The sequence below is a fragment of the Myxine glutinosa genome, chromosome 3 (assembly GCF_964187855.1).
Source record: "Myxine glutinosa chromosome 3, kmMyxGlut1.1, whole genome shotgun sequence".
Taxonomy (NCBI): Eukaryota; Metazoa; Chordata; class Myxini; order Myxiniformes; family Myxinidae; genus Myxine; species Myxine glutinosa.
Genome location: NC_136263.1, coordinates 62,126,429 through 62,414,786, shown reverse-complemented (window position 1 = coordinate 62,414,786; position 288,358 = coordinate 62,126,429). Strand labels below are relative to the sequence as shown.

The 288,358-nt window shown below is 45.3% G+C and overlaps 4 protein-coding genes across 10 annotated transcripts; 2 read left to right on the top strand and 2 right to left on the bottom strand.

Annotated features, from left to right (window-relative positions):
- Positions 1–54,575: 54,575 nt before the first annotated feature.
- TTC19 (tetratricopeptide repeat domain 19) lies at positions 54,576–70,708 on the bottom strand. Of its 2 annotated transcripts, none has more exons than XM_068110760.2 (10): positions 70,235–70,708; positions 63,282–63,379; positions 62,943–63,053; positions 62,622–62,660; positions 62,141–62,197; positions 61,846–61,907; positions 60,048–60,142; positions 58,444–58,610; positions 58,143–58,305; positions 54,576–55,751 (listed from the first exon to the last, which is right to left on the bottom strand). In XM_068110760.2, the coding sequence occupies exons 1-10, from the start codon at positions 70,410–70,412 to the stop codon at positions 55,621–55,623; spliced, it is 1,101 nt and encodes a 366-aa protein (XP_067966861.2). In that variant the 5' UTR covers positions 70,413–70,708; the 3' UTR covers positions 54,576–55,620. The 2 variants fall into 2 exon arrangements, with proteins under 2 accessions (XP_067966861.2, XP_067966860.2); XM_068110759.2 differs by having other exon boundaries at positions 62,904–63,053; positions 70,235–70,508.
- EIF2AK4 (eukaryotic translation initiation factor 2 alpha kinase 4) lies at positions 70,440–224,194 on the top strand. Of its 6 annotated transcripts, XM_078774110.1 has the most exons (41): positions 70,440–70,466; positions 70,997–71,190; positions 93,493–93,604; positions 104,630–104,732; positions 105,740–105,892; positions 107,791–107,871; positions 108,911–109,023; positions 109,659–109,759; positions 113,403–113,530; positions 114,699–114,838; positions 114,988–115,353; positions 116,162–116,268; positions 118,179–118,327; positions 118,679–119,112; positions 124,775–124,850; positions 125,075–125,164; positions 126,443–126,565; positions 128,607–128,708; positions 130,256–130,322; positions 132,150–132,229; positions 136,074–136,175; positions 138,406–138,456; positions 141,319–141,555; positions 169,010–169,085; positions 178,531–178,652; positions 178,882–178,931; positions 179,093–179,261; positions 197,781–197,897; positions 198,531–198,596; positions 200,341–200,511; positions 204,658–204,792; positions 206,823–206,927; positions 207,050–207,178; positions 216,579–216,665; positions 216,807–216,916; positions 218,123–218,178; positions 218,347–218,444; positions 218,891–218,959; positions 220,471–220,515; positions 221,991–222,109; positions 222,594–224,194. In XM_078774110.1, exons 2-41 carry the CDS (start codon positions 71,076–71,078, stop codon positions 222,649–222,651), a joined length of 4,812 nt encoding a protein of 1,603 aa, XP_078630236.1. In that variant the 5' UTR covers positions 70,440–70,466; positions 70,997–71,075; the 3' UTR covers positions 222,652–224,194. The 6 variants fall into 6 exon arrangements, 5 of the variants coding, with proteins under 5 accessions (XP_078630236.1, XP_067966856.2, XP_067966857.2 ...); XM_068110755.2 differs by lacking the exon at positions 70,440–70,466 and having other exon boundaries at positions 70,950–71,189; positions 93,495–93,604; XM_068110756.2 differs by lacking the exons at positions 70,440–70,466; positions 126,443–126,565 and having other exon boundaries at positions 70,950–71,190.
- Positions 185,484–186,993, top strand: LOC144891125 (uncharacterized). The gene is made up of 3 exons (XM_078773506.1): positions 185,484–185,799; positions 185,927–186,064; positions 186,156–186,993. The coding sequence occupies exons 1-3, from the start codon at positions 185,499–185,501 to the stop codon at positions 186,323–186,325; spliced, it is 609 nt and encodes a 202-aa protein (XP_078629632.1). The 5' UTR covers positions 185,484–185,498; the 3' UTR covers positions 186,326–186,993.
- Positions 224,195–225,383: 1,189 nt separating the features above from the next.
- SPATA22 (spermatogenesis associated 22) lies at positions 225,384–240,695 on the bottom strand. The gene is made up of 8 exons (XM_068111513.2): positions 240,605–240,695; positions 240,397–240,458; positions 233,934–234,206; positions 229,183–229,384; positions 226,884–227,010; positions 226,571–226,688; positions 225,898–225,995; positions 225,384–225,783 (listed from the first exon to the last, which is right to left on the bottom strand). Exons 2-8 carry the CDS (start codon positions 240,425–240,427, stop codon positions 225,592–225,594), a joined length of 1,041 nt encoding a protein of 346 aa, XP_067967614.2. The 5' UTR covers positions 240,428–240,458; positions 240,605–240,695; the 3' UTR covers positions 225,384–225,591.
- Between the last annotated feature and the right edge of the window lie 47,663 nt (positions 240,696–288,358).

Below are 288,358 nucleotides of genomic sequence, written 5' to 3'. Positions count from 1 at the left end.
AAAAAATTTGGCTAATGTGCAAAATAAAGAAATACTTCTGGAAAACGTACAGAAGTTTAACACAGTACTGTCCGTGAATTGAGTTCGATATGAGTTTACATCACTTTCAAGGTTCAATTTATTTGCTTCGAAATGTCAAATGTGGTTTTTGTTTATTTTAAAGGTCACATTAACAAAATCTAGAATAATTTCAACATAATTCCAATGAACTTTTGGTTCTAAGGCATCTTGAAAAGTAAGTGCACCCCCACAAAAAAAATATTCCATATTAAATGCCAAGTCTGTATATATATATATACATATACATATATATATACATATATACATATACATATATATATACATATACATATATATATATATATATATATATATATATATATATATATATATATATATATATATATAGATATTGTTGCGGACACGACTTAGATGTTGCTTGACCGAGCGAAATGGCCGCCGTGTTCGCACAGTTTACCCGATTACACTCAAACGTTGGCCGAATCGCGCTACGCTAAATCAATGAAGGAAAGGACACAACGGCTGGGATTAATGCAACGACACAAGGGGTACAGTTCTCAAGACCTCCGGAGGAGGATATAATATTGGTGATGCAGAAACGGGTAGATTACACGGTAAGAGGTAAAGCACAGAAAAGATGGGCACTTAGACACAGTCTTATCTATCCCCGACAGACTACAGACAAACGGGACAAGACGGACTTACACGGGGATTGATGGCAAGGAAGGGCAGGCAGTCGATAGCTCAAGGTGCACCTTGGCTCAGGGGCAGAATCAAACGCGGTCCGGTCCAGAGATGCGGGGAGGTATTCAGCGCTTGGAGGTGGCGTCTTCTCTCTCCGTGGTGTGGGCGCATCTGACGTCACCTCCCTCTTCCTGCGCATGTCCAGCGGGGAGTGACACGCCCTCGGCTCGTTAGCTCCGCCCCAGATGGAATCGGTCCGCCGCTTTTATTGGGTGCGGGGGGTTACCGGGCTCCGCCCTTGACGAGGAGCTGACAGCGAGCCCCTGCGTGGTAACCCCGTCGGAGCACATGTTCAATGGCGGCTAACCAAGCCGGAGTGAGGACGCACACTCCCCGCGCCGCCGCCGCTGTTATTGTTGTTGTTGTTGTACCATGAGGAAGAGCTGCGGGGAGGTATTGGGAGGTCCTAAACTTTCTAACGGTGCCATACAATCACATTCTGGTGCAACGAAGAGTCAGAATTAATGGAAACGAGTCCTTAACTGACATAGACTAAGAATAACTAGCAAGATGTCCTATAGTTGTCTTACATGAGATGCGGTGAACCTGGGCACAACATTTAAGGGGGGAAATAGGGGAAAGTCGGGGCTACAGAGTGTTGTTTACAGAAAATGGGACTAGGGAATGGGGGATTGGGGATAGTTGGGAAGTATTGGGGAAATAGGGGAATATTTACAAGCGGATATGGATGGATGTAAATCCCATATCCGCAACAATATATATATATATATATATATATATATATTCCATTTAATATGGAATATTTTTTTCTGGTGGTGAACGTACTTTTCAAGATGTCTTAGAACCAAAAGTTCATTGGAATTATGTTGAAATTATTCGAGATTTTGTTAATGTGACCTTTAAAAGAAAGAAAAACCACATTTGACATTTCGTGCGAGCACATTTGACAAATAAATTGATCCTTGAAAGTGATGTAAACTGATATCGAACTCAATTCATGGACAGTACTGTGTTAAACTTCTGTACGTTTTCCAGAAGTATCTCTATTTTGCACATTAGCCAAATTTTTTTTTAACAAAAACAAAAGTTAAATTACGACTGGGATTACAGACAGTAAAATTACAGTTCAGTACTTCGTGTAACCCCCACGAGCATTCAGGAGAGCACGTACACGTTGAGGCATGCTGTTCACGAGATTTGCCAAGGTTTGGACAGGAATCGCTTGCCATGCAGTGACAACGACCTGCTGCAATTCACGCACAGAGGTCGGCTGCTGGTCCAAGCGGTCGATTTGACGCGTTAATTCTGCCCACAAGTTCTCTATCGGATTCATAGGCGGGGACATGGCAGGCCACTCCATATGCTCTACACCACGGTCAGCAAGAAAGTGTTGGATCATGCGAGCACGATGAGGCCATGCATTGTCATCTTGGAAGACAAAGTTTCCTCGAAAGGCTGCACGAGCAAATGGAAGCAATGTTTCTTCCAGAATGACCCTGTACTTGAACTGGTTCAGGTTTCCATTCAGTACAACCAGGTCAGTTTTGCCGCCTGCATGAAAAGCAGCCCAAACGGTCACCCCACCACCTCCAGCTTGGACTCTTGGCACTATACAATCTTTGTTGTAGGCTTCATGCACTTGTCTGCGCACTCGGTGGTGGCCATCTTGACGAGAGGCCAGAAATCTAGACTCGTCACTGAAGATCACGTAATTCCAGTGTCCTGGCTGCCATTTGACGGTGCTCTCTGGCCCACTGCAATCGGCGCTGGCGGTGTTGTCTGATCAGGCGTGGCTTTCTCAGGGGACGCCTGGCACGATAGCCTGCTTGAACCAGTCGTTGGTTGAATCGCCTTCTGGATACAGGCACATTTGCCAGTTGCTGCCACTCAGCCGCAAGCCAATTAGCTGACTTGGTACGGCCATTGCGGACTAACCGGTGCAGCTGGCGATCATCCCTCCTTGTGGTTCTGCGGGAACGTCCTGGCCTCGGTATTGGAGTAGGGACACCCCTCTGAGCATTTCGTTTCAGGATCTTTGACACCTGACCTTGAGTGATGCCATACTGCCGAGCAATAGCATGCTGTTTCATGCCGTAATTTCGTAAAGCCACCACTCCATGACAAACAGCATTGTCGAGTTGACGGACCATCTCCAGAGGAAGCGGCGATAACCTTTGGAGACGTGCAGCAGTTGTTTTCCACTAATACAGAACGCAACAACCCTTGTACACCCGACTGTGAGGCCAATCATCAAATGCACCTGTCCGTACATTTTGCCACGCCACCTGTGATATAATCCTGTTGTTGACTTCTTGCTGCGACAGACAATCAATGACATGGTTCTTTTAACAAATAAATCACCAAAGTGTAAAAGAAACTCACTAGATTGATATACTGAGTTAAGAAAGTAAACCCAAGTCAAGAAAAAAAAAAATTCCATATTAAATGCCAAGTCTGTGTACATATATATATATATATATATATATATATATATATATATATATATATATATATCTATCTATATATATATATATATATATATATATTGTTACAGATACGACTTTGATGGTATGGTGGGCCGAGCGGGATGGCCGCCGTATCCGTACAAGTTACCCGATTGTGCCCGAATGTTGACTAATCGCGCTACGCTGGCTCAATAGGAAAGAGAAGACACCCGGCTGGGTTATAATGACACAATACGACACCAGGGTTTCGATTCTCAAGTATATTCGTACGGAAAAAGGTTAGATTACAGGGGCTAGAGGTATATTACAGGAAGACAGGCACTTAGACACACTCTTATATTAACCCTAGACAGACCACAGATAAACGGGACAACGCTGACTCACACGGGATTTGATGGCAAGGAAAGCGGCAGTCGATGGCTCAGGTGCACCTGGCTCAGGGACAGAATCACGTACGGTGGTGTCCAGCAGATGCGGGGAGGTCGCTCAGCGCTCGTGGGTCGCGACTTTGGTGGAGATGCCGGGGAGGTCGCTCAGCGCTCGGGAGGGTGGCGTCTTGTCCTTCCAAGCTCGGGGCGCATCTCACGTCACGTCCGGCGCGGGGCCGCGTATATCCGGCGGGGAGTGACACGCCCTCGGCTCGTTAGCGCCGCCCCAGATGGCATCGGCCCATGGCTTCTCATTGGGTGCGGGGGTTACCGGCTCCGCCCTTGACGAGGGGCCGACAGGGAGCCCCTTCGTGGTAACCCCGTGGAGCGCGTGGTCAATGGCGGCTAACCGAGCCGGAAGGAGGACGCCCACTCCCCATGCCGTCACCGCGCCGCCCCCCTCTTTTGTTGTTGTTGTTGTAGTTGGCGCTTCTTCATGGGGAAGAGATGCGGAGAGGTATGGGGAGGTCCTAAACTTCCTAACAGGTGCCATATAATCACATTCTGGTGCAACGAAGAGTCATAATTAATGGAAACAAGTCCTTAACTGACATAGATTAAGAATAACTAGCAAGATGTCCTATAATTGTCTACGTGTGGTGCGGGGGACCTGGGCACGACATTTAATGGGGGGATGAAGGGGAAGATCGGCTCTAATGGGTGTTGTTTACAGACAATGGGACTAGGGAATGGGGTAAGGGAGAGTTGGGGAGTATCGGAGAAAATAGGGGAATATTTACAAGCGGATATGGAGGCCAAATTCCATATTCGCAACATTGCACCCTTCTCTACCCTCGGGGCGTCCCGACCCGATAAATCTTTACCTACTTTAGTGTGGCACGCAATGTAGTTCCCTCTACTATTAACTCTACCCTGAGTGCGACAGTTTTATAGATATTCACAAATGAGTAAATATGTCCCCCTGCGACGTTGCACCCTTCTCCTCTCAGAAACACACCCACAGGATAACCGAATCCGGAAAGAATTCTCAAACTAAACATACAGCCGGTAGGGAGCATTATTTACAAGACTACGCTGCTATTTACACTACGATCCAGGACCTGTTTTTGGAGGAACACATGCAGATGTTATGCATAGAGAGAGCGCGCTTGCCAACATCGATACACCAACCCACGAGTGCTCTGTGGCCGACGGCCTTTAATAACGTGCAGAGCACCCTTTCCCGAGCATCAACAGCACCACCCCACCACCAATCGGTGCAGTCACCATTGTTCAATGATTAAAAATAAATGCGACAACCCCTAACCCTGCAGGTGTCTCTTGCTCTTCTTGTGGTGCACTTGGTGGTGTTAACTATTAGTGGTTCACCTGTATGGCATAGGTGCCACGTTGATCCATAGGTCCATCCCCGGGTGGTGCTTGGCCTGCAAACGAACTGCGGTCCATTGTGGGTGGCCACAAACATTGCGGTCCATATGGTGTACCGATCCAGGCAGCGAACAGCGAAAGTGCAGGCCCACAACTGCGCAGCCAGCACCTCTCTCTCCTCTCTCTCTACCCCAAAGCCAGATCCTCGGAGGTGGGAGACAAAAGAAGCAACAAGTGAGTAAGGTGGTAAGGGCGCAAAAGTGCACGCAATGTAAGGTAATGCACACTGGGGGCACATGGGAACCAGGTGAGACAGGTACGTTCCTATCGTACGCCCCCCCCCCACCAGGTAACCTACATGGCCCCTCCCTTACCCCTTACTGCATCCACACAACACAACACTACTCATAAACATCTACTTTACAAATCAACAAACATCCCTACTGTCTTCCCCGTTCCTCCCATATACCAAATTCGTCTTCTCTCCCTCCTAACCAATCAAATTTGCCATTTTCAACTCTCATCAAAATTTGCCATCTCCAACTGAACATCAAAATTTGCCATCACCAATTCATCATCAGTCCCTCCTAGGGAGGGAGAGATGGAATCACCCCAATGTCTCATCCACGTCGTGATGCGTCTCACAAATCCTCACAGCAATCTCATTTCCTGCAACAAACAAAGAAAACACAGGTGTGGAGTCATCATCATCACCACAGGCAAGTGGCTGCGTATGGTGCGACAGGTTCATCAATCCTAACTATCTCCTAAATGACTTTAACAACTTTACACTACCCGGGGGCTTTCTCCGGCCAAACCATTGGCCCTCTTACACTATGGGTTCTAAAAACCAATTCCCATTGGCCAAACTGTGGTGCTCTTCAATTTGGGGTCTCACTCCCCCGATTCATCTCCCGGTGCCCTCGCACAATTTCTGGGCTGCGGCGTGTACCTCTCCCAGTGGGTCTACCCACCTGCACACCTCCACCACTGCAGTTGCCTCCGAGCTTACCTGCTCCTCACCCTAACCTAACTACCTGGGGAAGGCCCTCTGGCTCTCTCCCCACTCCGTGCCCTCTCTGGCACTGGGCTGCCCGATCCACACCCGGGATCCTCAGGCACCCACTCACAACTACCGGCTCCCAGAGCCCACCTGCGGCCTCACCTGGCCGACATCCTCACAGTGGTGGAGTGCCCAACCAACTACACACACTAACAGGCTACACGCCCAGCCATTTCCACAACACTAATGCACCCATTCACAACACCATTCTGCAACCGCACCACAAATGCCAATATCCAACCACAATTTACCTGTACCCTCTACCTAACACTTACACTACCCGCCCCGGGTATCCGTGATAGGGGTCCACTCTTCCCCCATCCACACCTTCGCACCATGCACACCACTCCGTACCACTTACTCCAACTCTCTCCACACACCTGTACCTGCACACCTGTGCTCTCACACCTGGTGCCACCTGCACCCTTCTCTCCCCAAGCGCATTCGCGCTGATCCACACACTCACTACTCATACACTGCTCCACACACCTGTCCAGTTGCACACCTGTGCAATCACACCTGTTCCATCCTCACACACACAGCATCATCTCAGCTAACTACTCCCCTCTGAAACTTGCGCTTCCCAGTCGTCCCTTTAAACTATTGCGCTCCCTCGTCATTATCAACCACACTAAACTACCTGCGTCCCCACTACAGGTATCAGTCACTAACTAAACTTAACGTTACCTACTGTCATCTTCGCTAGATCCCTATCAATATCCTAACCCACCCGGGCTAGTTTTCACTGCCATACACCCCATAAGCTATTGCTCCTTTGCCCCACGCATGGGAAGGGTGGCAGATTTGCCATCCCACCCCATCGGGGGTCTCTCACTACCAATTTTGCACATCAAATTTCAACAAATTAAAAATTTGCCAATCATCTGCCAATCACTGTACCATTACCAATCATCACTCTGCCAATCCTTTGCCAATCATTAAATTTTGCTTTTCTCTAATTTTGGGTCCAAAACACTAACCTCATCACCCAGTCGACTCACTAATACCTCTCGGTGCGCCAATTCCTGTCCAAAGCCCGGCTTCGTAAAGCCAAGCAATGGATGCTGGTTGTTTTGTGCCAGCGGCTGAATGCGTCCGGCACTCGGTGCAGGGACGGGGGCTTACCCGGGCCGAGATCCCACGCATCACCTCGGCGTGGAGCCATCCAATGTCCCGATCTCGACCTGCCGGCACGTCTCAACAAAAAGTGGTCGCCATGACGACCCTTTCTATCGGGCTGCCAGCTCCGCCTAGTGGAGCACGGACGCGGCCGTTCAAAGCGAGGCCCAGCACGCACCGAGGGCCCGATTCGGCTATAAGTCGTTCTAAACTCTATCCCGTCTAACGTCGATGCTTCACCTGCATGCTTACATCCCGCAGCCCGTTCCTTGCTCACACATCCAGCCGTTTCCATGCCCCTCGTACCGTTCCTTACACACCCAGGTACACCCATTCCACTCACCGCCTTGGTCACACACCTGACCACCGAACACTTTGGCACACACTCGTTGGTAGCACACCTCACCAATACACCTCTTCGCGCCCCCTCCTCGGTCACCTCCTCTGTTACAATCACAGGTGTGCTCTCATTCGCACACCCAACCACGTGCCTCACCACCAACTCCAGCGTGCATTCCCACTCACGCTCTACCATTCCAGGTGTGCATCCTTCCATCCCAGGTGTACATCCTCGCTCACCTGTCACAACTAACTCACGCTCCATGTCACTCTCACTACTTCCACCTCCATTCCTGACAGCGCACTCACCCTTACTCTTGACAGCGCACTCTTTCCCCATGCACCTGTCCGTCACACACCTTTCTCGCGCACACTCTCCCGTTACACCCTCTGTAACACTCACCACAGGTGGACACTCTTCCTTTCTTCTGACAGCGCACTCTTTCCTCATGCACCTGTCCGTCACACACCTTTCTCGCGCACACTCTCCCGTCACACCCTCTGTAACACTCACCACAGGTGTGCATTCTTCCTTGCCTTTGACAGCGCACTCTTTCCCCATGCACCTGTCCGTCACACACCTTCCTCGCGCACACTCTCCCGTTACACCCTCTGTAACACTCACCACAGGTGGACACTCTTCCTTACTTCTGACAGCGCACTCTTTCCTCATGCACCTGTCCGTCACACACCTTTCTCGCGCACACTCTTGCGCACACTCTCCCGTCACACCCTCTGTAACACTCACCACACCGCGCTTCCATGTGCTCCCTCGCACACACGCTACGACCGACTCACTCTCGCCAGCACACTCACTCCTTGGCACGCACTTTTTCCTCACACACCCCAGAGTCGGACTTTCTCGCACACCTCCTTTTTCGCACACCAGACCTGTCGCACACTTCACCAACGGCCTCTCACGAACACCCGGGTCTATCTCGACCCCCAAGCTTCTTAAATCCCCTGGCGCATCATACGCACGACCATATTGGTCACCACTTACACCGGGTCCTCTTCCTCTTCGCTTCTCCTCCATCACCTGCGAATCCCTCATCCGGTTAATGAGCACATCATCACGATCCGAACACAGACTTTGGACCAATTCTTTTACTTCCTCCTTTATCTCTTTCTTATCCTCTCTCCGTCGCTTCTTAATTTCGCTCACCCCTTCTTCCACTTCCTCTAATTTTTGCTTCATCTCCTTCATCTCTTCGTGCGCCCCTTTAAGTTCTTCCTCTAACTCCACTTTATTTTTTTCTATGTGCTCCCGCACCTCCCGCTCTTTAACCTCCATTACCTCTACCACCTTGTCCATTTTCCTCGTCAGGTCCTCATGTACCGTCTGGCACTCTTTTTTAATTACCCCTACGTCCTTTTTCATCTCCTTCTGTGTCGATTTTAAACCCTCTATTACCGCTGTGTTCTTCTTTACCTGGTCCCCCAGCTCCTTTTGTCCCACTGTCAGTTGTTCTACTCCCAGCGTCAACTCCTCTATACCACCTTGCAATTTTACAGTCCCCTTTCTCACCTCTTTCTCCATGCGCTCCTTACAGTGCCTCACCTCCTCGCGCACTCCTCCGACCTCCTCACTCACTCCTCTTCTGATCTCCTCTCCCATCACTTGCATCTCCTGCCCAGATGCCACCCTCATCTGCTCCATTTCCTCCCTGTGAGCATCCAGTTTGGTTTCTACCCCCATTCTGACCCCCTCTATCTGCTGCTCCATTTGTTTAACTTCCCTTTCCGCTTGGTCCCTCATGTCCCTCAATTTGCCTTCCATACTGTTTTCTAACCCTATTAACCCATTTCTCACCTCTTTTATCCCGTTGTCTAACCCCTCAAAATTATTGTCTAACTTCCCAAATTTCTTGTCTAATCCCTTAAAATTATTGTCTAACCCCTCACTGGTACCCCTCGCTTCGTCCCTCATTACCCCCATTTGGCCCTCCAATCGCTCACCCTGAGCATCCATCCGGTTCCCCATTACCCCCATTTGGTTTCCCAAGTCATTCCTCAGGTCTTCACTTGTCTGGACCATGAGCGCCTTTATTTGTTCCATAAATAGGCCCCAATCCATCGGCGGCGCTGCTACGGTCGCGGGCGCGGTGACCAGCGAGGCGCCATTTTGCGCGCCCGCTTCTTCGTGCGTGACGGCGCTATTTTGCGAACCTGCCGCCCTCACTGCTTCGCTCTCCTCCTGTCCCTCATTTTGGTCCTGGATCGACCCTACCTCACTCTCCCCTACCGGACCCCAGCCGTCTTGATCCGCCATAGCGCGACTTGCAAAATTCGAGTTTCGTAAAACAAAACAAATTTCGGCCGCTCCAAATTTTGACCAAATTTTTTTTTTCCCTCTATTCGTTTTTTTTTTTTTTTCTTCAAAATTTGGTCGGGCCTCGAATCTCACTCCCGACACCAATTGTTACAGATACGACTTTGATGGTATGGTGGGCCGAGCGGGATGGCCGCCGTATCCGTACAAGTTACCCGATTGTGCCCGAATGTTGACTAATCGCGCTACGCTGGCTCAATAGGAAAGAGAAGACACCCGGCTGGGTTATAATGACACAATACGACACCAGGGTTTCGATTCTCAAGTATATTCGTACGGAAAAAGGTTAGATTACAGGGGCTAGAGGTATATTACAGGAAGACAGGCACTTAGACACACTCTTATATTAACCCTAGACAGACCACAGATAAACGGGACAACGCTGACTCACACGGGATTTGATGGCAAGGAAAGCGGCAGTCGATGGCTCAGGTGCACCTGGCTCAGGGACAGAATCACGTACGGTGGTGTCCAGCAGATGCGGGGAGGTCGCTCAGCGCTCGTGGGTCGCGACTTTGGTGGAGATGCCGGGGAGGTCGCTCAGCGCTCGGGAGGGTGGCGTCTTGTCCTTCCAAGCTCGGGGCGCATCTCACGTCACGTCCGGCGCGGGGCCGCGTATATCCGGCGGGGAGTGACACGCCCTCGGCTCGTTAGCGCCGCCCCAGATGGCATCGGCCCATGGCTTCTCATTGGGTGCGGGGGTTACCGGCTCCGCCCTTGACGAGGGGCCGACAGGGAGCCCCTTCGTGGTAACCCCGTGGAGCGCGTGGTCAATGGCGGCTAACCGAGCCGGAAGGAGGACGCCCACTCCCCATGCCGTCACCGCGCCGCCCCCCTCTTTTGTTGTTGTTGTTGTAGTTGGCGCTTCGTCATGGGGAAGAGATGCGGAGAGGTATGGGGAGGTCCTAAACTTCCTAACAGGTGCCATATAATCACATTCTGGTGCAACGAAGAGTCATAATTAATGGAAACAAGTCCTTAACTGACATAGATTAAGAATAACTAGCAAGATGTCCTATAATTGTCTACGTGTGGTGCGGGGGACCTGGGCACGACATTTAATGGGGGATGAAGGGGAAGATCGGCTCTAATGGGTGTTGTTTACAGACAATGGGACTAGGGAATGGGGTAAGGGAGAGTTGGGGAGTATCGGAGAAAATAGGGGAATATTTACAAGCGGATATGGAGGCCAAATTCCATATTCGCAACAATATATATATATATATATATATATATCTATATATCTATATATATATATATATATATCTATATATCTATATATATATATATATATCTATCTATATATCTATATATATATATATATATATATATATTTCTATATATATATATATATATATATATATATATATATATATATACACACACACACACACACACACACACACACACACACACACACACACACACACACACACACACACACACACACACACACACACACACACACACACACACACACACACACCATCATGGAATCCACTATGAATTCTTCATTGTACCAGAGGGTGCTTGAGGATAATGTGAGGCCATCTGTCGGAAAGTTGAAGCTCAACCGAAGGTGGACCTTGCAACATGACAATGATCCTAAACATACCAGTAAATCCACCAAGGAATGGCTGAAAAGAAAGAAATGGAGGGTTCTGGAATGGCCAAGTCAAAGTCCGGATCTAAATCCAATCGAGATGTTGTGGGGGGATTTGAAACGAGCTGTGCATGCAAGAAACCCCTCAAACATCGCACAGCTGAAAGAATTCTGCATGGAGGAGTGGGCAAAAATGTCTCCCAGTCGATGTCAGAGATTGGTAGACAGTTATAAGAAACGCCTACTTGAGGTTGTTTCTGCCAAAGGGGTCAATACCACCTATTAGAGCCAAGGGTGTACTTACTTTTTCCACATGCGAAATTTGCATTTATGTTTATTTAAATTATACAATGGACTACAAAATGTAAATGTTTCATGATATTTGTTATATTATATCACCTTTATCTATCAATATTGTTGAAATGAAGATCAAATAGCTGTATGTTGAAATATGTTGAAAAAGTCAAAACTTTACATGGGGTGTACTTACTTTTTCACGTGACTGTACATATATACACACATACATACATATACACACATACATACATATACATGCATACACACACATTATATATATATATATATATATATACTGTATATATTGTTACGGAACCGGAGTACGGCACTCCCCTTAGGGAGGGGGGGGGGGGGGTTAATCCCCCCTTCTATTTTCACTGGCCGTCTCCGCTCCTGACGCTACACAGCTACCTCCGGAAAGGCAGGTGCGCAGCCCCGTTCGTACCGCGGACAGATGTTAATTGCCGAGCGGTTTTAGCAACCGCGGCACAAACTATTAGCAAGGACTAGACCCGGTTCTCGAACGTTGGCCAAAATCGCGCCACAGGTTTTCAATTCGGAAATCACTAAAGCGACACGGATGTGAAGAAGAAGCAGAACAAAGGTGGGAAATACAAATATGATTTATTTACTAATTACTATTTACACAATCAAAGAAACCAAGGAAGAAGGAAGAATAAGAAAATAATTACAGAAAGAGGGACGGACCAGAAGGACACAGTGCAATGCTAGCTTACCTATGGCAGTCTTACTTACAAACCCAGGACAGAACAAACAAAGACAGACTCACACGAATGGGCAATGAAGGCAGGCACGAGTGGCTGGAAAGGAGGGAAGTTCAGCTCGGACCAGAGGACGATCGGGCCGGGAGGGAGCAGCCGCCGACTCTCCACACTCTCGTTCGTCCGGCGGCGTTGCTTCGCGGCCGCGGGTCGAACTGCCGTTAGAAACTCAACCCCACCCAGCTGCGGTGGATTCAGCGGCGGTGGACTCCTCACTCATCTGCTGTGGGGGCTTCCTTGGTCAGCCGCTCCACTGGACTCTCCGCTCCTCCTCAACTGGACTGGACTCGATTTTGGCTTCGGTGCACGGCCAACTCTCTCACGCATCTGCCGTTCCTCTCAAAAGGCTTGCGCGCGCGCTTTTATCGCGCCTGGGGCGATCAAGCCGCCGGCCTCCAGGACACGCCCATCGGTGAGCTCGCCTCGGCCTTGATTGGTCGCGAGGGCTCACCGATCCCGCCCCTAGAGGAGGCGTTAGCGAGGCCACGCCTCGTTCCTGGCGCTGGGCTGACTCCTCCCACCTTCTACTCCGAGATGACCTCGTGCTCAATGGAGTCTTGCGGCGAAAAACACGGTCCCAAAGCAGCAGCGGCGAATGCAGAAAACTGCCCAATGCAGTTGGCAATGGCTGACAAAAAGGGGAATGCGGTTGGAAATGGAGGCTTTGGGGAATTTGAAAAGGGATTCTACCCTGTTCCAATTTGATGCAATGCAGTGTCAACTAATGGAAGACAGAACCTTAACCTAATACACAGAATAAGGAGATAACTCCTAAAAAAGGAAATCTATGATTTGCTACGTGATTGTATATGGAATAACTAAGGGGATGACCTTTGACCTTTATACACAAACTGGAGGGTGATATTTACAACAAGCTTCATTACACTTACAACGATAATGAAAAAAAACACAACACCATTCTCAAATCCACAACTATATATATATATATATATATATATATATATATATATATATATATATATATATATATATATATATATATTGTTGCGGATCTCAGCGTCGGCCTTCTCCCCTTACCAAGGGGGGATTAGTCCCCTTGTCTTTGACTGGCCGACGGGACCCGGGACCTATGACGTCCTTCCCGGACAGCGCAAAATAGGGTCGTAGGACTAGAATCACTATTACCTAATTACTCGCGCTGCCCAGAAACGAGGAAATAAGCCCGCCGCGAATCACGCGTGCTGAGACACCGAGCGGTGCGTACACGCGATCTGTGCCATTTAGTTGGTGAACCCGGTTCTAGCGATCTTACTCGTACCAAGCTTAGCCAATGGAGAAATCACACAGGTGATCGAATTGGGGAAAAAGGAATAACAATATTTATTTACACTATTTACAATGATTCCAGAAAAGAGGACACAGTGCAGCCTTAAAAACAGTCTTTACTTAATCCCCAGGACAAACGGGCCCATCTCACACACAGACACACTCACACAGGGCTTGCAGCTGCGGGATGATGTTCACCACGTCCAGGGATGGCTCTCGTGCAGCTCCCTCTGGCCTCCGGCTCGTCCCATGCAGATGGTAAGTAGAGGGGCAGGAGCTCTCCGCGTGTCGTTTGACGCACACGGGATAATACGAACGGTAGTGTCTGGGCTCTGGCAGTTTGCGGTTATACTGGCGGCTTTTGCCGCGTTCACTTGCGTGGCTGAATAGGCGATATTCGCCACCGGCGCGTCTGGCTGCCTTTCCTTCGGCACGTACGTAATACTGAGATATAGCACAATGCCTCCAGAACGAGCGCTGCGAATCACGTTCTTCACAGTCCTATCGCGTGTGCTCTCCCCTTGCGAGTTCTCTCGTGCCAATCAGTCCTCCTCGTTCTCTCTCATGCTCTCTCCTTGTGAGTCCTGACCGATTCCTGCGGGTAAGTCCTTTGTGCAGTGCTGTTCAAGGGCTTTGTGCCAAGACTTTTATCGGCACGCCCCGCGAACCTTCTAGCACTTACCAGACGCGCCTTACCACGCCCTGTCACGCCATGCCCTTAGAGCCCTGGTTGGCTGGTGGCCCTACCGTCATCGCCTCTGACGCGCTGCCTTGACGCCGCCCCACCCCGACCCCGCGCTCCTCCCTCTTAGGCCTACCTCGTGTTACTCGACTAGTGAGCGAGCAAAGGGCAGCAAATGCTGCTGGCAGCCAAAGCGTAACAAATGCTGCGGGTAGCCAAAGCGTAACAAACTGAGGGATCAGCCAAATGGGGCGCGGGATCAATTATGCCCATAGAAGTGAAATTGGAGGGTGGACGCAACAATGAAGGGGACCTAAACTCATGTCTTTACACAGCGCAGATATTACGAGGGGAAATGGCCTATACTTACACATACTATGACATAACTAATACTCTAAGGTGGCCTACGTGTTGATTGTGGACTAACTATGGGGGGCAACCCTTTAACCTTTAATGACCAATATGTGCCAATCTCAAAACCGTAGCACTGCCCCCCTCCTTCGCCAGACTCGTCCCCGAGTCGAACCCACACAAGTGAGAACGACCGGTTTTGAGAAAGGTTCAGGACTACTCTTTAAATTACGTGTGACACTTAGATGTGGTTTCCCTCTACATTTAATCTAACACCCTGTATGCGACAGTTTTACAACACTAGATATGTCCCACCTACTGCGTTGTGTACTAACTAACAGACTCATACCCACAGCTAACCGAATTGCGGAATGAATTCTCAAACTATACATAAAGCCGGTGGGGAGCGTGTTATTTACAAGACTAACTAATTATTTACATCTCTATAACCCAGGACCTGTTCGAGTCTGATAGGTAGAATGCAACGCAGCAGGCGGGACATACTTAGTGTTAAAACTGTCGCACTCAGGGTGAGGTTAAAAGTAGAGGGTTACCACACCTAAGTGTCACATTAAATGAAAGTTGTTTCGGCCCGGGCCGGGCCTGGAGGAAAGGAGGGTGCAGTGTTGCGGTTTTGAGAACCCCTCACTTTGGAAATAAATAATGACTTCTTGTAAATATTCCATCATTTAAAAGGTCAAAGGTCGCACCAATAGTTAGGCCATATGCAACACGTAGGACACCATAGGACTGTCAGTTATTTCCTTAGTATGTGTTTCAGATAAGGCTTTGTTCCCAATAGTTGAATCTGCATTGCATTGATTAAATAAGATAAGCCCCATTCTGTCCATTTTGCCAGTCTCTCTCTCCAAATTGGGTTACGCGCCTCTGCTCGCCCTGCAGCGTTCGCTGCCTCGCTCCAAACGCCATTACGCACGTGGTCAAGCTTGGAGAAGAAGGGGGCGGAGCGCCAAGAACGAGGCGTTGCCCTGTCAACGAGCCATCAAGGGCCGAGCCGGTGAGCCCTCGCTATCCAACCAGGGCTGAGGTGAGCTCACTGGTGGGCGTGTCTCTATGAAGCGCGCATTGATTTCAAAGCGCGTTATATAAGCGCAAGCGCGAGGACTGCGCGGGGAGAGCTCGAATATCACGAACTGCGCAGGGGACCGTTGCTATTGAAGGAACTGCACGGAGACGTCCGATTGTAATGTTATCCAGAGGACAGCGTGAAGGCGCGCTTGTTTCAACGAACTGCGCAGGGAACCATCGTTTGATACGAACTTCCGTTTGATACGGACCTTGATTGATCAAGAGAGGCGAGAGAGGAGGAGAGAGGAGAGGAGAGAGAGAGGAGAGGGAGAGGAGAGAGAGGAGGAGAGAGAGAAGAGAGAGACTGCGGACTGCGCGAGGAGACCGATTGGTAACGGAACGGAGCGAGAGACAGCGCTATCACGGAACTGCGCGAGGGTACCCTCTGATACGAACATTGAAAGAGAGAGAGAGAGAGAGTTGACACACATATTACGTACGCCACATCCCAGTCCCCCAATATATCTATAAGGTCCGGTCGCGCGCCAATGACACGCCAAGCTGCCTGCCATTCTTTGCCGCGGACCCGGAGCCTGGAACCATCTGCTTGGACCTTCTCCTCCTACCACTACCATCCCGTGTGAGTCTGTCTGTTTGTTCTGGGGTTGTAAGTAAGACTGTTTAGATACGCTTGCCCTGTGTCCTTTTGCTCTTGTATATTACTTTCGTTTCCTCTTTGGGTTTTTGTATATAATTAATAAACCCACTCTTTGTTCTTCTTATTTTCTGGGTTTCCTCTTATTCGATCGTTTGCGTCCTTTCTTTCAATTGAGTACCTGTGGCACGATAGTAACCGCTCAGGATCGGGTTTAGTGTTTGTTAACGGCCCAAGTCGCGGCTCGCTTCGCTCGGCGTATCCATTACCGCTGCGGCTCGGGTGGGAGTTATCTCCTCGCTTACGGCCGGTGGTAGTACTTAGGTAATAAGACTAATTGGGCTTACAACCCTACTTACCACCGACCGGAAGTGATGTCATAGCTTCCAGGATTGGGGGACGGCCAGCTTACAAGACAAGGGGACGAACCCCCCCCCCTTTATAAGGGGAGAGCCGACCCCCGAATCCGCAACAATATCTTAACGGAAAAGAAAAAGCGAATTTTTCAGATATGTCGACATTTTGAGATATTAGGACGGTGTATGATACATCGTCCTGCGATTATTATTATTTTTATCTTGGCATTTTCCCATGTGTGCGTGAATTTTCTCAATAGACCTTATGCATATGACGTCACACACCCTTAGAAATGGAAGTGCGCCCCCTCTCAGAGGGCAAGCAATACTGCTACTGCAGCAATACTGCTAGAACTACACAATGCAAATCTTGAGCAGTGCCCCATTCATGAGCAGATTCCACCTGTTGGAGGGACTGAAACCCAAATGGAACTGTCTTTCAGAGACATTCGTGCACTGGAAAAAAACGTGGAGGAACTACAGTAGGACAATATTGCCCTCAGAACTCAAGTGTGTGACCTGGAAGAAAAGATAAGAGCAACAGGTCTGCAGGAAGAACACTTTCAGAACAACGATGCAAAACTCCGATTTTACACGGGATTTCCTTCTAGGGCAATTTTTTTGCCACTCTTCACGTTTACATCATGTGCTCTCCCAATGTGTAAAAAACTCACAAAGTTTGGTCAAGTGCTGATGTTCCTCATGAAGTTGCGATTGAACATTTTTGACGAGGACCGAGCTTACAGATTCGGAGTCAGCCAGTCAACTGTTTCACGAAACGTGCACCGCGTTCTTGATGTAATGTTTGTAAAGACTCAGTCGCTGATACACTGGCCCAGTCGTGACGCTCTACGTCTCAGTATGCCGTCATCGTTCAGGAAATTTTTCAGGAAATGTGCAGTTATTATTGACTGCACTGAAGTGTTTATAGAGCAGCCGTCCGATTGACTGGCAAGGGCAGAAGTGTGGAGCAACTACAAGCACCATTCAACTGTAAAGTTTCTAATTGGTATAACACCACAAGGCTCAATATGCTTCCTAAGCAAGTGTTGGGGAGGAAGGGCAACAGACACTGAGATAACGAAAAACAGTGACCTCATGAATAAACTGATGCCAGGGGATCTTGTGCTTGCCGACCGTGGTTTTTTTTTGTTTATGAATACTGTGGAATGGCGATGGCCGAGGTGAAGGTGCCCCCATTCACCAAGGGAAAGAAGCAACTTGAAAAAGTAGAAGTTGACTGGAGCAGAGAACTTTCTTGTGTTCGGATCCATGTTGAACGGGTAATTGGAATGGTGAAACAAAAATATACTGTACTCCAAAATCGCAATTCCATCACACTGATAAATGATGGGACATCGCCAGAAGCAACTATGAACAAAAGCGTACAAGTTGTGTGTGCTCTCGTAAATCTTTGTCCAGGAGTAGTTCCTATGGACTGATTATCATGGAAGTGTTATTTTATGGATCAACAGTATTGCCTTATTAGTGATACACATTGTTAAATATGCACATGAAACAAAACAAAATGACAAGTAATATAAAGTTGCAGCAGTTTTATTGTCACAGTTGTGTCAGCTTCAAAACATATGTACACATATCATGTGCAGCTTCATTTATTTTTCACAGAAAATATGTAGTGTATAAATTTCTACAGAAACATTTCAAACATTACTATATCCATTGTTACTTCACCAAAAAATAATTTTTATGATTCATTCACCATGTGGAATTAGTTGACGCAGTTAGTTGATGCAATTAGTTGACGCAATTAGTTGCGATCGCAGTTGACTCACACATGAACGCGTCGTCAGGGCCTTTGTTTGCCCTCTAAGATGACGTCGCGATTGGTTGTTAGGTGCTTCGTGATGTCAATGCATAAGGTCAATTATTTCAGACACCGAGTCTAAAACCATCGATAAAAATGAAATCAGATGGCGAGTTAGATTGGAGATAAAGGCGTGAGAGAGACTCATTGGCCTTGAAATTACAGGCCTTTGAGAATTCATTTCGTTCTATAAACAGAAACTTTAATGGGATTTTATTCCAGTTTTTTTCCACCGAGTCAAAAACTATGTTAGCGACTGTGAAAAATGAAATGATATATCGAATTAGAGTTGAAATAAAACTGTGAGAGGGAGCAAGACAGCACGGGCCAAACTAAACAGGCCTCAAAGCTATGCGAGTTAATAAAATGGTGGATATTTGTTTTAATGAAGCCCCTCCCAGAATGGGTGGAGCTACTCTCTAAATGGAGTAAGCCACACCCCCGAACAGACAGACAGACAGAATCACCTACGGCTAATATAATATAGACTAGCAGGCGTTAAATACTTACATAAGAGAAGTTACGCCCCTCTCGCGGTTCCCCACACCCCTGAATGAGGCCACGGCCACATAGCTTATGTCCCCCCCCCCCCCATCCCCCTCACAGAGTTGTATTTGTACCCTGAGTAAAGTATAAAAGCGTTTATAGCTGGAGTACCTGGTGTTGCTCAAGCGAAACATAAACATAAACATATTTGAAATGAAGGCAAATATAATGGAAAAGCAATTACATCCAAATCAGAATCCATCACAAATGTCAAATCATCATTTTACCTTTTCGTTGAATATATGCTGCTGAATGTACTGTTGATCACATTTCTGAGTTAAGTATTATAACTTGCAGGAAGAAGAAGAGCCTTACCACCAACTTTGACCGCTTCTGGACTTGTTTTATTACTTGTGTTCAAATGTCTGGTAATTGTTTTGCATTTATTTATGCGAATATGGACTTGTATATAACTGTCATTAATGAAAAAGGCTTAGGCACTATAGAGCGATTTTTTTTTAATCCAAAAAAAGAACTTTTTTCTTTGCCTAAAACACTGCCATGCACCCACTGATGAACCTCTGAAAGTTTGACGAAGATCCGTTCAGCCATCTCTGAGGAAAAATGGCGACACACAGACAGACACACAGACCAAGGGCTCTCTTATATAGTATATTTATTTATTCCTTAAGGCTGTGTGTGCATTGAGTTCCCACCCTTTTTCCCATGTTTACCTATTCGATGTAATGGAAACACCTGGAGGGAAATAAATAAATACATGTTTCGATGTATGTGATTTGAAAGGGGCACGTTACCAGTGTTGCACGTTACTTGTTCCTTTCTTTAATCACCTGTGATTTCAGGTGGGTGTCATACACATGACATATTATAATATGTACAGTCACGTGGAACATATTTCAACATACAGCTATTTGATCTTCATTTCAACAATATTGATAGATAAAGGTGATATAATATAACAAATATCATGAAACATTCATTCATTCATTCATTCCATTGTATAATTTAAATAAACATAAATGCAAATTTTGCATGTGGAAAAAGTAAGTACACCCTTGGCTCTAATAGGTGGTGTTGCCACCTTTGGCAGTAACAACCTCAAGTAGGCGTTTCTTATAACTGTCTACCAGTCTCTGACATCGACTGGGAGAAATTTTTGCCCACTGCTCCATGCAGAATTCTTTCAGCTGTATGATGTTTGAGGGGTTTCTTGCAGGCACAGCTCGTTTCAAATCCCCCCACAACATCTCGATGGGATTTAGATCCGGGCTTTGACTTGGCCATTCCAGAACCCTCCATTTCTTTCTTTTCAGCCATTCCTTGCCGGAATTACTGGTATGTTTTGGGTCATTGTCATGTTGCAAGGTCGACCTTTGGTTGAGCTTCAACTTCCCGACAGATGGCCTCACATTATCCTCAAGCACCCTCTGGTACAATGAAGAATTCATAGTGGATTCTATGATGGTGAGCTGCCCAGGCACTGATGCAGCAAAGCTGCCCTAAACCATAATATTTCCACCTCCATGCTTTACAGTTGGTATCAGGTTCTTGTGGTCAAATGCTGTCTTTCGTTTTCGCCAAACATGTCTTCTGGTACTGTGGCCAAATAGCTCTACCTTTGACTCATCTGTCCAGAGCACATTGTTCCAGAAGTGCTGTTGTTTGCCTAGGTGTTCATTGGCAAACTTTAGTCTTGCCCTGATGTTCTTTCTGGACAGCAAAGGTTTCCTCCTGGCACACCTCCCATGTCGATCAAATTTGTGCAGCCTCTTTCTAATGGTAGACTCATGCACTTTGACATCAACAGTGGTAAGAGCTACCTGTAGGTCTCGTGATGACATTCTGGGGTTCTTCGAGACTTCTTTCAGCATCTTGCGGTCTGCTCTCGGGCTGAACTTGCTGGGGCGGCCTGGCCTGAACAAGTTGGCAGTTGTTTGGAATCTTCTCCACTTGTAGACGATCTTCCGGACAGTCGAATGATTGATTTCAAATTGTTTGGAGATCTTTTTAAATCCCTTCCCAGACTCGTAGGCATCTATAACCTTCTTTCTGAAGGCCTCAGAGAGCTCTTTTGATCTCGGCATGGTGATGCCACACACTTCAACAGCAAAGAGCAAATCAAACGAAATGTCTGAGGTTTAAATAAGACAGGTTCCTCCAAGATCCTCTCTAACGATGTTCTAATCATTTGCACCTGAGCTGGTGCACCTGATTCTAATTTTAGGTATTAGAAGTAGTGATAAATGTCGGGGTGTACTTACTTTTTCCACATGCAAAATTTGCATTGATGTTTATTTAAATTATACAATTGACTACAAAATGTAAATGTTTCATGATATTTGTTATATTATATCACCTTTATCTATCAATATTGTTGAAATGAAGATCAAATAGCTGTATGTTGAAATATGTTGAAAAAGTCAAAACTTTACATGGGGTGTACTTACTTTTTCACGTGACTGTATATGTATATATGCACTTTTGCAATCTACAACTATAAATGCCAATCTGTCTGTCTGTGAGTTGCCCATACACTTCTACACCTCTGGACAGAGTTGGACCAAATTTATCACAGAGGTAAAAAGCTATATCGGCCAGGTTTTAGCAGCGTTAGCAGCTACTTGGGTCACTGGGGAACCTCAGGGAAAATGATGGGGTTATACGTCCTTGCTGTTGCAGTTGGTTTGAATAGCGCCACATTTGGTGAAGTTCAGTACTACAGGATGGATTTAATTTCGCCAGAAAACTGCCTGACAGTCATCTTCTGTGGTGATTCTTGTCACCACCATGGCTCGGAGATGGGTACTTTTTCTGGTACAGCATATATAAAATACACTGCACTGCACCATAGTTGTGCAGCTGCACATTATTGTGTTTTGTCTGTGGCTACGTATTCACGGTGCCTAACAGACTGGAGGAGACCTCACTCTATCTTGAGCCATCGGCACATCTTACCAGAGTTAATATGCTGAGCAAAGCTGGATTCGATTCGAACCTGGTGCAAATAAAGTGTGTGTGAGGCTGCAGCCAAGACCCTGGGGCTAAAGGAGGATGTAAAGGCTGCGAGCAGTACATGCTTTTGCTTCAGAGTTCGAATCTAACCTTGCTCTGTTCAATAGCTTCTCATATTCTGGGGACTCAGAATCCGGAATGATTCACAGACCACCTGGCATAGTGTCTTTCTTGTTGGGAATAACATGTATCATCATCATCATCAGGCTCTATACAGAGGATTGGTGCTACCGAAGCAGTTTCTTTGGCAAGGGTGCACCAATCCTGGATGTTGATTAATGGCCCATCAGTCAGTCCACGTAACCCACGTATTGCGTGCAGCACCATCATTCATTCATTGGCCTCGTGCGCCACGATCCTCTCGACTCACCCACACCCCCTGCCTCCCTCCCCGTCCCCCCAATCACCAACTCGCCGAATTCCCGCCGCCATCGGCATTTGCTCGCGTGTCCCTCAGGAATTCAGCACCAGGGGTCCTGCTCGGGAGCTTTGGAACGGGTGCATGGGAGGTGTTTGTACATCGAGTGTATCAGGGTTTCACCCTACGAGGGAAGGTCCACCGGCATGAGGCATCATCTGTCCAGCCCAATGGACCAACAACATAATCGCACTTCTGAAACCAAATATCGAAAAACCTCGACCTTTGTTCACCTAAGTCAAAATATCACAGGTATATCCAGATCCAGGTACAGACATGACATTTAAAAAAAGAAGCCACCACCACGTCAAACACGCTTGGTGGAAGAAGGCAGCATTTTTCGGTCCAATGAAAAGATTCTTATATAGTATATATATGCATTTTGTTCTTATATAGTATATTTCATTATATGCATTTTGTATAGTTTGATTGTCAAGAGTCAGAAATAAACTAAGTCATGTTATAGTGATAATTCCCTACCTAATAGGCGGTTACGGGGATTAAAGCATATTTAGTGCAAAACCAAAGTAATTATCCATCCAATGAGGTCTGCATATGACTGGATTAAAATTAATGATAACAAGCGTTACGCCTAGGTCCCCCGTCGTTGAAGTGATGTGAGTTGACAAAGTGGAAGACGCAAGGCGGCCATCTTGGATTTTGACGTGGCGACCCAATTTTCAATAGCGTTCTCCCTTATGCGTAGATACACCCACACACCAGATTAGAAATTAGTAGTTCGTTTATTAGTCCCCTACCGGTGTACACCGGAGGGGACTATAGGTTTGCACTCCGTCCCTCCGTCTCTCAGTCTGTCTGTCCGTCCGTCCGTCAAGCAAAGAACAGTTTTCCGGACTTTTTTTCTAAACTCTTCATGCTAATGATTTCAACCTTGGTACATGGTTTCCTCATGATAAGTTACAGATCAAGTTCCAACTTCACGACGTTTCGATCATTTTTGACAAAGTTATGGCACTTTGAACTTTAGTAATTTCCCCAACGGTTTTCCAGACGACAGACTGCCGGTAGGGGACATGTATTGCAGCGCAATACTCAGAATGCTTGTTAGTCCCCTACCGGTGTACACCGGAGGGGACTATAGGTTTGCACTCCGTCCCTCCGTCCGTCAGTCAGTCCGTCAGTCCGTCAGTCAGTCCGTCAGTCCGTCAGTCAGTCAGTCCGTCAGTCCGTCATGCAAAGAACAGCTTTCCGGACTTTTTTTCGAAACTCTTAATGCAAATGATTTCAAACTTGGTACATGGTTTCCTCATGATAATTTACAGATCAAGTTCGAACTCCACGACCTTTCGATCATTTTTGACAAAGTTATGGCACTTTTAACTTTGGTAATTTCCCCAACAGTTTTCCGGACGACAGACTGCCGGTAGGGGACATGTATTGCAGCGCAATACTCAGAATGCTTGTTTTTCAAGATATTTCGCTCACAAGGTTCATTTTCCCTCACAGACATATATATGGTGGCGGCCATCTTGGATTTTGACGTGGCGACCCAATTTTCAATAGCGTTCTTCCTTATGCGTAGATACACCCACACAGCAGATTAGAAGTTGGTACTTCGCTTGTTAGTCCCCTACCGGTGTACACCGGAGGGGACTATAGGTTTGCACGCCGTCCCTCCATCCGTCAGTCCGTCCGTCAGTCAGTCAGTCAGTCAGTCAGTCCGTCAGTCAGTCCGTCAGTCCGTCACGCAAAGAACAGTTTTCCGGACTTGTTTTCTAAACTCTTAACGCTAATGATTTCAAACTTGGCACATGGTTTCCTCATGATAAGTTACAGGTCACGTTCGAACTTCACGACGTTTCGATCATTTTTGACAAAGTTATGGCACTTTGAACTTTGGGAATTCTGATAATTCTGATGATCCTTAACTCAGTGCCATTTTAAGTTTTAATTTCCTTTAAAAATGATTTTCTCTGCAATAATTGGACCGATTGAGATCAAATTTTCACCATATGAGGGACTCGGTCTGTAGAATATTTTAATGGTAATTATGACGTCACAGGTCACGTGGTTCGGCCGCCATATTGTTTTTCGTGAAAACACGAAAACCCCTTTTTCTTTGCATCGGCTGATCAGATCGAGGCCAAACTTTGCAGGCAGAATCGCATACCACTGACGAACAAAAAAGTCAGCCAGCATGACGTCATGCATCACATGGTTTCAGAGTTATGACGTTTTTAAGCATGAACCTTTAAAACCGAGCTCCTCCCTCATTTTTGATCCAATCAAGGGGAAATTTCAGAGATCTGTTCAGCATGTCAATCTAATAAAATGTCCTTTTTGAATTTGCGATAGGGCATGTGGTTTGGCAGATATCATTAATTAAACGAAGATCTTAAAAAAATGGATATCTCTTGTTTATTCTGGAGTTCTCCTCAAGCCGCACCGCGCGCCCTCAGCCCTGTCTCCCGAACGTCAACAGCGGACACAGCGCCGCTTTCGGGAGGGGCGGAGCCAAGCCGAGCAACATATATATATATATATATATATATATATATATATATATATATATATATATACACATCGATCATTGATCGTGAACTGGAAAATATGATAAATTACTGATATTTAGCGACTCGAAAGGTTCTTTATCAACAACGTTGGACATGCTGGACTCTACTCTGGACATGCTGCTTCTGCTGTCTCAACAATGGATGGAGGTCCTCAATGCCAAACAGGAAATTAGAGCTGTCTCCCTCGACATATCACGTGCCTTCGACACGGTCTGGCACCCCGCTCTGCTCACCAAACTCTCCTCCTTTGGTATCCATGGAAATCTCCGCGCATGGCTGGCGGACTTCCTCTCTAGTCGTCGTCAACGTGTGGCCCTGAATGGGTTTCTCTCATCTCCTCTTCCTGTTCAGGCTGGAGTTCCCCAAGGCAGTGTTCTGGGCCCCGTGCTTTTTCTGGTCTTCATCAATGATCTCTCTGACTCTCTCGAAAATCCTCTCTATCTCTTTGCTGATGACTCCACTCTCTGCCGCTCCATTCCTCTTCCCTCAGATCGGCAGTCTGCTGCCTCCTCACTCTCTGAAGACCTGGACAAAATCACAGACTGGTCAAACAAGTGGAACATGTCTTTCAATCCTGACAAATCTCACACTCTTACTATGTCTCTCCGAAAAGATCGACTGGACAACCCTCCCATCTACTTTCTCAACAATCCTCTCCAAGAAGTTCTGTCGCTCAAGATTTTGGGTCTCACTATCTGCCATGATCTTTCTTGGGAAAACCACATTTCCAAGCTGGCCTCCAAAGCCAGTCGCCGACTGGGCATCCTCCGTCGTGCGAAGTCCTTCCTCGGCACAGCTGAGCTCCTCACCACATACAAGGCTTTCATCCGCAGCTCAATGGAATACTGTTCTCCCCTATGGGCCGGTGCTCCTGCCTCACACCTAGCTCGGCTTCACGCTGTTGAAACCAAAGCTTTCAGAATTATTGGAATCTCCCGCGATGAAGCTATCTCTGAGGGCCTTTCACTCACTCACCGCAGGCAGGTAGGTGGTCTTTCTGTCTTCTACCGACTCCTCTCCGGCCTTGCACCCCCAGCTCTCTCTGTGCTCTGTCCCCCAAATATTCCTACAGGTCGCACAAGATCTGCCAGCAACCCTCTGATGGTTAAACTGCCGAAATCTCGGCTCTCTGCTCACCTTCACTCTTTCATTCCTCTTTTCTCCCGCCTCTGGAACAAACTCCCTCACTCCCTTCAATCCCACTCCTCCCTCCAGGTCTTTAAAACAGCTGTTCACCACCATCTCTTATCTTCCCCCATCCAAAACCTTGATCTTTTCTACCCCCGCTAATTCACCCCAGATCCACCTTGTTTGAAATTCCAACTTCTTTCCTGGAAGTCCTGGCAGTGTCCATATGTTTTATACCTCTCCCACCGCCCCCTTCCCATGCCCCCCCCCCCCCACCAAAGCCCTCGCCCACTCTCAGATCTCTCGATGTCTCCATGTCTCTCGGTCCCTGCTCTCAAATGTTGTGTTTGTGTCCTTCCCCCTCTCTCACGAACTTGTCTACCGCTCCCGATGTTATATGTTTTATGTGTCGGTTTGTCTTTCTGTGTGATTAATGTTCGCTCTTTCACGAGCCTCGATCTTGTATACAAAAAAAAACAAACAAAAAAAAAAAAAACGTATTTTCTCGTGCTTCTGCTGACCTGTCTGCAAGGTGTATAAATCGAAGTCCCGACTGCGAATCACAGGTGAGCCCGTCCTGAGGTAATTAGCGATTGGGAACGATTCAGAACCTGTGGGTAAATAACCCTTGGTAATTTCCCCAACAGTTTTCCGGACGACAGACTGCCGGTAGGGGACATGTATTGCAGCGCAATACTCAGAATGCTTGTTTTTCAAGACATTCCGCTCACAAGGTTCAGACATACATGGCGGCGGCCATCTTGGATTTTGACGTGGTGACCCAATTTTCAATAGCGTTCTTCCTTATGCATAAATACACCCACACACCAGATTAGAAGTTGGTACTTCGCTTATTTTTCAAGATATTCCACTCACAAGGTTCAGACATACATGGCGGCAGCCATTTTGGATTTTGACGTGGCGACCCAATTTTCAGACGGGGCTTGCTTTGATCTCTCCACGGCATCAAAGTTTGCGTGTTTTCCCGTTCGTTTCTTTGTCAAATTTCCGCTGCGTATTTTGTTGTGTATGTGTTATTGTGTGTTTCTATTTGGTTTTGGTTTTGTAGTTGTTGCAAATTTGTGTGTAATTAGTTGTTTCTTTGTCCGCGCCTCGTGCGGCCTGGTGTTTCGTGCGGCCTCCTCGTCCCGACTTGTGCCCCGCCCCCTATATTCTCGTTTGTTCTTTCACCTCTGCTCCTACTTTCTCAAATCCACGTTCTCACTTAGAGACTTTTCCCAGATTGTTTTCATGGTTTTGTTTAAATATTTATTTAAATATGTTTAAACTGCAGCGGTGATCCCCCCCCCCTCCCCCCCCCAGGATTTCCATGTTTTAAACGTTTCCCAGTGTGTACCCTGGATAAGAATAGGTACGCCGTATCCCTGCGTGTCGTAGGAGGCGACTAAGAGGGTTGGCGTCAGGAAGGGCATCCGGCTATAAAAAAACATTGCCTCAAAAAGAGAACCATGACAATTACAACTACATGTGGGCAGGGTACAGCCCGAAGTGGAGATCGGTTTCTGAGGTTTGGGACATGGAATGTAGGGACAATGACAGGGAGATCAGGAGAAGTGGTGGAAGTATTGGTCAGAAGAAGAGTGGACATATGTTGTGTGCAAGAGACGAGATGGAAGGGAAGTGGTGTGAGAATGGTGAAGGGTAGGCAGGGACAGAAATACAAGTTTGTGTGGCAAGGGTGCCTGGAGGGCGTGAATGGTGTTGGTGTCCTGGTTTCTGAGGAGTTTGTAGACAGTGTGGTGAGTGTGACTAGAGTGAGTGATAGGTTGATGATGGTGAAAATGATGATTGGAAAGCTCTTGGTGAACGTCATCTCGGGATATGCTCCGCAGGTTGGTCGGAGCGATGAAGAGAAGGACAAGTTCTGGTGTGCGATAGAGAAGCTGATGGAAAACGTGAAAGATGAGGAAGTTGTTGTGGTAGGAGGAGACCTAAATGGACATGTGGGAAGGAGTATGGATGGTTTTGACGGAGTTCATGGGGGTTACGGATATGGTGTGAGAAATGGAGAAGGTGAAAGGATTTTGGAGTTTGCTGATGGAGCTGATTTGTTGATTTGTAATACTCAGTTCCAGAAAGAGGATAATAAGCTTGTTACATACACGTCAGGTGGGTCGACGACAACCGTTGACTACCTGATGGTGCGTAGGCGAGATAGGGGGCACCTCCGAGACACAAAGGTGATCCCGGGGGAGGAGGCTGTTTCACAGCACCACTTGGTTGTCTGCGACGTAAGGGTGAAAGGTGCGAGGAGAGCTCGGCGGGTGAAGTACCAACCGAGAATGAAGGTGTGGAGGTTGAAAGAGGTGACAGTAAGGGAGGCATTAAAAGAGAGGCTGAGTAGGGTCGAGGATGATGTGGTTGAGCTTGAAAGTGGTTGGATGTCAATGAAAGCTAGTCTGTTGGGAGCCGTTGGTGAGGTATGTGGATGGACAAAAGGACCACCGAGGCACTCGGAAACATGGTGGTGGGATGATGAAGTTGGAAAGAGGATTGACGAGAAGAGGAAGAAGTTCAAGGAGTGGCAGAAGGCGAAGGGTACGGGAGCAGAAACAGCAGAGCATGAAAGTTATAAGGCAGCCAGGAAGGCTGCAAAGAAAGAGGTAGCAAAGGCGCAGGAGGCATGTAGGAAAATGTTCGGAGAACGCTTGGATTCGGAAGAGGGTCAGAGAGCGGTATTCAGGATTGCAAAGCAGATAGCGAAAGAGAGGTGTGATGTGATGGGGGTGAGCTGCTTGAAGGATGAAGTGGGACAAATCGTTGTCGACCCAGATGGAATTAAAGGAAGATGGAAAAGATATATGGAAATGCTGTTGAATACAGAGAATGAATGGGATGGCAACATAGAGAGTAACCCAGTTTTAGGACCGGCAGAGAAGATAACTGAGAAGGAAGTTGAGGAAGCGATAAAAGCAATGAAGGGTAGAAAAGCGGGAGGGCCGACGGGAGTTGTGGGAGATATGTTGAAGGCAGCACGAAGTTGGGGTGTGAAGAGAATGACAGGGATCTGTAATCTGGTGGTGAAAGAAGGCTGCATTCCAGTGGATTGGGAACTGAGTACCCTCGTCCCTCTATACAAGGGGAAAGGTGACCCTCTGGAGTGTGGCTCGTACCGAGCGATAAAGTTATTGGAACATGGAATGAAGGTATTCGAAAGGGTGTTGGAGAGGAGGATAAGGAAGAAAGTGAAGATCGACGAAATGCAGTTTGGATTTATGCCAGGAAGAGGAACGACAGACGCGCTTTTCATTGTGAGGCAGTTGCAGGAGAAGTACATGGAGAAGAGGAAGAAGTTGTTTCTTGGGTTTGTTGATCTGGAGAAAGCATTCGATCGGGTTCCACGCAAAGTATTGACATGGGCATTGAGGAAGTTAGGAGTGGAGGAATGGTTGATCAGAGTAGTGATGGCAATGTACAAAAGAGCGCGCACAGCTGTAAGGACGAAGGACGGGAACAGTGGTGAGTTTGAGGTGAAGGTGGGAGTGCATCAGGGGTCAATACTAAGTCGACTACTATTTGTAGCTGTGATGGAGGTGCTGGCTCAGAACGTAAAGGAGGGTTTACCGTGGGAGTTGTTGTATGCAGATGATCTGGTGTTGATTGCGGAAAGTATGGATGGACTGAAGGAAAAGATGAACACGTGGAAGGAATGTATGGAGACAAAAGGTCTGAAGGTGAATATCGGAAAGACGAAGGTGATGGCAAGTGGTAAAGCATGTGGTGAGGTGGAAAGAACTGGGAAGTGGCCCTGTGCTGTGTGTAGGAAGGGTGTCGGAGTGAACGCCATTCAATGTACAATGTGCGCTGAGTGGGTTCATCAAAAATGTAGTGGTCTGAGAGGGTCATTAACCAGTGTGGCAGCTACATTCAAATGTAAGGTGTGCACAGAGGGAGCTGCAGATGGAGGAAATGTTGAGTTGGATCTTGGAGACCGTGTGAAGCTGGAAGGTGTGAAAACATTTTGCTACCTTGGAGACATGCTGAATGGAGAAGGTGGATCAGACTCGGCAACGGTTGCTCGAGTGAGATGTGCATGGAAGAAGTTTCGGGAATTGAGTGGCGTGCTGATGATGAGGGGAGTGTCGTTGAAGCTGAAGGGAAAGGTGTATGCTGCATGTGTGAGAAGTGTTATGATTTATGGGAGCGAGACATGGGTAATGAACGTAGAGCAGCAACGAAGGTTGGAAAGGGTGGAAATGCGAATGGTTCGACGGATGTGCGGAGTATCGTTGAGAGAGAGGAAGACAAATGATGAATTGCGAAAGATGATGGGAATAGAGCCTGTGATTGATGCTGTGAAGAGGAACAGGTTGAGATGGTTTGGTCATGTGTTGAGGAAGGATGAAAGTGACTGGTTGAGAAGAGTGATGGAAATGAATGTAGAAGGAAGTAGAAGACGGGGAAGACCGAGAAAGACTTGGCTAAAGATGGTTGAAGAAGAAATGCGGGCAAGGGGGTTAACAAGGAGAGATGCAGAAAATAGGGCAAAATGGAGAAGATTGTCATGGGGACCGCAAGGCTAACCCCCACTCTAGCAGGGAAAATGGCCTTTAAAAATGCATGTTGTTGTTGTTGTTGTGACCCAATTTTCAATAGCGTTCTTCCTTATGCGTAGATACACCCACACACCAGATTAGAAGTTAGTAATTCGTTTATTTTTCAAGATATTTCGCTCACAAGGTTCAGACATATATATGGTGGCGGCCATCTTGGATTTTGACGTGGCGACCCAATTTTCAATAGCATTCTTCCTTATCCCTAGATACACCGACACACCATATTAGAAGTTGGTACTTCGCTTATTTTTCAAGATATTCCGCTCACAAGGTTCAGACATACATGGCGTCAGACAAACATTACGGCGGCCATCTTGGATTTTGACGTGGGTTGCAACCCACACACCAAATTAGAATTCGGTCCTTCGCTTACGCACGCATGCACGCATGGACGCATGGACGCACGGGAAATCCATAGTCCCCCTTTCGCTCCGCGGTGCGACGGGGGACAATAAGGGCCATCCATTGATTATGTAGGCAAAAATGACATGTACGTAATTAATAGATAGATACAAAATACGAAAGTGTACTATATTATATTAACGAGTTTGACATTGTGCAGGTAAGTAAGGGAGGAATTGATATTCTAAAAAAGAGAGTAGGTGTGTGTGTGTCTGTGTGTGTGTGTATATATATATATATATATATATATATATATATATATATATATATATATATTGTTACGGTCCGCGGATTAGATGTTATTTTTACCGAGCGGAGGTAACCGCGGCCGAACAGTTGTTCCCCGACTAAACCCGATTCACCCAAACGTTGGCCGTATCGCGCCACAGATACTCAATGTGGAAAAGACTAAGACGACGAATGTGAAGAAAAGGAATTAAGAAGACGAGAAAAGGGTTGAAAATACTACTAAATTTATTTACTATTTACAGGCTCAAAATAACCAAGGAGAAGGAAAGATAATAAAATAATATACAGAAGCTTTTAGAGACACAGGGAAAATACTAGCTTATACAGACTTAGTTACTACCCAGGACAGCACGAACAAAACAAACTCATGTACGCAAATGGGGAACTTGCAGGCAGGAATGGCTGGAAAGGATGAGCAGGTGGGATCACAGGGCACAGCGAGCAGGTCCACTCCGGGCGGGAAGCGGGGAGCCGGCAGCTCCTTGTATCCCGCTTTACAGCGCACGCCGGCAACTCCTGGTATTCGGCTTTACAGCGCACGCCGACAGGGTCACTCGCTGCCCCGTCAGGGCTTCACGCGGCTGGTTGAAACGGGGCTGGACTCATCTGCCGTATCTCTTTGCAACTCGTTCGTAAAAGTTCCTCTGCTTTCTCTTGGACCCTTTCTTTGTCGTGTACCTCTCCACGCAGCTCAGCTCGTATTCCCTTCCTCTCACTTCTCTCCAGCACGGGACTGACACGCCCTCTCACGCACCTGGACTCATCCGCCGTATATCTGGTGTAGCTTGTCCCAGCGATCGTCGCACCCTTCCGTCCAAACCTTCAGCGCGGGTGTGTCACGCCCCCTCCGGTTTCGGTACCGCCCTCCTCCCCCGTGCTCTGTTTCGTGACCTTGTATGGTAATCCCACGGGCTTGTCTCCTTATTTGGGCATCGCGCCGATGGCACGCCCCTCGTGGCGCGCCCTGGGCTTGCCTCTCCCTGGCGACCCCGCCCCTCGTGTTCAAACAGAGCACGGAGCACATATTCACTATAGCAGCGAATTGAGAGGGCGTGCATCCCATGCTTGTGAACTGCTTTACCCACAGATGGAGAGTTTGGCTGTGAAATGGAATTATTGAAGGGGAGCTATTCTTAATTGATTCGGTGCAATGGAGTATTATTTTAATGGAAGACAAGGCCTTACTCTAAAACACATAATAAGATATAAGCTACTGAACAAGGGTTTTATCGGGTCCTGCAATGTGGTGTTTCATGGAATAACTACCGGGACGCCCTTTTTACCTTTACACAACTCTGGAGGCAGGAGGGGCCATATTCAAACAATGTTCATACAACAATTTACCACTACAATACACACAATCAAAAAAATGCAATCCTCATATCCGCAACAATATATATATATATATATATATATATATATATATATATATATATATATATATATATATATATATATATATATATATATATATATATATATATATATAAGGGGGCTGCAAAAGTAGGTATACAGTAAGGATTATACCAGTATTACCAGTATTATAATAGTGGTGCTCAGATTCATTTAATTCATTAAAATCATTACCATTTTAAATATTTTTATTTTCGTAATTTTTTCTATAATACATCTATAATTATTTGCAGGTGAAGTGGAAATTTAACGATGGCTGGTAATTCAACGGACGAGGAGTGCAAATGGATTTTGAAACAGTACTGGAAGACAGAGAATAGTGAACGTGTGCGAGAGCAGTGGCGAGAAACATTTGCATCGCCTCCACCAACGAGGCTCACGATTTACCGGATACGTGACAAATTTGAGAGGACGGGGTCTATCCACAACTCGCCGAAGAGTGGTCGACCAGTCACCGTGACAACGCCAGAGAATGCAATGCAAGTCGCCCTGGCATTTACCCAGAGCCCTCAGAAATCGAAAAACAGGGCGTCATCTGAATTGGGTATTGAACGCAGATCGTTGGGTCGTTTGATGCACCGTGCAGGACTGAAAATGTACGTGCCACGATTGATACATGGTTTATTAGAGGATGACTCGGATTGGCATTTACAATTTTGTGAAGCCATCCTGAACGAGGAACGAAAGGGTGACAGCATTCTGCCCAAAATCGTGTGGTCCGATGAAGCAAACTTTAAGCTATCGGGTGCCGTTAATCGGCACAATTGTGTGTACTACGCAACTGAAAACCCTAAAGTCTCGATTGAGCAACAGCTCAATCAACCTGGGGTGACAGTGTGGGCTGGTCTGTCCTGCAAAGGTGTCGTTGGACCTATCATTCTGCACAGGACTGTCGATCAACACGTGTATCTGAACATGCTGACGGATACAATCATACCACAGGTATGCGAACAACAGCAGCAGGACGACTTCTACTTTCAGCAGGATGGGGCGCCACCGCACTTACTGTGCGTGCGCTACTTGACAAAGAATTTCCCAACAGGTGGATTGGACATCAGGGAGTCGTTGACTGGCCACCACGTTCGCCGGATCTCACCCCTATGGACTTCTTTTTCTGGGGATGTGTAAAAGACAGGGTTTTCGCATGCAAGCCACGTTCTGTTGATGCCATGATTCAGTTCATACGGGAGGCTTGCCAGGAAATTGATGCTGATAAAGACCTTTGTGCCAGAGTGTGCATGGGTGTCCACACTCGACTAGTGGAGTGTGTGAATGCCGGGGGCAAACAGTTTGAACATTTGAGGGATTAATATTGTTGCGGATCTCAACGTCGGCCTTTTTCCCCTTAAGAAGGGGGGATTAATCCCCTTGTGTGCGACTGACCGACGTGAGTCCTGAAGTTGCGCAGCTCCCTCCGGAGAGGCAGGTGAGCAACCTCGTTCGCGACCGCGGACAAGATGTTAATTGCCGAGCGGATTAGCAGCCGCGGCACGAACCATTAGCAAGTAACTAGACCTGATTCTTAACGTTGGCCAAATCGTGCCACAGGTATCCAATGGGGAAATCACTAAAACGAAACGGATGTAAAGGAAAGAAGGCAAGGTAGGAAGCACAGGATTTATTACTAACTATTATGTACAAGTCAAAAGCACCAAGGAGGAGGAAAGATACGAAAATAAAGACAGAAAGATGTAAGGATCAGAAGACACAGTGCAAATACTAACTTATCGAAACAGGCTTAACTTATACCCCAGGACAAGACACACAAAACAGATGACAATCAGACTTACACGAATGGGGAATGAAGGCAGGAACGAATGGCTGGAAGGGGAGGAAGATTCAGCTGGAGGGGGATGGCTGGACGGACGAGGAGGTCGGATCACAAGGCGGGAAGGATGCGGGTGGTGGGTGTGATCCCGGCTCGAGTTGAGCAGCCGCCGACTCTCCCCAATCGTCTCCGCATGGCGACGTTGCTTCGTGGCCGCAACTGCCGTCACCCGCTGTCGACGCTCAAAGCTGCGGTGGTTAAAACTGCGGTTTGTTCAAAGCTGCGGTTTGTTCAAAGCTGCGGTGGACTCCTTTAGGTGAACTCCTCCCTTCTCTCTGGTGGGGGCGTCGCGTGACGGGTTATATAGGGCCACACCCTCGAATCTTCGCGAACCTGCCCGATTGTTCTTTCTCCGCCCTCTCAAGCCAAACCCCTCGTGCTTGGTTGGTTGATCGGCAAGGGCTCACTCCTCCTTCCTATGACGAGGTGGAGACACGCCTTTCTTCTCCAAACTGACCGCGTGCTCAATGGAGGGCGAATGCAGTTGGCAATGCGGTTGGAAATGGAGGCTTTGGGAATGGAGGCTTTGGGAATGGAGGCTTTGAGGAATTTGAAAAGGGAACTATCGCATTTCAACTGATGCAATGCAGAGTCGATTAATGGGAAACACAGCCTTAAACTAATACACATAATAAGGAAATAACTATTTAGAAGGGTATATGGTGGCCTACATGCATGTATATGGACTAACTAAGAGGACGACCTTTGATCTTTACACACAAAACGGAGATATTTACAAGGAATCATTACACTACTCAGGGTGATATTTACAACAATAAAAAACACAGGATTCTCAAATCCGCAACAATATGTTTATTATTGATATGTTTATTATTGATATGTTAATATTGATATGCTTGTATGATCAATAAAATACGTTTTGTGCGCACGTTTTGTTTTTCATTACTGTATACCTACTTTTGCAGCCCCCTGTGTGTGTGTATATATATATATATATATATATATATATATATATATATATATATATATATATATATATATATATATATATATATATATATATATATATATATATATATATATATATATATATGTGTGTGTGTGTGTGTATATATACACATGTATATATATATATATATATATGTGTGTGTATATATATGTATATGTGTGTGTGTATATATATTGTTACGGACCGCGGATAAGATGTTGATTTGCCGAGCGGATGGCGCCGCGGCCCGAACCGTTAACAATGACTAGAGCCGATTCCTTAAATGTGGGCCAAATCGTGCCACAGATATTCAATGGGGAAAAGACAAAGGCGACGGATGTGAAGAAGAGGAAGACAGAAGTAGGGAATACGAATATAATTTATTTGCTATTTACAACCAAAAGTAACCAAGGAGAAGGAAGGATAATAAAATAATTTACAGAAGAAATCAAGGAGACACAGTGAAAATTGCTAGCTTATCTACACAGGCTTAACTTATACCCTGGACAGAACAAACAAAACAAACTCACGTACACAAGAAGGATGGAATGGATGGTTTGGGACGGCAGAGGAGGGTCCAGGCAGATGGTAGGCGTCGAGGTCCGGCTCCAAGTGCGCGCACCGATCCACGCTTTGGGGTCGAGGCGAAAACCCGGCAAACACAGCCTCGCGTCTCACCGACCGGCAATAGGGCCTAGAGGGTATCGGCCTATTGCCGCAATACAGGCACCCCCTCACGTTTCTCTCTCTCAGTCTTGCTCAATGGTTCGCTCTCCGTGCTGCCGTGGGGACGTCGTGTGCTTTTTCAGGACTCATCTGCCATTGCGCGATCTTCGCACGCCTATCTCATCCTCAAGCGCCGGTGTAACACGCCCTCCTCAGTTTCGGTACCGCCCTCCCCCCGTGCTCTGTGACCTTATATGGCAATGCCACGGGCTTGCCTCCTTATTTGGACATGGCGCCGAACGGCGCGCCCCTCGTGGCGCGCCCTGGGCTTGCCTTTTCCCGGCGACCCCGCCCCTCCTGTTCACACAGAGCACGGAGCACATGGCAATGGCGGCGAATACAGTTGGCAATCGAGGCTTTGTGAATGGGGCTTTGGGAATGAATTGGGATCTATCAATTTGACTTCGGTGCAATGGAGTGTCAATTAATGGAAAACAAATCCTTAGCCTACTACACAGAATAAGGAAATAACTGTCAACAAGGAGGAAATCTATGATTGGCTAACGTGAGTGCTTATGAAATAACTACGGAACGACCTTTGACCTTTATACACAGACTGGAGGCAGGAGGGTCCAGAATAAAACAATCAAAAAAAACACAATCCTCATATCCACAACAATATGTATACAGTCACGTGAAAAAGTAAGTACACCCCATGTAAACTTTTGACTTTTTCAACATATTTAAACATACAGCTATTTGATCTTCATTTCAACAATATTGCTAGATAAAGGTGATATAATACAACAAGTATCATGAAACATTTACATTTTGTAGTGCATTTTATAATTGAAATAAACATAAATGCAAATTTCGCATGTGGAAAAAGTAAGTACACCCCTACATTTATCACTACTTCAAATACCTAAATTTAGAATCAGGTGCACCAGCTCAGTCCCTGCCGACCCTTCACCATTCTCACACCACTTCCCTTCCATCTCGTCTCTTGCACACAACATATGTCCACTCTTCTTCTGATCAATACTTCCACCACTTCTCCTGATCTCCCTGTCATTGTCCCTACATTCCATGTCCCAAACCTCAGAAACCGATCTCCACTTCGGGCTGTACCCTGCCCATATGTAGTTGTAATTGTCATGGTTCTCTTTTTGAGGCAATGTTTTTATGGCCGGATGCCCTTCCCGACACCAACCCTCTTAGTCGCCTCTTCCGACACGCAGGGATACGGTGTACCTATTCTAACCAGGGTACACACCGGGATAAAATAAATGGACCAAATAAACAATTGGAGATAAAAAAGAAATCATAGAATCATTTTGTTTAACAAAATTTAATTTTAATTTTTGACTCTGCAAAGTCGCCATCTTTTGCAGATATAACCGCCGAACACACTCGTGGCATTCTCTCTACAATGGAAATCAAATATTGTTCGGGAAGTTCTTCCCAACACTGTTGCAGAAGTTCCCACAAATGTTTTGCACTTTTCGGTTGCTTTGCTTTCACCCTTCTGTCTAGTTCATCCCAAACCAGCTCGATGGGGTTTAAGTCTGGAGAATGTTCTTGGCCATTCCATGATTTGAAGCCTACCGTCTTGTTCTTTTCCTCGAAGGTAGTTTTGACATATTGTAGGTCTTTCCTTTTTTTTTAACCTCGACCAGTTTACTACTTACCTTTGTACCATTTCAGATTATTCACTGGACATTAAACTGTGTAAATTTCAATAAAAACTGGAAAAAAAACTTCAATAAAAACTATATCTATATATATATATATTTGTGCAGCGTCTGTCCTGTGTTGTCACTGAACTACTTTCTCAAAATTTTGTGAAATCGTACCAAACTTCTGGTATGCACATATCTGTCCCGTCGCTATGTCCTAAGGGTATTTACCAAAAAAAATTTCCAATCTGTTTTTTTTTTTTGGGGAATTTTTTTTTTTAAACTGACGTTTTCAACTTCAATTGTTTATAAAATATGATATCACGTATATTACAAATACATTTGTGCAAAATAATTGTTTGAATTATGATTGGTTTAAACCATGACAAAACGGCAACTCGGGTACAGTCATTTATCTATATATCTACACATCTGGGCGGTGTCTGTGTTCTCACTTAACGACTCCCTCAAACTTTTGTTTCCGTGGTTGTGAAGTGTTTTTAATCACGTTGTGGTGGTTTTGAATCACGTGGTGGTGAGGTATTTTGAATTATGTGGTGGTGAGGTGTTTTTAAATCACATGGTGGTGAGGTGTTTTTAAATCACATGGTGGTGAGGTGTTTTTAAATCACATGGTGGTGAGGTGTTTTTAAATCACATGGTGGTGAGGTGTTTTTAAATCACATGGTGGTGAGGTGTTTTTAAATCACATGGTGGTGAGGTGTTTTTAAATCACATGGTGGTGAGGTATTTATAATTACATGGTGGTGAGGTGTTTTGAATTAGTTGGTGATGAGGTATTTTGAATTACTTGGTGGTGAGGTGTTTTTAAATGACGTGGTGGTGAGGTGTTTTTAATTTCGTGGTGGTGAGGTGTTTTTATTACGTGTTTTATGGCTGTGAGGTGTTTTTAATTTCGTGGTGGTGAGGTGTTTTTATTCCGTGTTTATGGCTGTGTGAGGTGTTTTTAATTTCGTGGTGGTGAGGTGTTTTTATTCCGTGTTTATGGCTGTGAGGTGTTTTTAATTTCGTGGTGGTGAGGTGTTTTTATTCCGTGTTTATGGCTGTGAGGTGTTTTTAATTTCGTGGTGGTGAGGTGTTTTTATTACGTGTTTTATGGCTGTGAGGTGTTTTTAATTTCGTGGTGGTGAGGTGTTTTTATTACGTGTTTTATGGCTGTGAGGTGTTTTTATTACGTTTTATGGCTGTGAGGTGTTTTTATTACATGTTTTATGGCTGTGAGGTGTTTTTATTACGTGTTTTATGGCTGTGAGGTGTTTTTATTATGTGGTTTATGGCTGCAAGGTGTTTTTATTTCGTGTTTTATGGCTGTGAGGTGTTTTTATTACGTGTGTTATGGCTGTGAGGTGTTTTTATTACATGTTTTATGGCTGTGAGGTGTTTTTATTACGTGTTTTATGGCTGTGAGGTGTTTTTATTACATGTTTTATGGCTGTGAGGTGTTTTTATTTCGTGTTTTATGGCTGTGAGGTGTTTTTATTACGTGTGTTATGGCTGTGAGGTGTTTTTATTACATGTTTTATGGCTGTGAGGTGTTTTTATTACGTGTTTTATGGCTGAGGTGTTTTTATTATGTGGTTTATGGCTGCGAGGTGTTTTTATTTCGTATTTTATGGCTGTGAGGTGTTTTTATTACGTGGTTTATGGCTGCGAGGTGTTTTTATTACGTGTTTTATGGCTGTGAGGTGTTTTTATTACGTGTGTTATGGCTGCGAGGTGTTTTTATTACGTGGTTTATGGCTGCGAGGTGTTTTTATTTCGTATTTTATGGCTGTGAGGTGTTTTTATTACGTGGTTTATGGCTGCGAGGTGTTTTTATTACGTGTTTTATGGCTGTGAGGTGTTTTTATTACGTGTGTTATGGCTGTGAGGTGTTTTTAATTTTGTGGTGGTGAGGTATTTTTATTACGTGTTTGATGGCTGTGAGGTGTTTTCAATTTCGTGGTGGTGAAGTGTTTTTAATTTTGTGGTGGTGAGGTGTTTTCATTACGTGTTTTATGGTGGTGGTTATGGTGGTTTCATTTCATTACGTTATCCACCGTCAAGACATCAAGACCAACCTCATCTCCATCTCATCTGCTCCATCATTTGAACACCTGGCTTTTAAACTCTCTGGTCGCACGCAGTCAGTCATGGCTGTCGTCTACCGCCCTCCCAAACCACACCCATCATTCCTGTCTGACTTCTCCTACTTTCTGACCTAGCTATGTTCCCTCTCCCCCTCAATCCTCCTCCTTGGTGATTTCAATATCCACATGGACTCCACCGACTCCACAATAACCACTGACTTCACTGATTTACTCACCTGCTTTAACCTCACTCAACATGTCGACTTTCCTACCCATATCCGTGGTCACATTTTGGACCTTGTCTGCTCCACTGGATTAAATTTGCACCATCTCTCTGGCTCCGACCTCACCCTCTCTGACCACTTAGCCATCACTCTGACCATCAACATCCCCGCCCCAACACCAAGGCATTATCGCACTATCAACTTCCGTAAGCTAAACGCTCTTTCACCTACCTCATTCTCATCCACCCTCTCTGAAAAAATGTCCACTTCTCCCTTCATTGACCTCCACACCCCTTCCGACCTCACTAACTACTACAACCACACTCTCTCCTCCTGCCTTGACCAGCTTGCGCCTGTAAAAACCAAAACAGTTTCTTTCACCCATTCTGCTCCCTGGTTTACCCCTGAACTCCGCCTGATGAAAACTCGTGCTCGCCAACTTGAAAGACTCCGCAATAAAACGGGTCTCACAGTTCACTCCCAAGCCTACAAGGACCACCTACAACACTACAAAGATGCCCTCTCCCGCGCCCGCTCTGCCTACTACTCTCAAATTATCCACTCTGGCTTCGGAAACCCAAAAGCACTCTTCTCGACAATAAACAAACTCCTCCGCCCCCTGAACACCACCACCCAGTCATTCACAGTAGACAACTGCATCTCCTTCCTCTCTTTCTTCCAACGCAAAATTGACAACATCTACAACAGCTTGACCACCGCTGCACCCGCTCCCCCTCCAACCACCTGCCCCCCCCTTGTCCTGCCATCCCCTGTCTCGGTTCTCCCCAATCTCCCCTACTGACCTCTCTGAACTCCTCATAGGAATGAAAACTGCCACCTGCACTCTTGACCCCATCCCCTCCAGCTTTGTCAAAGCCTCCCTCCCTGCTCTCTCTCCACTTATCATTGCAACAATAAACTCCTCCCTGTCTACAGGCATCGTCCCACCTTCCCTCAAAATTGCTGCTGTTACCCCCATTCTAAAAAAACCTGGTCTAAACCCTGACACCCTAAACAACTTCAGACCCATCTCCAACCTACCCTTTCTGTCAAAAGTTTTGGAACGCGCTGTAGCCACTCAACTCAAACATCATCTCTCTGCCAATAACCTGTATGAAACATTCCAATCCGGATTCCGCTCCAACCACAGTACTGAAACTGCTCTCCTCAAAATCACCAACGACCTTCTCCTCTCCTCTGACGCTGGCAACCTCAACATTCTCGTCCTCCTCGACCTCAGCGCTGCCTTTGACACCATCGATCACACTATCCTCCTCACCCGACTTGAATCCACCTTTAACGTTACCGGCACTGCCCTCTCTTGGATTAAATCATACCTCTCTGACAGATGGCAGTTCATCTCCATCAATAACTGCAAATCCCCCACTGCTCCCCTCCCCCAAGGTGTCCCCCAAGGTTCAGTTCTTGGCCCCCTCCTCTTCATCCTTTACCTGTCCCCCCTCGGTCACTTAATCCGCCGTCATGGTCTCCAATTCCACTGCTTCACCGATGACATCCAGCTTTTCATCTCCACCAAGTCCGTCTCCACCAACACCCACTCTATCCTGACAAACTGCATCACTGAAATAAAATCCTGGCTTCAAATCAACTTCCTCAAGCTTAACTGTGATAAATCTGAAATAATCATCATTGGCCCAAAAACGCTCACAAAATCCACCCATAACTTTGCCCTCAACATCGACGGTATCCCAGTATCCACCTCCCCTCACATCCGGAATCTTGGCGTCATCTTTGACCAAACCCTTTCTTTCGACAAATACACTAAACAGATCACAAAGTCAGCCTTCTTTCACCTGAAAAACATTGCCCGTCTCCGTCCATCCCTCTCCTCCACGGCTGCAGAAACCCTCATCCACGCCTTCATCACCTCCCGTCTGGACTACTGCAATAGCCTCCTCTATGGTTCACCCTCAAAAATCACCAATAAACTCCAATACATTCAGAACTCCGCTGCCCGTCTACTCACCCATTCCCGGACCCATGACCACATCACCCCCGTCCTTTACAAGCTTCACTGGCTCCCCATCCCCCAGAGAATCCAGTACAAAATCCTCCTCTTGACAAACAAAGCCCTCCATAACCTGGCCCCATCCTACCTGGCTGACCTCCTCTCCAGACACACTCCCACCCGCAACCTCCGCTCTGCTGGTACCAACCTCCTGACCCCCTCCATCCGGACCAAATTCAGATCCTGGGGGGACAGGGCCTTCTCCATCGCTGCTCCCACCCTCTGGAACTCACTACCTCACACCATCAGAGACTCCTCCTCACTCACCACATTCAAAACATCACTAAAGACCCACCTGTTCAACACTGCATTCATCATTCAACCCACAGCATTTAACCCCTGACTATCTCTTCTCCTTCTCCCTCCTTTTGCTTTAAATATTTCCCTATTGATTCTTGTCTTTTTGCAATTGTTGTTTTCATGTATTGTTATGCATTATGTTTGCCACTCTGTCAAAGCGCCTTTGGGCTTCTGGAAAAGCGCTATACAAAATAAATGAATTATTATTATTATTATTATGGCTGTGAGGCGTTTTAAATTACTTGGTGGTGAGGTGTGTTGAATTACTTGGTGGTGAGGTGTTTTGAATTACGTGGTGGTGAGGTGTAATCGTCCCAAACTTCCAGTCTGCACCTACCCCTCCCCTATGTGTGTGCTGAGGGGTTCTTTCTTGAAAAAATAACATTCAACCGAAATCTTCAACCTAAATTGCCTATAAAAATGTAATATCACAAACACAACAAATACATTTGTGCAAAGTAATTGTTTGTATTATGATTGGTGTAAATCATGACAACACAGCATCTCAGGTACAGTCATTAGCCTCAGCTAAAATAAGCCCGTTCCTCAGAAACGACGCTTGGTGAGGCGAGCGCAGCGAGCCGAGCCAAGCTAGTATATATATACAGACTTGGCATTTAATTTGGAATATTTTTTTTCTGGGGCTGAACTTACTTTTCAAGATGTCTTAGAACCAAAAGTTCATTGGAATTATGTTGAAATTATTCTAGATTTTGTTAATGCAACCTTTAAAAGAAACAAAAACCACATTTGACATTTCGAAACAAATAAATTGATCCTTGAAAGTGATGTAAACTGATATCGAACTCAATTCATGGACAGTACTGTGTAAACTTCTGTACGTTTTCCAGAAGGATCTCTTTATTTTGCACATTAGCCAAATTTTTTTTTAACAAAAACAAAAGTTAAATTACGACTGGGATTACGGACAGTAAAATTACAGTTCAGTACTTCGTGTAACCCCCACGACCATTCAGGAGAGCACGTACACGTTGAGGCATGCTGTTCACGAGATTTGCCAAGGTTTGGACAGGAATCGCTTGCCATGCAGTGACAATAGCCTGCTGCAATTCATGCACAGAGGTCGGCTGCTGGTCCAAGTGGTCGATTTTACGCGTTAATTCTGCCCACAAGTTCTCTATCGGATTCATATCCGGCAACATGGCAGGCCACTCCATATGCTCTGCACCACGGTCAGCAAGAAAGTGTTGGATCATGCGAGCACGATGAGGCCATGCATTGTCATCTTGGAAGACAAAGTTTCCTCGAAAGGCTGCACGAGCAAATGGAAGCAATGTTTCTTCCAGAATGGCTCTGTACTTGAACTGGTTCAGGTTTCCATTCAGAACAACCAGGTCAGTTTTGCCCCCTGCATGAAAAGCAGCCCAAACGGTCACCCCACCACCTCCAATCTTGGACTCTTGGCACTATACAATCTTTGTTGTAGGCTTCATGCACTTCTGCGCACTCGGACGCGGCCATCTTGACGATAGACCAGAAATCTAGACTCGTCACTGAAGATCACGTGATTCCAGTGTCCTGGCTGCCATTGACGGTGCTCTCTGGCCCACTGCAATCGGCGCTGGCGGTGTTGTCTGGTCAGGCGTGGCTTTCTCAGGGGATGCCTGGCACGATAGCCTGCTTGAACCAGTCGTTGGTTGAATAGCCTTCTGGATACAGGCACATTTGCCAGTTGCTGCCACTCAGCCCCAAGCCGATTAGCTGACTTGGTACGGCCCTTGCGGACTAACCGGTGCAGCTGGCGACCATCCCTCCTTGTGGTTCTGCGGGGATGTCCTGGCCTCGGTATTGGAGTAGGGACACCCCTCTGAGCATTTGGTTTCAGGATCTTTGACACCTGACCTTGAGTGATGCCATACTGCCGAGCAATAGCATGCTGTTTCATGCCGTAATTTCGTAAAGCCACCACTCCATGACAAACAGCATTGTCGAGTTGACGGACCATCTCCAGAGGAAGCGGCAATAACCTTTGGAGACGTGCAGCAGTTGTTTTACACTAATACAGAACGCAACAACCCTTGTATACCCGACTGTGAAGCCAATCATCAAATGCACCTGTCCGTACATTTTGCCACGCCACCTGTGATATAATCCTGTTGTTGACTTCTTGCTGCGACAGACAATCAGTGACATGGTTCTTTTAACAAATAAATCACCAAAGTGTAAAAGAAACTCACCAGATTGATATGCTGAGTTAAGAAAGTAAACCCAAATCAAGAAAAAAAAAATATTCCATATTGAATGCCAAGTCTGTATATACAAGGAGGGATGATCGCCAGCTGCACCGGTTAGTCCGCAATGGCCGTACCAAGTCAGCTAATCGGCTTAGGGCTGAGTGGCAGCAACTGACAAATGTGCCTGTATCCAGAAGGCTAGTCAACCAACGACTGGTTCAAGCAGGCTATCGTGCCAGGCGTCCCCTGAGAAAGCCACGCCTGACCAGACAACACCGCCAGCGCCGATTGCAGTGGGCCAGAGAGCACCGTCAATGGCAGCCAGGACACTGGAATCATGTGATCTTCAGTGACGAGTCTAGATTTCTGGTCTATCGTCAAGATGGCCGCGTCCGAGTGCGCAGACAAGTGCATGAAGCCTACAACAAAGATTGTATAGTGCCAAGAGTCCAAGCTGGAGGTGGTGGGGTGACCGTTTGGGCTGCTTTTCATGCAGGGGGCAAAACTGACCTGGTTGTTCTGAATGGAAACCTGAACCAGTTCAAGTACAGGGCCATTCTGGAAGAAACATTGCTTCCATTTGCTCGTGCAGCCTTTCGAGGAAACTGTCTTCCAAGATGACAATGCACGGCCTCATCGTGCTCGCATGATCCAACACTTTCTTGCTGACCGTGGTATAGAGCATATGGAGTGGCCTGCCATGTCCCCAGATATGAATCCGATAGAGAACTTGTGGGCAGAATTAACGCGTCAAATCGACCACTTGGACCAGCAGCCGACATCTGTGCGTGATTTGCAGCAGGCTATTGTCACTGCATGGCAAGCGATTCCTGTCCAAACCTTGGCAAATCTCGTGAACAGCATGCTTCAACGTGTACGTGCTCTCCTGAATGCTCGTGGGGGTTACACGAAGTACTGAACTGTAATTTTACTGTCCGTAATCGGAGTCGTAATTTAACTTTTGTTTTTGTTAAAAAAATTTTTGGCTAATGTGCAAAATAAAGAGATACTTCTGGAAAACGTACAGAAGTTTAACACAGTACTGTCCATGAATTGAGTTCGATATCAGTTTACATCACTTTCAAGGATCAATTTATCTGTTTCGAAATGTCAAATGTGGTTTTTGTTTCTTTTAAAGGTCACATTAACAAAATCTAGAATAATTTCAACATAATTCCAATGAACTTTTGGTTCTAAGGCATCTTGAAAAGTAAGTTCACCCCACAAAAAAATATTCCATATTAAATGCCAAGTCTGTATGTGTGTCTGTGTGTTGTGGGATATATGTTGAAGGCAGCAGGAAGTTGGGGTGTGAAGAGAATGGCAGAGATCTGTAATCTGGTGGTGAAAGAAGGTCGCATTCCAGTGGATTGGGAACTGATTACCCTCATCCCTCTATACAAGGGGAAAGGTGACCCTCTGGAGTGTGGCTCCTACTGAGCGATAAAGTTATTGGAGCATGGAATGAAGGTATTGGAAAGGGTGTTGGAGAGGAGGATAAGGAAGAAGGTGAAGATCGACGAAATGCAGTTTGGATTTATGCCAGGAAGAGGAACGACAGATGCGCTCTTTATTGTGAGGCAGTTGCAGCAGAAGTACATGGAGAAGAGGAAGAAGTTGTTTCTTGGGTTTGTTGATCTGGAGAAAGCATTCGATAGGGTTCCACGCAAAGTATTGACATGGGCATTGAGGAAGTTAGGAGTGGAGGGATGGTTGATCAGAGTAGTGATGGCAATGTACAAAAGAGTGCGCACAGCTGTGAGGATGAAGGACGGGAACAGTGGTGAGTTTGAGGTGAAGGTGGGAGTGCATCAGGGGTCGGTACTAAGTCCACTACTATTTGTAGCTGTGATGGAGGTGCTGGCTCAGAACGTAAAGGAGGGTTTACCGTGGGAGTTGTATGCAGATGATCTGGTGTCGATTGCGGAAAGTATGGATGGACTGAAGGAAAAGATGAACAAGTGGAAGGAATGTATGGAGACAAAAGGTCTGAAGATGAATATAGGAAAGACGAAGGTGATGGCAAGTGGTAAAGCATGCGGTGAGGTGGAAAGAACTGGGAAGTGGCCATGTGCTGTGTGCAGGAAGGGTGTCGTAGTGAACTCCATTCAATGTACAATGTGCGCTGAGTGGGTTCATCAAAAATGTAGTGGTCTGAGGGTCATTAACCAGTGTGGCAGCTACATTCAAATGTAAGGTGTGCACAGAGGGAGCTGCAGATGGAGGAAATGTTGAGGTGGATCTTGGAGACGGCGTGAAGCTGGAAGGTGTGAAAACATTTTGCTACCTCGGAGACATGCTGAATGGAGAAGGTGGATCAGACTCGGCAACGGTTGCTAGAGTGAGATGTGCATGGAAGAAGTTTCAGGAACTGAGTGGCGTGCTGACGAGGAGGGGAGTGTCGTTGAAGCTGAAGGGAAAGGTGTATGCTGCATGTGTGAGAAGTGTTATGATTTATGGGAGCGAGACATGGGTAATGGACGTGGAGCAGCAACGAAGGGTGGAAAGGGTGGAAATGCGAATGGTTCGGTGGATGTGCGGAGTATCATTGAGAGAGAGGAAGACAAATGATGAATTGCGAAAGATGATGGGAATAGAGCCTGTGATGGATGCTGTGAAGAGAAACAGTTTGAGATCGTTTGGTCATGTGTTGAGGAAGGATGAAAGTGACTGGTTGAGAAGAGTGATGGAAATGAATGTAGAAGGAAGTAGAGGACGGGGAAGACCGAGAAAGACTTGGCTAAAGATGGTGGAAGAAGAAATGCGGGCAAGGGGGTTAACAAGGAGAGATGCAGAAAATAGGGCAAAATGGAGAAGATTGTCATGGGGACCGCAAGGCTAACCCCCGCTCTAGCAGGGAAAATGGCCTTAAAATGCATGTTGTTGTTGTTGTGTGTCTGTGTGTATATATAGGTGTGCGTGTGTGTTTGTGTGTATACATAGGTGTGTGTATATATATATAGGTGTGTGTGTGTGTGTATACATAGGGGTGTGTGTGTGTGTGTGTGTGTGTGTGTGTGTGTGTGTGTGTGTGTGTGTGTGTGTGTGTGTGTGTGTGTGTGTGTGTGTGTGTGTGTGTGTACAATTGGGATGGCCCATAAAAAGTTAAGTAAAACCAATAATTGCAACTTGGCACCAGATGTGGTCATTTCATATGCAGCCTGTGGCTGCTGGGTGCATCATTTTCTGGAGGCACAGCTGTGTCACTCATGCAGTACTCCTGTTATAACTTACCAGTAAGAAGAAGAAGACCCACTCCTTTCACATTTTCAGATGCCTCGGCCCACTAAAGCAGTTTTCTAGGATATGGATACAATCCTGGACAGGTCACCACTCCGACGAACGACACTGGAATGGCTCAATCATCCGAGTAAGATGGTGCTCATTTTGCCGACCTCGGAAGGATGACAGGCTGAGTCAACCCACCTGGTGTTAATTCAACGACATGACAGGCGCTTGAACTCAGGACTCTGAGATCTCAAGCCAGGCACCTTAACCGGTAAGCCAACACCAGGTTTATTTGACACCAGTGACATATGAAATATTTTTTAATGGGAAATATTTGTGTAATAATCCTCAAGTTTCAATTGTTAAACCTTGTGCTCAATATGACGCCCCCTCTGATCAATCCCTTTTCTTATCCACTTTTTTCCTCCTTCGTAGGCAGCGAATATCATCATTGACTGTGTGGGACGCTGTGCTGCTGATGCAGTGCAGCAGGCAGCGAATATCATCATTGACTGTGTGGGACGCTGTGCTGCTGATGCAGTGCCTTCTGTTGGTTAGGGCAGCAATTTATTTGGTTATTGTGCCTGCGATAGCTCAAACACTCTTTATGAAGATGAAGGGCACAGTACTAATACCACAAACTAATTCCAGCTGAAGCACTTCCAGTTAAATGTCCATCTGAGGAAGGGCACACACGTTGATGCCTCGCCCTACCTGCGAGACACCAGGATAACAGTTTGTAGTTGGGCCAAGATTTAATCCCAGGATATCCGGCTCAGAGGCCTAGGCCATCCTACTAGCCCTTTCCTATATGCAGCAACAGGTTACCCATCACTTTCTAAAAGACATACAGTCATGTGAAAAAGTAAGTACACTCCATGTAAAGTTTTGACTTTTTCAAAATATTTCAACATACAGCTATTTGATCTTCATTTCAACAATATTGATAGATAAAGGTGATATAATATAACAAATATCATGAAACATTTACATTTTGTAGTCCATTGTATAATTTAAATAAACATAAATGCAAATTTCGCATGTGGAAAAAGTAAGTACACCCTTGGCTCGAATAGGTGGTATTGCCCCCTTTGGCAGAAACAACCTCAAGTAGGCGTTTCTTATAACTGTCGACCAGTCTCTGACATCGACTGGGAGAAATTTTTGCCCATTCCTCCATACAGAATTATTTCAGCTGTGCGATGTTTGAGGGGTTTCTTGTATGCACAGCTCTTTTCAAATCCCCCCCACAACATCTCGATGGGATTTAGATCCGGGCTTTGACTTGGCCATTCCAGAACCCTCCATTTCTTTCTTTTCAGCCATTCCTTGGTGGATTTACTGGTATGTTTAGGGTCATTGTCATGTTGCAAGGTCCACCTTCGGTTGAGCTTCAACTCTCCGACAGATGGCTTCACATTATCCTCAAGCACCCTCTGGTACAATGAAGACTTCATAGTGGATTCTATGATGGTGAGCTGCCCAGGCCCTGATGCAGCAAAGCTGCCCCAAACCATAATATTTCCACCACCATGCTTTACAGTTGGTATCAGGTTCTTGTGGTCAAATGCTGTCTTTGGTTTTCGCCAAACATGTTGTCTGGTACTGTGGCCAAATAGCTCTCCCTTTGACTCATCTGTCCAGAGCACATTGTTCCAGAAGTGCTGGTCTTTGCCAAGGTGTTCATTGGCAAACTTTAGTCTTGCCCTGATGTTCTTTCTGGACAGCAAAGGTTTCTTCTTGGCACACCTCCCATGCAGATCAAATTTGTGCAGCCTCTTTCTAATGGTAGGCTCGTGCACTTTGACATCAACAGTGGCAAGAGCTACCTGTCGGTCCCGTGATGTCATTCTGGGGTTCTTCGAGACTTCTTTCAGCATCTTGCGATCTGCTCTCGGGCTGAACTTGCTGGGGCGGCCTGGCCTGAACAAGTTGGCAGTTGTTTGGAATCTTCTCCACTTGTAGATGATCTTCCGGACAGTCGAATGATTGATTTCAAATTGTTTGGAGATCTTTTTAAATCCCTTCCCAGACTCGTAGGCATCTATAACCTTCTTTCTGAAGGCCTCAAAGAGCTCTTTTGATCTCGGCATGGTGACGCCGCACACTTCAACAACAAAGAGCAAACCAAACTAAATGTCTGAGGTTTAAATAAGACAGGTTCCTCCAATATCCTCTCTAACGATGTTCTATTCATTTGCACCTGAGCTGGTGCACCTGATTCTAATTTTAGGTATTTGAAGTAGTGATAAATGTAAGGGTGTACTTACTTTTTCCACATGCGAAATTTGCATTTATGTTTATTTAAATTATACAATGGACTACAAAATGTAAATGTTTCATGATATTTGTTGTATTATATCACCCTTATCTATCAATATTGTTGAAATGAAGATCAAATAGCTGTATGTTGAAATATGTTGAAAAAGTCAAAACTTCACATGGGGTGTACTTACTTTTTCACGTCACTGTATCTTGTGCAACTCACGAGATAATCTGAATAACCACATATTTCAAATCAGCAATTGTAGGTGGTTTCAAATGAAACACTCTCCCTTTGACTCGTCCCCATCAAAAATAACCCATAAACTAGATTTTAAAAAAAAAGAATCAAAAATAAATAAAAATAATCACCGCTGCTCATTTGTTCCTCTTTTTCCCTCCTGTGGAACAACTTTCACATTTTTTTCAATCTCATTCTTCCCTCCAGGTCTTCAAGACAGCTGTTCACCAACATATCAAGTCATCCCCAATCCAAATGCTATGATCCCTCGTTAACACCACCCCCCACCCCCAATCACTCCTCCTTCCAAATATCCCGTTTTCTCTCTGGAGAGCTTGCTTATGTATCCACACATGCATCGTCCTTCTCCTGCCCCCCCACCCCATTCCTCCCCGCAACCTTTGTTTTTCCAATTCTCCCTCCATCTTGGCCTTCAACTCTGCTGTTGGTGGGTATCCCCCACCCTCTCTCTTCTGCTCCTTTTGTGTGCGTCTCCACTGTTCTTTTTACATCCTCTTTTTGGCTGTTACATCCTGATCCTTTCAGTGTAGGCCCTGCTTGCTCTTACATAAGCCTCGACTGTGCATACAAAACAAGCGTTACGCCTAGGTCCCCCGTCGGTGAAGTGATGCGAGTTGACAAAGTGGAAGACGCAAGGCGGCCATATTGGATTTTGACGTGGCGACCCAATTTTCAATAGGGTTCTTCCTTATGCCTAGATACACCCACCCACCAGATTATAAGTTGGTACTTCGCTTATTTTTCAAGATATTTCGCTCACAAGGTTTTTTTTTTTTTTTTTTTTTTTTTTTTTTTGTATACAAGATCGAGGCTCGTGAAAGAGCGAACATTAATCACACAGAAAGACAAACAGACACATAAAACAAATAACATCGGGAGCGGTAGACAAGATGGGGAGAGAGGGGGAAGGACACAAACACAACATTTGAAAGCAGGGACCGAGAGACATGGAGACGTCGAGAGATCTGTGGGAGGGAGAGGGCTTTGGGGGGGAGACATGTGAAGGGGGGGAGGCATGTGAAGGGGGGGAGGCATGTGAAGGGGGGGGGGAGGCATGTGAAGGGGGGGGGGGGTGGGAGAGGTATAAACATATGGACACTGCCAGGATTTCCAGGAAATAAGTTGGAATTTCAAACAAGGTGGATCTGGGGTGAATTAGTGGGGGTAGAAAAGATCAAGGTTATGGATGGGGGAAGATAAGAGATGGTGGTGAACAGCTGTTTTAAAGACCTGGAGGGAGGAGAGGGATTGAAGGGAGTGTGGGAGTTTGTTCCACAGGCGGGAGAAAAGAGGAATGAAAGAGTGAAGGTGAGCAGAGAGCCGAGATTTCGGCAGTTTAACCATCAGAGGGTTGCTGGCAGATCTTGTGCGACCTGTAGGAATATTTGGGGGACAGAGCACAGAGAGAGCTGGGGGAGCAAGGCCGGAGAGGAGTCGGTAGAAGACAGAAAGACCACCTACCTGCCTGCGGTGAGTGAGTGAAAGGCCCTCAGAGATAGCTTCATCGCGGGAGATTCCAATGATTTTGAAAGCTTTGGATTCAACAGCGTGAAGCCGAGCCAGGTGTGAGGCAGGAGCACCAGCCCATAGGGGAGAACAGTATTCCATTGAGCTGCGGATGAAAGCCTTGTAAGTGGTGAGGAGCTCAGGTGTGCCGAGGAAGGACTTCGCACGACGGAGGATGCCCAGTCGGCGACTGGCTTTGGAGGCCAGCTTGGAAATGTGGTTTTCCCAAGAAAGATCATGGCAGATAGTGAGACCCAAAAGCTTGAGTGACAGAACTTCTTGGAGAGGATTGTTGAGAAAGTAGATGGGAGGGTTGTCCAGTCGATCTTTTCGGAGAGACATAGTAAGAGAGTGAGATTTGGCAGGATTGAAAGACATGTTCCACTTGTTTGACCAGTCTGTGATTTTGTCCAGGTCTTCAGAGAGTGAGGAGGCTGCAGACTGCCGATCTGAGGGAAGAGGAATGGAGCGGCAGAGAGTGGAGTCATCAGCAAAGAGATAGAGAGGATTTTCCAGAGAGTCAGAGAGATCATTGATAAAGACCAGAAAAAGCACAGGGCCCAGCACACTTCCTTGGGGAACTCCAGCCTGAACAGGAAGGGGAGATGAGAGAAATCCATTCAGGGCCACACGTTGACTACGACCAGAGAGGAAGTCCGCAAGCCATGCATGGAGATTTCCATGGATACCATAGGAGGAGAGTTTGGTGAGCAGAGCTGGGTGCCAGACCGTATCAAAGGCCCTTGATATGTCAAGGGAGACAGCTCTGATTTCCTGTTTGGCATTGAGGACCTCCATCCATTGTTGAGACAGCAGAAGCAGCATGTCCAGAGTAGAGTGACCTGGTCTGAAACCAAATTGATGATCAGAGATCAAGCCATTGGAGAAGAGGAAAGATTTCATATCCGAAGCAATGATGGATTCCATGACTTTGCTGATAATTGGGAGCAGGCTGATTGGTCTGTAGTTGCAAGGATCTGTTTTTGCACCTTTTTTGTGTAAAGCGGTAATGTTAGCTGATTTCCAGGATGCTGGCAGATGACCTTGAGCAAAAGATAGGGTGAAAAGAACAGAGAGAGGGTGAGATAGAGCGGCAGAGCAGGATTTTAAGACCCGTGGGCTGATGCCGTCTGGTCCAGTTGCAGAATCAGAGTCGAGGTTTGACAAAAACTCCTCCACCTTGTCAGGAGAGAAGGACACAGAGTCCAGGAGCATTTGGGTTCGACTGGGAAAGGTGGGAACAGAGAGAGATGGGTTTGGGACTAAGGATTTCGAGGCGAACACAGAGTTGAGGCATTCGGCTTTGTCACGTGCGATGTCAACTGTGTGGCCATTTGAGGTAAGGGAGGGGATGGAGGGGGAACAAACTCGGAGCGGACACTCCGACCATTACACCATCGTTCGAGTGTGGTATTGGTTATCGATGACTGATGAAAACACAGATTTAATGGGGGAAATGCACACTGATAGAGGTCCACAACTGCACGTCCCACGATGGAGATCAAGTTCTGATGGTGTCCAAACTAGAGGTCAACAGAGAAATTTGTTGAAGAAAGGAAGGTTGGAGACGAGACATTCAACAAAAGCATAACATGAGATGGCCTGTTGGGCCCAATAAAGTGGACGTTTGTGGAATAATATGGGAGACATCAAAGGCTCCAGGCCTCCAAGGAGAAAATTCCGGAAGTTGAGCACCTGAGACAGCCCGATGATGCGTACCGTTTATTTGAGTAAAGGCACAGGTTCAAATCTCGCACCATCTCTCGTGCAGGGAACAGAATTCAAGAAGTACTTGTTCATGTACGGGAAATTGATTTTAAATCGATATCATTGTCAAGGTTTGTGGAACAGTTGAAATGGCACAATGTAGAGGTTCAGCAAATGGCACCACGAACCAGAAGGCATCGCAGAGCTGGAGGGATTCTAACTGAAAATAAAAGCAAAATGGTCTCTGGAAATGTCGCCTCCATTTCTTCGTGGACTTTGACCGCCCCCTTCCGGCAAATAAAAAAACCAAACTTAGAGTTGCACCATAATGTAGTCTTGCCTTCCCCTGTACATGTTTACCCTATAAAAATTAATCTACCGATATAAATATTGCAATGACATGTGGCCTGGCAGGATGGCCAAGTGGTACGCTCACTCGTTTCTAGACCAAGTTTGAATCACGGCCTAGCTACAACCTGTAATTTTTGTGTTTCATCAATATGTGCCGTACCACGGATGGTACGGCATTAGTTGGTGGACATTAAAGTTCCCACACTGCCCTTCACGGAGAATAGGCGAGCTATCGACGGCATCGTGAACAAATTCCTGCTCTAATCTTAGTCGAACATCAGGCCTGGCCAACTGGTTCGTGAACGACTTGGGCCAAGCTTCCCCCAGCCAACTCCGCAAGAACGTGGGAATAATTGTGGCAGTTAAAGAAGAAGAAGATAGGATGACATACGTCATATTGTTTTTATTCACACCACAAAGCAACCTCGCGAACACACCAGACAATGTTATTGGCTAACAGGGCACTTGGGCCTCCGATCTGAGCACTTAGCTCATGATATGGATCCACAGGTTCAAATCCTATATAGTGTCAGTTTACTCATCGTCTATGCAACTAATACGAGGTGGGTTCAAAACGTTCTCGGCTTAACATACGGACAAAACAAGCACCACCATAAACCCAAGTACCGAATTTTTTTTTAAAGAAGCGATTTTGTACCATTTTGGTGCAGAATTAGTCATGTCTTTTTCAAACAGATATAGACAGTCATCACAAGCATTGGCTGAGATCCATGCTCTCTACCACCAGGGTTCATTAAGAACAAATCACCAAGACTTGTTGAACTTAGACAAAGGAAAGGCTCCGAGGTTTAAAAATAAATTAAATAAAAGGCTCCAGTTACGTGTGGCCTGGGCAATCGAGAGGCATCATGTGTGGGGTTTTCTATGAGGACATCCTGTCAATAAAAAATGCATATGTACGTTTGTCTCACGGCCCAGTGCTAGGTCCTTCGGTTTCACCTCCTCTTAAAGAGCTTAACTGCACACAACAGATATTATATCACGTTAAAGGAGGTAAATTGTCATCCTATGAGAAAATAAACCACCAAACACCAAATTGCAAATTCAGCGAGTCCAAGTGATTTTTACAGGGTGCTTCAAAAAAATGTTAACACTTATATGAGACTATATATCTCAGAGGTTTTAACATTTTTTTGATGCACCCTGTATTTTTCACCTAAACAATGATGTATTGGCTTATTTATAAAGATAGCCTGTACAAGTGGGCAAACAGAACCCGACTCAATGGGGCATGCGTTGGCGTTGCAAATCATCGACCAAGTGTCCTTTTGCGAATTAGTACGTGCATAGATAACCTGCACTCGCACTCATTTCCCACCGCAAAGCGAAACACTCAACTCATCTCGGAACCGTACATCCCTTCGGCGGCATCGCAGATGGCAAACTACCTGTGGCAGTCGCTGCAACTCCCTCTACCTATTGTGAGTCCTCTGACGAAGTTCTGCGAGCCCCTCCTCGGCCTGAAGAGTGACCTCCGCCTCACCACGCTTCTGAGAGAGTGCCAAAGCTTCGAGGTACAGCTGCTTGGCATGTTCATACTTTCCTATCATGAAATGGAAAATAATAAATAAATAAAAACAATTAATATGAAAAGGAATCCAAGTGGGAGAGAAAAAAGCTGCAGTTAAAAGTACAAGGAAGTGTTTTGGCAACAAACGAGCGACCTTAAAATGCTAAAGGCAAACAAAGAGGTTGTGAATGACTAGTCGGGCGAAAATAAAATAAAATAAAATAAAAATCTCCAGCCCATTTGGAGTTTTGCCCTTGTGAACAACAGCAATGATGGTGAACACATTTGATCCTGTGGCCACAGTGAACCCAGGAGGATAAAGTGTCCAAGATGCATTTCAAAGCCTTCTGCACGGTGACTATTTTCCTGTGTTGCTCAATAAGCATCTGGCTTTCAAGGCCTACCAAAAATTAAATTGTCTCGGTGTGGCCAAGGACAGGAATCAGGCTTTTGAGCATGAGAACACGTCAAACTGTGACAAATTAGTCCCACCCTCTCACTCTGGAAAGAGTGTCAAAACAATCTATCCATCCATCTATATAAACGACAGAAAAACTAGGCTTTATAAGCATGGGAGACATTCTGGTGATGGTGGAAAAATAAGGCCAACAAATCTTGCGAACCAAATTTTGACAGAGGTATGTTAACCGCCATGAGAAAAAGGGGAAAGGAACGTTTCGGGCATGAGCCCTTCTACAGAGCAAGAGAGAAATACAGTATGTATTAACGATCACGTCTTGTGGACAATTTTTTTTTTTTTTTAAATTGTTAGCCTCGATCCAAGAGAGATCTCATCGTCCACACTCAAAGGACCAATATTATCCATGGATGCAGGCTGGGGTACAGGATGTCAATTTCAATAAGAAAAAGACATAAGATGTCATAGCCACTGTGGTTTTAGTAATTCTGCTGTACGGAGTTAAAGGCCGTCAGTCGGAAATCTTTGGTCAGATTACAAAACAAAATCTTCTGCACATGTATACTCATGTGTTGTCCTTATGCCAAGTTTGACCAAAATCGGTCCATGCATGTCCGAGAAATGGTTGGGACCCATTTAATTAACAAAATAGCCGCCAGTCGGCCATCTTGGATCTGATCTCAAAGACAAATGACATGCATATGTAACACATCATTCATTATCTGTGTGCCAAGTTTGAACAAGATCGGTAAATGCATGTCTGAGAAATGATTGAGGAAGTGGTCAATATCGGTTTTCTTTTTACAACTAAAATGGCCGCCAGTCTACCAGTCGGCCATCTTTGATCAGATCGCAAAATAAAGTGAGATGCATGTATATGCCGTCATGTGCGCTGTGCTTGTGCCAAGCTTGAACATGCATGGTCCAATTTTGTTCAAGCTTGGCACAAGCACAGCACATGACGGCATATACATGCACCTCACTTTATTTTGCGATCTGATCAAAGATGGCCGACTGGTAGACTGGCGGCCATTTTAGTTGTAAAAGGAAAACCGATATTGACCACTTCCTCAATCATTTCTCAGACATGCATTTACCGATCTTGTTCAAACTTGGCACACAGATAATGAATGATGTGTTACATATGCACGTCATTCGTCTTTGAGATCAGATCCAAGATGGCCGACTGGCGGCTATTTTGTTAATTAAATGGGTCCCAACCATTTCTCTGACATGCATGGACCGATTTTGTTCAATAAATGCTTGGGGACACGTTTAAGTAACAAAATGTCCGCCAGTCGGCCATCTTTCATTAAATCGCAAAATAAAGTGAGGTGCATTTGCAGGCCATTATGCACCATGCTTCTGCCAAGACTGAACAAAATCGGACGATGCATGTTCAAGAAATGGTCGAGGACATGTTTAAGTAACAAAATGGCCACCAGTCGGCCGTCTTTGATCGCATCTCAAAACAAAATGATGTGCATATGTAATATGTATACTACCATCACGTAATGTCTTTGCACCATGTATGAACAAAATTGGTCCATACATCTCAGAGATATGGTTGCGGACGCACGCACGGACGGATGGACGGACAGACGAGACCCAATCCATAAGCTCCCGTTTTGGACCAAGTCAAAAGGGGGCTAATAAACACAAGGCACGCGAGGCCTTATCATAAACCTAATCCATGAGGGATGTTCAGGAATACTCCAATTTATTTGTGGTTCATCCCAAATTCAAAATTCAACAGGTGTCGAACGTCTCCATCACCACCAGACCTCAAGGACCTAGCGAGTTGTTGAACAAGGGTTAGAATCGGGGGGAAAAGTACAGGCTGTGGAAGGAGCGCCATCTATGGAGCTGAGTGAAGGCAGAAATTAAGCATTTGAAACTTTTAAGCTGGAGCAACTAGCAAGTGTTTGAGCATGTAGGATGGCCAGTTATAGTGATATGTAAAGGATTTTATTCTCAAACTCTAAGTTTACCCTTGCACATCTTACCTTGGTGCATGAGGATTCCAGCGAGGTTGCTGACCATTGAAGCCTCATGCTGATGTTCAGTGTCCCTGGCCAAATCAATGGCACGTTTAGCCAGCTCTGCAGCCTCTTCCCACAGTCCCTGTGCATCGAGCGTAGCAGCAAGGTCACTCATCAAGAGCACGGTCTAGTGGTGGGTAGGGGTCAGAAGTTAACCTCAGAAAGTTGAAGCATTCTGAACCCTTTTAGGTGGCTAATAGGCTAATGTGCACTGGCGATTTTGATGAGAAACTCAATGAGTCAAGGAGCAGGCTGTGCAACTCGCCTGGGGATGTGTGTCACCCTGTGCAGCACTACAAGTGGCCAGTGCCTGGCGGTAGAGTGTCGACGCTTTAGCCCAACGGCCCTGGCTCATGTGGTAGCGTGCGTACGAGTCCAAACACATGCCAAAGAGTAGCTGTGTGTTCACAAACATGTCCCGTTCCTCCTCCGCTGTGCAAAGGTGTATGTCAGACATATTAGCCTTTTCAACCATCTTAATAATTGATATGAATGGTTCGATTTTATTTTGCGTGCGTCAAGGCAATGAAACTCAATGCACACCTACCAATCAGTCAATGACCAAATATATTGGTTAGTATTTGGTATCTGGTGACATTAGGCCTGAGCTTCCCCTCTTTTACTTCACAAGTGAGCCAAATTAATGAAGGGTGTGCACTGTGCAGTTGGGTTGACAAACGTTTCCATGGCCTTTTCTCGACAAATGGAAACGTAGCTGAAGCTAAGTTGGACATTCTACAGAACTGCACAATAGGAATAAGTATAAACAAACAAACACGTCAGAACACCACTAAAAAGTTACAAAGGTAGTTGTGAACCACCAGACTTGCTCATCTTACATACTTAAGCTCTGGCGCAAAGGTCATAGGGTGGTGTATAATCCTGAGAGCTGCCTCACAAACAGCTGCTATGGACCACCAGTAAGAAACAGCATCATCAGGGTAATTCAGGCAATGCAAGACAAACGTACGGATGCAGAGAGTTGTTACCCCACACACGTGAAGTGAAGTTAATTGTCCGTCTTATGGTCGAGCAACAAACTTATTTAAATTGAATGTTCTATTTTGAACACGAATCGGAACATGAATAGGAAGACGAGTCTGTCGTTTTACCGTACTTTGGCTCCGTACTTTGTCTTGATTGCGCATGTGCAGAGAGGAGTGAGATAATAATTTTACTCCGTCTGCCTGTCTGGCAGTCAAACAAAATTGAAAATCATTCCCAACAGGAAAGTTACTGTTTTTAAGGGCATCATGAAGGAGACAAACAACAGGTATGAAGGACTAATGTGAGATGGGGCGATGTAATAAACACTGGGGAAAATGGCGGTAAAACCGGAATTAATTCATTTATATAACTTTTACAATCCTTATTATATTTAAATTTAATTATGTACTTGAACACTGGAGTGCACAAATCGCCTCCTTGTCACTTCCAAGAACCTCCAGTTCTGCAGTACAGTACTTCAATTTAAATTGAAGGTTCATGGAGTGGTGTATAAGAGTGGTGTTCGGGACTGCTTCTGGACTACTGGACTACTCAACAGCACTAAACTTCAGGATTTTTTAAATTGAGTGTTAAAATCATTGCTTTATTAAAATTTAAGTAACTGCATGGGGTATCGTATTCTATGAACTCTAGTTTTTACAGTGGTAGATAAAAAGCCACAACTTGGCAGCAATCAGAGCTGAGGAAAGTGATGTATATGTACAGAGAGCAGATCAGGCACCCACAGAAACACCTCGTCTGCCTTGTATTATCGGGATGGTGGGTTATTGTTGGATTCTGTGGATCGAATCGGGCCCCGGGTGCAAGCTGCACAAAGGTGGAAAGAGTGCTAGTGGTTGCAGAGAAATGAGAAAAGGCTACCAGGCGATGACCCCAAAATGTGTGCGTTTTGCTTTGCAACCTTCTCTCCTGCGGTTTGCACGCACCACTCGTATCCGGAAACAGCCATCTCATGTCTGAAACGCAGGCACAACCACACATTTAAATTAAATCTTTAATTTAAAATGTACGCGTTTATTTACAAACATTTTATGACATCACCTCTCAAATATTACCCTTTTATCCCATTTCAAGACGAAAGCACTAATAGTGGGACAGATCTCTATGCAACTCCTGAAGAATGAGAGATTGCATGGGGACCTGAAAAGCACAACATGGAATGGCTCTGGAAAGATAGGACGGACGAACATGTCTTCAGGTTTAAGCAGACCGCTCATGATCAGAATTTGCTCGCCCTGCTTTGCCGACTACAGTGGCCTTCAGTCAGTTCTCTCAAATCCATTAAATAGCTCGAGAATATTTAATTATATAACCAGATCATCACTTGTTGCCTGGTTCCTGAACCACCTGTGTTTTCTCCTGACATGACTGCACTGGTCCTCAAAAGCCTGGTGCTGGCTTAACGATTAAGGTGCCTGGCTTAAGAACTTAGGGTCTCGAGTGTGAGCCCCTGTCATGCGGTTGAAATAACACAAAGTGGGTTGACTCAGCCTGTCATCCTTCTGAGGTTGGATAAATGAGTACCAGCTTACTGGCACAACAGGAGCACTGCAATAGCGGCACAGCCGCACTTCCAGAAATGATAAAGAAGCAACCATTTACATATCAGGTAAAGATAACCCAAATGCACAAAATGAGTTCCAAAACTGGTCACATGTGTGTACTACCCTAAAATGTTTTTATGCCTCTGCCCCCGTAGGTGGCCGGAGGCATTATGTTTTCTGGTTGTCCGTCCGTCCGTCTGGGCAAAACCTCGTTTTTCTCAGCAACCACATGTCCGATTGAGATGAAACTTTCAGGGTAGGAGCGACACCTATGCAGAATGTTTTCATTACAATTGTGACATCATAGGTCACGTGGTATGGCAGCCATCTTGGATTAAACATAATTAAAAAACATTTCTCGGAAACCACTTAATGGAAAAATTTGAAACTTGGCACATTGTCAAGTCCTTCCAATGGGGGAACAAAAAGCATGATAATGATGACATCATAGGTGAAGTGGTATAACAGCCAAAAATGTTTTAAATCTAATTATTTATCTTAAAAATCTGTAATTGCATGCACATAATCTATGACACATTTGTATTGAAATATTAAATTTATGACATCATAGGTCACATGGTTTGGCAGCCATATTGGATTGAACCTAAAACCTTTAAAAAAAAAAAAAAAAAAAAAATCTTCTCCCAAACCACCAAATCGATCGACTCGAAACTTTACGTGCGTCATTGACTAGGCATGGTGATTAAAAGATGACCACAAAAACGTCATTGGTCACATGGTTTGGCAGCCATCTTGGATAGAAAAATGAACATCCGATCAACACGCAACTTCACAAACGTGATCCACTACCCATACATATGCAGAGTGCACATTTTTTTAAGGTCATATGTCACGTGGTGTGGCAGCCATTTTAGCTTGAAAGCAGATATTTTAAAAAGTCCCTTCTCTGAAACCACTTCACCGATCAAAGTGAAACCCGTCATGGCTGGTGAAAATGTGATATTTGAAAACAGCTGAAGGGTTATAAATCAAACTTTATTTTTAGAACAGTGAACGAGGGCATCTACCTGTTGTGGGACTATGCAGAGGCATATTGGCGACAGTTGCATTGCTCTCGTTTCTTTATATTTTTTAAATATATCCCTCATTCATACTTTTCTTGAGAAGCGTAGATACTTGCAAGCTTCAGAGACATCTCAATCATGGCATCATCATCCTAATGAGCAAAAAGAGCCACAAAGGTCACTTGTGTCAGGGGGAAGTGATATACATAGGGTAGTAACACGTGTGAAAACGGGGGTGCGGTGGGTGGAGAAATGAGTAAGATAACGAATATGAATAGATAAAATAACAGATATTGCAAGAAACAAACGCAGAGAGATTAACAACCGTAATGAATGCTGATATTGAATTAGAATGAAGAGGAGGAGAACGAATATACACGCCTACCTGTTTGCTTCCATGACCCAAGTACAAAGTCATCGTTGCTTTGAAGAGCTTCTCAGCCTGCGAGAGTAAAAAAGAAAAAACACATTGAACTGCAACAAGACTGGAGGTAAGTCGCCACCACATCAATATCATAGTACAGAATACAATCATACAACCACATAATAATTCTGTCCCATATACTGTGAATCCACAAACTGAACACGGATGTCACAAGAAACACAACACATGTTCCGCAACGTGTCCTTCCATTCCATTCACTGCAACAAGCATCTCTTATTGTTGTACGAATGGCACTCTGCCAAAAGAACAGGTGTGCTTTTCCAACCTATGCTTTCAAACAAGGAAGCACCAAGTGTTTAGCTTTGGACAGAAACATTTGAACCCAGAGGGTTAATGGCGGTGCAAAGTCAAACACACCAAAGTACACCTGCTGATAAACCTCCCGACCCCAAACAACATGTGGGGAATCTAAGGGCCTCACCTGCTCAAAATAGCCCCTCTGCATAGCCAAGTTTGCCATCTGAACACACAAACGCACACCTTGGGTTATTGGCAAGATAATATACATAAAGGTAATGAAGAGAACGAGATTGAAACCTTGATGAAACATCCGGTATGTTTTAGTTTGTTGTACCAAAACTCCTGAGGTTCTACCATCAAGTAGTTGTGACAATCACATGCGACATTGACATGGCAATTTGACATCGATGACCCCAAAGTACAACAACATTTGTTACACTCATCTTTTCCCCCCTCTGAATACCAGTACTGAGGTGGAAGGAAGGTAGAGTGCCAGTCGTACTAGATCGTAGGTATAGATGAGGGCGTTCTCGTGATTCTCGTTTCGTGCAAGGTGGGCCGCGGAGTGCAGCAGCTCCTCCGCTTTCTCCAGGTGGCCTTTCATAATGTTCAGCTGCAGAAAGTGAGAATGCACAACTACAACGTTTGGTTATTTTTCAGGTCCAGCAATTATATATGCAGTTCACCGCACTCTGCATCTCAACACCACCATCGTGAATCTCCTCCATGTGACTACAACAATCTACCTCAACCACACCAACATGGACACAATCAACACAATAGTCAACATTTCGATCACATCGTGAAGCATGAAGCAAAGGTACAAATGAAACACCTGTACCTTTGCTCGTTTTAGAGTCCAGATAATTTGCTGCTCTGGTGTTTGTTCTTCAACCTTCTCTTCATCCCTCCCCGAGAGCCATTTAAAAAAGGAAAGTCCTGGAGAGAAAACAAAAAAACAAAAAATAAATTTGCAAAGAGCCCGGCCTTACGGATGGGAGGAAGGAGAAGCAAGACGTGGAGTCTGTGTTTACTGTGGAGCCACTGTAAAACACACAAACGTCTTCCTCCGAGGGCTGGTGTGGGGTAATTGGTTAGGAGTTAAATGGGGTAGGTAAAAGATGAAAGAAACAGATCGATAGAAAACACTCTGGATGGATTTCGAACAAATTTGTCACAGAGGTAAAAGGTTGTACCAGCCAGGTTTTAGTGGGGTTTGCGGCTCATTTGGCCACCGGAAAACCCCCAGGAAAAATGATGGGGTATACTTCCTCGCTGTTGCAGTTTGTTTCAACAGCGCCACCTCTGGTAAGGTTGAGCGCTACAGGACGGATTGAATTTCCCCGGACAACTACCTGATTGTCATCTTCTGTGGTTATGTTAACTTTTCCCGTCTCTGGGGGACAAGTACTTTTGCTAGCAGATAAATAAATCAAACACGACATGGCAATCTCACTTTCATCGCAAACAAAATTACTTGTATACAAAGTTTATCGCTTTATTTCTTATTTGCATAATAAAAACAAATTGGCTATTAAAGGTAAACAGAAACAGGAGTAAATAGTTTGATAATAATGCATTTTTTATCTTCCCAAGAGAATCAGCTTGCAGGTACAGTATGAGAAATTGCTGTAAAGCATTATAAACTTGTACACCTGGATGATGACTTTTTATAAAGAGACACAGTAAGATACTCGATCCTGGCTCGACTTGAAACAAACACAACAAACTAGAATGCATTTGAAAATGCAAAGCCCGTCCTCGTCCGTTTGTATTCACACGTCGTCTTCTTCTTCTGTATGCTCAAAATAACTGAAACAATAAAAAAAAATTAAAAAAAATTGACCATTTTATGCAGCCCTGACCTTTGAGCTTTAGATCTAAAAAAAAATAACCAGCTTCTAGCTTTCGATTGGTGAACCAATTATGTGACTCAATGTGCAAATTCTTAAAATTTCAGGTCAATAAAACGAAAATTGACGATTTTATGCAACATTGACCTTTGACTTTTTGACAAAATAATTAATTTGCCTTCTCTGTATTATCATAATAAAGGTTTGGTGAAAATTTGATGACAAAACTCAAATGGTAAATTGAAATTTCAGATGAAAATTAATTTTATGTGAAGCCGACCTTTGACCTTTTGAGAAAGTTATTAATTTGCCTTCTCCATATTAGCATAATAAAGATTTGGTGAAAATTTGATGACAAAACTCAAATGGTACAACACAGACACACACACACACACACACACACACACACACACACACACACACACACACACACACACACACACACACACACACACACACACACACACACACACACACACACACACACACACACACACACACACACACACACACACACACACACACACACACACACACACACACACACACACAATCCCGTCTTCCTGCTGCGCAAGGGACGGTGTAATAACTTATTCATACCCCCAACATGACATGTTCGGATGTTCCTACTACATCGCACCCCATTAAAGACAGAACAAGAAAGAGCAATCATAGATTGCAGACCCTCGCCAGAATGTGTTTTCAGTGGTTTTTAAGGCTTTTGTGTTAAAACAAATATGGCGGCCGAACCACGTGACCGATGACATCATATATTTTTTTCCTCCGCCAATTTATGCCCACATGACGCTCAATAAATTTCATCTTGATCGGATGAAGTTTTATAGTTGTCGAATTATGACGTCTTAATGGAGGCACCTATGACATCATCATTAACATATTTTATTCCCCATGGAGAGTTCTTTGCAATGAGCCATGTCTCAATTTTTTATATTCAGCGCTTTCGGAGATATAGAGGTGCAATGTTTTTCGGTTTTTCCAAGATGGCGACCGAACCACGGGACCTATGACGTCATAATTATCATTAAAAAAATTCTACAGGTGGAGTTGCACCTATGGTGAAAATTTCCTGTCAATCGGACCAATGGTTGCAGAGATAATCATACTTATTCTGTGCGGACAAACAAATGAAAAATCACTCAGAGAGCGACACTTTACAAAAGAGAACAAAGCAGAATGGCACTCAGTATGGCATCCTTTTGACCTCACAAATAATTGGTGGTTGAATTCAGTTCTCTAATATGAAAATCCAATTCAAATTTCAAGTCAATCAGATGAAAATTGAGGATTTTAGAAATTTGAAAAAAATGGTTGACCTTTGGCCTATGTTGCTATTTTGGCCTATGGTGATCTCAAAAATAGTTGGTGGTTGAATTCAGTTTGCTGCTATGTAAATCCCATTCAATTTTCAAGTGAATCGGATGAAAATTGAGGATTTTAGAAATTTGAAATTGTTGTTGACCTATGGCCTATGTTGACCCTTTGACCTTTTTACCTCAAAAATATATAGGATTTTGTCGGACCATGAACTCTACCATTTGGTGAAGTTTCGTGAAGCTTGGTTTCGAATTGTGACCTGAAGGCAAGTATAAGTGAGCGGACAGACAAACAAACACACAAACACACACACAAACAAACCGGAGTGATCAACATACTTGCCCAAAAAAAAAAAAAAAAAAAAAAAAAAATTTTTTTTTTTTGCCAAGTAACAAACGAAAAATCACTTATGGAGCGACACTTGGAAAAACAGAACAAAGTAGAATGGCACTCAGTGGGGCATCTTTTTGACCTCAAAAATAATTAGTGGTTGAATTCAGTGACCTGTATGCAAATCGCCTTCAAAGTTTAAGTTAATCTGATGAAAAGACAATTTTAGAAATTAGGCCTATGTTGACCTTTTGGCCTATGTTGACCTCAAAAATAGTTGGTGGTTGGTTTCAGTAAACCGATATGCAAATCATATACAGATTTCAAGTCAATTGGATAAAAATTGAGGATTTCAGAAATTTGAAAAAGGTGGTCGACCTTTAACCTATGTTGACATTATGACCTATGTTGATCTCAAAAATAGTTGGTGGTTGAAGTCAGTTCGGTGATATTTCTTGTATACAGGATCGAGGCTCATGAAAGAGCTAACATTTATCACACAAAAAAATCAGACACACAAAACATATAATAAGGATAGCGGTAGACAAGATGGGGAAAGAAGGGAAGGCACAAACACAACATTTGAGAGCAGGGACATCGGGAGATCTGCGAGAGGGAAAGGGCTTGGGGGGAGGAAGCACGGGAAGGAGGGGGGGGGGGGGGGGTGGGAGAAGTATGAAACACAAGAACACTGCAAAGACTTACAGGAAAGAAGTTGGTATTTCAAAAAAGTGGATCTGGGATGAAATTAGCGGGGGTAGAAATGATCAAGGTTTTGGATGGGGGAAGATAAGAGATGGTGGTGAACAGCTGTTTTAAAGACCTGGAGGGAGGAGTGGGATTGAAGAGAGTGAGGGAGTTTGTTCCAGAGGTGGGAGAAAAGAGGAATGAAGGAGTGAGGGTGAGCAGAGAGTCTTGATTTGGGCAGTTTAGCCATAAGAGGCTTGCTGCTGGCAGATCTTTTCATATGAAAATCCCATTCAAATTTCAAGTCAATCGAATGAAAATTGAGGATTTTAGAAATTAGAAAAAAGTGGTTGACCTTTGGCCTATGTTGACCTTGCGACCTATGTTGATGAAAAAAATAGTTGGTGGTTGAATTCAGTTAGCCAATATGAAAATCACATTCAAATTCCCAGTTCATCGAATGAAAATTGAAGATTTTAGAAAAATATGAAACTGTTGTTGACCTTTGGCCTATGTTGACCTTTTGGTCTATGATGATCTCAAAAATAGTTGGTGGTTGAATTAAGTTAGCCGATATGTTAATCCTCTTCACATTTCAAGTCAATCGGATGAAAATTGAGGATTTTAGAAATTTGAAAAAAGTGGTTGACCTTTGGCCTGTGTTGACCTCTTGGCCTATGCTGATCTCACAAATAGTTGGTGGTTGAATTCAGTTAGCTGATGTGTAAATCCTTTATTATTATTATTTTTTGGTATACAAGATCGAGGCTCGTGAAAGCTAACATTAATCACACAAAAAGTCTAACCAACACATAAAACATATAATAAGGGGAGCGGTAGACAAGATGGGGAGAGATGGGGAAGCACACAAACACAACATTTGAGAGCAGGGACATCGGGAGATCTGTGGGAGGGGGAGGGATTGGGGGGAGGTGGGAGAGGTATAAAACACATTGACACTGCAAGGACTTCCAGGAAAGAAGTTGGAATTAAAAAAAAGTGGATCGGGGGTGAATTAGCAAGGGTAGAAAAGATCAAGGTTTTGGATGGGGGAAGATAAGAGATGGTGGTGAACAGCTGTTTTAAAGACCTGGAGGGTTAGTAGGATTGAAGAGAGTGGGGGAGTTTGTTCCAGAGGCGGGAGAAAAGCGAAATGAAAGAGTGAAAGTGAGCAGAGAGTCTTGATTTTGGCAGTTTAGCCATAAGAGGGTTGCTGCTGGCAGATCTTGTGTGATCTGTACGAATATTTGGGAAACAGAGCACAGAGGCTGGAAGAGCAAGGCCGGAGAGGAGTCGGTAGAAGACAGAAAGACCACCAACCTGCCTGCGGTGAGCGAGTGAAAGTCCCTCGGAGTTAGCTTCATCGAGGGACATTCCAATGATTCTGAAAGCTTTGGTTTCAACAGCGTGAAGCCGAGCTAAGTGTGAGGCAGGAGCACCGGACCAGAGGGGAGAACAGTATTCCATTGAGCTGCGGATGAAAGCCTTGTATGTGGTGAGGAGCTCAGGTGTGCCAAGGAAGGACTGCACACGACGGAGGATGCCCAGTCGGCGACTGGCTTTGGAGGCCAGCTTGGAAATGTGGTTTTCCCAGGAAAGATCATGGCAGATAGTGAGACCCAAAAGCTTGAGCGACAGAACTTCTTGGAGAGGATTGTTGAGAAAGTAGATGGGAGGGTTGTCCAGTCGGTCTTTCGGAGAGACATCGTAAGAGTGTGAGATTTGTCAGGATTGAAAGACATGTTCCACTTGTTTGACGAGTCTGTGATTTTGTCCAGGTCTGCAGAGAGTGAGGAGGCTGCAGACTGCCAATCTGAGGGATGAGGAATGGAGTGGCAGAGAGTGGAGTCATCAGAAAAGAGATAGAGAGGATTTTCCAGAGTCAGAGAGATCATTGATAATAATGAATATGAATGATCGTTTTAAGGCCATTTTCCCCTGCTAGAGCAGGGGTTAGCCTTGCGGGCCCCTTGACAATCATGGTTCCCTGTTTGAGGCAATGTTTTTTATGGCCGGATGCCCTTCCTGACGCCAACCCTTGGTCGCCTCTTACGATGCGCAGGGATACGGTGTACCTATTCTAAACCGGGGTACACACCGTGTGTAGAGGTTAGATCATTGTTAGACACTTTGTTAGATCATTGATAAAGACCAGAAAAAGCACAGGGCCCAGAACACTGCCTTGGGGAACTCCAGCCTGAACCGGAAGGGGAGATGAGAGAAATCCATTCAGGGCCACACGTTGATTACGACCAGAGAGGAAGTCCGCAAGCCATGCATGGAGATTTCCATGGATACCATAGGAGAGTTTGGTGAGCAGAGCTGGGTGCCAGACCGTATCGAAAGCACGTGATGTCAAGGGAGACAGCTCTGATTTCCTGTTTGGCATTGAAGACCTCCATCCATTGTTGAGACAGCAGAAGCAGCATGTCCAGAGTAGAATGACCTGGTCTGAATCCAAATTGATGATCAGAGATCAAGCCATTGGAGAAGAGGAAGGATTTGATATCCAAAGCAATGATGGATCCCATGACTTTGCTGATAATTGGGAGAAGGCTGATTGGTCTGTAGTTGCAATGATCTGTTTTTGCACCTTTTTTGTGTAAAGCAGTAATGTTTGCTGATTTCCAAGATGATGGAAGATGACCTTGAGCAAAAGAGAGGGTGAAGAGAACAGAGAGAGGGTGAGATAGAGCGACAGAACAGGATTTTAGGACTTTTTGGGCTGATGCCGTCTGGTCCAGTTGCAGAATCGGAGTCGAGGTTTGACAAAAACGTATCCACCTTGTCAGGAGAGAAGGACACAGAGTCCAGGAACAGTTGGGTTCGACTGGGTAAAGTGGGAACAGAGAGAGATGGGTTTGGGACACAAGATTTTGAGGGAAACACAGAGTTGAGGCATTCGGTTTTGTCACGTGCGGTGTCAACTGTGTAGCTATTTGAGGTAAGGGAGGGGATGGAGGGGGGAACAAACACCAGAAACGGATTTGACCAGACACCACCAGGATTTGGAGGAAGGAGATAGGTTTGAGAGTTCATTCTTGAGTGTGGAGAGATAGTGCTTCCTGGCACTCCTGAGGGTACAAGTCAAGTCAATCAAGTGAAGAAATCTTCAAATTTCAAGTCAATGGGATGAAAATTGAGGATTTTAGAAATGCCAAAAAAGTGGTTGACCTTTGGCTTATGTTGACCTTTTGACCTCAAAAATATATAGCATTTTGTCGGACCACGAACTCTACCATTTGGTAAAGTTTCGTGAAGATCGGTTTAAAATTGACCTGTAGGCAAGTATAAGTGAGCGGACGCACACACACACACACACACACACACACACACACACACACACACACACACACACACACACACACACACACACACACACACACACACACACACACACACACACACACACACACACACACACACGATAAATATACTTGCAAAAAAAAAAAAAAAAAAAATTTGCCAAGTAACAAACAAACGGACTCTAATGCAATTCCCTCACCTCTGGCGAGGGTAAAAAGGTTAGATACACTATAATACAGGTAGATAAAGGTAAAGACCACGCCTCCTGACCTGGCTTCCTTACCAGCCACTGTCCCAGCCACCATCGCCGCACCGGCTCGCCTTGTCCCGCCAGGCCGTGTCGCGGTGTCCCGTGACCGAGCGTGGCTCTGGGACTGGCGGAATGAATGCTGCAGACGAGACAGCACGACGGGGACACCCGCCAGGATCCGAACGCGGAAATACGTCGCCGCCGGGAGCATAATTTGCTTTGTCTGTGAGAAGCGTGTCCGTAGATGATCCTCTCAGTGAAGCAGGTGCACAGTGCACACACAGTCACACACCTTCAAAGCACCTTTACTTTTAGCCTTTAATTTCAAACTTCAGCTATCGTCGTTTGACAGGCATTGTTTTTTCACACATATTTTAAGCTTTTAAACGCACTGTAGAATATAATTCATGAAATGGATGCTACTCCACAAGAGAAAGCTAAAACCCAAAAACTGCATACAGGAGATAAGCGACTTGCTTATACACCGCCCTTTTCAACCCGACGTGTAGACCTCAAAGCACCAACAACCGTTCAAATGAACGCAGAACACATTCATTAAAAGCAGCTCCGAGTGTTGTTTCGTTGGATTTTAACTACTCTTAAATATACGAGGGTTCACATACACCACACCACATAATAAACCTTTTTATACCATCTGCGAAATCTCGAAATTATGAAAGAATTGTAGAATGCACTTGGAATGAATAACGACCAATGAAAGTTGCTGGTATTCGGGACTTCCGGTTCCTCACTCGCTCGATGTTGCTCCTCATGTGCTCCACTCTGGACCCACAGTCCCCCCACTCGTCCTTCAAGGGAGTCTGTTACGGACCTTCGTAGCGCCTTGGGCTGGCTGAGCCTTGGTTGCCTCACCATGAGCTGGGACTCCCAAGACTCGTATGCCGACCGGCAGGACAACGAATTGCAGGCGCTGTCGGCCATATACGGCGAGGACTTCGACGAGCTCGGACAGAAAGCCAGCATTGAGGTATTGTCGATATGCGAGCGAGGCAACGAGAACGAAGAAATAGAAAAAAAAAAACCCATCAACTTAGGAGTGAATGAATTAGGGAACGAATGAAACCTGATGTAAAGGAAAGAATTATTCCTTTGAGATGTGGATTAAGGTTGACAGGTCTTATTCTTTCATATAAGGCGTGTGGCTGGTCACGTGACTTGTTTGGTGTGATGATGAAGTTGGAATGATTAATCACATATCAGGGTTGGATTAAGTTTGTACACCAATATATTGTTATGGATTAAGTTTGTACACCAATATATTGTTATGGATTAAGTTTGTACACCAATATATTGTGATGGATTAAGTTTGTACACCAATATATTATTGTTATGGATTAAGTTTGTACACCAATATGTTATGGATTAAGTTTGTACACCAATATATTGTTATGGATTAAGTTTGTACACCAACATGTTATGGATTAAGTTTGTACACCAATATGTTATGGATTAAGTTTGTACACCAATATATTGTTATGGATTAAGTTTGTACACCAATATGTTATGGATTGTTTGTACACCAATATGTTGTTATGGATTGTTTGTACACCAATATGTTATGGATTGTTTGTACACCAATATGTTGTTATGGATTAAGTTTGTACACCAATATATTGTTATGGATTAAGTTTGTACACCAATATATTGTTATGGATTAAGTTTGTACACCAATATATTGTTATGGATTAAGTTTGTACACCAATATGTTATGGATTAAGTTTGTACACCAATATGTTATGGATTAAGTTTGTACACCAATATGTTATGGATTAAGGTTTGTACACCAATATATTGTTATGGATTAAGTTTGTACACCAATATATTGTTATGGATTAAGTTTGTACACCAATATATTGTTATGGATTAAGTTTGTACACCAATAAGCAATATGTTGTTATGGATTAAGTTTGTACACCAATATATTGTTATGGATTAAGTTTGTACACCAATATGTTATGGATTAAGTTTGGACACCAATATGTTATGGATTAATTTTGTACACCAATATATTGTTATGGATTAAGTTTGTACACCAATATGTTATGGATTAAGTTTGTACACCAATATGTTATGGATTAAGTTTGGACACCAATATGTTATGGATTAAGTTTGTACACCAATATGTTATGGATTGTTTGTACACCAATATGTTGTTATGGATTGTTTGTACACCAATATGTTATGGATTAAGTTTGTACACCTATATGTTGTTATGGATTAAGTTTGTACACCAATATGTTGTTATGGATTAAGCTTGTACACCAATATGTTATGGATTAAGTTTGTACACCAATATGTTGTTATGGATTAAGTTTGTACACCAATATGTTGTTATGGATTAAGTTTGTACACCAATATGTAATGGATTAAGTTTGTACACCAATATGTTATGGATTAAGTTTGTGCACTAATATGTTGTTATGGATTAAGTTTGTACATGAATATGTTGTTATGGATTAAGTTTGAACACCAATATGTTGTTATGGATTAAGTTTGTACACCAATATGTTGTTATGGATTAAGCTTGTACACCAATATGTTGTTATGGATTAAGTTTGTACACCAATATGTTATGGATTAAGTTTGTACACCAATATGTTATGGATTAAGTTTGTACACCTATATGTTGTTATGGATTAAGTTTGTACACCAATATGTTGTTATGGATTAAGCTTGTACACCAATATGTTATGGATTAAGTTTGTACACCAATATGTTGTTATGGATTAAGTTTGTACACCAATATGTTGTTATGGATTAAGTTTGTACACCAATATGTTATGGATTAAGTTTGTACACCAATATGTTATGGATTAAGTTTGTACACCAATATGTTATGGATTAAGTTTGTACACCAATATGTTGTTCTGGATTAAGTTTGTACACTGATAGCTGGTTATAGATTAAGCTTGTACACTGATAGGTGGTTATAGATTAAGCTTGTACAATGATAGGTGGTTATAGATTAAGCTTGTACAATGATAGGTGGTTATGGATTAAGCTTGTACACTGATAGCTGGTTATAGATTAAGCTTGTACACTGATAGGTGGTTATAGATTAAGTTTGTACACTGATAGGTGGTTATGGATTAAGTTTGTACACTGATGGGTGGTTATGGATTAAGTTTGTACACTGATAGGTGGTTATGGATTAAGTTTGTACACTGATGGGTGGTTATGGATTAAGTTTGTACACTGATGGGTGGTTATGGATTAAGTTTGTACACTGATGGGTGGTTATGGATTAAGTTTGTACACTGATGGGTGGTTATGGATTAAGTTTGTACACTGATAGGTGGTTATGGATTAAGTTTGTACACTGATGGGTGGTTATGGATTAAGTTTGTACACTGATAGGTGGTTATGGATTAAGTTTGTACACTGATGGGTGGTTATGGATTAAGTTTGTACACTGATGGGTGGTTATGGATTAAGTTTGTACACTGATGGGTGGTTATGGATTAAGTTTGTACACTGATGGGTGGTTATGGATTAAGTTTGTACACTGATAGGTGGTTATGGATTAAGTTTGTACACTGATGGGTGGTTATGGATTAAGTTTGTACACTGATGGGTGGTTATGGATTAAGTTTGTACACTGATGGGTGGCTATGGATTAAGTTTGTACACTGATAGGTGGTTATGGATTAAGTTTGTACACTGATGGGTGGTTATGGATTAAGTTTGTACACTGATGGGTGGTTATGGATTAAGTTTGTACACTGATGGGTGGTTATGGATTAAGTTTGTACACTGATAGGTGGTTATGGATTAAGTTTGTACACTGATAGGTGGTTATATATTAAGTTTGTACACTGATAGGTGGTTATGGATTAAGTTTGTACACTGATAGGTGGTTATGGATTAAGTTTGTACACTGATAGGTGGTTATGGATTAAGTTTGTACACTGATAGGTGGTTATGGATTAAGTTTGTACACTGATAGGTGGTTATAGATTAAGCTTGTACACTGATAGGTGGTTATAGATTAAGTTTGTACACTGATGGGTGGTTATGGATTAAGTTTGTACACTGATGGGTGGTTATGGATTAAGTTTGTACACTGATAGGTGGTTATGGATTAAGTTTGTACACTGATGGGTGGTTATGGATTAAGTTTGTACACTGATGGGTGGTTATGGATTAAGTTTGTACACTGATAGGTGGTTATGGATTAAGTTTGTACACCGATAGGTGGTTATGGATTAAGTTTGTACACTGATGGGTGGTTATGCATGAAGTTTGTACACTGATAGGTGGTTATGGATTAAGTTTGTACACTGATGGGTGGTTATGGATTAGGTTTGTACACTGATGGGTGGTTATGGATTAAGTTTGTACACTGATGGGTGGTTATGGATTAAGTTTGTACACTGATAGGTGGTTATGGATTAAGTTTGTACACTGATAGGTGGTTATGGATTAAGTTTGTACACTGATGGGTGGTTATGGATTAAGTTTGTACACTGATGGGTGGTTATGGATTAAGTTTGTACACTGATGGGTGGTTATGGATTAAGTTTGTACACTGATGGGTGGTTATGGATTAAGTTTGTACACTGATGGGTGGTTATGGATTAAGTTTGTACACTGATGGGTGGTTATGGATTAAGTTTGTACACTGATGGGTGGTTATGGATTACGTTTGTACACCAATATGTTATGGATTAAGGTTTGTACACCAATATATTGTTATGGATTAAGTTTGTACACCAATATATTGTTATGGATTAAGTTTGTACACCAATATATTGTTATGGATTAAGTTTGTACACCAATAAGCAATATGTTGTTATGGATTAAGTTTGTACACCAATATATTGTTATGGATTAAGTTTGTACACCTATATGTTATGGATTAAGTTTGGACACCAATATGTTATGGATTAAGTTTGTACACCAACAAGCAATATGTTGTTATGGATTAAGTTTGTACACCAATATATTGTTATGGATTAAGTTTGTACACCAATATGTTATGGATTAAGTTTGGACACCAATATGTTATGGATTAAGTTTGTACACCAATATATTGTTATGGATTAAGTTTGTACACCAATATGTTATGGATTAAGTTTGTACACCAATATGTTATGGATTAAGTTTGGACACCAATATGTTATGGATTAAGTTTGTTCACCAATATGTTATGGATTGTTTGTACACCAATATGTTGTTATGGATTGTTTGTACACCAATATGTTATGGATTAAGTTTGTACACCTATATGTTGTTATGGATTAAGTTTGTACACCAATATGTTGTTATGGATTAAGCTTGTACACCAATATGTTATGGATTAAGTTTGTACACCAATATGTTGTTATGGATTAAGTTTGTACACCAATATGTTATGGATTAAGTTTGTACACCAATATGTTGTTATGGATTAAGTTTGTACACGAATATGTTGTTATGGATTAAGTTTGAACACCAATATGTTGTTATGGATTAAGTTTGTACACCAATATGTTGTTATGGATTAAGCTTGTACACCAATATGTTGTTATGGATTAAGTTTGTACACCAATATGTTATGGATTAAGTTTGTACACCAATATGTTATGGATTAAGTTTGTACACCTATATGTTGTTATGGATTAAGTTTGTACACCAATATGTTGTTATGGATTAAGCTTGTACACCAATATGTTATGGATTAAGTTTGTACACCAATATGTTGTTATGGATTAAGTTTGTACACCAATATGTTGTTATGGATTAAGTTTGTACACCAATATGTTATGGATTAAGTTTGTACACCAATATGTTGTTATGGATTAAGTTTGTACACCAATATGTTGTTATGGATTAAGTTTGTACACCAATATGTTATGGATTAAGTTTGTTCACCAATATGTTATGGATTAAGTTTGTACACCAATATGTTGTTATGGATTAAGTTTGTACACCAATATGTTGTTATGGATTAAGTTTGTACACCAATATGTAATGGATTAAGTTTGTACACTGATGGGTGGTTATGGATTAAGTTTGTACACTGATAGGTGGTTATGGATTAAGTTTGTACACTGATAGGTGGTTATGGATTAAGTTTGTACACTGATAGGTGGTTATGGATTAAGTTTGTACACTGATAGGTGGTTATGGATTAAGTTTGTACACTGATAGGTGGTTATGGATTAAGTTTGTACACTGATAGGTGGTTATGGATTAAGTTTGTACACTGATAGGTGGTTATAGATTAAGCTTGTACACTGATAGGTGGTTATAGATTAAGTTTGTACACTGATGGGTGGTTATGGATTAAGTTTGTACACTGATGGGTGGTTATGGATTAAGTTTGTACACTGATAGGTGGTTATGGATTAAGTTTGTACACTGATGGGTGGTTATGGATTAAGTTTGTACACTGATGGGTGGTTATGGATTAAGTTTGTACACTGATGGGTGGTTATGGATTAAGTTTGTACACTGATAGGTGGTTATGGATTAAGTTTGTACACTGATAGGTGGTTATGGATTAAGTTTGTACACTGATAGGTGGTTATGGATTAAGTTTGTACACTGATAGGTGGTTATGGATTAAGTTTGTACACTGATAGGTGGTTATGGATTAAGTTTGTACACTGATAGGTGGTTATAGATTAAGCTTGTACACTGATAGGTGGTTATAGATTAAGTTTGTACACTGATGGGTGGTTATGGATTAAGTTTGTACACTGATGGGTGGTTATGGATTAAGTTTGTACACTGATAGGTGGTTATGGATTAAGTTTGTACACTGATGGGTGGTTATGGATTAAGTTTGTACACTGATGGGTGGTTATGGATTAAGTTTGTACACTGATAGGTGGTTATGGATTAAGTTTGTACACTGATAGGTGGTTATGGATTAAGTTTGTACACTGATGGGTGGTTATGCATGAAGTTTGTACACTGATAGGTGGTTATGGATTAAGTTTGTACACTGATAGGTGGTTATGGATTAGGTTTGTACACTGATGGGTGGTTATGGATTAAGTTTGTACACTGATGGGTGGTTATGGATTAAGTTTGTACACTGATAGGTGGTTATGGATTAAGTTTGTACACTGATAGGTGGTTATGGATTAAGTTTGTACACTGATGGGTGGTTATGGATTAAGTTTGTACACTGATGGGTGGTTATGGATTAAGTTTGTACACTGATGGGTGGTTATGGATTAAGTTTGTACACTGATAGGTGGTTATGGATTAAGTTTGTACACTGATGGGTGGTTATGGATTAAGTTTGTACACTGATAGGTGGTTATGGATTAAGTTTGTACACTGATGGGTGGTTATGGATTAAGTTTGTACACTGATGGGTGGTTATGGATTAAGTTTGTACACTGATGGGTGGTTATGGATTAAGTTTGTACACTGATGGGTGGTTATGGATTAAGTTTGTACACTGATAGGTGGTTATGGATTAAGTTTGTACACTGATGGGTGGTTATGGATTAAGTTTGTACACTGATAGGTGGTTATGGATTAAGTTTGTACACTGATGGGTGGTTATGGATTAAGTTTGTACACTGATGGGTGGTTATGGATTAAGTTTGTACACTGATGGGTGGTTATGGATTAAGTTTGTACACTGATGGGTGGTTATGGATTAAGTTTGTACACTGATAGGTGGTTATGGATTAAGTTTGTACACTGATGGGTGGTTATGGATTAAGTTTGTACACTGATGGGTGGTTATGGATTAAGTTTGTACACTGATGGGTGGCTATGGATTAAGTTTGTACACTGATAGGTGGTTATGGATTAAGTTTGTACACTGATGGGTGGTTATGGATTAAGTTTGTACACTGATGGGTGGTTATGGATTAAGTTTGTACACTGATGGGTGGTTATGGATTAAGTTTGTACACTGATAGGTGGTTATGGATTAAGTTTGTACACTGATAGGTGGTTATATATTAAGTTTGTACACTGATAGGTGGTTATGGATTAAGTTTGTACACTGATAGGTGGTTATGGATTAAGTTTGTACACTGATAGGTGGTTATGGATTAAGTTTGTACACTGATAGGTGGTTATGGATTAAGTTTGTACACTGATAGGTGGTTATAGATTAAGCTTGTACACTGATAGGTGGTTATAGATTAAGTTTGTACACTGATGGGTGGTTATGGATTAAGTTTGTACACTGATGGGTGGTTATGGATTAAGTTTGTACACTGATAGGTGGTTATGGATTAAGTTTGTACACTTATGGGTGGTTATGGATTAAGTTTGTACACTGATGGGTGGTTATGGATTAAGTTTGTACACTGATAGGTGGTTATGGATTAAGTTTGTACACTGATAGGTGGTTATGGATTAAGTTTGTACACTGATGGGTGGTTATGCATGAAGTTTGTACACTGATAGGTGGTTATGGATTAAGTTTGTACACTGATAGGTGGTTATGGATTAGGTTTGTACACTGATGGGTGGTTATGGATTAAGTTTGTACACTGATGGGTGGTTATGGATTAAGTTTGTACACTGATAGGTGGTTATGGATTAAGTTTGTACACTGATAGGTGGTTATGGATTAAGTTTGTACACTGATGGGTGGTTATGGATTAAGTTTGTACACTGATGGGTGGTTATGGATTAAGTTTGTACACTGATAGGTGGTTATGGATTAAGTTTGTACACTGATGGGTGGTTATGGATTAAGTTTGTACACTGATGGGTGGTTATGGATTAAGTTTGTACACTGATGGGTGGTTATGGATTAAGTTTGTACACTGATGGGTGGTTATGGATTACGTTTGTACACCAATATGTTATGGATTAAGGTTTGTACACCAATATATTGTTATGGATTAAGTTTGTACACCAATATATTGTTATGGATTAAGTTTGTACACCAATATATTGTTATGGATTAAGTTTGTACACCAATAAGCAATATGTTGTTATGGATTAAGTTTGTACACCAATATATTGTTATGGATTAAGTTTGTACACCTATATGTTATGGATTAAGTTTGGACACCAATATGTTATGGATTAAGTTTGTACACCAACAAGCAATATGTTGTTATGGATTAAGTTTGTACACCAATATATTGTTATGGATTAAGTTTGTACACCAATATGTTATGGATTAAGTTTGGACACCAATATGTTATGGATTAAGTTTGTACACCAATATATTGTTATGGATTAAGTTTGTACACCAATATGTTATGGATTAAGTTTGTACACCAATATGTTATGGATTAAGTTTGGACACCAATATGTTATGGATTAAGTTTGTTCACCAATATGTTATGGATTGTTTGTACACCAATATGTTGTTATGGATTGTTTGTACACCAATATGTTATGGATTAAGTTTGTACACCTATATGTTGTTATGGATTAAGTTTGTACACCAATATGTTGTTATGGATTAAGCTTGTACACCAATATGTTATGGATTAAGTTTGTACACCAATATGTTGTTATGGATTAAGTTTGTACACCAATATGTTATGGATTAAGTTTGTACACCAATATGTTGTTATGGATTAAGTTTGTACACGAATATGTTGTTATGGATTAAGTTTGAACACCAATATGTTGTTATGGATTAAGTTTGAACACCAATATGTTGTTATGGATTAAGTTTGTACACCAATATGTTGTTATGGATTAAGCTTGTACACCAATATGTTGTTATGGATTAAGTTTGTACACCAATATGTTATGGATTAAGTTTGTACACCAATATGTTATGGATTAAGTTTGTACACCTATATGTTGTTATGGATTAAGTTTGTACACCAATATGTTGTTATGGATTAAGCTTGTACACCAATATGTTATGGATTAAGTTTGTACACCAATATGTTGTTATGGATTAAGTTTGTACACCAATATGTTGTTATGGATTAAGTTTGTACACCAATATGTTATGGATTAAGTTTGTACACCAATATGTTGTTATGGATTAAGTTTGTACACCAATATGTTGTTATGGATTAAGTTTGTACACCAATATGTTATGGATTAAGTTTGTTCACCAATATGTTATGGATTAAGTTTGTACACCAATATGTTGTTATGGATTAAGTTTGTACACCAATATGTTGTTATGGATTAAGTTTGTACACCAATATGTAATGGATTAAGTTTGTACACTGATGGGTGGTTATGGATTAAGTTTGTACACTGATAGGTGGTTATGGATTAAGTTTGTACACTGATAGGTGGTTATGGATTAAGTTTGTACACTGATAGGTGGTTATGGATTAAGTTTGTACACTGATAGGTGGTTATGGATTAAGTTTGTACACTGATAGGTGGTTATGGATTAAGTTTGTACACTGATAGGTGGTTATGGATTAAGTTTGTACACTGATAGGTGGTTATAGATTAAGCTTGTACACTGATAGGTGGTTATAGATTAAGTTTGTACACTGATGGGTGGTTATGGATTAAGTTTGTACACTGATGGGTGGTTATGGATTAAGTTTGTACACTGATAGGTGGTTATGGATTAAGTTTGTACACTGATGGGTGGTTATGGATTAAGTTTGTACACTAGGTGGTTGTTGTAGGTGGTTGGTGGTTGTACACTGATGGGTGGTTATGGATTAAGTTTGTACACTGATGGGTGGTTATGGATTAAGTTTGTACACTGATAGGTGGTTATGGATTAAGTTTGTACACTGATAGGTGGTTATGGATTAAGTTTGTACACTGATAGGTGGTTATGGATTAAGTTTGTACACTGATAGGTGGTTATGGATTAAGTTTGTACACTGATAGGTGGTTATGGATTAAGTTTGTACACTGATAGGTGGTTATAGATTAAGCTTGTACACTGATAGGTGGTTATAGATTAAGTTTGTACACTGATGGGTGGTTATGGATTAAGTTTGTACACTGATGGGTGGTTATGGATTAAGTTTGTACACTGATAGGTGGTTATAGATTAAGTTTGTACACTGATGGGTGGTTATGGATTAAGTTTGTACACTGATGGGTGGTTATGGATTAAGTTTGTACACTGATAGGTGGTTATGGATTAAGTTTGTACACTGATAGGTGGTTATGGATTAAGTTTGTACACTGATGGGTGGTTATGCATGAAGTTTGTACACTGATAGGTGGTTATGGATTAAGTTTGTACACTGATAGGTGGTTATGGATTAGGTTTGTACACTGATGGGTGGTTATGGATTAAGTTTGTACACTGATGGGTGGTTATGGATTAAGTTTGTACACTGATAGGTGGTTATGGATTAAGTTTGTACACTGATAGGTGGTTATGGATTAAGTTTGTACACTGATGGGTGGTTATGGATTAAGTTTGTACACTGATAGGTGGTTATGGATTAAGTTTGTACACTGATGGGTGGTTATGGATTAAGTTTGTACACTGATGGGTGGTTATGGATTAAGTTTGTACACTGATGGGTGGTTATGGATTAAGTTTGTACACTGATGGGTGGTTATGGATTACGTTTGTACACCAATATGTTATGGATTAAGGTTTGTACACCAATATATTGTTATGGATTAAGTTTGTACACCAATATATTGTTATGGATTAAGTTTGTACACCAATATATTGTTATGGATTAAGTTTGTACACCAATAAGCAATATGTTGTTATGGATTAAGTTTGTACACCAATATATTGTTATGGATTAAGTTTGTACACCTATATGTTATGGATTAAGTTTGGACACCAATATGTTATGGATTAAGTTTGTACACCAACAAGCAATATGTTGTTATGGATTAAGTTTGTACACCAATATATTGTTATGGATTAAGTTTGTACACCAATATGTTATGGATTAAGTTTGGACACCAATATGTTATGGATTAAGTTTGTACACCAATATATTGTTATGGATTAAGTTTGTACACCAATATGTTATGGATTAAGTTTGTACACCAATATGTTATGGATTAAGTTTGGACACCAATATGTTATGGATTAAGTTTGTTCACCAATATGTTATGGATCGTTTGTACACCAATATGTTGTTATGGATTGTTTGTACACCAATACGTTATGGATTAAGTTTGTACACCTATATGTTGTTATGGATTAAGTTTGTACACCAATATGTTGTTATGGATTAAGCTTGTACACCAATATGTTATGGATTAAGTTTGTACACCAATATGTTGTTATGGATTAAGTTTGTACACCAATATGTTGTTATGGATTAAGTTTGTACACCAATATGTTATGGATTAAGTTTGTACACCAATATGTTGTTATGGATTAAGTTTGTACACGAATATGTTGTTATGGATTAAGTTTGAACACCAATATGTTGTTATGGATTAAGTTTGTACACCAATATGTTGTTATGGATTAAGCTTGTACACCAATATGTTGTTATGGATTAAGTTTGTACACCAATATGTTATGGATTAAGTTTGTACACCAATATGTTATGGATTAAGTTTGTACACCTATATGTTGTTATGGATTAAGTTTGTACACCAATATGTTGTTATGGATTAAGCTTGTACACCAATATGTTATGGATTAAGTTTGTACACCAATATGTTGTTATGGATTAAGTTTGTACACCAATATGTTGTTATGGATTAAGTTTGTACACCAATATGTTATGGATTAAGTTTGTACACCAATATGTTATGGATTAAGTTTGTACACCAATATGTTGTTATGGATTAAGTTTGTACACCAATATGTTATGGATTAAGTTTGTTCACCAATATGTTATGGATTAAGTTTGTACACCAATATGTTATGGATTAAGTTTGTACACCAATATGTTGTTATGGATTAAGTTTGTACACCAATATGTAATGGATTAAGTTTGTACACTGATGGGTGGTTATGGATTAAGTTTGTACACTGATAAGTGGTTATGGATTAAGTTTGTACACTGATAGGTGGTTATGGATTAAGTTTGTACACTGATAGGTGGTTATGGATTAAGTTTGTACACTGATAGGTGGTTATGGATTAAGTTTGTACACTGATAGGTGGTTATGGATTAAGTTTGTACACTGATAGGTGGTTATGGATTAAGTTTGTACACTGATAGGTGGTTATAGATTAAGCTTGTACACTGATAGGTGGTTATAGATTAAGTTTGTACACTGATGGGTGGTTATGGATTAAGTTTGTACACTGATGGGTGGTTATGGATTAAGTTTGTACACTGATAGGTGGTTATGGATTAAGTTTGTACACTGATGGGTGGTTATGGATTAAGTTTGTACACTGATGGGTGGTTATGGATTAAGTTTGTACACTGATGGGTGGTTATGGATTAAGTTTGTACACTGATAGGTGGTTATGGATTAAGTTTGTACACTGATAGGTGGTTATGGATTAAGTTTGTACACTGATGGGTGGTTATGCATGAAGTTTGTACACTGATAGGTGGTTATGGATTAAGTTTGTACACTGATAGGTGGTTATGGATTAGGTTTGTACACTGATGGGTGGTTATGGATTAAGTTTGTACACTGATGGGTGGTTATGGATTAAGTTTGTACACTGATAGGTGGTTATGGATTAAGTTTGTACACTGATAGGTGGTTATGGATTAAGTTTGTACACTGATGGGTGGTTATGGATTAAGTTTGTACACTGATGGGTGGTTATGGATTAAGTTTGTACACTGATAGGTGGTTATGGATTAAGTTTGTACACTGATGGGTGGTTATGGATTAAGTTTGTACACTGATGGGTGGTTATGGATTAAGTTTGTACACTGATGGGTGGTTATGGATTAAGTTTGTACACTGATGGGTGGTTATGGATTACGTTTGTACACTGATGGGTGGTTATGGATTAAGTTTGTACACCGATAGGTGGTTATGGATTAAGTTTGTACACTGATGGGTGGTTATGGATTAAGTTTGTACACTGATGGGTGGTTATGCATTAAGTTTGTACACTGATAGGTGGTTATGGATTAAGTTTGTACACTGATAGGTGGTTATGGATTAAGTTTGTACACTGATGGGTGGTTATGGATTAAGTTTGTACACTGATGGGTGGTTATGGATTAAGTTTGTACACTGATGGGTGGTTATGGATTAAGTTTGTACACTGATGGGTGGTTATGGATTAAGTTTGTACACTGATGGGTGGTTATGGATTACGTTTGTACACCAATATGTTATGGATTAAGGTTTGTACACCAATATATTGTTATGGATTAAGTTTGTACACCAATATATTGTTATGGATTAAGTTTGTACACCAATATATTGTTATGGATTAAGTTTGTACACCAATAAGCAATATGTTGTTATGGATTAAGTTTGTACACCAATATATTGTTATGGATTAAGTTTGTACACCTATATGTTATGGATTAAGTTTGGACACCAATATGTTATGGATTAAGTTTGTACACCAACAAGCAATATGTTGTTATGGATTAAGTTTGTACACCAATATATTGTTATGGATTAAGTTTGTACACCAATATGTTATGGATTAAGTTTGGACACCAATATGTTATGGATTAAGTTTGTACACCAATATATTGTTATGGATTAAGTTTGTACACCAATATGTTATGGATTAAGTTTGTACACCAATATGTTATGGATTAAGTTTGGACACCAATATGTTATGGATTAAGTTTGTTCACCAATATGTTATGGATTGTTTGTACACCAATATGTTGTTATGGATTGTTTGTACACCAATATGTTATGGATTAAGTTTGTACACCTATATGTTGTTATGGATTAAGTTTGTACACCAATATGTTGTTATGGATTAAGCTTGTACACCAATATGTTATGGATTAAGTTTGTACACCAATATGTTGTTATGGATTAAGTTTGTACACCAATATGTTGTTATGGATTAAGTTTGTACACCAATATGTTATGGATTAAGTTTGTACACCAATATGTTGTTATGGATTAAGTTTGTACACGAATATGTTGTTATGGATTAAGTTTGAACACCAATATGTTGTTATGGATTAAGTTTGTACACCAATATGTTGTTATGGATTAAGCTTGTACACCAATATGTTGTTATGGATTAAGTTTGTACACCAATATGTTATGGATTAAGTTTGTACACCAATATGTTATGGATTAAGTTTGTACACCTATATGTTGTTATGGATTAAGTTTGTACACCAATATGTTGTTATGGATTAAGCTTGTACACCAATATGTTATGGATTAAGTTTGTACACCAATATGTTGTTATGGATTAAGTTTGTACACCAATATGTTGTTATGGATTAAGTTTGTACACCAATATGTTATGGATTAAGTTTGTACACCAATATGTTGTTATGGATTAAGTTTGTACACCAATATGTTGTTATGGATTAAGTTTGTACACCAATATGTTATGGATTAAGTTTGTTCACCAATATGTTATGGATTAAGTTTGTACACCAATATGTTGTTATGGATTAAGTTTGTACACCAATATGTTGTTATGGATTAAGTTTGTACACCAATATGTAATGGATTAAGTTTGTACACTGATGGGTGGTTATGGATTAAGTTTGTACACTGATAGGTGGTTATGGATTAAGTTTGTACACTGATAGGTGGTTATGGATTAAGTTTGTACACTGATAGGTGGTTATGGATTAAGTTTGTACACTGATAGGTGGTTATGGATTAAGTTTGTACACTGATAGGTGGTTATGGATTAAGTTTGTACACTGATAGGTGGTTATGGATTAAGTTTGTACACTGATAGGTGGTTATAGATTAAGCTTGTACACTGATAGGTGGTTATAGATTAAGTTTGTACACTGATAGGTGGTTATGGATTAAGTTTGTACACTGATGGGTGGTTATGCATGAAGTTTGTACACTGATAGGTGGTTATGGATTAAGTTTGTACACTGATAGGTGGTTATGGATTAGGTTTGTACACTGATGGGTGGTTATGGATTAAGTTTGTACACTGATGGGTGGTTATGGATTAAGTTTGTACACTGATGGGTGGTTATGGATTAAGTTTGTACACTGATAGGTGGTTATGGATTAAGTTTGTACACTGATGGGTGGTTATGGATTAAGTTTGTACACTGATGGGTGGTTATGGATTAAGTTTGTACACTGATGGGTGGTTATGGATTAAGTTTGTACACTGATAGGTGGTTATGGATTAAGTTTGTACACTGATGGGTGGTTATGGATTAAGTTTGTACACTGATGGGTGGTTATGGATTAAGTTTGTACACTGATGGGTGGTTATGGATTAAGTTTGTACACTGATGGGTGGTTATGGATTACGTTTGTACACTGATGGGTGGTTATGGATTAAGTTTGTACACCGATAGGTGGTTATGGATTAAGTTTGTACACTGATGGGTGGTTATGGATTAAGTTTGTACACTGATGGGTGGTTATGCATTAAGTTTGTACACTGATAGGTGGTTATGGATTAAGTTTGTACACTGATAGGTGGTTATGGATTAAGTTTGTACACTGATGGGTGGTTATGGATTAAGTTTGTACACTGATGGGTGGTTATGGATTAAGTTTGTACACTGATGGGTGGTTATGGATTAAGTTTGTACACTGATGGGTGGTTATGGATTAAGTTTGTACACTGATGGGTGGTTATGGATTACGTTTGTACACCAATATGTTATGGATTAAGGTTTGTACACCAATATATTGTTATGGATTAAGTTTGTACACCAATATATTGTTATGGATTAAGTTTGTACACCAATATATTGTTATGGATTAAGTTTGTACACCAATAAGCAATATGTTGTTATGGATTAAGTTTGTACACCAATATATTGTTATGGATTAAGTTTGTACACCTATATGTTATGGATTAAGTTTGGACACCAATATGTTATGGATTAAGTTTGTACACCAACAAGCAATATGTTGTTATGGATTAAGTTTGTACACCAATATATTGTTATGGATTAAGTTTGTACACCAATATGTTATGGATTAAGTTTGGACACCAATATGTTATGGATTAAGTTTGTACACCAATATATTGTTATGGATTAAGTTTGTACACCAATATGTTATGGATTAAGTTTGTACACCAATATGTTATGGATTAAGTTTGGCCACCAATATGTTATGGATTAAGTTTGTTCACCAATATGTTATGGATTGTTTGTACACCAATATGTTGTTATGGATTGTTTGTACACCAATATGTTATGGATTAAGTTTGTACACCTATATGTTGTTATGGATTAAGTTTGTACACCAATATGTTGTTATGGATTAAGCTTGTACACCAATATGTTATGGATTAAGTTTGTACACCAATATGTTGTTATGGATTAAGTTTGTACACCAATATGTTGTTATGGATTAAGTTTGTACACCAATATGTTATGGATTAAGTTTGTACACCAATATGTTGTTATGGATTAAGTTTGTACACGAATATGTTGTTATGGATTAAGTTTGAACACCAATATGTTGTTATGGATTAAGTTTGTACACCAATATGTTGTTATGGATTAAGCTTGTACACCAATATGTTGTTATGGATTAAGTTTGTACACCAATATGTTATGGATTAAGTTTGTACACCAATATGTTATGGATTAAGTTTGTACACCTATATGTTGTTATGGATTAAGTTTGTACACCAATATGTTGTTATGGATTAAGCTTGTACACCAATATGTTATGGATTAAGTTTGTACACCAATATGTTGTTATGGATTAAGTCTGTACACCAATATGTTGTTATGGATTAAGTTTGTACACCAATATGTTATGGATTAAGTTTGTACACCAATATGTTGTTATGGATTAAGTTTGTACACCAATATGTTGTTATGGATTAAGTTTGTACACCAATATGTTATGGATTAAGTTTGTTCACCAATATGTTATGGATTAAGTTTGTACACCAATATGTTGTTATGGATTAAGTTTGTACACCAATATGTTGTTATGGATTAAGTTTGTACACCAATATGTAATGGATTAAGTTTGTACACTGATGGGTGGTTATGGATTAAGTTTGTACACTGATAGGTGGTTATGGATTAAGTTTGTACACTGATAGGTGGTTATGGATTAAGTTTGTACACTGATAGGTGGTTATGGATTAAGTTTGTACACTGATAGGTGGTTATGGATTAAGTTTGTACACTGATAGGTGGTTATGGATTAAGTTTGTACACTGATAGGTGGTTATGGATTAAGTTTGTACACTGATAGGTGGTTATAGATTAAGCTTGTACACTGATAGGTGGTTATAGATTAAGTTTGTACACTGATAGGTGGTTATGGATTAAGTTTGTACACTGATGGGTGGTTATGCATGAAGTTTGTACACTGATAGGTGGTTATGGATTAAGTTTGTACACTGATAGGTGGTTATGGATTAGGTTTGTACACTGATGGGTGGTTATGGATTAAGTTTGTACACTGATGGGTGGTTATGGATTAAGTTTGTACACTGATGGGTGGTTATGGATTAAGTTTGTACACTGATAGGTGGTTATGGATTAAGTTTGTACACTGATGGGTGGTTATGGATTAAGTTTGTACACTGATGGGTGGTTATGGATTAAGTTTGTACACTGATGGGTGGTTATGGATTAAGTTTGTACACTGATGGGTGGTTATGGATTACGTTTGTACACTGATGGGTGGTTATGGATTAAGTTTGTACACCGATAGGTGGTTATGGATTAAGTTTGTACACTGATGGGTGGTTATGGATTAAGTTTGTACACTGATGGGTGGTTATGCATTAAGTTTGTACACTGATAGGTGGTTATGGATTAAGTTTGTACACTGATAGGTGGTTATGGATTAAGTTTGTACACTGATGGGTGGTTATGGATTAAGTTTGTACACTGATGGGTGGTTATGGATTAAGTTTGTACACTGATGGGTGGTTATGGATTAAGTTTGTACACTGATGGGTGGTTATGGATTAAGTTTGTACACTGATGGGTGGTTATGGATTACGTTTGTACACCAATATGTTATGGATTAAGGTTTGTACACCAATATATTGTTATGGATTAAGTTTGTACACCAATATATTGTTATGGATTAAGTTTGTACACCAATATATTGTTATGGATTAAGTTTGTACACCAATAAGCAATATGTTGTTATGGATTAAGTTTGTACACCAATATATTGTTATGGATTAAGTTTGTACACCTATATGTTATGGATTAAGTTTGGACACCAATATGTTATGGATTAAGTTTGTACACCAACAAGCAATATGTTGTTATGGATTAAGTTTGTACACCAATATATTGTTATGGATTAAGTTTGTACACCAATATGTTATGGATTAAGTTTGGACACCAATATGTTATGGATTAAGTTTGTACACCAATATATTGTTATGGATTAAGTTTGTACACCAATATGTTATGGATTAAGTTTGTACACCAATATGTTATGGATTAAGTTTGGACACCAATATGTTATGGATTGTTTGTACACCAATATGTTGTTATGGATTGTTTGTACACCAATATGTTATGGATTAAGTTTGTACACCTATATGTTGTTATGGATTAAGTTTGTACACCAATATGTTGTTATGGATTAAGCTTGTACACCAATATGTTATGGATTAAGTTTGTACACCAATATGTTGTTATGGATTAAGTTTGTACACCAATATGTTGTTATGGATTAAGTTTGTACACCAATATGTTATGGATTAAGTTTGTACACCAATATGTTGTTATGGATTAAGTTTGTACACGAATATGTTGTTATGGATTAAGTTTGTACACCAATATGTTGTTATGGATTAAGTTTGTACACCAATATGTTGTTATGGATTAAGCTTGTACACCAATATGTTGTTATGGATTAAGTTTGTACACCAATATGTTATGGATTAAGTTTGTACACCAATATGTTATGGATTAAGTTTGTACACCTATATGTTGTTATGGATTAAGTTTGTACACCAATATGTTGTTATGGATTAAGCTTGTACACCAATATGTTATGGATTAAGTTTGTACACCAATATGTTGTTATGGATTAAGTTTGTACACCAATATGTTGTTATGGATTAAGTTTGTACACCAATATGTTATGGATTAAGTTTGTACACCAATATGTTGTTATGGATTAAGTTTGTACACCAATATGTTGTTATGGATTAAGTTTGTACACCAATATGTTATGGATTAAGTTTGGACACCAATATGTTATGGATTAAGTTTGTACACCAATATATTGTTATGGATTAAGTTTGTACACCAATATGTTATGGATTAAGTTTGTACACCAATATGTTATGGATTAAGTTTGTTCACCAATATGTTATGGATTGTTTGTACACCAATATGTTGTTATGGATTGTTTGTACACCAATATGTTATGGATTAAGTTTGTACACCTATATGTTGTTATGGATTAAGTTTGTACACCAATATGTTGTTATGGATTAAGCTTGTACACCAATATGTTATGGATTAAGTTTGTACACCAATATGTTGTTATGGATTAAGTTTGTACACCAATATGTTGTTATGGATTAAGTTTGTACACCAATATGTTATGGATTAAGTTTGTACACCAATATGTTGTTATGGATTAAGTTTGTACACGAATATGTTGTTATGGATTAAGTTTGTACACCAATATGTTGTTATGGATTAAGTTTGTACACCAATATGTTGTTATGGATTAAGCTTGTACACCAATATGTTGTTATGGATTAAGTTTGTACACCAATATGTTATGGATTAAGTTTGTACACCAATATGTTATGGATTAAGTTTGTACACCTATATGTTGTTATGGATTAAGTTTGTACACCAATATGTTGTTATGGATTAAGCTTGTACACCAATATGTTATGGATTAAGTTTGTACACCAATATGTTGTTATGGATTAAGTTTGTACACCAATATGTTGTTATGGATTAAGTTTGTACACCAATATGTTATGGATTAAGTTTGTACACCAATATGTTGTTATGGATTAAGTTTGTACACCAATATGTTGTTATGGATTAAGTTTGTACACCAATATGTTATGGATTAAGTTTGTTCACCAATATGTTATGGATTAAGTTTGTACACCAATATGTTGTTATGGATTAAGTTTGTACACCAATATGTTGTTATGGATTAAGTTTGTACACCAATATGTAATGGATTAAGTTTGTACACTGATGGGTGGTTATGGATTAAGTTTGTACACTGATAGGTGGTTATGGATTAAGTTTGTACACTGATAGGTGGTTATGGATTAAGTTTGTACACTGATAGGTGGTTATGGATTAAGTTTGTACACTGATAGGTGGTTATGGATTAAGTTTGTACACTGATAGGTGGTTATGGATTAAGTTTGTACACTGATAGGTGGTTATGGATTAAGTTTGTACACTGATAGGTGGTTATAGATTAAGCTTGTACACTGATAGGTGGTTATAGATTAAGTTTGTACACTGATGGGTGGTTATGGATTAAGTTTGTACACTGATGGTTGGTTATGGATTAAGTTTGTACACTGATAGGTGGTTATGGATTAAGTTTGTACACTGATGGGTGGTTATGGATTAAGTTTGTACACTGATGGGTGGTTATGGATTAAGTTTGTACACTGATGGGTGGTTATGGATTAAGTTTGTACACTGATAGGTGGTTATGGATTAAGTTTGTACACTGATAGGTGGTTATGGATTAAGTTTGTACACTGATGGGTGGTTATGCATGAAGTTTGTACACTGATAGGTGGTTATGGATTAAGTTTGTACACTGATAGGTGGTTATGGATTAGGTTTGTACACTGATGGGTGGTTATGGATTAAGTTTGTACACTGATGGGTGGTTATGGATTAAGTTTGTACACTGATAGGTGGTTATGGATTAAGTTTGTACACTGATAGGTGGTTATGGATTAAGTTTGTACACTGATGGGTGGTTATGGATTAAGTTTGTACACTGATGGGTGGTTATGGATTAAGTTTGTACACTGATAGGTGGTTATGGATTAAGTTTGTACACTGATGGGTGGTTATGGATCAAGTTTGTACACTGATGGGTGGTTATGGATTAAGTTTGTACACTGATGGGTGGTTATGGATTAAGTTTGTACACTGATGGGTGGTTATGGATTACGTTTGTACACTGATGGGTGGTTATGGATTAAGTTTGTACACCGATAGGTGGTTATGGATTAAGTTTGTACACTGATGGGTGGTTATGGATTAAGTTTGTACACTGATGGGTGGTTATGCATTAAGTTTGTACACTGATAGGTGGTTATGGATTAAGTTTGTACACTGATAGGTGGTTATGGATTAAGTTTGTACACTGATGGGTGGTTATGGATTAAGTTTGTACACTGATAGGTGGTTATGGATTAAGCTTGTACACTGATAGCTGGTTATGGATTAAGTTTGTACACTGATAGGTGGTTATGGATTAAGCTTGTACACTGATAGGTGGTTATGGATTAAGTTTGTACACTGATGGGTGGTTATGCATTACGTTTGTACACTGATGGGTGGTTATGCATTAAGTTTGTACACTGATGGGTGGTTATGCATTAAGCTTGTACACTGATGGGTGGTTATGGATTAAGTTTATATACTGATAGGTGGTTATGGATTAAGCTTGTACACTGATAGGTGGTTATGGATTAAGTTTGTACACTGATGGGTGGTTATGCATTAAGTTTGTACACTGATAGGTGGTTATGGATTAAGTTTGTACACTGATAGGTGGTTATGGATTAAGTTTGTACACTGATGGGTGGTTATGGATTAAGTTTGTACACTGATGGGTGGTTATGGATTAAGTTTGTACACTGATAGGTGGTTATGGATTAAGTTTGTACACTGATAGGTGGTTATGGATTAGGTTTGTACACTGATAGGTGGTTATGGATTAAGCTTGTACACTGATAGGTGGTTATGGATTAAGCTTGTACACTGATAGGTGGTTATGGATTAAGCTTGTACACTGATAGGTGGTTATGGATTAAGCTTGTACACTGATAGGTGGTTATGGATTAAGCTTGTACACTGATAGGTGGTTATGGATTAAGCTTGTACACTGATAGGTGGTTATGGATTAAGCTTGTACACTGATAGGTGGTTATGGATTAAGCTTGTACACTGATAGGTGGTTATGGATTAAGCTTGTACATTGATAGGTGGTTATGGATTAAGCTAGTACACTGATAGGTGGTTATGGATTAAGCTTGTACACTGATAGGTGGTTATGGATTAAGCTAGTACACTGATAGGTGGTTGTGGATTAAGCTTGTACACTGATAGGTGGTTATGGATTAAGCTTGTACACTGATAGGTGGTTATGGATTAAGCTTGTACACTGATTGCTCTTTCTCCTGTGGCAGCGCCGATCACTCGAGGTTCAGCTCTCATTGGTGGCCAAGCTGGCTCCAGGTGTTCCATGCCACGTCTCCATGCAGCTTGTGGTGAAATGTTCGGAGACATATCCAGATGAGTGAGTTGTCTTTGAGTTTGATTATCTATCTTCTATATCTATTTATCCATCTCTCTGTCTATACAGGTATATAAATGCAAGTTGTCTGATTGTGTCTGATCGTGCTAAACGTCGTAACTACACCACGTATAATGCTGCATGATACCTCATTTGAGAGCTCTTAGGTCCAGACAGTGCATGAGGAGGTTCAAGATTGTTATTCATGCAACCTCAAGTTGTATTAATTTTTGTTCTGCACGTGGTGTATTTGCTGTCATTTGTTTTCACATATACAGGAAGTTCAATTTTTTTTCATTCAATCTGTCAATATATAACTGTACATCGAAAGATATAAAACCGAAAAACACGGTTTGTGAAGCTGTCCGTCCATTTAGCCGAGTGACTATATGTCTATGAATTATGTGCTGTTTGAACGTCAGTTGCATCCTGTCTATTAATTATGCATGTCTATTAATTACATACTATTGGAATGTACCTTTCTACCCTTTTGACTGCTGAGGCCCCTTAAACATTTGCAGACCCTTGAAGACCCCTATATACCACGAATACCCTTAAATATCCAGAAGACCCTTAAATACACAGAAGACCCCAAAAACCCAGAGGACTTAAAATACCCCGATGACTCCAAAGACCACAAAGACTTTTAAATACCCCAAAGACCCTGAATACTGAAAAGATCATGAAGACGTGAAAGACTCCGAAGACCCAAAATACCTAGAGGACCCAAGAGACCCCAAACACCCAGAGGAACCCAAATACCCCAAAGACCCTTTAGACCCAGAAAAACTTTTAGACCCAAAAGACCCAGAGGAATTTCCTTGGGCCTCTGCCATTATACTGTCAAAGGACATTACTGTCAAACTCCCTAGATATGCCACACTCTATTGCAAACGAATTCCTTCACAAAAGCCCAGTGGAACCGGGTTATCCACTTGTTTGAATAATAATAACGTTATTTCCCTTGCAAGGAACTTCAACGCAGGAGGAGGCTATTCGGTCCGTCAATCCTGCACAATGGTTACCAACCTATGGTTGTTTGTCTGTGCTCTATCCTTTTTAATTGCTGAGCCTCAAGCCCCGGTGTGTACCCCGGTTTAGAATAGGTACACCGTATCCCTGCGTGTCGTAAGAGGCGACAAAGGGTTGGCATCAGGAAGGGCATCCGGCCATAAAACATTGCCTCAAAAAGGGAACCATGACAATTACAACTACATGTGGGCAGGGTACAGCCCGAAATACTCCGTGGGGGACCCCACTCCCTCTTGTCAAAACTCAAGGTGGGGAGCCCGATCAAAGCAAGGGTGGAAATCACTCAATTTATGACGACGAAACGCCTGATGCCCGACGTGGAGATCGGTTTCTGAGGTTTGGGACATGAATGTAGAGACAATGACTGGGAGATCAGGAGAAGTGGTGGAAGTATTGGTCAGAAGAAGAGTGGACATATGTTGTGTGCAGGAGACGAGATGGAAGGAAAGTGGTGTGAGAATGGTGAAGGGTAGGCAGGGACAAAAATACAAGTTTGTGTGGCAAGGGTGCCCGGAGGGTGTGCATGGTGTTGGTGTCCTGTTTTCTGAGGGGTTTGTGGACAGTGTGGTGAGTGTGACGAGAGTAAGTGAAAGGTTGATGATTGTGAAAATGATGATTGGAAAGCTCTTGGTGAACGTCATCTCGGGATATACTCCGCAAGGTCGGTCGGAGCGATGAAGAGAAGGACAAGTTCTGGTGTGCGATAGAGAAGCTGATGGAAAACGTGAAAGATGAGGAAGTTGTTGTGGTAGGAGGAGACCTAAATGGACATGTGGGAAGGAGTATGGACGGTTTTGAGGGAGTTCATGGGGGTTACGGATATGGTGTGAGAAATGGAGAAGGTGAAAGGATTTTGGAGTTTGCTGATGGAGCTGATTTGTTGATTTGTAATACTCAGTTCCAGAAAGAGGATAAGGAGCTTGTTACATACACGTCAGGTGGGTCGACGACAACCGTTGACTACCTGATGGTGCGTAGGCGAGATAGGGGGCACCTCCGGGACACAAAGGTGATCCCGGGGGAGGAGGCTGTTTCACAGCACCACTTGGTTGTCTGCGACATAAGGGTGAAAGGGGTGAGGAGAGCTCGGCGGGTGAAGTACCAACCGAGAATGAAGGTGTGGAGGTTGAAAGAGGTGACAGTGAGGGAGGCATTAAAAGAGAGGCTGAGTATGGTAGAGGATGGATGGTGTGGTTGAGCTTGAAAGTGGTTGGATGTCAATGAAAGATAGTCTGTTGGGAGCCCTTGGTGAGGTATGTGGATGGACCAGAGGACCACCGAGGCACTCAGAAACATGGTGGTGGGATGATGAAGTTGGAAAGAGGATTGATGAGAAGAGGAAGATGTTCAAGGAGTGGCAGAAGGCGAAGGGTACAGGGGCAGAAAAGGCAGAGCATGAAAGTTATAAGGCAGCCAAGAAGGCTGCAAAGAAAGAGGTAGCAAAGGCGCAGGAGGCATGTAGGAAAATGTTCGGAGAACGCTTAGATTTGGAAGAGGGTCAGAGAGCGGTATTCAGGATTGCAAAGCAGATAGCGAAAGAGAGGTGTGATGTGATGGGGGTGAGTTACTTGAAGGATGAAGTGGGACAAATCGTTGTGGACCCAGATAGAAATAAAGGAAGATGGAAGAGATATGTGGAAATGCTGTTGAATACAGAGAATGAATGGGATGGCAACATAGAGAGTAACCCAGTTTTAGGACCGGCAGAGAAGATAACAGAAGGAAGTTGAGGAAGCGATAAAAGCAATGAAGAGAAGAAAAGCGGGAGGGCCGACAGTAGTTGCGGGATTTTTTTTGAAGGCAGCAGGAAGTTGGGGTGTGAAGAGAATGACAGAGATCTGTAATCTTGTGTTGAAAGAAGGCCGAATTGCAGTGGATTGGGAACTGAGTACCCTTGTCCCTCTATTCAAGGGTCAGTTTTGGAGACAAAAGGTCTGTAGGTGAATATCGGAAAGACGAAGGTGATGGCAAGTGGTAAAGCATGTGGTGAGGTGGAAAGAACTGGGAAGTGGCCGTGTGCTGTATGCAGGAAGGGTGTTGGAGTGAACTCCATTCAATGTACAATGTGCGCTGAGTGGGTTCATCAAAAATGTAGTGGTCTGAGAGGGTCATTATACAGTACGGCAGCTACATTCAAGTGTAAGGTGTGCACAGAGGGAGCTGCAGATGGAGGAAATGTTGAGTTGGATCTTGGAGACGGCGTGAAGGTGAAAGGTGTGAAAACATTTTGCTACCTCGGAGACATGCTGAATGGAGAAGGTGGATCAGACTCAGCAACGGTTGCTAGAGTGAGATGTGCATGGAAGAAGTTTCGGGAACTGAGTGGCGTGCCGACGAGGAGGGGAGTGTTGAAGCTGAAGGGAAAGGTGTATGCTGCGTGTGTGAGAAGTGTTATGGTTTATGGGAGCGAGACATGGGTAATGAACGTATAGCAGCAACGAAGGCTGGAAAGGGTGGAAATGGGAATGGTTCAGTGGATGTGTGGAGTATCGTTGAGAGAGAGGAAGACAAATGATGAATTGCGAAGGATGATGGGAATAGAGCCTGTGATGGATGCTGTGAAGAGAAACAGGTTGAGATGGTTTGGTCATGTGTTGAGGAAGGATGAAAGTGACTGGTTGAGAAGAGTGATGGAAATGAATGTAGAAGGCAGTAGAGGACGGGGAAGACCGAGAAAGACTTGGCTAATGATGGTCGAAGAAGAAATGTGGGCAAGGGGGTTAACAAGGGGAGATGCTGAAAATAGGGCCAAATGGAGAAGATTGTCATGGGGACCGCAAGGCTAACCCCCGCTCTAGCAGGGAAAATGGCCTTTAAATGCCTGTTGTTGTTGTTGTTGTTGTTGTTGTTGTGGTGTATTGTAGCCTCAAGCAAGTAAGCAGCACGCACCATTTTAAAATTCTTTGGTATGACTCGGCCAGCGTTGAACCACCGACCTCCCAAACTCAGAGCGGACACTCTAACCATTACACTGCAGAGTCTGATTAATTTTTTTTATTGCTTTACTTTTTATTTGTTTGTTTACAAAGCAGTTTACGCTCCAAGCATGGCCGCAGAGCACAATAGTTGTGCCACTTTCTTGTACAAGTACTGTTACGGATTCGTCACTTCCGTCGTTGTGGTTTTCAGCCACTGTAAGCATTTTTAGTTCCATGTACTATTCTTGGTATAGTTTGAGTGAAATGGAAATAACTGTTTTCAAAGGTAAAAACTAGTGTTTTAAAAGAAAACGAAATGGATCGGGAGAAACCGGAAGAGATGAGGAGGAAGTGAAAAGCGGAGCGAGTGAGGTCGGAGGAAAAAGCCGAGCGGCTGTGAAATATCGAGCGGACGCTGGCGAACGTGGGTCACGAGCGAACATTGGTTTTCTCGGGAAAGGGATTCCTGTGACAGATAAACCTGCTTGACGGGGTTTTGCGGTCGATTCCGAAGAGAATCGTTGTTGGAGAGCAGGTACGCCTCCATTACGGGCCCGTCCGCCATTTCGCCTCGCTCCAGCTATTTCACCGCGCCCAGCCGTTAGCCTGGTTTGCGTGTGTAACGTGGATTTCGATTGGGAATTTGCGGTTCTCCGTTTGGGTGGCGCTGAACGTTCATACCAGCGTCATTGTCTGGTGAACCGAAGGTGTGTATTCCCAGTCGCCTTTTGGGTGCACCTTTGCCTGACCGAGATCGGCCCGACACCCCTCCCCCCTACCCCCAGCGGCTTGTCGGCAGCGTTGACTGTCAGCCGCCCAGGATTCTGGTCTCGATACGACCTGTTTCTTGTGATCCCAGGAGCATGGATCGACTTTGGCCTGGTGCCGGGACAGTGACTTTGGGAATGTTTCCTTTCGCTCACGTGGAGCACCGTGAGCTATTGAGTAAGAAACTGGTGGTACCATAATAGGAATTATATGGTATTTTTATTGTGCAATTGAAACATATTGTACTTGTGCTGTTATTATTGTGCAATACTAATTAATACAGTACTTGTGTTTTGGTAACAACTGATTGGTGTGGTTTCACCATTGGTCATTGGCACACATAATAGCACTTCTTTCTGCCGTGATTCCTTTCGGGGCTCGGAGGTACACCGTGACAGGGGTTTGGGGAGGAGCACGTAACAGAAATTGGGGGCTCGGCCGAGATAGAATTCCCTAACATTCCCAAAATTCCCAAATTTGGAATTTTCTAACATTCCCAATTTTTTCTAAAAATTTGAAATTTTTGTTTGAAGGTTAACAGGTGCTAACTAATAGTCACCATGGTGTTTGACGTGGAAAGTTTTGCGACTTGCCCTAACGAGGCACAGTTCCAGGCGTTAAAAAGATCGGAACTCATGATATTGGCCAAATATTTTAACTTGGAGGTCCGAGTTGGTATGAAGAAAGCAGAGATGCAGACATTGGTGGTAGAATCTCTAGTGGGACAAGGAACATGGGAAGAGGTAGCCTTGGATTGGTTACCAGAGGAAAAAGGAAATATGGAGCTCCGGAAATAGGAGATGCAACTGCAGAGCCAGGAAAGGTTAAAATAGTTGGAATGGAAAGCTGAAAAGGAAAGAGCAGAGGAAAGAGCAGAGGAAAGGAGAGCCGAAAGGGAGTTAAAGGAACGGGACATGGATTATCAGAGGGAACTTAAACTCAAGGAGCTTGAAGTACTGGGGGAACGGAGAGAAGTAGTATCCATGCCGGCTAGTTCGACAACCAGTCAGAACTCTTGGGATGTTGGTAGGCATGTGAGGCTGGTTCCACCCTTCAATGAAAAGGAGGCAGCCAAGTTATTTTTACACTTTGAGAAGGTGGCTCAAATGTTAAAAATGGCCTGTGGGGTCCTGTACTATGTTAGTACAAAGTGTTCTGGTGGGTAAAGCTCAAGATATCGATTCGGCTTTACCGATTGACCAATGTGCAGATTATGAGATAGTGAAGAAAGCCATTCTCAAAGCCTATGAATTGGTCCCTGAAGCTTACGGACAAAAATTCAGGAATGCCAGGAAGAGGGAGAGTGACACCCATGTGGAGTTTGCCAGAATTAAGGAAACTATGTTTGATAGGTGGTGTGACTCGAAGGAGATTGGGAAAGACTTCAACCTTTTACGACAATTGATATTGGTGGAGGAATTTAAACAGTGTGTCCACGTAGACATTAAAGTACATCTCGATGAAAAAAAGGTACCGGAGTTGTATGAGGCAGCAACAGCGGCAGATGACTATGCCTTGACACACAGGATGGGGTTCCACAAACCGAATTTCCCGCCTAGAGTTAGCCAGGGGAGTTACGGTAAATCAGGATCGGAGAACAAATTTTCATGGTGGCAGCCTGGAGAGGACTCTGGGGATAAATCTGATACCGCGACTTTTAGGGATCAGAAGACTGCAGTTCCAAGACATACCTATCTTCCGGGGGGCCCGAGACAGACCACGAGTTTTTCCTCCGGGCCTACTTGCGCTTTTTGCAAGAAACCTGGGCATTTGATGTCCCAATGTTACGCCCTGAAAAGGAAAATTCAGGAGCGGAGTCAGACTAGTGCAACTCCGAATGCGTTGGCCAATGCGAGAAATCTTCCTTGGAGGACAGTGCCTTGTGAAGGTTCCCGTGCCAAAGTTACGGCATCACAGAACGACCTTGTCCAAGAGGGTTACAAACCTTTTATTTCCGAGGGGTTTGTGTCACTGGATGGGGACTTAACGGACCAGAGACCTGTTAGGGTATTGAGGGACACAGGAGCACATCAATCTTTGATGCTTGAGGGCATTTTGCCATTGTCGGAGAAGACGGCAACGGGGGTTAGTGTTCTTTTACAGGGGGTTGGTGGCTATGTTAAAGCTCCTCTTCATGTCATCCATTTAAAGTCTGAATTGGTGTCAGGACCGGTCACTGTGGGGTTACAGGCCACTCTTCCTGTAGAGGGAATCTCTTTAATTATCGGGAATGATTTGGCCGGTGGTCGAGTTTCTTGTAATCCGATGTTGGTTGAAAAGCCCAGTATGGAAAATAACACAGCACAGTTAGAGCAGGAGATTCCGGGTATATTTCCATCCTGTGCAGTGACTCGTGCTATGGGTAGGAAGTGCTCTGAAGAGAAGGAGAAGGAAGGTGATGTGGATTTGGGTTCCTTAGAGGTATTGGAGGAAAAGTCTGGAAGAGGTAATAAGAAAGGGTGTGACATCAAGGAACCTAAGGAAAAGGTGGCATCTGGACCAAAAGAGGAAATGGAGTGTCCGTCGGAGACATCTGGGAACGAGGCTGAACAAACGGTGCTGGTCCGAAAGAGACTTGTTGAAGAACAACACAGAGATTCGGAGCTCCGGAGTTTGATTGATAAAGCCATTACAGAGGAAGAGGCTATGAAGATACCTGTTGGTTACTTCATGAAAGGGGAAATACTCATGAGGAAATGGAGACCACCGGAGGTGCTAGCAAATGATGAGTGGAAAGTCCATTACCAAATTGTGGTGCCACCACCGTACCGGAAGGAGATATTGAGTTTGGCGCATGAGACACCTTTGTCCGGGCACCTTGGAGTGAACAAGACATGTGACAGAATTTTGGTACATTTTTTCTGGCTAGGATTGCGACGTGATGTGGCGGAGTTCTGTAAATCTTGCCGTTCTTGCCAGCTGGTGGGAAAACCTAATCAGAAAGTCCCATCCGCACCTTTAAAACCAATTCCAGCTTTTGAAGAGCCATGCAGCCGTGTCATTATTGACTGTGTAGGCCCTTTACCTAAAACTAAGGCTGACCATCATGTGCGCTTCCACGAGGTTCCCAGAAGCAGTGCCTCTTAGAAAAATTACTGCGGCAGTTATTGCGAAGGCCTTGATTAAATTTTTCACTTTGGTTGGCCTACCTAAAGTCATCCAGTCTGTTCAGGGTTCCAATTTCATGTCAACGCTTTTTCAGCAAGTGGTACACTTGTTGGGAGTGGAGCAAGTAAGATCAAGTACTTACCATCCCGAGAGCCAAGGGGCTTTGGAAAGGTTTCACCAGACATTGAAGAATATGATCAGAACGTACTGTTTTGAATGTGACAAGGATTGGGATGAGGGAATACCCTTATTGTTGTTTGCTACGAGGGAATCTGTTCAGCAGTCATTGGGATTCAGTCCTTTTGAATTTTTGAACGCCCCACGACCCACGTCCACCAACGATTAAGCCGATATGGAAACCAACGGTGATCCACACGATGATGTCGATATGGGAATCCCAATGACAAAACATGATGCGTCAGGCGGACGGCCTCCTCGAGGAAAAATGGCGGATCCGCCTGTAATGGAGGTGCTTGCTTTCCCGCCAACAATAGTTCAGGCTTGGTAGCAAAACCTGAGACGCAGATTTAATTTCAATCACAATATGGGATGATGCCGCGGGCAATCCCTTTCATGGGAAGCCTCAATTAATTCGCGACCAATATAGAGAAGTCCGCTCACAGCCTTGATGTGACTCACGGCTGTCTTTTCCCTGCCGATTTTTCTTCTTCCTCCTCTTCCGGTTTATTTTTCCTCCACAAACATTTATTTTTACCTTTTACTAACGTCATCTCCATTTCACACAGAAATCTTAACAACAATATTACCTGAAACTAAAAATCCTACAAGTATACAATAACAACAAAAGTGGAAGTGACGAATCCGTAACACTAGATACTGGCAGAATTTACTCTGTGTGGATCAGAACGACGAGGAACTGTTCAGCTTTCTTTCAGACAGAACTGTACTGTACATACTGAGCACCAAAGCATGGGAAAGGAACTCATCACGTTTAATGAACCTGTTACCTGCATTCCAGCGCATTAGGGACTTGATCTACAAACACCATGCAACCATGAAGAGGCGGATATCCGTTTGGTGGTTCATACAGTTCAGGTTGCACAGCATGGTCATCATAATACTCTTGTACACACTGTTGATACAGATGTTGTTGTTCTTGCAGTAATGGCCATTCAAGCTCTTCCAGACAACTCCGAGCTATGGATTTCCTTCGGGATGGAGAAAGCGTTTCGTTATCCGGCAGCCCATGAGATAGCAGTCACCATGAGATACATGTCACGCCCTTCCGGTGTTTCATGCTTTGACGGAGTGTAACAGTTTCAACCTTCATTGGGCATGGAAAAAAAATAATGGCATGGATATTTCTGCTGAAATTTGAGTACCAGTTCACTGGTAATTCTCTGTGTGTCGTAAGAGGTGACTAACAGGGTTGGCGGCAGGAAGGGCATCCGGCCATAAAACATTTCTTCAAAAAGGGGACCACGGTGCCTGAAAAAGGCCAACCCCTGCTCTTTGGGGAAAAATGGCCTCTAAAGGTGGTTCATATTTCTGCTGGAACTTACCACAGCGCTCATAACAAATAGGAAATAAAATTCCTTAAATGGTAATAGAGAAGCTGACAATTTGGGCCTTACACTTTGTCGGAGCAAAAGAGAAAGGGCGCTCCTAAACCTATTCAACGTATAGTCAGGTTCACTATGTTTTTTTTCGTTCAAAATTTTTGGAGATTAGCAAAACTATACATTTTTGGAATATTCAGAGCATGAGGAATCCAAAAATTAATGTTGGCATTGTGATCCTATCCATAATAGGATCACAATATTGGTGCCTAAACATACATTTCCTGGGTCAAGGAATACAACTATACTATTTAGAAAAGGAACAGACGATTTTTATTAACGCAAAAAAGAAACTGAACATAAAACTTGAAAAAAACCAAAAACCGGAATACTGTTAATGTACCATAGTCACTGAAAATACTGCAAAACAATAATGTATTCGGAGGAAGTGGTTCCTACCAAAAATGGAAAGCTTAAGCTATGGTTAACATGTGGGGAAAATTTAGCGCTTTTGTCCAAACATCCACATCCATTTGCTGAACTTCCTGACGAACACAATTTCGATGAATCCTGACCATAACCTTCACCACCCGTGCTTTACCAAAGTCTGTTCACGGCATTAAAAAAAAATCTGCCCGTTTGGGGGTTTAAGGGGGGTAAACGTGGGTCTCGGTTTGACCCCCTCTTCCCCCCCCCCCCCCCCCAACAAAAAAAAATAGGTATTTGCTTTCTTCTCAGAAACTACACACACAATTTCAATGAAACTTCACACAACCTTCATCACCCGTGATTTAACATGTTTGTTCAAGGCATTAGAAAAATTGAGGTCTGAGGAGGTACACGGGGTGGGAGGGGAGTTGCCCCCAAAATAGGTATTTTATTGTTTGTTTGTTCAAAGTCTTATGATTATATTAGTATGATTCTGCATGCCCTGTTTTCGAGCAACCATTGAAATTGGTTTAAAATACCTTTAGTCAGTGCAGTATACTGTTTATTCTTCCAGGTGAGTGCCGGGGGTATTGCCCCTATATTGTTTTGTTCTGGCAGTCATCTTGGTGGCCATTTTGAAAAACGGCGACTATTGTATCGGACAATTCAAAATGGCTTGGAATCAAAAAAGATAAGCATGTTTGCACATTTAGCAGCCATCTTGTAAAATGGCCACCCAGGGAGATTTTCAGGCTTCGCTTGGTGTTTTGTTTTGCACGTTGTCAGATGTCGAGTTTTATAATAATATAGACTATCGGGCATCTTGTGTGGCAAGGAAAAAACAAAAAAATTGCATATAACTTTTGAAAATCTCATTCTGATGGGGCACCGATAGCAGCAGTTTAAGTTGATCAATTTGAGTGTTAAGCCTGGTGTTGGCTTAACAGTTAGGGTGCTGGCTTGGGATCCTAGGATCCTGAGTTTGAATCCCGGTCGATCGTTTAGTTAATGCCAGGGGGGGTTGACTCAGCCTGTCGTCCTTCCGAGGTCGGCAAATTGAGTAGCAGCTCACTGGTAATTGGGGCACTGCATCAGCGGCACAAACGCGCTTCCAGCGAAATGATGCAAACAGCAGCCACAGGCTGCATACGAAACAACATTTGAGTGTTTATAAATAAAGTCCAAATTCCTGCATACTGACAATGTAAATTGATGTATGTGTACGGTATGTTTTTTTTTTTGTCTGACTATAGTGTGCCAGAAATTTCCTTCAGCAATCCCAAGGGCCTGTCGAACGAAAGCCTGAAGCAGCTGCAGCACGAGCTCGACGCTCTTGCATCTGAGCTCCGTGGAGAGGTTGTTCTTTTGCCTTTTACTACTTATCGGAATGGCTTGTGCTGATAAACTGGTGGAGTATTTTGGTGGTCCGATCAACGCATGTTTGGAGGAGGGGGCTGGTGGGTGTTTTTGCAGGGTGGGGTCTTCTTCTTTCATAGGCTGGGGGTAATGTTTGCTGGAGGTATACTCATGCAGTGCCCCCCCCTGTAGGTGCCTGTAGGTAGAGCATTCATTTGGAATTTGGCCAGTGTGCTGACGTGGATGGATGCGCCTGATGCCAGCAGACAGGACACCCAGTTTAACGTCCATCCGAAGGACGGCACACACATTGATGAATCACCCTGCCTGTGAAACACCTGGATGGCAGTTTATAGCTAGGTCGGGAATAAAACCAAGGCTAGACAGCGTAGAGGTGGGTACACATACCTCAAGGGTAACCTGCCAGCCCTGGAAAACGGAAAATGTCGGCCGGACTTTATTTTCACCCCTCAACCCCCAAGCGCACATTTATCTTTAAACTTTCCTTCGCTGCTTCTGTTTTCTTTTCCCATTTTGAAGAAATAATTTTACCTTCTTCTGTCAATACTTTACATCGTGATTCGGCCACCACTTTGTCGTTTACCATAATGCTGAGGTATCTCTCTGGTATTATGAAGACTAAAACCATTATATGTCCTTTATCTTGATATCATATCTCGATTTGCTCACTATGATATCCCATATCCCAATACCCACCTTAGCCCCCCTTTTTCCTCCACTTGAGTCCCCTCGCGAGGTCCCTTGAGTCAGCATCCCTCAGCCATGTCATGTGGTTCTCTTTCATTCCTACCTGTGATCTTTTTCTACTCTTGTTCTTATTTGTATTCTCATCCTATGCCTGCTCTCTTCTGTTATCAATATGTTAACTTGTACTTTCTGTTCTGTCACTTAGCTGTTCCGTGAGCCTATACTTTTATTTTTTTTAAATGGAATGGTGTTCTGGAAATGTTAAATGAAAGACGTTGTATGCGTTCTTGTTCGTCCAGGTCATGATATTCCAGCTGGCAGAGCACGTAGAGGCGTTTCTTGGAAAACGCAATAACCCACCGACACGTTCCTTCCATGAGGAGATGCTACGGAACCGGAGCCGCGAGCAAGAGCAGCGAGCCATAGAGAGGAAGCATTACCACGAGCGAGTGGTGTGTTATCTTCAAGGACCCGTCTATGACTTCCACAGTTACACAAACGATTTGCACTGAAGACGCTGATAAGCGCTCTGTCTCCGGCATTTGGAGATTATTATTTACGAATTTGATGAATCGTTGAACATTCTTGCAGTAATTTCCAGCAATTTTTTTTTCAATTAAACGAAAGTATTGGTTCAGGATTGGTTCAGGTGCTTTGAGGGCAGATGTAGGAATAATGAAGAGGCCACGATGCCCCTTTTTAAGGGTCAACAACTCCATATCTCACTGTCCACGTACTACCCTTCCCCCTCCTAAGTCTGCAGTTCTCATACCCATCCTCTTGCCGTTGGTACTCTGAATCCTGTGGTGAGGCAGTTGCCTTCAAACATCTAGCCTTCTTTTTCTGAGTAGCAAATCCAAGCAAAAGCAACCACAGCCCATTCCACAAAGTCCGGAAAAAGTGTGTTCACTCATCGGAAAGCCAGAAAACAACCTCTTTTTCTCTGGTAATAATCTTTTTCTCTTGCTTCCATTTATAAACTCTCGCCAACCGCATGGCTGAACTCACAAACCTGCCTCCTCACTCAAGATCTGGTGGCATCGTGTCAAGTCTGTCTGGTGTATGCTCCTCCTCCATCCCTTTTCTCACTTCAAATGGCCCCACAGCTGACTCTGCTATAGTGAGAAGGCCGAATGCCTCAATTCTGTGTTTGCTTCGAAACATTGTGCACCCAACCCCTCACTCCATACACCTACCCTGTCGTCTCATACCCAACCAACTGCTCATAGATACTGTGTCTTTCTCACTGGAGAATATGGAGAGGTTTCTGGCAAACCTCGACTCGGATTCTGTGACAGGCCGAGATGGTATTGGTGCATGTGGCCCAACTAAAAACCTGGTCTGCTGCTCTTGATCATTTTCGCTCTGCTCTGTTCGCTTGATCATTCTCTGTGGGGCAGTTTCTGTCTGCTAAGATCACTGTAATGCACAAAAATGTGGCAAAACTGGATCCTCGTAAATACAGGCCGTGCTTGTCTAGCTTGCTTCCAATTATAAACAAGATCCCGACCTCCGCTACCGAAGGTGGATGGTGGTTATGTGTTCACCCCTGTCTGTTTGTCTGTCTGTTTGTGAATAGGATGTCTCAAAAAGGTGTGGACAGATCTGGATGAAATTCGGTGGAGAGGTTGGTTTTGTGACAAGGACGAAATGATTAGATTTTGGTGAAGATCTGGATCAGCAATTTTTTAAAAGTGATTCTTCACCCTCGAGTGATCGAGCTAAAACCGATACATAGCAAAATATCTCAAAAAGTTATGGATGGATTAGGACGAAACTTGGTGGACCAATTTAGTGTGTGACAAGGCCGAATTGATTCAGTTTTGGTGAAGATCCGGATACGATAATTTTTTCAATTGATTCTTCACCATTGAGTGATAGGGCCAAAAATGATATCTAGCATGATGGTTCAAAACGTCGTGGACGACTTATGACAAAACTAGGTGGATGAGTTGGTTTGGTGACGAGAACAAGCCAATTTGATTTTGGTTCAGGTCCAATCCAGATCCGGCCTATCGGTGGGATACAAAACGTAAACTCTTCAGCCTGGTGGAGGTATGCTCTTTACCGAGTGCCGGTCTAGTTGAGACTATCATTGCTTCCATTTGTAAGCAAGGTCATTGAAACTGTCATAACAGTTGACATCAAACCCTTCCTTTTATCCAACGTATTCTTCTTGCAGCATAGAGACTTCTTTTTGATTTAAAAATTCACTCGGATTGCTTCAGTGGGTTTTCCATCCACATATTCGGCCAAATTGAGAGTGTTGCGATAGCACGTTTCAGTGATTAAGGAAGCTCGCGTAAGAGATATGTTTGTAATTTTGTAAATATCTGCCAATTGTTTTCAGAAACAAGAAATAGATGATGAAATGCTGCGACGAGCTGAGGAGAAGAAAGAAGAAAGGCGAAAGAAGGAGCAAGAAAAGCATGTGTGTGTATATCGGTTTAATATCCATGATGCAGATCTGATCCCGTCTCTCCCCACTATTACTGCCACCACCCAATAGAGCTGATACCAATTTCAGTCCTGATTGCAGAGTGTACTCGCATCTCTGTTTCTGGTTATTCCAAACTCTCCTGTGTTTATCCCTTTCTTCCTTTCCCATCGACCTGGAAAACAATTGTTGTTTTTATCCGGTTTTGTTTAAAAATGAAATGAATGAATGAATGAATGATCTTTTTAAGGCCATTTTCCCCGCTAGAGCGGGGGTTAGCCTTGCGGCCCCCATGACGATCATGGTTCCCTGTTTGAGGCAATGTTTTAGGGCCGGATGCCCTTCCTGACGCCAACCCTTGGTCGCCTCTTACGATGCGCAGGAATACGGTGCACCTATTCTAAACCGGGGTACACACCGGGAAGTTTAAAAATGAAATGCAGGATCAAATGCTTGTAGTGGAGCTGACACACACACACACACACACACACACACACACACACACACACACACACACACACACACACACACACACACACACACACACACACACACAGTGCCGTCACCTCCCGGGGCACTCTGGGTCGCCTTTCCCACCGCACCTTGCAGGGAATTTCTTTATGAATTTTCTCTTCCTCATGGATGCCAACCTATGGGGATTGTTTGTGCTTTTATTCTTTTACATGCTGAACATCAAGCAAGGAAGCAGCACGCACCATTTAAAGAACCGCCAACGTCCCACACTCGGAGCTGACGCTCTAAACATTGCACCACTGAGTCTGATAAACCGATTCTAACGATACTTATTTTGAAATTTCTAGTCTATAGCACTACGAGTACTCCTACCCATACATCCAAGATGTTAATGGTTCTTCCATAAATTACAAGTTTTTCCTCACATCTTTTTGTGCTTTATGCCTTTAAAGGTTTGTTTTATTGTTTAATGCAAATGACTGAGAAATATTTTCATCATCGTGTAAAAATTCTAAATGCTGCCGTGCTTCTTACAAAATCCTTCGATCACACCCTGCAGGACCACTTAAGCTTAGGGGGTCCGATGCTCGCCACTTCGTTGTCCGAATTTGTTGGAGGTCCTGGCAGTCCCCCGAAAGGCTGTGATAAAGTAACCCACTCCAGTAGGCAAAGGTGGGTGTGTGTCCAAGATTCCTCCCGTGCAGACTCGCTTTATATTTTATGAGTCCATTACGGTCCATTATTGTGTCGGTATAATGAACCACCTTTAGAGGCCATTTTTCCCCGCAGAGCAGGGGTTGGCCTTTTTCAGGCACCGTGGTCCCCTTTTTGAAGCAATGTTTTATGGCCGGATGCCCTTCCTGCCACCAACCCTGTTAGTCGCCTCTTGCCACACACAGGGAATTACCAGTGATCTGGTACTCAATTTGCCGACCTCGGAAGGATGACAGGCTGAGTCAACCCCCCTGGCGTTAATTCAGCGATCGACCGGGATTCAAACCCAGGATCCTAGGATCCCAAGCCGGCACCCTAACCACTAAGCCAACACCAGGCTTGTCTGTAATAATATCCATTATTTATTATTTGATTTATCTTTATTTATTATTTATTATTTGATTATCTCAGGATTCAGAGTATAATAATATCCATTGTGAGTCCATTATATTGTGGTCTCAGCTTGTCCTGTGGTGTGTGTATAAGTGTTCATCTTGGGCCTGTTGCAAATGCTGTAGAGTGTAGAGTCTCTGAATGGAAGCACATGCAGTTATGTTGGTCTGAGCATTGCATGGTTTTGATGTTTTTGACAGATCCAGATCCAGATTTGATTCCACATCGTCGACCGATGGCAACGTGGAACTTCTCAAGTTTAATAACCCCTCGTATTCGGTTTACAAGGGTAAATGCATCGGTGAGTTTTACAGAATTTTTTTTGTTTTTCTTTTGCCACTTAAAATATAAAAACTATTTTGTATCATGTTACTAGCAGGAGAGGGAGGAGGCAGGAGAGGGAGGGGTGAGGAAGTGGGTGGGGGGAGTGGAAGGGGGAGGGATGCGAGAGGGGAGAGGGAGGGGATATACTACATATTCATATTTGGTGGGGGTGGGGTGTGGGGAGGGGTGGCTTTGACAGGCACCTCCGTTTTGGGGTAGGGGGGATGAGAAGGAGAAAAAATTTACCTGTGCAAAGAGTGCTTTTACCTCAGTGTTGCCCAGGTAAAAAAAAGGAAGTTGTAATACTCTCTGCCACTATCACCAGGTGGCGCTACAAGGTACACATTTACATAGAGAAATTACGCCCCTCTCCCGGTCCCCCACACGCCTGCATGAGGCCACGGCCACATAGCTTATTTAACCCCCCAGACAAAGTTGTATTTGTATTTGTACACCGAGTAAAGTATTTAAGTGTTTATAGCTGGAGTACCCGGCGTTGCTCAAGAGAAAAAGAAACATTAACATATTTGGAATGAGGGCAAATATAATGTAAAAGCAATTACATCCAAATCAGAAATCATAATTTCACCTTTTTGTTGAATATATGCTGCTGAATGTGCCATTCATCACGTTTCTGAGTTAAGTGTAATGCCGAGGAGGAAGAAGAAGAAGCCGTACTACAACTTCGTACACTTCCGGAATTGTTTGATTTATTTGTGTTCAAATGTCTGGTGATTGTTTTGTATTTATTTATGCGAATGTGTACTTGTATATAACTGTCATTAATCAAAAAGGCTTAGGCACTATCGAGCGATTTTATAAAAATTTTTAAAAACGAACCATTTTGTGGAAAAGCACCATTGACACCAATGATACACTGATGTTAGGAAAGATTGCTCTGGTGCATTCAACTCAACTTGGCCCTAGGTGTACGATAGCCGGTGAGATCAAATTCCTCCTTGAGGTTTTGCAAAAGGTGTCGTGCAAATATCGTGACGATCAAAATAATTGCCTTGTTATTCATGTGTTACCATGGAATTGTGTCATATCGCATCCTAAACGAAAGCAAAGCTGCAGAGTTGAAAGCAAAGTTAATTGAAAATTTTTTTTTTCAAATGTTTGTTGCTATTCTATTTTTTTCTGATGTTGTCAGGTTTGCAATTATAACCACCCTTAGTTAAAACGCTCCTCCTTCACTGTGATCTCTTTTCCCACCGCCGATGTTACGCAGTTTCTAATGATTTTAAAACTCTCCAAATTTTATCCTGCTCCGAGGCGAGGTTAAATATTGAAGATGTCAAACCCGTCCCAATCGTTTGGTTCGGATCCGCCGGGTCGCGTCAAAGTGACCGCAATGGTCGACCATTTCGAAGATATGTACCTGTCGGATCTGCGTCCGAATGCCGGGTTACCATACAGATTGGAATGCCCAAAACGGTCCAGCATCGTACCGATAGGCATCACGTGACTTGAGTTAATTAGGCCGAGAAACCTAAGTCACGTGACAGTCTTCTATGTGGTGTGGAGAACGCGACCAATTATTCTCCTTAACGGGTCCTCTAAAACCACCAAATGAAGCAGCCACTCCAACCAGAATTCACCTCCAAGACCAGGTGTTGCCGTGCTTCCATGCCGTAATGGTCACGGAGAGGGAATATACAAGAAGCAATGCAATAATCGACCAGAATGGCACTCTTCAAAATCACAACGTCGACCCAATATGCCTCCCTCAGGCCACATTATTATACATACTTGTACCAAGTTTGATTTAAATCCCTTTAGCTGCTCTCAAATATCACATTTTTACCTACCATGACCTTTGACAATTGACGCCGGAATCGAATCCGTTCATCTTTGCATCATAATATATACTTGTACCAAGTTTGGTCAAAATCCCATCACTGGTTCACAAGTTAGCTCGGTAGCATAATTTTAACCTAACAGCACCTTTGACCTCTTGACCCAGCAATTATCTTTAAAAGTTTGTGCACATTAATCATTGAGTCTTCTGTCTATCAATCAAGGCTAGATTAATTAGTTCCACAACAACCCCATCATCTTGGCATCATTATACATACTTGTACTAAGTTTGACTTGCATTCCTTCAGCTGTTCTTAAGTTATCATGGTAACGAAAACTTATCACAGACAGCCAGCCAGGCAGACAACCCGAAAGCATAATGCCTCTGGCAACTTCGTCAGCGGAGGCATAAAATTATCAATACCCCTTGACCCACTACCAAATGTGCCCATGGTACCAACAAATTATCGGAATTCCTTAATTATCTAACTTAAGGTATCAAACACACCATAAGAGATAGACAGAGTGGATGTGGACAAGACAAGTGAGTCAATGCCAAACCCAGAGCCGGTGGAGAGGAGGCGAACCATGCCTGGGAAAACCGGGCCTGCCCGTGGCTGTGGGAGGGCCCTCTGGTCTGTGCGTCCTGATGCCCTTGGCCTGCCCGTCACAAGACAAGTGAGTCAATGCCAAACCCAGAGCCGGTGGAGAGGAGGCGAACCATGCCTGGGAAAACCGGGCCTGCCCGTGGCTGTGGGAGGGCCCTCTGGTCTGTGCGTCCTGATGCCCTTGAGGAGGAGGAGGATCGGCATGGCAGGCTGGGTAGGGCCGTGGCTGTCCACAGTGCAAGCAGTTTACAATGAGCAGCCTTCACCCTTAGGTGTCCCAGTCATCTCCTCTTCACAGCCTCCCTCCCTCCTCCCCCCCACCTCACTCTGTGACGTCCCATGCCTCTACCTGTTTGCTCACCATTGGGTGCCGATTGTCCTGATGGGCAGAGCGACCCCGCCTCAACCTTTATTTCGCAGCTTGGAGGAAAACAGTGGTGATCGCGATGCTTGTTTTACTTTGCCGTCCGGACTTGCGCCTGGCGGCCTAGCAAATGGGAAAAAGACATAAATGACAGATCACAGAGGGGAAAGGGGGTCAAAAGGGCTGATAATTTTACACGCAGACATAGGGATGGGTAGACTTTGTCTAACTAGTACATAAGCGATGCATATGTAATATCACAATTAATTATTTTACGCTTATTTTAGACATTCACTTTAAGGAAATAACTGGTATCCTATATCAAGCATATTTAGCCCACGATTGGTCATTTCCACAACCATATGTATTGACGGAATTGACACAATGTCGATTGAGTTATGCAAACCGCTCTGGAAAGCAATGAGGAACTGAAGTTTCAGGTGTTAACCCTTTGTGGCTATTTTGCTCCGACGAAAGGTTAATAGCGGAAACATCAGCTTTTCTTTGCTTCCCACAGCGGTTACCATTCCTCGATTGATGTCTTGTTTCATTCATTGTTCTACCTGTCTGCCGACGCAGATCAACACTGGCCTTTACCAGCAAGACCCATTCTTTATTCTTCTTTGAGATCAAATATCTGTTTATGGATTTATTTTATCTACACACTTAATGAGTCGGATATTGTTGATGCATCGTATGCGCGAGGCCTTCTCAATGCATGGCGGGCTATATGCAAATTCAAGGCCCTATTGAGAGAAACGAGCAGCAGCTTTGTAGAGCTTGGATCGGAAAGTTGAGAGGAATGTGCAGCGAATGTGACAATCCTGAGTGTTTGCCGTTAATGCTAGGAGAGAGTGTACGCCTCGCACGGTGCGTTTACAACGCAATGGACGTCGCCACCGGGGAACTTCTCGTCGTGTACGAGTGGGTTCTGAAGCGGCAGGAGAAAGACGACCTAGATCGAATTAAGCGACAGGTGAAATTCTCTGATGGAATATTATTTTCCATGACTTGTTCCATTTCCCATGCATGTTGTATATTGTATTTTTGATTCCTACGTGTTAAAGCTTATCTTATTAAGCCTCACCCTATAACATAAAGTCGGCTTATTGCTGTGAGAGGGTTTCTTTTGACAGTTCCCTCAATTTTAATGGTACCACAGAGTTTCTTCAACCCCGAGCAGCACCTAACCACCAATTAGAAAATCATTATTTATTTATTTCCTTCCTGTACTCTCAACACTCCCAATTTCCAAGCTGTATCAATTTCCAAGCTGTATCTCAAAGCCGGCAGGGACATTCACAATGAAATTTTGCATCAAGAATGCAAACATAAAGTATGCAGAGTTGACATTTATTTTGACCTTGACCTAATTTTATGGTCGTGACCTAATTATAGACATTTTAACATTTTTTTCACCATAACTCGACTAAAGATTGGCCGATCGGAACAAAATTGCCCTCTCGAGACAGCTTGGAGCAGGCCGCAGTATTGCTTAATTTACATACCCCTCCAGGTTAAAGGTCATGGTCAAATGGCAATCTGAAATTTAAAAAATGTTTTTGTCATCGCTCAATTTTACCAATGCGGAATCTCAAAGACCGCTTGGCCTTCCAAGATGTCCTTGCGTCATAGTGTACCTGCACTGAAGTTGTGTACCTGTTATTAGTTTCATGTACTTGACCTACTTTTTCGGATTGTGACCTAATGAACAAAAAACACCCTTTTGATCATAACTTGAATAATTCTCCTCCGATTTTCATGATGTTGAGTTCTATGGATAGATTGTAAATGGGGACACATTTTCTTATTTACACACAATCCCTAAATGTTGAATGTCAAGGTCATATATGGTGGTCTGAAAAAAAATATGGCTATAATTGGAGCACGGGCCAAGGGTAAGCCTCCTCTGGTCGGTTGGGGGAGGCTTAACCTTGGTTATCGCTGTGCGATCGCAGATATCCAGCTTTATGGATTTATTAAAAACTTGAATCATTATCATAGATCCCATTGTAACATCACCAGTGTTTCCTGAGGCACACTGTGTGCAGAGCTTTATCTAACATATTGCACTAAATACAGTATATGTAAACACATTCAGTAGTCATGTGCTTATGACGTTTCTTTGTCTACATTGTGAACAGCTGCAGATGCTGCAGAAATTGCAACACCCTCGACTTGTCCGCTTCCTTGCACTGGAGAGTCTTAACGGTGATGATACTAGATCGACAACCCTGCACCTGCTTGCTGAGCATGTACCTGGGCGTAGCCTCTCCAGCTTCTTGTATGATGGGCATTAGAGGAAATGCTTTTGGGTGGGGATGAGGGTGATGATAAATTGAGGACTTGTGATGTGTTACACTGATGATTTTATCCATGTAATTCTCAGGTTGGTGGTAACGTTTAACTGCTTGTCTGTCCGTGGTGTTGCAGGCAAGGCGAGCATGCGTTGGGCTTGTCGTCGCTACGTAGTTATGCGGAGCAGTTGTTGGACGTGCTCTCATACCTACATACGCATTCTGTGGTGCACAAAGAACTGCATGTCAGCAGCGTTCTGATTGAGGGTGCGGGCTTGAAGCTCCGGCTCACCGACTATAGCTTGGCACACCGGCTGGCCGAGCTTGGTCGACCTGATCAGGCGACCCGATTGACTGTTCCAAGTCAACGATCTGGACAAAAGGGGGACGTTTGGCAGCTGGGAATGTTACTACTTTCACTAGACCATGGTTGTGAGGCTCTAGAGGCTCCAGTTGAGATGCCCAGACACCTTCCATCCGACCTCCGAGACTTCCTGAGCAGGTTAATCTCTTGACCTCCCAAACTCCCAAATGATATGCAGTCAATGGCCAGTGCATGGCTGGCAGATAACACAATGGCTTCTTTTTAAAAGGCTTTGTGAGGGTTTTAACACCGGAAAAGGAAATATGAGCTCTTAAAACAGTGGAGTTTATATATTTTACCTGAAAGTTTGGTGAAGCTTCATATTTGATGCAAATTCCTGCCTGTATTAGTTTGTATTTTGATCCTATTTTAATAGCAATCAAACCCAGTCCAGACAGCTGAGTGTCTCTATGCTACCTCTGAGGCCTTTCATTCCCATCTACATATCAAGTACACAAAATGGCAAAATGTGTGTCCATCTGCGAACCTATCCCTTTCTACCCCACACATCCAACTTTCACTTTGAAAAAAATAATAATAATAAAATCTTGTGTCTGGACCCGGATCTTCACCAAAATCGAATCCTTTTGTCCTTCCTTGTCCGAATCCTTTGATCGTCACGATATACACCCAAACTGTCCACAAGTTTAGTCCTAATCCATCCATAACTTTTTTCTATATCTTGCTCACAGACAGACAAACGGGAATGAAAGCATAACCTCCATCCACCTTCGGTGGTGGAGGTAATGAATGGTCGTAATTGCAAATCACTTTATGAAGCTTCACCAACCTTTGCTGGCACAGGTGTGATTGCAGACAATGTCTCTGGATCATATTATGTATTCCTATTTCTGTATGTTTGAAATGGTTGTTGTTTGGAGGGCAGTTAAGGGTGAAGGAATTCTCAAATTGTTCCTGTTAACAAAATTGTGTGGCCTACCACCAGGTGCTTGTGTCCGGATGACAAGGAGAGATGGAGTGCAGAACAGCTCCTACAGCATCAATTCATTAAAAACCCAGTGGGACCCAGCCCGTTGAGTGCTCTTCCCTATGGTAATGCATTGTGTCACATTTCTAACATCTGTGACTCTCTGATGAAGCCTCGTCTTACTCTGTTCAGGACAAACACTACTCTGGAGCAGTCTGCATGTTATTTGTTTGAATGCTCATGGGAAATGAGAAGTTTGAAAAAGAGAAGGAACGGTAGGGTTTTAGAGGAGGTTGGAATGAATCGTTTTCTTGAAGAGGATTAAATATTCCGCCATTTTTGGGAATGTGAAATGTGGATGACCTCTTATAGTCGTATGGTACTGTACTTTGTATTTTTATGGCATGATAAAATAATGGACATGTTAAGTGCTAAAAATAGGGTGTTGACTTCAGGTCATGATGCAAAGGTTCCCTTTGGCATAAAAAAAAGTTCCTTTGTGCCCTCGGAACAAAATTATCCAAAGACACAACTTGTATCTTAAAATGCAAGATGGCCACTGTCAACCATCTTGGAAAACATGGCCAACCCATAGCGCAGGAAGCATTTGTCATAGAAGCTCTTAGGATACATGTTTCCCAGCTAATTTGAGGTCACCTAACTCATTTCTGGCATCACTTCTGCATTTCGGATGCATTTAAAGGTCAAATTGGGGGAAAAATTCAAATTATAACAATATTTATTGGTTTCATAACATCATTTAATGGTTTTCACATACAGAACACAATGTTTGGTCTGGTAATTTGAGGTAATGAGATTGTTCCTCATGGTATATCTCAATAGTGCAATAGGGACATAGTATACTCGACCAATAACTAGCCAAATCAAATATACAATCACACAATGTCATAAAGGGTCGTCAAGTGAGCCATTGCTAGCGACTTCCCTGAACCACGATTATCTTCAATGAAGTCAAGTAACTAGTTGAGAACATGTGCTCGCATCACCTGAGTGTTATGACTCTCATTCATGTCGCATCCAACCTCCTCCACTTTCCTCTACAGCCAAGTCAGGCACGCGCGATGATACACAGCATTAATAGTGATCAAGTCACCAGCAGAAGGTTTACACAACAGACGTTTGTCGCCTAACACTCGAGCACAATCCTTGACTTTCTTATCCAAGCCGAGAGTAGGGGGATGGGGAATAATATATGTTAATGATGATGCCATAGGTGCCTCCATTATGACGTCATAATTCGACAAGTACAAAACTTCATCTGATCAAGATGAAATTTCTTGAGCGTCATCTAGGGATAAATTGGTGGAGAAAAAATAATAATGATGTCGTCGGTCATGTGGTTCGGTCGCCATATTTGTTTTAACATAAAAGCCTTAAAAACCACTAAAAACACGTCCTGGTGAGGGTCTGCAATCTCTGATTGCTCTTTCTTGTTTTAAATATTGTGCCGCATATCATTTTTGGTTCTATCTCTCAATTCTGAAGAATCACTTTAAAAAAATTATCGTGTCTCGGCCCGGATCTTCACCAAAATGGAATTATTTTGTCCTTGTCACACACCCAGCCTGTCCACCAAGTGTAGTCCTAATCCGTCCATAACTTTTTGAGATATCCTACTCACAGACAGGGGTGAAAACATAACCTCCGTCCACCTTCGGTGGCAGCGGTAATAAGTATGAACTAGTAAGAGAGGGTGTGAGGAAACATCCATCATGACACTAGTCTATAACACCAAAACTGTCCTCCACCTCTTGGCAATGTTGGCCATTGCTGTACGAACGATGCTGTTACGCCGACCCACGTGTGTATGCTGTTTGGGCTCGGTGCGGTTTTGATAGCATTACGCCAAGTGGTCATCACGTTGCTTCTGCCTGTGAGCTCTCGAGGAGCTGTCATTGTGCCTTGCTGTTGATTGGTTAAAAGGGACATGCGGTGGGAGTGAGGGTTTGAGGGTCGGTGTAGCGTCTGGTGGAACATAACGCTCAAATCATGTTACTGTGATATTCGCTCACAGGAGATTTTGAAAATGAGAGGCTGTATGCTCGTAGAGAGTCGGACGAGAAGATATCCAGCACGACAATGCAGCAACCGTTCTCTCGATACCATTCGGAGTTTGAGGAACTTGCACTATTGGGCAAAGGAGGCTTTGGAGCAGTATTGAAGGTACGATGCATAAAAAAAACTTTGACCTTATGCCCACTCTTGCAGCACCTCTTCGGGGAAGCCAGCGTCACATGTCACATGATGCTGTTACTGTTAGCCTGCTTTCAAGTCTTGTGTGCTGTGTAATGTGGGCTTGTTGCATCTGTGCGTTGTCCCTCTGCCCTCCGGTCATCTCGCTCCTCTTAGAACTCAGACCTTGTCGACCCCAAAAGGGTTGTAAATCCTCTGTTTGAAACACAAATGATCACTTGATGTAGATAATTTACATAAATAAGAATCTTTTGCTTTGTGTGAAGCAATTCTGATTAGGAAAGGTTTTACTCTCTTGCTGCTGTTGCTGTTGTTCCAAAGGTGCGGAACATGCTTGACGGGTGTGACTATGCCCTGAAGCGCATTGTGGTGAACCCCGCCGGACGAAAGTTCCGCCGTATTAAGGAGGAGGTCAAACTCCTTTCCCGATTGCACCACGAAAATGTAGTTCGTTACTACAATGCCTGGATCGAGCGCTTTGACTGTGAGCAGCCCAGCACCACTTCCAGCAGCAACAGCGAGTGGTGTGGTGAGACCTCCAAGACCTCCTGCCACAACAACGTGCGGCAGGTGTTGCAAAGCCCTGTGGAGGGAGTGGAGGGCCCAAATAGGCCATATTCACCCCCTGTATTGGGCTCGGGGTCGGTTGAGTGGTTCACAGCGGGAAAAGGGTCCGAGAGCACGAGGGAGGACAACGGCAGCAGCTCCAGTGAAGAAGAGGATAACGCCTGTGATGTGTTTGGACCTTCCTTTATGTAAGCTATTTCTCAAACTGTTTCTGAAAGGAATAGTGACCTATTCTCTCTCGCTCCGTGTGCGTATGCATGCATGTGTTGTGGTGGATCTTGCAAGTACAGTACATAAATCGCATGGAGGACACAGACATTTGTAGACATCAGTGGACTTCAACAGGAATTATAAGGACATGAGTACACAATTTATGAACGCTCAAGGTAGATGGGATCTGAAACTTGCTTCCAGACATCATGAGCCAGGGGATACAGATGGGAATGCTAACAGGGAAATCCTTTTTCTTTTTTTTTCTTTTTTTCTTCCCTTTTCTTCCCTCTTGTGTCACACTCCACTATTCTTCCTTCTCTTCCCCAGTCTCTTCTTTCTTTGCTCAGTCTTATGTTTCACAATTCCTGGCATTCCTCCTCCTCACTCCATGTGTATGTAATGAGTGGATCCCTTCTTCCCCCGACTGCCACCCCCACATGTTCCACACTATTGATCCCCTGCCACCCATCTCCTGCCCTCCTATCAATATATTATTGACGTTATCCTTGCAGCGCGGCATTATTGTTAAGCCTCTCGTGTGTCGCTCCAAAGCAGGGATGAAGTGATGCAACGTGCATGTTAAGTACACTCAATGGCTGACCCTTTCCTCCAGCCTCTTCCCTTCCAGACTGTTCAGTAAACACTGTTCTGTATCACAGCAACTCTCGTAAACAAAAAAACTTTTCTCATTAACTTGCATTGCTTTTTATTGACATATGCAGTGCCTTCAGAAAGTATTCACACCCCTTTTACATTTTGTTGTGTTACAGCCTGAATTTTAAATCGATTAATGTCTGGATTTGTGAAGTGGTGCCAGAGACTGTTGTCCTTCCGGCAGGTTCTCCCATCTCAGCCAAGGGACTCTGTAGTTCTGTCAGAGTGGACATTGGGTTCTTGGTCACCGCCCTGACCAAGGTCCTTCTTGCCCGGTTGCTCAGTTTGGTCGGACGGCCAGCTCTAGAAAGTCTGAATAGTTCCATATTCTTTACATTTCCTAATGATGGTTGCTCTTGGGAACTATCACATCAGTTTCCACTGTGCTCTTGGGAACTTTCATCACTAGAAATTGATTTGTATCCTTCCCCAGATCTATGCCTCCTTACAATTCTATCTCGGAGTTCTACGGACAGTTACTTGTACTTCATGGTAGAGATTCTGCTCTGACATGCACTGTCAACTGTGGGACCTTATATATATATATATATAATATATATATATATTGTTACAGACGCGGTTGTGGATGTTGGTTTACCGAGCGGTTTGGTATGACTGCGTCTGCACGTTTACCCGATTATACTCGAACCTTGGCCGAGTCGCGCTACGCTAGATCAATGAAGGAAAAGGACACAACGGCTGGGATTAAAAGGACACGACACCAGGGATACGGTTCTCAAGACCTCCGGAGGAGGTTATATTATGGCGGAAGGTTAGATTACAGGAATGAGAGGGACAGCATAGGAAGATAGGCACTTAAACACGGTCTTATACTAGCCCCGACAGACGACAGATAAACAGGACAAAACTGACTCACACGGGGATTGATGGCAAGGAAAGCGGGTAGTCGATGGCTCAAGGTGCACTCTTGGCTCAAGGACAGAATCGACCCGGTCCGGTCCAGAGATGCGGGAGGTCTCTCTCAGCGCTCGAGGTCGCGACTTGTCTCTTCTTCAAGCTCGGGGCGCATCTGACGTCACGTCCGGTAAGTCGCTGCGCATATCCGGCGGGGAGTGACACGCCCTCGGCTCGTTAGCTCCGCCCCAGATGGAATCGGCCCGTTGCTTCTCATTGGGTGCGGGGGTTACCGGCTCCGCCCTTGACGAGGGGCCGACAGGCAGCCCCTTCGTGGTAACCCCGTCGGCGCACATGGGTAATGGCGGCTAACCGAGCCGGAGTGAGGACGCACACTCCCCGCGCCGCGCCCCCCCCCCCCATTTCCTCTGTTGTTGTAGTTGTTGTTGTTGTTGTTGTTGTAGTTGTTGTTGTTGCATGGGGAAGATCGGAGGAGGTAAGGGGAGGTCCTAAACTCACTACTGGTGCCATACAATCACATTCTGGTGCAACGAAGAGTCAGAATTAATGGAAACGAGTCCTTAACTGACATAGACTAAGAATAACTAGCAAGATGTCCGAAAGTTGTCTACGTGAGATGCGGTGGACCTGGGCACGACATTTAATGGGGGAAAAAGGGGAAGGTCGGTTCTACAGAGTGTTATTTACAGGCAATGGGACTAGGGAATGGGGGATTGGGGATAGTTGGGGAGTATTGGGGAAATAGGGGAATATTTACAAGCGGATATGGAGGCCAAATGCCATATCCGCAACAATATATATATATATATATATATATATATATATATATATATATATATATATATATATATATGTGTGTTTCTTTCAAAATCCTGTCCAATCAATTGAATTGGCCACAGGTGGGCTCCAATCAAGTTGTTGAGACATCTCAAGGATGATCAAATTTGCAGCATTTTTGTGCTGTGTCAAAAAATAGGAGTGTAGAAAAAGGTTGTTCATAGTTGGAGGTGAATAAGTAACCACACAAATGGTTCAGTTTACAGTGAAGAACAAACTGTTTAAATTGAAGATGAGTTAATCGTATATACAGACATGGCATTTAATATGGAATATTTTTTGTGGGGGTGAACTTACTTTTCAAGATGTCTTCGAACCAAAAGTTCATTGGAATTATGTTGAAATTATTCTAGATTTTGTTAATGTGACCTTTAAAAGAAACAAAAACCACATGACATTTCGAAACAAATAAATTGATCCTTGAAAGTGATGTAAACTGATATCGAACTCAATTCATGGACAGTACTGTGTTAAACTTCTGTACGTTTTCCAGAAGTATCTCCTTATTTTGCACATTAGCCAAAAATTTTTTAACAAAAGTTAAATTACGACTGGGATTACGGACAGTAAAATTACAGTTCAGTACTTCGTGTAACCCCCACGAGCATTCAGGAGAGCACGTACACGTTGAGGCATGCTGTTCACGAGATTTGCCAAGGTTTGGACAGGAATCGCTTGCCATGCAGTTACAATAGCCTGCTACAATTCACGCACAGAGGTAGGCTGCTGGTCCACGTTGTCGATTTGACGCGTTAATTCTGCCCACAAGTTCTCTATCGGATTCATATCCGGGGACATGGCAGGCCACTCCATATGCTCTACACCACGGTCAGCAAGAAAGTGTTGGATCATGCGAGCACGATGAGGCCGTGCATTGTCATCTTGGAAGACAAAGTTTCCTCGAAAGGCTGCACGAGCAAATGGAAGCAATGTTTCTTCCAGAATGGCCCTGTACTTGAACTGGTTCAGGTTTCCATTCAGAACAACCAGGTCAGTTTTGCCCCCTGCATGAAAAGCAGCCCAAACGGTCACCCCACCACCTCCAGCTTGGACTCTTGGCACTATACAATCTTTGTTGTAGGCTTCATGCACTTGTCTGCGCACTCGGACGTGGCCATCTTGACGATAGACCAGAAATCTAGACTCGTCACTGAAGATCACGTGATTCCAGTGTCCTGGCTGCCATTGATGGTGCTCTCTGGCCCACTGCAATCGGCGCTGGCGCTGTTGTCTGGTCAGGCGTGGCTTTCTCAGGGGACGCCTGGCACGATATCCTGCTTGAACCAGTCGTTGGTTGACTAGCCTTCTGGATACAGGCACATTTGTCAGTTGCTGCCACTCAGCCCTAAGCCGATTAGCTGACTTGGTACGGCCATTGCGGACTAACCGGTGCAGCTGGCGATCATCCCTCCTTGTGGTTCTGCGGGGACGTCCTGGCCTCAGTATTGGAGTAGGGACACCCCTCTGAGCATTTCGTTTCAGGATCTATGACACCTGAACTTGAGTGATGCCATACTGCCGAGCAATAGCACAGTTTCATGCCGTAATTTCGTGAAGCCACCACTCCATGACAAACAGCATTGTCGAGTTGACGGACCATCTCCAGAGGAAGCGGCAATAACTTTTGGAGACGTGCAGCAGTTGTTTTCCACTAATACAGAACGCAACAACCCTTGTATACCCGACTGTGAAGCCAATCATCAAATGCACCTGTCCGTACATTTTGCCACGCCACCTGTGATATAATCCTGTTGTTGACTTCTTGGTGCGACAGACAATCAGTGACATGGTTCTTTTAACAAATAAATCACCAAAGTGTAAAAAGAAACTCACCAGATTGATATACTGAGTTAAGAAAGTAAACCCAAGTCAAGAAAAAAAAAAAAATTCCATATTAAATGCCAAATCTGTATATATATATATATATATATGTATATATATATATATATATATGTGTAAATAAGAAGATGGTTTGAAAGATACAAAGTTGTCAGGAACGCTTAACAATTATCGGGACAAATGTCACACTTTCACTATATCTCTCCGAAAAGACCGTTTGGCGAACCCTCCTTTCTACTTTATTAACAATCATCTTCAGGAAGTTCAGTCATTCAAACTCCTGGGTCTCACTGTCAGGCATGATCTTTCTTGGGCAAACCATATTTCAAAGTTGGTCTCCAAAGCCAGCTGCCAACTGGGCATCCTCCATCATACAAAGTCCTTTCTTGACACACCTGAACTTCTATCCAACTACAAGGCCTTCATCCACAGTTTGATGGAGTATTGCCCTCCTCTCTGGGCTGGCTCCCCTGCCTCACATCTTGCTCAGCTTCATGCTGTGGAGACCGAGGCCTTCAAGATCAATGGGATCTCCCGTGTTGAAGCTGTGTCTTTGGGCCTATCACTTTCCCATTGCAAAGAGGTCGGTGGTCAATCGGCTGTCTAGCGCCTTCTTTCTGGTCTTACACCCTCTGCTCTTTCCTTGGTTTGTCCTAACCTCCCTCCCCCCCGCCTCCCTCCCCAGGATTCTACAAGGTGCGCACAGTCTGCTGCCAGCCTTGTGGTTAAAGGTTTCTACCCTTATGGTTAAACTCCCAAAATCCAGAAGCACTGTTTGCCTCCACTCATTTGTTCCACTTCCTCCTCCCCCTTGTGTATCCAACTTCCTCGGTCTCTTCATCTCATTCTTCCCTCCAGGGCTTCAAGACAGCTGTTCCCAACGATCTTAGATCATCCAAAACCATGATCTTTTCTACCCCCATTCATTACCCACCTCTTTCCAAGTTTGGGACTATACATCATATCCATCATGTCAACCTCGTGTCCTCCCCTAGCCCTCATTCTTCCCCACATCCCTCATTTATCCAAGTCCCTCTCACTCTCTTCTGTCCCTCAACCCTGCTGTTGGTGTCACCCCCCTCCCTCTTTCCACTGTTCCTTTTGTTCTGTTACATCCTGATCTGTTGTCTGTTCTAACTCTTCCACAAGCCTCAAAAATGTATATGAAGAAATAAAACCTGTATTGAATTTGCACCACAAATAAAAGGGAAATTGCCTTCAGCACTCTTTTGATGGTTAAAGTAGCCACCATTTGCTGCCATTTTGCTGAATGTTAAAGGCTATCTGTTTTGCCGTATAAATGATTTTATTGCTTTGCTCACCATGGACGTGAATGTGATGTTTTATTAGTTTAATGGAAGACTATACTGTGTCGGCAGTGAGAAAGCATGGAAGTCCATTGTTCACTCTCCACACCCTTCTCCTTTCCAGGCCATCAGGAAGTGATACGGATAGTGATGAGGATGACCACATCATATTTGAGAGCTCAACAAAAGAACTTGCTAAGGTGATGATAAATATAGCAGATTGTGAATAGTTTTCCTTTTGCATGAGGCACAATGAGGAGGCTGGTGGAGAGGGCACAACGCACCTGCAGTCTTGTTAACGCCACCGTGACCAGTAATGGTTCTTTAAGCCAACGTGTACAGTATTTTAGAATTGCTGATTAATGATCTAGGCCTGGCTATGTACTATAACAGATAGTGGTTTACTGTGTACGCTCTCTTCCAGGATGCCAAACATGCGTGCCAAGAGTCGAGCTATCCTCCAGAGGACCTGGAGAAACCTAGCACGCACTTTGTACATCACCTGTTCATCCAGGTCAGGGCCTGGTCATCGTTGGCTTTTCTATTTTTCATATCATAGGTTGTATCATAGGGGGTTAACAAGGGGAGATGCAGAAAATAGGGCAAAATGGAGAAGATTGTCATGGGGACCGCAAGGCTAACCCCCGCTCTAGCAGGGAAAATGGCCTTAAAATGCATGTTGTTGTTGTTGTTGTTGTTGTTGGTGTTGTTGTTGTTGTATACCATAGGTTGTGTAGAAATAAAGTTTGCAGGTCTCGGCAAGTGTAAAGTGATGTCAAATTGTCATTCATAGAACAATGGATGAAATTGACAGGACATCGATTGAGGTATGCTGACCATCATGGGAAGCAATGAGAATCTGAAAGGGCAAAAGAGGATGAAGGGTTAACGCCCGAAACGTGAGCTATTCCTTGCTTCCCATGGCGGTGAGCATACCTCAATCGATGTCCTGTTGATTCCATCCATTTTTCAATCCGTCCACCAGCGCAGATCGGCATTGGCCTTCACCAGCATGACCAGTTCTTTCTTCTGTCATCTGGTAGCACTGGCTATAAAGAATTGGCCCATTTTGGCCTGTTTGGTGTTTCTATTGAACCCTTGGCTTGTGATGCTGGGATCCCATGTTCAAATCTTACGTGCTGCATTGATCTGCCCATTATTTACTTGTAATTAAGTTAAAAGTACATTGATGTCTCCGAACATCCTGGTCCTGCATGTGATTTATGTAAAGCTCTTCCATGAGATATTAAAGAAAAGAGGTTTTCTTTTGTTAACCATCAAGGGTCAAAGGTGAGTGATCATTAAAATATGACTCGCATGCGGCAGTGTGGCTGCGCAACATGGAAGACATGAATAATCTAAATTTACCCGCCTAACAGAAGTTTGACTGGGATATGGATAAAGGAAAGATTATTTTCTAATAGAGATGGAGATTCCAGAAGAACTCTGGATACACTCAAGTACAATAACAAAGCCATTTTGGTGACGAGAATTGCCAGTGCCCACATGGGATTCTAAACGTGTAGGGATGGAGGGGGCAAAAATGTAAATGGCATCTTCTGTCATCGAACCGGCAAGCTGGGTGCCACAATTCGCATTTATTGCCACATCTGATGCAATTTAAATGCTCGAATGGTGGCGAGGTTCTCCATTTGAAACTGTTTGTTCAGTATATGTACCATTTTGATGCCTAGCGTCTATTGAAATTGTATTGGTGTTAAAGCCAGTGACCAATTGCAAATGAATAGCGCACATCGGGTATTGCATGATTGACACTTGGAACTGTGCGCAGATGGAGTACTGTGAGAAGAGCACGCTGCGTGACACCATTGATCATGGACTGTTCCAGGACACCGAGCGCACGTGGCGCCTGTTCAGAGAGATCCTGGAAGGCCTTGCATACATTCATGAACAGGTGTGCGTTACATAATTAGAGTGAGTCACTAATGATGTAACATTCATCTGCTCTTTCTGTCCAGGATAGAGTTCCTCAAGACAGTGTCCTGAGCCCTGTGTTTCACTTATCTTCATTAACGATCTTTCCAACTCTCTGGAATATCCTCTCTATCTCTTTGCTGATGACTCCACTCTCTGCCACTCCATTCCTCATCCCTCAGATCGGCAGTCTGCAGCCTCCTCACTCTCTGCAGACCTGGACAAAATAACAGACTGGTGAAACAAGTGGAACATGTCTTTCAATCCTGACAAATCTCACACTCTCACTTTGGCGGTCCGGAAAGACCGTCTGGAAAACCCTCCCATCTACTCTCTCAACAATCCTCTCCAAGAAGTTCTGTCACTCAAGCTCTTGGGCCTCTCAATCTGCCATGGTATTTCCTGGGAAAACCACATTTCCAAGCTGGCCTCCAAAGCCAGTCGCCGAATGGGCATCCTCCGTCGTGCGAAGTCCTTCCTTGGCACAACTGACCTTCTCACCACATACAAGGCTTTCATCCGCAGCTTGATGGAATACTGCTCTCCCCTCTGGGCTGGTACTCCTGCCTCACACCCAGCTCGGCTTCACGCTGTAGAAACCAAAGCTTTCAGAATCATTGGAATCTCCCGCGATGAAGCTAACTCTGAGGGCCTTTCACTGTCTCACCGCAGGCAGGTTGGTGGTCTTTCTGTCTTCTACCGACTCCTCTCCGGCCTTTCACCCCCTTCTCTGTCCGTGCTCTGCCCCCCAAATATTCCTTCAGGAAGATCTGCCAGCAACCCTCTTCTGGCGAAACTGCCAAAATCAAGACTCTCTGCTCACCTTCACTTTTTCATTCTTCTTTTCTCCCGCTCTGGAACAATCTCCCACACTCTCTTCAATCCCACTTCTCCCTTCATGTCTTTAAAACAGCTGTTCACCACCATCTCTTATCTTCCCAATCCAAAACCTTGATCTTTTCTACCCCCGTTAAAACACCCCAAATCCACCTCCCTCAAATTCTCTGTTTTCTTTCCTGAAAGCCCCTTTAGTGTCCATCTTGTTTATCCCGTGTACCCCGCCCCAGACCTCTCCCTTCCACAGATCTGATGTCTCTGTTCCCTACTGTTGTTGTGCTTCCCTCTCTCTCCTCCTCATCTCCCACTCCCTTTTTTAAATGTTCTATGTAATAGGTCTTATACGAGCCTCGACCAAATATACCAAAAAAAAATTACATCGTTGCATCATAACTTTAGAGAGGGTCTCTCACACATTGGACCCGATGAACGACCATCTCTTGGGTAACTTTTGGCTGGACTTGAACCTGGAAAGACCACACAGTTGATCAGGGTATCGACGTACCAAATACGTTTTGAGCATTCTCAACTCCCAAGTCATACATACACACTATATTACAAAAGGTATTGCCACTTAAAATGGATACTTACAATCTACATATGCATATTATATTCTCTCCCCCCCCACCCCCCCAATGCAAAGCAGGAATTGTTTTGCAAATGTGTGCAGCCAGGTATGCAATCACGGATGTAATCAAGATGCTATGATATAAGTGCACTGGACTGGCCATCAATGTGAAATGGTCATCGCGTGTGAGCATTTCACATTCCATCACATTGGACCTTGTCAATTACAGCTGTGGGTCGTGTTCTGAGGATATGAAGTACACCCGGTCATACCATTTGTTGAAACGGGACAGGAAAACCAAAGTTATTGATAAATTGTGTCGGACTAAAGTTAAAACGTGAAATGGTACAACATTACACCTGCATTATGTCATCACGTGTTTTCAGTATGTATGGACGAAATCACAACAGAAGCCAATCCACACCCAGGGAAATGACGAGTTAATTACAAACAACCATATTTTCATTAACAGAGATAGTGCAGGCCTTTGAGGATCAAACCATTCAGGATCAAATGTCATTTCCATTGGAAGTCCCCAATTATTGACAGCAGCATATCTCGGTTCTCGGCTAGTGGACCGTTACATGAGCCCCAACCTGCAACTTCTTTCCTACAGGGGATTATTCACCGAGATCTGAAACCGGTGAACATTTTTCTGGGATCGAATGACATTGTGAAGATTGGTGACTTTGGCTTGGCTACTGACAATCAAATATCAGTAAGTGATCCCTTTTTTGTTTTTGAACAATATTTGAACCAAAACAAATGATATGCAATGTACATGGCAGGGCCCTTAAAAACTTGCATTTGGTGTTCTTTAGCTGTGTACCCACCCTATGGGTAGGTTGTAAAAGTTAAACTTGGAATAATCAAATGTAGAATCAACAATTATTTAATTTCTAGATAATTAGGTAACAAGCACATCCATGACAAAGGCAATAACCACATCCTTAATGGACACAAATACACTCACTGTGCCCATTACAGTATAAGTTTTTTTTGCGTACGTACATCCAGCTGCTTTATGCATGGCTGGTGAGAGATGGGTTTTATAAATGTGTCAAGCTAGCGGCTCGTTAAAAAAAAAATTGCGCCCCCAAAAAACCGCGAATTCGCAGAACATTGCCGCGAATAGGAGGAAAAAAACCGTGAATTCGCGGGACATTTTTCCACGAATAGAGAAACGTGTCGCATTTTATCAACCGCGAATACATGTATTCTGCGAATAGCGGGGTCCGACTGTACATAATTTATTTTTGTGACCTTAAACCACTTTACGGTTTAATAGAAACATGACCAAACCAAAGGGTTCCTCTCAGGTTTCACTTGTTAACCTCACAAATATTCTTAGTATGACTGCAACTGACAAAATCAAAACTTATTCATAGATTGTTCATAGAACACGATACCCCACACAATGTTCAGGTTTATACTTCAGTTTCACTAAAATAATGATTTTAAAGATTGTTTAAAAAAAAAAAACTGGAAGTTTAGCGCTACTGCGAAGCATCTTGTATACCCCCTTATACACTGTAATAAGATGACGGCAAGTCACAGTTTAGGAGATGGAGGCTTATTGATCACCATATAACGCAGCATCAATCAGCATCATACATAGCCATATCAGCAACCTCTTCCTCACCCCGCTATGCACCGTCTCACATGCCACGCCCTCTCGTGCTATATATCGATATAAAGCATTGTTCTTGGAAATATTATGAAGGCGATTTGTGTTCTACAGTTTTCAGTACGTATATAATTCAATTTAAATAAAAGTTTAAAGGTGTGTAAATAAATAAATTCTGTGTTTTACCGCCGTTTTACCCAGTGTCTATTACATCATCTTATTGAACATGTTACGTTAGTTCTTCATGCCTGTTGTTTGTGTCCTTTATGACATCATTAAAAACAGTAAGTTTCCTGTTTGGAATGATTTTCATTTTGTTTAACTGCCAGGCAGGCAGATGCAGTAAAAGTATTATCTCACTCCTCTCTGTGCATGTGCCGTCAGGACAAATTCAGTAAAACCGCAAACTTGTCTTTCTATTCATGTTCTGATTCATGTTCACAATATAAAGTTTGATGAAAATAAGTTGTTGCTTGATCATAAACTGATAAGATAGACAGACAGGCAGACATGAAACAATTGCTTAACCCCACTTTTTGCTTTGAGTGGTAATGATGATTCATCCGGTTGTAAAAATATGGTGTAATGCAGTTATAACTCATGTAGTTGAGAGCATGTGTTGGCGTTTGTCTCTACAGAACCTGGTCACCTTGGAGGTGTTTAACGGATCTGCAGAGATAGGTGTTGATCCCAAGCATGTTGAAGGTGATGCTACTGAGGGTCTCACACTTCTCATTATTATTCCATTTCCGCAGTCCTATCCGCAGTCCGCAGAGGGTCCGCAGGGCGATTCCATATAGCCTGTTTAGGATCCTATGAAATATGAGATGTTCTCTGCCAGGTATCCTGAACAAGTTTAAAACCAATATGTGCCTCTCATGTGGGATTACCTATCAATGGAGCCCTAAGGTTTTTTTTTACTAAAGAACACTCCCTTATTTATTTTAATTGCTAATTCATACCTTGTCCTTACAGTGAGATGAAATCTCTCATTAAAATCAGCGATGAGCAGTTTGTAGTAGAAACACAAATGGATCATACACTACATGGCCAAAGTATGTGGACACCTGAACATCACACCCGTATGTGCTCGTCGAAAATCTCATTCCAAAATCATGGCCATTAATGGTGTTGGTCCCCCCTTTGCTGATATAACAGCCTCCACTCTGGGAAGGCTTTCCACTGGATGTTGGAACATTGCTGCGGGGATTTGCTTCCATTCAGCCACAAGAGCATTAGTGAGGTCGGGCACTGATGTGGGGCGATTAGGCCTGGCTTGCAGTCGGCGTTCCAATTCATCCCAAAGGTGTTTGATGGGGTTGAGGTCAGGGCTCTGTGCAGGCCAGTCAAGTTCTTCCACCGATCTCGACAAACCATTTCTGTATGGACTTCGCTTTGTGCACGGGGGCACTGTCATGCTGAAAAAGGAAAGGGCCTTCCCCAAACTGTTGCCCCAAAGTTGGAAGCACACAATCGTCTGGAATGTCATTGTATGCTGTAGCGTTAAGATTTCCCTTCACTGGAACTAAAGGACCGAGCCCGAACCATGAAAAACAGCCCAGACCATTATTCCTCCTCCACCAAACTTTACAGTTGGCACTATGCATTCGGGCAAACTCAGATTCGTCCGTCGGACTGCCAGATGGTGAAGCGTGATTCATCACTCCAGAGAACGCGTTTCCACTGGTCCAGAGTAGAATAGCACTGAGCTTTACACCACTCCAGCCGATGCTTGGCATTGCACATGGTAATCTTAGGCTTGTGTGCGGCTGCTCGGCCATGGGAACCCATTTCATGAAGCTCCTGACGAACAGTTGTTGTGCCGACGTTGCTTCCAGAGGCAGTTTGAAACTCAGTCGTGAGTGTTGCAACCGAGGACAGACGATTTTTACATGCTATGCACTTCAGCACTCGGCGGTCCCGTTCTGTGAGCTTGTGTGGCCCACCACTTTGCGGCTGAGCTGTTGTTGCTCCGAGACGTTGACGTTTCCACTTCACAATAACAGCACTTACAGTTGACCGGGGAAGCTCTAGCAGGGCAGAAATTTGACGAACTGACCTTTTGGAAAGGTGGCATCCTATGACTGTGCCATGTTGAAACTCACTGAGCTCTTCAACACGGCCCATTCTTCTGCCAATGTTTGTCTATGGAGATTGCAAGGCTGTGTGCTTGATTATATATACCTGTCAGCAATATGGCTGAATTGGTTGTGGCTGAAATAGCCGAATACACTCATTAGAAGTGGTGTCCGCATACTTTTGGCCATGTAGTGTATGTTGGCCTAGCTTGTTTGATTCAGATGGTGGTTTAGTGTAGGAAAAACCCATACAGTTATCTACAAATTATGTGTGTAGAGGAGAAAAGGTGTGGGTGGAGGCGATTTGGTGAAACGAGGTACATGGATGCACACTGGATAAACAAGATGCACACCACAGGGAATTTCAGGAATTTTACGTCGATGTTTTGTTCACAGGGCGTTTGCATTTACCGTGACGTGACGCTTTCTGGGTGTGTACATTGGATGTTTGCAGATGGTTTGACAGGACAGATCGGAACTGCCCTGTACGTGAGTCCAGAGGTCGTGGGAAACAGGAAAGCAGTTTATAATCAGGTGAACTAAAAAGAAAAGCTTCATGCTCAAGTCATTAACTTTTCAAGAAGGAACAGAGTGGATCTTCTTTTTCTTTCGTATGCAGCACATGGCTGCATGTAGCATCATTTGCTGGGGGAGCAGCTGTGCTGCTAATGCATCCCCACTTGTGCAGTCGGACCCTGACATTCGTGGTCCCAATATTCGCGAGTGTCGCGGATTCGCGGTTGATAAATTACGACCTGCTTCTACATTTGCGGCCCTGTGCCTGCGTATTCGCGGTTTTTCACCCACCCACGGACTTAATTTGTACTCGTTTGATTATCTCTTTTTTACCTATGGGTAGGGATCTCAGGTTAATATTGTTAGTATTTTTCATTTGAAGATAAAGCGTGGTTCACAGAGACGATCACAAACCCTCCGCACGGGGAGGATACGAAGGGGGCGGAGGGGAGATTATAGATGGGATATAATGTGGGGAATGTGGTTTCTTGGTTTCTTAGATGATTATTTTATCATTCAGTTTTGATCGGGAACCACGAGTGATTAATTATATATCTATTGTTTAGTTTTAAGTCTCATGATTCTTTTAGTCTGCGCACAATTGATGTGTAAATCTCTCCCCTGTAATATGGTATAAATCTTGTGCCGATCAGCAAGGCTGGTTCATGGAATGTAAGTAAAATGAACTTTTATTTTGAATCTATCGTAATAAAAGGGTGTGTGTGTGTGTGTGTGTGTGTGTGTGTGTGTGTGTGTGTGTGTGTGTGTGTGTGTGTGTGTGTGTGTGTGTGTGTGTGTGTGTGTGTGTGTGTGTGTTCGTGTTCCAGTTCCAGAACTCCAAAGCCATGAAACCTAGCGGCCCCAAACTTTTCTTGCATACTTCTCAACCTTTAAGTGATTACATGAATGAAAACTGGGTGTTTTGGTGTGTTAAAACACTCTTTGAAGATGACTAATGGTGTGCTCATAACAACAACAACAAAAGAAGCCTTACCAAAATGGTGGTCGACCATTTTGGTCGGCCCACTGTCTCATCGCTCGGTTCTTAAGCCGCCATTTTGTTTTGGCCTATTGGAAACAAATGCGCCTTGCCTTGGAAACATGATATGCGCTCATGGAATAATTAAAGCATATAATCAAAATCTGGATTTGGATTTGACGATCGGATCCTGTTCACAAAATATGTATTGATATCTGGAGTGAAATCTGACCAAATTTAACACATTAACGATTCTTATAACTAAGTGTATGCATTTTACTCAGCTTTCAGCAATGCTGTCCTTCCTCCTTCTCCACATTGCCAAAGCATTAAACTTAACTTTTTCTAGTGTGTGTGTATGCGTTAGCGTGGTCATCAAGTATAACATATCATTCTCTTTGCTAATTTCCCCCCTCCCCTCCTTTCTCTTCCCCCCCCCCCCCCCGTCTCTTCCCCACCCCCCCCCCCCCCACCCGACTGTCTCTCCCCCAACCCTATCTGTCTCTTCCCCAACCCTATCTGACTCTCCCCCAACCCTATCTGTCTTCCCCCCCTCCCCTCTTTGTTCCTCCCTCACGCCTCTGTCCCTCGCTCTCACACCTCTATCTCCCTCCCTCACCCCTCTCTGTCCCTCTCTCACCCCTCTCTGTCCCTCTCTCACCCCTCTCTGTCTCTCCCCCACCCCTCTGTTTCACCCCTACCCCCTTTTCCCTTTCCTCTCCTTCCACCTCCTCTCTTTTGCCCCCTCCCCTCTTTTCACTCTCTCCTCCCTCCTCCTCCTCCCCCTCCCTGACCTTCCTCCCCTTTCTCCTCCCTGACTCTCCCCCCCATCCCCTCCCACTCCCCTCCCTCTCCTCTCTTCCCCCTTCCTTCTCACCCCTTCCCTCCCCCTCTCCCCTTTCTTCCTCTCCCATTTTCTGCATGTTCCAATATAACAGCGAGAACATAGAACAGATCAGGACACAGCATAACAAAGGGAACAGCAGGAGAGAGGGGAAACACCAACACCAGGGTGGAAGGAAAGGGTAGATGGAGACTGACAAACAAGGGATGCAGGTAACAATGATGGTCGGGGAGAATACAAAGGGTGGACAAGATGAATACACAAGAAGAATTTTGAGAGGGGTGGGTGGTTTAACGGGTGTAAAGATAGTGGTTTTTGGTGGGGATGACTTGGGATGGTGTTGAACAGCTGTCCTGAAGACCTAGAGGGAAGAATGAGATTGAAGAGTGTGTGGAAGGTGGTTCCCCAGGTGAGGAAAAATAGGAATAAATGAGTGGGAGTGAGCAGTGGTTCTGGAATTTGGCAGTTTCACAAGGAGGGGGTTGCTGGTGGACCGCTTGTGTCCTGCAGATACCTAGAGCAGGGTGGGGTGGGGACAAAGCAAGGAGAGGGCAGAGCGTGATAAAACATAAATGAGGCAGAAGAAGACAGAGACCACCGACCTGTTGGCAGTGGCGAAGTGATAGGCCCATAGACTCGGCTTCATCGTGAGAGATTCCAATTGTCTTGAAAGCCTTTGTTTTCACGGCGTCAAGCTGAACAAGGTGTGAGAGGCAGGGGGGGGCAGCCCAGAGGGGAGAGCAGTTCTCCATAAAGCTGCAGATGAAAGCCTTGTAAGTGGATAGGAGCAGATGTGCCAAGGAATGACATTGCACGACGGAGGATGCCCAGTCGGCCGGCATCTGGCTTTGGAGGCCAACTTTGAAATGTATCCTGCCCAAGAGAGATCAAGGCTGGGAGCGAGACCCAATAGTTTGAGTGACTGAACCTCTTTCAGATGGTTCTTGAGAAAGTAGATGGGAGGAATTATGGTACAGTCCTTTCGGAGAGCAAGAGTGATTGTGTGGGATTTCTCAGGACTGAAAGACATATTCCAAGTGTTTGACCAGTTTGTGATTATTTCAGTCTGAGGAGAGGAAAGAGGCCGCTGCCTGTCTATCAGAAGGATGAGCGATGTCACGGCAGAGAGTGGAGTCATCAGCAAAGAGATAAACAGGATTTTCCCGTCAGTGAGATCATTGATGGATATTAGGAATAAGATGGGGCCAAGAACACTGCCTTGGAGCATTCCAGTGTTGATAGGGAGAGGAGAAGAAAGGGTTCCATTGAGAGTCACTCTCCACGAAGGAAATAATGGGATATTTAATGTCCACCGCACTGGAAAGCATTGTAGTGATGACACTCATTGTTCATTTGAATGCTCATTTGAATATCAATCCAAGGGACGGCACGTACTTTGATGCCTCGCCCTGCCTGCAAAACACCACGGTTATAGTTTACAGCTGGTTCAACATTCAAACCCCGGCTAGACAGCTCAAAGGCGAATGTGCATACATCTAGGCTATCCTATCAGCCAAAATTTTATCTCCATGGACTTTTATTTGCTTTGCAATTTTTCCATGTTTCTCTCATTTTCTCATTGCTTCAAAAGGGGGACCAAAAAACAACAACAACCACGGTCCCCGAAAAAGGCCACCCCTGCTTGCGGGGGAAAATGGCCTCTAAAGGTGGTTTTTTTTTTTCTCATTTTTGAAAATTAGTACAAATCCAAGTCTCTCTTTGTAATTTTCTTTAATATTGGTCTGCCTTCCTTAATTCTGCCTTCCATGCTTCTTCCTTCATTGCAGGTACCAAATAATCTGCATCATTCTTGACTGTGCAATCACTTCATACTCCTTCACGTCTGAAACCTGCGTTACTCGTAGTTTGATCTCCATAGTGCCATTTATCGTGCTCACCACATTCATGCTTTCGAACAAAACATTTCGTTCAAGATGTGGAATTCTGATGCTGAAAATGTTTTATTTGAAATAAAGGACAAAAACTATATATGATGATGAATAATTCTATTTATTTTTTTTTCACCACTGACTTGCCAGAAAGTGGATCTTTACAGCTTGGGGATCATCTTCTTTGAGATGTGTTACCGTACAATGAGTACAATGTCTGAGAGAGTCCATGTGCTGCAGAACTTGCGGGAGGTGAGACAAGTCTTTCTATTCATGGATGGAAGGGAAAAAAAACATGTGCGTATATGTATATGTAAATGTACATATATATGCGGCTCCATATTGAGTGGAGAAAGTGCTAGTAAAGGGTGTGTGTGTGTGTGTGTGTGTGTGTGTGTGTGTGTGTGTGTGTGTGTGTGTGTGTGTGTGTGTGTGTGTGTGTGTGTGTGTTTAAGTGAGAGATCGAATTGTGAGGAACAGAAATGAAAAAACGAGATGTGTGTATGTGTATATATACAGTCACATGAAAAAGTAAGTACACCCCATGTAAAGTTTTGACTTTTTCAACATATTTCAACATACAGCTATTTGATCTTCATTTCAACAATATTGATAGATAAAGGTGATATAATATAACAAATATCATGAAACATTTACATTTTGTAGTCCATTGTATAATTTAAATAAACATAAATGCAAATTTCGCATGTGGAAAAAGTACATAAACCCTTGGCTCTATAGGTGGTATTGCCCCCTTTGGCAGAAACAACCTCGAGTAGGCGTTTCTTACAACTGTCGACCAGTCTCTGACATCGACTGGGAGAAACTTTTGCCCACTCCTCCATGCAGAATTATTTCAGCTGTGCGATGTTTGAGGGGTTTCTTGCATGCACAGCTTGTTTCAAATCCCCCCACAACATCTCGATGGGATTTAGATCCGGGCTTTGACTTGGCCATTCCAGAACCCTCCATTTCTTTCTTTTCAGCCATTCCTTGGTGGATTTACTGGTATGTTTAGGGTCATTACTCAACCTTCGGTTGAGCTTCAACTTTCTGACAGATGGCCTCACATTATCCTCAAGCACCCTCTGGTACAATGAAGAATTCAGAGTGGATTCTATGATGGTGAGCTGCCCAGGCCCTGATGCAGCAAAGCTGCCCCAAACCATAATATTTCCACCACCATGCTTCACAGTCGGTATCAGGTTCTTGTGGTCAAATGCTGTCTTTGGTTTTCACCAAACATGTCTTTTGGTACTGTGGCCAAATAGCTCTACCTTTGACTCATCTGTCCAGAGCACATTGTTCCAGAAGTGCTCGTCTTTGCCTAGGTGTTCATTGGCAAACTTTCGTCTTGCCCTGATGTTCTTTCTGGACAGCAAAGGTTTCCTCCTGGCACACCTCCCATGTAGATCAAATTTGTGCAGCCTCTTTCTAATGGCGGACTCGTGCACTTTGACATCAACAGTGGCAAGAGCTACCTGTAGGTCCCGTGATGACATTCTGGGGTTCTTAGAGACTTCTTTCAGCATCTTGCGGTCTGCTCTCGGGCTGAACCTGCTGGGGCGGCCTGGCCTGAACAAGTTTGCAGTTGTTTGGAATCTTCTCCACTTGTAGATGATCTTCCGGACAGTCGAATGATTGATTTCAAATTGTTTGGAGATCTTTTTAAATCCCTTCCCAGAGTCGTAGGCATCTATAACCTTCTTTCTGAAGGCCTCAGAGAGCTCTTTTGATCTAGGCATGGTGACGCCGCACACTTCAACAACAAAGAGCAAACCAAACAAAATGTCTGAGGTTTAAATAAGACAGGTTCCTCCAAGATCCTCTCTACCGATGTTCTAATCATATTTTGCACCTGAGCTGGTGCACCTGATTCTAATTTTAGGTATTTGAAGTAGTGATAAATGTAGGGGTGTACTTACTTTTTCCACATGCGAAATTTGCATTTATGTTTATTTAAATTATACAATGGACTACAAAATGTAAATGTTTCATGATATTTGTTATATTATATAACCTTTATCTATCAATATTGCTGAAATGAAGATCAAATAGCTGTATGTTGAAATATGTTGAAAAAGTCAAAACTTTACATGGGGTGTACTTACTTTTTCACGTGACTGTATATATCCGAGGACTTGATCAAGTTTCAGCATCTTTGGAACTTGGTCAGTCTATAATGGTAGGAAATCATTGAAAGGCCAAACAGGAGCAGAAAATATTTTGCCCAATCCGATCCAGCAGGGAAGGTGTCAAGTCAGAAAATTGACTGAATGAGGCCGGAAACCTCTCAAAAGGCCTCTGGATATGCCATCCTGAGCCCTAGCCTTTTATTGCGAGTGCTGATATATGTACTACCAAAGAAAGTTTTGTGGATAGACAGTATAAATGCACAAGCTATGTTTTGAAACATATGAAGAAATAATTTCCTTGAATTGTGCGGTCTGATTGTTTCTCCAACCCTCCTCCCTCTTCCAAGGAAGCTATGATATTCCCTGAAGATTTTGATGAAGAAAAACTTAAAAAACAGGTGTGTGTTGATGTATATGACAGTGTATTTTCTGATTACATGCATAGTGGTCGTACAGGTCGAGAGATGCAGAATGGGTTCTCGGGAGATGGGGCAGGTGGGGGTTGAATGAGAAATGCTTGATTTGGAGAGCATACAGCATTGAGCATGACTCATGGGGCAAGTGGGTTTACAATCAACCTGACGTCTGTGTAAAGCAGTGGTTCTTCAACTAACCCCCCCCCCCCCCCACGCCCACCCCTCTAACGATCCGATCTGTGACCCACCTCCCTGATGTTTAAGTGTACTGAATATTATTACAGTTCATTAAATGTGATGTCAATATAAGAAACAAAGACATCTTCCACTTCCAATTTTATCTAATAATCAACATGTAACAAGCTGTTGTGCAAAAGAATGCAGAAGATATTCCCAGAGGTAGCAAGCACAAGCATGTACGTACTATTTTACTTGCGTTTCATATCGCAATCAAAACAGACATACGTGTATCAAATTTTTACAGTTCTAATTCTTAACCAACATTCGCAAGCTGATGTGTAACATAACGTGATGAAAATTAAGATGCATCACAAGCAAGTACTTTTTAATTTAAAATAATCGTCCCAATCTCATCATGTTAAATAACATAAGCTCACCTTAAACGTTAAAGAACTAGTTAAGACGCATTTCATACATGGGTAAACTAGAACGGCACTCAGTAGAGAGTATACCTCCGCCTGGTTGCCGTATCACTCAATTGTGAAGAATCACTTATAAAATTATACTAGCTGGATCCGGATCCGGATCTTCTCCAAAATTTAATTGATTCTTCCTCGTCACACAAACAACCTGTCCAACAAGTTTCGTCCAAATCCATCCATAACTTTTTCAGATATCCTGCTATGTATCGTTTTCGGCCCTATCTCCCAATGGTGAAGAATCGCTTAAAAAATTAAATAATCCTCATATCCGAATCCATATTCAGATCTTCACCAAAATCGAATCAAATCGTCCTTGTCAGACACCCAACTGGTCCACCAAGTTTCGTTCGCATCACTGACCTGCTCGATATCAATTTAGATTTATTTATTTACTTTATGGATGTGTTTACGGTTTTTACGTATATTTTCTTTGAAATTTTTATTTCACAGTTTTAGTTATATAAATTACAATTTTCAAATGCTCGATATTGATTGAGATTTTATTTTTTATGGAAGCTTATACGATTTTTTAATGTAAATTTTCATTTACGGATACTTTGTGACGGTTTTGTGATTTTTTTTCCCCCAATGTATCGGCTTCGTTATCCATTGGCATGCCAAATTTTGGCTTTCTATGACACCAGGAAGGTACCAAACATTAATATCAGTCAGTCAGTCAGTCATTAATTCAGTTGGTGGTTAGAAAGAGCTTTATATATTATGAGATATATATACATACACACACACACACAAACGATGTAAGTGTATATATACAGCTCAACCCCAATATTCGCGTTCCCAACATTCGCAGACCCCGCGTATTCGCGGTTGATAAATTGCGACCTGCTTATACATTCGCGGCCATGTGTCCCGCAAATTAGCGGTTTTTCACGGGCACAAATTTTTTTTACTTAAACCGCGAGCATGACCTACATTCCTTCTACATTCCTTCATGGCTTCTACATTCCTGGCCCTGTGCTTCGCGTTTTCACGGCCTTTAGCGGCCACGCTATATTTTAGCGACTAAAAAATATTTTAGCCACGCTATAAGTGAGCTCTGCGGGATATTCCACCATTCTCATAGTAAACATTTCTTCACAGGATATTCCACCATTCACACGGTAAACATTTCTTCACGGGATAGTCAACCATTCTCATGGTAAACATTTCTTCACAGGATATTCCACCATTCACACAGTAAACACTTATTCACAGGATATTCCACCATTCACACGGTAAACATTTATTCACGGGAAATATCCACCATTCACACGGTAAACATTTCTTCGTGGGATATTCCACCATTCACATGGTAAACATTTCTTCGCGGGATGTTCCACCATTCACACAGTCAACATTTATTCACGGGATATTCCACCATTCACACGGTAAACATTTATTCGCGGGATATTCCACCATTCACACGGTAAACATTTCTCCGTGGGATATTCCACCATTCACACGGTAAACATTGCTTTGCAGGATATTCCAGCATTCGCACTGTGAACAGCTTTGTGGGATATTCCACCATCTGTGTATCATGTCATCCCCCGTGAGTTACTGTACAGAATGCAAATGCTCTACAGCATCTATGAGTGCAATTAGCTGTCCCCCTTTCCCCATCGAAAGAATGCCCCAATATTCGCGGATTTTCCTCGACATTGGCAGATTTTGAAATGCCCGGATCCTATCCCCCCTTTGTACATTGAAACAATGCCCCCACATTCGTGATTCCAACTATTTTTGTGGAACTTTCCAGGAACGTGTCCCCCGCGAATGTCGGGGTCGAGGTGTATATATAAACGTACATCATTTTATGCGAATGCACCTTTTGCATAGTATGCCCTTCATGCCAGCATTTTCCACAGACACCTCATACCCAACCTGAAATCTTCTCAGCCCCCTTCAAGGGTCGACCCCCCAGTTTAAGAACCACTGATGAAAACATTTGAAACTTTTATCGATGAAACGTGGCTGGCCTCAAGCAAGCATCAAAACCTTTCGGGTCTATTGTGACAAATTTGTGAAGATTATTCACGACTGTGCTAAATGCTTATGCACTCATTCAACGCTCGCACTACTCGATGTAGTTATTGATGTGTTTCTGCAGCAACAGTGATTCGATAACTCAGTCAAAGGCTCACAACAAGGTTTCACAGTTCCACCAAATGCTTTGCCACAGGCATTGGTCCTTCGTTGGTTGCTCCATCATGATCCCGGGCAGCGACCTGCCGCAATGGAGCTTTTGCACAGCGGGACACTACCCCCTACACAGCTGGAGCGCTCGGGCCTTCACGAGGCCTTGCAAAGCACGCTGGCCATGCCGCACAGCAAGGCATACCGCAGCTTGGTGGACAGAATGTTCGCTCAGCGCATCACGATCGCTGCAGACTTTGCCTACGATGCTGATATTCACAAAGTGAGTGCATCGTGCTTAGTCATACCTGGGTCTTTTTTGAAATTGGCACCTGTCTATAGCTCTTTACCCATTCACGCACTCCCAAAGGTCGAAATGTTAAATCCTCCAAGAGGGTGAAAAAACTTTAGCCTAATAACATGATCACAATGACGAAACATTTATATCCCCTTTCTTATCAACCTCCTCTCCCCTTCCCTCCACCAGCCCCGCTATTTTCTGACTCGCAAATTTGGTGAAGACAACAAGGCAGTTGTGCACGGATTCTTGTTTTAAACCGATTTGCCGTTACAAAATCTTGCCTCCTCTTTGAATTGAATTCCGCCTTGGAATTCTTCCCCCACATGCAAGTCATTTGGATCATGATTTCAGGTGGACAAATTGCTTTGCGAAGTGACTGTTGCCAGGATCGTTTTGTCATGGAGAAGTGCAATGGACGACACCACAAATACAGGATTCATCCTGATGTTATTTTGTTTATTTCAATTTGTTGTAAAATTTACCTTCTCGTCTTATCAGCTTTTAGCCCAAAAAGACGAGAAGATAAATTTTGGTTGTATGAAACAGTCACAAATTTTATTTATTTTTATATATATATATATATATATATATATATAAATTGTTACAGACGTGGCTTGGATGTTATTTCCCGAGCGGTTTTATGGTATGACCACGTCTGCACAAGTTACCCGATTGTGCCCGAACGTTGACTAACAGCGCTATGCTAGACCAATGAAGGAAAAAGAAGACACACGGCTGGAATTAATACGACACGACACCAGGGATACGGTTCTCAAAGGTTGTTATTACAATAATGCGGAAGGTTTAGATTACAGGGACAAGAGGGAAACATAGGAAGGTGGGCACTTAAACACGCTTATATTAACCCCAACAGACGACAAATAAACGGGACAAGGCTCACTCACACGGGGGTTTGATTGCAACGAAAGCGGGTAGCGATCGCTCCAGGTGCACCTGGGCTCAGGGCAGGATCACGTACGGTCCAGTTCGGTCCAAAGATGCGGGGAGGTATCGTCGCGCTGGGGGTGGCGGTGGCTTCTCTCTCCAAGCTGAGGCGCATCTGACGTCACGTCCGGCGCGGGGCCGCGTATATCCGGCGGGGAGTGACACGCCCTCGGCTCGTTAGCTCCGCCTCGTGGAATCGGCACGTTGCTTCTCATTGGGTGCGTGGGGGGGGTTACTGGCTCCGCCCCTGACGAGGAGCTGACAGCCAGCCCCTTCGGGGTAACCCCGTGGAGCGCATGGTCTGGAGCTAATCGAGCCGGTGTGAGGACGCATCCTCCCCCGCTCCGCCGCCATCTCCTCTGTTGTTGTTGTAATTGTTGTTGTAGTTGTTGTTATTGTTGTTGTTTGGGGAAGAAGATGGGAGGAGGTATGGGAAAGGTCCTAAACTCACTACTGATGCCATATAATCACATTCTGGTGCAACGAAGAGTCATAATTAATGGAAACGAGGCCTTAACTGACATAGAATAAGAATAACTAGGAAGATGTCCGAAAGTTGGCTACGTGTGGTGCGGTGGACCTGGGCACGACATTTAATGGGGGAATAAGGGGAAGGTCGGCTCTACTGATTGTTATTTACATGCAATGGGACTAGGGAATGGGGGATCGGGGAAAGTTGGGGAGTATTGGAGAAAATAGGGGAATATTTACAAGCGGATATGGAGGCCAAATTCCATATTCGCAACATTGCACCCTTCTCTACCCTCGGGGCGTCCCGACCCGATAAATTTTTACCTACTTTAGTGTGGCACGCAATGTAGTTCCCTCTACTATTAACTCTACCCTGAGTGCGACAGTTTTACAGATATTCACAAATGAGTAAATATGTCCCCCTGCGACGTTGCACCCTTCTCCTCACAGAAACACACCCACAGGATAACCGAATCCGGAAAGAATTCTCAAACTAAACATACAGCCGGTAGGGAGCATTATTTACAAGACTACGCTGCTATTTACACTACGATCCAGGACCTGTTTTTGGAGGAACACATGCAGATGTTATGCATAGAGAGAGCGCGCTTGCCAACATCGATACACCAACCCACGAGTGCTCTGTGGCCGACGGCCTTTAATAACGTGCAGAGCACCCTTTTTCAGCATCAAAAGCACCACCCCACCACCAATCGGTGCAGTCACCATTGTTCAATGATTAAAAATAAATGCGACAACCCCTAACCCTGCAGGTGTCTCTTGCTCTTCTTGTGGTGCACTTGGTGGTGTTAACTATTAGTGGTTCACCTGTATGGCATAGGTGCCACGTTGATCCATAGGTCCATCCCCGGGTGGTGCTTGGCCGCAAACGAACTGCGGTCCATTGTGGGTGGCCACAAACATTGCGGTCCATATGGTGTACCGATCCAGGCAGCGAACAGCGAAAGTGCAGGCCCACAACTGCGCAGCCAGCACCTCTCTCTCCTCTCTCTCTACCCCAAAGCCAGATCCTCGGAGGTGGGAGACAAAAGAAGCAGACAAGTGAGTAAGGTGGTAAGGGCGCAAAAGTGCACGCAATGTAAGGTAATGCACACTGGGGGCACATGGGAACCAGGTGAGACAGGTACGTTCCTATCGTACGCCCCCCCCCCCACCAGGTAACCTACATGGCCCCTCCCTTACCCCTTACTGTATCCACACAACACAACACTACTCATAAACATCTACTTTACAAATCAACAAACATCCCTACTGTCTTCCCCGTTCCTCCCATATACCAAATTCGTCTTCTCTCCCTCCTAACCAATCAAATTTGCCATTTTCAACTCTCATCAAAATTTGCCATCTCCAACTGAACATCAAAATTTGCCATCACCAATTCATCATCAGTCCCTCCTAGGGAGGGAGAGATGGAATCACCCCAATGTCTCATCCACGTCGTGATGCGTCTCACAAATCCTCACAGCAATCTCATTTCCTGCACAAAACAAAGAAAACACAGGTGTGGAGTCATCATCATCACCACAGGTAAGTGGCTGCGTATGGTGCGACAGGTTCATCAATCCTAACTATCGCCTAAATGACTTTAACAACTTTACACTACCCGGGGTCTTTCTCCGGCCAACCCATTGGCCCTCTTACACTATGGGTTCTAAAAACCAATTCCCATTGGCCAAACTGTGGTGCTCTTCAATTTGGGGTCTCACTCCCCCGATTCATCTCCCGGTGCCCTCGTACAATTTCTGGGCTGCGACGTGTACCTCTCCCAGTGGGTCTACCCACCTGCACACCTCCACCACTGCAGTTGCCTCCGAGCTTACCTGCTCCTTACCCTAACCTAACTACCTGGGGAAGGCCCTCTGGCACTCTCCCCACTCGGTGCCCTCTCTGGCACTGGGCTACCCGGGTCCATCCTCCGGATCCTCGGGCCCCATCCACAACTCTACCGGCTCCCAGAGCCCACCTGCGGCCTCACCTGGCCGACATCCTCACAGTGGTGGAGTGCCCAACCAACTACACACACTAACAGGCTACACGCCCAGCCATTTCCACAACACTAATGCACCCATTCACAACACCATTCTGCAACCGCACCACAAATGCCAATATCCAACCACAATTTACCTGTACCCTCTACCTAACACTTACACTACCCGCCCCGGGTACTCGTGAAAGGGGTCCACTCTTCCCCCATCCACACCTTCGCACCATGCACACCACTCCGTACCACTTACTCCAACTCTCTCCACACACCTGTACTTGCACACCTGTGCTCTCACACCTGGTGCCACCTGCACCCTTCTCTCCCCAAGCGCATTCGCGCTGATCCACACACTCATTACTCATACACTGCTCCACACACCTGTCCAGTTGCACACCTGTGCAATCACACCTGTTCAATTCTCACACACACAGCATCATCTCAGCTAACTACTCCCTTCTGAAACTTGCGCTTCCCAGTCGTCCCTTTAAACTATTGCGCTCCCTCGTCATTATCATCCATACTAATCTACCTGCGTCCCCACTACAGGTATCAGTCACTAACTAATCTTAACGTCACCTAATGTCATCTTCTAGATCCCTACACACAATATCCTAACCCACCCGGGCTAGTTTTCACTGCCATACACCCCATAAGCTATTGCTCCTTTGCCCCCCCATGGGAAGGATGGTGGATTTGCCATCCCACCACATCGGGGGTCTCTCACTACCAATTTTGCACATCAAATTGCAACAAATTAAAAATTTGCCAATCACTGCCCATCATCTGCCAATCACTACTGCCAATCCCTTGCCAATCATCAAATTTTGTTCTTCTCTAATTTTGGGTCCAAAACACTAACCTCATCACCCAGTCTACTCACTAATACCTCTCGGTGCGCCAATCCCTGTCCAAAGCCCGGCTTCGTAAAGCCAAGCAATGGATGCTGGTTGTTTTGTGCCAGCGGGTGGATGCGTCCGGCATTCGGGGCAGGGACGGGGGCTTACCCGGGCCGAGATCCCACGCATCACCTCGGCGTGGAGCCATCCAATGTCCCGATCTCGACCTGCCGGCACGTCTCAACAAAACGTGGTCGCCATAACGACCCTTCCTATCGGGCTGCCAGCTCCGCCTAGTGGAGCCTGGACGCGGCCGTTCAAAGCGAGGCCCGGCACGGATCGCGCACGGCGGTCCTTTCGAACCCGCCGTGGCTCGGATCCCCGCTGGTTCTCGCGGCACGCGAAACCCGGCACGCACCGAGGGCCCGCTTCGGCTAAAAGTCGACCTAACCTTTAACCCGGTCACCGTCGATGCTTCACCTGCTTGCTTACACCCCGCAGCCCGTTCCTTGCTCACACCTCCAGCCGTTTCCATGCTCCTTGTACCGTTCCTTACACACCCAGGTACACCCATTCCACTCACAGCCTTGGTCACACACCTGACCACCGAACACTTTGGCACACATTCGTTGGTAGCACACCTCACCAATACACCGCTTCGCACCCCCTCTGTGACAATCACAGGTGTGCTCTCATTCGCACACCCAACCACGTGCCTCACCACCAACTCCAGCGTGCATTCCCACTCACGCTCTACCATTCCAGGTGTGCATCCTTCCATCCCAGGTGTACATCCTCGCTCACCTGTCACAACCAGCTCACTCTCCTTGTCACTCTCACTACTCTCACCTCCACTCGTGACAACGCACTCACCCTTACTCTTGACAGCACACTCTTTCCTCATGCACCTGTCCGTCACACACCTTTCTCGCGCACACTCTCCCATTACACCCTCTGTAACACTCACCACAGGTGGACACTCTTCCTTACTTCCGACAGCGCACTCTTTCCTCATGCACCTGTCCGTCACACACCTTTCTCGCGCACACTCTCCCGTTACACCCTCTGTAACACTCACCACAGGTGGACACTCTTCCTTACTTCTGACAGCGCACTCTTTCCTCATGCACCTGTCCGTCACACACCTTTCTCGCGCACACTCTCCCGTCACACCCTCTGTAACACTCACCACACCACGCTTCCATGTGCTCCCTCGCACACGCGCTACGACCGACTCACTCTCGCCAGCACCCTCACTCCTTGGCACGCACTTTTTCCTCACACACCCCAGAGTCGGACTTTCTCGCACACCTCCTCTTTCGCACACCAGACCTGTCGCACACTTCACCAGTGGCCTCTCACGAACACCCGGGTCCATCTCGAACCCCAAGCCTCTTAAATCACCTGGCGCATCATACGCACGACCATATTGGTCACCACTTACACCGGGTCCTCTTCCTCTTCGCTTCTCCTCCATCACCTGCGAATCCCTCATCCGGTTAACGAGCACATCACGATCCAAACACAGACTTTGGACCAATTCTTTTATCTCCTCTTTTATCTCTTTGTTATCCCCTCTCCGTCGCTTCTTAATTTCGCTCACCCCTTCTTCCACTTCTTCTAATTTGTGCCTCACCTCTTTTATTCCCCGGTACGTCTCCTCAAGCTCGTCCTCCAAGGCTACCTTGACCGTTTCCATGTGCGTCCTCACCTGCCGGTCCTTCGTCTCCATTACCTCTATCACCTCGTCCAACCTCGTTGTCAGTCCCTCACGTACTATCTGACATTCCCTCTTTGTCGCTATTAAGTCGTTTTTTATGTCGTTTTGTGTCGCTTTTAAACCTCCTAATACTGCAGTGTTCCTTTGAACCTGCTCCGTTAGTCCTTTTTGTCCCTCCGTCAGCTGTTCCACCTCCTGCGTCAGGACCTCTATGCCCCCTTGTAACTTTACAGTCCCCTTTCTCACCTCTTTCTCCATGCGCTCCTTACAGTGCCTCACCTCCTCGCGCACTCCTCCGACCTCCTCACTCACTCCTCTTCTGATCTCCTCTCCCATCACTTGCATCTCCTGCCCAGATGCCACCCTCATCTGCTCCATTTCCTCCCTGTGAGCATCCAGTTTGGTTTCTACCCCCATTCTGACCCCCTCTATCTGCTGCTCCATTTGTTTAACTTCCCTTTCCGCTTGGTCCCTCATGTCCCTCAATTTGCCTTCCATACTGTTTTCTAACCCCTCTAACCCAGTTTTCACTCCCTCTATCTGATTCTCCTGGGCAGCCATTCTATTTTCTACCCCCATTAACCCATTTTTCACTTCTTTTATCCCGTTGTCTAACCCCTCACCGGTACCCCTCGCTTCGTCCCTCATTACCCCCATTTGGTTCCCCATTACCCCCATTTGGTTCCCCATTACCCCCAATTGCTCACTCTGAGCATCCATCCGGTTCCCCATTTGTTCCCTATCAGCCCTCATTCCCATCATTATTCTGCTTTCCATTTCTTCATTATTCTTGTCCATAAGGGCCTTCATTTGCATAAAAAACAAATTCCAATCCACCGGGGGCGCTGCCACGGTCGCTGGCGCGGTGATCAGCGAGGCGCCATTTTGCGCGCCCGCTTCTTCGTGCGTGACGGCGCTATTTTGCGCGTCTGCTACCCCCGCTGTTTCGCTCTCCTCATGTCCCTCATTTTGGTCCTGGATCGACCCTACCTCACTCTCCCCTACCGGACCCCAGCCGTCTTGATCCGCCATAGCGCGACTTTCAAAATTCGGTTTTTATTTTTTATTTTCGTAAAACAAATTGAAATTTCGCCGTTATAATTTCGCGCGGGAAACGCGCTCCGAATCGATTCGGTCGAGCGCCGTACGCGCTCCGGCTCGATTTTCCCTCCCAAAATTTGGGCCTAACTAATTTAGTCCCGGGTTCGAATTCCACTCCTCGACACCAATTGTTACAGACGTGGCTTGGATGTTATTTCCCGAGCGGTTTTATGGTATGACCACGTCTGCACAAGTTACCCGATTGTGCCCGAACGTTGACTAACAGCGCTATGCTAGACCAATGAAGGAAAAAGAAGACACACGGCTGGAATTAATACGACACGACACCAGGGATACGGTTCTCAAAGGTTGTTATTACAATAATGCGGAAGGTTTAGATTACAGGGACAAGAGGGAAACATAGGAAGGTGGGCACTTAAACACGCTTATATTAACCCCAACAGACGACAAATAAACGGGACAAGGCTCACTCACACGGGGGTTTGATTGCAACGAAAGCGGGTAGCGATCGCTCCAGGTGCACCTGGGCTCAGGGCAGGATCACGTACGGTCCAGTTCGGTCCAAAGATGCGGGGAGGTATCGTCGCGCTGGGGGTGGCGGTGGCTTCTCTCTCCAAGCTGAGGCGCATCTGACGTCACGTCCGGCGCGGGGCCGCGTATATCCGGCGGGGAGTGACACGCCCTCGGCTCGTTAGCTCCGCCTCGTGGAATCGGCACGTTGCTTCTCATTGGGTGCGTGGGGGGGGTTACTGGCTCCGCCCCTGACGAGGAGCTGACAGCCAGCCCCTTCGGGGTAACCCCGTGGAGCGCATGGTCTGGAGCTAATCGAGCCGGTGTGAGGACGCATCCTCCCCCGCTCCGCCGCCATCTCCTCTGTTGTTGTTGTAATTGTTGTTGTAGTTGTTGTTATTGTTGTTGTTTGGGGAAGAAGATGGGAGGAGGTATGGGAAAGGTCCTAAACTCACTACTGATGCCATATAATCACATTCTGGTGCAACGAAGAGTCATAATTAATGGAAACGAGGCCTTAACTGACATAGAATAAGAATAACTAGGAAGATGTCCGAAAGTTGGCTACGTGTGGTGCGGTGGACCTGGGCACGACATTTAATGGGGGAATAAGGGGAAGGTCGGCTCTACTGATTGTTATTTACATGCAATGGGACTAGGGAATGGGGGATCGGGGAAAGTTGGGGAGTATTGGAGAAAATAGGGGAATATTTACAAGCGGATATGGAGGCCAAATTCCATATTCGCAACAATATATATATATATATATATATATATATATATATATACATATATATATATATATACAGTCATCCCTCGCTATATCGCGGTTCACTTTTCGCGGCTTCGGTACATGGCGGGTTTTTCTCGCTAGTATATGTAAAATTATATCACGGATTTTTCGCTATATTGCGGGATTTTGCGGTATAAATGTATTTTTATATACTATTATTTTAAATATTTTTGTGGTAAAATAAGCATTTACTAGCCTAAAAAATTTAAAAACGTAAAAAAATAAGAAAAATACAGTAATTAAAACATATTACAAGAAATAAAATACTGTACATAGTGTACAGTAGAAGAGTAGACAAAGAGACAAAGAGTCGTGCGTATGGAAAACGCAGATGCGGCAGCTTCCACTTGCGCTAGTTACCCACGTAATGGGTAACTGTCATGCTCTTTCTGGCTGTGCAGTACATTCATCATCGTCATCACCTTCATCGTCATCAATACTGCACAGCTAATTCATCATCATCTTCATCACGCAAGTTGTAGTATTGAAGAGCCGGGGCTCTTGCTTGATACGGACGAAATGACGGGCAAGACACAAACTCGTCCGAGAAGATATTTATTCTCAAAACCAACTCGGGAACACTGAAAAGCCCGTTTATCGGGCTGCATTATAAAGCACAACCAGAAACCGAAAGCCACGCCTCTAAAGCGTGGCGTGCTTCGACGGTCACGTGATCAACAGGTGTAGCTGATTATACCCGCACGCGCGGCACGCTTTGGCGGTCACGTGACCAGCCACTCTGGCACCGGGGATCCCCGCCGGTGACGTCACCGGCTGGAGCAAGGAGATTCTGATGCTGGTCTTGCTTGGGGAACCCATGGGTCGCTACAGTATCTTCAATCGTGAGTACCCATTAGAATTTTATATGTTGTTAAAATTACGTATGTTTAAGAGTGTAAAAAGTGTTTAACAGTATAGGAAGTGTTTATAAGAGTATGGGAAAGGTTAATAAGAGTGTGAGAAAGGTTAATAAGAGTGTGGGAAAGGTTAATAAGAGTGTGGGGAGCGTCATAAAGCTTTAAAATATATATAAATAATAAAATAAAAATATGGTCGCTACTTCGCGGATTTTCGTCTATCGCGGGGGGTTCTGGAACGTAACCCCCGCGATAAACGAGGGATCACTGTATATATATATATATATATATATATATATATATATATATATATATATATATATATATATATATATATATATATATACACGTAGTGTGTTCAAAAAGTATCCGACCTTTATTTTTAGTGCGTAAAAAAAAAGAAGCTAGTGAGGCGTTGATTGGTGCACGTATGTAGGCGATCCTAATGCACACGCGTGAATTTTTTCCCACCTGCAGAAGCTGTCATTCGACGGCAGACCGCCGATGAGTGAGGACATGTAAGTGAGCGCCGTCGGATTTTCGTTTTTGACAAAATGACGGAAAAACTTGAACAACGCTACTGCATCAAATTTTGTGTAAAGCTTGGCGATTCCCAAGTGGAAACGATCCGCAAGATTTAACACCGTTCATTCCATTATGAAGGAGGATTTGGGCTTCAGGAGAATCTCAGCGAAGTTCGTACCAAAGCTGCTAACGATTGAGCAGAAGCAACTCCGTTTGGAGATCGCACAGGACATGCTGGAGACTGTGAACAGCGATCCCAGCTTCCTCAATACAGTGATCACTGGCGATGAGTCCTGGGTTTATGGGTACGACCCAGAAACCAAGTTGCAGTCATCACAATGGAAGCATGCAACATCCCCGAGGCCAAAAAACACAAAATTTGATGCAGTAGCGTTGTTCAAGTTTTTCCGTCATTTTGTCAAAAACGAAAATCCGACGGCGCTCACTTACATGTCCTCACTCATCGGCGGTCTGCCGTCGAATGACAGCTTCTGCAGGTGGGAAAAAATTCACGCGTGTGCATTAGGATCGCCTACATACGTGCACCAATCAACGCCTCCCTAGCTTCTTTTTTTTTTACGCACGAAAAATAAAGGTCGGATACTTTTTGAACACTAGTATATATATATATATATATATATATATATATATATATATATATATATATATATATATATATATATATGTTATATATTTTATATATGTATATATATGTGTATGTATATATATTTTATATATATATTTATGTGGATGTATATATATGTATATATATATGTGTATGTATATATATTTTATATATATATATGTGTATGTATATATATATATATTGTTGCGGATATGAGGATTGCATTTTTTTGATTGTGTTGTATTGTGGTAAATTGGTGATGAATATTGTTTATTCTGCGCCTCCTGCCTCCGGAGCTGTGTAAAGGTCAAAGGGCGTCCCATAATTAGTCCAAGAGCATGCACGTCAGCCCATCATAGAATACCCCTGTTCGATAGTTATATCTTATTATGTGTTTTAGGGTAAGGCTGTGTCTCCCATTAATTGAAATACTCCATTGCACCAGTGAAAGAGATAGATTCCCTTCATTCCCATTCCCAAAACTTTCATTTCCCCTTTCGTCATTGCCAGGCCTCGAGTGCCATTGCCAGGAACCTCCCCTCCAATTGCCGCCATTGACCACGAGGCAGGGTCGGAGAATAAAGGCGTGTCTCCACCTCGTCATAGAGGGGAGGAGTGAGCCAGCCCCACTCGACCAACCATGAGCCAGGGGTTTGGCTAGAGAGGGCGGAGGAAGAGCGATCGGGGAGGTTCGCAAAGGTTGAGGGGCGGGGCCTATATAACCCACGGCAGGGCGTTTCCCGAGGAGATGAACTGAGAGGAGGGATGAGTTCTGGGTCCAAAAAGATGAGCTTTTACAGAGAGACGAGAGGGAGTCCAAGCAGTTGGGTCCAAGAGAGGCGCTTTGAGTTGAGTCCGGGAGAAGTCCAGAGTTGAGCTGCAGCTCGAGCCACCGAAACTGCACTTACTGCAGCTCGAGCCACCGAAACTGCATTTACTGCAGCTGGAGCCACCGAAACTGCAGCCACAGCAGCGTGAGGCCTGGACGGCAGTTTGGAGCAGGGCCGCGAAGGAGCGGCGGCTGCCCAACGAGTCGATCGGCTGCAGGACCAGTTGGACCTCCCTATCCCGCCAGCCATCCATCTCCCGCCAGTCCTATCATCATTCCCCGCGTGAGTCTGTCCTTGTTTGTTCTGTCCCTGGGTTAATTAAGCTTGTATAAGCTAAGGATTTCACTGTGTCACCTGCGTCTCGTGTGCCTGTAAATAAACGTGACTGCTTTCTTCCTGCTTATATGTGTAAATAATAAACCCAGTTACTCTTCTGTACGTCTTCTTCCTTTTTGCATTCGGTCGCTTTAGAGTTTTCCATATTGAGCAGCTGCGGTGCGATACGGCCAACGTTTGGGGTTGAATCGGGTTAGTCGGGGAATAACTGTTCGGCCGCGGTTACACCACCGCTCGGTCAAAATAACATCTTAACCGCGTCCGTAACAATTGGTGTCGGGGAGTGGGATACGAGGCCCGAAGCGCGCTTAACGCGCTCAAAATTACAAGCAGCTGGAAATTGTTTTATTTTTAAAGGAAAACCCGAATTTTGAAATCGCGCCATGGCTGGTCAAGGTGATCGGATGCCGGTGGGTGAGCTAGAGGAGGGGTTAGGAGTAACCCAGGACCTCGGGGTAATGTATATGGAGGAGGTGGTTGAGGGGGTATCAGACGCACAAGATGGCGTCCTCGCGCACGTGGGTGTAGCGGCACCAAATTTTGCCACGCCCGTGACCGTAGCAGTACCAAATTGCGCTGCGCCCGTGGTCGCGGCAGCCGAGCCAGAGATGCTGGAGTACATGCGAGTCTTTATGATTCAAATGATGGCAAAAATGGATGCTCAGGGGGAGCGATTAGAAGCCAAAATGGGGAACCGGATGGATGCTCAGAGTGAGCAAATGAAGGCTCAGAGTGAGCAAATGGGGGCAATGAGGGACGAAGCAAGGGCTGATAGTGAGCGATTGGGGGGCGAAATGGGAGAAATGGGGGAACGGCTAGAAGCTAAATTTGAGGGGTTAGACAACGGAATAAAAGAGGTAAAGAATGGGTTAACGGGGGTGGAAAATAGAATGGCTGCCCAGGAGAATCAGTTAGAGGGGGTGAAAAATGGGTTAATTGGGTTAGAAAATAGGATGGAAGACAAATTGCCGGAAATAGGGGAGCAATCCGCCCGGGAAATCGAACAGATGGGGAACCAGATGGAGGAGATGAAAGAGGAGATACGACGAGGTGTAAGTGAGGAGGTCTCGGGGGTACGCGAGGAGGTAAAGCGAGGTGAAAAGCGTATAGAGAAAGAGGTGAGAAATGGAACGGCTAAGTTACAAGGGGGAATAGAAGATCTGACGGAGGAGGTAGAACAGCTGACAGAGGGACAAACGGAGTTAGTGGAGCAGGTTCAAAGGAACACTGCGGTACTAGGAGGGTTAAAAGCGACACAAAACGACATAAAAAAGGACTTAATAGCGACACAGAAGCAATGTCAGATGGTACGTGAGGGACTGACAATGAGGTTGGACGAGGTGACAGAGATAATGGAGACAAAGGACCGGCAGGTAAGGACGCACATAGAGGACGAACTTGAGGAGACGCACCGGGAAATAAAAGAGGTGAAGCAAAAATTAAAGGAGGTGTTAGAGGGGGTGAGTGAAATTAAGAAGAGACGGACAGAAACTAAAAGAGAAATCCAAGAGGAGGTGATGGAATTGGTACAAAGTCGGTGCTCAACTCATAATGATGTGCTCACTAACCAAATCAAGAGTTTGCAGGTGGCAGAGGAGGTGCGACGACGAGGTGCCAAGGTGAGTGGCGATATACGAGGAAATGTACATGATGTGAGGGGAGCTTCAGTCGGCTTGGGGGTTGTTGTGGATCCGGGTGTTCGTGAAAGGCCGTTGGTGAAGTGTGCGACAGGTACGGTGTGCGAAGGAGGAGGTGTGCGAGAATGTCCGACTCTGGGGTGTGTGAGGAAAAAGTGCGCGCCAAGGAGTGTTACGGAGGATGTAACGGGAGAGTGTGCCGTCAAGAGTGAGTTGGTTGTTGCGCGTGTGCGAGGGGGCACATGGAAGCGCGGTGTGGTGAGTGTTACAGAGGATGTAACGGGAGAGTGTGCGCGAGAGGGTGCGCGAGAAAGGTGTGTAACGGACAGGTGCATGGGGAAAGAGTGCGCTGTCAAGAGTGAAGGAGAATGCACGCCTGTGGTGAGAGTTACAGAGGATGTAACGAAAGAGTGTGCGCAAGAGGATGCGCGAGAAAGGTGTGTAACGGACAGGGGCATGAGAAAAGAGTGCGCTGTCGAGAGTAAGGGTGAGTGCGTTGTCAAGAGTGGAGGTGAGAGTAGTGAGAGTGACATGGAGCGTGAGTTGGTTGTGACAGGTGAGCGAGGATGTACACCTGGAATGGAAGGATGCACACCTGGAATGGTAGAGCGTGTGTGGGAATGCACACTTGAGTTGGTCGTGAGGCACGTGGTTGGGTGTGCGAGTGAGAGCACACCTGTGATTGTCACAGAGGAGGTGACCGAGAAGGGGGCGCGAAGAGGTGTGTTGGTGAGGTGTGCGAGCGACGAATGTGTGCCAAGGTGTTCGGTGGTCAGGTGTGTGACCAAGTCTGTGAGCGGAATGAGTGTACCTGGGTGTGTTAGAGAAGGTGCAATGACCAAGAGCAGGGAGACAGCTGGATGTATGAGCAAGGAACGGGCTGCGGGGTGTAAGCATGCAGGTGAGGCATCGACGGTAACCGGGTTAGCGGTTAGAGCGACTTATAGCCGAATCGGGCCCTCGGTGCATGCCGGGCTTCGCGTGCCGCGAGAACCAGCGGGGATCCGAAGCACGGCGGGTTCGAAAGGACCGCCGTACGTGATCCACGCTGGGCCGCGCTGGGAACGGCCGGGTCCGTGCTCCGCTCGGCGGAACGGGCAGCCCGATAGGAAGGGTCGTCATGGCAACCCCTTTTTGTTAAGGCGTTCCGGCAGGTCGAGATCGGGCAATTGGATGGCTCCACGCCGAGGTGGTGCGTGGGATCTCGGCCCGGGTAAGCGTCCTTCCCTGCACCGAGTGCCGGAAGCATCCAGCCGCCGGCGCCAAACAACCCGCATTCATTGCTCGGCTTTACGAAGCCGGGCTGTAGACGTGAATTGGCGCACCGAGAGGATCTAATAAGTATACGGGTGATGAGGTTAGTGTTTTGGACCCAAAATTAGAAAAAAGCAAAATTTGATGATTGGTAAAGGATTGGCAGAGTGATGATTGGCAGAGGATTGGTCGAGTGATTGGCAAATTTTTGATTTATTGAATTTGGACGAGCAAAATTGATAGTGGGACCTCCCCGATGTGGTGGGATGGCAACTCCACCATCCCTCACAGCGGGGGGCAAAGGAGCACTAGTCTTATGGGGTTGATGGCAGTGAAAACTAGCCCGGGTGGGTTAGGATATTGTGTGTAGGGATCTAGCGAGAATGACATTAGGTAACGTTAAGATTAGTTAGTGACAAGGATACCTGTAGTGGGGACGCAGGTAGATTAGTGTGGATGATAATGACGTGGTATGTCCTTAGTTTAAAGGGAAGACGGGGAGCACTAAGTTAGCAGGGCAACAGTTAGTTCAGATGATGCCGTGTGAGTGTTGGAGGTGTATTCAAGTGTATCGAGCAGTGTGTGAGGATTGAACAGGTGTGATTGAACAGGTGTGATTGCACAGTGTGTGCAACTGGGCAGGTGTGTGGAGCAATGTATGAGTGAGTGATGGTGAGGTGTGTTGTGTTGACCAACTGGTCCAGGAAGAGGAGGAGGGTGCAGGTGGCACCAGGTGTGAGTGCACAGGTGTGCAACAACAGGTATGAGGAACAGGTGTATGGAATACATGGAGTGTGGAATATATGGGGTATTGGAATGGATGGTCGTGGAGTGAGTATGGTGGAAGTTGTGGAGTGGAGTGGATGGTGCGAAGGTGTGAATGGGGGAAGAGTGGACCCCCATCACGAATACCCGGGGCGGGTAGTGTAAGTGTTAGGTAGAGGGTATAGGTAAATTGTGGTTGGATATTGGCATCTGTGGTGCGGGTCGAAGAATGATGTTTGGATCGGTGCATTAGTGTTGTGGAAACGGCTGGGCGTGTAGCCTGTTAGTGTGTGTAGTTGGTTTGGGCACTCCACCACTGTGAGGATGTCGGCCAGGTGAGGCCGCAGGTGGGCTCTGGGAGCCGGTACTTGTTGTGGATGGGGCCCGAGGATCCGGAGGACGGACCCGGGTAGCCCAGTGCCAGAGGGCACCGAGTGGGGTGACAGAGCCAGGAGGGGCCTTCCCCAGTTAGTTAGGTTAGGGTGAGGAGCTAGGTAAGCTCGGGTGGCAACTGCAGTGGTGGGGGTGTGCAGGTGGGTAGACCTGCTGGGAGAGCTACACGTCACAGCCCAGAAATTGTGCAAGGGCACCGGGAGATGAATCGGGGGAGTGAGACCCCAAATTGAGCAGCACCACAGTTTGGTCAATGGGGATTGGTTTTTAGAACCCATAGTGTAAGTTGGCCAATGGATTGGCAGGGAGAGACCCCGGGTAGTGTAAAGTGTGTTAAAATCATTTAGAGGATAGTTAGGATGAAGGATCTCCTTGCACCATCTGCATCCACTCACCTGAGATGACGTACCGCCACACCATGCCAGGTTGTTTTAATTATTTTTATGTGCAAATGTTTTGGCTTGTGAGACACATCATGACGTGGGTGTGACATTGTGCTTGATGTTCCATCTCTTCCTCCTTAAAAGGATTGATGATGAATTTGGTGATGGCAAATTTTGAAGTAGAGGGATTGTGGTGACGAATTTGGTATGGGAAATATGGGGAAGACGGGACAGTAGCGACGAATTTGTAAATGTGTAGATTTTGTAAAAATGGGGTAAGGGCAAGGGTAGTGTAGGTGAAAGGGGGGGTGACGTACGGTAGGGACGAGCTTTTCTCACTTTCGCTCTCCGTACGCATTTCGCCTTGCATTGCCTTGTTGATGTGTACCCTTGTGAGCTTACCCCTCGCTCATTTGTCTTCCCCCTTTTGTCTCCCACATGACCTGTGCGCCATTGGGCGCCGAGGGGAGCGTGCGTGAGTCCTCCATTGTGCGCCCGGAACTCTCAGAACCAGCTGTCTGCATCGATGCACCACATTATGGACCACATGCCTGTGGCCGAGCACCACTGATGGACCCCATGGGTTGGAGCATGGCCCCTCTGCTGGAACCGGCCATGAGGGCCCGAAATCTTGCTGGCGGACCTTGGCCACAGGGCACCGATGCCCCACAGGTGAACCACACGTAGTCGGCCCTGTGGGTCATAAATAAAGAAAATAAAATGGACACGTTGGGCACACTTTATTGCAAATAGGCCGCCAGTAAGAAAATGAGAGAGAATGACAACAACTGGAAGACATAATAATAGCCAGCAGAGGGAGCCGAAGAGCAAGAGATCACCTGCAGGGTTAGGGGTTGTTTGGTTATTTTTATTGTTGAACATTGACGAACTATGATGACTGGGCACCGATTGGTGCTTGGGGGTATTGGTGCGTTTTTGGGTGCTTTCATGGTGCGTCGATGCAGAGCAGACTGTCTCCCCCCCAGAAAGAACAATCACAGGTCCTGGGTTAGTCTTGTAAATAAAAGTAGTGTCAACTGTAAATAATGCTCCCCACCGTCAGTGTGTAGTTTGAAGACCATTCCGCAATTCGGTTAACTGTGGGCGTAAGTCAGTTAGGCAGGGTGCAATGGAGCAGCGGGACACATTTATTTATGTTTTAAAACTGTTGCACTCAGGGTCAGGTTAAAAGTAGAGGTAACTACACCTGCGTGTCACACTAAATAAAAGTTGTAGGCCCGGGACGTGCCTAAGAGGAGGAGGGTGCAGTGTTGCGGATATGAGGATTGCATTTTTTTGATTGTGTTGTATTGTGGTAAATTGGTGATGAATATTGTTTATTCTGCGCCTCCTGCCTCCGGAGCTGTGTAAAGGTCAAAGGGCGTCCCATAATTAGTCCAAGAGCATGCACGTCAGCCCATCATAGAATACCCCTGTTCGATAGTTATATCTTATTATGTGTTTTAGGGTAAGGCTGTGTCTCCCATTAATTGAAATACTCCATTGCACCAGTGAAAGAGATAGATTCCCTTCATTCCCATTCCCAAAACTTTCATTTCCCCTTTCGTCATTGCCAGGCCTCGAGTGCCATTGCCAGGAACCTCCCCTCCAATTGCCGCCATTGACCACGAGGCAGGGTCGGAGAATAAAGGCGTGTCTCCACCTCGTCATAGAGGGGAGGAGTGAGCCAGCCCCACTCGACCAACCATGAGCCAGGGGTTTGGCTAGAGAGGGCGGAGGAAGAGCGATTGGGGAGGTTCGCAAAGGTTGAGGGGCGGGGCCTATATAACCCACGGCAGGGCGTTTCCCAAGGAGATGAGCTGAGAGGAGGGATGAGTTCTGGGTCCAAAAAGATGAGCTTTTACAGAGAGACGAGAGGGAGTCCAAGCAGTTGGGTCCAAGAGAGGCGCTTTGAGTTGAGTCCGGGAGAAGTCCAGAGTTGAGCTGCAGCTCGAGCCACCGAAACTGCACTTACTACAGCTCGAGCCACCGAAACTGCATTTACTGCAGCTGGAGCCACCGAAACTGCAGCCACAGCAGTGTGAGGCCTGGACGGCAGTTTGGAGCAGGGCCGCGAAGGAGCGGCGGCTGCCCAACGAGTCGATCGGCTGCAGGACCAGTTGGACCTCCCTATCCCGCCAGCCATCCATCTCCCGCCAGTCCTATCGTCATTCCCCGCGTGAGTCTGTCCTTGTTTGTTCTGTCCCTGGGTTAATTAAGCTTGTATAAGCTAAGGATTTCACTGTCACCTGCGTCTCGTGTGCCTGTACATAAACGTGACTGCTTTCTTCCTGCTTATATGTGTAAATAATAAACCCAGTTACTCTTCTGTACGTCTTCTTCCTCTTTGCATTCGGTCGCTTTAGAGTTTTCCATATTGAGCAGCTGCGGTGCGATACGGCCAACATTTGGTGTTGAATCGGGTTAGTCGGGGAATAACTGTTCGGCCGCGGTTACATCACCGCTCGGTCAAAATAACATCTTAACCGCATCTGTAACAATATATATATATATATATATATATATATATATATATATATATATATATATATATATATATATATATGTATATATATATATATATATATATATATATATATATATATACATATATATATACATATATACATATATATATATATATATATATATATATATATATATATACATATATATATATATATATATACATATATATATATATATATATATATATATATACAGTATATATATATATATATATATACAGTGGAACCTTGACTTACGAGTGCCCCCAACTTACGAGTTTTTCGAGATACGAGCCGTCGCTCGGGTGGTTTATTGCTTTGAGATGCGAGCCGAGATCCGAGTTACGAGCTTTCGCCACCCGGTCACGTGGTTATCTTGCCGTGCAAGTACAGTATCTCTGTCGTATAGCGCTGCATTTTTGTTTTCGCATGTTGGTTATTTTGAGTTTTGCTGCCAGGTGGGTTCTGGTCACGTGGTTATCTTGCCGTGCACGTACAGTATCTCTGTCGTATAGCGCTGCATTTTCGTTTTCGCATGTTGGTTATTTTGAGTTTACGCCGCCAGGTGGGTTCCGGTCACGTGGTTATCTTGCCGTGCACGTACAGTATCTCTGTCGTATAGCGCTGCATTTTTGTTTTCGCATGTTGGTTATTTTGAGTTTTGCCGCCAGGTGGGTTCCGGTCACGTGGTTATCTTGCCGTGCACGTACAGTATCTCTGTCGTATAGCGCTGCATTTTTGTTTTCGCATGTTGGTTATTTTGAGTTTTGCCGCCAGGTGGGTTCTGGTCACGTGGTTATCTTGCCGTGCACGTACAGTATCTCTGTCGTATAGCGCTGCATTTTTGTTTTCGCATTTTGGTTATTTTGGAAAATTTCTTGTTCATGTCGAACATTTCATGTTCATGTTCATGTTTTCATGTTCATGCCATGCCAGGCCACAACTTGTTCAGAGTGCCGGCGATAGCTCGCCTTCTCTTTGTGGAAAACACGGTGAGATCCTTAACATCCAACAACTAATGGGACGCAAACGGGGCGCCCAGTTTAGCGGTACACACATTGATGAATCACCCTGCCTGTGATTCACCCATGACAGGTTATAGCTGGGTCGGGATTCAAACCCAGGCTGGACAGTTTGGACTTTAGAGTCAAGTGTGCGTACCTCCAGTCCAGGTCATCCTGCCAACTTGTATGCTGCATACAGGTGAAATATAAAGCGCGAGATATTTTTATATATACTGTATATTTTTTTAAAAATTGGTGTGGTTTTTGGCGGGCTGGAACGGATTAATAGCATTTCAATGCATTTCAATGGGGAAATTTGATTTGAGATACGAGCAATTTGAGTTACGAGCTCGGTCACAGAACGAATTAAACTCGTAAGTCAAGGTTCCACTGTATATATATATATACAGTATATATATATATATATATATATATATATATATATATATATATATATATATATATATATATATATATATATATGTGTGTGTGTGTGTGTTACGGCCCAAGGTTCGGGTCTACTACGAGGATGTTAGCCTCCGTTCCCTCCCGAACTTACCGGACTTGCGGCTGCCACGCACCGATAACCATACTTCGGCAGGTTGCAAACCAGCAACTACAAATGCCAATTAGATCGCGGTGTGATAGCAGGGTCCATCATCTAACTCCGCCTACCTGTAGCACGTGACCGTTTCAATCAGGGAACGTGCTGTACCCTCCGGCGGTGTACCACTTTATTTTGTTCCTGGATGGAAATTTAGAGGGCCGAGCAACCATTGGTACCCGCCGGGCTAATGCTAATTTTGTTACGGCCCATCGCTACTCTGGGTGCGAGCAATGGCGGACCAATGAAAGAAAGGACGGACAGAGGGAAAAGGAAACATTTAACGATTTGACTTATTTACAAGTATTTGCAGTGCAATTTATCGATAGGAAAGAAAAAGAGACAAGAAGCAGAAACTTAGATTATTCTATGCCTTATTACGATCACTACGAATAAACAGAACAAGGCGCCAGCACACATTCACAGGGAAGGGGGGAAAACGAACGTTGGGAACATGTTGCAAAATGGTTGCAAGGTTACCCGATGCTTCTCCTTGCAACGACCTTTGTCTTGGTGTCACCAGCGAGCAGCACGAGCAGCCAATGGCGTTCCCCAGCACAAACAGGTGAAGGCGATCCCAGCACAAACACGAGCAGGTGAGCAGTGTCGGGAACCGTGTAGAGCGAGTGCCAGGAGACCGTGCAGAGCGAGTGCCTGGGACACGTGGAGTAAGCACGCCGTGCTCTCGTGCAAGGTAAAGTGAGCGTCATGCACACGTGCAAGAACGAAACCGGCAAAAAAAAGACTGAAAAAACTTGTGCAAGGCCTTTTTGTCCAGCCCTCGCCGAGGGTGGGGGGCGGGGGGGGATGTGGAGGGTGTTTTCAGGGCTCCCGGTTGGTCGAGTTTGTCACTCCGCCCCCACAAGCTCCCCCGAAGTTTCTCAGGCCTTGAATGGTGGAGTGTTGCTTCCCCTTCACAAGCACTTCCTGGTGCATATCCCAATGGTCTTTGGTCTTTCTTCTGTCCTTCAAGACTTTGAATCAATAACTGTGGATGCAATCTTGGTGCATCTGCCTGGCTAATTATCCCTTATGAGTGGAGGGCCTGTCCTCCCTTCCCCAACGCATAACGACATACTAACCCGATATAAGGAGAAGGGACTAAGATAATGTTCTGTTATGAAATAACTATTCTAAGGGACCTGTGTGGTGGTTGCCATTACTTCTCAGCGGTTTCCCAAAGCTGCAACAATGTGTTTATTTTTAATTCCATTTTTACATCTGATCCATGACAAAAAGATGAAAATGCCATGACAATTAAAAAAAAAAAAAAACATGGTCACATCTGCTGCTGCTTTAATTTATGTCTATTTTTGAGCATGTCGATGTGAATTGGACCACTGGGAAGCATTGTATAAAGTTGGAAGAAAACAGCCTACTCACCCTCCCCTCCCCCTTCCCCCCCCCCCCTCCCCAACCCCTCAATAAAGAGTAATACCCCGCACGCGTAGCGCAAAGTGGGGAAAGTAATTGCTTCACTCTGTCTGTGTGGCTGTCAGTCTATGATCGAGGAACTTCCTCTGAATTTCATATTTGGAACACAGTGGTCACATCTGCTGCTGTGACCAAATAGTGCTTGTTTGCACTTCCAAAATCTGCAGTTTAACAATTGCATTAATGAACAGGATTAAATAATAAAATTGATATATGTGGGAAAATTGGAGGAGGACCCTCTCATGTTCAGGCCGTTGGTGCTCCAATGGTTGGCAGTGAGTGCCCCAGAAACATTGACGGAAAGAGAGTGGCAATCATATGTGTGGGAAAATTGCATGCTTTGTCAGGGTCGCCCAGATAGCTCAGATGGCAGAGCACTGGTATGGTTTTCCAGAGGACCTGGGTTTGATTCTTGGTCTGGGCGTGTAATTTTCCCACGTACACTACCGGTCAAAAGTTTTCCAGTTTTTATTGAAATGTATGCAGTTTAATGTCTCAATGTACTCTGAAATTAAGCATAGAACAAATAAACAATTGGAGATCAAAAAAAAGAAATCATAGAATCGTTTTCTTTAACAAAATTTAATTTAAATTTTTGACTCTGCAAAGTAGCCACCTTTTGCAGATATAACCGCCGAACACACTCTTGGCATTCTTTCTACAATGGAAATCAAATATTGTTTGGGAAGTTCTTCCCAACACTGTTGCAGAAGTTCCCACAAATGTGTTGCACTTGTAGGTTGCTTTGCTTTCACCCTTCTGTCCAGTTCATCCCAAACCAGCTCGATGGGGTTTAAGTCTGGAGAATGTGCTGGCCATTCCATGATTTGAAGTATACCGTCTTGTTCTTTTCCTCGAAGGTAGTTTTGACATATTGTAGGTCTTTCCTTTAGAGAAATTGCAAAGAAAGTCAAAGTGTCAGTGAGTACAGTTTCCTACACCATCAAAAGGCACTTGGAAACTGGAGGAAACTCTGACAGGAAGAGGTCTGGCAGACCCAAAGCCACAACAGAATCAGAAGAAAAGTTTCAGAGTCAACAGCTTGCATGATAGGTGGCTCACAGGACAACAGCTTCAAGCACAGCTTAACACTGGTCGAAGTAAGCAAGTCTCAGTTTCAACTGTGAAGAGAAGACTTCGACCTGCAGGTTTGACAGGTCGAGTGGCAGTAAGAAAGCCATTGCTAAGATGGCAAAATAAGAAAAAGAGGCTTGCCTGAGCCGTGAAGCACTGCCAGTGAACTACTGAAGACTGGAAGAAGGTCTTCTGGACCGATGAATCAAAATTTGAAATCTTTGGTTCATCACGCAGGGTTTTTGTACGCCGTCGAGTAGGCGAAAGGATGGTTCCTCAGTGTGTGACACCAACTGTCAAACATTGAGGAGGAAGCGTGATGGTCTGGGGCTCTTTTGCTGGATCCAGAGTCGGCGACTTGCACAGAGTGACTGGCACCCTGAACCAAAAGGGCTACCACAGCAAAAGGGCTTTGCAGTGCCATACAATACCCTCTGGTATATGCCTAGTTGGTCAGGGGTTCATCCGACAGCAAGATAATGACCCTAAACACACCTCCAGGCTATGTAAAAACTACCTTTGAGGAAAAGAACAAGACGGTAGGCTTCAAATCATGGAATGGCCAGCACAGTCTCCAGACTTAAGCCCCATCGAGCTGGTTTAGGATGAACTGGACAGAAGGGTGAAAGCAAAGCAACCTACAAGTGCAACACATTTGTGGGAACTTCTGCAACAGTGTTGGGAAGAACTTCCCGAACAATATTTGATTTCCATTGCAGAAAGAATGCCACGAGTGTGTTCGGTGGTTATATCTGCAAAAGGTGGCTACTTTGCTGAGTTAAAGATTTAAATTAAATTTTGTGAAACAAAATGATTCTGTGATTTCTTTTTTTTATCTCCAATTGTTTATTTGTTATCTTACTATAATTCACCAAATGTCCGTCCGTCTGTCTGTCTGTCCGTTCGAAGGTACCGTAAAAACTGCTGAACCGATCGCAACGATATTTTGGGTGGGTAATCCTGGGATCTCCAGGAGTAAAATAGGCTATTTAGTTTTCCCAATTTCAGCTTTGGTATCCAGCATTCTCAGGTTTGGACTCCCGCATAACGTTTGCGTTCGCATAACGTTCATTGTGACGATGTTTTCATTGTGACGATGTTGTTTTCCCGGGTGCCGCACAAACGGCTGCACCGATCGGACTCGGTGACCTCAGACAAAGACCTTTTATAAGGACACGGGTTGAATCCCTGCTTGAGAGAATTCCAACCCCTTCCCCGCCATCACGGCCGTCTCTCCAACTTACAATCCCGCGAGATATGCGGAAAGGACGACCCAAAACCAATTATCTTCTTCTTTTTTTTTTATATAAACATCACTAAAAGTAAATAATGACCTCGGCCAAAGTTCAAATGACGTGAGTTTAATCTCTACATGAGAGAATTACACATAGCTATTTGGGCGGTGTATACGCTAACAGATCGCTGTCTCCATCGATCTTGCCAAGGCCGTAACACTGATCGGCTCAAAATCCTTTTAACTGTTGATTTGGAAGTTTTTACAATGAAGGAAACACGTATCGGGAGTCCACACGACATCGGGAGGACTAACTGCACGTGTCTTCAATGTCAAGCTTAAGTCTGTCATGGCGGATCTGAAGAGCGGAATGCTTGGAGAAGTGGTGGGCTACTTCAGCATGAAGGAGGATCAGAAACGTGGACTCCCACACTGCCACATCTTGCTGATACTTGCTCCCGCATGACGTTATTTTCCCGGGTGCCGCACAAACGGCTGCACCGATCGAGATTTAACGGATGTTTATATAAATCGTTTAAAAGAAAAAAAGCCTTCAATTTCTGATATTTAGGCTTTTCATTTGGGTCTCCCAATTGAAGACCCCGCCCGTAGGGCGGGTACCGTTGCTAGTATGCTTCATTTCAGAGTACATTGAGACATTAAACTGCGTAAATTTCAATAAAAACGGGAAAAATTGAGGTGTTCTAAAACTTTTGACCGGTAGTGTATATCAATTTAGTTTAGCAATACTTTGGATTTGGAAATATTGTACAGCTTCTCGTCCCATGTGTGCAACCTGAGGTAAAGCGAGTGCTTCAGTCTGTCTGTCTACCTGGCAGTCAAAAAAATGGAAAATCATTCCAAATAGAAAACTTAATGTTCAAGGATATCATAAAGGACACAAACAACAGGCATGAATAATTAATATGGCGTGTTAAATAAGTTGGTGCAAAAAGACACTGCATGAACAGCAGTAAACTTCTGAAAAAAAGTTTTCTTTTGGTTTTCTACAGCCTTTAAAAAAAAATTTTAATGTATTTTTTTGTATTTCCAATAACCTTCAGTTTAGCAGTACTTTGGCAAAATTGTATGCCGTCTTAACCAAACAAATTTGCCGCTGGGGCTTTTGGTGCGGGGAAATATGGCAATTCAGACAAAGTGGCGGCGGCCCAGTGACCCGAGTTAATTTCATCCAAAAAAATTGTCATATTAATTTTTTTACATCCTTTTCTCAAATGTTATTCCAAAATTGGCAGTTTATCCGAGAAGAGTAGGCAGAAGGTCTGTAATAGCACAAATGCATGGATAAATGGCGATGGTGATGAAAAACGCATCTCAGCGGAGCATTGTCAGCTCTGAACTGTTCCGTTTGACCCACCGGCTTTGTATGGTTGTCATTGCGCCTGGCATTCAAAGTTCACAAACGAAACTGATATAGATCGTGCTCGGAAACGCAAAGCAAGAGTTGAAAAGACCTTGTTTTTTGTATGCAAGATCGAGGCTCGTGTAAGAGCTAACATTAATCACAAAAAAACAAATGGACACATAAAACATATAATAAAGGGAGCGGGGGAGACGAGAGGGGGAAGCACACAAGTACAACATTTGAGAGCAGGGACATCGGGAGGAGGGAGAGGAGGGAGAGGGCGTTGGGGGAGGAGCTGTGGGAAATTGGAGGGAGGGGGTGGGAGAGGTATAAAACACATGGACACAAAAAAAAAAAAAAAATCCTATGTCCTTTTTCTCCAGACCGCATGGAGTGTTCTATGAACTCTGTAGTTTACTTGAGACAATGAATACAAGATAGGGTGGTCCAAAAATGAAATACCGAATTTTCATCTTGGCTGTAGTCGCCCCTTTTAGGTGTTGCCCAAGAATTATTTGTGCCAGATGTTAGCTTATTTCGCTAACCCCTGCTCTTGCAGGGAAAATGGCCTTAAAATGCCTGTTGTTAGCTTATTTCGGTAATATTTAAAGGTTGTGCCATAAGTTTACTTTTTCTTAAATGAACTGAACCATCTGTTGAAAGATGTTGCCTTGTGCTACAGCTTTGTCTGAAGCAAATCGGCCGATAACTTTTGACACAAGGCACCATCCCATGAACTTTGACACAAGGCACCATCCCATGAACTTTGACACAGGGCACCATCCCATGAACTTTGACACAAGGCACCATCCCATGAACTTTGACACAAGGCACCATCCCATGAACTAGGACACAAGGCACCATCCCATGAACTTTGACACAAGGCACCATCCCATGAACTTTGACACAAGGCACCATCCCATGAACTTTGACACAAGGCACCATCCCATGAACTTTGACACGAGGCACCATCCCATTAACTTTGACACGAGGCACCATCACATGAACTTTGACACGAGGCACCATCACATGAACTTTGACACGAGGCACCATCACATGAACTTTGACACGGGGCATCATCACATGAACTTTGACACAAGGCACCATCCCATGAACTTTGACACAAGGCACCATGCCATGAACTTTGACACAAGGCAACATCCCATGAACTTTGACACAAGGCACCATCCCATGAACTTTGACACAAGGCACCATCCCATGAACTTTGACACAAGGCACCATCCCATGAACTTTGACACAAGGCACCATCCCATGAACTTTGACACAAGGCACCATCCCATGACCTTTGACACAAGGCACCATCCCATGAACTTTGAGACAAGGCACCATCCCATTAACACTGACACTGACCACCATCCCATGAACTTTGACACAAGGCACCATCCCATTAACACTGACACTGACCACCATCCCATGAACTTTGACACAAGGCACCATCCCATGAACTTTGACACAAGGCACCATCGCATGACCTTTGACACGAGGCACCATCCCATTAACACTGACACTGACCACCATCCCATGACCTTTGACAAGAGGCACCATCCCATTAACACTGACACTGACCACCATCCCATGAACTTTGACACAAGGCACCATCCCATGAACTTTGACACGAGGCACCATCCCATTAACACTGACACTGACCACCATCCCATGAACTTTGACACAAGGCACCATCCCATGAACTTTGACACAAGGCACCATCCCATGAACTTTGACACAAGGCACCATCCCATGAACTTTGACACAAGGCACCATCCCATGACCTTTGACACGAGGCACCATCCCATTAACACTGACACTGACCATCATCACATGAACAATGTTTTGCGATCCAAATTTGAAGAAAAACTAGATTGTATTTAAAAAAACTATAATCTGGCGCGACTTCTAAACTAGCTCCGATCTCGTTGCTTTTTGGGTTGGAGAGTCATCTAACATAGTGGAGCAATGGTGCGTGGATGGCCAACAGAGGATTTTTTTTTTTCATTTTACCATATGAATCTGGACCATCCTAATACAAACGTTGATGTGGGTTAATCCTATGGATAAAAGCATGGAGGTATTGATTTAGGAATTTTGAGAGCTTTCACTCTTGGTTTCCATCATTAAAACTTGAGATATTAAAGTGCAGGTGGAATTAATTTGGTGTAGAAAGCATGTTTTACCTTTAATGTTTTCCCCTGTAAATTTGTCTTGATGAGGTGGGGTTTTATTTTCTATTTTTCTCCCTTTCTTCCAGTCGGCTTTCAACCCAAAGCATGACATTATTACTGGACATGTGTGCGAAACCATCCGCAGGGTATTTGAAATTCACGGTAAGAACTCGTACACATGTGGTTTCACAGTTATTTAATTTCCTCAGTGGAATGGTTGATTGGCGAGAGGTAAAAGGATGGCAAGTGTGATGAAGATGTTGGATGATTCAAGGACATGGGACGGGTGGGATAGGGTAGAATGGATTGACCTGACTAGCTGAGCATACATGGAAGTTTAGGGTCACATCTGATGTTTTGTGGCTTTCACTTAGTTTTGTGTAGCCATATGCTGAACAATTTTTTTATGCATGGTCGAGGCTCAGGGAAGAGCTAGAGCAGAAGGGAAAGGAACAAAATGTAAAGGGGTAAACACCAACAGCAGAGTATAAGTTAGAGATAGTGAGCTCAAGAGGAGGGTAGAAGGTCACATGGGAGTGAACACGCTGCATACAAGCTGAATGAAACTGAGCAAGAACTAGAAAGTGGGAATGAAACAAACCAACCGACAACTAATAAACAAAAAGAGGTGAGGGAGAGAGGGAGGGGAGCCATCACAATAACTTGGAAAAAGGGAATGTTTGGTCAATTGATGTAGAAGAGATCATGAGTATGGATGGGGGTGACCTGAGATAGTGACCCTGGAGGGAAGAATGGGACTGAACAGACTGGGGAAGTTAGTTCCAGAGGTGAGAGAAAACAGGAACAAATGAGTGGAGGTGAGAAGTCAGCATGGATTTTGGGAGTTAATGTCAGACTGTGTGCAACCTGCAGAAACCTGGGAGGCACAGAGAGGGCAGAGGTTGTAAGACCAAGAAGGAGGCGATATAATATAGAGGCCACCAACCTGTTTGTGATCCGAAAGTAACAGGCCTAGACCCTCAGCTTCGTCGTGGGAGATCCCAATGATTTTGAGGGCCTTGCTTTTCACAGCATCAAGAAGGAAAAGGTGTGAGGTAGGGGCACCAGCCCAAAGGGGAAAGCAGTACTCGATTAAGCTGAAAATGAAGGCCCTGTAGGTTATCAAAAGTTCAGATTGACCAAGGAAAGACCTTGCACGATGAAGGATGCCCAGTCTGCGGCTGGCTTTGGAGGCCATCTTGGAAATAGCCCTGCCCAAGAACTATTATGGCTGATGGTGAGGTCCAAAAGTTTGAATGACTTAACCTCAAGTGGTTTGTTGAGGAGGTCGGTGTGAGGGTTTGTCGGATGGTCCTTTAGGAGAGATGGAGTAAGTATGTGGGATTTCTCTGCAGTTGAAGGATATATTCTAAGTGTTTGACTAGCTTTGATTACATGAAGGTTTGCAGAGAGCGAAGAGGCTGGTGCCTGCCTGGCTGAAGAATGAGAAATTATACGGCAAAAGGTCGAGTCATCAGCAAAGAGATAGACAGGATTTTCCAGGGATTCAGAAAGATCATTTATGAAGAAGAGGAACAAGACACTGCCTTGGGGCACTCCAGCCTTGACAGGGAAGAGGAGATGAGATGATCATTGTTATGTGGGGGTGGAGGAAGTCGGTGATCCATGAGAGGAGGAGGAGGCCTTGGATGTGTTTGGAGATCAAGGTGCGGTGCCAGACTGTTTCAAGTGCTTGAAATATGTCCAAAGAGATGCTTAGTTTTGTGTAGCCATATGCTAGCATTGTTTAGTTTTGTGTAGCCATATGTTAACATTGTTTAGATTTGTGTAGCCATATGCTAGCATTGCTTAGTTTTGTGGAGCCATATGTTAACATTGCTTCGTTTTGTGTAGCCATTTGCTAACATTGTTTAGATTTGTGTAGCCATATGCTCGCATTGCTTCGTTTTGTGTAGCCATATGCTAACATTGTTTAGATTTGTGTAGCCATATGCTAGCATTGCTTAGTTTTGTGTAGCCATATGCTAGCATTGCTTAGTTTTGTGTAGCCATATGCTAACATTGCTTAGTTTTGTGTAGCCATATGCTAACATTGCTTAGTTTTGTGTAGCCATATGTTAACATTGCTTCGTTTTGTGTAGCCATATGCTAACATTGTTTAGATTTGTGTAGCCATATGCTAGCATTGCTTAGTTTTGTGTAGCCATATGCTAGCATTGCTTAGTTTTGTGTAGCCATATGCTAACATTGCTTAGTTTTGTGTAGCCATATGCTAACATTGCTTAGTTTTGTGTAGCCATATCCTAACATTGCTGCGTTTTGTGTAGCCATATGCTAACATTGCTTAGTTTTGTATAGCCATATGCTAACATTGCTTAGTTTTGTATAGCCATATGCTAACATTGCTTAGTTTTGTGTAGCCATATGCTAACATTGCTTAGTTTTGTGTAGCCATATCCTAACATTGCTTAGTTTTGTGTAGCCATATGTTAACATTGCTCAGTTTTGTATAACCATATGCTAACATTGCTCAGTTTTGTATAACCATATGCTAACATTGCTTAGTTTTGTGTCGCCATATCCTAACATTGCTTCGTTTTGTGTAGCCATATGCTAACATTGTTTAGATTTGTGTAGCCATATGCTAGCATTGCTTAGTTTTGTGTAGCCATATGCTAACATTGCTTAGTTTTGTGTAGCCATATGCTAGCATTGCTTAGTTTTGTGTAGCCAGATGCTAACATTGCTTAGTTTTGTGTCGCCATATCCTAACATTGCTTAGTTTTGTGTAGCCATATGCTAGCATTGCTGAGTTTTGTATAACCATATGCTAGCATTGCTTAGTTTTGTGTAGCCATATGCTAGCATTGCTGAGTTTTGTAAAACCATATGCTAGCATTGCTTAGTTTTGTGTAGCCATATGCTAACATTGCTTAGTTTTGTGGAGCCATATCCTAACATTGCTTAGTTTTGTGTAGCCATATCCTAACATTGCTTAGTTTTGTGTAGCCATATCCTAACATTGCTTAGTTTTGTATAACCATATGCTAGCATGGCTTAGTTTTGTGTAGCCATATGCTAACATTGCTTAGTTTTGTGTAGCCATATGCTAACATTGTTTAGATTTGTGTAGCCATATGCTAGCATTGCTTAGTTTTGTGTAGCCATATCCTAACATTGCTTAGTTTTGTGTAGCCATATGCGAGCGTTGCTTAGTTTTGTGTTGCCATATGCTAGCATTGCTTAGTTTTGTGTAGCCATATGCTAACATTGCTCAGTTTTGTGTAGCCATATGCTGACACTGCTTCGTTTTGTGGAGCCATATGCTAGCATTGCTCAGTTTTGTATAGCCATATGCGAACATTGCTTGGTTTTGTGTAGCCATATGCTAGCATTGCTCAGTTTTGTGTAGCCATATGTTAGCATTGCTTAGTTTTGTGTAGCCATATGCTAACATTGCTTAGTTTTGTGCAGCCATATGCCAGCATTGCTCAGTTTTGTGTAGCCATATGCTAGCATTGCTTCGTTTTGTGTAGCCATATGCTCACATTGCTTAGTTTTGTGCAGCCATATGCTAACATTGCTCAGTTTTGTGTAGCCATATGCTAACATTGCTTAGTTTTGTGTAGCCATATGCTAACATTGCTCAGTTTTGTGTAGCCATATGCTAACATTGCTTAGTTTTTTGTAGCCATATGCTAACATTGCTTTGTTTTGTGTAGCCATATACTAACATTGCTTAGTTTTGTGTAGCCATATCCGAACATTGCTTAGTTTTGTGTAGCCATATGCTAGCATTGCTTAGTTTTGTGTTGCCATATGCTAACATTGCTTCGTTTTGTGTAGCCATATGCTAACATTGCTCAGTTTTGTGTCACCATATGCTAGCATTGCTTAGTTTTGTGTAGCCATATGCTAACATTGCTTAGTTTTGTGTAGCCATATGCTAACATTGCTGTTTTGTGTAGCCATATGCTGACATTGCTTTGTTTTGTGTAGCCATATGCTAGCATTGCTCAGTTTTGTATAGCCATATGCTAACATTGCTTGGTTTTGTGTAGCCATATGCCAGCATTGCTCAGTTTTGTGTAGCCATATGCTAGCATTGCTTAGTTTTGTGTAGCCATATGCTAACATTGCTTAGTTTTGTGCAGCCATATGCTAACATTGCTTAGTTTTGTGTCGCCATATGCTAACATTGCTGTTTTGTGTAGCCATATGCTAACATTGCTTCGTTTTGTGTAGCCATATGCTAACATTGCTTAGTTTTGTGTAGCCATATGCTAACATTGCTTAGTTTTGTGTAGCCATATGCTAACATTGCTTACATTTGTGTCGCCATATGCTAACATTGCTTCGTTTTGTGTAGCCATATCCTAACATTGCTTACATTTGTGTCGCCATATGCTAACATTGCTTAGTTTTGTGTAGCCATATCCAAACATTGCTTAGTTTTGTGTAGCCATATGCTAACATTGCTCAGTTTTGTGTAGCCATATGCTAACATTGCTTAGTTTTGTGTAGCCATATGCTAACATTGCTTAGTTTTGTGTAGCCATATGCTAACATTGCTTAGTTTTGTGTAGCCATATGCTAACATTGCTTAGTTTTGTGTAGCCATATGCTAACATTGCTTCGTTTTGTGTAGCCATATGCTAACATTGCTTAGTTTTGTGTAGCCATATGCTAACATTGCTTAGTTTTGTGTAGCCATGTCCTAACATTGCTTAGTTTTGTGTAGCCGTATCCTAACATTGCTTAGTTTTGTGTAGCCATATGCTAACATTGCTCAGTTTTGTGTAGCCATATCCTAACATTGCTTACATTTGTGTCGCCATATGCTAACATTGCTTAGTTTTGTGTAGCCATATCCTAACATTGCTTAGTTTTGTGTAGCCATATGCTAACATTGCTCAGTTTTGTGTAGCCATATGCTAACATTGTTTAGATTTGTGTAGCCATATGCTAGCATTGCTTAGTTTTGTGTAGCCATATGCTAACATTGCTTAGTTTTGTGTAGCCATATGCTAGCATTGCTTAGTTTTGTGTCGCCAGATGCTAACATTGCTTAGTTTTGTGTCGCTATATCCTAACATTGCTTAGTTTTGTGTAGCCATATGCTAGCATTGCTGAGTTTTGTATAACCATATGCTAGCATTGCTTAGTTTTGTGTAGCCATATGCTAGCATTGCTGAGTTTTGTATAACCATATGCTAGCATTGCTTAGTTTTGTGTAGCCATATGCTAACATTGCTTAGTTTTGTGGAGCCATATCCTAACATTGCTTAGTTTTGTGTAGCCATATCCTAACATTGCTTAGTTTTGTGTAGCCATATCCTAACATTGCTTAGTTTTGTATAACCATATGCTAGCATTGCTTAGTTTTGTGTAGCCATATGCTAACATTGCTTAGTTTTGTGTAGCCATATGCTAACATTGTTTAGATTTGTGTAGCCATATCCTAACATTGCTTAGTTTTGTGTAGCCATATGCTAGCATTGCTTAGTTTTGTGTTGCCATATGCTAGCATTGCTTAGTTTTGTGTAGCCATATGCTAACATTGCTCAGTTTTGTGTAGCCATATGCTGACATTGCTTCGTTTTGTGGAGCCATATGCTAGCATTGCTCAGTTTTGTATAGCCATATGCGAACATTGCTTGGTTTTGTGTAGCCATATGCTAGCAGTGCTCAGTTTTGTGTAGCCATATGTTAGCATTGCTTAGTTTTGTGTAGCCATATGCTAACATTGCTTAGTTTTGTGCAGCCATATGCCAGCATTGCTCAGTTTTGTGTAGCCATATGCTAGCATTGCTTCGTTTTGTGTAGCCATATGCTCACATTGCTTAGTTTTGTGCAGCCATATGCTAACATTGCTCAGTTTTGTGTAGCCATATGCTAACATTGCTTCGTTTTGTGTAGCCATATGCTAACATTGCTCAGTTTTGTGTAGCCATATGCTAATATTGCTTAGTTTTTTGTAGCCATATGCTAACATTGCTTTGTTTTGTGTAGCCATATACTAACATTGCTTAGTTTTGTGTAGCCATATCCGAACATTGCTTAGTTTTGTGTAGCCATATGCTAGCATTGCTTAGTTTTGTGTTGCCATATGCTAACATTGCTTCGTTTTGTGTAGCCATATGCTAACATTGCTCAGTTTTGTGTCACCATATGCTAGCATTGCTTAGTTTTGTGAAGCCATATGCTAACATTGCTTAGTTTTGTGTAGCCATATGCTAACATTGCTGTTTTGTGTAGCCATATGCTGACATTGCTTTGTTTTGTGTAGCCATATGCTAGCATTGCTCAGTTTTGTATAGCCATATGCTAACATTGCTTGGTTTTGTGTAGCCATATGCCAGCATTGCTCAGTTTTGTGTAGCCATATGCTAGCATTGCTTAGTTTTGTGTAGCCATATGCTAACATTGCTTAGTTTTGTGCAGCCATATGCTAACATTGCTTAGTTTTGTGTAGCCATATGCTAACATTGCTGTTTTGTGTAGCCATATGCTAACATTGCTTCGTTTTGTGTAGCCATATGCTAACATTGCTTAGTTTTGTGTAGCCATATGCTAACATTGCTTAGTTTTGTGTAGCCATATGCTAACATTGCTTACATTTGTGTCGCCATATGCTAACATTGCTTCATTTTGTGTAGCCATATCCTAACATTGCTTACATTTGTGTCGCCATATGCTAACATTGCTTAGTTTTGTGTAGCCATATCCAAACATTGCTTAGTTTTGTGTAGCCATATGCTAACATTGCTCAGTTTTGTGTAGCCATATGCTAACATTGCTTAGTTTTGTGTAGCCATATGCGAACATTGCTTAGTTTTGTGTAGCCATATGCTAACATTGCTTAGTTTTGTGTAGCCATATGCTAACATTGCTTAGTTTTGTGTAGCCATATGCTAACATTGCTTAGTTTTGTGTAGCCATATGCTAACATTGCTTAGTTTTGTGTAGCCATGTCCTAACATTGCTTAGTTTTGTGTAGCCGTATCCTAACATTGCTTAGTTTTGTGTAGCCATATGCTAACATTGCTCAGTTTTGTGTAGCCATATCCTAACATTGCTTACATTTGTGTCGCCATATGCTAACATTGCTTAGTTTTGTGTAGCCATATCCTAACATTGCTTAGTTTTGTGTAGCCATATGCTAACATTGCTCAGTTTTGTGTAGCCATATGCTAACAGTGCTTAGTTTTGTGTAGCCATATGCTAACATTGCTTAGTTTTGTGTAGCCATATGCTAACATTGCTTAGTTTTGTGTAGCCATATGCTAACATTGCTTAGTTTTGTGTAGCCATATGCTAACATTGCTTAGTTTTGTGTAGCCATATGCTAACATTGCTTAGTTTTGTGTAGCCATATGCTAACATTGCTCAGTTTTGTGTAGCCATATGTTAAAATTGCTTAGTTTTGTGTAGCCATATGCTAACATTGCTCAGTTTTGTGAAGCCATATGCTAACATTGCTTAGTTTTGTGTAGCCATATGCTGACATTGCTTAGTTTTGTGTAGCCATATGCTAGCATTGCTTAGTTTTGTGTAGCCATATGCTAACATTGCTTAGTTTTGTGTAGCCATATGCTAACATTGCTCAGTTTTGTGTCACCATATGCTAGCATTGCTTAGTTTTGTGTAGCCATATGCTAACATTGCTTAGTTTTGTGTAGCCATATGCTAACATTGCTGTTTTGTGTAGCCATATGCTGACATTGCTTTGTTTTGTGTAGCCATATGCTAGCATTGCTCAGTTTTGTATAGCCATATGCTAACATTGCTTGGTTTTGTGTAGCCATATGCCAGCATTGCTCAGTTTTGTGTAGCCATATGCTAGCATTGCTTAGTTTTGTGTAGCCATATGCTAACATTGCTTAGTTTTGTGCAGCCATATGCTAACATTGCTTAGTTTTGTGTAGCCATATGCTAACATTGCTGTTTTGTGTAGCCATATGCTAACATTGCTTCGTTTTGTGTAGCCATATGCTAACATTGCTTAGTTTTGTGTAGCCATATGCTAACATTGCTTAGTTTTGTGTAGCCATATGCTAACATTGCTTACATTTGTGTCGCCATATGCTAACATTGCTTCGTTTTGTGTAGCCATATCCTAACATTGCTTACATTTGTGTCGCCATATGCTAACATTGCTTAGTTTTGTGTAGCCATATGCTAACATTGCTCAGTTTTGTGTAGCCATATGCTAACATTGCTTAGTTTTGTGTAGCCATATGCTAACATTGCTTAGTTTTGTGTAGCCATATGCTAACATTGCTTAGTTTTGTGTAGCCATATGCTAACATTGCTTAGTTTTGTGCAGCCATATGCTAACATTGCTTAGTTTTGTGTAGCCATATGCTAACATTGCTTAGTTTTGTGTAGCCATGTCCTAACATTGCTTAGTTTTGTGTAGCCGTATCCTAACATTGCTTAGTTTTGTGTAGCCATATGCTAACATTGCTCAGTTTTGTGTAGCCATATCCTAACATTGCTTACATTTGTGTCGCCATATGCTAACATTGCTTAGTTTTGTGTAGCCATATCCTAACATTGCTTAGTTTTGTGTAGCCATATGCTAACATTGCTCAGTTTTGTGTAGCCATATGCTAACATTGCTTAGTTTTGTGTAGCCATATGCTAACATTGCTTAGTTTTGTGTAGCCATATGCTAACATTGCTTAGTTTTGTGTAGCCATATGCTAACATTGCTTAGTTTTGTGTAGCCATATGCTAACATTGCTTAGTTTTGTGTAGCCATATGCTAACATTGCTTAGTTTTGTGTAGCCATATGCTAACATTGCTCAGTTTTGTGTAGCCATATGTTAAAATTGCTTAGTTTTGTGTAGCCATATGCTAACATTGCTCAGTTTTGTGAAGCCATATGCTAACATTGCTTAGTTTTGTGTAGCCATATGCTGACATTGCTTAGTTTTGTGTAGCCATATGCTAGCATTGCTTAGTTTTGTGTAGCCATATGCTAACATTGCTTAGTTTTGTGTAGCCATATGCTAACATTGCTCAGTTTTGTGTAGCCATATGATAACATTGCTTAGTTTTGTGTAGCCATATGCTAACATTGCTTAGTTTTGTGTAGCCATATGCTAACATTGCTTAGTTTTGTGTAGCCATATGCTAACATTGCTCAGTTTTGTGTAGCCATATGCTGACATTGCTTCGTTTTGTGGAGTCATATGCTCGCATTGCTTAGTTTTGTGTAGCCATATGCGAACATTGCTTGGTTTTGTGTAGCCATATGCTAGCATTGCTTAGTTTTGTGTAGCCATATGCTAACATTGCTGTTTTGTGTAGCCATATGCTAACATTGCTTAGTTTTGTGTAGCCATATGCTAACATTGCTTAGTTTTGTGTAGCCATATGTTAACATTGCTTCGTTTTGTGTAGCCATTTGCTAACATTGTTTAGATTTGTGTAGCCATATGCTCGCATTGCTTCGTTTTGTGTAGCCATATGCTAACATTGTTTAGATTTGTGTAGCCATATGCTAGCATTGCTTAGTTTTGTGTAGCCATATGCTAACATTGCTTAGTTTTGTATCGCTATATGACAAATTTGACAGAGATATTTTGTACATAATTGTTTGTACCAATGTACCCCTCTGTTTCTTGTCCCTTGAAGGTGCAATGCAGATAAACACTCCACTCCTCATGCCTCGAAGGCGAGATCTCTATGAAGGAATGGAAATAGCAAGTTTTATGGATTTTTCTGGTCTCCCAGTCATGCTACCCTATGACCTCAGGGTACAGCTAACTCTTTCATAGACTTATAAGGAGTTTGTTGAAATGGCTGTATGTTTATACTTTCATGAAAAACATAGTAGAGATTATGGATGAGGCCAAAGTTCAAGGTGCCTGGGTGAGGTAGAAATTAATGTGAGAGTATGCCTGGGGTGGGTGGTGTGTGGTAAATGGACTGCCATGATGTTTAGAACACCTTGTTAACAATCCCTCCTTTCTCCCCCATGTCCAGGTACCTTTTGCCAGATTTGTTGCCCGAAACAACATCACAAACCTGAAAAGGTACGACAGCAATATACATCTTAGAAGCACATCCATATCAGTTACGTATCTTGGAAACATTCCCAAGTACAGTACTTAGAATTTTATTGCCAGGAATGAATGAACTAATTTCTGATGTTTGAGCAAAGTCTTCTCTGAAATGCTTTTTTATTCCATGGTAGGTATTCCATGGAACACGTGTTCCGCCAACGAAGGCCCATGCGGTCCCACCCCCGCGAGGTCCGTGAAGTAGCTTTTGACATAATCTGCTCACCATCAGCTGGACTTTTACCTGACGCAGAAGTTATCCATGTCATCTCTGATATTATCCAGAAGTTCTCAAGCCTCCAGGTGTGTTTTTCTCAAGTCTTCAGGTTAATGCAAAGAAAAACAACTCAGAGTTTTTCTTTACTCTTGACAAAGGTCAGTGGATGCACGGTTGGCCGTGTTGCTGATCGAAACGTCAAGCAGTTATTTGTTTTGCTCATTAAAGGTTGGAGAACTCAAGATGGATTCATATATATATATATATATATATATATTGTTGCGGATATGAGGATTGCATTTTTTTGATTGTGTGTATTGTAGTGGTAAATTGTTGTGTAACATTGGTTGGATATGGCCCCTCCTGCCTCCAGAGTTGTGTAAAGGTAAAAAGGGCGTCTCGGTAGTTAATTCCATGAAACACCACATTGAAGGACCCGATAAAACCCTTGTTCAGTAGCTTATATCTTATTATATGTTTTAGGGTAAGGCCTTGTCTTCCATTAAAATAATACTCCATTGCACCGAATCAATTAAGAATAGCTCCCCTTCAATACTTCCATTTCCCAGCCAAACTCTCCATCTGCGGGTAAAGCAGTTCACAAGCGTGGGGTGCACGCCCTCTCATTTCGCTGCTATAGTGAATATGTGCTCCGTGCTCTGTTTGAACAGGAGGGGCGGGGTCGCCGGGAGAGGCAAGCCCAGGGCGCGACACGAAGGGCGGGGCTGTTCAGCCCCATGCCCAAATAAGGAAACAAGCCCGTGGCTCGCCACGAGGGGCGTGCCGTCGGCGCCATGTCCAAATAAGGAGACAAGCCCGTGGGATTACCATACAAGGTCACGAAACAGAGCACGGGGGGGGGGGGAGGGCGGTACCGAAACCGAGGGGGGCGTGTCACACCCGCGCTGAAGGTATGAGAGAAGGGTGCGACGATCGCTGGAACAAGCTACACGAGAGATACGGCAGATGAGTCCAGGTGCGTAAGAGGGTTGGCAGTCCACCGGGAGAGAGTTCAGAGTAGCACCGGAGTTGCGTGAGAGATACGAAAAGCCTTTGACAAAGAGCCGCTTCAACCAGCCCCGTTTCAACCAGCCAAGTGACCCTGCCGGCGTGCGCTGTAAAGCAGAATACAAGGAGCTGCCGGCTCCTCGCTTCCCGCCCGGAGTGGACCTGCTCGCTGTGCCCTGTGATTCCACCTGCTCATCCCTCCAAACGATTCCTACCCTTCCATCCATTTGCGTACGTGAGTTTGTTTTGTTTGTTCTGTCCATGGGTATTTAATTAAGCTTGTATAAGGAATTCACTGTGTCTCTAAAAAGCTTCTGTATATTATTTTCTTATCTTTCCTTCTCCTTGGTTATTTTGAGCCTGTAAATAGTAATAAATAGTAATCGTATTTCCAAACCTTTCTTTGCCTTCGTCTTCCTTTTCTTCACATCCGTCGTCTTTGTCTTTTCCCTATTGAGTAGCTGTGGCGCGATACGGCCAACGTCTGGGTGAATCGGGGAAACTGTTAGGTCGCGGAGCCTCCGCTCGGCAAACATACCATCCTTAACCGCGGACCGTAACAATATTGTTGCGGATATGGGATTTGGCCTCCATCCATATCCGCTTGTAAATATTCCCCTATTTCCCCAATACTCCCCAACTATCCCCAATCCCCCATTCCCTAGTCCCATTGTCTGTAAACAACACTCTGTAGAACCGACCTTCCCCTTTTTCCCCCATTAAATGTCGTGCCCAGGTCCACCGCATCTCACGTAGACAACTTTCGGACATCTTGCTAGTTATTCTTAGTCTATGTCAGTTAAGGACTCGTTTCCATTAATTCTGACTCTTCGTTGCACCAGAATGTGATTGTATGGCACCAGTAGTAAGTTTAGGACCTCCCAATACCTCCCCACAATCTCATCTCCGCATCCTCCCATCTTCCTCACGAAACTACAACAACAACTACAACAACAGCGGGGGCGGCGCGGCAGCGGCGCGGGGAGTGTGCGTCCTCACTCCGGCTTGGTTAGCCGCCATTGACCATGAGCTCCGACGGGGTTACCACACAGGGGCTGACTGTCAGCTCCTCGTCAAGGGCGGAGCCCGGTAACCCCCCCGCACCCAATAAGAAGCGGCGGACCGATTCCATCTGGGGCGGAGCTAACGAGCCGAGGGCGTGTCACTCCCCGCTGGATATACGCAGCCACTTACCGGAGGTGACGTCAGATGCGCCCCCAGCTTGGAGAGAGAAGTCGCCACCTCCAAGCGCTGAATACCTCCCCGCATCTCTGGACTGGACCGAGCTGTATCCTGTCCCTGAGCCAAGGTGCACCTTGAGCCAGCGACTACCTGCCCTACCTTGCCATCAATCCCTGTGTGAGTCAGTCTTGTCCCGTTTGTCTGTGGTCTGTCGGGGCTAAGATAAGACCGTGTTTAAGTGCCCACCTTCCTGTGCTGTGCCTCTTGTCCGTGTAATCTAAACGTTCTGCATATCCCATATTATAACCTCCTCCGGAGGTCTTGAGAACTGTACCCCTGGTGTTGTGTCATTTAACCCAGCCATTGTGTCCTTTCCTTCATTGATTTAGCATAGCGCGATTCGGCCAACGTTCGAGTGTAATCGGGTAACTTGTGCAGACGCGGTCATACCAAACCGCTCGGTAAACTAACATCCAAAACCGCGTCTGTAACATTTGGTGTCGGGAAGTGGGATTCGATCCGGAGCGCGTTTCACGCGCTCGAAATTATAACGGCGAAATTTGATTGTGTTTTACAAAAAAAAAAAAAAACCCGAATTTTGAAAGTCGCGCTATGGCAGACCAAGACGGCTGGGTTCCGGTAGAGGAGAGTGAGGCAGGGTCGATCCAGGACCAAATTGAGGGACATGAGGAGAGCGAAGCAGTGAGGGTAGCAGGGTCGCAAAATGGCGTCGTCGCGCACGAGGTTACGGACGCACAAAATGGCGGCCTCGCACACATGGTTATTGTGGCGCCAAATTTAGCCGCGCCCGTGACCGTAGCAGCGCCCCCGATGGATTGGGGCCTATTTATGGAACAAATAAAGGCGCTCATGGTCCAGACAAGTGAAGACCTGAGGAATGACTTGGGAAACCAAATGGGGGCAATGAGGGACGAAGCGAGGGCTCAGAGTGAGCAATTGGGGGTAATGGGAAACCAAATGGGGGTAATGAGGGACGAAGCGAGGGGTACCGGTGAGGGATTAGACAAGAAATTAGAGGGGTTAGACAATGGGATAGAAGGGGTGAAACATGGGTTAGGGAGTAGAATAGAGGGATTAGACAATAGATTAGGGGAAATACAGGAGGGGTTAATGGGGGTAGAAAACAGAATGGCCGCTCAAGAGAATCAAATGGAAGGGATGCAAAAGGGGTTAGAGGGGTTAGAAAACAGTATGGAAGGCAAATTGAGGGACATGAGGGACCAAGCGGAAAGGGAAGTTAAACAAATGGGGCAGCAGATAGAGGGGGTCAGAATGGGGGTAGAAACTAAACTGGATGCTCACAGGGAGGAAATGGAGCAGATGAGGGTGGCATCTGGGCAGGAGATGCAAGTGATGGGAGAGGAGATCAGAAGAGGAGTGAGTGAGGAGGTCGGAGGAGTGCGCGAGGAGGTGAGGCACTGTAAGGAGCGCATGGAGAAGGAGGTGAGAAAGGGGACTGTAAAATTGCAAGGTGGTATAGAGGAGTTGACGCTGGGAGTAGAACAACTGACAGTGGGACAAAAGGAGTTGGGGGACCAGGTAAAGAAGAACACAGCGGTAATAGAGGGTTTAAAATTGACACAGAAGGAGATGAAAAAGGACGTAGGGGTAATTAAAAAAGAGTGTCAGACGGTACATGAGGACCTGACGAGGAAAATGGACAAGGTGGTAGAGGTGATGGAGGTTAAAGAGCGGGAGGTGCGGGAGCACATAGAAAAAAATAAAGTGGAGTTAGTAGACAGGTCCATGCCAGGCAGAAATGGCGCCGTTTTCCAGTCAAGGTTTTCTCAGTGGATTTATATACTTTTGATCATACTCTGTCGAATAAGCTTGTGGGCCACCCTGAAATTTGCCTCAAATCCAAGATGGCCACCAGAATAGCTAAAATAGTATTTCTGAGAGTTGCTTTTACCCATAGATGATTTTTTTTCAACTGATTGTGGCCTATTATGATAAAGAAAGATAACTCAGTCATAACTCAGCCATAAAAATTAACAATCGGTACTTTATTAACAAAATGGCCGCCGGGCAACTTCCGTATTACGGAAACTGCTATAACTTCAGTTCCGAGTGTGATATGATTATAATTTTGGTGTCCAGTCATATGTTTTTGGGGTCAAGGAATCCATATTTGTACTTTTTATTTCAGTGAAATATATATTACAATACATTTTGATTCAATTTCTTGGTTTCCATTTCAGATTCCTTGAATCCGGATGCAAAGAAATGATTCCATGAATGCGGACGCAAAGAAATGATTCCATGAATCCTGGCTTAGCAGATACAGTGAATCCTCATAAAATTACTACATAAAAACAAAACTTTTTTGGCACAGGAGAAAAGGGTTGCACAATGGCATCCACGCCGATTTTGAGTTTAGCAAGGGGCGACAAACCGTTGTGCTGCCTCTGTAATGAAACTATTAAGGACGTTGAGTCAGCTTATAATATGACTGAGGAGGGATTGCAGTCTATTCAAGAATTAGCGGGAAGATGGGTTAAAGTTGACAAGAGTCTGTGTACTCAGGCACCATATGCTGAATTTCAATCAGCCGCTGTGAGACTATCTAGTGCAGGCCATGATGTCAAGATTCATGAGAACTGTAGAATCACATTTCGGAACAGAATTGCCCGAAAGGAAGCCCAGTCTCGCAAACTTCCCGTTTCCAGTTCAGAGAATATTCATGAGTCGAATGAACCAGTTGCTGCTCCCGCGTATAGGATACGCAGGGGGTCACTTGAGAAAAAGCAAATCTGTTTCGTGTGCAACGTGGATACGAAAGATGACAGTAAACCGTACAATAGTGGTGGTCTTGGTAGATGCTCCGAGAAGAATGCTGTCAGTAAAGTAGAACGTTCAAAGGACATGAAAATCAAAGATGAAGGAGATAAGTTCCATGATGCAGCGAAGCGACTCGATGTTATTCTGAGTGGAGCATCATATGACATGTTTGCAGTTGATGTGTACTATCATAAAAGTTGTTATGACAATTTTACCTATGCATATGATAGAAAGTTGCTGTCAGCGGATGCAGCAGAGAAGGATAGATTAGCTACCGAGGTTATGGACAGCTTTTTCAAACTGTTTCACCGCATGGTAGTCAAGGATCAAAAGGCGTATTTCCTGAGAGAATTGATTGAGGACATAAAGGAGATCAGTGAAGACAATGAACTTGAGGACCCTCCGATTTCAAAAACCTGCATGTTGAAAAAACGACTGACTGAGAAATTTGGTGACGCCATCGACTTCCACTTGTTTGGGAATCGACACATCGACACATGTCGACACATCGACACACCTGGCAGCAGAGAGAACGCTTCTTCCAAAGTGCTTTGCTTTCGGGCACATCAACTATGCTAGGTACCTGACATTCCAACACGTCAATCTCCAAAATCTGAAGGTGAATCACAAAGATGCCTGGATTCGGAGGCATCATGGATGCCTGGATGCCTGGATCTGTTGCAAAATGGATTCGGAGGGTCGATGACTGGCGAGCCCTTTTCTACGATCCATGGGGACTTGATCACTGAGACCACAATCAACAGAGAGGTTAAAGTCCGGGGTGGTCCAATGCAAGGCGGTTACAGTACCAGCAAGCAGACAACAGATGCGTTCATAAAAACGAGTCACTTAATGGCAAAGCTCAGAGGAAGATTGAAGGAAAGGTTGCATATCCTGACCTCTTCAACTCACAAGGAAACAACAATAGGGGCACGGAGGCAGCATGACAACATGGTTCGCAACCTAGTCATCCAATTGGATAAGTACTTTGACCCTTTTCTGATTGGTTCTGCGCGTCACATGAAAACTGGAGTGGAAATTAACCAAGGTATTGTCAGTGGATTGTTGTCATCAACCGAAGCAGGAGAGAAACAATTCCAAGACTTTGTTAACCTTAGACTCAAGGCTACTGGAGAAGGCAGAATGAACATTTTTGACAGGATTGTGAATCTCAAGATCAAAACGGGCATGGAGAAGGTCAAGAAAAATCCAAAATCAAGCCATTGAAGAAGATGTTGAAACAAGAGAAATCCCATCTACTCTCTCAGCTGGGCAGATCAAATCAATCTTTTCAAGATGCTACCAGTGCTAAATGCTTCTTCAGAACCTGCATGTATTCTGGAAGTGAACAAGAAAGCTTTGTTGAAACAAGGATCCGAACGTACAACACTCAAAAGGTGAAATCTAGTTCCAGCATCCTTCCAGACGAGAGTAGCACCAATGAACACCTCAAGAGGAGTGACCTTCAGGCATGGGTGTGGTACCAGTGTCTCAAGCAAAACATTGAGTATCCTTCTATCACTGACAGAGGATGGGAAAATACAGATGATGGTATCAGGCCAATATGGTTTACCTGCCCGCAACTCCCTCCAAGCCTCTCCAAGAAAAAGAGCAAGAAAAGACAAATTCAAAGTAAGTATACTAAAAATATATCATTACTTTGATCATTGCTTTTCGTTCCTGTCATAAAGTTCCTCCAATGTATTCCCACTGGCAGTGCATTCATCCAGATTAAATATGTGTAACCTTCCACTTACAGGTCTCGCAGAGTATGATGCAGATTTAGAAGATGCAGTAGAAGAGAGAAGCCAGCCTTCAAGGAAGAAGAGACACAGGAATACAAGCAGAAAACATGTACAAGACAGTGAAGTTCACTGTAGAGAAAGAGAAAAGCAAGGTAGATAAGTCCAAAATGCAATCGTAATTTTGTTATTTTTATATGATTTACTGTTTTGAATCCCGACTATATCCATTCACATTTTTTATAGGTATCGGTGGGGCAGAAGAAAGAGCAGAAGAATCTGAAGTTGATGAAGAGTACCAAGGAGATGGGGAAAATTCGGAGAGCACCATGGAACAACTTTCTTCGGATACCTGTGGACTTTATTCAGACTTTCAGAGTGAAGAGAGTGATCTTGATCTTGATCTTAGTAACTGAGGATTATGTGCCTTTTGAACAACATATTTTTCCCAAAGCATAACCAAAGCCGGGGATCATATTGAATGGGAATTCAGATACATTTTATAAACCTGTGTAGTTTGGTAGACGAAGCAAAACTGACTAGGAGCCGTTCAGCGGCAGCCATCTTGGATTTATTGTTCATCCATGATTTAGGGGATGATCTATTGAGCTAGTGTCATGATAAACCAACTAAATGGATAACCAGACTTTGGAAACCAAGAAATTGAATCAAAATGTATTGTAATATATATTATGGAGCACAAGACATGACTGAATCTGCCACATCGGTGGCCAGTATTGGCAGCCATCTTAGATTTCTTTATGAACCAATGATTTCACTGAAATAAAAAGTACAAATATGGATTCCTTGACCCCAAAAACATATGACTGGACACCAAAATTATAATCATATCACACTCGGAACTGAAGTTATAGCAGTTTCCGTAATACGGAAGTTGCCCGGCGGCCATTTTGTTAATAAAGTACCGATTGTTAATTTTTATGGCTGAGTTATGACTGAGTTATCTTTCTTTATCATAATAGGCCACAATCAGTTGAAAAAAAATCATCTATGGGTAAAAGCAACTCTCAGAAATACTATTTTAGCTATTCTGGTGGCCATCTTGGATTTGAGGCAAATTTCAGGGTGGCCCACAAGCTTATTCGACAGAGTATGATCAAAAGTATATAAATCCACTGAGAAAACCTTGACTGGAAAACGGCGCCATTTCTGCCTGGCATGGACCTGTCTATAGAGGAAGAACTTAAAGGGGCGCACGAGGAGATGAAGGAGGTGAAGCAGAAATTAGAAGAAGTGGAAGAAGGGGTGAGCGAAATTAAGAAGCGACGGAGAGAGGATAAGAAAGAGATAAAGGAGGAAGTAAAAGAATTGGTCCAAAGTCTGTGTTCGGATCGTGATGATGTGCTCATTAACCGGATGAGGGATTCGCAGGTGATGGAGGAGAAGCGAAGAGAAAGAGGACCCGGTGTAAGTGGTGACCAATATGGTCGTGCGTATGATGCGCCAGGTGATTTAATAAGCTTGGGGGTCGAGATAGACCCGGATGTTCGTGAGAGGCCAAGAGTGAGGTGTATGGCTGGTCCGGAGGGTATGGAACGAGAGGTGCGAGGTGTGGGTGAGCAAGGTTGTGGTGGTATGGAATGGGTAGCGGGTTGCAGAAGTGTGACCCATGCATCGACGCCAACGGGGGTAGTTGTTAGAGGGACCGGGGAGGCACGAGAGCCCCTTGGGGGTAATGTACTGTGGGGACCCGGCCGGCTCGGCCCCGCGCTGACCCCGCAAGGGGCGACGCACGGGGTCCGGCAGGCGGGCAACGACTCGCATACGAGGTGGTCCCACAAGGTCCCACTCGCGCCGTATGACGGCAAGAGTGATCTACGCGCGTACCTGGCGCAGTTCGACTGTGTGTGTAAGGGCAACGGTTGGGGTGAGGACGAAGGTGGAGTACACCTGGTGGCCGCATTGCGCGGCGCGGCGGCGGAGGTGCTGACGGCATTACCAGCGGGTGCTCTCACCCTGCCAGCCCTCCGCGACGCCCTAATTAATCGATTGGGCATTGAACAGCAGAGCGAGCTTGTTAAAGCTCAGCTCGCGCTGCGAAAACGCAAGCCCCAGGAAGCCATCGGGGAACTTGCCCACGACATTCGCCGCGCAGTGGGGATCGCACATGCTAGCATGGCAGCGGATTCCCGGGAAAGCCTGGCGCTGGACCATTTTATCCAGGCCCTCCCGGATATTGAGCTCCGGCAACAGCTCGCCATGTGGCGCCCGCAGACTCTGAGCCAGGCGGCTGACGCTGCGGCCCGTTGGGAAGCAGCGAGGCCCCTGGCCCGGGGGGGCGAGCGTCTCGCAATGGCGGTCCGCCAGGTGGGACCCCCGATGGAGGGCGGACCCCTTAGGGGGCCCGCCCCCGACGTGAGTCCTGACCTGGCGGGCATGGTCCGGAGGCTGGTGGACCAGCGCCTGGCGGGACCTGGACCATGGCAGGCGGCCCCGGAGGTGGCCCGCGGTGGACCACGAGCGGGTAATCCAATTCGGACCTACAGGGGGGGAAATTTGGAATTCCGGAGACAAGCACCTTATCAGGTGAGGTGCTATACCTGCAACCGTCTGGGTCACCTGGCGCGGCACTGTCGAGCCACGCGCCGGGATGATCCCCGGCGGTTGAGGTCCTCAACTCCGCCCAGGGGGGAGCGGGTTAGCCGACCCCAGACACCCCCCCGCCAGACCCCGGGAAACTAGAAGGTGTCGGGCACGTAGGGCGGTGTTCGGCAGAAGAGGATGGAGGAGAGCCCTCATTGACGCGACAGGTCATTTATTGTGGCCAAATTGGAACCGGTAGCCTGACAATCAGATGCAAAATTGCCGGCGTGGGGGTAGACGCCGTAGTGGACACAGGAGCTAGCGCCACGATCATCAGCCCTGTGGTCCTTGATTCGAGCGCAGGTGGCTGGGATAAGATCCAGCGCCTGCAAAATTATAGTTTGCAACTTGCTACCGGGGTAACGGCCCCGATCATAGGGCGTGGTTCTGTGACCCTCAAGTTAGGGTCGGTAAGGAGGGAGATAGATGTTTGGGTGGCGGAGGTGTGCGACCCATGTTTAATAGGGTTGGATTTGTTGACTGCCAGCGGTTGTAAAATCGACTTGTGCCGGGGGATCCTGCAGGTGGGAGTAGAAGAGCTGCCGTTAGGGGGAGTGAGCACGGCCGAGAGAGCGGAGCTGGAGGCTTCTGAGGCCGTGACCATCCCCCCAAGGGCCGAGGCGATAGTGCCGGCCCGGTGGGCAGCTCGCCCAACATGGCAGGAGTCCTGCGGCCTGGTCGAACCGGTGGCAGCGCAGCCCATACCGGGTTTAATCGTGGGCCGCACCCTTGTAAAAACGGACGGACCGGTAGTGGCCGTCCGAGTAATAAATATAAGTACAGAACCACGCACTATAGTAAGGGGCACGAGGGTAGCTGGCTGCACCCCAGTTGAGGAAGTCGCGGCAGTGAGGGACGAGAACGTCCAGCCGAGCCGGCCCCGGGGGGAGCCTTCAATAAGAAGTAGGAATTGGCCCGATCCCATTTGCGAGATGGTAAATCGTAGTAGCGTAGAGTTGGGAGGTACCCAGAGGGAGGCCTTACACAAACTGGTTGGGTCCCATTTGGACCTCTTCTCCCTGTCCACCGAGGATATTGGACGTACGGGCCTGGTGAAACATCAGATCCACACCGGTGAGGCCCGGCCTATTCGTCAGGCCGCCCGACGGCTCCCTTGGAGCAAGAGGGCGGAAGCTGACGAGCAGGTTGAAAAAATGCTCGACGCAGGCGTGATCGAGCCCTCGGGAAGTCCTTGGATGTCACCTGTTGTGCTGGTCAAAAAGAAGGATGGGACCACGCGGTTCTGCGTGGACTATCGCCAGCTAAACAACGTGACACTCAAGGACTCATATCCCCTGCCAAGGATTGATGACACCCTCAATGCCGTTGCGGGCTCAAATTGGTTCTCAACTTTGGACCTCAAGAGTGGGTATTGGCAGGTGGAGATGGATAGGGCAGGGAAGGAGAAAACAGCATTTGCCACAGGTAAGGGACTGTATCAGTTTACTGTGATGCCGTTTGGTTTGTGTAACGCCCCCGCCACCTTTGAAAGATTGATGGAGCATGTACTAGGCGGCATGCCATGGCAATCATGCCTGGTGTACCTGGATGACGTCCTAGTACATGCCCAAACGTTCCCCCAGGCAGTAGCTAATTTGGACCAGGTGTTCGGGTGCCTCAGACAGGCAGGGTTGAAGCTGAACCCGAGTAAGTGCACCTTGTTTGCCAAGGAGGTGGCCTATTTAGGCCACGTCATCGGTTGCGAGGGGGTAAAAACGGACCCAGACAAAATTAAAGCGGTAGAGGAGTGGCCCGCACCACGTACCATCAAAGAGGTGCGGGGATTTTTGGGACTCTGCTCCTACTACCGGCGCTTTGTGGCGAAATTTGCGGAGTTGGCCCGTCCCCTCCACCGGCTTACGGAGAAGGGGACGCGATTTAATTGGACACGGGAGTGCCACGAGGCCTTCCAAAAATTGAAGGGGTGTCTAACATCCGCACCCCTTCTAGCTTACCCCACTAGCAACGGGGCATTTACCCTGGACACGGATGCGAGCCAGGAAGGATTGGGCGCAGTTTTGTCTCAGACACAGGAGGGCGTGGAGAGAGTGATTGGTTATTATAGTCGGGCCTTAAGTAGGCCCGAGCGAAATTATTGCGTCACCCGCAAAGAGTTATTGGCTATGCTGGCTGCCATGAACCATTTCCACCCGTACTTGTACGGGCGGAAATTTTTGGTTAGAACTGACCATTCCTCCTTGCAATGGCTCCTTCGGTTCAAGGAACCAGAGGGCCAAATTGCCAGGTGGTTGGAAAAGTTGCAGCAGTACGATTTTGATGTGGCCCATAGGGCCGGGAAGGCCCATGGTAATGCGGACGCACTCTCTCGGCGTCCTTGTCTGGGGGAAAACTGCAAATTTTGTGCGAGACACGAGGAGAGGGAACAATTGGGCGATTCGGACCCGACCCTCGTTGTCCGGGCAACCCGGGTGAGAGGGCCAATTTTGCCACTAACCGCAGATGAGGAATTCGGAACTTTGGCATGGAGCACGGCCCAGCAGGAGGATCCTGTCCTGGGGCCAGTGTTCAATTGGGTCAAATTGGGGCAAAGACCTAAGGGGGAAGAGGTCACCCCCCTCGGGGCACAGACCAAGGCGTATTGGGCTCAGTGGCAGACCCTGGAATTGAAGGATAACATCTTGTATCGCAAGTGGGTGGAGGTTCCCTCTGATAAAACTTCCTGGCTGGTGGTAGTCCCAAATAAATTTAAGACCGATATATTGCAACAGGTGCATGGTACCCGCCCCGGCGGCCATTTGGGCAGGACAAAGACGACATCGCAGGTACGCCGGAGGTTTTATTGGGTGAATATGGGGCGCGACATACAGGACTGGTGTCGGAGATGCGACGCCTGTACTGCCAAAAAGGGACCAGCACGGAGGATGAGGGCCCCCCTTCAATTACACCAGGTGGGGGCCCCCCTAGAGCGGGTGGCCATGGATATTCTAGGCCCACTACCCCGCACCCGCCTAGGTAATAAGTACATCCTCGTTGTGATGGACTACTTCACCAAGTGGCCGGAGGCCTACGCCCTCCCCAACCAAGAAGCAGGGGTGGTAGCGCAGGCCTTCGTGGAAGGATTTGTGTGCCGGCATGGGATTCCACAGGAGTTGCACACCGACCAGGGACGAAATTTTGAGAGCAAATTGCTAAAAGATATGTGCAGTCTCCTGTCAATTCGGAAAACCAGAACAACGCCTTTAAGGCCTCAATCTGACGGGATGGTGGAGAGATTCAACCGAACTCTAATCCAACAACTGGCACTGTTCACCGCCACCCGTCAGGATGACTGGGACGAACATCTCCCTTATTTGCTCATGGCCTACCGAACCAGCCAGCACGGGGCCACCGCATGCAGTCCAGCGTTGCTTATGTATGGGCGGGAGTTACGGGCTCCCGCCGACTTGCTATGCGGTCCCGTGCCAGACACAGTGGTTAACCCGCCGAGGGAGGGGTACGCACGTCACCTAGAGGAAGGCATGGAGCTAGTCCATGCCTTCGCCCGCCGCCAACTCCATCTGGCGGGGGAAAAGATGAAGCGCAGGTACGACGACCGGAGCCAGGGGAGTCAATACGCTCCGGGGATGAAGATTTGGTTCTTTAATCCCCGGAGGCGGAAGGGAAGGTGCCCAAAACTCACCTCCCCCTGGCAAGGCCCAGGAGTCGTCCTGTCGCAAATCTGTGACGTGGTCATTAAGATCAAAATGGGGCCACGAGCCCTCCCTCGGATCGTCCACGCCGACCGGATAAGGCCTTACACCGGCGAGCAGGCGCCCCCGTGGATTGCCTCGGCTTTAGATGCCGAGGCGGGACCCAGTACCTCTGAATAAGGGGGGCTTATTAGTGCCAGAGGACTGGGGGATTGAGGAGCGATGGGCCCGGTGGGTAAGGGTGGCATCCCTGCCACCCTTCCCATATGTGGGGCAAATGCGCAATAGATTATGGGGTGTATGGCAGTGAAAACTAGCCCGGGTGGGTTAGGTTATATTGTAGGGATCTAGCAAAGATGACATTAGGTAACGTTAAGATTAGTTAGTGACTGATACCTGTAGTGGGGACGCAGGTAGTTTAGTGTGGATGATAATGACGTGGGAGCGCAATAGTTTAAAGGGACGACTGGGAAGCGCAAGTTTCAGAGGGGAGTAGTTAGATGAGATGATGCTGTGTGAGAACTGGACAGGTGTGTGGAGCAGTGGATGAGTAGTGAGTGTTGTGGATCAGCGCGAATGCGCTTGGGGAGAGAAGGGTGCAGGTGGCACCAGGTGTGAGAGCACAGGTGTGCAAGTAAAGGTGGTGTGGAGTACATGGAGTAAGTGGTACGGAGTGGTGTGCATGGTGCGAAGGTGTGGATGGGGGAAGAGTGGACCCCTTTCACGAGTACCCGGGGCGGGTAGTGTAAGTGTTAGGTAGAGGGTATAGGTAAATTGTGGTTGGATATTGGCATTTGTGGTGCGGTTGCAGAATGGTATTGTGGATGGGTGCATTAGTGTTGTGGAAATGGCCGGGCGTGTAGCCTGTTAGTGTGTGTAGTTGGTTTGGGCACTCCACCACTGTGAGGATGTCGGCCAGGTGAGGCCGCAGGTGGGCTCTGGGAGCCGGTAGAGTTGTGGATGGGGCCCGAGGATCCGGAGGACGGACCCGGGTAGCCCAGTGCCAGAGAGGGCACCGAGTGGGGAGAGCGCCAGAGGGCCTTCCCCAGGTAGATAGGTTAGGGTAAGGAGCAGGTAAGCTCAGAGGCAACTGCAGTGGTGGAGGTGTGCAGGTGGGTAGACCTGCTGGGAGAGCTACACGTCACAGCCCAGAAATTGTGCGAGGGCACCGGGAGATGAATCGGGGGAGTGAGACCCCAAATTGAAAAGCACCACAGTTTGGTCAATGGGAATTGGTTTTTAGAACCCATAGTGTAAGAGGGCCAATGGTTTGGCAGGAGAAAGACCCCGGGTAATGTAAAGTTGTTAAAGTCATTTAGGAAATAGTTAGGATTGATGAACCTGTCGCACCATACGCAGCCACTTACCTGTGGTGATGATGACTCCACACCTGTGTTTCTTTGTTCTGTGTGCAGGAAAGGAGAATTGCTGTTTGGATTTGTGAGACGCATCACGACGTGGATGAGACATTGGGGTGATTCCATCTCTCCCTCCTTAGGAGGGACTGATGATGAATTGGTGATGGCAAATTTTGATGTTGAGTTGGAGACGGCAAATTGTGATGAGAGTTGGAAATAGCAAATTTGATTGGTTAGGAGGGAGAGAAGACGAATTTGGTTTATGGGAGGAACGGGGAAGACAGTAGGGACGTTTGTTGATTTGTAAAGTAGATGTTTATGGGTAGTGTTGTGTTTTGTGGATACAGTAAGGGGTAAGGGAGGGGCAATGTAGGTTACCTGGTGGGGGGGGGGGGGGCGTACGGTAGGAACGTACCTGTCTCACCTGGTTCCCATGTGCCCCCAGTGTGCATTACCTTATATTGCGTGCACTTTTGCGCCCGTACCACCTTACTCACTTGTCTGCTTCTTTTGTCTCCCACCTCCGAGGATCTGGCTTTGGGGCAGAGAGAGAGGAGAGAGAGGTGCTGGCTCCGCAGTTGTGGGCCTGCACTTTCGCTGCTTGCTGCCGGGATCGATACACCATATGGACCGCAATTTTTGTGGCCGCCCACCATGGACCGCAGTTCTCTTGCGGGCAAGCACCACCCGTGGATGGACCTATGGGTCAACGTGGCACCTATGCCATACAGGTGAACCACTTTTAGTTGGCCCCCTGACGGCCACAATAAAGAAATGGACGCGGTTGGCGCCTTTCTTTATTTTTGAAAGAAGCTAGAATAGAAGGCCAAGTGCTTCAAGGAGGCAAGACCAGCGGCAGAACATCGGCCGGCTGCGACACCACCGGTGACTATAAACACTTTATCGGTGCACCGGATGGTGCTGACTGTGTTATGGGGTGGTGCTGTTGGTGCTTGGATGGGGTGCTCTGCACATTATTAAAGGCCGTAGGGCCACAGAGCACTCGTGGGTTGGTGTATCGATGCTGGCATGCGTGCTCTCTCTATGCATAACATCTGCATGTGTTCCTCCAAAAACAGGTCCTGGATCGTAGTGTAAATATCAGTGTAGTCTTGTATAAATGATGCTCCCTACCGGCTGTATGTTTAGTTTGAGAATTCTTTCCGCGATTCGGTTATCCTGTGGGTGTGTTTCTGTGAGGAGAAGGGTGCAACGTCGCAGGGGGACATATTTACTCATTTGTGAACATCTGTAAAGCTGTCGCACTCAGGGTAGAGTTAATAGTAGAGGGAACTACATCTGAGTGCCACACTAAAGTAGGTAAAAATTTATCGGGTCGGGACGCCCCGAGGTAGAGAAGGGTGCAATGTTGCGGATATGGGATTTGGCCTCCATCCATATCCGCTTGTAAATATTCCCCTATTTCCCCAATACTCCCCAACTATCCCCAATCCCCCATTCCCTAGTCCCATTGTCTGTAAACAACACTCTGTAGAACCGACCTTCCCCTTTTTCCCCCATTAAATGTCGTGCCCAGGTCCACCGCATCTCACGTAGACAACTTTCGGACATCTTGCTAGTTATTCTTAGTCTATGTCAGTTAAGGACTCGTTTCCATTAATTCTGACTCTTCGTTGCACCAGAATGTGATTGTATGGCACCAGTAGTAAGTTTAGGACCTCCCAATACCTCCCCACAATCTCATCTCCGCATCCTCCCATCTTCCTCACGAAACTACAACAACTACAACAACAGCGGGGGCGGCGCGGCAGCGGCGCGGGGAGTGTGCGTCCTCACTCCGGCTTGGTTAGCCGCCATTGACCATGAGCTCCGACGGGGTTACCACACAGGGGCTGACTGTCAGCTCCTCGTCAAGGGCGGAGCCCGGTAACCCCCCCGCACCCAATAAGAAGCGGCGGACCGATTCCATCTGGGGCGGAGCTAACGAGCCGAGGGCGTGTCACTCCCCGCTGGATATACGCAGCCACTTACCGGAGGTGACGTCAGATGCGCCCCCAGCTTGGAGAGAGAAGTCGCCACCTCCAAGCGCTGAATACCTCCCCGCATCTCTGGACTGGACCGAGCTGTATCCTGTCCCTGAGCCAAGGTGCACCTTGAGCCAGCGACTACCTGCCCTACCTTGCCATCAATCCCTGTGTGAGTCAGTCTTGTCCCGTTTGTCTGTGGTCTGTCGGGGCTAAGATAAGACCGTGTTTAAGTGCCCACCTTCCTGTGCTGTGCCTCTTGTCCGTGTAATCTAAACGTTCTGCATATCCCATATTATAACCTCCTCCGGAGGTCTTGAGAACTGTACCCCTGGTGTTGTGTCATTTAACCCAGCCGTTGTGTCCTTTCCTTCATTGATTTAGCATAGCGCGATTCGGCCAACGTTCGAGTGTAATCGGGTAACTTGTGCAGACGCGGTCATACCAAACCGCTCGGTAAACTAACATCCAAAACCGCGTCTGTAACAATATATATTGTTACGTTTGTAAGGGGTAGACAGTGATTACTTTACACCAGGTAGATTTGTAAAGATTAGTGTGCTCCGATTGTCGTGAAGAAGAAGAACTACCATGTAATAAGTCGGGATCCGGTAGACCGTGTGTTCGGATTAAGTTTGTATCTTCGTCCCCATTACGAGGAGTGGGGCATGTTAATTAGCTCAGTGATTATGGGTAATTATCCCTTGTACGTCGTTACCTCTGTATTTATTCCTTTGTTTCTTTTGACAATACACCACATGTAGAGCTAGAATAGCGCATTTAATGGCACTAATTAATATACAGGACATTGAGCCCTGCCGCTGACAACCCTGACTTTGGAAGCACATAGGATGAAAGATCTGTGAGGCCATGCCCAGAAGGGCAGTGATTGGGCGGGAGTTGATTGACGGGGAGGACTGGTAAGGACACGCTGATTGGTGAAGCACGACCGATGACTTCAGAGAGCGGCGTGTAAAATAGTTGGTGTGGCGGACATTTTCCCTTCTCGTTCTGGATGTTAAAGCAAAGGGTTGTGCTTGCTCTCTGCATGGGGAGGCTTCATCATAAACGCCCGCATTCCGAAACTTTGCTGGTGGTCGTGAGGAGGCGGAAGAGCCGCGGACAGAGAGCTGCAAGTTTCCAGGCAGGAATGACGCATGGACGAGCGCTGCCGGCTCGCTGCAGTGCGAGGCACAGCAAGGCCTGGGTTCCCACCAACGAATGGGCGGTTTCCACCAACGAGCAAGCAGTTCCCGCCGACGCACCAGGCGATTTTGACGAATTCTGATGAGACCCCACCAATGATCAGAGTTAAGTACACACACGCATATTTATTTCCAGTTATTTTATCCTTCGTCTGTTTTCAAGTCTGTTTGTGGGGACGTCCCGTTTAGGAATTTAGTTTATCGTGCATTTCTTTCGGTATTTATTTAAATGTTTTAGGACAGTATGAAAGATGTGATTGTACAGCTGATATGAGGACCAGAACATTTGTAAACCTGGTGAAATCAACTGATGATGATCAGATGACTGCAAAGGAATTCTGGAATGCCTTTACAATAATGGATGGTCCATGTAATGTTGAGTCTTGGAAGGAAGTCACCTGATCCTGTATGAATGGTGTATGGAGGAAACTATGCCCTCAATTCACAGCTTTAAGGGTTTCAGCGTGAATAATGATGTCAATAGCACGACGTAACATCGTTGAAATGGCCAAGAATGTCGGCTTTGATGAGGTGAAGGAGGGTGATGTAAAGGAGTTGCTGGACTCGTACCTGGAGGAGCTTTCAAATAAGGACCTTCAACTGCCGGAGAAGGAACATCAGGTGGATCCTAAACATTATAATTTAAATAAAACAAACTACTGTAATAGGAAAAATAGGACATTAAAAATTAGGATTGAGGCAGCATTCATCCTGACCTCCGCCTCTTACATTATTTCTTATGGGAAATTCGTTTTAATTTACACGACTATCTTCAAGAACACAACAATGGTGTAAATCGAGTGGTTGCTGCACCACATGCAGATTTCTTTTTTGCAATGGCTCCCCCAAATTAATCAAACCGAGAATAGATGGCTCAAAGTTAAGTGCGTGACCTGTGCACCATTTTATTGGATATACCACACACGCAAACCCTTCTGACTGCCCTGACATCAGAAACGGAGACCTTTTTTAGGCTTGAGTGCATGAAATGTTTTTGACTATATTTGTCTTAACTCGACAAATAATGATTGAATTTTTTTTTTGTTATCTTTATTTATGGTTCTATCAGGATCGGAACTACGTGATTCAATTCAACCATACGTCCCTTATCAGAGCTGTGTTGCTGCACTGTGGAATTTCTGAGGACAAGCACAGCCAGGTGTATGCCGTCCTGTGCAACAGCATGGTAATGGTTGGGTTGGGGGGGAGGTGAAGGGGGCTTGGGTGGGTGTCAGACGAGCACATTAGAATCAAGGGCCTTGATCCAACACTCCCTTCAATCCCACTCCTCCCTCCAGGTCTTTAAAACAGCTGTTCACCACCATCTCTTATCTTCCCCCATCCAAAACCTTGATCTTTTCTACCACCGCTAATTCACCCCAGATCCACTTTTTTTGAAATTCCAACTTCTTTCCTGGAAGTCTTTGCAGTGTCCATATGTTTTATACCTCTCCCAACCCCGCCCCCTTCCCATGCCTCCCCCCAAAGCCCTCTCCCTCCCACAGATCTCTCGATGTCCCTGCTCTCAAATGTTGTGTTTGTGTCCTTCCCCCTCTCTCCCCATCTTGTCTACCGCTCCCCTTATTTTGTGTTTTACGTGTCGGTTTGTCTTTCTGTGTGATTAGTGTTAGCTCTTTCACGAGCCTCGATGTTGTATACAAAAAAAAAGGGGGGGGGGGGGTACGAGGGAGTAATAGACCACATACCTTTTTGTGTGAAGTACTGTAATACTCCGTTAGACTTTTTTTAAATTTCACCTTTCTCGAATAAGTCATATGTAACAGATGAGCACTTTATTGTCACGTGATTTGGTTTTCAGAATGAAAAGCATGGCAAGCATCAGATCGAGGCTCGTTTAGGAGGCATCTCGCTTCATGCAGCTACGGTGGGTGCATCCGTTGTCGTGACATCCTTGTGTTTATCTTTTTTATTTGTACAAAATCTCTGGCCTTGTAATTCATGTAAAAGTACACTGATGTCTACATTTGATTGATAAACATCTTCTGGAATACTTTCACCGGCATTCTCAGGTTACATAGCACTGAGACTGTCCATTGCTGAAGGTCACAAATAATCTGCACAAAGTGGATGAAGGAGCATCTTCAATCTTCCTACTCCTGGACATATTATCTGCTTTACACTATTTTATTATCTTCAACCCTGTTTTGGTATTTCTTGATCAGCCCTGGAATTGCTGAGCATCCATCTATTGTAAACATTGTTGTCATCATCTCCTGTGAAAATTTATCTACTTTTGTTTTCGTTTTCTTTTTCTTCATCCACTTGATACAGTTTTACAGAATTTCGACATCAGCTTTCATGGCTATGCAGACGATACCCAGATATACCTGTCCATTGAACCTGCATGTGCTGTCTTCCACAACTCTAAACTTCTGTCTTCCTCATGAGTCTAAAACTAAAATAAAACTTCAACACCAGAGAGTGAAACATTCGGATCATTACTTGAGCTTTGCTTCTACAGTTTCAGATCTAGTTGTCACTATGGCCCAAAATATTTCCTATATAATCCGCACATGTCTAAAATCTGTGCGGCTATTGTCTTTCATCCGCATCATATTGCCCAAATCTGCTCATATTTTAATCACAGGACTACTTTGGCTCATGCTCTCATAGTGTCATGCTCGGATTATAGTAACGAACTTCCCTACCTATTTTTAGGCCCTTCCAAGTTATTGAGAATATGGCTACAAGACTCATGGTTCATCAGTTCCTGCTTACATTTCTGACCTAATCTCGTCTTACATCCCAATTGGAACAATGAATGAAGTACCGTATAGTGCAAAGGGAGCTCCCAGTCAGATTATAAACTCTGATTGTGATTTCACACGCAGGGTGTTGCATCATAAAGTGTGCCATCCCTTGGATGGACGTTAATCCAGGTGTCCCACCTGCTAGCATTAGTTGTTGGAAGTTAAACATCCTATGGTGTCTTTGGTGAATAGGAGACAAGTTATCGTGGGCAACCCAGACAACTTACAAATTCCTGCCACCTTCAGTCGAATATCAGGCCTGGCCAGCCAGTTTGTGAAAGATTTGGGCCAAAAACCTTCCCTGGCTGACCCCACAAGGAAGTGGGAATAAATGGAGCCATTAAAATAGTAGTAGGCCCAGCTGTTAAAACACTATGCTCGAACAATAGGAATGTCCTGTTAGTTTGCATTGGAATGAAAACTTTTGGCAATGTAAACATTCCTCAGGTATGCTGACCTGTGGAACACTGCATTTCAATGTTCTTACATACAACCAAGTGGTTTTAAAATCTCTTAAAATCACATATTTTCACTTGCTTTGTCAATTTTTACTTTTTTACCCCCTTCTTATTTAAAGTGATTTGAGGTTTTACTTTTTCATGAAAAGTGCTACTTTAGAAAATGACTCTTTTCATGTCAATTTCAAAGCAAATGTAGCTGTTAAGAAGGAAAATTGATACATTGAAAGTTACCTTTAGAAGCACGAATATGCATTCCACATGCCTTTTGCTTCTCATCCTCATTTTGTTCCAAAGAGGACAGGCTGCGGTTGTTAAAGTAGTTATAATAATAAAATTATAAATGGCATTTGTCTAAACAATAGCTGACAAACGCATCACTTTGTTGTGCATTCTGCAGTTGAACAAGCTGTACCACTTTGTTGGACACCGGGGAGACTTGGCTAAGACTGAGTTGGTACTAAAACCTCTTGAGAAGCAGCATTCGCAGACAGCACCCCTCATCAGACAAGGACTGGAAGACCTGCGCAAACTTCTGTGTCTGCTGCAGCGGCTGGGTACACAGCAGGAGGTCTGTGGGAGGTCGTTACCCCTCCTCCGATGTGGAAGTGAACACCTGTATTGCACACTTCCTATATGAAACCCCTCTACCCACTCTGTAACATTTCCCGCAACATTGAAATAGTGCAATGCATCAAAAATAAATTTGTATATAAAAACGAGGCTCATGGTCAGCAAATGGTAAAATGGCAACGTAGTGATAGTGGGGTCGCATTTGAATGCAAACAGGGGAATCAGCTAACAACAAGAGAGGAGAGAAGATAAGGGAGGGGAGGAAACACAGCAACCTGCAAGTAGGGTCGAGTAAGGAAGAGTTCAACAACAACAACAACATACATTTTAAAGGCCATTTTCCCTACTAGAGCGGGGGTTAGCCCATGACAATCTTCTCCATTTTGCCCTATTTTCTGCATCTCTCCTCGTTAACCCCCTTGCCCGCATTTCTTCTTCCACCATCTTTAGCCAAGTCTTTCTCGGTCTTCCCCGTCCTCTACTTCCTTCTACATTCATTTCCATCACTCTTCTCAACCAGTCACTTTCATCCTTCCTCAAAACATGACCAAACCATCTCAACCTGTTCCTCTTCACAGCATCAATCACAGGCTCTATTCCCATCATCTTTCGCAATTCATCATTTGTCTTCCTCTCTCTCAATGATACTCCACACATCCGTCGAACCATTCGCATTTCCACCCTTTCCAACCTCCGTTGCTGCTCTACGTTCATTACCCATGTCTCGCTCCCATAAATCATAACACTTCTCACACATGCAGCATACACCTTTCCCTTCAGCTTCAACGACACTCCCCTCATCATCAGCATGCCATTCAGTTCCCGAAACTTCTTCCATGCACACCTCACTCCAGCAACCGTTGCCGAGTCTGATCCACCTTCTCCATTCAGCATGTCTCCGAGGTAGCAAAATGTTTTCACACCTTCCAGCTTCACGCCATCTCCCAGATCCAACTCAACATTTCCTCCATCTGCAGCTCCCTCTGTGCACACCTTACATTTGAATGTAGCTGCCACACTGGATAATGACCCTCTCAGACCACTACATTTTTGATTAACCCACTCAGCGCACATTGTACATTGAATGGAGTTCACTCCGACACCCTTCCGACACGCAGCACAGGGCCACTTCCCAGTTCTTTCCACCTCACCACATGCTTTACCACTTGCCATCACCTTCGTCTTTCCGATATTCACCTTCAGTCCTTTTGTCTCCATACATTCCTTCCACTTGTTCATCTTTTCCTTCAGTACATCCATACTTTCCGCAATCAACACCAGATCATCTGCATACAACAACTCCCACGGTAAACCCTCCTTTATGTTCTGAGCCAGCACCTCCATCACAGCTACAAATAGTAGTGGACTTAGTACCGACCCCTGATGCACTCCCACCTTCACCTCAAACTCACCACTGTTCCCGTCCTTCGTCCTTACAGCTGTGCGTGCTCTTTTGCACATTGCCATCACTACTCTGATCAACCATTCCTCCACTCATAACTTCCTCAATGCCCATGTCAATACTTTGCGTGGAACCCTATCGAATGCTTTCTCCAGATCAACAAACCCAAGAAACAACTTCTTCCTCTTCTCCATGCACTTCTCCTGCAACTGCCTCACAATGAAAAGCGCGTCTGTCGTTCCTCTTCCTGGCATAAATCCAAACTGCATTTCATCAATCTTCACTTTCTTCCTTATCCTCCTCTCCAACACCCTTTCCAATACCTTCATTCCATGCTCCAATAACTTTATCGCTCGGTACGAGCCACACTCCAGAGGGTCGCCTTTCCCCTTGTATAGAGGCACGAGGGTACTCAGTTCCCAATCCACTGAAATGCGGCCTTCTTTCACCACCAGATTACAGATCTCTGTCATTCTCTTCACACCCCAACTTCCTGCTGCCTTCAACATATCTCCCACAACTCCCGTCGGCCCTCCCGCTTTTCTACCCTTCATTGCTTTTATCGCTTCCTCAACTTCCTTCTCAGTTATCTTCTCTGCCGGTCCTAAAACTGGGTTACTCTCTATGTTGCCATCCCATTCATTCTCTGTATTCAACAGCATTTCCATATATCTTTTCCATCTTCCTTTAATTCCATCTGGGTCGACAACGATTTGTCCCTCTTCATCCTTCAAGCAACTCACCCCCATCACATCACACCTCTCTTTCGCTATCTGCTTTGCATTCCTGAATACTGCTTTCTGACCCTCTTCCAAATCCAAGCGTTCTCCTAACATTTTCCTACATGCCTCCTGCGCCTTTGCTACCTCTTTCTTTGCAGCCTTCCTGGCTGCCTTATAACTTTCATGCTCTGCTGTTTCTGCTCCCGTACCCTTCGCCTTCTGCCACTCCTTGAACGTCTTCCTCTTCTCGTCAATCCTCTTTCCAACTTCATCATCCCACCACCATGTTTCCGAGTGCCTCGGTGGTCCTTTTGTCCATCCTCATACCTCACCAACGGCTCCCAACAGACTAGCTTTCATTGACATCCAACCACTTTAAAGCTCAACCACATCATCCTCGACCCTACTCAGCCTCTCTTTTAATGCCTCCCTTACTGTCACCTCTTTCAACCTCCACACCTTCATTCTCGGTTGGTACTTCACCCGCCGAGCTCTCCTTGCACCTTTCACCCTTATGTCGCAGACGACCAAGTGGTGCTGTGAAACAGCCTCCTCCCCCGGGATCACCTTTGTGTCCCGGAGGTGCCCCCTATCTCGCCTACACACCATCAGGTAGTCAACGGTTGTCGTCGACCCACCTGACGTGTATGTAACAAGCTTATTATCCTCTTTCTGGAACTGAGTATTACAAATCAACAAATCAGCTCCATCAGCAAACTCCAAAATCCTTTCACCTTCTCCATTTCTCACACCATATCCGTAACCCCCATGAACTCCGTCAAAACCATCCATACTCCTTCCCACATGTCAATTTAGGTCTCCTCCTACCACAACAACTTCCTCATCTTTCACGTTTTCCATCAGCTTCTCTATCGCACACCAGAACTTGTCCTTCTCTTCATCGCTCCGACCAACCTGCGGAGCATATCCCGAGATGATGTTCACCAAGAGCTTTCCAATCATCATTTTCACCATCATCAACCTATCACTCACTCTAGTCACACTCACCACACTGTCTACAAACTCCTCAGAAAACAGGACACCAACACCATTCACGCCCTCCAGGCACCCTTGCCACATAAACTTGTATTTCTGTCCCTGCCTTCCCTTCACCATTCTCACACCACTTCCCTTCCATCTCGTCTCTTGCACACAACATATGTCCACTCTTCTTCTGACCAATACTTCCACCACCTCTCCTGATCTCCCTGTCATTGTCCCTACATTCCATGTCCCAAACCTCAGAAACCGATCTCCACTTCGGGCTGTACCCTGCCCATATGTAGTTGTAATTGTCATGGTTCTCTTTTTGAGGCAATGTTTTTATGGTGTATGTATAAATGTATATTGTATAAATGTATATTGTATAAATGTATATGTGTATAAATGTATAAATATAATGCTGCTACCACTGCTACTACCAATATATAATGCTGCTACCAATATAATGCTGCTAAATATAATGGTGTATAAATGCTGCTACTACCCACCATGCTTCACGGAAGGGATGGTGTTTGATATGTGATGAGTTAGGAAGAGTTCATGGGAGTATAAAATATTGTGGGTAAGTTTGAGGGATGACATGATGGGCAGAAAAAGAGGAAGATTTCTGTGACGTATTAGAAGCTTCTCCAGAGGGTTTGAAAGGCAGAAAAGCATCTGCCAGCGGAACTTTATGCCTCAGATTTTGGGTAAAGCTATTAAAGCAAAGAGGGAGACTTTGGGCTGCTGCTGTGAATTCACCGAGCTTCATCTTAATCTGTTATAATTTTATTGTTTGTTTGTTTTGTTGTTGTTTATATCATGGCAGGGAGACGGGGAGAATGTTGTACATAGATATCTTAGACTTAGAGCACATTGCTGGCACAACAGATAAAAAAATATTTTTAAACCATTTCAGAGTGGGCTTTTGGGCTTTCTGGGTTCAGGGTAAGAACACAGGTAAATAATCTATCTCTCTGTCTCTCTCTATCTCTATCTACCATTTCTTATTTTTTGATTGTCTGTTCATTTTGTGCAGATGGTAATAAACCTGAGCTTGGTTTACAAGGTGCAGCTGCACAGTGGCATCATCTTCCAGTTTACATCACTCATCCAACGCAAGCACAGACAGGTGCTGGAAACACTGGCAGCTGGAGGCCGGTATGACGACTTGGTACGTGTGTTGATCTACAATCAGGGGGAGAGCATGGGTTGGCAGCACCTGTCGCATATGCCCCCTCTGTTTTAGTTTCCCTATTTAAGTGCATATCGGGGATCGGAAAAGCGTAGAGTTTACCGACCAACTCTGAGGGAAAATACATCTCACAACATGGAGAGGCATCGAAGATAGACGTTGGCATCATCCATTGTCTCCTCTATCCTTACAGGTCTTCTAGACCCTGCCACTGAAAAGCATCCCCATAGCATGATGCTGCTACCACCCACCATGCTTCACGGAAGGGATGGTGTTAGATGTGTGATGAGCTCTGCTCGGTTTCTGCCAGATTTTGCGCTTTGCATTCAGTCCAAAGAGTTAAATTTTCGTCTCATCAGACCACAGAATCTTTTACCTCATGCTCTGTCTTTCACTTGCGTTTTGGCAAACTCCAGGTGTGCTGTCATGTGTCTTTTTCTCAGGAATGGCTTCCATCAAGCCACTCTCCCATAAAGCCTAGATTTGTGAAGTGCTGCAGAGACTGTTGTCTTTCTGGCAGGTTCTCCCATCTCAGCCAAGGAACTCCTCCAGTTCTATCAGTGTGGTCATTGGGTTCTTGGTCACCTCCCTGACCAAGGTCCTTCTTGCTCGGTTGCTCAGTTTGGTCGGACGACCAGCTCTAGGAAAAGTCTGGATAGTTCCATATTCTTTCCATTTCCTAATGATGGTGCTCACTGTGCTCTTGGGAACTTACAACACTCTAGAAATTGTTTTATACCCTTCCCCAGATCTATGCCTCCTCACAATTCTATCTCGGAGTTCTACAGACAGTTATTTGTACTTCATGGTAGAGATTCTGCTCTGACATGCACTGTCAACTGTGGGACCTTATATTATATATATATATATATATATATATATATATATATATATATATATATATATATATATATAGAAAGGTGTGTTTCTTTATAAATCAAGTCCAATCAATTGAATTGGCCACAGATGAACTCCATTCAAGTTGTGGAGACATCTCAAGGATGATCAAAGAAAAATGGATGCACCTGAACTCAATTTGGAGTGCCATAAAAAAGGGGTTGACTACTTATTGACTCGACATTTCAGCTTTAATTATTCTGTATTTAATTATTTTGTAAATACTTCTAAAAAAAATTGACTTTGATATTATGAGGTATTATGTGTAGATCAGTGATAATTTTTGAATTTAATCCATTTTAAATTCAGTCTCTAACAACAAAATGTGAAAAAGGTCAAAGGGTGTGAATACTTTCTGTAGGCACTGTAATTATTGGGGGGGATAGATCCTTTTCTCATGCTCGTCCTCACCTTTGTAATAAACTTCCACAAACTATCCGTACTTTATCCTCCCTTACTGATTTTGAAGGCACACTTAAGACGATCTATTTAAAAATAGTTTTAATGGAATGATAATGTTGAACTTGTGATTTTTTTATTGCTTTATTTGCTAATTAAATTAGTTGGTGTTAAATAAATTGTTATTTTATTGTAGATTAAGATGTCTAAATCTTTTAGTTCAGTAATTAATTTTGTGTGGTTTTGTACCGTGCCATGAGCATCATTACTTTATGGATACCGGCTTGATGGATATTTTCATATTATTATTAATTGATATTCTCAATATGCTATTTGTAGTTTATAAGTTGTTTTACGTCTCTGTAGCCCTTGTTTCATTCATTTCTTGACGCTAGTAAATTCAGCCAAAGCAGACTGGTTGAAGAATCAGAAACAGATATTTGGAAATTGATCAGATGCATTAGCACAGTGTACAATGTGGGATCAAGCAATACACAAGTTGTCAATAGCCTTGCAAATAAAAGTTTATTTTTCCCCTCTGATGCTGCTAAGTCCAAAATATGTCCAAGACTGAAGGTTAAAAATCCTGGCTTGAACACTGTTCCCAATGGTCGTTGTCCATTATTTGAAGAGCTGTCTCACTCTATCTCCCCCATCCTCTCTATCTCGCTCTGTCTCTCTTGTGTTTGAGTTTTTACTTTTGCCTCCTGTAGGTCCAACATTTCCAAGTGTCACAGTCTGGGCCTCCACTCACTGCTGTTGGTGTCAGCTTGGCGATAGACGCAATCACGCTCTCACTGCTGGGATCAAAATCTCTGGTATGAGACTGGGATATCACAACACCCCTTACTCTGGTTCCACACTTTATAACGTGCTTAATTTTTCCCTGTCACTTATCTCATGGATTCTGTTTTCTGTCCTCTTCCCGGTTGCCCAACAGCCGTGGCTGAATTGCTACGAGGTAGTCATCGTATATGATGACACCGTACCAGAGCACAGGGCTTTGGAACTGGCTAACAATCTCTGGGCATCAGGGGTCAGAGCTAAGCTGTTGAGCGAAGGTGCACAGGTATGTAGGTGTACGTCTGTTGTCGAGTCACACATGCACTGATTTTTCACTGGCTCCCACTTGAACATGTGTTTTTAAAGACATTTAATCAATTACAGACTTGGCATTTAATATGGAATTTTTTTTTGTGGGGGTGAACTTACTTTTCAAGATGACTTAGAACCAAAAGTTAATTGGAATTATGTTGAAATCATTCTAGATTTTGTTAATGTGACCTTTAAAAGAAACAAAAACCACATTTGACATTTCGAAGCAAATAAATTGATCCTTGAAAGTGATGTAAACTGATATCGAACTCAATTCACGGACAGTACTGTTAAACTTGTGTGCGTTTTTCAGAAGTATCTCTTTATTTTGCACATTAGCCAAAAAAAATTAAACAAAAGTTAAATTACGACTGGGATTACGGACAGTAAAATTACAGTTCAGTACTTCGTGTAACCCCCACGAGCATTCAGGAGAGCACGTACACGTTGAGGCATGCTGTTCACGAGATTTGCCAAGGTTTGGACAGGAATCGTTTGCCATGCAGTGACAATAGCCTGCTGCAATTCACGCACAGAGGCAGGCTGCTGGTCCAAGTTGTCGATTTGACGCGTTAATTCTGCCCACAAGTTCTCTATCGGATTCATATCCGGGGACATGGCAGGCCACTCCATATGCTCTACACCACGGTCAGCAAGAAAGTGTTGGATCATGCGAGCACGATGAGGCCGTGCATTGTCATCTTGGAAGACAAAGTTTCCTCGAAAGGCTGCACGAGCAAATGGAAGCAATGTTTCTTCCAGAATGGCCCTGTGCTTGAACTGGTTCAGGTTTCCATTCAGAACAACCAGGTCAGTTTTGCCCCCTGCATGAAAAGCAGCCCAAACGGTCACCCCACCACCTCCAGCTTTGACTCTTGGCACTATACAATCTTCGTTGTAGGCTTCATGCACTTGTCTGCGCACTCGGACGCGGCCATATTGACGATAGACCAGAAATCTAGACTTGTCACTGAAGATCATGTGATTCCAGTGTCCTGGCTGCCATTGACGGTGCTCTCTGGCCCACTGCAATCGTCGCTGGCCGTGTTGTCTGGTCAGATGTGGCTTTCTCAGGGGACGCCTGGCACGATAGCCTGCTTGAACCAGTCGTTTGTTGACTAGCCTTCTGGATGCAGGCACATTTGTCAGTTGCTGCCACTCAGCCCTAAGCCGATTAGCTGACTTGGTACGGCCATTGCGGACTAACCGGTGCAGCTGGCGATCATCCCTCCTTGTGGTTCTGCAGGGACGTCCTGACCTCAGTATTGGAGTTGGGACACCCCTCTGAGCATTTCATTTCAGGATCTTTGACACCTGACCTTGAGTGATGCCATACTGCCGAGCAATAGCACGCTGTTTCATGCCGGAATTTCGTAAAGCCACCACTAAATGACAAACAGCATTGTCGAGTTGACGGACCATCTCCAGGGGAAGCGGCAATAACTTTTGTAGATGTGCAGCAGTTGTTTTCCACTAATACAGAACGCAACAACCCTTATATACCCGATTGTGAAGCCAATCGTCAAATGTACCTGTCCGTACATTTTGTCACGCCACCTGTGATATAATCCTATTATTGACTTCTTGCTGAGACAGACAATCAGTGACATGGTTCTTTTAACAAATAAATCACCAAAGTGTAAAAGAAACTCACCAGATTGATATACTGAGTTCAGAAAGTAAACCCAAGTCAAGAAAAAAAATATATTCCATATTAAATGCCAAGTCTGTATATTTGAATGTACGTAATTATTTTCTGAGTGGGGCAGTGCAACAACGGGAGTACATAGCCATGATCTTTCCTGGGAAAACCACATTTCCAAAGCCAGTCGCCGACTGGGCATCCTCCGTCGTGCGAAGTCCTTCCTTCGCACCTCTGAGCTCCTTTTTTCTTTTTCTTTTTGTATACAAGCTCGAAGCTCGTGTAAGAGCTAACATTAATCACAAAAATTGATTGGTTGAAGATCTCGCGAGATCTTGGAGACGACGGCAGGGATTTTCGAAGCTCCACACGGTCTCTGCGTTTTCAAAGTTAAGGCTGTTCACAATTGTATTTTGTCGAAACTGTATTTATCTTTCGGTGTGTGAACATATAGTGTGCCCCTTGGAAGCTTCTCGGTGTTTATCTTTCATAAATTAGTCGTTTGTTTGCCGGGTCGCGAGCGAGGCCTTGCAGCCTCAGGCTGCCCCCCGTCGAAGGTTGTTCCTTCCTTCACTGTTTTGCTAGGTTTTTGGATTTTCCCTTCTCCCCCAAACTTCACCAAACATCTACTCTTTGTCTAACGTTGTAACCCCCCCACCCCAAAAAAATAAAAATAAAATAAACTTCTTTCCCTTTCTCCTCGTGTACTTTTGTTCCATCGTGCGCCTCTGTCCATGTGCGCTGTCCCGCCCTGCCCCCATTATCCCCTTGCCTTCCACCTTCTGCCCTGTTCAAGTGACTCGTGGTGTCCCTCTCGGCTGCCTCTCCCCGTTGGTATTTTTGTGAATATAAGATTGTTCTTCACGGTTCTGTTTTAATATGTTTAAACTTTCCCCTTCAGTGTTTTATTCAGTGGTTTATTACAACATGCTGTTTTTCTTCCGATTTAAAAGGCTCCTTTCAATTTCCTCTTCAACTCATTCCATTTCAAAAAATATTCAATCTCTTATAATTCTTTCTCACTACATGCTCTAAATTCTCATTCATTCCACCCCTCCTCCATCGTTCTTAAACGGATCGCTAACTTGAAAATCACAACAAACCCAATTTGTTATGAATGTTCATCTTTCATTAATCATCCACTTTCTAAACGTCCCCCTTGCCCCTCCCCTCCTAAACTCCCCCCTTGCCCCTCCCCTCCTAAACTCCCCCCTTGCCCCTCCCCTCCAAATCTCCCCCCTTGCCCCTCCCCTCCAAATCTCCCCCCTTGCCCCTCCCCTCCTAAACTCCCCCCTTGCCCCTCTTCTCCTAAACTCCCCCCTTGCCCTTCCCCTCCAAAACTCCCCCCCAACCCCTCTCCTTCAAATGTACCCCCCAACCATCCCTCCCAAATTCTCCCTCCTCCCACCTCCTTCTCAAAGCTGCCTCCTCCCCACTTCGTCTCCCTTCTATCTCATACCTACACCTCCCCCAACCTTCGACCTTCCTCTGCCCCCCCCTCAAACAACCCCTCACTGTGCCTCATCCCATCACCATCAAATCTTTCGTCCTCCTCATCCTTCCCTTTATTGTAACTCTTCTGCAATCTCTGACACACTATCAACTGCTCTTCCTACCTCCCCCTCTCACCCTTCATCTGACCCTACCCCTCCCCTCCCCTGTCCTGCACCCGATGCTCCCGCTCTCTCCTCATTAACGGTATGGACCTCAAACATCCGGGGCCTTCGCTCAAACCTGATTGATCTCTCCATTCAGGTTGCTTCTGACAATCCAGACTTGATCTGCTTAACAGAAACTTTCCTCCTTCAAGATGTCTCTGATTCCTTAATATCTTTTCCTGGTTACTCCCTCCTCCAGTATGATAGACCTGAGCCTCATCCTGGTGGTGGGGTGGCTATCTTTATCAAAAACTCTCTTCCTCACTCTCCTTGCACTGCCCTCTCTCCACCACACCCCCAGGAGTACCTCTGGCTATGGCTCCCTTTCCGCTCACACCTTTTGTTCATATGTGTTCTGTACCGTCCTCCAAACAGTGATGACTCCATTTACATTTCGCTGTCGGACAACATGGACCAACTTCTGTCAACTCATCCAAACTCTCTCTTCCTCATATGTGGCGACTTCAACTGCCATCATGCCAGCTGGCTGGGTGTGGGTTCATCTCTCACCAGCCATGGCACCTCAGCAAAGGACTTCTGCGACTCATTGGGACTGACACAATCTGTCAATTTCCCGACCCGGATCTCGGTCAATGGAGTATCTTCTCTTCTGGACTTGGTTATGACTAACTTCCCTGCACCCTGCTGCTCTTCTTCTGCTCCCATCGGTTCTTCTGATCACGTGCTTGTTAAAGTGGACATCTCTCTGGCCATTCTCAGAGAGCCTCCTCAGCGCCGACGAGTCTGGCATTTCACTCAGGCTGACTGGCACGGTCTGCAAGCAGCCATCAATCATCTGGACTGGTCTACCATCTCTACTGCCTCTGACATAAATTCTTCCTGGGAATTCTTCCAAAGCAAACTGCTCTCTCTCATGCACAGATTTATCCCATCTCGTCTTCAGTTGTCTTACCCTTCCTCCCGTCCATGGTACACGGATTCTTGTGGTGAGGCAGTTGCCCTGAAACAACTTGCCTTTGCCTCTTGGAAGGCAAATCCAACTGAAGGCAATCTCAGTTCCTTCCACCAAGCTCGGAACAAGTGTGTGTCTACCCTCAGGAGTGCCAGGAAGCACTATCTCTCCACACTCAAGATTGAAATCTCAAACCTATCTCCTTCCTCCAAATCCTGGTGGCATCTGGTCAAATCCGTTTCTGGTGTTTGTTCCCCCTCCATCCCCTCCCTTACCTTAAATGGCTACACAGTTGACACCGCACGCGACAAAGCCGAATGCCTCAACTCTGTGTTTGCCTCAAAATCTTGTGTCCCAAACCCATCTCTCTGTTCCCACCTTTCCCAGTCGAACCCAACTGCTCCTGGACTCTGTGTCCTTCTCTCCTGACAAGGTGGAGAAGTTTCTGTCAAACCTCGACTCTGATTCTGCAACTGGACCAGACGGCATCAGCCCATGGGTCCTAAAATCCTGCTCTGCCGCTCTATCTCACCCTCTCTCTCTGTTCTTTTCACCCTCTCTTTTGCTCAAGGTCATCTGCCAGCATCTTGGAAATCAGCAAACATTACCGCTTTACACAAAAAATGTGCAAAAACAGATCCTTGCAACTACAGACCAATCAGCCTGCTTCCAATTATCAGCAAAATCATGGAATCCATCATTGCTTCGGATATCAAATCCTTCCTCTTCTCCAATGGCTTGATCTCCGATCATCAATTTGGATTTAGACCAGGTCATTCTACTCTGGACATGTTGCTTCTGCTGTCTCAACAATGGATGGAGGTCCTCAATGCCAAACAGGAAATCAGAGCTGTCTCACTTGACATATCACGTGCCTTCGATACGGTCTGGCACCCAGCTCTGCTCACCAAACTCTCCTCCTATGGTATCCATGCAAATCTCCACTCATGGCTTGCGGACTTCCTCTCTGGTCGAAGGCAACGTGTGGCTGTGGCCCTGAATGGATTTCTCTCATATCCCCTTCCTGTTCTGGCTGGAGTTCCCCAAGGTAGTGTTCTGGGCCCTGTGCTATTTCTGATCTTCATCAATGATCTCTCCGACTCTCTGGAAAATCCTCTCTATCTCTTTGCTGATGACTCCACTATCTGCTGCTCCATTCCTCATCCCTCAGATCGGCAGTCTGCAGCCTCCTCACTTTCTGCAGACCTGGAAAAAATCACAGACTGGTCAAACAAGTGGAACATGTCTTTCAATCCTGACAAATCGCACACTCTTACAATGTCTCTCCGAAAGGACCGACTGGAAAACCCTCCCATCTACTTTCTCAACAATCCTCTCCAAGAAGTTCTGTCGCTCAAGCTTTTGGGTCTCACTATCTGCCATGATCTTTCTTGGGAAAACCACATTTCCAAGCTGGCCTCCAAAGCCAGTCGCCAACTGGGCAGTGGGCATCCTCCGTCGTGCGAAGTCCTTCCTTGGCACACCTGAGCTCCTCACCACATACAAGGCTTTCATCCGCAGCTCAATGGAATACTGTTCCCCCCCTCTAGGCTGGTGCTCCTGCCTCACACCTAGCTCGGCTTCACGCTGTTGAAACCAAAGCTTTCAGAATCATTGGAATCTCCTGCGATGAAGTTAACTCCGAGGGCCTTTCACTCACTCACCGCAGGCAGGTTGGTGGTCTTTCTGTCTTCTACCGACTCCTCTCCGGCCTTGCTCCCCCAGCTCTCTCTGTGCTCTGTCCCCCCAATATTCCTTCAGGTCGCACAAGATCTGCGTGCAACCCTCTTATGGTTAAACTGCCAAAATCTAGGCTCTCTGCTCACCTTCACTCTTTCATTCCCCTTTTCTCCCGCCTCTGGAACAAACTCCCACACTCCCTTCAATCCCACTCCTCCCTCCAGGTCTTTAAAACAGCTGTTCACCACCATCTCTTATCTTCCCCCATCCAAAACCTTGATCTTTTCTACCCCTGCTAATTCACCCCAAATACTTTTTTTTTTTTTTTTTGAAATTCCAACTTCTTTCCTGGAAGTCCTTGCAGTGTTCATATGTTTTATACCTCTCCCACCTCCCCCAAAGCCCCTCCCCTCCCCCAAAGCCCCCCCTCCCACATTTCTCCCGTTGTCCCTGCTCTCAAATGTTGTGTTTGTGTCCTTCCCCCTCTCTCCCCATCTTGTCTGCCGCTCCCCTTATTTTTTGTGTGTCGGTTTGACTTTTTGCGTGATTAATGTTAGCTCTTTCACGAGCCTCGATCTTGTATACAAAAAAAACAAAAAAAAACGGACACATTAAACATACAATAAAGGGAGCGGGAGACAAGATGGGGAGAGAGGGGTAAGCACACAAGTACATTTCAGAGCAGGGAGATCTGGGGGAGGGAGAGGGCTTGTGGGGAGGAGGCGTGGGATAGGTATAAAACACATGGACACTGCTAGGACTTCCAGGAAAGAAGTTGGCATTTCAAAAAAGTGGATTTGGGGTGAATTAACAGGGGTAGAAAAGATCCAAGGTTTTGGAAGGGGGAAGATAAGAGATGGTGGTGAACAGCTGTTTTAAAGACCTGGAGGGAGGTGTGGGATTGAAGGGAGTGGGGGAGTTTGTTCCAGAGGTGGGAGAAAAGAGGAATGAAAGAGTGAAGGTGAGCAGAGAGTCTTTATTTTGGCAGTTTCACCAGAAGAGGGTTGCTGGCAGATCTTGTGCGAACTGTAGGAATATTTGGCAGACAGAGCACAGACAGAGCTGGGGGGGCTAGGCCAGAGAGGAGCCGGTAGAAGACAAAGACCACCAACCTGTCTGCGATGAGTGAGTGAAAGGCCCTCAGACAGGCTTTGTCTGAAAGGCCCTCAGCTTTGACAGGCCCCTCCGTTTTGGGGGAGGGGAGGAAGGGAAGTAGGAATTTTTTTTTTTCCCCCATGCAAAGAGTGCTTCATAACGTCAGTGTTGCCCAGGTAAAAAAGGAAATTGTAATACCCTCTGCCACCATCACCAGGTGGCTCTACACGGTACACATTTACAGAGATAATTTACACCCCACTCCCGGTCCCCGACACCCCCCGAATGAGGCCGCAGCCACATAGCCTATGTTACCCCCCAGACAAAGTTTTATTTGTATTTGTACCACGAGTAAAGTATAAAAGCGTTTATAGCTGGAGTACCTGGCATTTCTCAAGCGTAAAAGAAACATTAACGTATTTGAAATGGCAGCAAATATAATGGAAAAGCAATGACAACCAAATCAGAATCCATCACAAATGTCAAATCATCATTTTACCTTTTCGTTGAATATATGCTGGTGAATGTGCCGTTTATCACGTTTCTGAGTCGAGTATGATGACGTTCAGGAAGAAGAAGAAGCCTTACCACCAACTTCGACTACTTCCGGAATTGTTTTATTATTCGTGTTCAAATGTCTGGTGATTGTTTTGTATTAATTTATGCGAATGTGTCCTTGTATATAACTTTCATTAATCAAAAAGGCTTAGGCACAATAAAGTGTTTTTTTTTGGTTTTTTTGTTAATCCCAAAAAAACTAACTTCTTTTTTCTCCCAAAAATTTTTGTTTGCCTAAAACACTCTCAGGCACTCACTGATGAACCTCTGAAAGTTTGACGAAGATCCGTTTAGCCATCTCTGAGAAAAATTGCGACACAGACAGACACACAGACCAAGGGCTCTCTTATATCGTAGATATGCAGAATTTTAAGACATTTTAAGTTACACTTATGAGGTTTGGTGGCGTTGCGTGAAGTGGTAAGAGAGGAGATAGGAAATAGACAGACAAACACAATCCTTTTACTTCTATAGATTCCTCCTGCATATTTCTATTCCTTTTCTGAATACTTCTTTCATATAGCAAATAGTGGCTCACTGGTCCATGTCAAAATTAGACGGCCAAGTGACAGTCTGGTGTACTGCCTTGAATTCTTCATTGACTTTTCTTTGTTCACAGTCATTCATGATGTGATGGATTGTTTGGTTTAGGTGTCTAGTCATATGCCTTGGCAGTCCTTGAATTTCCACTTATGGAGGTGGTGTGACATCTTCGCACGGAGGGTACAGATCCAGTTTAGTGTGGTACACTGTTTTCAGAGGGGAAGTCGAAAACTGAAGGCCTCTCTGTGGAATCTCTGACTAGTTCTTTGTTGTTGTTGCTGTTGTTGTATAGCCCCAGACAGTTCTCCCGAACAAGCTTGCGGCACGGAGACAGGCGATCGATCTTGCAGGAGCAACCCAAAGTTCCTCCACGTCCAGGATGGTGTACCCCCGCCTTCACCAAGTCAGGGCCACGGCAGAGTTAGAAAGAGACAGAGAGCGAGACAGAGGCAAAAGGGAAAGGGCCGGTTCAGGGGGATCGATCGGCACTCTGACCGTGGCCACACTGCTCTGACGAATCCAGCATGGAATAATGTGGAAGATTTTGGCCCCCGACTTGCGTTGGAGGGTACAACCACCACAAAGAGGCTTCCCCAATAGTCTAGTTCTTTGTTGGTGATGTTTGTGTCTGCTCACAAACGCTATTGTTCCTTGATGTCGAGACCCGCATCGCTCAGTGCTTTTGCAGAAGCCTACGCATGGTTTTGCAAGATCCAAGACGTGTGTTTGGAGGGTTCTGCAATTCCTTGTAAATGAGCACCTCATGAGTCGTATTCTCGCAGCATTCTGGCTTTTCAACATGTCAGGACATGGGATATTCGACAGTATTGAGAACCATTGTATGGGTGTTTATCTCAATGCCCCACTTGTACACATGGATTTGTTTAGGATTGTCTCCATGTGTTTGGTGACGACTTTCAGCCCACACAAGAGAGCAATATTCTGCTACAGAGTATACAAGGGCAAGGCTAGCCATGTGGAGGCTGCGTGTGTTATTCCCCCAGCTGTTATCTACTATTTCCACATGATATTTACTCTGGCTTTGGTCTTCTCACTGAGTATTTTAAGATATTCCTGACACAAGGTATTATGGGTTTTCTGTGCTCTCATTTCAATGGCTCACATTTGTTATTTGCATGTTCTCGATCCGCAGGGCTGTATCCATTAGTCTTGCATTGTCACTTTACTCAACAGAAGAGTGACTTCATATTTGATTTGGGAATGTAGCTTTCAATTCCATTCTCCGCCTTTGATGTTTCTTATCCTCTCCCTTCCCTCCATGTAGTCCTCAATGGACCTTCACCAGCAGTGTGTGCAGGCAGGCAACCCTTTCATGGTGTTTCTATCGAACAGTGAACCAGGAATAGTGTTGGTAAGTAAGCTCTCTATGCATTTGATTTTTATTTGGATCCTATTCCTCCCGGAACCTAATCCTAGTGAGACAACTCGCAGACAATGTAGTTACCTCTGTGTGCTCCCACTGATGTCTGTCTCTCCCCTTCCCTGTTCTTAGGTTCAGGGACAGGAAAAAGACAAGCAGTGGGAAAGGAAAGTCTTGGAGGCTGACCTTGTGGAATTTGTGTTCAAGAACAAGAGAAAAGCAACAGAGGGCAAAATGAACAGGTATTTCTTGTGTACTGTTTACCTTCTTTTTTTCTTTTCTTGGACTTCACAAATTATTGTGCAATAATTGAGCAACGGACATTCTTACGATGGCCAGTGAATATGACCATAGCTTGTTGCATTCACATGGCAGATAGGTTGGCGGCCTCTGTTTTTTGTACTGCCACTCCTCTAGTCTAGTTCCCTTTGCTCTCTCAGACCTCTGACCCTCCTCTCCCCCCAATCTCTCCAGCACGTTTTTCCAACAATGTCGCTTCCTGGTTCGACCTGCAAAACGCAGGCTTTTTCCACACACCACTTTTTGTTCCTCTTTTTCCTGTTTATGGAACTGCCTTTCAGAGACGGGTTCAATTGCACTCTTCCCTCCAAAACTTTCCTCCTCCTCTTCCCCCCAACCCCCAATCCCTCTTCTCCCTTCCTTCCCCTCCTCTCCCTCACCCTTTCCCTCTACCTCCCTGCCCTTCCCCTCTTCCCTCCCTGACACACTCTCCCCTCTTCCCTCCCTGACACACTCTCCCCTCCTCTCTCTCCCCTCCTCTCTCTCCCCCTCCTCTCAATATTCCCATCAGCTTAGTGACCTTGTGTTGCCCGGAAACACTGGGTGCTTTTGCTAGTCTTATATAAAATAAAATAAAAAGCTTCGGTTTGAAATCTAAAATGCACAAAATGAAGGCAAAATGTGAGTGATCATAGCAACAGTGTTGTTATGTAATGTGCTCGTCTAATGTTCTACTGGGAGGTGTGTTTTGTATACAAAGTCTAGCTCATGGAAGAGTGAGACAACAGAGGGTAGAACGCAAGTCACTCGCAGTGGGACAATGCGCAAATGCAACAAGGGAATGAATGAAGAGGAGGAGGAGCAGGAGAGAGAAGCGGGAAGGAAATATAGCAACCTGCAAAGAAATGGGGAGAGAGGTTGGGGAAGGTTTGCGAGGATATTAAAAGGCCACTGGTAGGCTGTGAGAGAATCTTTGCAGTGAATGTTATATTACAGGGAAATAGATCAGAAATTTCAAAATGGAACAAATTGTTTCATTCCATTCATTGTAATTGCACCGTAAACATCTTTACTGGTCTGTCCTAGGAACAAACAATCGTATTTGAATATTATAATTGCCTGTTGGCCAAACGTTATGCAAACCCTTTGTCCGATTCACTAACAAAATGTGCAGCAAAGTGTCTGAAATCCCAGTTTTTATCTGGCAGAGATGTGAATGAAACATTGGCGAATGCTCCACAGAAGGGATCTGCGTGCAACTCCGGTAAGTTGTCATTTTCTCTCAGTATGCACAGTGTATGTGTGATGGAAGGGGCGGAGAGGGTGTGCGTGCTGGGAAGAGGAGGGAGAACACGAGGTTATGTGCTCGGCTGTGCGTGCGCTTCACAGCGTGCGTGAGGGTACATACTCTAATCGATTTTCCCAACCCCAGGTACGAGTGAGATCCACAGCAGTGTTCCAGTTCCAAATCTGACTTTTGTACCCTTTAACAAACTCGCGCACAACATCAAAAAGAGAAGCGAAATACTGGTAAAAATCTCTCGTGTTTACATATTTTATTTTAAATTAGCGGATTTCTAGTCAAGCTGGATGTCCAGCTTGCGTTAAGATATTGTTTTGTACAGACTGATGATGCATCGTATTCCAGTTGCATCATCCCCCACATTGTTATTGGTAATTATTTCAGGACAAAATCATTTATCAGGTCACATTATTGGTATTATCCATGGAACATTAGATTATCAGTTGATTAATACGGGAGTAATTGGAAAACGGAAATCCTTCAGTGAAGACAGCCATAACTGATAATGTGAAAGTCTTAATGAATCCAGTGCTTACTTTATATAGGCTCCTTTAAAATGACACAAACAGGGCAATTTAAAAACACGTTAGCACAGACTTAGACTGCGGACCCTGGGATTGGCCATGAGGGGCTTGGACTGGACAGGTAACAGATTGCACGTTTTGTATTCCAGATCCTAAACCAAATTGTTCCGGTTATTAGCAGCATGTTCAACAAGGACCTGGACGTGGAAGTTCTGGCTGTGAGTGGAAGTAAAGATCCTGTTTTGGAAATCTCTACAGTTCATACATTATCTAAACACGATTTTTAATCCTTCCCCTCCTCTTTCCTCCCCCCACCCCACTCCCCTCCCCTCCCCTCCAATGCCATACCCAACCACCTCCAATCCTTCTCTTTGTTTTGCATCTGTATAATTGTCAACTAAATGTGGGAACATCAATCCAGACTTGGGGGTCATTATTCCAGTGTGTGAATTGAGCAGATTTTAGATTATCATGAAACATTCATGGGCAGTTTTCCATTTTAAGCTTTAGTTCTGCAAATGTAAATACACAACTAAATTGCAATCCTACTTTTACAATTAACTATGTTGATTTCAATCGTTCTCCAGGATACTAAAGTTTGTCCATTTACATAAATTATTAAACTAGTTACATTACTTATATATTTTTTACAAATCTTTAGATATATTTAGGCCAATTAAAAAATAAAAATCGATATACCGTGCTCTCTCTCGACAGTGTCGGTGCTGCCGAAGCAGTCTTTTGACGAGGGTTGTGCTCGGTGGTTTGCTGTTGCCTTCTCAGCCATCAGACATTGCAAGAATTAGTAATTTGTCCATGGTCCTGGTGATAACTTGCCTACTCTTTGCAAAAGACAAGTGGGATCCTCAATTCCCACAAAGTACAACTAGTGCTGGCAGACGGGTCCGCCAACTTAACATCCATCCGAGGGACATTGAGAGTGACTTCACCGAGGGACGGCGCACACGTCACGTGCCACGCCTCACCCCAAATTTTGAAACACCAGGGTGACCGTTTATAGCTGGGTCGAGATTCTAACCCAAGCTTAGATAGCTCAAAGGCGAGTTCACATACCTCTGAGCTATCCTGTGACTCTTTGCCTGATATCCCATTTAAATTTACATTGCTCAATGGTGGAGGTGCCCAACCTGGTAGCAATGAAGTGTTGCATCTTTGGAGGTAAAAATCGGAGCTACCCAAATGGTGCATGTTTTTCCATAAATTGAAACAACCATTCTCATAGCTTAATGCGAGCACCTGTGGCGAACGGAACGGCAAACTCATTCAGATCTGTCTAACGATTTGGACGTTTTTCGTCCACTGGGCAGTGATTTATTTGGTATTAGGCTGAAAAATATCTGGCGTGCAACATGATTGAATTTAAAACGTTTCGTCTTTGATGAAAAATATGCAGGAACAGTGCAAAAACGCAACCAAAATCGAACCCCGAAACATGATCCATTAACGTGAGCTTTCTGCATGCAGTGTTGTTTTGTACTGACCTTATGGTTAGTATTGTTGTTTGTATACTGGCTGCAAAAAACGTGGAAACACAAAAAGCTTACTATGCGATCTGCTGCTTTCTTAAACATGGCTTATGGGATTGGCAAAAATTTAAAAGTTTTGTTTTTCAAAAACCAAAAAAAAATCAAAATAATTTTTTTTTGTTTTTTTTCCCCCTCGCTTGATTACGCTCGCTTAACAGCTATTCATTCCTTTTGTTTTGCAGGTGGATTTGACAAAAGACATGTTGAATCACTTTCGTACTTTTGAAGTGAGTACCTTCTTCCTAAAAAGCTCACATTTAGTTGGGAAGTGCTGTGGAGGTGTCAACAATGTGGTGCGAATACTGTGGCCGGGCAGCATCCCACATGGCAAAGATAACACACTAGGATGTGTACGTAGATTGGAAAGACACGTAGTGTGTGGGGATTGTGCATAGAATGCTGGTAGCACTTGTTTGAGAGCCTGTTTTGCATTTGAATATGCAAGTCACAATGACTCCAAGGTTCTGAGGACCCGAAGAAAGGTGAGGAAACACTAGATTAAAACACAAGAAGAAGAGGCATTCAGGATTAGACTGGTGGATAAGGTCAAAGGGTGCCATTTTCACATATTCAAACATGAATATAATTGCCATTAAAATATGGTGCACTATCTTTGTTATTTTGGTTCCCGGAGTGAGGCATTAAGTGTTTAGTCTTGGTGTCCGTGGTGTCCTGCTTTTTGAGAATAATTTTTAATTACCTCTGCCAAAGAGGGTGGACGAAGGTTATGTTTTCACCCCTGTCTACTTGTTTGTCTGTGAGCAGGACATCTCAAAGTTGTGGATGGATTTGGTTGAAATTTGGTTAGACATGTTAGGTGTGTGCCAAGGGGGAATTAATTAGATTTTGGTGAAGATACAGATACTATAATTTCTTAAGTGATTCTTCACCATTGAGAGATGGGGCCAAAAATGATATATTGTACGATATCTCAAAAAGTTGTGGACGGATAATGACAAAACTTGGTGAGTTGATTAGCCGATAAGATCAAGCTGATTAGATTTTGGTTCAGGTCCGAATCCAGATCCGGCATATCAGTGGGATACAAAATGTAAACTGTGCATCTGTGGTGTCCCGCTTTTTGGAAAAAAGAAACGTGTTTTATGAGGCAGAATTTCAAGTGCTACCAATTGGCGAATAATACGAGTGGGCTAGCCTGGTGTTGGCTTAGCGGTTAGGGTGCCGGCTTGGGATCCTAGGATCCTGGGGTCGAATCTCGATCGATCGCTGAATTAACGCCAGGGAGGTTTACTCAGCCTGTCATCCTTCCGAGGTCGGCAAATTGAGTACCAGCTTGCTGGGATGAATGATCACGGTGTGTACCCTGATTTAGAATAGGTACACCGTATCCCTGCGCATCGTCAGAGGCGACCAAGGGTTGGCGTCAGGAAGGGCATCCAGCCATAAAAACATTGCCTCAAACAGGGAACCATGATTGTCATGGGGCCCGCAAGGCTAACCCCCGCTCTAGCGGGGAGAAATGGCCTTGAAACGATCATTCATTCATTCATTCATTCACGAGTGGGCTATACAGAGAACCATCAATGATCTCTGATCGCATCCCTCGAGTTGGAAATATTATCCGGGTTGTCACAAACCTGGAAGATAAGTTGTATAGCCGGTAATAAATACCATGCAATGATGGAGGCTCAAGTAGTGCAGCACATGACAGCTGCTGGTTGCATCTCCACCGTGCCTACAGTTCAACAACGAGGAGACTTTTGAAGAGAGTGTGAAGCACCTCATGGCTACCTTACCCAAACAGCGCAAGTACCTGCAAGAGATATGCGAGCATCTCGGAGAGCTCAAGATTGAGAAAAGGTGCGTAATGTCATTTTATCTTTGCATAGTTTTAAAACTCAAAGGGAAGGATGGCATTGAGTTATGAAATAACTTGTTTGCGGTAAGAGGGCATCGTGAATAAGGTAAAGACGATATCCGTCGTCCGAGAAAATGAAATGAGAATGTTCCCCTTTCCTAAAGAGCAAACAGCTCCTCTCCGGCACCACGTTAGTATTTGAGGACTGCACCTGTGTGAACCATTCCACTAAAACTTGTATTCTCCTCATGTACACAACAACAACAACAACATGAAATACTGACCTTCCTTGTTCACCAAAGTAAATGCTTTTGTTATTTCCTCCACTAGCTGTGTATAAATAACTTGATAATGAACTGTCCAGTTTGTCGACCAATCGCTTCCATTGAGATATTTGTGCAACATTTTGTTTAACGACGTGCTCGGACTGTGCGTCGTCGCCATGTTGGCCTAGTTCTGATTGTTGGTGCTGCCTCATCTCTGCAGGGTTCCTGTCGTGGTGTTGTTCAGCTACAAGATCGACAACTACCTTTTCCTTTTCTAACAGTTTTGATGTCGAGGAAGTCTATCGTTTCCTTTCTCGGTGCAATGAGAAGAGGTTGCGTGCTTTCAGCCATCGTTTCCTTTACTAGCTGCTCCGGCAATGATTGTTATCAATTGCTTTTGCTGCTCGGTTAACATTGCGTCCAATGTGATAAATCTCCTTTTGTGTAAACCTAGCAACTAGTACAGTCAGTGCCTTCGTTTTATTGAGCCAAGTATCCTTTTAGTAATAATGGTTAGATTTTTTTTTTTTTTTTTACATTTTTTGTTAAAAGAGAATGCTTGTATGAAAGTGGTGTGTTTGATTGTGTGCAGGCGTGATGACAACTTCACATCGATAGAGAACTAAAGATGGAAATTATGAACAGTTGATGATTATATGGTTATGCAAATGAAGTTGTGTAATTTATATGATGTGTCTCTAGTGCCTTGTAACTACCATTTCGAGCTGGAACTAGTTTCAGGTAGAACCAAACTTCGCTTCCCATTAGCATGACCCCAATCCATGACGATTGATGTGGCAGATTTCTACTTGGACATAACTTTGTTAAGCCGAGACGCTATAAATCTGGCTCAAACTCGTTTGGAAGTTGCCATGAGACGAGGCATGTGTTTGCAAATAGCAATAGTCCCGAAGAGCAAAGTATTTGCATTACCATATTTTTCGAATAGTATTAATTGTAAATAGAAAACTTTGTGCATTTAGAATGAAAACATAAAACCCTTTTGAGTAGATTGTGAAAGGTGAATATAAAATTGTGAGGTGTGAATAAATGTCATATTGCATGTCACTGAGAGATCGATCGTTGACTGGGATGAGTCCTGACTCAGTAAAACGTGGTGTATATTTGCTAAACTGGTACAGACGGCCCTTCCATGAATCACGAGAGTTGGAAACGTGCAACTTTAACCGATTAGCTGTTGAGATGAGGCAGCCGTAGGAAAAAGCTCAAAATAAGCTTTGGTGGTAATGCCGTCCTGTACCTGTGTATGGATTTGCTTTCGGAATGCGTGATGTGACCATACGAGTTTAAATGTGCGGTACAATTTGAATGATGGCGTTTCGCAAATACAGTGATAATCAAATCTTGATTTGAATTGAGGTGCCTGTAAGAGAAGACATGTTCCCTTCTCTCCGCACCACATTCCTCCCTTCCCAACCGCCTCCTTTTTCACTCAATTTGAAGTTGGTTGATGTATAATGTCATTGTGTGTGTGTGTGTGTGTGTGTGTGTGTGTGTGTGTGTGTGTGTGTGTGTGTGTGTGTGTTCAGATTACGAGAGGAGGCAACTGTGACATTTATCACTGCAATATTAGTGAATCTTTGGCATTGGTTCTATTGTTTGGGGTGGGTGACTCGAAGCTAAGGTTGGCTAAAGTTTCTCATGTTCATCTGAAGGATTCGTGTCATTTGCCATTTGACGCAGCTCGTATAATCCCCTTAAACGGTGCATTCCTCCCCTCACTGGCTGCAGCCATAGCTGAGCAAGAAACTATTTATTTTGAAACAAATTTTCAATAAAAATGTTTTTTCCTAAAACGTTGATCGGATCTGATTCTCATGTACCATACTCTATTACAGAACGTCGGTGCTGCTGAAGCAGTTTATTTGCAAGGGTTATAACTGGGTGGTTTGCCATTGCCTTCCCAGCATTAGTTCGGGAAGGAATTTGTAATTTGTTCATGGTGCCGGCCATAGCACGCTTACTCTTCACGAAGGACACCGTGGGGTCTTTAACGTCCACCAACTAATGCTGGCAGACGGGATTCTCCGTTTAACGTCTATCCGAGGGACGGCACAAACATTGATGAAACAGTTTATAGCTGGGTCGGGATTCAAAACCAGGCTAGACAGCTCAGGGGGGAGTGTGCGTACCACTAGGCCATCCTGACAGCCCGTTGATCGGATAGATCATTTATATTTAAGCTGCGCTGTTGGTAATCAGGAGTGTTGTCCCATTTACAGTGGGGTTTACAATGCATTTTCATTCCATGCATAAAGTTGTACAAAACTGTAAATGTCTGTCTCCCACCCTTCAGTCGACAGACAGACGTCCACAGCCCTGAATACACTTTCTACATCACAAACATATGATGGGCCAATAATAACTTGGTATGATGTGTTGTGGTGTGGTTGGGGGTGGGGGAAGTTGAGTGCAATCAAAATAATTCATTAACATCCCCTTTAATATCATCACAACATTGTATATAGAAGAACTTAAATAAATATTAAATACGAAGCATTCAGCCTCTAAAATAAATCTCAAGATGAAACAAATGTTATCTCGGTCCTCTCTGCACCAGGTGTGCAAACATCAATAATTATCTAAAGTTGCATTTCATTTTGAATGTTGTTGTTATTGTTATCTATCATGTTATTTTGTAGCTCGTATCCATCACACAAAGCTTTGTGGCCATGCAAAGTTGTTCAATTTTTCACCATCTTTGTCAGTACTGTTTATCTGCAATATTTTGATGTAGTAAACGAGAGTTCAATTGTGATCAAATGTGCAGGTAAGGAAGAGCAAATACAAAGGTATGCAGGTAGGAGTGGGTTTTTAGGGGCATGTGGCTGTTGTTTAGATATTATTTACATAATATTAAAACTTCAGATCCTCCCCAACCACCTCATCACCTCCTTCTCCCCTCTCCTTCTTCTCCCCCCCCCCTCCCTTTTCCCCCCACTAACACACATACACCCTCCCTCCAATTCCCACTCCCACCTCCCTCATAATAAGCACAGGGCTCTTGATCAGAGCACAGGCACTTCTTCTTCAAACAATATTATAACAGTACATTTTCAACCCATGTCAAAACGATGTCAAACTTGTAAATGCCACTCGTCTGTGCCATTTTAATCTATTTATCTCATACAGAAATTCCCATCTAAGCCTTCCTTTCCACCTCTCTATCAAAAGGAGACTAAACGTACCCCAGGGAGCTATGGCTCAGGAACATGACTGCGTAGTCGCTCCAGCACTACCTGGCTAAAGGAGAGCAGTTGAGGCAGTGCAGATTGTTCAGCCGATGAGGCACGACGCACGGAGAAACAATGGAGTCGACCTGACGTACTGTTCCAGGAGCCGACGACACGCTGCAGGAGGCCACGGGTCGGACGATGAAGCAGCCGGTCCTTGGAAAAAGTGGAGAGAATGGTGAGAATGAGAGGTTTCAGAGCAAAATGGCTGAACTATTTAAAAAAAAAAAAAAAGTGGAAATGTAGGGCTGGATCGGAATCTCGACAAACCGTTTCATAGAAGATGGCCTGGACAACATGAGCTCCCTCTCGAAGAGTGAAACTTTTGGCCATCCTATCGACGTCTCTCACAGCCGAGTCCAGCACTCCTGGGGGAAAGAAAGCCTGGCATTTATTTATTCTGTTAGAATTGACGGTTCAGAGTTCTTACATTTTCCTCAAACCATGAACACAAAAGCACCTTTAAACCGCAGTGAAACATCAGGCAGGTATCCACATCACCTTGTCAAAATCAAATGCACATGTCAGACGGCTCAAAGGAGCATTCTGTACCACAATAAATCTTGCTATATCCCATCTATCACGTATGTATGTATATATAATAATATATGTATACATGTATGCAGCAGAAATATCACCCCGTCATGGTGTGTTTTAGCCCAGAAGTGGATGGAGAAACTGAAGCGAGAATTCATTTTTAAAGATATATGTGAACACAAAATAATTAGATTTGAAACTAATTAAATAATTTAACCAGATCACAGAACATGGTTATTTTTTTTCTTCATGATAGTCTTATTTGTCGGGGATTAACACGTATCACGTTGACAAAACCTTCAGTCGTTTTTTGTAAATTTGGTGAATATCGATGCTACAACTACAAACGATTCTTTAATGGCTTGAAAGACAAATGCTCTCTTTCTTTCCTCTGTCACTCTCTCACCAAAAACCTCAAAAATCATGTGTCCATGATCAATGCGTGTCCAGTCGGTGAGGTTGGCAACGGAGATGGTGAGGATACGAAGAGGAGGCTGGGAGGGGGAGGATTTCATGGCTGATCCCTGTGGAATGTACAAGAAGCTTGTTAATAGGATCTTCTGTAATCAGAAGCTACAGTTTAACAAGTCGGTCCAGTCACTTGTGCAATTGAAACGAGACAAAAAAAAGCTACACAATGTGTTGTTACCAAGCAAGAGACAGGTACATAGATAGACGAGGGCAATTGAGATATGCAAGCAGAAGAAAAGTGTGCAAACCTCTGTTGTTTTCAATAGCTGATTCCCTTTTTGCACTGAAGGATCGGAATGAATGGATACAAGGGGTGCAAGAGGACTGGGATGAGATCCATAACAGGGCTGCTTGACTTCGCCGCTGTCGATCGATCTGGGAGGAAATGGACATTCAATAATCCGTTTGTCCGTCCATCCATTCCTTCCTTTCTTCAATGTTTGGGGTATGTTTTCTTTAATTTAATTGAGAAGTTGTTTTTCCTCCAAGGTAAAACTTGAGTGTATAAACCGCAACCTTATTTATTTAGTACAATTCATGGAAGATTTTGTTCATCTCTTTAAAATCTCATAATCCCCAATCCAAAACCATGATCCTTTGTACGCTCCTCATTCGTTAACCGCACCACTATCCCTCCTCCTTCCAAATTTCCAGTTTTCCCTCCTTGGAATTTCCTTCTGTATCCGTCTTGTCCACCCCATGTTCTCCTACCCCCCACTCCTCCCCACACCCATCGTCTGTCCCAGTCCCCCTCTATCTTAGCCTTCATCTCTGCTGTTGGTGTTTCCCCCCTCTCTGCTGCTCCTTTTGCATCCTGTTTTTGTCTGTTACATCCTGATCCATTCAGTGTACTAGCTCTTCCACGAGCTTCGACTGTGTATAAAAAAAATCTACAGTGCCTTCAGAAAGTGTTCATTTCCCTTGACTTTTTCACATTTTGTTGCGTTACGGCCTGAATTAAAAATGGATGAAATGGAGATTTTTATCACTGATCTACACATAATACCCAATAATGTCAAAGTGGCATTTTTTAATTTTATTTTAGAAATGTTTACAAATTAATTTAAAATGAAAAGCTGAAATGTCGAGTCAAGTATTGAACCCCTTTGTTATGACACTCCAAATTGAACTTGGGTGCCTCCAATTTCCTTTGATAATCCTTCAGATGTCTCTACAACTGGATTGGAGTCCACCTGTGGCCAATTAAATTGATTGGACATGATTTTGATTTTTTTTTTTTTTTGAGAAAGAAACCTTTTTAAGGTCCCATGGTTGATGGTGCAAGTCAAAGCAGAAATTCTACCATGAAGTCCAAGGAACTGTCCGTAGATCTCCGAGATAGAACTGTGAGGAAGCAAAGATCTGGGGAAGGGTTAAAACAATTTCTAGAGTGTTGAAAGTTCCCAAGAGCACAGTGAGCTCCATCATTAGGGAATGGAAAGAATATGGAACTAGTGCATTTGGTTAAAACATTAAAATTAAAGTTAAATAACGTTAATTAAACATTAAAAATTAAAATTAAAACATTAAAGAACAAAATTTGCCAGAGAGGTAGTGCATGTGACACGGACGAAATGATTAGATTTTGGTGAAGATCTGAATATAGATTCGGATATGAGGATTTTAAAAATTTTAAAGTGATTCTTCACCATTGGGAGATAGGGCCAAAAAGTAAAAATTGCGGGATATCTCAAAAAGTTATAGATGGATTTGGACGAAACTTGTTGGACAGGCTGTGTGTGTGACAAGGAAGGATCGATTCGATTTTGGTGAAGATCTGAATATGGATTCGGATATGACAGTTATTTAATTTTTTAAGTGATTCTTCACCATTGAGTGATATGGCCAACCAGGCAGAGATATGCTCTCTATTGAGTGCCGTTCTAGTTTCACTTTGTCATTATTGAGTATTTTGTGTAGATCGGTGACAATATTTTAAATATTTAATCCATTTTAAATTCAGGCTGTTCCATGACAAAATGTGAAAAAGTCAAGGGAGCGGTGTAAATACTTTCTGAAGGCACTGTGTATGTACGTGTGTATATATATATATAAATATATAATGTGAATCACTTTCAAAACTACTCTTTTTCTGCATCATATGCTGTCCAGGGCTATTATTATTACAAGGATCGGTCCACATTCGATGGGCAATTTATAATGCTGATATTTTCACATAGTGATACTTTCTTCTAGAACAGTATTGTACATTTGAAAATGTTTGGGACATACTGTAACCATATTTGGCCTTGCTGGACCATACTGTGTTTTATGACGTAAAAAACGCCAAGTGATCACATTTGAAGTTTTCATCACATACAATACATAGCCATATATGTATTAGCTCCATTATATTGTAGAAAGAGATATCATTGTCTCAAACTACCGTAATCATCATTCATTCATTCACTTGCCCACCATCTACAGGTATTTTTCTCCTTCATTAATTTATAAGTACCTTTATTAACTAAATCACAAGCTTATCAAACCACATTACTTTTTTCAACAACAGACATTAATTATTAATCTCTGCTTCCCTTCCATCACCTCTTCGGCTGCAATGAGGAATGTGGTGAGAGAGAGATTGGAGGTTGAGGCACAGGGGGATAAACCTGTGGTTTGTTTTTGCCCCTGTAGTGCAGGTTGCTCAGGGTTGAGGGTCTTGTGTGAATACCCCACGATTGAGCCTGTCCCCGAGGCCAGGAGGGGTGACTTGAGGTATGACTCACAGGGAATGTCGAGATTTCATCTGTGATGTGGAAGAGGTTGGATGTAATGATGAAAATGTAACCACTGATTATAACATGTTCTTACGCACCTTAACATCAACTTGGGATTCAGGCATTGCAATAGACACAAAACATCAAGTTATGATAGGCGGTTGGGAGTGATATCCTGAGAATCCACAATGTTTTCCAAGCTCCTATTGTATCACACAACGTTTCGGCCAGAAACACAGGGTTAACCATGCCCTCACGAGGCTTTCTCGAGAGCAAGTTCCCTGTTCACCTCCTCATGGATATACCCAAGGTGGAGGGGATGGACCGAATCAGCTGCCATAATTAGCTGACCAATCACAAAGTTATGTTGCGAGACCTCATGACATTCAGCCAATATGAACATCAGTCAGTGGCAAGCTTGTGTTATCAGTGCTTTGCATCTGTTAAAGAGGTACATTAAATTACATTATGTAAACTTTGTTGTCCATGTGTTAGATCCAAAAATACCATTATGTCCCACTGGCTATCGCAGCATCTCCTAGTGTATTTGTTTTTAAGCAGACCATACATTCGTGGCCAAAAATATTGGCACCCTTGCACTTTTTTCAAATAATGCACCATTTCGTCCAGAAAATTGTTGAAATTAAAAATATTTTGTATCCACATCTGTATTTCTTTGGTTTGCAGTCGAACAAAACAAAAAAGGCTGAAAAAAATCACTAAATCTTAGCTTATTCCACACAGAAATCCTAAAATGGCCCTGACAATGTTATTGGCACCTTTTAGAAGTTGTTAGAAATAATTAGATGTCAAGCAGGTGATTCCCCTCTACTTTGGAATTGAACTCACCTGTGGTGAGTTGCAGTGCCTGCAATATAAAAATCACTCATTCAACCAGTTTGAATGGAGAAAATGAGTCATTCTGCTATTTTGTGTCACTGTGTGTAGCACAATGAGCATGCAGAAAAGAAAGAAAACAAGAGAATTGTCTGAGGAGGTCAGACACAAGATTGTAGCCAAGCATGGACAATCTCGAGGTGGAGAAATGAAATGAAATGGTGGAGAAAGCACCTCAATCTGCCAAACAGATTCAAGCTGACCTTCAGACAAACGACAGTTTCAATTCGCACCATCCGTCGCCAACTCAATGAAAGGGCGTTCTATGGTAGGAGACCCAGGAGGACCCCACTGCTGAGAGAGAGACAGAACAAAGCCTGACTGGAGTTTCCAAAACACACCTGAACAAGCCAAAATCCTTCTGGGAGAATGTCCTGTGGACAAATGAGACCAAATTAGAGCTTTTTTGCTAAAGCACCTCATCTCTATGTTTGCAGAAAACAAAATGAAGCCTTCAAAGAAAAGAACACCTTCCCTACAGTCAAACATGGAGGAGGTTCAGTGATGTTTTGGGATTTCTGTGCTGCCTCTGGTACTGGGTGCCTTAAATGTGTGCATGGCATCATGAAATCAGGAGATTACCAAGGTATTTTGGAGCGCAATGTTCAACCCAGTGTCAGAAATATGGGTCTCTGTCGAAGGTCATGGGTCTTGCAGCAGAACAATGACCCCAAACACACTTCAAAAAGCACCCAGGAATGGTTCAAGACAAAATGCTGGACTTCTGAAGTGGCCAGCAATGACTCCAGATCTAAATCCCATTGAACACCTGTGTGGGGAGATCTGAAAACAGCAGTTGGGAGAAGGCACCCTTCAAATCTGGGAGAACTGGAGCAGTTTGCACAAGAAGAGTGGGCCAAACTGCAAGTGGAGAGGTGGAGGAAGCTCATTCATGGCTATAGGAAGTGCTTGTCTGCAGTTATTTTGTCCAAAGTATGTGCTACCAAATATTAAGTCGAGGGTGTCAATAATTTTGTCAATTGTTACGTGCTCCTCCCCGACCCCCTGGTCACGGTGTACCTCCGAGCCCCGAGAGGAGTCACGGCAGAAAGATGTGTTATTCTGTATGTCAAAGATCAATGGAGAAGCCACCCCAATTGTTACTCACAAACAAATATTGTATTAAGATCACACAAGAATAACAGTACAACAATAATAGCAATCAAAAGTACAATCAATATATATCCTATGATGGTACCATCAGTTTCATAACATATAACTCACTGTGCTCCAAGTGAGTGAACCAAGAACATTTCCAATGTCTCTAATCCCTGGCTTCAAGCCAAAGTTGATTCGCTCCAGCGATCGTCAGATCAATGTCCAATCGAGACCAGAATCCCGTTCGGTTGGCAGTTACAATCCTGCTGCCACAGCTGTGCAAAGGTGCCCTCAAGGCGACTGGGAAATCCAAAGGCGCTCTCCAGGCGACGGGGAAATCACACCCTCGGGTATGGACGTTCTACAGCTCACAGTCGGCGACACGCAGACTTTCCACTCAAAAGCCACGTCACACACACACACCCCAGATCGACGTCTGAATGCGGTGAAAATGGTCGAAATGAGACGAAACCGTGAGCGAAGCGCAAGTCCTGCGCGAGTCAAAATGGCCGACGGCCCAGTCTCGTGGCGCAACAGCACGACGATGATTCTCTCCTGAATCGATCGCAAAACCTGACACGCAGGTTAATCTGTCACAGCGATAACCACTCTGTCGCAGGAATCCCTTTCCTGGGAAACCTGAAAGTTCGCTAGTGACTGTTGTTCGCCAACGTTCGCTCCAGACCGCAAAGCAACGATCTCTTCTTCCTCTTCGTCGTCCGGTTCCCGATCCGGTTTCCGATTTCTTTTTAACACTAACTTTTTTACCTTTTGAAAACAGTTCATAAACAAGAAACCTTTTGAAAACAATAATAGTACATGGAACCAGAAATGTTTCAAGTGGATGAAAACCACAACAACGGAAGTGACGAATCCATAACACAATGCCATATCTTTTTATTTTCTGATTTAAAAGGATATATTAAGTTCTGAATCAAAAACAAAGATTTTGTAATATTAACAGTGAAATAAATAATTGTGGAGACCAAATACTTTTGTCAATTTCAACTTATTTTTAGAGAAAATTGTGAGTTATTTGAAAAAAGTGCAAGGGTGCCAATATTTTTGGCCACGACTGTATAGCCTATTATAAAGTAAGAAAACACGCTCTCTCTCTGATAGAGACTAGCTTTATATAATGGCGTGTGGACTGCAACTTCTGAACAAGATGGTACCACACTTGAAAGTCACCAATGCATGCCAGAGCCTAAACTGAAAATGGATGAACTAAATACTTTTCCTCACAGATATGTGTCTAGTGGTTGCCGCAGACTTCTAATCCAGCAGGACTATTCCCATGTCGTTTATCAAACAAAATTACACCAATTTAACTCTCGGGAGCCCGAATGAACCCAATTGTTTGTGCAACAAAATGGCGAGAGGAAGAGGTACAACGTTCCTAACAAAATAAATAATTTATTACACATAGAAACGAAATAAAACCACAGCAATTTACACCATATAACGCCTATCTTCCTTGGAGAACACAGACACACACACGTTGAAAGGTTGGACCTGTAACCATGGTAGGCCACACTGCAAGCATAACATGACAGCTGCAGGAGATCGTAGCAGGTCAAGACTACATGCTGGAAAGAATGGTGGTTGGAGAACGCACGGCCCACAGGATCAAACTGAACCACATCCTCGGTGTGAAACAACCACCTGGATGTACTTCCTTCTCCCAGCCGCTCTCCATGGTTCTGCGAACGATCTGTCAGTCGTTCTTCTCCGCATGCCGTTCCGCTCACCCTCCTTCTGACTTGCAGAGCTAGGTATTTACCCACTCCCCCCCATCCCGAGGATTTCCGCCCATCACCACCCGAGGCATTCCACAAATCAAGCAGCACTACGGGGGCAAACCACGTGTCTGCCTCAAGGCCTTTGAACAACGAGAGACGAGATGCCGTAACCGAGCTACATACACAATCCTGTGCCATTTGCAGGTAACAATTTACATAGATCCTTACTTTACACAAACATTTAATACAAAATAAGCTCTAAAACTGTGTGTGAATGTACATAGATAGCATCTTGGGTCTTAAAATAAGTACTGAAGCATGGTGTTGGCTTAATGGTTAAGGTGGCTGGCTTAAGATCCTAAGGTCTTGCGTTCAAGCTCCTGTCATACCATTGAATTAACATCAGGTACGTCAACTCAACCTGTCATCCTTCTGAGGTTGGCAAAATGGGTACCAGCTAGCTCATAAGGGGGCACTGCATCAGCGGCATAGCCACGCCCCCAGAAAATGATGCAGCCAATCACCCACAGGCTGCATACAAATAAATAAATAAGTACTTCCCTTCCACCATAAACATAACTATAGATATTATACACATTTACTAAAAAATTCCAAATTCATAAAAATGAAAAGAGTTGCAGATGGAAAGAGTTATGGGTAAGGAGCACAGACTGCCACTTACAAGGTTAAGGCAAACAGAAAAAGAGAGACGAGAGGACAAGCAGAAAATAAAATGTGTACAGCAAAGTCAATGTGCAGAATTTCATTTCAAGACCTCCTACCAAATCACACTGGTACTGCAAATAAATAATGAAATGGGTCCATATGTATGCGGTTTTACTTTTGGTGAGAGGGGCAGTGAGACCTTGTTCAGCCCACTCTGGAGGGAAGTTTGGAGGAAGGTTACATGGAAAAGAAGGTCGAGGACCAGACTGCGGGGATGGGACGACGAAGGGATGTGGAGCAGCAGGATTAACACACGTTGAAGATGACAGTGCATGTGAAAAAGAATTAGGATTGGTGGAGGTGTGAGGAGGCATCGAGTCTGCAGGTTCAGAGGTCACTGGGTATCGAGAGCGCTTTCGGTTCTGAAACAGTGGGATGAGAGGCAGCCCTGTGATGGGACACAAAGAGAGAGCCAGTGAAACAAAGCTAAGATTGGGATTAATCGTTTACACACTTAGTTTCACTCCTTCAAGTGAAAATCAGACCGGAAAAACAAATCTTTCTGAAATCGTGTTAAGCACTGCGAAGGAACAGGTATTATCGAGGTGGCATTATCAAAGACCTTGGTTGCTATGAGTCAATCACAATAATATAGATTTCTGTCTCACCTGGTTCAGCTTTGTGATTCACTTTCACAGAGGTACGCACACTCGTATTTAAGCTATTAAGACTTGATTTGAATCCAGACCCAGCTATAAACTGTCATCCATCAGTGTGTTTGCCATCCATTGGATGGACATTAATCTTGGTGTTCCGCCTGCCGGTATTAGTTGGTGGACTTTAAGGCCAAGTAAAATAAATTATTAGTCTATTGCCCAGGCTTTTAAAAAAAAGGAAGGGCCATTTTTTGATATTTTCCAAATTTTTTCTTTCTTCCAGATGGCCACCACGTGGTGAAGTCGACCATACCAAAGACTAGCACTACCACCAACACACATCCCATATACTATTAAAATGACTGGTCATACACTACCGGTCAAAAGTTTTAGAACACCTCAATTTTTCCAGTTTTTATTGAAATTTACGCAGTTTAATGTCTCAATGTACTCTGAAATTAAGCATAGAACAAATAAACAATTGGAGATGAAAAACAAATCATAGAATCATTTTGTTAAACAAAATTTAATTTTAAAATATTGACTCAGCAAAGTCGCCACCTTTTGCAGATATAACCGCCGAACACACTCGTAGCATTCTTTCTACAATGGAAATCAAATATTGTTCGGGAAGTTCTTCCCAACACTGTTGCAGAAGTTCCCACAAATGTTTTGCACTTTTCGGTTGCTTTGCTTTCACCCTTCTGTCCAGTTCATCCCAAACCAGCTCGATGGGGTTTAAGTCTGGAGAGTGTGCTGGCCATTCCATGATTTGAAGCCTACCGTCTTGTTCTTTTCCTCGAAGGTAGTTTTGACATAGCCTGGAGGTGTGTTGAGGGTCATTATCTTGCTGTAGGATGAACCCCTGACCAACTAGGCGTATACCAGAGGGTATTGCATGGCGCTGCAAAATGCTGTGGTAGCCCTTTTGGTTCAGGGTGCCAGTCACTCTGTGCAGGTCGCCGACTCTGGATCCAGCAAAAGAGCCCCAGACCATCACGCTTCCTCCTCCATGTTTGACAGTTGGTGTGACACATTGAGGAACCATCCTTTCGCCTACTCGACGGCGTACAAAAACCCTGCGTGATGAACCAAAGATTTCAAATTTTGATCAATCGGCCCATAAGACCTTCTTCCAGTCTTCAGTAGTCCACTGGCGGTGCTTCATGGCCCAGGCAAACCTCTTTTTCTTATTTTGCCATCTCAGCAATGGCTTTCTTACTGCCACTCAACCTGTCAAACCTGCAGCTCGAAGTCTTCTCTTCACAGTTCAAACTGAGACTTGCTTACTTTGACCAGTGTTAAGCTGTGCTTGAAGCAGTTGTCCTGTGAGCCGCCTATCACGCAAGGTGTTGACTCTGAGAAACTTGTCTTCTGATTCTGTTGTGGCTTTGGGTCTGCCAGACCTCTTTCTGTCAGAGTTTCCTCCAGTTTCCAATATACTACTTCCTGCAGTGCAATATTGTCCAAATAATGCTTCAGAGGGTGTAATAACAGCCTGTTCCAATACTGCTTTTATACAGACATGGGGTTTGTAATCAAGTAATCAGCAGAGGTTGGGACACCTGTAGGAATTGTTTGCATCAACTTTCAAGGCTTAATTTACTTATATTGCTGCAGAACAGCTGTAAGCTGTTAACCCGTTACTTGTTCCATGAAGAAGGCCTTTTTTTTTTTACAATATAACTGTGCAATTTACATTATTTTCCCGTTTTTGCTAACCTAAACTTTTAAATCTCGACCAGTTTACTGCTTACCTTTGTACCATTTCAGGTTATTCACTGGACATTAAACTGCGTAAATTTCAATAAAAACTGCAAAAATTGAGGTGTTCTAAAACTTTAGACCGGTAGTGTATATGTGATACATCAACATCTACTGCAGCAGTGGCAAAGTCGGCTGTACTGTGCGCTTATATGTACTGAACCGATACTAGATATGTGTGGACTTGCGCTATTGGCCTGAGCTGTCTGGTAGTTGTTGCCGATGGGAGATTTCTGATCGAACCCCCCATTTGCAAACTCGTTCAAAATATACCCGATTATGGGTTCCGTCGAACACCATACAAACGTACCATGGCTTCAAAAACTTTCTGCCAGCCTTCCAGATGCACACACAGATGAAGACCATTTTTAAGACATAGGTCTACTGTGCTTCATCAGTAGATCAATTAAAACTACCGAGGAAGTTTGTTCTCGAGATCGATAACGTGCAGGCTATCGCTAGAGCTAGCTAGCCAACTGGACTGTACCAGTGTACCCGTTACGTACATGTCTCGAAAAATACATTCACTGAGCGAGTGATGCGGCGTGATTAATTGTATTTACAGATGAGATTTATTTCATTTGCGTGAGCGCTAGGCCTATAGGGACTGCACATATATATATCTGGAGAGAAATTAGTAAATATCAAAAAAGGAGGCACCTGTCAAAAAGGAAGTAGTTGGGGACAAGAAACTAATCATTTATTTTACTTGGCCTAAAAGATCCCAGTGTCCTTCTCGAAGAGTAGGCTAGCCATCTCAAGCGCCATGGCCAAATTAAAAATTCCTACCCTGAGTTTGCGTCAGCAGTAACTGCTTTGGCAGCACCCTCGCTCTCCATATGTTATGATGATGACCTATTATCTGATAATGAAGATGATAATCGCACTTTCACTTTACAACCCTCTACTCTACGTTTAAATATATTTTCCAAAAAATATTACCCCCTATCTTTCCCCACCCCTCTTAAAAGGAAAGCTGCAGATGGGTTGAAGAAAGTCATACAATGTACAGCAGTGTATATAGTCTGGTCTTCAGGATGTTGGACCCAAACAGAGCACGAAAACAGAAATGTGTGCTTTATGCTTAAGTGGTTCCACTACAAGAGGCACTGGATGTAGGGGAACGCAAAATCGGATTGGGAACCAAAAAACCCACAAAAAGCAACGTCTGTTTGTTCGTTATTGTTTTTTTTTGTTTTTTTTTTGTTTTTTTTGTATACTGAATCGAGGCTCGTGAAAGAGCTAACATTTATTTCACAAACAAATCAACCAGACAAACAAAATATACAAAAGAGGGAGTGGAAGCCAAGATGGGGAGAGAAGGGGAAGCACACAACCACAACATTTGAGAGCAGGGAGAAGTGTGGGAGGGAGAGGGCTTGGGGGCAGGAGGCGTGGGAAGGGGAGGGGGGGGGGGGGGAGAGAGGAGAGTTTGGTTTGACTTCTCGATGCATTTCTAAACCGCTGTACGGAATGAGTTGAAAACTGAGGGTGGTACTCGCAATGGGATTGGGAAGCCTTTAGCAGGCGAAAAAAAAAATCATAGCGCAGGTGTTCAGGGTGGGAGACGGACCCTAATCGTGTATCTTATAGCACCACCTGGTGGAAGCCAGAATTACAAATCAGCGTGCTGTATTAAATAAGGCAGTTATTTGTATGTATGATTGTATGTACATGAAGTGGACAAAAAAATGGAAACACCAATGCGAAGTCACTTAATAGGGCATTGGACCACCATGTGTGGCCAAGCATGTGCCATGGCACAAAGTCCACCAGAGTCTGGAAATCTGCAGCAGGGATGCGGCAGCCCATCAACTCACCTGTTTGATGGAGGTGGAAAATGCTATCTCAGGTGTCATTCCAGAATATCCCCTAAATGCTTAATTGGGTTTAGATCTGGTGACTGAGAAGACCATGACATATGGATAACATCAGTGTCATGCTCATCAAACCATTGGGTGGCCACGTGTGCTCTGTGGGGAGTGAGGGGTCTCCTCTTGCAGCCGTGCTAGCCATAATTATGGGCAACCAGGCCGGTGCAGCATTTTTATACATGAACATAAGCATGCTGGGATGTTATTTGCTTTCTTAACACATGGACCACACCTATGTGGAAGCCGTGGCTTGGTGCCCCAGGTTCACCCAGATGTTTCCATTTTTAAGCGGTGATGCCACTTCAATATTTGGCTATGTCCGTCTGCCCTAAAATGAAGAAGAACCTTTCTAAACCGCTGTATTTAATTCTAAAGGGTTCTAAAGGTTGATTCTAAAGGTTCATTATAATGGGTTCTAGAATATATATCTAAAGGGTAATTCTAAAGAGTTATAAAGGGTAATTCTTAAAGGTTTCGTTCGTTTCTAGGCTTTCCTATTTAATATTTAAAATGCCAAACTGAACTGCTTCCTTTGGACACGGTTGCGATTTTTTTTATCTACTACCTGTATGTGTATGTATCTATCTATATAGTATCTCAAAATCGCAGAAAAAACGACTGGCCCGATCTCTACCAAATTTTGCATACGTTTTGGTAGCACCCATGGTTAGGTAATGGGCAAAAATTATGGTTCATGGCCACATGGGTCCTGTGGAGGGCGGGGAGAGAGAGGGGTTCGACTACTTAAGATTGCTTCACCCCCTCCCTAATTTTGCTTCCCCATCTCCCTAATTTTGCTTCCCCATTTCCCTAATTTTGCCATAATTTTGCTTTCCTCCTCCCCCCTCTAGAATTTTGCTTAACTCTACTCCTAATTTTTCTTCTCCAACTGCCCCCCCCCCCTCCTAATTTTGCTTCTGCAGCCCCCCCCCAAATTCGGCCCAGCCCACCCTAACTTTTCCTCTCCAAACCCCCCACCCACCCACCCACCCTCCTAATTTTGTTTCTCCAATACCTCCCCCAAGTTTTGGAGCCCTCCCCCCAAAATTTGCTCCTCCAACACCTACCCCCCTCCCCAATTTTGCTTCTCCAACCCCTTATTTTGTTTCTCCAGCCCCTCCCAAACATTGCTTCTCAAAACATCCCCCCCCCCTAAATTTGCTTCTCCAACATCCCCCCCCCCTAAATTTGCTTCTCCAACATCCCCCCTCCCCCCAAAATTTGCTCCTCCAACACCTACCCCCCCCCCCCAAAATTTGCTCCTCCAACACCTACCCCCCTCCCCAATTTTGCTTCTCCAACCCCTTATTTTGTTTCTCCAGCCCCTCCCAAACATTGCTTCTCAAAACATCCCCCCCCCCTAAATTTGCTTCTCCAACATCCCCCCCCCCTAAATTTGCTTCTCCAACATCCCCCCTCCCACCAAAATTTGCTCCTCCAACACCTACCCCCCCCCCCCCCCAAATTTTGCTTCTCCAACCCCTTATTTTGTTTCTCCAGCCCCTCCCAAACATTGCTTCTCAAAACATCCCCCCCCCTAAATTTGCTTCTCCAACATCCCCCCTCCCCCCAAAATTTGCTCCTCCAACACCTACCCCCCTCCCCAATTTTGCTTCTCCAACCCCTTATTTTGTTTCTCCAGCCCCTCCCAAACATTGCTTCTCAAAACATCCCCCCCCCCCCCTAAATTTGCTTCTCCAACATCCCCCCTCCCCCTAAATTTGCTTCGCCAACATCCCCCCACCCCCATAATTTTGCTTCTCCAACACCCTCCCTCCCCCCTCACAAATTTTGCTTCCTTCCTCCCAATTATACATGATTGCATGTGCTTGCGCACACATCCTCATCCTTAGAAGTAGAGCAGTTTTTGTCCGTGTTTGTAATTTATTGTCCCTCGAGTATTATTGGGTCAGCGTCTCGTATAGTAATAATAATAAAGGGTTATAAATGTCGAGTTCCATTTTAAAATGTCCGGGCAGCGGCGACTTGTGGAAGACACCATGTGATCCTCAACGTCCCTCAACGAAATTCTGGCAAACGTAGTGACTTGGTGAACGTCCGTCCGAGGGACGTTTGTGAGGCAACATCCTAAACCTGCAAATCACCAGAGAATAATTTTACAATCGTGTGGGGATTGAACCCGAGAAACACAACATCCTTGATATTTCGCCAGCCCGTGTGTGACGACAATGTCACGATAAAGCACTGCGGTTAAAAGAAGGTTAAAGGCGGCCATATAAGGCAGGTTTTCCTATTGCAACATACATCTCCCGATGTGATAGAATGCCAACCGCACTGAGGTAAACGAACGTAAATAAAGGTAAGTTAGGGAGAAAAGTCTCACCAGAGCTGATGCCTCTGTTGGAAAAATTCATTTTCGTTTTTTTTCATCAAATCCTTTTTTTCCTGTGGAAATGTAGAAATTTTAATAAAACGCGGTATGTCGGTGGATTTCACATCAAACTTCACATAAAAAATAAACTAATCTGCTAATGTTTTCATTTCTTCACACACAAAACCTTTTCTTTGAAATCCCAATCTTAGTACGGTACCTCATATCAGATTGTATGTCGTCTCAAAAGAATAAAACACGAACCACCGTGAGGGGAGAAGAAAACCCTTCCCGCCCTGATTTGGAAATCTCCGTACCGGAAGTGCGCCGGGTTCTTCTTCTTCTTAAGGGGTTTATGGCGTTTTCAGAGCCGCGAGGCTCCTCTATACACGCCATCCGCCTGAACATCACTGTGTTGCAAAAATATATATAGATTTAAAAGGAGGCCTGTGGGACATCCATAGAACTATATAGGTCTCCAAAACGCTTTCAAAAAGTTTAGGACCGCCTTGCACAAACGAGGATGCTTCTGGTTTAAATGACCAAAATTGACGGGCAGGTCAGACCCACCGACCTCCTCTCTAACGATTTTAAATAGAAGCAACCTCGGTCCGTCATATTGGCGGCATACAATAAATACGTGGGATAAATCTTCGGGTGCCATACAGGCGTCGCAAGTCCCTGAAGGGTGACACCCTATCAGTATCACGTGAAGATACGCATTAAGTCGAGAGTGCGCGAGTCTAAGCCTGGAGAGAACCACCTGGTCTCTGTGGGACAACTGGGGTAGCCGAAAGGGGGGTGGGGGCGGGGGGGGGTCACGTCTGGATTCACCCTGTAACAGAACCTACAATTCGTGGTGGTGTCCCACTGGGATTGCCATTTTTTGACGATCATGTCCCTGGCCACATTCACAATTTCAGACGGACCCAAAGGGATTTGGGTGACACAATCGGATGTGATCGCACACTTGGCTGCAACATCGCAGGCCTCGTTCCCTCCGATGCCCACATGAGCGGGGATCCAGCACAGATTGACCACTGATCCTCTCCAACTAGCAATGTTGATCCGGTGCAGTACTTCGAGCACCAGGTCAAATCTGCATCCCTCCTGTAGAGACTCTAGTGCATTAAGTGCAGAGAGGGAATCAGAAAAGATCACGGTCTGGGGGGCATGCAGATGGCACCAGATGCCAGAGCAGATGGTGGGTGAGGCCCACCGCGTAGTCCGAGGCATCGGTGGTGAGGGCGATCGGTGCATCGGGCGCCGGGTGCGCGAGCATGGTGGCGTTAGCCAAGGCGAGCTTCGTGCCCGTGAACGCCGTGTCCATCTGCTCGGTCCAGGTAACGTCGCCTTTGCCCGGCTTACCTCGGAGAGCTTCGTGCAGGGGGCGCAGGAGCTGGGCGATACGGGGCAGGAACCGATGGTAAAAGTTCACCATGCCCAGGAACTCCTGCAGCCCTCTGATCGTGCGGGGGCGCGGAAACCCCTTCACCGCCTCCACCTTGGCCGGCAGGGGGACGGCTCCGTGCCTGGTGACACGGTGCCCCAGAAAATCGATTATGGCGGCGCCGAACCGGCACTTTGCGGGGTTCACAATCAGTCCATGCTGGCCCAGGCGTTCGAAGAGCGTGCGGAGGTGGCGTAGGTGCTCTTCGCGGGACGCGCTGGCGACGAGGATATCGTCCAGGTAGACGTAGACAAAATCCAAGTCGCGCAGGACGCTGTCCATCAGTCGCTGGAACGCCTGAGCCGCATTCTTCAGACCGAAGGGCATGCGCAGGAACTCGAAGAGTCCGAATGGCATGATGACCGCTGTCTTCGGGACGTCCTCCGGCCTTCCGGAGGCCATGCCAGACGAACTTGTCGGCGATCAGCCTTTGGGAGGCCCTCGCGCCCGGGTGGGACAGGCCGTGGATGGCGTCAAACACCTGGCGCTGCCAGCCCGCGGGCACGATGGGGCGAGGACACCCGAGGAAGACGTCGCACAAGAGGGCCGCGCCCGCGCCGTCGAACGGCACCTCGGTGACGCGGAGGCCCGTGACGGCGGTCCGCAAGGCCTGGACGTCGGGGTCAGCGGCCTGGTCCGCTGCCATCCGGGCATAGTCGATGCCGAGGTGGACTGCGTGGGTGACGGCCCGGGAAAGGCAATCCGCCACCGGGTTGTCCTTCCCCGCGACGTGCTGGATGTCCGTCGTGTACTCGGACACGGCCGAGAGGTGACACTGCTGCCGGGCCGACCACGGCTCGGTGACCTTGCCTATCGCGAAGATCAGCGGCTTGTGGTCGACGAAGGCAGTGAACGCACGGCCCTCGAGCAGATGGCGGAAGTGCCTGACCGCCAAGTGAAGCCCGAGCAACTCGCGGTCGAAGGTACTGTAACGGCGTTCGGGCGGGCGAAGCTGCCGGCTAAAGAACGCCAGCGGTTGCCAAGCTCCACGCACCCATTGCTCGTGCACCGCGCCCACCGCGTAGTCCGAGGCATCGGTGGTGAGGGCGATCGGTGCATCGGGCGCCGGGTGCGCGAGCATGGTGGCGTTAGCCAAGGCGAGCTTCGCGCCCGTGAACGCCGTGTCCATCTGCTCGGTCCAGGTAACGTCGCCTTTGCCCGGCTTACCTCAGAGAGCTTCGTGCAGGGGGCGCAGGAGCTGGGCGATACGGGGCAGGAACCGATGGTAAAAGTTCACCATGCCCAGGAACTCCTGCAGCCCTCTGATCACGTCGGGGTCACCAGTAAAGCGCAGCGTTACGCGCGCTGCTTGCGAGCAAGGAGGAAGCGGACAAGCGGTAACTTATAAGCGTCTTTATTTCAGGAGCTCACTGTAACACTGGCGCGCTCCGGGCTGCGCGCCCGGTGTATATCATGAGGCCACGCCTACCCCTCGGGCGTGGCCACCGCCCACTTGGTGCGCGGAATGATGTCACCACGCCAGTGGGCTTTTGTGTCCGCCACAACGGCACTGAGAGGATTGAACTCGATTATCCATTCCAGAGCCAATACGACAGCAAAGAGTTCAGCTGTGAAGACAGAGAGATGATCAGATAACCTCTTGGCCTTTGTCACCTTAACATCAGGGATGTGGTGAACACAATGCCAGCGGGTAATAATTCCGCGCACCAGTGGGTGGCGCGAGCGACCGGGCATGGAAGTACGGCTTGGGCAACGCCCGGAGCAAAGGCGTCACGAGGCGCAGGGTGGAACTGAAATACATGCCCCGCCTTTCGGCCGACCGGCCATGCCCGAGGGCAAGGCGTGGCCTCGGGACATATATGCGGGCTCGAAAGTCGAGCCCGCCCAGTGCTTACGTGCGAGCATAGAATAAAGTGTTTTGGTATGTACAACGCGTTGTGGCCTACCTTCTTGGCAAACGAGTTGTGTGTGCATAGCATCACACTGGTGACCCCGACTGGTTCAGCCATAGCTGACCCCTGAACGCGCCATGGCTACCAACGCTGTCGCCGTTAAACTCCCGGAGTTCTGGGAAGCACAGGCCGATGTTTGGTTTGTGCAGGCCGAAGCCCAATTCCAGCTCCGGTGCATCACGGCGGACGACACCATGTACTTTCACGTGGTCGCCGCCCTCGGGCCCGGCACTGCCGCCCACGTCGTGTCCATCCTTCGGCGCCCGCCGGGCGCCCACAAGTACGCGTCCCTCAAACGACTTCTCCTCGCCACGTTCGGGCTCACCGAGGCCGACCGCGCCGATCGCCTCATTGACCTTCCCGCCCTCGGCGGCACACGACCGTCCATTCGGATGGATTATATGTTGTCCCTTCTTGGAGACCAACGCCCGGATTTCCTTTTCCGAGCGCTTTTCCTCCGCCAGCTACCTGCGCAGGTGTGGCTCGCGCTGGCCGGTTCGACCATAACGGAACCCCGCGCCCTGGCCGGAGAGGCGGACAAATTTTTCGCGGTCTGTGACACGCGGCCGACGTATGGCGCTGCCGTAGTGCATCCCGGTGCGGAGGTTTCAGCGCCGCACATGCGGCCGACGCATAGCGCTGCCGTACTGGATCCCGGTGCGGAGGCTTCAGCGCCGCGCCCCCTCGTGGCCGCTGCTACACCCCGTCCGCCACCGCCGTCACGACCGACGCGGCAGCCACCACCGGGGCAAACCTGGTGTTATTATCATGCCAGGTTCGGCCGCAAGGCTAGGGCGTGCCGCCCGCCATGCTCTTTCGACGGGTCGGGAAACGACCGGGCTGGCGCTCACTTGCGGCCATGAGCGTCGGCCATTCCGGCAGCCTCCTTTTCATTACAGACACCTCGTCTGGTCGCCGTTTTCTGTGCGACACTGGAGCGCAGGTTAGCGTCCTCCCTGCCTCCGCGTCCGACAAGCAAGCCGCGGGCCGGGGCCCCGCCTTGCTCGCCGCCAACGGAACTCCCATCCGCACATTCGGGAAGCGTTGCCTCTCGCTGCGTTTCGGGGGACAGCGCTTCCAATGGTCTTTCGTCACCGCCAGCGTGCCAATGGCCCTGCTCGGTGCGGATTTCCTTTGTGCGCATGGGCTGTTGGTGGACGTTAAGCGTCGACGCCTCGTCCAGGCCAAAACCTTCAGCTCGCTCGCTTATTCGCTGAGCGGCTCACCGAGCGGCTTACCAAGCGGCTTGCTGAGCGGTTCCGTCCCGGCGAGGTTAGTCTGTACGCTTCCGGCAGCGGACGAGTTTACCCGCCTCCTCGCCAGTTTCCCGGCACTCACGCGGCCCATCTTTTCAGCGGTGGCCGTCAAACACGGGGTGGAACACCATATTCCCACCGTCGGCCACCGGTCTACGCCCGGGCGCGCCGCCTCGACCCAACGAAGCTCGCCGTTGCGAAAGTGGAGTTCGCCATGCTGGAGCGGCTGGGCATCGTACGGCGCTCCAACAGCGCATGGGCCTCTCCTCTGCACATTGTGCCCAAGCCCGGCGGCGGGTGGCGGCCGTGCGGTGACTACCGCCGGCTCAACGACGCCACCACCCCCGACCGCTACCCGGTCCTGCATATTCAGGACTTTTCCGCCCGGTTGGCGAAAACGACCATTTTTTCCAAGGTGGACCTCATCCGGGGCTACCACCAGGTCCCCGTAAAACCGGACAATGTACCGAAGACGGCCGTTATAACACCTTTTGGCCTCTTCGAGTTCTTGCGGATGCCTTTTGGGTTGAAAAATGCGGCCCAGGCGTTCCAGCGGCTCATGGACAGCGTCTTGCGCGACTTGTCCTTCGTCTACGTCTACCTGGACGACATCCTAGTCGCGAGCGCGTCCCGGGAGGAGCACCTGCTCCATCTCCGCACGCTCTTCGAACGCCTGGGCCAGCATGGCCTGATAATCAACCCCGCGAAGTGCCATTTCGGCGTCACCGCCATCGACTTCTTGGGGCACCGCATCACCAGGCACGGGGCCATCCCTTTACCGGCCAAGGTGGAGATGGTCAGGAGTTTCCCGCGCCACCGCACGATCAAGGGGCTCCAGGAATTCCTGGGCATGGTGAATTTTTATCACTGCTTCGTGCCCCGCGTCGCCCAGCTCCTGCGCCCCCTGTACGAGGCCCTCCGGGGGAAGCCGGGCAAAGGGGATATCGCCTGGACGGAGCAGATGGACGCGGCATTTGCGGGCGCAAAGCTGGCCTTGGCCAACCCCACCATGCTGGCGCACCCGGCGCCCGATGCACCAATCGCCCTCACCACTGACGCGTCGGACTACGCGGTGGGCGCGGTGCACGAGCAGTGGGTGAGTGGTGCTTGGCAGCCGCTGGCGTTTTTTAGCCGGCAGCTCCGCCCGCACGAACGCCGGTACAGCACCTTCGACCGCGAGCTGCTCGGGCTCCACCTGGCGGTCCGACACTTCCGCCATCTTCTCGAGGGCCGCCCGTTCACGGCCTTCGTCGATCACAAGCCCCTTGTTTTCGCGATGGCCAATGTCGCCGAGCCGTGGTCGGCCCGGCAGCAACGTCACCTCTCTGCCGTGTCTGAATACACGACGGACATCCGACACGTCGCGGGTAAGGACAACCCGGTGGCGGATTGCCTTTCCCGGTCCTTCGCACACGCGGTCCACCTCGGGATCGACTATGCCCGGATGGCGGCGGACCAGACCGCCGACCCCGACGTCCAGGCCTTGCGGACCGCCGTCACAGGCCTCCGCGTCACCGAGGTGCCATTCGACGTCGCGTGCACTGCCCTCTTGTGCGACGTCTCCCTCGGCCGGCCTCGCCCCATCATGCCCGCTGGCTGGCAGCACCCGGTTTTTGACGCCATCCATGGCCTGTCCCACCCGGGCACGAAGGCCTCCCAGAAGCTTGTCGCGGCGAAGTTCGTCTGGCATGGCCTCCGGAAGAACGTCCGCGACTGGGCCAGGACGTGCCTCGCGTGCCAGCGCGCGAAAGTCCACCGCCACACCCAGGCCCCGTTGGCCCCGTTTACGGTGCCCGAACGTAGGTTCGACCATGTGCACGTCGACTTGGTGGGACCTCTGCCCCCCTCGCGGAGTTTCACCCACCTCTTCACCATGGTGGACCGCACCGCCCGGTGGCCGGAGGCCGTGCCATTGGCGGCGACGGCTGCGGCTGACGTCGCGCAAGCTTTCATCGCCACTTGGGTTGCCGGGTTCGGCGCCCCCTCGGACATCTCGTCCGACCGCGGCCGCCAGTTCACCTCGGAGCTCTGGGGAGCAGTGGCGCAAGGGCTCGGCATCAAGCTGCACCGCACCACGGCCTACCACCCCCAGGCCAACGGCCTGTGCGAGCGCTTCCATCGCTCAATGAAGGCCGCGCTCCGGGCCAGCCTCCGCGACGGCAGCTGGGCCGACAGGCTCCACTGGGCCTCAGGACGGCACCCAAGGACGACCTGCGCGCGTCCTCGGCAGAGCTGGTCTTCGGACAACCACTGCGGGTACCGGGCGAATTTATCCCCGACTCCACGGCACCTTGGTCTGCGGCGCAACAGCGCTCCACCCTTCAGGAGACCGCCAGGAGGTTCGCCCCGGTGCCGACGGCACACCATGGTTGCCCGTCCTCACACGTCGCCCCGGAGCTTCGCACGGCGGAGTACATTTTTGTCCGGCACGCCGCCCACCGAGCACCGCTGCGGCCCCCATACGACGGGCCCTTCCGCGTGCTGGAGACCGGGGACAAGCACTTCACCGTGGACATCGGCGGTACTCCAGATCGTATCTCCGTGGACCGCCTCAAGCCGGCCCACCTCGACCTGGACCACCCCCCGCAAGCAGCTCTGCCTCCGCGTCGAGGCCGCCCCCTGGCGGGCAGACCCCCGGCACCCCCCACCCCCCCCACCCCCGCCGTCCCGCCACCCCCCAGCCCTGCACGCATCGCCAGAGGGCGTTTCGGCCAGGTCATCCGGCTTCCCCGCAAGCTCACCCTTCAGGTGCGCGGGAATTCTGGGGGGGGGGGGGGCGCGTGTGGCGGACACAATGCCAGCGGGTAATAATTCCGCGCACCAGTGGGTGGCGCGAGCGACCGGGCGTGGAAGCACGGCTCGGGCCACGCCGGAGCAAAGGCGTCACGAGGCGCAGGGTGGACCTGAAATACATGCCCCGCCTTTGGGCCGACCGGCCACGCCCGAGGGCAAGGCGTGGCCTCGGGACATATATGCGGGCTCGAAAGTCGAGCCCGCCCAGTGCTTACGTGCGAGCATAGAATAAAGTGTTTTGGTTTGTACAACGTGTTGTGGCCTACCTTCTTGGCAAACGAGTTGTGTGTTCATAGCACCACAGGGATACATATTGCCGCCGCAGTTCTCCCAAGGGAAGGGACTTTCGAACCATCCGTGTAAAAGTGGAGAGATTGACTCCAAACCGAATGGATGAACTCGATCGCCTGGATGCAGCGGGGTTATCCTTGTCAACTCTCCCCCGTAGATCCAGGTGGATTTGAGGCACAGTGAGTCCAGGGGGGGCAGATTGGAACTTTCTGGACAGACTTAATGGGCATGGAGTCCAGACCCATTTCACCGATACCCACCTACAGGCCATCCCGAAGGGAGGGGAATTTAGATTTTTACCCCATGCCTCATACTCCCAACAGTCTGCAAAAACCGTTCGGACTGGGTGATTGGTCCCAGAGGATATAGATTTGGCCCAGAATTTTAGCCGGGACACCTCCCAGCGGAGGGATAGAGGCATCCCCCCGGCCTCCACCAAAAGGTTCAGAGATTTGTGAACTCACGAAAGCGCCCAGACAGACACGCAGGGCTTGAGCCTAAATGGCTTCAAGTTTTCTGCGATTGGTCTTTGACATGTCTGAAAAAGCCTGGCTACCATAATCCAGATGAGGGCGGGTAAGGGCTTTGTACAGGAGAAAAGGACTTCCCTGGTGGGCTCCCCAGGAAGTGCCAGTGAGGCATCGAATTCGATTTCGGCCCTTGGCGCATTTAACTGCGACCTTCTTAACGTGGGAGCTCCACATGCGCCAGGTTGGTCTGCGCGATTACAGAAATATTTGTGGAACCTAAATACGAAATAAATCACGTTACTTTGTTTCATCTCAGTAACAATAAAAGCTGGAAATCAAAGCAACAAAATAAAAGCGTTAAAATCGATGTAATGCAATACACCGCCCATATCAGGGAAATCGAAAATAACGACTATATCACAATATGGTTGGATATAATCAATATGAAATGACAGCAGCAATACATGGGATGTCTTGATCAGACGTTCCGTTTGTCTTTATGATTATGTTTACTTACGACTTGGAAACACAGACAGTGTTGTGTACGGTATAAATATCAGTTGTAATTGTAACGATTGGCTCATCGGATTGTCATTACCTCTGCTACCAAAGGTGGGCTGAGGTTATGTTTTCATCTATGGCTGATTGTGAACAGGATATCTCAAAAAGTGGTGGTCCAATTGACACGAAATTTTCACCGTAGAATCGCCTCCGCATGTAGAATTTTTATCCATAATTATGATGTCATAGGTGACGTGTACGGACGCCATCTTGGAAAAACGTTGCACCTTTATATCTCAGAAACCGCTCAATGGAAAAAATGGAAGCATGTCTCAGTCAAGTACTCCCCATGGGGAATAATATTTGTTAATGATGATGTCATCGGTGCCTTCATTATGACATAATTCAACATGGACAACGCTTGATCCGATCAGTATAAATTTTTTTGTCTCTGCAACTGTTGGCCCAATGGACACAACTTTTCACCATAGGAGCGCCTCCACCTGTATAATTTTTGTTAATGATTATGACGTCATAGATCACGTGGTACAGGCGCCATCTTGGAAAATGCAATAAATGTTGCACCTCTATCTCTGCAACACTCCATGGAAAAAATTAGGTCATGGTGCGTTGTCAAGTACTCCACATGGGGAAAAAGATAGCTTAATGATGATGTTGTAGCGGTTACCGGAAGCATGACACAATCACCTTGCACCGGCCGATGACGTAACCGGCGGGCGGTTACTTTCCCGGATTCGCCCGGATGTGTCCGGACTTGCCTTGCCCGGGAGGACTCTCGATTTGCATACCACGCCCCGTTGAGAGGCGTGGCTGACGTATTTGCATACCACGCCCCGCCTGAGAGGCGTGGCTTTTGTGTGGTGAACTTTTGATATAAATTGCCGCCCGTGTTAACGGGCTATTCAGTGCTTTTGAGTTCTTTCGAGTTGAGCTAGAATAAATAGCTCAGTGAAACTTCGTTCCTGGTGTCGTCCATTTTGTCCGGCTTTATCGTGCGAGCATAGCTCCACAATTAGTGACCCCTTTTCAAGAACATGGCGATGGAGTCATCTGTAGCTTTGAAGCTCCCTGGCTTTTGGGAATCGCACGCAGCCGTCTGGTTCGCCCAAGCGGATTCTCAATTCGCCCTGCGGAACATTACGGAGGACACGACGCGCTACGACCATGTGGTCTCCGCGCTCAACGCCTCCACTGCTGCCCGGGTCCTGAGCTTCCTACAGAACCCGCCGAACGCCGACAAATACGGCGTGCTCAAAGGCCTACTCCTCGGTGCGTTTGGACGCACGGAGACTGAACGCGCGCGACAACTGCTCGACCTCCTGGAGCTGGGTGAGGCCCGTCCATCCGAACGCATGGACCACATGCTTGCTCTACTCGGTGACCACAGCCCAGATTTCCTCTTCCGCGAGCTGTTCCTCCGGCAGCTACCCGGGCAGGTACGATTAGCTTTGGCTAATTCGCCCATCACGGACCATCGCGCCCTGGCCAAGGAGGCCGATAAATTTTTCTCGGCCAGGCGACACGTCGGAGCGGCCGCCTGGAACCCTGGGCCGACCGAGGCAATGCCCGCGCCACGACCGGCCGAGTTAGCGCCACTGGTGGCAGCGGCCGCCGCGACGCCCCGTCGACCGAACCCGACGCGACCGCCGGAGCCTCCACCAGAGCGGACCATGTGCTACTACCACGCCAGGTTCGGGCAGAAGGCCAGAACGTGCCGCCCACCGTGCACTTTCGGCAGGTCGGGAAACGACCAGGCTGGCGCTCGCTGCCTGCCATGAGCGTCGGCCATTCAGGCAGCCTTCTGTTCATTACGGATACAGCGTCCGGGCGGCGTTTTTTGTGCGACACCGGCGCTCAGCTGAGCGTGATACCCACCTCGGTGCATTCAAACAGGCCGCGCTTTGCGGCCCCGCCTTGGTCGCCGCAAACGGCTCCTCCATCCGCACCTTCGGTTTGCGCAGCGTCGCATTCTGCTTCGGGGGCCAGCGCTTCAGGTGGGACTTCATCACGGCGAACGTGTCCATGGCCTTGCTGGGTGCAGATTTTCTTTACGCACATGGGCTTTTGGTGGACGTCAAACGGCGTCGGCTTATCAACGTGGAGACCTTCAGCTCGCTCGCTTGCTCATTGAGCGGCTCCGCACCAACCAAGCTAGCCTGCGCGCTCCCGGCCGCGGACGATTTCACCCGCCTGCTCGCCGAGTTTCCCGCCCTCACGCAGCCGACATTTTCGGCCGTCGCCGTCAAACATGGCGTCGAACACCACATCCTGACCACAGGTCCACCGGTCTACGCCAGGGCTCGTCGCCTCGACCCGACCAAACTCGCCGTGGCGAAGGCGGAATTCGACATGCTGGAGCGATTGGGCATTGTGCGGCGCTCGACTAGCGCGTGGGCCTCGCCCCTGCACATCGTGCCCAAACCGGGTGGCGGATGGTGACCATGCGGCCATTACCACCGCCTCAACGACGCCACCACCCCCGACCGGTACCCGATACCACACATACAGGACCTTTCCGCCCGTTTCACGGGGCGGGTGATCTTTTCCAAGGTCGACCTCATTCGGGGCTACCACCAGGTACCCGTCCGGCCGGCCGACAGGCCGAAGACGGCGGTAATTACACCTCTTGGCCTCTTCAAGTTCCTTCGCATGCCGTTCGGCCTTAAGAACGCCGCCCAGGCCTTCCAGCGGCTGATGCACAGCGTGCTGCGCGACCTCACCTTCCTTTTCGTCTACTTGGATGACATTCTCGTCGCCAGCACTTCCCGGGCAGAGCCACCTCATCCACCTGCGCACGCTTTTTGAGCGCCTCGGCCAGCACGGCCTCATCATCAACCCGGCGAAATGCCAGTTTGGCGTAACGGCCGTTGACTTCCTGGGGCACGGCATGACGAAGCGCGGGGCCGTCCCGCTGCCTGCCAAGGTGGAGGCAGTCACAAGTTTCCCGCGCCCCCGCTCCATCAAGGCCCGCCAGGAATTTTTGGGGATAGTAAATTTCTACCACCGGTTCGTGCCTCGCGCCGCCCAACTCATGCGCCCCCTATACGAAGCCCTCCGCGGCAAGCCCGCCAAGCACGACGTCGCCTGGACCAAAGAGATGGACGAGTTGTTCACGGGCGCTAAGCTGGCCCTCGCCAACGCGACCATGCTGGCGCACCCGGTGCTCGACGCACCCATCGCCCTCACCACGGACGCTTCCGACTACGCGGTGGGCGCCGTGCATGAACAGTGGGTGAACGGGGCTTGGCAACCGCTGGCCTTCTTCAGCCAGCAGCTTCGCCCTAACGAGCGCAAGTATAGCGCTTTCGACCGTGAGCTGCTCGGCCTTTACCTGGCCGTTCGCCACTTCCGCCATCTTTTAGAGGGCCGCCCGTTCACGGCGTTTGTGGACCACAAACCCCTGGTCTTCACCATGGCCAAGGTTGCAGAGACGTGGTCGGCCCGCCAGCAGCGCCACCTCTCCGCCGTGTCCGAATTTATGACGGACATCCGGCACGTCGCGGGCAAGGACAACGCTGTGGCCGATTGCCTCTCCCAGTCCGGCGCGAACGCCGTCCACCTCGGTGTGGACTTCACCCGCATGGCGGCCGACCAGACCGCCGACCCCACGGTGCAAGCCCTCCGGACAGCGGACACAGGCCTGCGGTTGGCCGACGTCCCCTTCGAGGACACAGGCACAGTTCTCCTGTGCGACGTTTCCCTGGGCCAACCTCGCCCCATCGTGCCCACCGGATGGCAGCGGCACATTTTTGACGCCCTCCACGGCCTTTCCCACCCGGGCCGGAAAGCGTCGCAGAAGCTCGTGGCAGCAAAGTTTGTCTGGCACGGGCTCCGTAAGGACGTCCGCGACTGGGCCAACGCCTGTGTCGCCTGCCAGCGCGCGAAGGTCCACCGGCACACCCAGGCCCTGTTGGCACCATTCGACGTGCCCGCGCGGCGCTTCAACCACGTCAATGTGGACCTGGTGGGACCCCTTCCCTCCTCGCGGGGCTTCACCCACCTCCTCACAATGGTGGACAGGACCACCAGGTGGCCGGAGGCCGTCCCGCTGGCATCAACAACATCCGCCGACATGGCGCAGGCCTTCATTGGCACCTGGATTGCCCGTTTTGGCGCCCCCTCGGACATCTCCTCCGACAGAGGCCCGCAATTCACCTCCAAACTTTGGGGCGCGGTCGCCCAGGCCTTGGGGGTCAAGCTACACCACACCACGGCCTACCACCCCCAAGCCAACGGCTTGTGCGAGCGCTTCCACCGCTCGATGAAGGCCGCTCTCACGGCCAGCCTCCAGGACGACGGTTGGGCCGACAGGCTCCCGTGGGTCCTATTGGGCCTCCGAACGGCCCCTAAAGAGGACCTCCAGGCTTCCACCGCCGAGCTTGTCTACGGCCAGCCACTGCGCGTGCCAGGCGAGTTCATCCCTGACGCCACCGGCCCCTGGTCCACGGCTCGCCAACGCTCGGTCCTCCAGGAGGCCGCCAGGAGATTTGCCCCCGTGCCCACGTCCCACCACGGCTGCCCTCAACCCCACGTCCCCCCAGCACTTCGCACTGCGGAGTACGTTTTTATCCAGAACGACACACACCGGGGACCGCTCCGGCCGCCGTACTATGGACCTTTCCGGGTCCTGAAGAGGGACGACAAGTCGTTCATCATTGACATCGGCGGCAAACCGGACCGCATCTCCGTGGACCGCCTCAAGCCGGCCCATTTGGACCTCGACCAACCTCCACGGTTGGCCCTTCCTCCACGACGGGGCCGTCCCCCGTCAACCAAGCCCCCCGCTCGACCATCCACCGCCACGCCACTTACCACCCCCACACGAATCGCCAGGGGTCGTTTCGGCCGGGTCTTCAAGACCCCCCTCAAACGGACTCTCCCGGTGCAAGTTAATTCTGGGGGGGGGGGGGGCATGTAGCGGTTACCGGAAGCATGACACAATGTACCGTTATCCCCGCAACCCAGAACGAAGGAAAATTTGGGAGATAAAGGTTCGACGAGAAGGCCGGAAACCAAACGACAACTCTTTGTTTTTTGTTTTTTTTTTGTTTTTTTGTATACTGAATCGAGGCTCGTGAAAGAGCTAACATTTATTTCACAAACAAATCAACCAGACAAACAAAATATACAAAAAGAGGGAGCGGAAGACAAGATGGGAGAGATGGGGAGCACACAAAGAACACACACGCACACACAGAGAACACAGAGATGGGGAAGCACACAAAGATGGGGAAGCACACAAACACAACATCCGAGAGCAGGGAGATGCGTTGAAGGGAGAGGGCCCGGGGGGAGGAGGCGTGGGAAGGGGGGGGGGGGAGGGAGAAGTATAAAACACAAGAACACAAAGGACTTCCAGGACAGAAGTTGGTATTTCAAAAAAGTGGAATTGGGGTGAAATTAGCGAGGGTAGAAAAGATCAAGGTTTTGGATGGGGGAAGATAAGAGATGGTGGTGAACAGCTGCTTAAACTGTTTTGAATTATACAAATGCTACTCCTGTTTCCGAGCGGGTTTTACTGACTGCAGTTGTTTTATAAAGAAGCTCCTTACTTATGCCAAGCACCCTCGTTACCATGCGACGTGCTGAGACTAAACCCAATCTTAATCTCAGCTAGGCACTCTGCCAACTTTAGTGCAATGATAAAATTGAACGGAATACAAATTCTAGTTTGTCTGCATATACACTTGACCAAAAGGAGGAGCATATACACTTGACCAAAACAGAGTCTCAAAATATAGAAATTAATAAAAGGTGTGCTAATCAAAGCTGACACTTTTCCTCGTGGCTTGCTGGCTTGAGGCTCTCGGCCTACATATACAGGCCACCTGTTGAAACGTGTTTTATGCTGATGTGATGCATCGAGTATGTACTCAAAGAAAGGAACCAGCTGGCATAGTATGCCAAAAGGCAGCGTCTCCTGGAACCAAATGCACAAAGGTGATTATCATATCATACAAATGAGATTTTGTCTTCAAGTTTGCATTCAAAATGTGATACCGAAACATATTGGGTCACTGTACTTGCATCGGATTGAACAAAACCAGATTGCATCTGATGTTCCTCGATAAAATGTCATTTTAGCTTCATTGTTTCCTAAGGAATCTGTCAGCTTCCCCGTACCAGCACAGTCCACATTTGTTCACAGGCATTTGCATCTCTTTACAGAACTTGTTCTCAAGACTGTAAGTTAGGATCTGTAACTGTCTCAAATAATAGGCTACAATATCCCATGCTGCTTTATGTAATAGGCAACAACCTCTATTAAACATTAGGCTCCGATGCCTGTATACATTAGGTACAGTCAAGTGAAAAAGGAAGTACACCCCATGTAAAGTTTTGACTTTTTCAACATATTTCAACATACAGCTATTTGATCTTCATTTCAACAATATTGATAGGTAAAGGTGATATAATATAACAAATATCGTGAAACATTTACATTTTGTAGTCCATTGTATAATTTAAAGAAACATAAATGCAAATTTCGCATGTGGAAAAACTAAGTACACCCCTACATTTATCACTACTTCAAATACCTAAAATTAGAATCAGTTGCACCAGCTCAGGTGCAAATGATTAGAACATCGTTAGGGAGGATCTTGGAGGGACCTGCGGTATTTAAACCTCAGACGTTTAGTTTGGTTTGCTCTTTGTTGTTGAAGTGTGTAGCATCACCATGCCTAGATCAAAAGAGCTCTCTGAGGCCTTCAGAAAGAAGGTTATAGATGTCTACGAGTCTGGGAAGGGATTTTAAAAGATCTCCAAACAATTTGAAATCAATCATTAGACTGTCCGGAAGATCATCTACAAGTGGAGAAGATTCCAAACAACTGCCAACTTGTTCAGGCCAGGCCGCTCCAGCAAGTTCAGCCCGAGAGCAGACCGCAAGATGCTGAAAGAAGTCTCGAAGAACCCCAGAATGTCATCACGGGACCTACAGGTAAGTCTTGCCACTGTTGATGTCAAAGTGCACGAGTCTACCATTAGAAAGAGGCTGCACAAATTTGATCTACATGGGAGGTGTGCCAGGAGGAAACTTTTGCTCTCCAGAAAGAACATCAGGGCAAGACTAAAGTTTGCCAATGAACACCTAGGCAAAGACGAGCACTTCTGGAACAATGTGCTCTGGACAGATGAGTCAAAGGTAGAGCTATTTGGCCACAATACCAGAAGACATGTTTGGCGAAAACCAAAGACAGCATTTGACCACTAGAACCTGATACCAACTGTAAAGCATGGTGGTGGAAATATTATGGTTTGGGGCAGCTTTGCTGCATCAGGGCCTGGGCAGCTCACCATCATATAATCCACTATGAATTCTTCATTGTACCAGAGGGTGCTTGAGGATAATGTGAGGCCATCTGTCGGAAAGTTGAAGCTCAACCGAAGGTGGACCTTGCAACATGACAATGACCCCAAACATACCATTAAATCCACCAAGGAATGGCTGAAAAGAAAGAAATGGAGGGTTCTGGAATGGCCAAGTCAAAGCCCGGATCTAAATCCCATCGAGATGTTGTGGGGGAATTTGAAACGAGCTGTGCATGCAAGAAACCCCTCAAACATCGCACAGCAGAAATAATTCTGCATGCAGGAGTGGGCAAAATTTTCTCCCAGTCGATGTCAGAGACTGTTAGACAATTATAAGAAACGCCTACTTGAGGTTGTTTCTGCCAAAGGGAGCAATACCACCTATTAGAGCCAAGGGTGTACTTACTTTTTCCACATGCGAAATTTGCATTTATGTTTATTTAAATAATACAATGGACTACAAAATGTAAATGTTTCATGATATTTGTTATATTATATCACCTTTATCTCTCAATATTGTTAAAATGAATATCAAATAGCTGTATGTTGAAATATGTTGAAAAATTCAAAACTTTACATGGGGTGTACTTACTTTTTCACGTGACTGCATATCCCTTTATTTATAAAGACATGACATAATTACAAAACAAAAGATTACACCAAATGGTTTATCATCACCTTGGTTCGTGAGCAACAGCCCAACAGTGCACGATTTCCTATCCTGATAAAATAATTTCAGTCAGAATACACAACAACAACAACAGGCATTTAAGGCCATTTTCCCTACTAGAGCGGGGGTTAGCCTTGCGGTCCCCATGACAATCTTCTCCATTTTGCCCTATTTTCTGGATCTCTCCTTGTTAACCCCCTTGCCCGCATTTCTTCTGCCACCACCTTTAGCCAGGTCTTTCTCGGTCTTCCCTGTCCTCTACTTCCTTCTACATTCATTTCCATCACTCTTCTCAACCAGTCACTTTCATCCTTCCTCAACACATGACCAAACCATCTCAACCTGTTTCTCTTCACAGCATCCATCACAGGCTCTATTCCCATCATCTTTTGCAATTCATCATTTGTCTTCCTCTCTCTCAACGATACTCCACACACCCACCGAACCATTCGCATTTCCACCCTTTCCAGCCTTCGTTGCTGCTCTACGTTCATTAGCCATGTCTCGCTCCCATAAATCATAACACTTCTCACACATGCAGCATACACCTTTCCCTTCAGCTTCAACGAAACTCCCCTCCACATCAGCATGCCACTCAGTTCCCTAAACTTCTTCCATGCACATCTCACTCTAGCAACCGTTGCCGAGTCTGATCCACCTTCTCCATTCAGCATGTCTCCTAGGTAACAAAATGTTTTCACACCTTCCAGCTTCACGCCGTCTCCAAGATCCAACTCAACATTTCCTCCATTTGCAGCTCCCTCTGTGCACACCTTACACTTGAATGTAGCTGCCACACTGGTTAATGACCCTCTCAAAACACTACATTTTTGATGAACCCACTCAGCGTACATTGTACATTGAATGGAATTCACTCCGACACCTTTCCTGCACACAGCACACGGCCACTTCCCAGTTCTTTCCACCTCACCACATGCTTTACCACTTGCCATCACCTTTGTTTTTCCGATATTCACCTTCAGACCTTTTTGTCTCCATGCATTCCTTCCACTTGTTCATCTTCTCCTTCAGTCAATCCATACTTTCTGCAATCAACACCAGATCATCTGCAGACAACAACTCCCACGGTAAACCCTCCTTCACGTTCCGAGCCAGCACCTCCATCACAGCTACAAATAGTAGTGGACTTAGTACCGACCCCTGATGCACTCCCACCTTCACCTCAAACTCACCACTGTTCCCGTCCTTCATCCTTACAGCTGTGCGCGCTCTTTTGTACATTGCCATCACAACTCTGATCAACCATTCCTCCACTCCTAACTTCCTCAATGCCCATGTCACTACTTCACGTGGAACCCTATTGAATGCTTTCTCCAGATCAACAAACCCAAGAAACAACTTCTTCCTCTTCTCCATGTACTTCTCCTGCAACTGCGTCACAATAAAAAGCGCGTCTGTCGTGCCTCTTCCTGGAATAAATCCAAACTGCATTTCGTCAATCTTCACTTTCTTCCTTATCCTCCTCTCCAACACCCTTTCCAATACCTTCATTCCATGCTCCAATAACTTTATCGCTCGATACGAGCCACAGTCCAGTGGGTCACCTTTCCCCTTGTATAGAGGGACGAGAGTACTCAGTTCCCAATCCACTGGAATGCCGCCTTCTTTCACCACCAGATTGCAGATCTCTGTCATTCTCTGCACACCCCAATTTCCCGCTGCCTTCAACATATCTCCCACAACTCCCGTCGGCCCTCCCGCTTTTCTATTCTTCATTGCTTTTATCGCTTCCTCAACTTCCTTCTCGGTTATCTTCTCTGCCGGTCCTAAAACTGGGTTACTCTCTATGTTGCCATCCCATTCGTTCTCTGAATTCAACAGTATTTCCATATATCTCTTCCATCTTTCTTTAATTCCATCTGGGTCCACAACGATTTGTCCCACTTCATCCTTCAAGCAACTCACCACCATCACATCACACCTCTCTTTCGCTATCTGCTTTGCAATCCTGAATACCGCTCTTTGACCCTCTTCCAAATCCAAGCGTTCTCCGAACATTTTCCTACATGCCTCCTGGGCCTTTGCTACCTCTTTCTTTGCAGCCTTCTTGGCTGCCTTATAACATTCATGCTCTGCCTTTTCTGCCCCCATACCCTTCGCCTTCTGCCACTCCTTGAACTTCTTCCTCTTCTCGTCAATCTTCTTTCCAACTTCATCATCCCACCACCATGTTTCCGATTGCCTCGGTGGTCCTTTTGTCCATCCACATACCTCACCAATGGCTCCCAACAGACTATCTTTCATTGAGATCCAACCATTTTCAAGCTCAACCACATCATCCTCGACCATAGTCAGCCTCTCTTTTAATGCCTCCCTCACTGTCACCTCTTTCAACCTCCACACCTTCATTCTCGGTTGGTACTTCACCCGCCGAGCTCTCCTCGCACCTTTCACCCTTATGTCGCAGACAACCAAGTGGTGCTGTGAAACAGCCTCCTCCCCCGGGATCACCTTTGTGTCCCGGAGGTGCCCCCTATCTCGCCTACGCACCAGCAGGTAGTCAACGGTTGTCGTCGACCCACCTGACGTGTATGTAACAAGCTTATTATCCTCTTTCTGGAACTGAGTATTACAAATCAACAAATCGGCTCCATCAGCAAACTCCAAAATCGTTTCACCTTCTCCATTTCTCACACCATATCCGTAACCCCCATGAACTCCCTCAAAACCGTTCATACTCCTTCCCACATGTCCATTTAGGTCTCCTCCTACCACAACAACTTCCTCATCTTTCACGTTTTCCATCAGCTTCTCTATCGCACACCAGAACTTGTCCTTCTCTTCATCGCTCCGACCAACCTGCGGAGCATATCCTGAGATGATGTTCACCAAGAGCTTTCCAATCATCATTTTCACCATCATCAACCTTTCACTCACTCTCGTCACACTCACCACACTGTCTACAAACTCCTCAGAAAACAGGACACCAACACCATTCACACCCTCCGGGCACCCTTGCCACACAAACTTGTATTTCTGTCCCTGCCTACCCTTCACCATTCTCACACCACTTCCCTTCCATCTCGTCTCTTGCACACAACATATGTCCACTCTTTTTCTGACCAATACTTCCACCACTTCTCCTGATCTCCCTGTCATTGTCCCTACATTCCATGTCCCAAACCTCAGAAACCGATCTCCACGTCAGGCATCAGACGTTTCGTCGTCGTAAATGGAGTGATTTCCACCCTTGCTTCGATCGGGTTCCCCACCTTGAGTTTTGACAAGAGGGAGTGGGGTCCCCCATGGGGCACTTCGGGCTGTACCCTGCCCATATGTAGTTGTAATTGTCATGGTTCTCATTTTGAGGCAATGTTTTTATGGCCGGATGCCCTTCCTGACGCCAACCTTTTTCGTCGCCTCTTACGACACGCAGGGATACGGTGTACCTATTCTAAACCGGGGTATACACCGGGTAATCAGAATGCAGGTGATAATTCACCTACTCTCTCTCCCGATCAGAAACCACTGTATAATAATTATTCTGCTTATAAATCCTCCCACAGGGCAACCCCTCGTCGACCCCCGGTAGACCTCCTTAGACCTTGATTTTATTTACTGCGTAGCCCATCGGGCAAAGCCATCTGGAACAGTATTTGGTCGAGAACAGTATTTGTCCGTCTGTATGTATGTATATGTATGTATGCATGTATGTATGCCCCCTCAAACGTATACGAATCAGAGCTGAGGATCTGGTCACATGACAGGGTGATGTGATTACGTCTGATGTCATTATGGCAGTGCGGCGGCTGACTCTCCACATTCCGGCATTTTGATTCCAATTTCGTTCAGGCCGATCATATCGTCAAACCTGTCATATATCACAATCGCCGTGCTCTACCTTTACATTTTTCATTCAGTGTGAAACACAAACGAACCGATTGTTAAAATGACCATCAAATATCGAAAGCATCGGTGTTACGTCTCTTCCAACAAAACGGTACGTATAGGCCTTAGGCGTTATGCCTCCTCTTAGGACCGCTTCAAACAAATTAAGCCCAGGTTTTTTAATACAGTAGTGTTTCGTTTCAGTCGTATCATTTTCGTAATAATAATAATAATATTGTAAATATAACCATAACACTTTAATCCCAATGTCATGAATACAAAGTTAATGGATTGAAGTCATGGTCATACCATAGCTTTATCAGTTGGCCACACACTGCACAAAGTGGAGTCATCCCAGAAAGTGAACTGACGTGCTATCCCATGAGGAATTATATAACTCTTGTACCTCATAACTGGAATGGTGACCAGAAACCCATGTCCCACTTCAGCACTTGCTGCAGGGGTCATGACCAACAGTGGACAGGGGCAAGGGGTGCAAGCTGCCACACATCAGCCCTGTTTAGGTACCCATTGCCATTTCATGAGAATTTAAAGTTACAGCCGGGATGAAAAATGTTAATATAGTTGCGGACTCGGGGTTTGGGGTTCGCCACGAGGGGAGACACCTTGGGTTCCTCCCAACCCCCTATCCTGCAGGCCGGTGTGCCATAGATAACTCTTCGCCCGCTGGGTTAAAGCCAACGACGAATCTCATCAGACGAATAGGCCCCACAGGGTCCTCAGTCTCACACCGTTCACCTGGAGTGACATATCCCCACTGACCAAGGATCACCCGCTGACCAAGGATGTGTCCCCCATTTAATCACTGCCAAGCTGAATAAGGCAGGGCAGTGTCAGTTGGGGTAGAAAACCTCCCAGGCTAACAATACAAGTGGATTGTGCTAGACCAAAGGAAGGAAATACATGACAAGCAGATCTGAAAGAGCAATTCATAAAAGGGGTTTATATTACAAGAAAAAGGGCGAGGAAAGTTATGTCGCACCTTCAGGGCCAATGGGTTTTATTTACAAGAAGATTTGTCTCGCAGGGCAAAAAATTTAATAAAAAAACAGTCAAAGCGCAGAGTTACATTAATCTACCTAGCTTATACAATATACCTATCTACCATCACAAGGCCCCATCGGATTTACACGTGGAAGGATAGATAGGGAGAGAGATTTAGAGCAAAATGTGGTGTTAACGGCCTCTGGTTTTTTTCTGAGCAGGACCGCCGAGCCTGTGCTTTCCATTCGCTGGGAGGAATGTAAAAAGGAGAAATACTGGAGGTGTTAAGGTGCGTACTGAAGAGGTGCTGGTGCGGTCTGAAGAGGAAACTGGAAAGAGGTGCTGCGTCAGTGAGGTCGCCCTGAAAAGGACGGTTGGCAGGTTTGCCTGGTTGAGCTTTTTGTGTGTTGAAAGCAGACAAATAGAAAAGAAAAGAGCGTGTGAGAAGAGAGATTTAATTAGTGTGTGAGGTGTTAGTTGGCCTGACCTCCTGTCTATTGAACATGCCCTGCGTGGATCTCTCGCTCGCCCAGCGCTCTGTTCTGCCATCTCTGTTTCACCAGTTCCATTCCACCAGCTCTGGTCCACCTATCAGGATCAGCCCAGTCACCTTCCATCAATGATGCCTCTGACCAAGCCAACAATGACGGAACATTGGAACGCCTGGATCACAGCATCTTATAAGCAGTTTTGTGGAGATGGAGCTTGGAGGAGGAACCTGTCAATAGGCGGACCATGCTGCCCCAAACGTTGAGGCCTACTTTTCTTATTTTTGTTTTGCTTAAAGTTATTTTTAAAGTATAAAACCACCTTTAGAGGCCATTTGTCCCCGCTGGGATTGGCCTTTTTCGGGAACTGTGGTTGTTGTTGTTTTTCGGTCCCCTTTTTGAAGCAATGTTTTACGGCCGGATGCCCTTCCTGACGCCAACCCTTTTTGCCGCCTTTAACGACAAGCAGGGAATTACCAGTGAACTGGTACTCAATTTGCCGACCTCGGAAGGATGACAGGCTGAGTCAACCCTGAAATCTGAGCCAACAGATTATTTTTAAAGTATAAAGAATATAAATAGCTCTTTTAAGAGCCAACACATGGTGCAAACAATAAACCTTTTACTTTATTGTTATTCCACCATGGAAAATTTTAAACGAAACAATATTATTTTGGTTCTTTGTATGTACAGTAAAAATGGGTTCATATATCATATATATACAATATATAGTTAAATATACACCTGTAATGGCCCATCTACAGTAAAATTTAACCTGTCTCATCATCCGTGCTAATGCATTTGTATGTGAACTAGCAAGATACCCATTACACACAGACAAATATCATTTATAAGGAACAAAGATAATAAAAGTATGACCTTGAACAACAATACACAGACTCACAGACAGATACAAGGTGAAGAGACGACACAGGTGATAAAACACAGGGTTATCGTCTCTAAATTGGACATAATGCACATTCAAGGTATAAAGTCAACTCGTGGTTAAATTAGACAAAATGTTTTGGTTAAATTAGCCAACTTTGTTGAACCGTCCTTAGGGTAGGTTGGGCCAGTGGGTCAGGCTCATAGGCCTTGCAACACACCACAAACTGCATTCAGTATAAGCAAACACACAAATCAGAAACAGGTGTGGATAACTAACATAATCTACATTCAATGTACAAAAATACACTTGTAGTTTAAGTACATGTAAGTCTTTTTCATTACATTACATACCTTTGTTGAACTGTGCTTGAGGCTGATTTGGGTGCAATCTTAAAGTAGGCCGGCCGGGGACGCTATATTAAAGTTTGGATGCATGCAGACTCTGACACACATACACTGACGCACAAACTGTTTACAATACTCTTTCCCTTCAGGAAATGGCATGGCTAAAAAGGATAAATTGGCTAAAAAGGGTCATTTGGCTAAAAAGGATCAATTGGCTAAAAAGGATCATTTGGCTAAAAAGGATCAATTTGCTAAAAAGGATAATTTGGCAAAAAAAGATCATTTGGCTAAAAAATATCATTTGGCCAAAAAGTATTGTCACGTCTGAAGCTCCTGGTAAAACAGGAACCTCAGCGCCGAGTCAGATGGCTTAACGATCTTTCATTATTTATTTTCCTGCATTTATTTAATTAATCCTAACACTTTACTGTTCACCAAGGAACTTCAATTTGGCAAGGGGCCTCCTCTTCTTTGTCACAAGGTCTTTCTTTGTCCTCCTTCCTCAGGTGAGGTCTCTCTCGGTCTCCTTCTTACACGAGGTCCGCTCATGATCTCTTTCTCACAAGGTCCTCTCACAATCTCTTTCTCACACAAAACCAGGTCTCTCCCGATCTCCTTCCTCACACTGGAAAAGTCCCCTGCTCTCCCTGTCCCACCCATGGGGGCGGCGCCTATAAAAATAAATGTAGATGGCACATCCGCCTCAATGGCACATTGCGCCACCTTGGCTGAGATATACTGGCCAGACAGATGTGCGATGGCCAGACAGATGTGTGTCTCTCATGAGAAGTTCTCGCCTACTCGTCCCGCCTACTACATGAGGTGTTCATACCCACATTTTATAAGGTCTACTCTATCGATAAATTACATACGCTGCCTCCTCATCGTCACGTATACCAAACGACCTAACCTGACAGTTCCCTATTACATGTCAATCTAACTACTACTCGAAATACACAGACCATACTACACTTACCACGGTCTAGCTATGGATTCCCCACCACCTTCCACGGAACAGTATAAATTGGCTGAAAAGAATCAATTGGCTAAAAAGTATCAATTGCCTAAAAAAGACCAATTGGCTAAAAAGCATCAATTGGTGAAAAGGCTAAATTGGAAAAGCCTTAAGAAATCATAAATTATATTGAAGATCGCTGTAAACCTCCCTGCTCTCCTCACCTCCCTCACCTGTGTGCTCCCTGGTGGATTGGTTTGGAAATGCGAGACACATATGGTCACTAAACGATGCCATCGGGGAACTCGTTACATTTGATAATGATTCACAAACGTTTGCTAATCCCTTATTTTTGTATGACAGAGCATTAATTGTCTCAATGGCATAATCTAATAACAGTCCTTCGGGCGGGGTCTCTATGGGTGGGGCCTTCCCAGACTGACAAGGGGCCTCCCAGACTGACAAGGGTGGAGCCTGAGATCTTCTCAGGCTCCACCTTCATATTTTCTTGCCCTTATGTGAAGATGAAGCATTCACACTCTGCTCATCAGGATGGCAATGGCATTACAATAACAACGAGCATGGCACTCGGGAGAGCGCATCCCTCCGCTAGGCTGAACAATTTATGTTTTGTATCTACTGATATGTCGGATCTGGATCCAGACCTGAACCAAAATCGAATCAATTCGTCCTTGTCACACACCCAACCTGTCCACCAAGTTCCGTCTGAATCCGTCCATAACTTTTGAGATATTGTGCTATATATTGTTTTTATCCCTATCACTCAATGGTGAAGAATGACTTTAAATATTTTCTGATCCGGATCTGCATTCAAATCTTCCCCAAAATTGAATCACTTCTTCCTTATCACACACCCATTGTCCACTAACTTTTCACTAAGTTTGTCCATACTTGTCCATTAAGTTTCGACTGAATTGGTCCACAACTTTTTGAGATATCGTGCTATACTGTATATCGTTTTTGGCCCTATCTCTCAATGGTGAAGAATCACTTTCAAAATTTGCGGATCCGGCTTTTCGACAAAATCTAATCATTTCATCCTAGTCACATATCCAATCTCCACACCAAATTTCGTTCGAATCCATCCACAAATTTTTGAGATATGCTGTTCACAAACAGACAAACAAACAGCCAATAAGGCATCAGGCGGAAACCAGACAGGTAAGACGAAAATTGAGAGAACCTTGACTTTTGAACATGGTAATTTTAACAATATCTTTCTCACCAGTGACTCAGGAACGATTTCTATCAATGAAATAGATTTATTCTCAAATTTTATGCGGAGTTAAACAATTGGTTCACTCTGTCTGGATGTCTATAGACGTCAGTCTGTGGTCGAGGAACAATTTAAATTCAATCGAATGTTATATTTTGAACACTGTAGAACACGAATCGTCTTGTTTGTCCTTCAAAAAACCCCTCAGTTTAGCAGTACGTTGGCAAAATTGTACGCTGTCTCGACCAATCATACATGCCATTTGTACTCAAGGTGGTGGAATTTTAGAATCTTCTTCCTCTTTTTTTTTCTTCTTCTTCTTCTTCTTCTTCAACAAACTGTTTCCAATGAAGTGCCATGTGCATGTTCCAAAAAAAATCCCATGTCTTTTTTCTCAAGACTGCATGGGTTAAGGTGTTCTATGGACTCTCGATAGTTGTTGGAAGATTTTAACTTCATGCTCCAAAGAAAAAATGTTCAGGAGAAGAAAGGGAAGAAAATGTTTGTCGTATGCTATCGAAAGTCAAACATTCCCGACTTTCCTGTATTCCAACTGAGGAAAAGCTGATTGTGCAAGCAAGTTGGGAGAATGAATTTTCTGTTATTGAAAGAGCTGGAAAGCCATCTGACTTTTTTGCAGGAGAAGGTTTGTCAGAAGATCCGACGTTGTGAAGAATCACGGCCCAGGAAAGTCAGAAATGAAAGCCTAACTTTAATCAGAAATTTCCTTCTGGATCTGAATTGCAGAAATTTACTAATCCACTAACCCTGGTGTTGGGCTAACGGCTAGGGTGCCGGCTTAGGATCCTAGGATCCTGGGTTCGAATCCCGGTCGATCGCTGAATTAACGCCAGGGGGGTTGACTCAGCCTGTCATCCTTCAGAGGTTGGCTAATTGAGTACCAGTTCACTGGTAATTTCCTGTTTGTCGTTAAAGGCGGCAAAAAGGGTTGGCGTCAGGAAAGGCATCTGGCCGTAAAACATTGCTTCAAAAAGGGACCAAAAAACAACAACAACCACGGTTCCCGAAAAAGGCCAACCCCCGCTTTGTGGGGAAAAATGGCCTCTAAAGGTGGTTATTATATCTGAATTGCAGAAATATGAAATTGCTGGATTGAAAACGTCTTTTTCTCCGAAAGGAAATTCTATATGGCATTGCTTTGTTGCTGGAATGGACTCACTGCTCCACAATCATGTTGAAAAAGAAAGAAAGCAGATTTTTCAACAGCTCAGCCTCAGTCAGCTGAAGAATAATGTTGAAAGAAATCTTGAAAGAAAGAAAGAGCCTATAGGTAATGCTGAAAGAAAAAGGCTACAGACATTGGAGATGTTGTGCAACTTTGTGTTTGGGTACAGTAAAGTAAAAAAGGAACTTACTCTCTCTTCCTTCCCCCTCTCTCAACACCCATTCTCATTATCTTTCTTTTTCTCGCTCTTTATCTCCCCCTCTCTTGATAATCTGAAGAACTTGGAGACCCTGGAGAAATTGGAACTAAATGTTGATAAACTTGCATATTCCTCTACTGATGGATGGTGCTGCTTCCATGAGTGGGCCTTGGCTGGAAAGGGTGGAACCTCAGCGCTTCAGTCTCTTCTCAGATCAGCCTCAGAACCTCAGTTTCAGTGCGCTGCTGAACAAGCGTCTTGGTCGGACTATTCTGGGACCTGTTTCAGCAATGTCAGATGGTTGGGTCGAGGTGTAGTTTGCAGCGATTTGTTTGATCTGCTGCAACCAATTCATTATATTTTCAAAGAAAAAGGAAAGAAGGATCTGCTGGAAAAAATGGAAAAATCAAACTGTGAAGGCACAAGAGTTCATTTCAATTCAAAATTTGACCTTTTCTACCAGCACTTGCTGACTTCACCTATTTCCCTGCGCTTTCTAGTTGATAAAGCTGTAATTGATAAAGTAATAAAGATGTAATTTTTAATGAATGTCCGATAAGATTAGAGAGCTTTCTTTGTGATTTAAAATATAAATTTGCTGCCATAATCACCGATTTGGAAAATACAACAACACACAACAACATGCATTTTAAGGCCATTTTCCCTGCTAGAGCGGGGGTTAGCCTTGCGGTCCCCATAACAATCTTCTCAATTTTGCGCTATTTTCTGCATCTCTCCTTGTTAACCCCCTTGCCCGCATTTCTTCTTCCACCATCTTTAGCTAAGTCTTTCTCGGTCTTCCCCGTCCTCTACTTCCTTCTACATTCATTTCCATCATTCTTCTCAACCAGTCACTTTCATCCTTCCTCAACACATGACCAAACCATCTCAACCTGTTCCTCTTCACAGCATCCATCACAGGCTCCATTCCCATCATCTTTCGCAATTCATCATTTGTCTTCCTCTCTCTCAACGATACTCCACACATCCACCGAACATTCGCATTTCCACCCTTTCCAGCCTTCGTTGCTGCTCTACGTTCATTACCCATGTCTCGCTCCCATAAATCATAACACTTCTCACACATGCAGCATACACCTTTCCCTTCAGCTTCAACGACACTCCCCTCCTCGTCAGCACGCCACTCAGTTCCCGAAACTTCTTCCATGCACATCTCACTCGAGCAACCGTTGCCGAGTCTGATCCACCTTCTCCATTCAGCATGTCTCCGAGGTAGCAAAATGTTTTCACACCTTCCAGCTTCACGCCGTCTCCAAGATCCAACTCAACATTTCCTCCATCTGCAGCCCCCCTGTGCACACCTTACATTTGAATGTAGCTGCCACACTGGTTAATGACCCTCTCAGACCACTACATTTTTGATGAACCCACTCAGCGCACATTGTACATTGAATGGAGTTCACTCCGACACCCTTCCTGCACACAGCACATGGCCACTTCCCAGTTCTTTCCACCTCACCACATGCTTTACCACTTGCCATCACCTTCGTCTTTCCTCTGTTCACCTTCAGACCTTTTGTCTCCATACATTCCTTCCACTTGTTCATCTTTTCCTTCAGTCCATCCATACTTTCCGCAATCAACACCAGATCTCGATTTGGAAAATACGCGAGAAGTATTTGCATTCCTGAAAGATTAATATCAGTTTTTTGCTTTGTTTAGAAAACTAGGCTCATGAAAGAGCAAAGTGACAGGAAGAAACTGACAGTGGGGCATTGTAGGCACATTTGGACACAACAATTAAGTTAACTAAAAACACTTGTCCTATGGGAGCGTAACGCCGCCTTCCTCTGGCAGGGGTCAGTAGAGCACTTGCGCTAGGCCACGTGTACAGTGTAAAATTGCAAGTACTCCCCACAGCATGTAATGCCCTCTCCCACCACCTCCACAAAGGGTTATTTTATTAGCCTCTCTGGGGTATATGTATGGATTACAGTAGATCTAGGCTCGGGCCTCAATAATGTCAGAGGTATGTTCATTTACCTAGTTTCTTGTAAAGTGCCCACCAAGTGGCTTAAGCATTCGAGCAAGCACTCCATTTGTAACTGTTGATAAGGAACGGCTGGCTTGGCAAGCATTGGTAACTGAACACACACTGAGTTTCTTCCCTTTTGGTTTAGTGTTAAACAGCAGTAGCGACTGTTTCAAAAGGTAATCATGCGTGTTTATGGTTTACACTATTTTTTACTTCTGGTTGGAGTGCCAGCACGAAACGCTACGATAAGCTAGTTAACAAGGTGCTTCTTCAAGGAGGAAAACACCCCTTGGGGAGGGGGATATTACATTAGTGTTAATATTGTTTTGAAATAACAGTAATATTATGCGATTATCATTGGTGTTGTTATTACCCTCGCCAGAGGAGAGGGTATTGCATTTGAGTCTGTTTATTTGTTTGTTTGTCTGTCTGTTTCTTTGTCCGCACAGAATAAATAAGATTTTCTCTGCAACCGTTGGTCCGATTGACAGGAAATTTTCACCATAGGTGCAACTCCACCTGTATAATTTTTATTGATAATTATGACGTCATATGTCACGTGATACGGGCGCCATCTTGGAAAACCTGAAAAATTTTGCGCCTCTATATCTCCCAAAGTGCTGCATAGAAAAAATTGAGACATGGTTCATTGTAAAGAACTCTCCATGTGGAATAAAATATGTTAATGATGATGTCATAGGTGCCTGCATTATGACATCATAATTAGACAAAAAACTTCATCCGAGTAAGATAAAATTTCTTGAGCGTCATCTAGGGAAATATTGGTGGAGAATTATTTATGACGTCATCGGTCACGTGGTTCGGCCACCATCTTGGAAAAACCGAAAAAAATTGCACCTGTATCTCCAAAAGCGCTGCATAGAAAAAATTGAGACATGGCTCATTTTAAAGAACTCCTCATGTGGAATAACAAATGTTGATGATGCCATAGGTGCCTCCATTATGACGTCATAATTCGACAAGTACAAAATTTCATCCGATCAAGATTAAATTTTTTGAGCATCATCTTGGGATAAATTGGTGGAGAAAAAAAAATGACGTCATCGGTCACATGGTTCGGCCGCCATATTTGTTTTACTACAGAAGCCTTCAAAACCACTGAAAACATGTCCTGGCGAGGGTCTGCAATCTCTGATTGCTCTTTCTTGTTACTTTTGTTATTGGAATTGGCCTTGGAAAAAGTCCACGATTAGCTATCTCAACACGGATTTCCACCTTAGCATGGATTTCACCCAAGACAGAAAACCCCTTTGGAAATTAAGTTGCTACAACCTTCATCGTGTGACACTTAGTCCTCCTGTCAAGTTTGGTTTAGATGGGATAACTAACTGCAGAATGTATTGTGATCAGACAGACAGACAGACAGACACCAAATTGCATATTTTAGTATGATGAAACATTGGAGAATCTATCATGAAATCGTCACATTGTTCACTGTTCTGAGGATACATAGATGGCAGATAGATAGATGGCAGAGGTATTCACTTGAGTGTTTATCAGCTTCAACTTTTTCACTTTGGATGAAGTGTCAGCTAATGTTTATCTGTTGCTCTAAAGTTGAAATCTATGTGGACGTTGTTAGACTACATTTAGTCCTCTGTGGAATGGCGTGGAGTCTCATAAGGCCAATATCCGATTCCTGCATGGATGGTGTGGTCATGTCAGCTCAACGTGCTACATATATTTTATTATCACACAATAATTTAAGAAGTGTCTCTTTGTTTAGGAGTTTGTTTGACGTACAGTCATCCCTCGTTTATCGCGGGGGTTACGTTCCAGAAATCCGTGTGATCCAGAAATCCAGAAATCCAGAAATCCGGATAGGTGAAAATCCGCGAAGTAGAAACCATATATTAATTTTATTATTTTTATATATTTTAAGCCTTCAAAAACCCCTCCCCATACTCATATAAACCTTTCCCACGCTCTTATGAACCCTTTCTACACTCTTAAACACACTTTTGAGACCCATCCTTAGTCCTTACGTATTAGAAAAATATTTGTACGTGTATATATAGCTGTACAGTACATTGATGCAAGTTCTTTTATAATTGCAATTAATTAACAAACAAACATACACATATGATCATGGAACTACACAAGTACAGGACAACAAAGTATTTACATTGATGCAAATTGTGTTTTTGAAAGCAAAAGGCAATAATTGACAAAAGTGCCTTTAATCAAACCTGAGGCCTAAGCATACAGAAGTCTTCATGAGCTATTCAAAATAGAGATGATTAATTTTGAAAATTAATAAGAAATGCATTAGCTTCCTCTTGCATATACAGCAGCTTCCTGATGGTTAATTTCTAGGAAGCAGTGGGGGGTGGAGAGGAGGTGAGGAGGGTGGTTATTCCTGATCTGATGCAGTTGTTGCGAATATGGAATTTGGCCTCCATATCCGCTTGTAAATATTCCCCTATTTCCCCAATACTCCCCAACTATCCCCAATCCCCCATTCCCTAGTCCCATTGTCTGTAAACAACACTCTGTAGAACCGACCTTCCCCTTTTTCCCCCATTAAATGTCGTGCCCAGGTCCACCGCATCTCACGTAGACAACTTTCGGACATCTTGCTAGTTATTCTTAGTCTATGTCAGTTAAGGACTCGTTTCCATTAATTCTGACTCTTCGTTGCACCAGAATGTGATTACATGGCACCAGTAGTGAGTTTAGGACCTTCCCTTACCTCCTCCCATCTTCCCCATGAAACAACAACAACAACTACAACAACGGCGCGCGGGGGGAGTGTGCGTCCTCACACCGGCTCGGTTAGCCGCCATGACCATGCGCTCTGACGGGGTTACCACGAAGGGGCTCCTTGTCAGCCCCTCGTCAAGGGCGGAGCCGGTAACCCCCCCGCACGCACCCAATGAGAAGCAACGTGCCGATTCCATCTGGGGCGGAGCTAACGAGCCGAGGGCGTGTCACTCCCCGCCGGATATACGCGGCGACTTACCGGATGTGAGGTCAGATGCGCCTGAACTACGGAGAGCAGAGGAAGCCACCGCCACCCCCAGCGCGACGATACCTCCCCGCATCTTTGGACCGGACCGAACCGGGTCGATTCTGCCCTGAGCCCAGGTGCACCTGGAGCCATCGATCCTGCCTTTCCTTGCCATCAATCCCCGTGTGAGTCAGTTTTGTCCCGTTTATCTGTCGTCTGTTGGGGTTAATATAAGAGTGTGTCTAAGTGCCTGTCTTTCTATGCTGTCCCTCTCATTCCTGTAATCTAACCTTCCGCCCTAATATAACCTCCTCCGGAGGTCTTGAGAACTGAACCCTTGGTGTCGTGTCATTTGAATCCAGCCGTTGAGTCCTTTTCCTTCATTGATCTAGCGTAGCGCGACTAGTCAACGTTCGAGCATAATCGGGTAAACTGTGCAGACGTGGTCATACCAAACCGCTCGGTAAACTAACATCCACCACCGCGTCTGTAACACAGTGATGAAGCAGATATCTCATCTGTATCAAAAGGTAATGACCGAAAAATCCCATCCTCCACAACCTCGGTCATTCATGTTACTCAGCGACTTAATTTAATTGCAGGCTGGGATCCCAAGGAAGCACCGCGATTGCCAAAACCAGGCTGTGGGATCCCAAGCGAGCACCGCGATTGCCAAAACCAGGCTGTGGGATCCCAAGCGAGCACCGCGATTGCGAAAACCAGGCTGGGGGATCCCAAGCGAGCACCGCGATTGCCAAAACCAGGCTGTGGGATCCCAAGCGAGCACCGCGATTGCCAAAACCAGGCTGTGGGATCCCAAGCGAGCACCGCGATTGCGAAAACCAGGCTGGGGGATCCCAAGCGAGCACCGCGATTGCCAAAACCAGGCTGGGGGATCGCAAGGGAGCACAGTGACCGCCAAAAATCCAGGCTGGGATCCCAAGCGAGCACCGCGATTGCCAAAACCAGGCTGGGATCCCAAGGGAGCACCGTGACCGCCAAAAAACCAGGCTGGGATCCCAACGGAGCACCGTTACCGCCAAAAAAACCAGGCCGGGATCCCAACAGAGCACCGTTACAGCCAAAAAAACCAGGCCGGGATCCCAACGGAGCACCGTTGCCGCGAAAAAACAAGGCCGGGATCCCAACGGAGCACCGTTACCACCAAAAAACCAGGTTGGGATCCCAACGGAGCACCGTTACCACCAAAATCCAGGCTGGGATCCAGACAGAGCACCATTTCCACCAAAAAAACAGGCTAGTATCCAAACGGAGTACCGTTACCACCAAAACGCCAGGCTGGGATCCCGACGGAGCACCGTTACCGCCAAAAAACCAGGCTGGGATCCCAACGGAGCACCTTTACCACCCCAAATCCAGGCTGGGATGCCAACGGAGCACCGTTACCGCCAAAAAACCAGGCTGGGATCCCAACGGAGCACCTTTACCACCCCAAATCCAGGCTGGGATGCCAACGGAGCACCGTTATCGCCAAAAAAAAAACAGGCTGGGATCCCAACGGAGCACCGTTATCGCCAAAAAAGCAGGCTGGGATCCCAACGGAGCACCGTTATCGCCAAAAAACCAGGCTGGGATGCCAACGGAGCACCGTTATCGCCAAAAAAAAAACAGGCTGGGATCCCAACGGAGCACCGTTATCGCCAAAAAAGCAGGCTGGGATCCCAACGGAACACCGTTATCGCCAAAAAACCAGGCTGGGATCCCAACGGAGCACCATTATCGCCAAAAAAGCAGGCTGTGATCCCAAGGGAGCATCGTTACCGCCAAAAAACCAGGCTGGGATCCCAACGGAGCACCGTTACCGCTAAAAAAACCAGGCTGGGATCCCGACGGAGCACCGTTTACACCAAAAAAACAGGCTGGGATCCCAACGGAGCACCGTTACCGGCAGAAAACCAGGCTGGGATCCCAACGGAGCACCGTGACTGCCAAAAAAACCAGGCTGGCATCCCAAGGGAGCACCGTTACTGCCAAAAAACCAGGCTGGGATCCCAAGGGAGCACGGTTACTGCCAAAAAACCAGGCTGGGATCCCAAGGGAGCACCGTTACTGCCAAAAAAACCAGGCTGGCATCCCAAGGGAGCACCGTTACTGCCAAAAAAACCAGATTGGGATCCCAAGGGAGCACGGTTACTGCCAAAAAACCAGGCTGGGATCCCAAGGGAGCACCGTTACTGCCAAAAAACCAGGCTGGGATCCCAAGGGAGCACCGTTACTGCCAAAAAACCAGGCTGGGATCCCAACGCAGCACCGTGACCGCCAAAAAACCAGGCTGTGTTCCCAAGGGAGCACCGTGACCGCCAAATAACCAGGCTGGGGTCCCAAGGGAGCACTGGGACCGCCAAAAAAACCAGGCTGGGATCCCAACGGAGCACAATTACCGCCAAAAAACAAGGCTGGGATCCCAAGGGAGCACCGTGACCGCCAAAAAAAACAGGCTGGGATCCCAAGGTAGCACCGTGCCACCAAAAAACCAGGCTGGGATCCCAAGGGAGCACCTTGACCGCCAAAAAAACAGGCTGGGATCCCAAGGTAGCACCGTGACCGTCAGAAAACCAGGCTTGGATCCCAAGGGAGCACCGTAACCGCCAAAAAACCAGGCTGGGATTTCAAGGGAGCACCGTGGACCGCAAAAAAATCATGCTGGGATCCCAAAGGAGCACCGCGATTGCCAAAACCAGGCTGGAGGATCCCAAGCGAGCACCGCGATTGCCAAAACCAGGCTGGGGGATCGCAAGGGAGCACAGTGACCGCCAAAAAACCAGGCTGGGATCCCAAGCGAGCACCGCGATTGCCAAAACCAGGCTGGGGGATCCCAAGCGAGCACCGCGATTGCCAAAACCAGGCTGGCGGATGCCAAGGGAGCACCGTGACCACCAAAAAACCAGGCTGGGATCCCAAGCGAGCACGGCGATTGCCAAAACCAGGCTGGGATCCCAAGGGAGCACCGTGACCGCCAGCAAACCAGGCTGGGATCCCAACAGAGCACCGTTACCGCCAAAAAACCAGGCTTGGGAGTGGGGGATCCCATCGGAGCACCGTTACCGCCAAAAAACCAGGCTGGGATCCCAACGGAGCACCGTTACCACCAAAAACCCAGGCGGGGATCCCGATGGAGCACCGTTACCGCCAAAAAACCAGGCTGGGATCCCGAAGGAGCACCGTTATCGCCAAAAAAGCAGGCTGGGATCCCGAAGGAGCACCGTTATCGCCAGGAAACCAGGCTGGGATCCCAAGGGAGTACCGTTACTGCCCAAAAAGCAGGCTGGGATCCCAAGGGAGCACCGTTACTGCCAAAAATCCAGGCTGGGATCCCAAGGGAGCACCGTTACCGCCCAAAAAGCAGGCTGGGATCCTGACGGAGCACCGTTACCGCCAAAAAGCAGGCTGCAATCCCGACGGAGCACCGTTACCGCCAAAAAGCAGGCGTGGATACCGACGGAGCACCGTTATCGCCAAAAAACCAGGCTGGGATCCCAACGGAGCACCGTTACAGCCAAAAAACCAGGCTGGGATCCCAAGCAAGCACCGCAATTACCAAAAAACCATGCTGGGATCCCAAGCGAGCACAGTTATCGCCTAAAAACCAGGCTGGGATCCCGAGGGAGCACCGTTATCGCCAAAACACCAGGCTGGGATCCCAACGGAGCACCGTGACCGCCAAAAAATCAGGCTGGGATCCCACGGGAGCACCGTGACCGCCAAAAAACCAGGCTGAGGGATCCCAACGGAGCACCATGACCGCCAAAAAACCAGGCTGGGATCCCACGGGAGCACCGTTATCGCCAAAACACCAGGCTGGGATCCCAACGGAGCACCGTGACCGCCAAAAAACCAGGCTGGGATACCAAGGGAGCACCGTGACCGCCAAAAAACCAGGCTGTGGGATCCCAAGCGAGCAACGCGATTGACAAAACCAGGCTGGGGGATCCCAAGCGAGCACCTCGATTGCCAAAACCAGGCTGGGGGATCCAAAGCAAGCACCGCGATTGTCAAAACCAGGCTGGGGGATCGCAAGCGAGCACCGCGATTGCCAAAACCAGGCTGGGGGATCCCAAGCGAGCACGCGATTGCCAAAACCAGGCTGGGGGATCCAAAGCAAGCACCGCGATTGTCAAAACCAGGCTGGGGGATCGCAAGCAAGCACCGCAATTGCGAAAACCAAGCTGGGGGATCCCAAGGGAGCACCGCGATTGCCAAAACAAGGCTGGGGGGTCCCAAGGGAGCCCCGTGACTGCCAAAAAACCAGGCTGGGATCCCAACGGAGCACCGTTATCACCAAAAAACCAGGCTGAGATCCCAAAGGAGCACCGTTGCCACCAAAAACCAGGCTGGGATACCAAGCGAGCACAGTTATCGCCAAAAAACCCGGCTGGGATCCCAAGCGAGCACAGTTATCGCCAAAACACCAGGCTGGGATCCCAAGGGAGCACCGTTATCGCCAAAACACCAGGCTGGGATCCCAAGGGAGCACTGTTATCGCCAAAAAACCAGGCTGGGATCCCAAGGGAGCACCGTTATCGCCAAAAAATCCCGGCTGGGATCCCAAGGGAGCACCGTTATCGCCAAAACCCCGGCTGGGATCCCAAGGGAGCACCGTTATCGCCAAAACACCAGGCTGGGATCCCAAGGGAGCACAGTTACCGCCAAAAAAACAGGCTGGGATCCCAAGCGAGCACCGCAATTGCCAAAAAACTTGGCTGGGATCCCAACGGAGCACCGTTACCAACCAAAAAGCAGGCTGGGATCCCGACAGAGCACCGTTACCACCAAAAAGCAGGCTGGAATCCCAACGGAGCACTGTTATCGCCAAAAAACCAGGCTGGGATCCCAAAGGAGCACCGTGACCGCCAAAAAACCAGGCTGGGATCCCAACGGAGCACCGTTACCACTAAAAAAAACCAGGTCGGGATCCCAACGGAGCACCGTTACCGCCGAAAAAACAAGGCCGGGATCCCAACGGAGCACCGTTACCACCAAAAAACCAGGCTGGGATCCCAACGGAGCACCGTTACAGCCAAAAAAACCAGGCCCGGATCCCAACGGAGCACCGTTACCGCGAAAAAACAAGGCCAGGATCCCAACGGAGCACCGTTACCACCAAAAAACCAGGTTGGGATCCCAACGGAGCACCGTTACCGCCAAAATCCAGGCTGGGATCCAGACGGAGCACCCTTTCCACCAAAAAAACAGGCTAGTAATAGTATCCCAACAGAGCACCGTTACCGCCAAAACGCCAGGCTGGGATCCCGACGGAGCATCGTTACCACCAAAAAACCAGGCTGGGATCCCAACGGAGCACCGTTACCGCCAAAAAAACAGGCTGGGATCCCTATGGAGCACCGTTACCGCCAAAAAACCAGGCTGGGATCCCAACGGAGCACCTTTACCACCCCAAATCCAGGCTGGGATGCCAACAGAGCACCGTTATCGCCAAAAAAAAAACAGGCTGGGATTCCAACGGAGCACCGTTTACACCAAAAAAACAGGCTGGGATCCCAACGGAGCACCATTTCCACCAAAAAAACAGGCTGGGATTCCAACGGAGCACCGTTTACACCAAAAAAACAGGCTGGGATCCCAACGGAGCACCGTTACCGGCAAAAAACCAGGCTGGGATCCCAACGGAGCACCGTTATCGCCAAAAAACCAGGCTGGGGAGCGGGGGATCCCAACGGAGCACCGTTACCGCCAAAAAACCAGGCTGGGATCCCAACGGAGCACCGTTATCGCCAAAAAAATAGGCTGGGATCCCAACGGAACACCGTTTTCGCCAAAAAACCAGGCTGGGATCCCAAAGGAGCATCGTTACCACCAAAAAACCAGGCTGGGATCCCTACGGAGCACCTTTACCACCCCAAATCCAGGCTGGGATCCCAACGGAGCACCGTTATTAAACAAGAATGTATCAATTGAATGCAGGTTTATTAGCAACAACGATGAACAATCAATCTGCAAGACAAAGAAAGTGATGGTAGATATTAGAATAAGATAATAGATACAGAATATGCAAATAACAATGCGCAGTATTACACAAGATGAGAACGCAATAGAGAACAGCACCATACAAGAGTTGTCTATCTCCCTTTCCCAAAAACGTTCAATTGTGACACAGAATAGAACGAAAACTGGAGACCGAGAAAAAGGATCACATGAGTTTATAATTGATATTCTCCTGAATTGAATCGGGCTGGTGGTTTGATAATTCGCTTCGGGCGGCCCGTCACCACCCGATCAATCGTCGGAGTCCTCTGAGGGCAGTTCGTAATTTCCTGGTCCATTGTGGGAGTCTTCGGTGGGTGGTTCACTATCGCCCTGTCCGACGCCGGAGTCCCCTCCAGCTGGTCCATCATCACCCGAACCGTCAAGGGGGCAGAAATAGGCAGTGACTGTGGAGGTGTGGCGGTGGTCTGCACATGTGGTTGGTTAGCGACTCTCACGGGTGGTGTCATCGCGGTGGTGGAGCGGAGTGTCTGTGATGGTAAGCCCGGCGCAATGACATGTTGGGGTTCACCCTTCTGGGGAGTGGTAACAGGATTGAGACAGACTCTTGGAGCGGCGACGGGTTGGGTACCAGACATTAAGTATTTCGGTACGATTGGCATAACACTTGGCATAACGCTTGGCAGCATGCCACTTTTGCCAGTCGTAGTGGGAGTTGTCATGCTGAAAGGCGTAAAACGTCGCAGGAACTTACGATTCCGGAGAGTGATTCTTCCGGAGCCATCCACCTTGACAACGTATTGATCGAATTGTTTTACCTCAATCACGGTTCCGGTCCGGTCCCATTTTCGTGGTTCCAGGCCGGTCTGGTTCTGGATCCGGACATGGTCCCCGACGGCCAGTGGAGGTAGTTTTGTCGTGTGTTCAGAGAGTCTTTCGATCTCCCTGGCATGCCGAATGCGCAAGGCTTCCTCACGATTGTTGCGTGTTTCCCGCCAGGTGTCCGATGGCAAGTATCTGCCTGGGATGATGGGTATGAAGTCCTTGACTGGCCTCTTGAAGATGATCATGGCTGGAGACAACCTAGTGTCCTGATCCGGTGCATTCCGGTACTGGAGTATTGCACGTTGGAACCGATCAGTGTCTAGTTCACCATTGGAACCAGTGTTATCGGTGATCATTCTTTTCGATGTTTTGACTGCGATCTCGGCACGACAGTTGCTGTGTGGGAAGGCAGTGGATGACAACCGATGGTTAACGCCCCACCGACGCAAGAAGTCTTGGGTGTCATGTGCCATGAATTCTGGCCCACCGTCAGATGCCAATTCGTCAGGGATACCATAAGTGGCGAAGTTCGACCGCAGACATTTCACTAGGCCTTGTGCTCCACCAGTTGTTAGCTGAATGATTGGCCAATTAGAGTAACGATCAACGGTGACCAAATAACTCCGACCCTTGTGATGAAAGTAATCTGAACAAACGTACTGGAAAGGGTAGGCAGGTTCAGCTGAGGCTGTAGGTGGGGCGCTTGGTTGCGATGGGGCCATCCGATTGCAGTGTGCGCAGCGATTGCGCATCTCATGAATCTGGGGAGTGATTCCAGGCCAAAAGATCGAGCTGCTGGCCCGGGTGGTCATAGCCGTGACTCCTTGGTGAGCAGCATGAAGATTCTCAAGGACAAGCTTCCGTAGCTTCGGTGGGATGATAATCCTCCCCTTGTAGACCACTATGCCATCAATAGTGTAGAGGTGTTCACGGAAGGGAAAGTATTCCAAAATGGACACAGGGAAATCGTCCCGACTGGCAGGTAGACCCTGCTCAATAGAATTGAGTAACTGCAGCATCTGAGTGTCACTTGCTGTTTCGTCCCGAACATTGTCCCAAGTGACGGACCGCACAGAATCGAGCGTCTTGATGGCTGCCATAGAAATAGCCATTTCCATGCCAGTGTCGTCATCTGTGGTCCACAGCCCAGTCAAGGTGTGCTGTCTTAGTGTAGTCGATGTGGCCACATCCATAATGGAGGAAATGTCATCCACCAGTGGCAGTCGTTCCGATGGTCTGGCACCCGACGGATGTCGTGAAATTGCATCTGGTACGCAGTGTCGTTTTCCCGGGATGTGGATAATTCGGAAACGATATGCTAGAGTCCTTTCTTTCAAGTTGGCAAGCCGCGTGTTATGGATGTCCTCTAATCGTCTGTCGCCAAGAAGCTTGATTAAGGGCTTGTGATCGACGGCAATAATCAGGTTCTTGCATCCCAACACAAAATACTTTACTTTTTCCAGGCTGTCCGCCACTGCTAGAGCTTCACCCTCTATCGGAGCATAGCGCGACTCCGCTGCATGGGTGAAGCGGCCTCCAGCAAGGGTGATTTTCCAGCCATCGGGGCAGCACTGTGGGGTTTCACCAGGGCATCTGCAGTGTTTTTGGAGGAGCCAGAAGCCAATCCCATCCTTCGACCAGTCAGTTGCGAGACATGTTGTCCGTTCCTTGTCAAAGATCCGTACCCCATTAGCGACTTCAGATATGATGAGTCGTTTTGATTCTTCGAATAGGGATTGTAGTGTTGCATCCCAGTAGAAGGGGGTGGATGGTTTTAGGAGGTCCCGAAAAGGTCGCATCCTCTCGGTCATGCTGAAGCAGTATGTTACCTGATTGACTAGCCCAAACCAGGAGCGAATGTCAGTAATTGTTTTTGGTGTGGGGAAGTCCTGTATCGCTTGGAGATACCTTTGGCATGGTCGTACACTGTCCATGGTGATCTCGAATCCAGCGAATTCGACCGTGTCTTGACCAAAATGGAATTTCGTCGGATTTTGCGTAATCCCATTGCGGCCGCACAGGTCGAGCCAGTTGCATGTCTGAAAAAAGCTCTCTTCCAATGTGTCGCTCCACATGATGGTATCATCAATACATTTGGACTTGTTTTTGAAGTCCGATACAATTTCGTCGAATCGTCTGGAGTATCCATCACCTGAAGCGATGTAACCTTGGGGAGTGGTGCAGTAACGGTATCGGCCCCATGGTGTGATGAACGTTGTCAGATGGCGGTCACATTCTCTGATTGGAACGCTGTGATAGCCATTCCAGGCGTCTGTTACCGTCTTTTTGGTGTTATGTGGCACCGCCATTGCTTGATGGAAGGGTGACTGGGTGTGGTGGGTCTCACGTGTGCAGTGCGCATTCAGTGGTTGCAGATCAACTGTCCTCCGTGGGGTCCCATCCTTCTTTGGACAGACGACCATTCTGCTGCACCATGTCACTGGTTCACCAATTGGCACCGGTTCCAGAACCCCTAACCTGATGTCGCGATCGATACCAGCCTTGACTTCTGCCTGCCAGTGTAAGGGGACAGGCACTGGGGTGTGCACCGCTTTTGGTGTTGCCTCGGGGTCAACCATCAGTGTGAGAGGCGGACCTTCCATGTGGGGTAGTGGCTGGTGTTCACAGACATTGAATGTGCTGCTTTTGTAGTACTCCAGTAGCCATTTCTCCAGCCTCTCTCGGTTCTCGTCAGTGGCCGGAAATGGGATAGATGTAGGCAGTGTAGGGGGGAGCGATCTTTCCGGGCAGTTACAATTTGCATCGATAACTGCTGCCACTGCAGCGCCAACTGTGTTGGATTCGCCAATGGTTGGGAAGCTACTAGACACGAGGCCTAGATCGACGCATGCTTCACGACTGAGATACATGTTCCGTGTGTCAGGTGAGATGTAGCAGATTTGTCGGGTTTCAATAATGTCGCCATTGGCTGTGCGACCAGACAGGTGTAGGAGCATGGCGCCGATAATCCGGACCCTTCCACTGTTAACAGCATTCATCCTCAGGTTGACAGGTAACAGGTCTTCATTACGCAGCCCGAGTTTGTGGAAAATATTAAGTCCTGTGAGGCAGCTTTGACAGCCAGTGTCGGCCATGGCCTGGAGCCTGGCCGATTTTGGTCGGGATGACAGTGGCTGGCCGAAATGGTCATAAGCTTCCTTATCGATCCGTGCTATGAGTTTTATGTACGGCTGTGGTTGAGACTTCTTCTTGGTCCAGCCAGAGAGGTGGTCAAATATATGGTGGTCGAGGTGTAGTGGAGTTGACAAGGTGGCCATTTCTCGTTCCGTGACAGAGCAGAGGAGATCGTGGACCTGGCTGCTTTCTTCCACATCATGAGCATCCATTGATTTGTCCGTAGGTTTGTTGTCCGCCTTTGTCGTGCCTCCCCGGCAGACATGTGCAAAATGGCCGCGAGTGGCGCATTTACTGCATGTTTTCCCGTAGGCATTGCAGAATTGACGCCTTTGGTCGATGTTCGGCTGTTTGCCATGACCAGTTTTGCCGCAATAACTGCAAATGGCCGCCTGCTTGTCGGTAGTGATCAGGGCTCTTTTTTTCTTCCAGTTTTTGTATTGGCTTGCGCCATGAGCGCCTTCACTATCGAGCAAGGCATTCTGGGAACGTTTCCCTGCTTCCTTGGCCTCGACGAAAATGAGAACTTCCTCCAAGCTCATGTTCTGATTTTGATCGCCGAGAATGTCCTGTTGTATATCTTGATCGGCGAGTCCCCGACATAGGACATCGCGAACCATGTCCCTGGTGTAGTTGACATCAGTAGGGGGATTGCATGAGCATACAACAGAAAACTTGCAGATCTCAGCTTGACCAGCCAGACGGGCTGCGTAGGTACGAATTGGTTCTTCTCGGTCCTGTCGCATGTTGTGGAGGTTGACGCGGGACACCATAGTATTCTCCTCTCGGACAGCAAGGGACCGAATGGCTTGTAGTATAGCTGCCTCGTCCTTGATTTCGATGCGTGGGTTGCTGCGGTGGAGGTCACGTCGTAGGTTATCATCACAACATTCAAGGAGTTGAACGCGAACATCATTGCCGATTATCTGGGTCGCTGCCTTGTAACCATCCCATCTTCTGGTGAAATATTGCCAATCTTCGCTGGTGCCGCCGGTTTGGATACGAGGACGGCCGACTTTGTCCGGTTTGGCTGGTGCAATGGACGTGTGAGTCATGGCGTGGATGGAGAGCTGGATAGCAGCAACGGCATTGTCGGTGCTGTCAGTAACGTAGACACAGCTCGGGAAGGGGCAGACTGCAGCAGGCATCTTCAGATGAGTTGATTGTTCATAAACAAGAATGTATCAATTGAATGCAGGTTTATTAGCAACAACGATGAACAATCAATCTGCAAGACAAAGAAAGTGATGGTAGATATTAGAATAAGATAATAGATACAGAATATGCAAATAACAATGCGCAGTATTACACAAGATGAGAACGCAATAGAGAACAGCACCATACAAGAGTTGTCTAGTTATCGCCAAAAAAAAAACAGGCTGGGATTCCAACGGAGCACCGTTTACACCAAAAAAACAGGCTGGGATCCCAACGGAGCACCATTACCGGCAAAAAACCAGGCTGGGATCCCAACGGAGCACCGTTATCGCCAAAAAACCAGGCTGGGGAGCGGGGGATCCCAACGGAGCACCGTTACCGCCAAAAAACCAGGCTGGGATCCCAACGGAGCACCGTTATCGCCAAAAAAACAGGCTGGGATCCCAACGGAACACCGTTTTCGCCAAAAAACCAGGCTGGGATCCCAAAGGAGCACCGTTACCACCAAAAAGCAGGTTGGGATCCCGACGGAGCACCGTTACTGCCCAAAAGCCAGGCTGGGATCCCAACGGAGCACCGTTATCGCCAAAAAACCAGGCTGGGGAGCGGGGGATCCCAAACGAGCACCGTGACCGCCAAAACCAGGCTCGCCCCACCACCCTCACCCGAGAGTTAAACATCTATATGTGGCGGGACCGTTCGCAAGATCTTCAGGTGAAGTCGGGGAAAAACAGGTGAAGGGGCAAGAGGGGACGGGGAAGGGGAAAAAAAAAAAGGTTGGAAGATCTGCGACCGTTCACTCGCCATAGATTTTTCCCTCTGATGAAAAAACGGAAAGGTGAAGAATTTATCAACTAAACGCGGACTTCGTAGGAAACAGCGTTCAGGTTTCCCGACCGATTTGTGTTTTCTCTTTACTTCTCCCGCCGCTGGTCGCGTCGTTTTACCACGCAGGAGTTCAATGAATTGAAGTGATTTTTCCTGAAACCTCCGGTGAGTAATCCTCAACCGATCTCTTCTTATTTTCTTCCACGGATTTAAAAAACAACATTTACCTCAGCTGAGGGAGAAGCCATGACGAGCATTTGGCGCGATCCACAGGTGCTTGGAGTACGAACCACGCCCAAAAGGTGAATTCGTGTGTTTTAGAGAAGTCATCGTCCTGGTTTTAACAGTTTCATTTATATTCACATTTCTTCTTTGACCAAGTTACTCTTTCACCCCTGATCGTCGTGTCTTACACTTCCGCCTCTTCCGTTGCCGAGCAACGGTCTTCTGAGCTCAGGGAGGTCGCACGAAGGATTGCTGTAAGAAGGAATGAGGGAGAGGAGCGAAGGATGAAGGAAGGTGAGAAGCGTATATGTCCATCTCTCACGTGGGGAAGTGAAAGTAAAGGAGTAATTTATCGATTTCATGCAGTTGGAAGGCAAAGATGGCGGAAGATTTAACGGAACAAATCGTGAGGAAGCTGCAACATGATGGTCTTGATCTCATGAACCTCCGGGGTCAAGGGTACGAAAATGACGTCACGCGGTCACGATGGCCGCGATTCACCGTGGAGTTCAACGACGAATCACCGACGTCAATCCAAAGGCTTTCTTCATTCCGTGCACCAATCATTCCCTTAATTTGTCTGAAGTTCACTCTGCTGCAACTACAGCGAACGCCATGACTTTTTTCGGGACAATCGAGAAACTTCACCAGTTTTTCTGTCTAAACTCACGGGGGAAAATCTTCAAGCAGTTCATCCCAGGGAGGATGGTGAAGCGAGACTCGATGGAGCTCCAATCATGATGCAATTGATGGTGTGTTTTTTTTTTTTAATACAACATCGAGGCTCGTGTGAGAGCTAACATTGATCACAAAAAGACAAACTGACACATAAAACATAAGATAAAGGGAGCGGGAGACAAGATGGAGAGCAGGGACATCGGGAGATCTGTGGGAGGGAGAGGTCTTGGGGGGAGGAGTAATGGGAAGGGGGGGTGGGGTGGGAGAGGTATAAAACACATGGACATTGCAAGGACTTCCAGGAAAGAAGTCGGTTTTTCAAAAAAGTGGATCTGGGGTGAATTAACGGGGGTAGAAAAGATCAAGGTTTTGGATGGGGGAACATAAGAGATGGTGGTGAACAGCTGTTTTAAAGACCTGGAGGGAGGAGTGGGATTGAAGAGAGTGAGGGAGTTTGTTCCAGAGGTGGGAGAAAAGGGGAATGAAAGAGTGAAGGTGAGCAGAGAGTCTTCATTTTGGCAGTTTCACCATAAGAGGGTTGCTGGCAGATCTTGTGCGACCTGCAGGAGTATTTGGGGACAGAGCCCAGAGAGAGCTGGGGGGGCAAGGCCGGAGAGGAGTCGGTAGAAGACAGAAAGACCACCTACCTGCCTGCGGTGAGAGAATGAAAGGCCCTCACAATCAGCTTCATCGAGGGAGGTTCCAATGATTCTGAAAGCTTTGGTTTCAACAGCGTGTAGCCGAGCTTGGTGTGAGGCAGGAGCACCGGACCAGATGGGGGAACAGTATTCCATCAAGCTATGGATGAAAGCCTTGTATGTGGTGAGGAGCTCAGGTGTGCCAAGGAAGGACTTTGCACGACGGAGGATGCCCAGTCGGTGACTGGCTTTGGATGCCAGCTTGGAAATGTGGTTTTCCCAGGAAAGATCATGGCAGATTGTGAGACCCAAAAGCTTGAGTGACAGAACTTCTTGAAGATAATTGTTGAGAAAGTAGATGGGAGGGTTGTCCAGTCGGTCTTTTTGGAGAGACATAGTGAGAGTGTGAGATTTGTCAGGATTGAAAGAAATCCAAAGTTCAAACAACGTGAGTTTCATCTGTACATGAGAGAATTCCACATAGCTATTTGGGCGGTATATCCGCTAACAGATCGATATCTCCATCGATCTTGCCAAGGCCAGAACACCTATCAGCTCCAAATCCTTTTAACTGTTGACTTGGTAGTTTTTACAATGAAGGAAACATCAACAATGTTGTTAAAAGTTTATTTTGTGATTACTTTGTGATTGGAGATATGTTGTTTGGAATGAAAAAAGAGATATTGAGTTCAAGTAAATGACGACATGCGTCGATGGTTTCTACTTTCTAAATGTGATCTTCGCGGATCGCCATATGCAGATTCGCCATGGACCCACGATCGGTTTCAAAACGTGAACAAACAAACGGGTACGTTTTTCATGGAAGTCCTTCACGAACTTGCTGTCCATGTCTGACGTGCGACTGAAGGTGCTACAGGAATGTGGAATTTATTGGTTTCATGCTTTAGCATTCGCCGTTTCTGCATTGTCTGTTTGCTTCTGGCCTCCCACCCATGCGTCGCACGGGTATCTCTCTAGTTCTTAAAATTTCAGGTCAATCGGATGAAAATTGATGATTTTATGTGACGCTGACCTTTGACCTTTTGACCAAATTATTAATTTGTGTTCTCCATCTTATCAGAATCAAGCTTTGATGAAAATTTGATGGCAAAACTTAAATGGTGAAAAGGTTAAGGCCTGGACAGACACACATACAGACACACACACACAGACACACCGCCTTTTCTGTTCGTCCTGAATCCTTTCCTGAATCTTCCTGCATTATAAGAGATGAAGAATGGAATCATTACTGTCCCAGTTATCTTGGTTGTTCCTCGTAGTATTATCAGACGATCAGATCACACACAAGATGTCATTTCTGAGAACTCATTGATCACGGGTATCTCACTAGTGTGTGGAAATGTGAAGAATTAGATGGCCCTGATCTTGCAATGGCCTGCATACCGGTCAGGGCCAGCCGGTTTTGTTAGCAAGCCTACCAAGACAAGAAGCCACAAGTTGACTCCAGCCACAAGTCCTCCATTCTCCATTCCTTGAGTCCAGGTCCTGGGTCATAGTTGTAAATAAATCGTGTTTAGTGTATTAAATGTAAAAATGTTGTCCACCAGATATGTGGTTAGTTTTGAAATTCCAGCAATAAACTAACAGCATGAGGTTGTGGGTGTAAATCTGTCAGGTAGTTTCTCAACGCATTAGGAGGGACATATTTAGTTTAAAAAAAAATTTGTCGCACACAATGGGGTTTAGAGTTAAATGTTAGGGGATCACATGTACGTGTCACACTAATAGTAATGTCAAAAGAATGCCAGCTTGCCCAGCTGCTCCATGTGGACGACTCGGGTCGAGTCTCGGTGAGAGGAGGGGGTCGTGTTGCGGTTTTGCAATAAAGGCAAACCCCCTATAGTTAATTGCTCGACAACGTGTAACCTGCAGTAGTTAGTTATTTCTTATTAAATGTAAAGATTAGCTCCCCTCGCAATGTTTAGTAATCCACACCAATATGCGTTGAGTTCGGCAGGATTTCAACCCCCTCATACTGGTGAACAAATACGTTGGTTCGTGTGCATGGAGGCGTGGCTAAAAACACAGTCCACGTGATCAACCGCGGCTGTGGTGGGCGTGGCTAACAGAAAAGCCCACGTCACCAGCAGGCGACCAATCAGGACGAGCCTACGTCACCAGCAAGCGACCAATGAGGGGTCGTGGACACGTCACCGGTAGGCGACCAATGGTGGGTTGTAAAACCTCCCCGAATGAAAGAGGGAGGGAGGCAGGGCTGAATGAGCGCACGTGATCAACCTCGGCCAATGGGAGGCTGTGGAACCTTCTAGAAGGACATTCCCCCCAATAAAGGTCCGTGCCCATCGTCATTCGAGCTCCCTCGCGGCGATAATCTCTCTCTCGGCGTTCATCTTGAAGCTGGGTGTCCGACGTGCTGGTTCGTCCTTCCTGCGCTGAACTTAATCCGAGCTGGATCATCGCTCATCTGCCTCCCATCTCTTTTTCTGTGCCTTGTTAATAAAAGGCTGTACATTTTGTTCTTTTCAAACCTGTTTGTATCGTCTTTTCCTTCATTGGCCAAGCATCGTCCGAAACCGAATTCGATGAGTCAATCAGGCCCATCAATCACGCAAGATAACGCCGCGACCCACACCGTGCTATCCACTCGGCACACCATCGGGCGTGGGAACACGAGGGTTCAATACCCGGTCTTTCTGGCCGCGTGTCTTGAAGGTATTTGGGTTTAGTGACCAGCAACCCTTCG

What these genes read in the sequence shown, in the direction of transcription:
- TTC19 (XM_068110759.2), bottom strand. Translation starts at nt 70,412, where the DNA reads ATGCTCCCGGCGGCGACGTATTTCCGCGTTCGGATCCTGGCGGGTGTC. An exon ending in TTCCTTCCACCTCAGTACTG is followed by an intron (nt 62,661 to 62,903) that starts GTATTCAGAGGG and finishes TTGTGTGTTCAG; the next exon opens with ATGGCAAACTTGGCTATGCA. An exon ending in AGAGGGGCTATTTTGAGCAG is followed by an intron (nt 62,198 to 62,621) that starts GTGAGGCCCTTA and finishes TTACTCTCGCAG; the next exon opens with GCTGAGAAGCTCTTCAAAGC.
- EIF2AK4 (XM_078774110.1), top strand. Translation starts at nt 71,076, where the DNA reads ATGAGCTGGGACTCCCAAGACTCGTATGCCGACCGGCAGGACAACGAA. An exon ending in GGAAAGCAGTTTATAATCAG is followed by an intron (nt 132,230 to 136,073) that starts GTGAACTAAAAA and finishes CTGACTTGCCAG; the next exon opens with AAAGTGGATCTTTACAGCTT. An exon ending in ATCACTTTCGTACTTTTGAA is followed by an intron (nt 220,516 to 221,990) that starts GTGAGTACCTTC and finishes CCGTGCCTACAG; the next exon opens with TTCAACAACGAGGAGACTTT.
- LOC144891125 (XM_078773506.1), top strand. Translation starts at nt 185,499, where the DNA reads ATGTATTCTGGAAGTGAACAAGAAAGCTTTGTTGAAACAAGGATCCGA. An exon ending in CAAGAAAAGACAAATTCAAA is followed by an intron (nt 185,800 to 185,926) that starts GTAAGTATACTA and finishes TTCCACTTACAG; the next exon opens with GTCTCGCAGAGTATGATGCA. An exon ending in TAGAGAAAGAGAAAAGCAAG is followed by an intron (nt 186,065 to 186,155) that starts GTAGATAAGTCC and finishes CATTTTTTATAG; the next exon opens with GTATCGGTGGGGCAGAAGAA.
- SPATA22 (XM_068111513.2), bottom strand. Translation starts at nt 240,427, where the DNA reads ATGAATTTTTCCAACAGAGGCATCAGCTCTG. An exon ending in AGCTATTGAAAACAACAGAG is followed by an intron (nt 226,689 to 226,883) that starts GTTTGCACACTT and finishes TACATTCCACAG; the next exon opens with GGATCAGCCATGAAATCCTC. An exon ending in CATGATTTTTGAGGTTTTTG is followed by an intron (nt 225,996 to 226,570) that starts GTGAGAGAGTGA and finishes TCTTTCCCCCAG; the next exon opens with GAGTGCTGGACTCGGCTGTG.